The 288,358-nt window shown below is 41.3% G+C and overlaps 1 protein-coding gene across 1 annotated transcript; it reads left to right on the top strand.

Moving 5' to 3' along the window:
• Positions 1-143,036: 143,036 nt before the first annotated feature.
• TMEFF2 (transmembrane protein with EGF like and two follistatin like domains 2) lies at positions 143,037-276,314 on the top strand. The gene is made up of 11 exons (XM_074872739.1): positions 143,037-143,317; positions 144,706-144,815; positions 150,851-150,980; positions 153,776-153,802; positions 220,586-220,682; positions 240,325-240,473; positions 241,631-241,690; positions 267,479-267,602; positions 269,127-269,285; positions 274,555-274,641; positions 275,048-276,314. Exons 1-11 carry the CDS (start codon positions 143,140-143,142, stop codon positions 275,142-275,144), a joined length of 1,218 nt encoding a protein of 405 aa, XP_074728840.1. The 5' UTR covers positions 143,037-143,139; the 3' UTR covers positions 275,145-276,314.
• The last annotated feature ends 12,044 nt before the right edge of the window (positions 276,315-288,358 follow it).

Below are 288,358 nucleotides of genomic sequence, written 5' to 3'. Positions count from 1 at the left end.
GCTGAACCCCTGCAAGGAAGGTTACAGCTTCACAGATGCTAAGAAAGTATCTTCCCATTGCTTCTCAGGAATGTTTTGGCATGTTTCTGGCTTTCCTCAGAGCAATCCCATTTTGTACTATCACTGCAAGTCTCTTGGCTAATCCTTGCCTGGCTTTTCCCATGGTGTTCACATGCTGCTCTCAGGAGAGACAAAGTCTCACCTTCCTCTGAAAGTCGCTGCCTGACTCAGAGTGCCCGAGGTACACAGGCAGCTTTCCTCTCAACTGCCTAGCTGTACCTTTTTCTATATTAAAGCAGTACATGCAGTATTTGCCATTAACTCTGAACAAATGAATCAAACAGTTCTGCAATCTGCCAGAGGTAATAAGATTTTTGACTGAGCTGTCTGCAAATGGATCTTCAAGTTAGACATACGCTTTGGCTCCTTCATGTTGTACTGCCAGGCACCCCGGCAGCCATCCAGTAGGAGGTTGTATTACAGTTACATACAAAATGACTTCATCATCGGGGTTTTTTTCATGGCTGTTGAGATCTTGGAGCAAATCAGTAGGGAGCAGAGACCCTGTTGGCAATTCTGATTCACAGGCTGTATGGCTGTAGGAAGAGAAATACTGAAATCTCCACTGGCAAAAAAACCCCGTAGTAAGTTTAAAAAAGATATCTCAGTGACCCTGCATAGAAAAGAATACATTTGACTTGCTAGTGTCAAAGACAGGTGTACCTGAAAAAAAGATTTTCCTTCTGAGTGGAAAATCGTAGGCAGGGACATTCTAGCAAAGAAAACCTTAAGCCTTCACTAGCAAAACTGGATGCTAAAAGTGTTGTCTTTTGTTAACTGTAATAAGATAGAGACAAAGATGTTGGAGCCATGGGGGTGTTTGTTAACAAGCAGGTTTGGGGCTGACCAGGAGCATCCTGCTGGGAACGCATTCCACAGATGGCCATGCATCTGATGATTTTCCAAAGGCTCATTTGAGTGCCAGGGCAATCAAAGCTCAGCAAAGGAATTTCTGGGCTTGTAGCTTTAGGTTTGGCAAAATAGATTAAGGAACAATAGATACCACATTTACCTGGCCTTTAAGGTAGATTAGTTTATAGGAATTTAAAATAAATCAATGAAACATTGATGTAGATGCTCATCTTTTAGGTGAGCTTTCTAAGAGTTGATATCAAGGAAGAAGGCTTTTGTAGCTTGCTGCTTCGCATATTCAGCAGAAGTCAATAAGAATAGGCAAGTGTTTCACATTTGGTCAGGGAAATATTAGTGATTTGGTTAATAATTAAGTCAGTTAATTTCATTCTAACGTCTCTTTTTTTTCTGGAGTGGGGAAACAGGTTTCAGCTGCCTTTGCTTTCTAATAATGTAGCTCCTGTGGCATTGTTTGGTGGGCTTCATTCATGTGTGTTGAAATTTCCTGGACAGAAGTCTAAGCGTTCAAAAATGTGCTTTCCCTGCCTCCAGGTTTCTCTGGTTATTTGGCTTTTTCTTTAGTTGTAAAGGCTTTTGATAATAGAGCTGGCTGAATACTTTCAGGAAAAAAAAAAAGTTTCATATAAAAATGCCATTGTGTGGAGCCCCAAATGTTTCATTCATAATGGCCCTGGTCCGAGTGCTTGCCAAACCCAGAGGAGGGTGCCAGGTGAAGAGTGCCTGGATTCCTGACGGGTTGTCCTGAGGGGCACAGATGCAGGGAGCTGCCAGGGCTTCAGACTTTGGTCATTCTTCCACTGCTGGAACCTGAGAGCCAGCATTTCCTGTTGCTCCTCAGTGAAATTGTCATCTTTGCTCTGGTCATGAAAGCTGACAGGAACATCAATATCACTAAGTGGTTGCAGGGCCTGGGGAATTTAGCACATGTTAGTTTTTGGTCTGATTTGGACTGTAACTTAGAGTGAAACAAAATCAACCATGAATGGAAACCCTGCTTTCTAGCCAGCTCTTCTGTAGCCTTCACCTGGTGCTAATGAGGGAAAGAAAATTGCAGTCTCTTGTGCTGGAGGCATTTACACCCACTTATATTTGATTTTTTTATAAGGCCAGTTTGAGTTTCATCACCATTAATGCATTTAAGTCTTAATGCAGATAGTTATCAGTGTTTGTGACTGGTATCCACCAAAAAAAAAAACCCACAGAAAAATATGACCAGAATATTCAACTGAATCCAGTTAATATACAGAGATCAATGTGGTAAAAATGATGTATTTCCTCTACTTTAGCTGAGTAAAGACTTCTAGGCTTTTCACACTTCCAGGTTTTAACCATCTAAACTCTACCATCCAGCTCAGTAACCAGTTGTACAAACTAGCAGAGGTATCACAGTGTTACTGGTCTCCTAAAGTTGATGTGGTAAGTGTTAGAAATGCTGCCTTCTCCAAGCAGAGTAAGATGGGATTCCTTCTCCTAGGATGAGGAAAAAAATATATCCCTGTTTTAGTACCGAGTAGCTCATGTTCCTCCTGTCCCAAACAGGCATGAGTTTTTTATCTTGCATTTATATTCTTAATTTGCCCGTAATTGCTTTCAGGCATCACATCTGAGGCCAGCCTTCATTAATATGTTAATTGTGCAGTCCCTCCCAGTGGATTTTTCCAAAGCTAAGAGTAAACAGAAAGGTTTATTCTCCAGCCCTTCCCCAAGCCCTCTAAACAGAAAAATATTATTCAGATGAGATACTTGACTAGGCTTGGATCTCCGTGATGATGGAACACATTTAATTCATGTTTCTGGATCTGTCCAAAATAGCTAATCAGAATCCCTCTGTCAGAACAGATCAGAGGCTCATAAGGTCAGAACAAAACTGCATTTTTTTTTAGGTGCAGTTTAGAGCCACATTTCTCTTGTCCTATTCCACATGGATATGCTAAATGGATTAAAAAAAAAAAAAAGCTGACATTATCAAAGTACTACAGGGAATTACCCACACACTTGCTGTTAATTAATGTGAGGTGTGCAGAGGATTTGCCCACACTGCTTTGAAAATCTCAGCTAAAACATTTTAATGGTGAGTATTTTCGGGGAATAAAAAATACAAGGTGCCCTGTAAAACACGCTTTTTAACTGTTTATTGCCTCTCTCAGTTCTTGAGTTGGGTTTATAGAAAGGTCATTTACAGAAAAATCCTACAGAGTTCATTTTAGACTTGTCCTGAAAACAGCCTTTCGAGTTAGGAAGAATGGAGGATAATGTGAATTAAAATTATTTTTAAAAATCATTTATTTGTTGGAAGTAGGATTCTTCCAGCAACCTCTTGTTCTCTGTTAGGAGTGATGGTACACTGTGCAAGGAAAGGCCAGCAGCAACAAGGTGCAAAAATAATTCACTGCCTTTATTTCTCTCTTCCTTCTATCCTGCTACAGGTGGGGGTAACTTGTGAAATTACTGTAGGTTGGCTGACTGAGTAGGGGTGTTAATTGTCAGCTATAATTGATGTGCTAAAGGCTTCCTGAGACAAGTTTCTGCTTCTGTATCCATTGATATCCTCTTCTTTTCTATAAAGTTTAACTGTTTTGGTTCCCCCTGAAGCTGACTATCTTCTTTCCCAGTTCTCTCAGTCCTGCCCATGGTCTATAACTGTCCTCTTCGCCTGCCCAGTGCATCCTGCCTTGGCCAAACGCACAGTGATCCCCTGACATACCATGCATTATTCATTTCTTAGGTACTGAAAACAAACTAAGTCATGCCAAGAGGGATGCTGACTGTTTTAGGACCCATTCCAGTAAAGCCTAAGGTGAGCAGAAAAAAATGTGTGCAGATGCTTGCAACAGATATAGAGAACTCATACCTGGCTGTTTTTCCTTCTGTTTAAATACAACTTCAAACGTATCCTCATCCTGTCCTTAGATATTCATGCTTATATTGCTCATCCTTGAAGGTTACATGGATGCAGGATGGTCACAAGAGGCATAAGAGAAAATCATTTTGGCAGTCAGAAAACAAAACAAATGTGTACCACTGCTCATTCCCTAAGTTTTGCAAACTCTATCAGTCCATCAGATTCTTTATTACAAGTCAAGATTCATGCCGCAGCTGAAATCTGACTCAGGTACCTCATCTTTCCTTCTCCAAAACTTGCTGACTTCTGCTCTCTGTCAATCCAGCTTTTTGGATCCATATACTTTTTACTCTGCACATGATGAGTATCTGCTCCTTATACATAATGGCATGTGCATTCAGTGTGACTGTGCTGCCTGCCTCTGTATTTCAGGCACTGTCAATGAGATGCGGTGCCTTTATTTTTCATCTAAATATTTCTCCTGCTTCTGGTTACCTGGATCTTTCATGTGTCTGTATTATCTCCTTTCTAGTCCATGTGCCCATTTGCAATATTGATAAAAATTGATTTTTGTCCTATGAGTAAATTGTACCAGGATGAAAGGAGTTGCTCCTACAGGCTGTATGAAGGATTTTTGCAGAAAGCACTAGATGAATGTTGAGAGGTATTTTTTGTAGCTCTGAAAACTTTCATATAGGTTCACTGAATGTAAGCCAGATGAGAAGGTGCTGTGGACTCCATTAATAGGGACATCAGTGTGGTGGTACTTCTCTAAGTTGTCATGGCACTTACAGAGGTATGCTTAGTCTGCAGCTAAATCCTTGTCTGAGGTAGTATTTAATTCTTAGTCTTTTCCCCATCCCTAGCCATCTTCCATAAATTACATTCAGGGACTCTGAGTGATTCTTTCATCAAAGCTTTATGGAACAGATGTATTTCTGTTTCAATCCACCCTTTGCATAGAGTAATAACTTTGCTTTTAGTAGTGGGACAATAAGTGTAACTCTTATGAATGCATGTAATGCTGAGTCCATTTTGTAATTTTCCTAGTAAAGTTAATTTTACTATGCTTTGCCCACGTACATTTTCAAGTATACTGAATGACACACTAATACCCATTATAGTAAATAGGGGTCAAATTGCACAGAGGATCTCAAACACAGTGTCTGTGAAGCCTGGTAGATAAGGTAGTCTTTTCCACCAGGATCCATTTCATTCCCAGCTTTCCCATACATAAGGATGTATGCCGTGTAACTGGCCCAGTTTAACAGTTTGTGTTCCTGGAATTGGTGAAAGTATCTCTTTGTGTGGTTTCCAGTATTGCCCATCTATAGCATGTTTAGGAGTTCGTCTGCAAAATAGCTATTAAAATAGAAAAATTATAAATATATGTCAGGTTTGAGAACAAGGAAGTCCTGTAGCTAGTGCTGCATTGCCCTGTTTTGTGACTAAATTCCATGGTTGAGGCACACATGCCCCTTGCTTCGCAGTGCACTGGTCAGCGCTCAAAGAACTGTCATGCTTTGACACAGACATGTCAATAACAGCTTCCAAGAAATCTTAATTTCTATTCAGTGCATTAATTTTTTCAAAGAAAACAATTTAAAACAATCTGGAAGGCATGTAAAAGGTATTTTAAAATGGTGATATTTATAGCTGCTTCATTTTTATTGAAGTCCCTATTCTTAACAACCAATAACAGCAATTCAGTAGCAATACAGTTCCTGCCAGTAACCTTCTCGTAGGAAAAAGGATTTCAGTAAGCTTTATCACTCAGCATAGCCAACAGAAATATTTGATACTAAGAGCAGTGGAACCAGAAATCCACTTCAGATGTCCTTCAAACAGCTAGATGAGGAATTCAAGGGGATGTGGAATAGGAAACTCAGAAAATGGAGCTTGACTTTGATACTTACTTGGTGTGATAGAGTAATTTACTCTCCATATAGATCTTACTGTATAAGAAAAAGGAGGAAAAAGAAAGCAGTAATGTGTCACCTTATCTAAATAAGGTACCTGTCATTCCTGAAATTCTGTTTAAACTATGATGGATGTTCTTATTCAACAAGAGAGATTTTTCCCCTACAGTGAAAGCCAATCCTTTCAAACAGAAAAGGACTGTGATGAGACCGAATTTCCTGCTTATGGATGAGACTGAAACAATGCAGAAATAGTTGCAGAGCAGATGCCTTGGGATTCCCTTCTGACCACTTGCAATGTGTATAGCCATAGAAAAGGACAGTCATTTGAATAGAAAAACAGCTGTGCTAATTGTCTTGCCAAAAACATCTGTATTCTTTGAAGTGGTAACACACTCTCATGATGTTGATGTGTTTATTTCCTGAGAAAATTCTGTTTTATTTTCAATTAATTTTGATTGACTGGTCTGTCATTCTAGAACTTCATCTTTTTGCTACTTATCCATGATTCTCATGTTAATGTTTTGCTAATTTAACTAAAAACATTAGCTGGAGATAGATCTATGGTATTACTCCTTTTTTTTATTTTTTTTTTTTTTTTTACTCTCCCCAAAGCAAATTCTTTTTCCTGTAGCTTCTTTTTGAATACTGTTTTTAAAACAATTAATCTGACCAGTGCATTGACCTATTCCTCAATAAGCTAGAGGAGAATTCTCCAAAATGTGTGGTGAACCTCTTCAGCATTAAAATCATGTGCTACGCTATACATATACAGTAGATTCAGTGCTCTCTACCCTAGACTAGTATAGGTAGGTACAGTAACAAAAAAATGCTATAGTAGGTCAATTAAAACCTACTTCAGCAAAGTAAACAATGTAAATGAGGCCACTTCATGCAAATAGAGCTCTCTGAGAAGGCTTGATGTTACAGTGGTATGCATGCATGTATTGGGAACGTGGAGGGAAATAAGAATGAATACCGACTGCATCTATCACAAATTGCTATTATTTTCTGTTTTGTTTCTAACCTCAGCTGGGAAGCCAGGGACTCACCCAGCCACTGTAAAGCTGGAAAATAACTTAAAATCCATAACTCATTAGATACGTTAAGTCACTGAAGCCAGGAGGGATGCTCCCATACACACTACTAGCTGATCAACCTGTCGTCATTCTTGAAAATATAATCTTTCCAATAGCTGTGGGGTTCCCTTCTTTGATGCTTGGAAACATTTGTGCTGCAGATATCCTTCAGAGTGATGATTTTTAGAAATGGTGACTTAGAAGATGACTATATATCCATGCACAAAAGAATATTTGATGATCTTTGTGTATTCTTTCATCCAAAGTAGTTGAGTACTGTATCTACAGTGAGATGGTCTTATAGGAAATAAAAATGAGCAAGGGCTTAGGCAACTCTTTCTTACAGCCCACTCACTGGAATCATGGGCTTCATATAAAAATGAATGAGTTACATTTATGGAAAGCTTATTGAAAGACCTTCCTAAACTGCTTTACTGTGCCTAATATACGCTGTTGCTCTCAGGAGCCAATTATGTTCTAGGAACACAGCAGGGTTTTGCAGGCATGCCCAAAAGTCCTAAACCCTGCTCTCACTGAAAATACTGCAAAAGCAAGTTCGTTTACATTTCCTCAATGCGCTGTTTCATTGTTTACACAGTATTTTCATCAGAGTATGCTGCTCATTAAGCATGGGAGAACCTGATAGGCAGGACCTGGAACACTTGCCATCAAATTTAGCCCAAGTCTATCTGACATCTCAGCAGGGGAAGTGGAGAGCTGTGATTCTGAAATTGGTGGTTTGCAGTCTCTAATCTCGAGTATACAGCACTGAAAAGAGCTGCTCCTGCATAATGCAATTCATAGCATCAGGTATTGTATATTTTAAATCACAGAACTGTACTTCTTGAACCCCTTTTTCTAAAGTAATTTTCTTCACTCGCTGATATTTTAAGTGTTCTGTGTTTGGTGCCACTAGATTATGACATTTTGATGTTCAGTTAGAAATCTAAAATAGCAATTAGGGAATTACAAATTGCAGAAATCTTGTCATTTAACTATTAATTATATTCCTTATTGTCTCAACTAGTAAATGATTATACAAAAATGTCTCTTAAATATAACATGCAAAACCTTGTTATAATTAGGGTATTCCTGAGATGCCGGTCCGTACTCAATGGAACTGACTTATCTCTAGAGCCTGCTGAAGATGACAGTGTTTCCCTGTGAAGAGCAGTGCTCAAGAGAAATAGAAGTACATGTGTGTGATTATAACCTGGACTCTTAGATACTGACTTGAGCTCTGGGAGATGTTGAAATTCTTGCCTGATCCAGGGCATAATGTGTCATCCTGGATTGCTGCAAGTCAAGCAAGTCTTATTCATATTACCTTTTGTGAAGAGATTTATGAAAGTGAAAATATTTTGGCTTTGATGGAATAGGATATTTCAGCAAAAGCTTTCCAAACGTGTCATAGAATGGTACCTTGGGAGTACTGCTTGCTTTGTAGCCACAGCACTTCAGCACTGCAGCAGAAATAGTGCTTTACAACGTCTATAGGCAAATGAAATCTCTCCTTTTAGTCCTGTTTTCTACACTGAAATTGTTCTAGCATTATTTTGCACCTAACCTACCCTGATGCTAATGTTATGTTCGACAACACTGCAGAAGTGCAAAAATGCAAGTAATACTCCCAAGTAATGCTGGATGCAAAGGTAAAGTGGGGAGCAGCAGCAGGCTGACGTGCTCTCAGAAGGGTAAGTCTTGTTTTCAAAAGGGAAAACAATGGTATAGGAGAGAAGGCTTACAAAATTGCTAGGAAATGCAGCCTGCTTTGGATTTTCAACCAAAGGCAGTGCTCGTGCCAGGCTGCACAGATATCACTAGTTTAGATTAGGTTACCTATTCCAGAATAAAAAATCACTGAAAGGCACATAACAGATATTGAGTGCTCATCATCAGTTTCATTCTACAGGTCCTCTGTTGTTCTACACTAGCTGCTAACAAGTGGTTAGAAGTCTAGCCTGGTCTCTTGTACTGAATACCCACCAGTGGCTGGGACACATCTGGTTTGGCTTTCTCCCGTAGGAATCCTCATAGTGTGCTCCATGATGAACCTTACTTTTTTAATTGCAGCCACTGCAGCTCTATGCCATAGTGCAATGTGCACCTACTATAAAACAATTAGTAAAAAGGCAAGTAAACATATAGACAGTTCTGTCTGTTATATGACCAGATCTCATGTTTGTAAGTGCACCTGTGAATTTCATAAAGACCTGAGTGCAGCATGATGGAAACACAAACAACTGCACTGAAATAGAAAAAAAAAAAAAAAAAAGTTTGCCTTTAAAATAAAATCTCCTAACCACCTTTTCAGCAAAAGTACCTGGGAAATAGTAAAAAGAAACAGCTTGAGAGGTACATTTTCAGTCATCCTGAAATGCCCTTTTACCCTTGTAATTTACTTCCAGGCAGTACACACATTTTAAATGAATACTTTGCTAAAAACTGAAAAGATGTTAAAAACTGAAAGGAATACATTGTGTTCTGAAGAAGAATTAGAGATAGAAGTCATTCAGATTATTTTTAAAAAGTACATATCTCTCGATGATTATGACAATAATGGCAGTGAAATAATGGAAGCTGGGAGACAACTGTTGGAAAGCTCTGAAATAAAGCACTTACGGGACCATACTTTTCCCAGGGGTCAGTTATCACGGATACTGGGAATATCTTCTGAGTTGTGTTGGGATATAGAATAAGTAGTTACTCTTATAATAAACTGTTGGAAGTAGCATGTTGTGAAGCACTGGCTGACGCCACGTTTGACCAGATCTTATTAGAGATCTGTGCTGTGTGCAGGACTGGTTGACTTGAGCTGCTAACATTCCCTTTGTTAAGGTATGCTTCAGTGTCACATTTTAGAACATTTTAAAGCTTAAAGAGAGAGATAAAAGATTTGTATATTTGTATTTCAAGGTTCTCTGATAAATAATAATACTATTGATGATTACCTTTTTCGGAATTTATAGGTTGTAAAGTAACATATGAATGTATGGCAGAAATTACTCTTAAAGAACTTACTCTTATGTATGATTTAGGAGTAATTTAATTGAATCAAGAAGCTCTGGTGATAATTTCAGATGTATGATTTGACTAACAATCCTTAAAACACTTGAATTACTTGCTTAGGGAAATTTAAATTAGCTCAAACATTTCAGAAGGTTTCATTATGAGTCTTACAGAAAAATAATACTGAATGAGTATAGCTAAGTATTGGTGGAAACCATTTGGAAGACCTGGATTTACTTCTAAAGGCTCTCTTCTGACCTGTAATGTTTTTGAGCAAATGAATAGGCTTTGGACAAATTCAAGTCAAGTGATTGGGATTCTTTTCTCTCTTTTTAAGTCCTAATTGAATATTATCCTCATTGTCAGTGTTAAATAAATAAACAAATATGAGGAGGAAAGGGAAGAGACAGAGCAGAAAGACTAAAGTTCAAACAAAGAAGAACTATTAGAAAAACAAAATAAAAAGTCCTATCAAAGAAAGAAAAAGAAACTGTAAATCTTCTAAAAATTAGGAAGCGGTTTAAAAAATAAAAGTATTACTATACTGTGTGGCCAAACCATGCTCACCTACTGAGGAATATTTAATAGAAACATGAAAATAAATTTTAAAATTTTTGAAAACCCATTGTTAAAAGTCCACAAATTATAGCTCCATTAAGAAAGAAGAGCATAACAAGCAAGCTTTTTTTGGTATACACGCTGCATAGAAAATCCCCAAAATTGAGGAATAAGGAAGAAACATTTTCTGCATGCTTATTGCCCTTTTCTTTAGAATGAACTCTTGTTCAGACGTAGTTATTTTTGTAGAAAGTTGTGACCACAAGAACTGCTATTTAACAGTGGATAGCTCCAGATAAATCACAGAAGGATGCACATCCCATACCTACCTCATCCTGATCTATTTTGCTACAGTTCAGTAAAAATCCTGGTACAGGAGCTATATCTCTCTTCCAGAGTGTTACTTATCATTAGCTATGGCAACACTCAAAAATCTACTTAAAACATAAATCCAAGTACATAAATTAAACCTACAAATTGACCAAGGCTGTCAACCTGAAGTAAATTACTCGTTTGTGGTCAAGATCAGAAGTCAATCAGACTTAGGGACTCAAAAGATTATCTACTAAAAGAGGAGCAGTTATCAAGGCTCCTTGAGCATTTGGAAGTTTTATTTATATAAAAAAAATAAATATTTTATTTCTTCCTTGTATTCCAAGGAAGAATTTGTCCCCTTCCATTCTGCCTTCAGGAAAATCTGGTTTAATTAGTGCTGTCCTGCACAAAGGTATTTTTATTTCTCTAGCTGTGTTGTGTAGTGCTTTCTCCATTCCTCAAAATGTAATGTAAATGTGAGGCTATTAGTGAGAGATCAGAGTGTACAGCTCATAGTCTTTCATATAACAAGTAGGATAACAAACCCTTAAAGAAAAACATGTGAGAAAGGGGAGCTCGGTCTCCCTTTACTATAACACCAATCTGTAGCAACTGGTTTGAACTAGACTGTGCAAGGGATGTTGCAGGTTTCTTAAAAAGCCTGTAATTCTCTCCTTCTCGTGGGGAAAAAAAAATCAAAACCCTGACAATACACATAGTTATCAAAAGCTCTCAGAGTTTTCAAGTTAGTCCTGCATTTCTCCATTCCCTTGGTATTTTCCAATGTACTTGCTTTTCAGCTGTCTGTTTGTTTTGGATCTTGGAAGTTCAGAAACTTTCTCAGGTTTTTATTTCACAAAAGTGGAAAGAAGTGTCTCCTAACTTTTTACAGACACGTCTGATTAATAATCATCTCAATGAAATTGCTGTGGTAACACAGCTGTTTCACCCTTTTTTTCTGCAAGTTGCTTGTATATAAAATGTCACATGGCTACAAGGTTGGTGTATCAAGATGTATGTGTGTTTCAATCTTTGTAAGGCATTTATAGAAATTTCAAGACTGCTGAGTTTGCCTCAGTGGGTCCACAGTTGAGCAACACCCAATTCTTGAGTACAGAATTCTAAACTTGCTATTAAACAAGGTTTCACATCTGACAGCTCTGGTTCAGAGGGAGATGCTCTCATTTATAATCATGTCACATAGAGATCTACCATTGATTATCCAAGTTTGTAAAAGCATTTTTCAACAATTTTTAACCATTATTTTCCATAAGCTGAAGCACTGTGGGTACCTTGGATTTAAGATAACCTTTAAAAAACATGCTCTCTTGCTAATGTTTTACATTCTTAACAGTCAAATTATGATGTTGTCTGCCTTTATCTCCATTGGTATGTCATATCTTGCAAATAGAGATTTTATATCTGAAATTAAATGTTCAGCGGCTTTATTCTCTGATGAAGTTGTAATAATAGACATTGGAACTGGTAATTTGGAACCAAAATTCAACTTGTTTTCTAGTGTATAAACACAGATCTGCACTATTTTGTGGGTCTTCAAGCTGAAGTTTCTTCAACTGTATTTTAAAGCACAATATCACACACTAGTCATAATTCTTGCTCTCAGTTCTGGTTTTGTACACATCAGAAGTCAATAATATCATTATTTTTGCAACATATATTAACTCAATGGGAATTTTGTTCTTCCCCTTTTACTTATTTTCATGGATAGTGCACATGTCCTATTTGTTCAGTACCTGCTGTGTGTTACAGTCTGTTATATTTCTTAAAATATGTGACTGCACAGCAAAGAAGGAAGCCAACTGTTTGCCTAGTTCTGGCTGTTGTACTGGGTCATGCAGACCTTCTGGAGGGAGTGCTCGGTTGCTTTCAGCAAAGGAAAAACTCAGCCAGGAGACACTTTTCCAGACTAGGTTGGAGGAAGACAGAAAGGAGCGCATCTGCAGCATAACCAAAGGTTTGGAAACTGTTAAGAACAGGGAGCAGAAATATCACAGCAGGCTTCAGAGCTGATGGGAAAAAAGTCCTTTTCACTGTGCAGAACAGGCATATGTCACTTTCTTTTTAAAAAGTTCTGCTGCTTTTGTAGGCTTTTGCAAAACTGATTTGCTACTTTCAACTACAGCAAGTGTCCAAAGGCAAGACACTGTTTTGGTCTTCATTTGCTTCTATTGGTCTTGCCTCAAATTTGGTCTGGTTTCATTATGCAGATTTCTCCATAGTATTTTTACTTCTTTTTTTTTTTTTTTTTTCCTTCTGTGTCGCCCATGTTTCTGGTTTTTACTAACCCAGACTAATGTTACATTCTGTTGTTTAGTTTTCAAAATTTACAATCTGGTCCAGTTTCATTCTGTTTTTTTTTTTCCACATTTTAATAGCTTTCTATAAGTTTAAGCTGTCTAGTGATCTTTTTCAGTTATGAGTCTTTGATCCCCTTTACCATCTGGCCTTGGATGAGCAATTTCACAAATGGTTTAAAACAACATGTTTGACTCAGCATAATCAAATGTATTAAATCTCCTTGTTCTTGGTTTTTCATATGAAGCAGATAACTTCCAGAAGATGTATTATTTTTAGGAGTGTAACATTCTACACATTTCTGTAACCTATCTCAATCTTTAACTGATAACTCAATCTTCATCTGATAACTGAATAGGTGTTTCTCACTTATCTGTTTAAATATAGATTTTCCTTTATATAAAATTATTTCTTGAACTTCTTTCAGTGACTTGCTGTGTTTCTATAAAGTTTCTGTTTCTTGGAGTTCTCCATTCACCTTTACTTCTAACTTGCTGTTTCTCTCCCAGTTCTCATACCAGCTGTAGTTCAAGATCTCAATTAATGAGAAGCATGAGTTTGAGTCACTATAATTTTGATGAATCTTTGCTATAACTGATAGATTAACCAATAAAGAAAAGTTCTTACAAAGGGGAAAGGTTTATGTCTCCTCTAGTTTGCTAAGACCCATCTCTAGTAAACAGATAGTTTGAACCAAGACTCACATTGCCTTTCCAAAAACATGTTTGTTCTGCTCCCATTAAAGTCAATGGCAAAACTCCTGTTGATGTCACTGTTGTATGAGATGAGGTAATCCACTTCTGCTCAGCAATTCTATTTCTTCTCTAACAGTGTATCAGTAAGCACAATGAAGTTATGCACTTGTGGCCATGTTTTCATTTAAGTGCCAGACCAACTTCCCCTCCAGAAACTATTCACTGAGGTGGAATATCAGTCTTTGCCATGATGTACCTCCAGTTTTAAAAAAGGTACTGGATGGCATAAGCCCAGCAATGTTACAGCCCTTTGTGTTGGGCTAGGTTATTTCACTCAAACTATTCTTGAATGTTATTGTTTGGGATACCTGGCTTTTGGGATTAAGTCCAAGAATATTTTGATACAAAGAGGCTGTAAACATGTAGAACTAAAATCTTTCATGACCTGAACTAAGGGCAGATCATACAAAAGGAAAGTAAAAGGGAAAAAAAAAAAAAAAAAAAAAAGGACAATGGGTCGAAAAGCTTTCAGAGTTCCTGAGAACTTTATTATAAAAAAGAGGGAGTGTAATACTGGTAGGCTATTTGCCTTTTACCTAGTATTTATAAACAAGTTTTCATAAGAATTGTGGGACCAAAAGAGAACTGTCATGGTTCAGTTTAACTCTTTGACCACTTGGAACTTTTTAAAATCTCCTTTAGTTTTGATATTTGTGTATGGTTAATGTCACCTGTAGATCTCAAACTGTTGTCTTTGAAAATCCAACACAGAGTACACATTGTGTTTTTCTGCATGTGGCTGCTCTTTTTCTGTGAAATCACAACTATCTGCTTGGTAAGCAAATGACTGGCACACGATCAAAAAAGTTCCTTACTTGTGGCCTCATAAATTTCAGTCTGCCCATGAATTATGACAGCACATCCAGCTCAATGATGTTATATGTTGTACTGTTACAGTTGGACATTTAGCCTTCCTGATGAAAATGCAAAAATCTTGGAAATCAGACACCATTCATATATACAAATATTTAGGTGGAAAGCTAAATGTTTTTATTCTATAGATAGAAAATAGTGCCAAAACATTTTCTGCCTATCCTTATACAAGCATAAGGCTGAACTCTGGGGGGAGGGAATTGTATTCTAGTTTTTTTGTTCAAACTTGAGTCATTTACCAAACATTTTAGGGCCTCTTAGAGTTCTACAGAACGGACTTGAATGTGCAGTTGGCAGTTACATTTCTTGGTCTCCAACTACCATTTATATGATCCCCAGGAGAACAGGAGGCAATAAAATCTGTTGCCCTACTGGGTTCATCTAAGAAGTAAAATGTCTTTAGATTTCTAGGCTATGACATGCATAGGTTAGATATAGAATAGGAGCTGGAAGGAAGGAGAATTAAATTTCACTTCTATGTGAGGAAGAGAGAGTACATATTGGAATATAGCAATGATCTTTAATTCAAGGACTATTCATGGAAAAATTTATTCTGTGTGCTGAAGATTTCTAGATAAACATAGCGGATAAATTTAAATGAAAGAACAATAAACATTTATTTCCTAAAATTTCAGAGGAAATAATTCTTGGCTAAGTTTATTTTTTGTAGACAGATACAAAGGGTTCATTTAAACAATATTCAATTGACTTTAAAAAATCAGTGCTTTTTCTTATTTTTAAGCCATCCAAATAAAAAAAAAAAAAAAAAAAGGTATTATTTCTTAAAATAATCAGCAAGTTTGAGCAAATCCCACATTGGTCTATGACTCCCATGAGTAGCCAATCTTTGTCTCATTCTATTTGGGAATCTTTTACCAGGCTTGGAGATGTCAGAGCAAGATCATATGCACACAAAACCTTTGAATGTGCAATTGTTTATCTACAGTACAGAGTTGTGGCCTGAACCACACCAGTTGTCCAGTTGGGCATTAATATGGTCATACTCTTGGTGCCATCATCTGGTGAATCCCTGATGGCCATGCAGTCTTCAGTCCAATAGGGAAGGGCCAGTGGAACCTGTGGCCTCTTGGAATGGACTAATCCTTCTCCTGTAGCTTTTCTCTCCTCCTCTCTGCTTCTTCTCTTAGGGTTTTAGTATCTTGTAATATCAGTGCTTATTTCCTGAAATTCATCATGATTTCTTTTCTTCATTTTGAACTTTTTGTAACTGGTATCAGCCCTGTAGCATCACCTACATGTTCTTGCTTCATTTCTGCTTTCATAGCTTTCATGGCTTACTGGCCCTATGTGTGTTCTTTCTTACAGACTAGGGTAAGAATTGAAAACTGCATCTTATCATTAATTTCTTTCAGTAAAGCTTGGCCCTGGAGTCACATGTGAGCCAGCATAATTTATTGTAGCTCTAGGATTGGCAGCCACAGAGATGTTCTCCTCCAGCACTGGAAGTGCAGGTTATGCTCCATACAGTGCAGCCAGGCATGTGGGATGACTCTTTCAAATTCTGCCTATTGATTGCTGTAGAAACAGCATTTCATTCAAAAAAAATTCTGTGGAAATAATCTATGGTACTAAGAAAAATGAGTTTCTAAATTTGAATTATAAGCATATTTGTACTGTAAAAGTTGGTTTTCAAGTGGTTCTGGAGTCTGCTAAAACAGAAGAGAAATGAAAGAGGGTACTAACAGTTTGAGCAAAAAATACAAGGCTTCACAAAGCAAACTGTATAGCCATCCCGCTTCTTCCCAGCACAGTTTTGTTTTCACTACCTGCCTCTCTTCTGTTGTCTTTCTGGATGATCAGTAGAGGTCTTCATTGTTTCCCCCTGTCTGCCATCCCCCATTTCATTGTCTTAATAATGTCTTCTCAATCCGTAATGCTTTGGGGGTCTTTTTTTCTTTTTTTTTCTCATTTCTCACACAAACATATGGTACATCTTTTACACCTGTATGTCTCTACTTCCATGACTCTCTTTCTGCATCGCCCTGAACCCTCTGCACATCACTTTTGTTCTTTATCTCTGATCTCTCAGCAATGTGCAACAGCCTGAGATTTTATTTTTCTCTTTCATTCCCTCAATCCATTCCCTGTGGAGTTTAGGTTTTCGTCATCTCCACCCCTTTCTCTTCTACTGGGTTTTTCTCATCAGACTCGTCTTATGTTTTATGTGTCCCATGAGACCATGTCCCTGTGTTGAAAGATTTCAATAGACTCATTATTATTTCCTTTGACCCATGTTAGATGATGCCCTCTATGCTGCGGGCTTCTTTTTCTTTTTTCCCCCTTTTAAGCATCCCTAGACACCCCCAGCAATATTGCTGATTGTTACAGATGACGCTATTTCTCCTGAGTAACCTGGTGTCCTTTCCTCCTTCTCTCTTACTGACATAGAATCATAGAATACCAGGTTGGAAGGGACCTCAAGGATCATCTGGTTCAACCTTTCTGGCAAAAACACCATCTAGACAAGGTGACCCAGCACCCTGTCCAGCCGAATCTTAAAAGTGTCCAATGTTGGGGAATCAACCACTTAACCTGGGGAGACTAATCCAGTGGATGATTGTTCTCATTGTGAAAAAATTTCCTTTCGTGTCCTGTCAGAATCTACCCAGGAGCAACTTGTACCCATTACCCATCATCTTTTCCATGTGACTGCTTCTAAAAAGGGGAGTCTCATCTTCTTTGTAGCCACCCTTTAAATACTAGAACATGGTGACAAAGGTCTCCCCTAAACCTTCTCTTCTCAAGGCTGAACAAACCCAATTCTCTCAGCCTTTCCTCATATGGCAGGCTTCCCAGTCCCTTGATCATCTTTGTGGACCTCTTCTGGATCCTCTCCAGCCTGTCCACAACTTTTTTGTATAGGGGGGACCAAAACTGAACACAGTATTCCAGGTGCAGCCTGACAAGAGCTGAGTAGAATGGGATAATGACTTTATCTCTGCTGGTGATGCCCATGTTGATGCAACCCAGCATCCTGTTGGCTTTCTTTGCCACTGCTGCAACACCCTGTTCACTCATGTTGAGCTTGTTGTCTACCATGATCCTCAGGTTCCTTTCCAGAGATGTGCTTTCCAGGCAGGTGGATCCCAGTCTGTGCTGCACTCCTAGATTATATTTTCCCAGGTGCAAGACCTTACACTTGTCCTTGCTGAGTTTCATAAGGTTCTTGTTAGCCCACTCTTCCAGCCTATCCAGGTCTTCCTGCAGAGTGGCTCTCCCTTCCGAAGTGTCCACTTCCCCACTGAGTTTGGTATCATCAACAAGCTTCATCAGGGTATGCTTCATCCCATCATCCAGATCACTTATGAAGATATTAAACAGCATTGGGCCCAATATAAATCCCTAGGGGACCCCACTTGCGACAGGTTACCAGTTTGAAAAAGAGCTATTTACCACCACCCTCTGGGTGCAGCCTGTCATCCAGTTCCCCACCCACCACACAGATTGCTTGTCCAGACCATAACATATCAGTTTCTCTAGGAGGAGGCTGTGAGAACAGCATCAAAAGCCTCGGAGAAATCCAGGTAGACAATGTCCACCACTTGCCCCACATCAACCAAGCAGGTTTCTTTGTTGTAGAAGGTAAACAGGTTTGTCAAGCACAATTTGCCCTTGTTGAATCTGGCTTTTCCGAGTCACATGCTTCATTTGACTTGTGATAGCCCCCAGGAGGATTTGTCCCATAACTTTCCCAGGGATTGAAGTAAGACTGACGGGCCTATAGTTTCCTGGATCCTCCTTTAGGCACTTCTTGTAGATGGGGGTGACATTAGACTTCTTCCAGTCTTCTGAGACATCCCCTGATCTCCACAACTTCTCAAAGATTACAGAGGACGGCCTTGCAAGGACATCAGCCAGCTCTTAACACCCTCAAGTAGAAAACATCAGGGCCCACTGATTTGTAGGGGTCAAGCTCCTGTAATAGTTCACATATCAACTCCTCCTTCACTGAAGGTGGGTCTGCGTTTGCCTGGGGCCCAACAGTGCTGGTAAAGACAGAGGTGAAGAAAGTGTTGAGAACCTCTGCCTTTTCGGCGTTGTTGGTGACTAATTCACCTCTCCTGTTTAACAGCAGGCTAATATTTTCCTTCTGTTTCTGCTTGATGTTTATGTACCTGAAGAACCCTTTCTTGTAGTTTTTGACACCTCTGACCAACTTCAATTTGAGCTGAGCTTTTGCTTTCCTAACTGCATCTCTGCACGCCCTGGCAATGCCCCTGTAGTTCAAAGTGAGTAAGTGATATCTGACTGCAATGGCTTAAAATGAGCACTAGAAGCTCTCTAATGATTAGTATTTCACAGGCCATACCCATTTATGGAGAAAAGATCAAGGAGATTAACACTTTACCTTTCCAGTTGCATATATTTTCTATACTAGAAGTTCTCTTTTTGTATAGCTCAAGATAAAACAATAAACTTTGACTGTCTTGATTTGGTGCTTCTTCCTGGCACATCTGGGAACATCAATACTCACTGCGTAGTCATAAAAAATGTCTTGAAGTTTTGCTGATCTCAGCATCTTTCTAAACTATCAGTGGAAGTTAGTGCACCACAGATATATTTTTCTGTGCAGCCTGTTCCCATATCTTCAGGAAATATGAGGACTGTTTTTCCAAAAACACTCATCCACAGTATCAAATAATTTAATCCATAATCTTAGAAGATGCAGAAATTAGTGTGTTAATATTTTAATATCTAATGCATCTATGTCATTCTGGCTTGAGTTTCTCTACATATTTCAAATGTTTTATTAGCAGATTGCCCCAAAGAATCAGTGTTGAAAGCAGAACTTCAAATTTATTCATGTATGATCAAGGCTAAAGGTAAAGTGCAGTGACACAAGCTTCTTGTCTTCCGTTTGTAGCCCCAGCTGTCTGCTCTGAGATGTTAGGTGTATGCACATATCACTGTGAATATTGCTAATCGTTTACTAGTATCTGATAAACATACTGTTACAAAATGGGTGTTTGCTAACTGCTGCTCTCTTCTCATTTAATTACTACATAAACAGGGAGCTAACATAGTTGGAAAGACTATTGACTGTGAAAGAATTAGCTGCCATAAAAGGAGAAGAGAAGGTAGCTAGCAGGTTTTTAGACAGTTTTCCTTAGTAAAATGTGCTTTCTTATTGTCTTTTGTCTGAAGGACAGGCATCTTACTGTTTCCGGTTAAAACCCTTCAGAGACTGCTGGGCAGTGGTGTGTGTATGTAATTATTTGACAGCTAGTGAAGTGGCAGATGCATGCAGGTAAAAGTTAAACATGAGAGTTGTTTGAAGGCTTGCCTTTTTTTTTTTTTTTTTTTTTTTTTTTAACACGGGTCATTTCACACCCTGTGTTTGCGGTGAAGCCCACAAATAGTCAAATTATCACAGATTATCTCATCTTTCCTATACAGACAAAAATGAGCGGCTTGGTGTGGCAGGAGATACCCTTTTAAACCCCTTTCTTTTATTCAGCTGGCAAGGTGAAGCTGTGTCTTAACTGCAGGAAGAGTTGAGAACAGTAGTGCATTCCGACCTCCCACGGTTAGGAGAGCCTGGATATGGCTCTCAACCATGTAAATGACATCCCACTGGCATTTGCTTAACTGTAATTTTAAAAGCCGGGTAGTGTGACTGAAATACTTTTGGTCTTAATTTATGATCCTTGTTAGTCCTTTTTATGTGGGAGCAGTAGTTAGTGGCTCTTTGAGAGCAGTCCTGATATGGCGCTGCTCGTGGTTGTTCTCCTCTCTGTGCTATGAAGCCCTTTCTATAAGCCCTTCTGCGAAAATGAACCTAACCTGATCTCATTCATGCATATTCAGAGACACAGATCTTGAGTGTTGGCTATGAGGGTCTTTCAAATTAGTGCTGATGCAGTGGAGCATAGCATTTTCCAAATTCTATATTATAGATCATTTTAGCCATACACCAGTCTATATAAAATGTAACTCATTTAGCTTATCTATTTTAAAGGCTTTTACACTACAGTCAGCCATCATAGTTGGTTAAATAGGTGCTTGTCACACCAGTTTAATGAATTAAATGTGAAAGCCGTTTCTTCTTACTTTTGGCTGTAACAGGGCTGGCTCAGGTTCTGTTCTGCTGAAGTAATGAAATGGTAGGCTCCGTGTCTCATAATTTTATAAGTGTAATGCTCATCAGTATATCAGCTAATACAAAAAGCAGAAAAAAGAGTTAGAAATAAGACCTCAAGCCAAATATCTAATCATTCTAATTCCTCATGGAAAGATACCACTTTAATTGAAAGATATGACAATAAAAATGAAAAATATTAAATCTTTTCATCAAAAAATGGTGTAATTCATGCATTCTATCCTTCATACTCTGTTCTTTACTTGAACAGAGTAACACAGATTGATTATTGACCTGTCGCATTTTCTAGAGAATTTTGTTATTTAACATCCATTGGAAGCTCTTAGAGATGTTGTATCCTTCCTAAAGAGGAAGGAAGCATTGTCTTGGCTTTTAGGGAAAAAATCTGCAAAGTTACTGAAGATGCTGAAATAAAGGGGAACAACCTTTTCCCTCCCTTCTCTCTATTACTGATTCCAGAACAGTTTTATCCTCAGCCCAGCAAAAAGCACCCAGTCCCCTCTGCAGCAGATCTTTTAGCACCTGGTAGACTCATCCTGGGAAGATGGAAAAGGAAGGGGCATTCAGGAACAAGCTGTTAAAACAGGGCACCTTGTTCCCCTAGGACAAAAGAATTGGCTGCTGTACCTGCAAGAGCTCCCACCTGTGCAATGCTCTGGTGACAGCAGAGGCTGCAAGCAGGGCTGGGGATGAGCTGCTCAGCCCCAACGTGCGATCCACATCTCTCTTGTAGTCCACTACGTTAAGCAGTGCTCTGGTTTGCTGTCTCGCTAGAGGCAGCTCTGGTGTAGATCCAGGGAGACAAGCTGGGACATCAATCTGAGGAGCGGATGTGCATTACATCCCAGAGAAAGGACAATTCTGCCCTTCCGAGGTCTGTGATTTTTGTCATGTTTTGGAAGGTCAGTCTGTACCACTCCAATTCTTGTGTGTTCCCTCACATAAGTGCCCAACCCACTGATGAAGGAAATTATTATTTGTCCCTTTGGACCAGGGTGTAAGTCTGGCTGCAATTCTAGGCAAGTTTAATCCTTTTAAAGTACAAAGAAGCAATCTTCACTGTTAGACTTCTAGTGAATGTTAATATTTGGGAGAAAATATACTCCTGACTAACAAGTTATCTCTGCCAGGTTCTCTATGCACTAGAAACCCTGTTTTCATATTGCTACTGATAATTCCACTGTGCCATGGAAGAGGCACATGTATAGAAGCACTTTTTAACGTACCTCTAAATCAGTAAGATGCTCCCAGTTACCTAATTAACTAAATGCAACTTTCTGCGTAGTCATTGTAGTACTCTTATTTCTAAAATTCACATTTGCTTTTACATGATCTCATATACAGTTTAATTTCCCATACCAAAACAAAAAATAATAAATGCCAGGATATTACATAGAGTGCCCAGTCCCAGTATTAATAATTAAAGGAAAATTGCAGTGAGATAAAAAAATAAGTTCTAACAACTACATCTCCTTACAAAGAAAAGTGAATCAGAAGATGTTTCAAAGTGTGATATATAATAAAAATAATTAACAGGCAGGCATGGAAGTGTGACCTTCAGTCTCACAAGACGGTGTAAGTAAAACCAAAAAAGTCACGTTAACCTCTGGAAATCTTAATTCATTAAGTTTTTTCAGCAAAATCTTGCATTCTAAACGATTTGTATAAAGTGATTATTTTAAAGATAATTCCATCAGTTATTCAGGGACCAAAAATTGGCATTCTTTAAAACTAGTATGATGTTTTATCATTCCAAGTGCATGCTGGCTGTTTTATACAATGAAGGTTGTGCATCTGAATTCTAGAATCAGATCTTTGTTGTCAGATCTCTCCTTTTGGACACTCTCCAGGATCAGCTGGAGAATATATCTGGCCTAATAGTTTCCTACAAGATATTTCCCCTATTTCTCCAAGTTCCTTCCCCTACTACTGTGAAGTAGGATTTTTGCTATTAAATTGGTTCTTGTTATTCCTGTCTAGTGAATAGAGTCCCTGGAATCAAGACTTATACCATATCACTGAATTCATTATTTAGTTTGGGGGTTTTTTGTTGTCTAGAAGGTTGAACATTGCAAGCTTAAATATGTGTCTGAAAATTACTTGGGACCATTTATCACTGAGAAGACATCCATTTTATTGCAACTTTTTGCTACCTGGAGTTATATAGGAACGCTAAACATGAAGCAATGTCCATCACCAATGTGATGGCTACAAGGCTAAGCACGTGGCTTTACTCATAAGCAAAGTGATTAAAGGAAAGATTGACAGGCACCTGTTGTCCTCTGCCAATTTTTCAATGCGTAGCAATATTTTGCAATAGTCACACAAATACCGGGTGTCAAACTTTTATAGCAAAGCCACAAGTTCTAGGTGTTTGGTATCTAGGTACTTAGGAAGGTAATGAAAGGTTAAATAGCTTACGTTACGAGTAATGATGAGGTACATGTGCAGCTTATGCAAGGCAGGAAGGTTCGATGAAAATAGAATAGTTTCAAAATGAAAAACCCAATTTACTCTGTCAGAAATTAGTTTTAATTGAAATTTTTCTCAGAAAAATAGAAATGCATGTGTGAGAAGTGAATCTGGTCAGCCCAGAGTTCATCTCTGCTTTTATCTGAAAACCTAAGAGTAGATGTAATGGAAATTCCTCAGGACTAAGGCCATATCTGTGTTACCTACTCTCTTTCCAGACTCTGTCTCCCAAGATGCATAGAAGTCATGATACCCAGTGTTAAAACAGAAGGAATAATACCTGCAATGGAAGTGGTACAGAAAATACCACTGCAAATACTGTGATTATTATAAATCACAGTAACTGATCATGTGGCTGAAGAGAAGAATGACCTGAAATGAGCAGTCTGAACAAAACTTGACAATTCTGAGTATTTTCTTGAAAACTTTTGTCATTGGTACTACAAATATGTGAATCCTTCTTTTAGAGCGGGACAAAGTATTCCCACTGTAACAAGCTTAGAGTTACTGAGTCACTTCATGCAAATCATGATCAACACAGTCTAGAGACTATAAAGTAAGTCAAAAAGCACCTATTAAGTGGTATACTGTTGTATTAGTGGAAGGATGTATGTTTTTTTGAGTTTTGAGTTTGTGTGTGTAGCTGATGCATGCAGTACTTTGGAGTAAATGTCGCTTTCGCATAGTGTGGCAAATAAAATAGGGCCAGCCACTAGTCCTTCTTAGTATGTCCCTTCTTATCTTCCTGGCTTTAGCCCGCTGAGCCAAATCATCTGCAAAACACGAGTCCTAGTGATACCATCAAAAAAATTACCCAGTACAGGTGCACAAGCATGTAAGAGTACAGATCATAATCATTCAAGAGGCAGACAGATCTGACATTTGCTGAGAGCATCCCTATATTTTACTGAGTTGTCATGCCTTGTTGCATACTTAATGAGGATGAGCCCCTTTATATGTCGATTTCACATTACAAATGTTGTTTTGCTGGGACTGTCAGCTGCAAATAGCTTGTGGCAATACATCTTCCATGCAGCAAATAAACATATACAACATTATAGCACACCCATGTTATTGCCACAACTGTAAACAACTAATAAAAGGAATGTATTTACTGTGCCTTAGAGTCATTCACTCCAGTAATATTTTTTCTATTTTCAAGCCTATTGACTTTATGGAACATTTGGCATTATTTCATTGTACCATCATTGCTTATTGTGTCATCATTTAAACAAAAACCAAGCTATATACCTATATATATAATATGCCACACAGAGCGGGGTATTGCTGTGACCAGCAGGTATATTCTGTGTAATCTCAAAGACTGGGAAGTATTTTGTGTGCTAGGAATAGTCATTGACCTCAAGACAGCTGATGAAATCCTGATGGTAAGACACTGATATCACCAAGTTGCTTCTGGCAGCATCTGAGCATGGGGGGAACCAGTGTTTTTCTCTGCAAGAACAAACAGCATATCTGGATCTGCATGGAAATCTGTCTCCCTGATGATGTGTTAGTGGGACAAAGCTTGATTACACCCAAAGATGGTTTGGGTGTTGCTTTTAGTGGTATTTTCCTAGTTTTGAGGATAGAAAAACATGTAATTGGTGAAATATATTATCTTGTGGATGTTATTGAACTGTTAACACCTGAAAAAATCAAATCATGCTTTCAAGAAATTTCTCAGGAATTCATCTGAGCTATATCTCCCCCTTCAAAGATGACTTGTAAGAACTGAATCCAGAAGGGATCTCTTGTATCAGTGAACCCAAGCCACTGTAACTTTGCTGACATATTCTCTTTCAAAACCGTGTTTTGTTGGTGGTCCTTTATCACTAACTTCTAACTTAAGATTCTTTGCAGTCTGTTTTAAAAATTTGTTCTCCAACTATCATTATCTTTTTAGATTCAATAACTCCTCTTTCTCCCTTGGTTTTGCCCCCTTGATTTTTCAGAGAGAGCAACTGTAGCCTTCTCAAATTTCTGCTTGGCTAAATGAAGCAAGCTCTTTTAGTCTTTTTTCATAAAATAGCCTCTTAATTTTGTTTTTGCCCTGGAAGCCATTCTGTATTTTTCTATTTGAATTGATCTATTCTAGGGTGACAAGAACTGCACATAGTATTCCAGACGAAACTTGTATCCAGTACGGTAGCATGAATACTCCTCTATGTCCATCACAAAAATCTTGACAGAGTAATTTCAGGAGTGTATTTGCTCCAGTTTTGAGGGCCACCATGTTAATGCATAATTTACTAAATAGAAATCCATATCTTTGTACTGCAACTTCTAATTGATGAGCCCGCGCCTTATAGAAGAAATCTGCTTTGAGTCTTTAAATGCTGAGCTTCATTTACCCTTCTTATTCTGCAGTACTGCAATCTTGTTCACCCACTGGAAGATCTCTTCCTCTGCCTTATCCTTTTTTTGCCCCAGTTTCTCAAATTACATCTTTGAACCTCTGTCTGATTTTAATTCTCAGGAATTTTGATGCTGCACAGATAAAGAGCTTCTGTAATATATTCAGAGGGTAGTGAACATGCCTCAGCTTCTGAATCTCCATGTTGTTGCCTGAACCATTGTCTTAGTAGACATCCTCACCTTCTCCCTCTTGATCACTGTCAAAGAAAAAAGGACCAACGTACCATAAATTCATCTCCTTACTGGCTCCCACTCCACCCACTGGGAGAGGTTAAATGTACTGACAATAAACCATCCTTGCCTTTCCACTTTAGTGTCTGAGTTGTGGGTAAATTGCATTCCTCTTTCTACTGCCTTTCATGAGTGATAGAAACTGCAAATTGGGTAAAACTTGATGAAGCTAAGTTTGCATCATGTTTTTTCTTTACACATCACTTACAACACTATCTTACAATGCAGAAGTATTACCTGCTGCTGAGGAATTTTAACTGCATCTTCTAACTAAGCTAGTGGCAAATTGAAAACTAATAAGATATATTTTGCATATCAAATACTGCTCTGGGGACAAGCTAACCTGGGCACCTACTAGATTGCAACTTTCTGCTCAGTAAAAAAGAAGTAATAAAGAAAATCATGACAGCTTATTACATGAAAGAAGAAAATCATCACCCAAAGCATAAGAAATGCTGTTTTATTATACAGTAATAATGAAGGGATCTTAAAATTTTTGTTCATGAAAATATTAAATGTTTTCTGATGTTATCTGTGATAAATGTTATTCTGAAGTCAGCAAAATTATGTAATGTGTTTTAGCATTCAACAATACCTACAAAACTGCAGCTATCAGTGTAGTCAGTTGAGCCATCTAACTGTGCAGAGCAAAAGCCAGGTAGTTTTTTTTTACTGTCAGACAAAAAAAATAATGTTTACAGACTTCTGTGGGTCTATTCTCACAGTGTCTCTTTGAAATGGTATCTCTTTACCCTCAGTTTTTGTATTAAAAACAATATTGACAATGTTATTGAATATGGTGATGGTCAGTGTCTGTCCTTCAGGACAGATATGCTTCAGAGCATAGGACCCAGATCATCCTCCCATTTCTGTGTTACAAAAATTTTGGTTTTTATCTCTATTAATTACAAAATACTGCACTTCAATCCTGTCATTGAGGAAGAAAAGAATATGGCCAACTTGTACTTCAACCCAGGAAAGTAGAGTAAATAAGGGAGTTACAGGGATACAGTTCAGTATTTGAAATTATTAAGTTATATTTTACATATAATTATCTTGAAAACAAACCCATTTCATTGCAATTTAAGTAGCATTTTTGTAAATTAGGCACATGTGACGTTTCTAATTAGGTATACTTTAATGGTCAAATCAAGAGTTTTTAAAATTATAACTGGGCTAGTTGTAAAATTTCAAGGTCTGTGGTTTTAAAATTGAGTTGCTCTTTGACTTATGTAAAAGTATAGATTGTTAAGTGAGTGCCTCACAGGAGAGAAGCAGTCTAGGGTATTATGATTTGAATTAGTTTTTCAAAGGAATTTGGAGTAGGCAATCTGTCCTCTGATCTTTCTTTGCACACTGAAAGTATGAGTCAGTTATGCTAAAATAGCTTAAATTGAGAATACAGTGATTTAATTAACAGCTTGAATTGTAGAATTCCACATGTGAAGAAAGTGATGCATTAATAGCGCCCTGTAAAGATACTTTAATCAATCCAAGGCACTCTCCAGTGTAAGCTATTTTTAAAATATGTAGCTGTTTGTTGCAGATGCAGTATAGCCTTTCTAAGTTCAGAACAAGACATTGGGAACTTAAGGAAAACTATGTCATCACCTGGCATATTTACAGTCAATATACAGATTTGTTCCAAAGGCCCCATATATTGGTTCATGTCACTGGGAAGGGCAATAGGCAAAGACAGAGCATATGTACCTTCTAGCAGCACTTTTGAGTGAAAATCCGTGAGTCCGATGTAATTACTTCTCCCTTCATGTAACCCCAACAGCAAATCAGGGTGCAGTTCCACTGTGTGAGTCTCCAGTGTGATTGTGGACAGAGGCAAAAGCGAGAGCTGGCTGTTATGTTGCCAGTATAACCCTGTCAGAGTGCGCACCCTTGTGAGAGTATGAGTCAAAAATCTGTTAATGTGCTGATGTTGATACTCCATTGATTGAAGATCTTTGCGCAGAAACATTCAGCTCCATAGAATATAGAAATACACTCGGCAAAGTAATAGCAAACATGTTTGTCACAGCTTGGTAATACAGTAGAAAAGGACGGTTTGCAAATCGTTTCTACCAGTGCAAATGATTTACTAGTGGTCTTGAGAGTTACATGGTAGTTACTCTCTTTGTGGTTTCAGTAGGGTAAAACAGACCAGGTATTAGGACTGTATGCTTTGAATCATGTAAAAGAATAGGTTGTTAAATGAGCGTCTCACAGGAGACAAGCAGTTTAGGATATAATGATTCAAACTAGTTTTTCTGAGGAATTTAGAATCGGCAAACTGTTCTCTGATCTTTCTTTGCACACTGAAAGTATGAGTCAGTTATACTGGGGAAGTGTAGCTTTCTTCTAAGGAATGACTGATTAGACAATTTTTTCAGTCTGGGAAAGAAACAACTGGGGAAGCGAGAGAAGCGTATAGAATGACACGCCATTTGGAGGGACAGGATAGGGCATTCCGGCTTCTTGATACAGAAATGGAGCCATCCAGTGAACCTGGGAGGAGCCACGCTCAGAACAAATGAAGACAATTCTTTCTGTAAAAAGCAGCTGAGTTTAGGAAGCCACTGCTAAAGGATACCCAGGAGTGCTGGAAGTTTACATAGTTTCAAGACAGTTCAGGGAAGATAAACCCACTGAGGATTACTCAATACCTAGAAACTATATCTGGCTAAGGAAGTCCCTGAACAGAAAATGTTTGCATGCTGGAGGAAAGGTATTACTGTATGCTTTTTTTGCCCTCCTTGGTATCCACTTTTGGATACTGTCAAAGATGGAGTAGACTGTGCTATCTGGGCCCGTGATCTTGAACCATTTTAGCTCTTTTGGGATTTTTCTGTATTTTGAAGTAGGCTTTGGTCACAACTTCGAATTTTGGCTACTTCTCTGATGGTCAGTCAAATCAATTAAAAGATACCAGTCTTCACTGAGAAAGCAAAATGTGAACCCTTATTGGAGATTATGTGAAACAAATACCCATTTCTTTCTTCTTTCCCTATAGTCTCATTATCATTCAAACTTTGAGCTCTGTTTTAATTAATTTAATTAATAAGGAAAAATTTCTCTCAGCCTCAATTAGAAGTCTTCTGGACCTCTCAGCACAGGTTCAGCAAAAGATTTAGCTTGGGAAATGTAGCTCAGTAAAGCTAGCCCCAGGCCATGGTAGACGCTACCTCACTATGAACCTTGATTCCACTTGCTCGATCATCTCAGGTTGTTGCATCCCGATCTCTTGGACTAGCAGTGCTTTAGTTTTTGTAAATCTGCAGACTTGGGTATATATGATACTCCTTAAAAAAAAAAAAAGTAAAAATGAAGTGTTCAATATCAGTTAGGCATTCCCATTCAAATTGTGTGTTGTATTTGACTACGCTGGATGGATGTCCCAGATTAATTTAATCTATATTTACTGTCTTTTCTTTCAGAGTTGTTTCTGACAGCGTAAGTATGTTGATTTCTTTGTATGCTGCTGATCTCTCTCAGGATTCACCAAATAATTAATACCGACATCTGTTTAGCATGCAAATAATAAACCTATGCTGTCCTCAGATTGCCATTTTGATATGGGAAAATACAGGCTACAGTTTACCTCCAATCAGATACTCAGTTCAAGCTTGCTTTGACGTGGGTGTTCTGCTTGATATCTCTGAAAAGGGAGATGGCAGCTGCCTTGGTGCAATCAAGCACTAGCTCCAAGCCTTAAAAGCTGGAGTGTGTCCTGTAGATTCTTTTTTAGGGAAGGAAAAGTTATTTTAGGTTATTATAAAAGAGGTTCTGTTGTTTTGTCCAATATAATGTACAAAGTGTACAAAGAGAATATAACAGAGTGCCTCTTCATATTGCAGCCATCAGACGCTCACAGAGATGAATACTTTATGTACGACACCATCCCATATATAAGCATGAGTGTGTGTGGTCTGCATAATAAATACCTGTTCAAAGTATACTGCAGAAATTGTTGAAAATTTACAATTACAGTTATAGTCCAGAATTGCCAGAGGTTACACTGCAGCAGTTCATAGGGGAGAAGAGTGGCACCAGCATTTTATAAATAGGAGATAACTATTCCAGTGCTGTGGCAAACCTTGACTTTTTAATATCTACCACTGTGACACCCGAGTGATTTATGTGCATGTTCTGTTGGTACCATTTTATTCCTAAGGATAGGAAGCACTGCAGCAAAGGTAAATAACAAAGTAGAATGAACATCTCAGTACTGTTACACGTTGTGAAAAACACTGTGTTATCACTTGAGAAAATCTGTTGTTATACAACTACGGTATCATAACATCTTACATTTGCAGAATCTTCGCTAAGGAATCCCAAAGTTTTCATATACTCATGAAACCTAACTTATGCTTTCCTTACCAATGGATGAAAGAGATACTATGAGCCTTTGCTTGTTTTCTAGTAGTGTGAAAGACACTGATGAAACTATCTGCAACATTTGCTAAAACTGCAAGTGCAAGATTCTGCAGTGCTCAGTAGCTTCTTACGTTTTGTTTTGAATGAGAAGCTACAGTGTGTCAAAGGGACTGTCAAAATGCTGTCAGGTTGTCTTCAAAACAAATATTAACTCCAAAACTAGTGTGGCTTCTATTGCAAGAATCACATAGCTTTGTTCAAGAGCAGAGTCCACTTTTGCTTGAAAACTTTGAGCCATGAGCTTTTTCTAATAATCTTATTGTGACTTGTAGCATGTCAAAAAAAACCGACCTCAAAAAACCTGCTTGACTTACATAGTCAGGATTTTTTGTTAGAGATGGTTAGCAATACTTTGATAGGGCAGTTTCCACTGGAAAATTCAGATTCATTGTAATAGTTATGGAGACAAATCAATAGTAATGAAAGTCCAAAGGAACCTGGAAAAACACCTTATTTTTTGCACGTTGGGTGTGTGATTCTCTAAAACATAAAGAAAAATCTGTAAAGGAAACCTACAAGCCATTTTTAAATGTAGTCATAAAAACCAGTTACAGTTAAAACTGCAGGATTATTCAGCAATATCTGGGAACAATTTGAATCTTTAAGCACTGGAGTATGAATTTAGAAAAAATCCAGTCCCTCTGCAGGCCATTTTTTTTAAGTTTATATGAGAAATTAATAACTGACTCAAATATAATTAAGTAGGTTTGAGATTAAAAAGAACTAGAAGTTGTTGCATCAGTAACAAGACCATGTCATTGAATCGTTACAGATCAAAGCCCAAACTAGTGTTGCCTATACTAGCTGCAGTCATAACTGCTCAAGCCATGCTGTTCATTTAAGGATAGTAATAGAGTTAGAAGGAATTTGGGGAGGTGTGCTGTCAGTGATTGATAGAGGTCGGTTAATGCTTCTTGTGTCTGCAGAAAAACATATCTGAAGACTCATTCTTAGCTAATATCTGTAGGAAGAATATTTGAGGAGGATGAGAATCTGAAAACTAGATTTTCAGTCTGGGGTTTCTCTGTACCAGGAAAGAGCATCATCTTAGATGATACTAATACATGAGGTTAAATATTACTTTGGTTTTAGCATACATTAAAAGCAGCATTTGATATGTATTAATGGATTAAAGTTAACCATGTTATCATTATATGGTTAGTCCCAATGCTAAACTAAATTTAACAACATTTATTTAATCCATTTTATTATATTTGGCCTGTCCAGCTAGTGCTCTCACCAGAAAAATATGACTACATATTTGGTTATAATTCTAAGGTTGAATAGAATAAGGATAAGGATAATATATAAGATTAAGGATAATATTTATCATTATATTTTTACTATACTAAGATCTATATGTCATCTTCTAAGACGATTCAGGTAAAGGTACTTTCCTATTTTATATCCTCACATAAGAAGAGTGAGACGTAATATATATAGACCAGTCTACAATCCCCAAAAAGTATGTTGCTGGGGGATTTTACTAACAGTTACTGTAAAACAAGACATGGTGGCAAATGTATTCAAAATAAGGCAGTCAGGTGGGAACAGATCGGGCAAATGATAAGACATAGCACAGCATTCTTGCTCTAATTGGATAACCTCCATGAACAAAACCACCCATCAGTGTTTATCAGATAAAACCTTTCTACTGTATTACAAAAGCAGATGTCTTCCAGATCTGCTGAACTGCTACTTCCAGGTTCTTATCACTTGCTTCCTTCCAGATGTGTTTTGGTGTATTTGCTATTTCCTATTTTTCTTAAAGATATTGTTGAGTATCTTAATATTTTTTCTACTTAACTACTCAAAAAGAGTGTCTGGTCAAAACAGCTGAAAATGTACTTTACTGGTAATGAGAATAAACAGGTTGAGAAGACAGCTGTGTATGTCGTTTTCCTAAAATATAGGAAAGCTGCTCCATTTCTGGAGAAGTTTCTCCAAGGTGAAGTCAGAGTTGTCTTTTACACTGTGATTGAAGTAATATTGTTCTATCCCATGGACTTGGCATTTACTACTAAAAGTGCTGGAAGTTAGGGATAGAGAGCTATATATACATTTCTGTTGCAGATGTTTTAACACATCAGGCTGTTTTCTCTTCCCTAGTATTTGAAAGTGACTGCTGCATACATCAGCATTTGATTAAGGTATTGCCCTAAGTAGATCACTCTTATATACCATATGATCTATACACAGAAAATAAAACTTTCCTAATAACCTTTTGGTATTTTAGCATCAGCTAATTTTCTGCTGAGGAGAGCAGAATGTGATTAAGGCAACGGAAAACATTTTATGGAGTGACAGGTGGTCATGAAATTATATTAGCATTTAAATGACTGAAATGGAACCTTTCCTTTCCTGGTCTGAGAATGTCAGAAAGCAAAGAGTCAGGATTCATCCTCTCCTCCCATTCCCCATGGGTTATATTTTACTTTAAAAACAGCTGTTAATTCTGTGTCACAAATTATGAAGGATTTAAAAAAGAGTGTCATGACTTGCTGTAGATACTACTAGAAAACATTTTCCATCTGTGTGACATATTTTAAAAAAGCCCTCAGCCACTCAGAGAGCCAGCTTTGTGAACTTAATCAGATGTTTTTCGTCTCTTGCTAACTAAGAATCAACTCTAGGGAGTGTTAAGATCACCACCGTAGTATTTATTTTAAGTGAGTGATTGAATGATTCCTGAGCTGCTCTTCTGGAAAATGAAGCAAAACCCTGCTTTAGAGGTCACCTCTAATTAGAGATCAAAAAAAAACCTGCAGATAACTTCATCAAAAATATAAATAACTAATCAGTACCAGTCCGATGGCTTTGTTTTATAATTAGTCCTGTACAAAGGCTCCTTGAAGTCAGATGACAGTTGGGTCTCCTGCCTCTAACTTCACAAACGAACCAATAGTTTCAAGCTGATGCTCCCTTTGAACTGCTCTCCCAGGATAAATTACTGATGGCCTAAATGTTACATTTACATTTATTATTCTCCATTACCAAGAACATGTGAAGCTGCAAAAGATTAAAGCGGCAATTACTGAAGTTAGAACATTGGAAATGAAGTTCAAACACCAGAAATGAATGTTTAGGAAAACAGAAAAGACAATTACTTGAGGCTAGTTTTAACTAAATAAAAGCAGTGGCTTCTACATCAGAGAGGACGTTTACAGATTATCATTTCTGTGCCCATGAATCTTTGAATGAACTACTTCCAGCTTGTGCAGTTGGGTTCAGATGCAGTCTGGATAAGACCTTGGTGTTCAGAAGGTTGACCATGAGCCCTGGGCCTTGGCAGTCTGACTTCAAGGGAGGTAACAGCATGGGAGCGAATAAAGTTGTCCTAGAAGTTGCTCTTTAGAAAAGATTTCATAGGTGTTACTGAAGTTGTTGATTTTTTTTTTTTTTTATCTTGGTTGTCTTTCTGGTTTGCTTTTTGTTTTCTCCATTTCATAAAGTGCTGTTTTGTTCAGTTCGTTGATTCGTTGCCCTTGGTAGAGGAAATGCAGTTCACTGGGTCCCATTCAGTTTAATTGAATTTTCTCAAATTTGGAAGGAGAGGTTAAAATCAGGAGGAGATGTTCAGAGAAGTACCAGGGAACTGTTTGAAACAAGTTTTGTTCTCTTTTCACTGCAATCCATCCCTGTGTGATCTTGTCTGCAGCTACACTGAGAAGAAATTAATCCAGGCTCTCTGTTTGAATGCAAGACATCAGGGCAGGAACTGCACCCAGCCCACCTCGCAGGGTGAAATGCACTATGATGACAAGCATAAATCTCTGCTCAAAACCATCCCCACATTCTGTGGCTCTAGAAAGCTCAGCAGAAAAGTCACTTTTCATGGGGTGCCTGTGCACAGCTGGTTGTCTGCCACATCTGCACACTGACATGGGCTCACACAGTGGCTACTAATGAGATTGTTTTTCAAACACTTCACCTTTAAAATGATGAAATTAAGCTCCCATAGTTATTAAGAGCTAAAAATAATGATTTGATTGTACTCTGCATTGTAGTAGCAGACACAGCAGTATATTGATCTGCACTCTGTGTCATATTACATTTACAATACAACCTGATCAATATGCTATTTCTGAACCCATGGTTCTTGCATGTATGAAATTTGGATATTTTATTGTAAGACTAATGCACATGGCCAAGTCACAACAGTGTAGTCTAGGGTACGGTACACAAGCGAGATGAAGCAATGAAAAGGGGATATGGTGTAGTTGGGATCTGTCAGTGCTAGGTTTACGGTTGGACTAGATGATCTTCAAGGTCCCTTCCAACCTAGATGATTCTGTGATTCTGTACCTCTTTTTTATTTTTTTAAACAGTCTTGCAATTTTTTTTGATGTCCAGTAAAAACAGAAACACCAGTGTGACAGGCACTGTATAAATGCATGTAAGAGACATCCCCTATTGCACAGACAGTAAGTGCTGACAGACAGACAAAAGCAGGAGAAAAGATACGACAGCAATGAATTGACCTTGCTCAGGTCACCAAAAAGGTCAGCTGCAGCTTTGAGGGCAGAACATCTTCTTAATCCAGGGTATCAGTCTATCTTATTATTTAATCATCCAGTGATGTAAGTGGAAGGTGTTGGGTTTTTACTAATATATATCAAGAGAATAATTTCAGAGTATCAGTGGAGCTAAAGTGATGTTATGCTGAAACAGTGAAAAGAAAGTTTGTCTTAGAATTTTTTAAGGGTATTTTCTCTTTAAGGGCATAAGGTGCTATCACTCCACCTCCTGTGCCAACAATAACAGCTGCTTGAGAAACTCAGTCTCCAAAGGACTGCCAATGAATGCCAGAAATAAGAATTTAACAAAGAGAATATATTGCTATTGAGGGTCATGGTTGCAACTAGCATGGTCTGTAGATCTGGATGCTTCCCGAAAGAGATAACAGAGTGATTGAAAAGGGTATTTCATTTGGTCTCCACTTCAGTTCTAATAGGTAGAAAAAGAGATTGAGGCTAACAGTGATGCACTGAAGAAAAGTCTTTTGGGGACTCTCTTAAAAATTGATTTTGAAAGTAAATCCCCATGTGTGTATAAATATGTCTGTTTCTGGCTCATCTGTCTTCTATTAGTTTCGCTCATATGAGTTTCAGTCAGTCTGTTTTATTGGTATGTTGAACAAATAATAATAGTATTAAGGTGTCAATTTGGGTTTATAAATTTGCTGTAACTTTTGAGACATATCTTAATTTTCTGAATAGCTGAAGCCATCTTTTGTGACTCTCTAGCTGTAAGCATATTTTCTTATTAAAAATCTCTACCTACTCCTAATGTACTCACTTAAAACATTAACATAATAAAATATAATGTGCTTAAAACACTTTCCATCAGCTTCAGCAGTCAATTCAGACCCTCCCACTTTATAATAGAGTAATCATTTTCCATCGTTCAGTACATAAAGTTAGAGTTGTGCTTTGTAGATGGAGTAAACATGGAAAAACAGCATTAAGAAAGTCTAGGTAATGATTGTGAAGAAACTATCCTGAGATTGGGTGTATGTCACCTGGAAGATATTGTGCAGAATTTTTTTTTGTTGTTGTTGTTTAAGTGCTGCAGAGCATTGTGCTGCTTTTTAATTACCTGCAATTTTTCATGCTTTCATTGTAACAATATATTTTAAAAAATCAAGTTCCCATGGAAGTCAAAGCTTGCTCTTTTCATTGACTGAGGTTTGCATCAGGCTGTAGAGGAAAGGCATTGAAAACTGAGACCTTGGAAGCAATGCCAAGTCTTCCTGTTGAAAAGAGGTTTCTGAATTTCAGAGGAGCAACCGATTTTGCGATTGTGAGTGAATTCCTGCTGACCATCCAAACTGCATGTGACAAACCTGATCCAAGTCAGTTTCTCTTCTTGGGTTTTCTGGTTTAGAAGATAACACTGCCAAATGCGTGAATTCCAGATGTTTGGGTGGGAAAAGTGGGGTTGGGGAGGTATCTGTGTTTTCCTTGGTGGAACTGTGGTGTGACAACTACATCTAATGCCATGTTCCTGTATTCAGGGTAAGTGTGCAGGTTCTGTTCTGTGCTGCTTGAAGCTGGCAACTAAATTCTAATTTCTTTTGAACTATGTCAAAGTCTAAAGAAATGTAAGAAGCATTTGCTATGTGCTCCTATTTTGATTCACGCATACAATTAAAGGTTAACATCCCAAGAATAAAAATGCGTGACACAATTCAAATTTGCAAGGAGCTGAGAGACGAGAGTGGTGCGTATTTAAAACATGATTTAAACTATTGCCTGTAACTGTGGATGCTGTTGGGAAACAGTCTCTCTCTCTGAGTAGTAAGTTTTGATTTCAGTGTAGCTAATGAGCCTTTTTCTGAAATAAGAATGTAAAGCTTTAGAAGTGATGTAGCTGTAGGAACTCAACACTGCTAAAGAAATGTGCATAAGCTAAATAGGTTTAGAAAAGGAGGTATGAATCAGTTCAAAAGAAAACATGTAGGAATGAAGAGAAGTTGTGGATGTCTGTATTTTTAAACAGTCTCTTTCCTAAATCACCAAAATCACTCTCTCAGACATTAACAGAAGTTTGTATAAACAGAAGTGGTATCATATAAACTACAAAGTACAGATAATATAAACTATAGACTACCTAGCTCTAAAATTAAGCAAATACACGTTTCTGTTCCTATTGATCAGTGTTTATGTAGTGATTTGATGTATTTTCGGAACAATATCATTGTCTATAAGTCATACAAGAAGAAGACAGGCAAAACTCTGCTCAATTTAAGGAAATGATTGTCCTGGTTTCAGTCAGGATAGAGTTAACTTTCCTTGGGCTGGGAGGGAACACAGCTAGAGGGCCGGGCCTGGACTGGTCATTGAAGTATTCCATATCATGTGACGACATGCTCAGTAACTAAAGGAGGCACGTGCTCTCTCATTCCCGTTTTCCGGTCGGTGGGCGTGGTGGGATCTTTGGTGGGGGTGGGATCGCTGCTGGGGGCGGGCTGCGTACCCGTCACCGGGTGGTGAGCAACCGCGTTGTGTATTACCCATTTGGACTTACTATTGCTACTGATGTTTTGTTACTATTACTAAACTGGGGGTTTTTATTCAACCTACAAATTTTCTTTTTTTGTCCCTCCCCTGTTTCGCCAGGGAGGGGGGAGGGAAGTAAGTGACTGGCTGTGCGGTGATTGGCTACTGGCTGAGTTCAAACCATGACACAGATTCAATTAAAATTAACAGGACTGATTGAGCAAGTAAACGTAGACAGTGTTTGGCACTAGAAGTCTTTGCAAACAATTCTAAATGGTATGAGGCTGGTATGAATCACTATTTCCATTAGCACCACCTTCAATAGATTTATGCTGATTTATGCTTAGAGGATCCAACTCTCTTCATCTATAGTTAGTGCAGTAAAATGAGGGTTTTTTTTCCAGTATTTAATTTTTTTTCCAATAAATGTATCAGAATTTAGACAAATCTGTGGAACCTGTAGTATTCTAAGATATTTTGTTTCCGTGCAAGTGTAAGGAGATTACAAACTTCAGTACCTAGGCCACAGATACATAAATTTCTGTGTGTATGTATCTATGTATGTGTTGAAATTTACCATTTTCACGGCTGTAAAGAGGTCAGACGCCTGCTTGTAAAGGTCTAGCCAAAGGTTTTAATTAAAATAACTATATTTATAACCATCTTCTATCATTAATCAAATGCAGACTTAAATCACCCTGCATAAATGATGTAGTGTTCTAAATTATTGAAACTACAGAATATGTAATACTCTTGAGTACAGAGTATCTTGCAGCATCAAAATTACCACAGTGCTCGTGTGTGTGCGTGTCCTTTTGCCTGCCTTACCATGCCTCAGTTTGAGTTGTGGTGAGTGCTTTGGATTGCTTGGTATCAAACACAATGCAATTTAGATGAAGTGTGGGAACTTATTCCACAACATGCATTGAATTGTCTAGAGCGTTGTCATTGTCTAGAGCTTGGCATAAGCACAATCCCAACAGTTTGAGGGAGCACTGTGTGTAAAGGTCTTGACAGTACTTTGATGTGCACAGCTTTCCCTAGTTCTCAGGAGGAAAAAAATCTGTTACACTGTACTGAAATCCTCAGTGCAGCTTAGTCCTTTTTATAGCCTTTAAAAAAGTCTGTCAGATCTAAGACCTTCATTCTAGTTTGGGTTTTCTCCCTGGTGTTGTAATCTGTATCTTGCACCCATTCCTTTCTCTGAAGATCCAAAGAGTTGATTGTGAAGTTCTCAGAGGGTACACATGTTAACTTTTCCACTTGTACACAAGATACTGAACTGGCCTCTGAATTCAGGTGCTTTGTTGCAGGAAAGGTCAAAAGCCAAGTAAAACCAATTTAGATTTGACAGCTTTCAAGAGTCGTCTTCTAAAATAGAAAGTAATTTATATTTTTTTCCACTTTGATTAAATCTTTCCCTGATAGCATGTATTTTGCTGTATCTTTATAAGTGAAAATATTGTCCATGGCAGAAGAAGAGCCCTTAATTTTATTTAGGTTAAACACACTTAGCCCTTCTCAGTAGTTTCTAACTCTGGAAAAGGGCAAATCTGAGGAGGCAGGTTCTGGGGAAGAAAAGGTACTCACCTGTAATGGCTGGTAACAGATTAGGCTCTATAGTATATTATTTCTTTCCCCTCACTAAAGGGTGATTGTGTAGGGAGAAATGTTTCAAGATACTTGAGGTGTTCCAGACAGCGAAGATGAATGTAAGGTTTGTGATGAAAATAGAAGAGTTGGTACATCATTCTTGCACAATGTTAAAAATATACTAAGAGTGGTTGAGCTAGCAGATATATGTGCTGGGTTTGAGCATTTGTGGGGTTTGGAGGGTTGGGCAGAGGGAAGTTTGACAAAGGCGACTCTTTCATTGGGCTGCCCTGTGCTGAGATGAGGCAGGAGAGTCTTACAGCACTGGTCAAAATGTGCTCCAGAACAGCAGACGTGAAAAAAAACCCAGGCAAGGGCTGACCTGGAAGACAGAATGGCTGAGCCAAGGAGTGACCATTGCAAATCCCTCAGAAATTGCTTCGGTTTATTTAATATCAAGTTTCCAGCCTTTAAGACTTCAGGTGAAATAAACTTGAAATGTGAAAAGCCTGACTAATTCTACAGACAAAAAAAATCCACGCTGTGTAATTAGTGCTATAGTATTTATCAGCTAAACAGACCAGTTGAGGACAGGGGAAAAAAATCACTTACAAGTCCTTGTCTACGTGTGTCAAGAACTATTCCGTTAGAAGGGAAACTTTCAAGAAATCTCATTAGGTTAATGCTTCTCAGCAAACCTATGGTCCAATCACTGGCACTACTTTTCCCAAACTGAGTTTTTGCAGAGAGTGTGACAGATAAGACTTTATCTACCTTCTGGGCAGCAGTGGGATGTTGGACAAAGGAAAGGAGCAACCCAGCTGTGATGGCAACCTTAATTGTGATCAGGAAGCTCTAAACAGAGAAAAGAGACAGAGTTTCTTTTCCTCTTAGAAGGTGGGGGAGGACTTTCAGCTTATTTGATATCTCTCAGCTTCATGCTAAATACAGCACCACATCCTTCTTGCCAAAAGATCTTGGGAGAGCCTCGTGCTGCAGAGCTCTCCCCCTTCTCACCAGCCACAGCATCTCAGTAGGTATTGTGAAGTTGCACCTGCTGTGTGGTGGTGGTTTGGTAAGTGTCAAGCTCTGTTCTCTCTCAGATTAACAGCAGCTTTCATCCCTCCCCAGATGAGGCAGGGGAAGGTCTCAGGGTGGGTAGGAGAGCAAACCTGGCACTTTGCTGCAGGTGGATGTAATCAAACCCCTCACTTGGAAAGCTTCAGCTCTGTGTAAATGCTTTGTTGAATTGTACTATTTTTTGAGAAGTGTATCCAAAAAGCCAAATGGTATCTGAGCATCCTCCCTGTACATATCAGTATCTGTGTTTACTGATAAATGTTTCACGAGTGGTATTAACATCCACTTTTCTTTCATTCTTAAGGCATTTGCTGTGTTCCTCTAACACAACTAGCAATGACATTCTCACATCAGGCAATATTCTAGACAATTCTGTGATTCTGTGATTCTAGATAAGTGTAACTGCTATGTTCAGTATAAATTTGTATGATCCCCGTATCAAACAAACATGATATTCTACTGTTGTAATACTAAAATTCAAGTGTGATGTGACTGTTTATGGAAGAGTAATATGTTCTGACTGTCCTGTTGACGTTTTTGTCTTGGACTTGATGTTAAAATACTGCAGAATGCTTGTTCAGGCCCAGGTGACTAATATGAGCTGAGAGATTATAAACCACACAGAGCTGTGCATAGATTTTAAAGAACTCGACCAGAACACGGATCTTTGTATATTGTATGGATGCAGGGAATGTTTTCTTTCAGCTAGAAAGGGCTCGACTTGACAGCCCCTGTAACAGAAAGACATCAAATAACCTAATTGCTGTAATTACTTCCTTGATACTTCTGTGATCTTATAAAAAATAGACTGAAGGTCAGTAACTACACCGTACCCTGCATGGAAAATATAACACTATTTTTTTCAGGTTATGGCTGAAGATGTAATTAGAAGTAACTCTTCGAGCTGTGACAGGCAAAGTAAAATCTGCAGGTAGAGGAAATACCTTCTATTAATTTAACTCATTAATTTATTAGTATAGACTGGATAGAGTCTATAGGTAAGACATATTAGCCTGAGTTTCAGTCTTACCTGTAAGATTATTTTTTTTTTAATTCATTTATCACTAGCAAAACTGAAATGTGTCTGTGCAGTTAACTGCCACCACGCTGTGTGGTGGCATCCTGCCATTGCCTCAAAAAAAAAAGAGAATGGGATGGGAAATGGTTTCTCTAAACAAACCATAGGAGGGTTTTGACAGTTCAGTATTTCTTTTTAGCTTTGGTTAAAGCAAATATCACTCAGAAGCAGACCCACTTATGGTAGCCTTGTGCCTGGGGCACTTAGTAGGTTAATGGAGGAGCAGGTTCAAGTCTTTGGTCCATCGCAGAGAAGAGATGAATTTATACTTCTGACTTGTTTCTTGGGTGGACTGTTTAATAAACTATTGTTACTTTGGGAGAAAGTCCCTCTATCCACAAGTGCACTAAAACAAATGAAGATTCCGCTGATTCAGATTCTGTTATTTGCTCCCAGTATGACATAATTTGACATAATGATGTAATTGCTGTACTGCAGATACATATATCTATAGAATAGTGCCAATAGTGCCATTTGGGGCATAAAGTCACCTGCAGGTATATACATTATTAATGTTAATTTAGTGGTCTAGAAGAAGGTCAAATACCAGAGCAGTAAATAATAATTCATGATCCAAATTTTTGTGCACTTTAGAGTGGAATGTTACTACAAACCAGAAACCTACTTCTAGAGCAAAAATCTCACTCCCGCCCAGTTTATACAGTGATTTCAGTCCACATGGCATACAAGGGAGAAAACTTTATACTTTGAGAACAATGATTTTGTTGACCTCTGTGTGGGACCGTTAGAAGAAAACTGGCCCAGGACAGACACTGGGTCATACTTCAGTGACAAGCAATTCTGTCTTCTGAGGAATTCCAGCATTAATACATGGTGGTGTTTGACTTGTAGCATATTTATGTGCTGGCTAGGCTAGGGGTGAGAGAGAGAAACAGTATTTTGGCAGTATTTTTTATTTTTTTTAAATCTCTCCTTAATGCCAGAGCAAACAAAGGCGTGGATAGAAAGATCACTTTAAGGAATGGGATATTTGCAAGTATGAGGTATAGACACATACCATACATTTGGTCTTCACTAAGAATTTGAATGTCAGATGCCAGTGGATGTCAGTAGTCCTACTGAAGCAACCTGATATCAAGGTATTTCTGACCCACTGATGCTGGAAGCTTCTCTGCTAATACCACACTGAGATGTTTTCTCACTACTTATTGATTAGATCACTGGCCTGTCTCCAGAGCATCAAGTGTTTCCCAGAATCTGAAGAGTATCTTTAGAATATGTAAAATTTGTCAAAACATCAGTGATATGATCATGTATTTTTTTAACCAATAAAGCTTTAAAGCCCCTTTTTCCTAGCCTGAGATCCTACCTAATAACATCATTCAGTTTCACATAATAAAAACCTGAGAAATATTTGCAAGAACTGGTTTTAGTGCTCACTTTTTTGCAACAGCTGAAAACTGGTTTTAGTGGAGCAAGGAAGAAGACTTATTTCTGAGTCACAAAATTTTTTTTTTTTTTTTTTTTTAAAGTTAGACCTCTTATTTCGGTGGGAAGTTGTACCTGCTGCTCCCAAATACAGAATTGTGCACAGGACTCTGACAGTCTCTTAGTGTACGCCAATTATTGAGATCAAACTCCAGGAAACAAGGTCATCTCTTGAAATGCAAGTTCTACATGTTTTTCCTCAAATGTACAATGCAACAATGGTCCTGCTTGTGTTTAGTCTGGACAATCAGTCTAATGTGGACCTCCATCAGAAGAATGCAGTGTTGATAACTTCATCAGTGACAATGCTCAAAGAAGAAAGAGAAGATTAGTGAAACCTCAAACTGATCAGAAGGAACTTGATATTCTTGGTAGGCTTGCTTGACAGGTTGCTATTTTACAGTATTTCTAATGTATATCTGAAATAAGTTACATATTATGTCCTTCTTTTGCCATACTGAACTTCTAGGTAGGATACTCCAGCTAGGTAGAAGTCACCTGAAGCAAAACTGCTGCAGGACAGGTTTGCTAGCATTCCCTATGTTGAAAGTGATTGAGGAAGAACAGTAGGAGGATTTCTTTGAGCACTAACATTATTTTTCATCCTGCTGGCTATGCCAGCTTCTAGAGCTAATTAAGCACAGGAAAAGACAGCATTCACCAGATGCCTGCAGAGCCAGTCAGCAGATGGGATACTCTCTCCCTAGCCCACATGTGTATTAGGGTTATTTTTCTTGGAAAAAATGGTCAAAAGCTGCCAATTATGCATGATTTGAACATGAACATATATGTTCCTGCAGCAGTGGAAATTGGTTAAGGCACAAATATTCTTCTAAATATACATACACCTTTTCTTTAAAGTAAAATGTTTAAAGTAAGAGGAAAGATTGGAGTTGAGTTCTATGCTGTCAGTCCATGGTTCCTTTCAGAAACCAAAGGCAGCCAGTGTTTATCCACAAATGAATGAAAGGCACATGAGTCTAGGATTTTCCAGTCCTGAAAGCTGTGCCACTGGAAGTCACTTCTTCAAAGGTTTTTCTTTAGAACAGAGAAGGACCTCACAACTGCAGGAATTTCTTCTCCCTTTGGGAGTGGAAAAAATGCTCTGAGATTCTGTAAAATGTCTTTTCCCTTGTTCCCATATAACAAAGAGATTCTTGGAGTCTTTTACGCAGTCTAACAAATCCCAAAGTTTGAGTTCAGCTCATTCTCATTCAAACCCTGGCTGGTCCTTAAGGTGTAACCCTACCCGCAATTATTATTCTTTTACATCAACTTGCACTGTGCTCTTTGTAGGTGGAAAGTCTGATTCTGTACCTATACATAGGTGCTACGTATATATGCAGGACTAAGGTTACAGTCACATCTTACACAGCCATGTAATTAGATTATATAGAAGTGTATTTGTTTGTGGAGAATGAATAAATTCTGTCTATTTGTATTTATTGTGCACAGTTGCATAGCAGAAAGATTTTTTTAACTGGTTATTTGTAATCTAACTGCTTAGATTAATTATGAATTTATAATAATGCTGTTTTGTTTAGGAAAGAATTAGAAATTTCCTGATAAAGTTTTGATAAAGAAATCTGATTCAGCTGTAGTTACTAGAGTGAATTAGGGCTAGCATTAGAAGTTCATTGGTATGCAATTTAAACTGTGATTATTACGGTGTCAATGGTGATGAATATTCCTGGGTAAAATAAGTGTTGTATTACATAACACAAAGACAGGTGGATAATAGATTAGTACATCCACTCACCTTCCCTTGGAGCCAAGGAAGGAAATTCCAACCTATTAATCAGAAAGGCCTTTGGCTGGAAATGTTTTTACAAACTGGGGAGAGGTATGATAACTTGAAGTATTTCGAGATTGAATAGAAATCTTCATTTCATATTTTGTTGATGCATTTAATCCTTTGACTAAACACTTCTTCAGCATAGTCAGGCAAATTATTTAAGGTTTTTGAGATCTAGGACTGGTAGGTGCAGTTCCAGAAGCTTGCCTTTGGCTCTCATTTTTATATAGAAATTGAATTCAACAGTGGCACGATCTGAGAGATATGAAAGCACCACTGCACATTCAGGTAACACAAAAAAGCCATGTTCTGTCTTGATGTATGTTAGATGTAATGTGCGTAGATTGAGGAGGAATGGTTTAGAGATTTCTTTTTTTTTTTTTTTTTTTTTTTTTTTAAATCAAGGCTTAAAAATGGATGTGAGAGCAAATTGTTGCTGGAGGAGAGTGGAGGTACATGTGTTAGTAATTAGAGCAGAGGACTGGGATTAGGGAGGACTCTCTGCTTGCTGTAGGTTCTTCTTCCTCTGACTTGAATAAATCATGTGGGACTGGATATGGGACTTCTCAAAAGCACCTAGGAAAGTTAAACTCCAGCTTGGATTTTATTCTATCTTCACTCTTCCCTTATTGTGTGATGCTACCTTTTGTATACCGAGGATGTTAATACTTCTCTGCCTCAAAACATAATGCAGGTCTTTCCAGTCCTGTGTTTCTGTGATTAATCAGTGCACAGAGGGCTTTGAGATCTTTGGTCGAGAATGACAATGTCAGTATTAAAACAGTTGTCCAAGATCTTAACAAGTACCTAGGGGTGCAATATTCAGTCACCTCTCTTTAATTTCATTGTACTTCTTCAAATAAGATACTCCATTTGGTACCAATTTTTATTGAATCTGTCTTTTTCAGGGAAATTTTCATAGCCTTTTAGTATTTTAAGTATTTAAACCATTAATGTTTATGTCACCTAGAATATACCATATTATTTGCACACTGTGTATATTATGATGTTATTCAAGGCATGTTTGCAGGCTTATGGGTAGGTTCGTCCTACTTTGATTATCCAGAATGTTAGGGAGAAAAAAAAAGTTTGAGATAGCACGAGGACTCAAGTTTGGTGTGTTGGGCACTCAAGTTTGTCCTCTTCAGGTTAGTCTGCTACTAATTAAACAAATTAGACAGCTGCAGAGAGTGAGTAATTCTTCCTCCTTTTTAACTTAACAAGCAATCCACAGTGCATGGCAGTGACTTCAGATGATTAGGGATTCATATGTGGTAGCAGACGGCTCACTTTATAACTACCTGCTTATGCCTCTTGCTTTTTAAGCAGCCCTCCCATAGATCCACTTTCTAGCAGCTCTTCACAAACACCACACCATCTACTCTACTCTTGTCTTATTCAGGACTTTGTTGCTATTATCATACCCATATTGTGTTTATGATGGCAGATCAGAACAACCCAAATATGGACCCAGGATGAAAGGCACTATGCAGCAATGGAATACAGCTACTCCACAAATGAAATGCTTTTTTGGTTTGGGGAGCAACAATAAATTGCAACATGGTTCTGTCACCCTTTTCTTCCACATACCTGTGTGAGCTTGAGGCTCTCACTGAGTTTCTTCTGGCAATCAAGAGAGCCTATAAACATGCTATTGCTCATCGGGCCTGTCTGGGTGTGATGCAGACCTCTTTTGTCCAGGAAGCTGAAAAAGAAGTGTCAGAAAGTAGCTTCTGGAAAATTCCAGATATTTCTGTCCCTAATGAAAGCAGAAATACAGCCAGTGTCTCCTGTATTTTGTACTCTTGTCTCATTCCCCATCAGGACTGGAATACAGAAGCAAGCAATAATTAAAAATTTGCAGATCAAAAAAGATTTCAGCTATTAGTCATTAAAAAAATTGTTTAGTTTAGTTTTGGTAAAATGTCAGCATCAGCTTTCCCTTAATTTGTCTCCTCACTCTCCTACTTACAGCTGAGCGAAGTACCTTCATCTGCAAGCTGTAGGAATAATATAAGTACTGTGTCTTCTGTAGCGTTGCCACAGCAGTCAAACATTATCAGAAAACTATTCTGGAATATTTGCTTTGACATAAGTTTAGTACAATAAACTAGTACAAGGTTAAAGACATCAAATGTATAATGGACTTGTCAAACCCTATAATAAATTTGTATAATTCTGTACCTCACCTCTCTCATGAGGTTGTAACCAACCTGTCGGTTCCACAATAGGGAGTCAGTGGGCTGGAGTCTACCCTATAATAAATGTTAAATTCTTATTGTACTTTTGTCTGTTTCTATTTTGACTGGGTTTGACCACTCAATGAAGGTTAACTTTAAATTATGTTATGTATATTGGCTTGGACATCAAATTCTGATTCCATTACATTATGAGTTTTCAGAAACTGTGTCCATTCAGAATTGGGATGAAATGCTAAAACCTTACAGTTTTAATAGAACCAGAATCTCATGGTGTTTTGTTATAGTAACAGTATGGAGAAATCTTCTCCAGATCCTTGGACTGCCACAGACCTGGGGAAAGCTGCTAACTTATGTGACTGAGATCCTTGCCACTACCACCTGCACTTGAATTGCAGCTGTGGCTCAAGCCAAAGTCCTGTCAAGTTGAAAAGTCAATACCATCACTTTCTTCACAGAATTTAGATATTCAGAGGAAAAGTATAAGTCAAAATTGAAGCTACTGGAGGTGGTTGCAATTACCTCACAAAACAAAGGGACATACAAGTCATTTGTGGGGGGCAGGGTATCAGTTGTATTTTTTCATTAGAATTAAAAAGAAGTTAGATAACTAGCTACAAAGGCAGATTTTCAAACCAGATAGGTATTGAAATGAAGCAGATACAGAGCAGCCATAGGCATTTTCAGTGATCTAACTTCTAAAAAGCTGGAATTAAACATCAATTGCTATGACAAGAAACATAGTGATGATCAACTATTTTTGGGAAAATTTCATTATGTCTTTTTGCTGCGTGACATGAAGTCTAAAGGGGGTTTTGAGGGTGGAAGTGTGGGGTTCCTCACCCCTGCTATCAGTGATTCCTAGCTTTATTTATACCTGAATGCCTTTGCTCTTGTAGCTTTCATTTGAGGAAGAAAAGTGCTTTTTCTGTTGCAGGTTACATTTTTTAAAATAAAACTATTAACATGCCCTAGACGGTAAGTTCCAGTTTCACATGGCTGACATCCAGAGATGCTTAAAATACTTACACAGTCTTCAAAGCTGAAGATGCCCCTGATGTAGACATAAAGTCTACATTTCTCCATTTTGCTGTGTAAAACAGCCCATTTAAATGAGAACGATATTCCTTAATGCAGTGGTACTATAGATGCTGGCAGCTGAAACAAAAAGTCTGCCCAGGGAATAAGGTTGAGATCTATTTTGTTGCCATTGTATAATCCCTTCAGGCAGGTGAAGACTGGAAGGAGGCAGGTGCAGCGGTAGTGCCAGGCCACGACCACGCTGGGTGAAAAGAGCCTGAGTCTCAGGGCCTCAGTCAAGGCCCTTTGCCAGTTGCTTCATTTGGGGGAGTAGAAATGGACATAAAGAGCAAATCATCTCCTATGTTGCTGAGCTGTCAGTAATGGCAATAACTGATGCTCAAGCAAGCTGAGAAGCAGATGTTTCCAAAAGATGGGATATTTTTTCCTGTTTTGAAAGTTATTTGATGATCTCTACAAATAGATCAATGTTTTTGTCCACCTGAAGTTTCTTGAGATGCTAGCCACACTTAAAGCTGTTTCTTGTAATGCTTGAGGGGGGCAAAAAAGTAAATCAAGTTCAAATCTAAACAAACTATTTTCAATTTGATGTAGAATTCGGTTTGTGATTAATTTGCGGTAGAAACCATTGCTAAAGGATATTCTTTCATTTGGCCACCTGCTTCTATTCAGAGCTATGAGATCTGGAATTAGAGTTCAGTCATCTTTGTTAATGCTTTCTGAACTATGTTGGAAGACATTCTCATGCTCAAAACATCACCAAGCTGTGTCCTGCCCTATTCCAGCTGTTGCTGGAAATGCTGCCCTGTTAGATTTGCGTACATTGTGATTGCCTGTCACAACTATGTCAAAATACTCTGGGTTAGTAAAAACTCCTGTTTCAAGTATTAATGTCATCTAGATTGTTGTGACAGTATGGAAAGGGAAGAAGAGCAGTAACAAGCCTGGTAGGCTGTAAACTCTGCTGGGATGATGGTGAGTAGCTAGACACAATTGTCTCTTGATGTCATTCAGCTGAAACCAAGCCATGGCACTGTAGTCTGAAGCACCCTGTGATACATTTTCATGTATATCAGCCTTTAAGGTTTCCCCTGAAGGTTAGAGCTTGTACCAGTTTCTCTTACAGCTCAGAGGAATTTTGACCTTTATAATAAGAATTGCCTTGGATGTTTTGTGCATCAATGAGTAGTTGCATGTGCGTATCCAGAAGACTGTTGCAATTACATTGCAGATGCAAATGCCTCCCAGATATTTCCTGAACATTTTCAAAACTGGAGAAGACAAAAATACAGCCCAGAGGATTCTGTCCTCTTCCTCGTTGATGGGTGTACATTTTTCTTTGGCTATGTTGAAGAAAGTCTTTAACCCTTCCAGCTGGCTTCGACTCATTTCTTTCTTGCTGCCTCTCTTACTGTAAATCTTCTGCTCACTTCTTCCTGGCACACACTTTCTCTTAGGCTGAGTTTTAATTCTTAATCATATGTCTTGTACCTTAATTATAGTAGGGGAATTCATGTCTCCAGATCGACACACAGAAGGAACCTTCCACACACCAGTGATCTCTTCTTCTGTGCACGGCTCAACTGTCCCCACAACACTGCCCCTCTGCCACTTTCACTCACCACTGCCAAGATCTCTGCTTCATGCTGATGCACGGTAGTGTCTGTGTTGTGAAGGCAGTGACAAAATTGGCAGGTAGCGAGCAAGGGGGAGATAGCAAGCTTGCAAAGAAAAGAGAGCAAAACCTGTCCGTTTTGTTCTCTGATAGAGTTTTCATTTTGCCAAAATAAGAATAGGTTCTATTTAATTACTATATATGGCTGTGTGTTTGGATATATTTAAATATATATGCATACATACATAAATGCATACATACTCTCATATATATGTATATGTGTGTACATATATTTGTGTGTATATTTAAGTAAGAGCCCTCCCATAGAATTTTACATTGTGTTGCTTCCTGTCCATAGTTCTCTAAACTTTCTCATCTTCCCACAGAACTGCAGACAACAGCTAAAAAGAGCTGTAGTTAGAAGCAGCTTCTTTGGAGAAACAGCTGTATTATACAAGGTGGTATACTATAAAGACCTGTAAAACAATGATCTGTGAGCTTTGTGTTGAAAGCTGGTTGAAAAGATCTCTTCTTGACATCTAGAAATCTTGAATCAACCCATTTTTGGTGGGGTAGAGATGAATCTGCCTGCTTTTCTTCTGGGCTATGCATTTTTTTTTTCTTCCATCTAGGCTTATGTTTTTGAAGCAAATCTGCCTGTCAGTGCTTTAAATCAATACCACTAAAGCTCTATTTGAAGGTAAACTATTTCAAGAGGCTGGCCTGCTCTACCCTGCAATTATATCATGTACTAAGTGAGTGAAACTTTCAAAGGTATTGAAGGCTTCTGGGTTTGTGTTTTTCTTTTCCATTTCGCTAGATGACATCCAGTGATAATGGCCTTAACATGATGGGAAATTAATTGAGAGAGCATTTCTACACTGCCATAATTTTATCATCCATCCTATTGCTGCTATTAGCAGGAATCCATAACCCCATGGGTGTTTTGAGAGAATCCCTTTTAGCAGAACTTACAGTGTAGAGGTTACATGGTTAGCTCCTTCCATCAGCTGGGTGTCAAATCACTGTCAAAAAGAAATTACCGATGTATTCATTTTTTTAGCTTCTAGCCTTGTGCTGTGGTGCAGTAGATGATTTGTAGTGAGCCATTGGGGAGAGAAGAGTGCTAGTGGCCATTGAAGGCTTCTCTCACAAAGGTACTTAGCAGAATCACTGCACATTAACACAGATGCATGCAGCAGCATTTTTGATCTAATGTCTGTTATAAAGTGGTGTAAGGAAATTATGCCTTCTGACTCATCATGTAGTAGCAGGATAGTAAAATAATCATGTTCCAGTGGATTTGTTTATTAAATTGCGTTTGCTGAATTTCCCCATGCTGACTACTACAAAGCAGGTTTTCTTAAATCCCTAGTAACAAACAAGCCTTCATAAGTTCCTAACACTGAAAACGTAAAATAATTCCATTTTCTTGAAAGCCCGTTGTTTCTTCTTTCATATTCTTGAATTACTTTAATAAATCTTAAGCTGATTTATAAAGCATACTGTAACTTAGAAGAATGGTTTTGGAAATGGTTGATGTGGGCTTTATAAGTTCTCTACTTATCTTGCGACTTTCACAGGTATTCTGCTCATATTCTGAATTAAGTGGCCCTTTTCCTGCTCTCCTTCTCCATGGTAGTCCAATAAATTGGGATAAAATAGAGTTTTGCTCTTTTTTCCTGTGTCACCTGTAGCAAAGCAGTAATATCTCTATGAAACAGATTATAGCCATGATTGTTGCATGCTCCTCAGCAGCTACTCACACTGGAACTTAAATTTATGCTCACTGAAATGTTATAATTAAAATAATGTGAACTTAGATGAAAGATGTTCTGAAAATTCTCCCTTTTTTCACTTGAAACTTACTGCTTTTAAATACATACTGAAGAATCTCAATTGAATTCTCTCTCCTTTTTCCATTATTTTCTCCCCCTTTCTACTTTGCTGTTAATTGGGAAAAGGAAGAGAGGTGAGAAAACTGAAAAAAAAAAAAAAAAATTAACTAAGAAACATGTGTTTCCTTTTTTTAAATTATTTTTCCCCTTAAAATAATTCATGACCCTTTAATCCTTAATTAACATTTTTGATGCATCAGGTGGGATTATTGCTGATCTTGGGCTGCACAGATCTCATGATAATTAAGTAATAATCATGCTTAATTTTTCCTGTGCAGCCAGTTAACATGACTGAGTGCATGCAGGATGCAAATTACTTGTGTGAAAGTGAGATTTTGCAAGGTCTCATCTTCAAAGGGGAATCACAGCTTAAATGCAACCCTGAAACACTACTTTTTCCTCTCCCCTTCCTTCTGCATAACATTTTCTCTCTAGAAAATACTTCCCTCTGTTCAGATTCCCCTGTGGGATTCCTTTTTATTGCTGCCGTAGTGTCGAAAGTTAGTGTGACGAGGAATTCAGAAAGCTTGAACAAGCAGAGCTTGCTTTTGCTCCTCCGCTGCATAGAAAGAGCACTCAGGGTGCTGTGTTTCCAGGCAAGGAGCTTCCTTTGCCTCTGCCACCATTTGGAGATCTCCCAAGATTTTCTCTTCTGTGTGCATCAGCGTGCAGCTGCAGAGCATCTCGAGAGATCAAGGCTGGGAGCAGACCCTGACTCGGGCAACGTGGCCGCACAAATCAACAGACGATCATTGATAGGGGCAGTGTTTTTCTCTTCTCCTGTACTATTGCACACCTAGGTTAAAATAATGCTCTTCAAAATCCCACCCTGAGCAACCCCACCAAGAGGATGTGCTGACTGTGTATACAGTGGAGTGAGTGGTCCTGTGGTCCAAGTCCCTTACTGAGGCTGGCCAAAATTCAAAGGAGAGTTGTAGGGCTAGCATAAATGTAAGTGAAAGAGAAAAACAGTGGCCTAGAGCTAGCTAAAAATATCATTCCCTGGACCTCATTTTGCAGTAACACTTTATTCAAAGGGAAAACAGTCTTGCAAAATGTTGACGTGCCTCTCTTAGGGAAAAAAAAAGCATCAAAAAACCCCAGGATGCATCATCCCTACTGTTATTTTCCCCGTAAGGTTACCAAATCTTCTGGAATTTTGATGATTTTTTTAAAGGTAAATTTTAGGAAACTTTTTCTTATGTTACCTCTGCAATAGGCTAAATGTGATACACTAGAAGAGCAACATCTTCTTGACTAAAACACACAAAAAACCCCCACCTTGCCTCCAGTAAGCATTGGAAATGATGCTTGCAGGAGCAGAGGGAACATCTGTCTGTTGAGATACCTGTACTCATAAAACTCATAAAACTATGGTTTTATTTACAAGAATGTAGTGTAACCATTCTATAGGTTTGGTTAAGAGAGCTCCTGGCCTATCATATCTACCAAAGAAGTTACAATTACTCAGCGTCTTGCAAATTGCTGCTTTGCAACTGTGCGAAGACATCAGAGCCATTACTAGGCTTGGGCCCACAAACATTTCACTACCTGAGTAGATTTACATGATAAAACATTTGTGGGACTTACAGGGGACTGAAACCTTCCAGGACATGAACCTTGACAAGGTATCAGCATGGCAGTGCTCTCTTCATTACTTGAATAATTCCTTTCCACTAAGGTATCTTTGAAAGGAAAGCAAACCTGTATTTTGTTTTAGGCATTAAAAAAAAAAAGCTTAAAATCCCATGTTCTTTATTTGCATCATATTTATTAGATTTTTAATTTGTTACTTTCAAAACTGTGTGTTGCTCTGTCAACTCTGTTACAAGATTTCCCTTAGGGGAAAATGGAGCTTCATATCCATGCTCACATATCACAGTGTGAATAAGACTTGCCACACTCCAGTTGGCAGGTAAGGAATATTAGTCAATAATGCTGGAATATAATTGGCTTTAACTTCTCATGTTATGTCACTAGATACAGCTTCATTCTTAGGGAGCATGACCTGAGAAATAAGGACATATTTCAAATTCCAACAGGATTAAGTCACTGTATTAAGGGGCTTTGATAGAGTTCAATTGTTGCTATTAAAGTAAAACTGAGCTTTTTTTTTTTTTCAAATTAATCAGTGTTTTCAGTGGTGATGGTTATTTTTGTTGCTGTTTGTCTTACGACATTTAAATGCTGACAATTTTGATGGGGACATCTGGCTTACAAATAATATCTGTTAAGTTTTATGCCAAACTCCATCTGAACTGCATGGGATAGTTACTGCAGCTCGTAAAATAAAAAAAAAACTAAAAAAGAAGAAATGCCCTTTTAGTCTTTCTCTCATAGCAGGAGCTATTATTTCCTTTATTGTTGCTGCATTAAACATATGTTTGAATATGATCTTCTAACTTTCATTGCTGTTGGGTTAAGAACACAAAGAGCATGCCCCCGTCCTGATTAGCTAGTCTTGTACAGTAGTACCAAAAAAGCAGCATTGGTAATTTCTCAGCTCATTAGGTGCATATTCATCTTAATGGGGCATCAAAGTTAAAAACTATAATGCCTTCCTCTCATTTAATACTCTAGAGAACATTCACAGTAACCACATGAAAGCAAAAAGGATTTCAACTGGAGCTGCAAAAGTAGGTGTCTTCATTCCCTCCAGGCAGATAGAGGAGGGAAGAGAGAGAGAACTACTTTTTATCGTTATTCCTGCCTAATTTGCCTTGCCGTGCTAGCTACTGGTCACTATAGTTGTATGAATAAAAATGTTGACCTCTGCTAGTTTTTCTGGTAGGTCAAATTTGAAATCCATAGTCTGTGAACGTTTAGCAACAGCTAAAGAACACAGTGTCCTGAAATAACCTCTAAAGGTATATTTTATTGTTTATGAGTGTGTGGACCCTGATAGAGAGACCCTTCATTACAATGGAAAACTCACAGTGCCTTGAAACATTTAGGTAAACAACCCCCATCATTAAAAATACTATCTTTGCATAAAGTAGTTGTGCCAGCTTAAGCTCCAAGCTTTGAAAAGGCACCATTTCCTGTGGTTTAGGTAATAACAGTCCCCAATTCATGCTATTTACTGAAAGAACAGTATTTCTAGAAACTGCTTCTAAAAGTATTTGAGAGCTAGTGCCCAGCACAAGTTTTTGGGGCATGTTTACAGATGTAAAACTAAGCCACGTGTGAATGCCATGCTTCCTGACTTGACTGCGTGTGCGTGTGGCGGGGGATGCTCTATTGGCTTCCCGCCCAGGGTGCACCAGCATATGCAACTAAATTTACTCGTGGTTGTAAAAGTGTTCTGCAACATGCTGATTTGAGGTGTTGGCTTTCTATCTCTGACAGAGCCATAGAGAGAGTATAATTTGTATTATACGGGCAGTTATATAGGATACAGTGTGTTGAAACATTATAGTACGCAGCCACTATCTCCCAAAACCAAAATTCTCGGTAGATTTTGTTAGCCTCTCCTAGCCATAAAATGATGGGCTAGGTAAAAATAACTGCTGGTGGCATGTGTGTTCATTCAGGATGGCAAACAAGTTTTTCTTCCAGATTGGTGAAGTTCTAATTTTCTTTCAGTTCTACCGCCCACATTAAGAATGGAGAAAGGCTGCTTCTTTCTTCAGTACCTCTTCTTTTCTTAGGATCTAAAAGGAAAAATTCAGTACAGGACTATATTGCATTAGTGTACTTTGTTTAAAAGCTAACTTTTATGTATATAATTCTTACCAGGCATTTATGTAATGATATAAATTTAGTGAAATAAAAATTTAGATAAATTGATCGCATAATTCAGAATATTTTTAGTGAGGTATTAGTAGGATAGAGGATTAAACTAAATGAAGAGACTTAGGAGAAGAGGTTTTGAGGCAAACAAAAAACTACCAGTGAAGCAGAAATACTGGGAAGCTCCTTCAGAAATAGGATGAGAGAAGACATGGTGTATCCATCCATTCCAAAAGCATGAATCAACAGGACAAGACAGAAAGAAGCAGACAGAAGGCGTAAGTTCCTCATCTGATTAAACTGATTAAGGTTCTATGATTTCAGTAAAGTTGTATGGATTTATGTCAGCTGGGAAGATTTGTCCTTAAAACCAGGCACATCAGAGATGAGTGATAATCTCAAAGAGGATGGAGCAAGACAATATGAATGAGAAGGTAAAGCAAGGTCTGAAATGCCTGTGGATAGGATATGCCACTTTGGAGGTGGTGGGAGGGAAAAGAAGGGCTGATGGAAGAGGAGGGATATTTCTCTGAGAGTGGCTATAAAGCAACCTCCAGCTCCTATGTGCAGAGCTTGGACCTCAGTGGATTAGGTTCTATTTTGTGGTCTTACCATCTTAATTTTCTCCATAGTATTTGGTTATGGAGGCCTTTGAATAAAAAATATTTTGAGAAAGCAAGGTCTTAGCCCTAAATTGCTGATGGATGAGGGAGGATTGCTGTGTTCAGGTAGTGGAACTCTATTGCTGTGAACAACAGCAGCAACATACCTACAGCCATTTATATACCACACCTTGTATTTTTCTTTTCTTTTGGCATTTCAGTTTATTTTCCAGTTTAAAATTTTTCTGTATTGCTTGTGCACTAAATATTTTATTAGGAAAAGTGCAAAGTAACCTACTGATGTGTTGCATCAATATGTGTTAGAAAAATCCAATGATCCACCAGCTATATTCTGCCTTTGGTCATCATGTATGCTCGTTATATTAGCAAATTCTGCCACATTTCAAGGTTCTGTACTGACTTTCAGAAAAAAGGTTGGTCTGTGTGAAAGCAGTTGACATTTGAGCGGGATTTGGATTGATCACTAGGATCAGGTTGCTTTAGTTTTTGTGAAGTAATTTTTCAAGCTACCCTGAAACAAATTCTGCTGGACTCCTTTCATTCCTGGTGGAGGGATTCCTGGGGGAAATTCAGCTAGCTATGTTACAGAAGAGGTAAGACTAGACCTACATATTGGTTCTTTCTGGCCTCAAAATGATAAAAATTTAAACTAGTGGCAATACAGGTTGTTCTGCTCAAGTCATTAGTGCTGTACTGATTTTAATACTAATAAGGAGTTAGTCTGTGTACTTGAGGTTGTAGATTAATTTTGAGGTCCAATTAAAAGACTTCAGCTTTGGTATGTAGACCTATTGTTTGTAATAGCTTGGCTTCTGGTAATGGATGTGTGTGGATTTGAGACAAAGAGAAGGCCAGCAGCACAATGGTGACACCAAACATATCAGACCTGTAGTCTTGGAAGTCACAGGTCTTTCTTTTAAGACCTCTCTTGAAGCTTGAAAGAATAATTTCCTATCTAAAACCTCAACCACAGATTCCTGTATGATAAGGTGATAAGGGGTTCCAGTCCTCTGTTACAGTAAATAGGGAATATTCCATAATTCATATTGCAAAATATGTTTTCTCCTGAAAACAGGAGTCTGTAAACAATCAGCCACCTGCTCTGTATGACCTTATAGAGGCTCTGTTCTTTCCCATCTGCTACCCTGTCTGGGTAGTGTTACAGCCCTTTCCTTTCTCCACAGCATTTTTTTTAACATTGAGCTGTAACGGAGCAAGAACGGCTCTTCACCATGCACAGCTGCTTTAATGTTCTCTCTTTCGCAGCATCGGCTCTGGTGTTAGGATACTGGAGCTTGCGTTGTTCTTGATATCATGGGCATGGATGGCAAAAGCTTGCATCTCATTAATGGGCCATGCATAAGCTAATGTCAATCCCAGTTACATTTATCAGTGGGAGCACCACACATGCAAGTGATGGCAAGTGAGTGCTCGTAGTGTGGCACACTGAAGATGGCAGACTTTGATAGCTTAGCAAAGCTCAGTGTTTCTGACAGAACCAGCAGTTTCTTTGGCCGTATGCAGCACAGCATACTGGTGTCCCTGAGCCATGACTCATAAACTCTATGCAGTGTGTGAGTCTGCACTAATGGTTCTTCCGGAATAGCTGACCAAGAAGTTAAATGGAGAAAGGCCCATCAGAAGAGATGAAAATAGATCTTTGGACACGTTTTAATGAATTTGATGGTGAATCTCCCGTTCTTTTTTAACACCAGCATACCACAGTTTGGGTGAGCTGGTAGGTAGGATGATGACTGATGTCAGTTTGTATCGTTACCAGCATAAATGTATTCCCTTCCTTCTAAGTAGCGTGTTTATTATTTTCACAAATTAGCACATTTTTGTGTTTCATTAATCTTTCTCAAGTATTCTAAAGACAATGTGATGACAAACCACTGACAAAAAATCAAAATCACACAAATTAAAACAGGCTGACTTGTAACGGAGAGAAGGAAAAGCAGAAAAATATTTGTACGCTTCAGCTGGAAAAACAATAAAATACTGACTGCAAAAATGTCTGTGCTGGTACTGCAGGCAAACTTGCTAGCTGAGCTCCTAGCACCAGAGGCTTGGCAGGCCAGGAAGCTGTGCTAAGTACATGTCATTCCTGCTAGGTGTCACTTTTGTGGCTCATCTTCGTTTTTGTGGAGGCTTTTCCTGGCCAGTGTTTGATGGCAGAAATCATCCATACAGAAACGTTACAACCGACGGTGACTGCTGCTTTCAGGGGAGCCCTGTTCTCATGAAGTCTTTACATTTTAGCAGAAACAAAAGCTAAAAGACACATATAATCCTGTCAGTATGGCAATAGAAAAGCAGATCACGGGACTGGGCCCCCAGAAAAAAGCCTATTACTCATTAATAGGCATTCATGGCAAAATATTAAAGTCAGCAAATCCATAGGTGCAGAACCTCCATCCATGCAAGCAGGACAAAAGGCACTTCTAGCACTTTTTTTTTTTTTTTTTTGGTGGGTATTTTTCCTAAAGAAATCAAAATATGTAAGAAAATGTAACTCCATATTTTTAGTTGCTGGGTATAGAGTTTAAAGGTGACTTTTGCTTCTATTTGATTGTCTGACTAAGCAGGTCTGAAGCCCTGAGGGTAAATGGTCCTTGCTTCAAGGACCCTTCTCTAAAACAACCTAAATCAATTATTTCTGAGCTAATGTGTAGTTCTGAAAATATACTTTTGATACTATCAGATGCCCAAATGAGTAAGGACTTTACTTCAGGTTCGTATTTGATTCATGTAGACCTGTAAAGCTTCCATAAATATTTGCAGAATTTTTTCTATTTTTACATTGCTCCAGTACAAATCCTGAGGGTCTTCAGTTTGCCTTTGTGTCATGAGATGAAAAACACAAGTGTTGTTTGAGACCGTATTTAATCTGAGTCAGCACTAATTATGTGTTGTCTGAATCAATACAGTCTGGAGCGTATTGTGAGAAAGGGAAGGACACACTGTTTAATGAAACAGGAGCTGGTCCCCTGGCTTTGTAAATCTGCATAAGATGCCATGATGGAGAGGCAAATATTTAGGCTTAGAGTTTGAAAACCTACAAGTTGGTACGGGCTGAAGACAGCATGCTCAGCTTCTCTCTGGAGAGATTTATTTCTCTGATTTCTTTACCTCCTCCCCAAAGCACACAAAGTTCATCAGGTAGAGAGGAGCACAGAACTGGGAAAGGATGAGTGAGTGGACTGCACACCCTCAGCCTGGTAAACCCAAGATGATCCCTGCCTTCCTTTTCTCCTTATGCCTGGCTTGCTAAAGCATTTGTGAATTAAGATATTAGAGAACCTGCTTTTGTGGCTAGTGAAAGTATTCAAACTGAGAAAGAGGAGGTCTGACAACCAGCTGGAAAATACCTTGGGTCCACAATTTTTGTGGTAGGGGAAGAGGTGACACAGAAGTAGAGGAATTGCATCTCAGCAAGAATCTTCCTGCTTTCTAGCCAGAAATGTTTCTGCTCCCTGGGTTTTTTTGCTTTGTCTGTCTCTCTCCTTTTTTTTCTTCGCCCCCCCTCCCACTCCTCTACAAAGGCAAAGGAAGATTTATAAGCATGGCTCCAACCCTGCCTTGTCCTGTTCTGGTCAGATCAAGGCACTACTGTTAGCAGAAGTGCTAGTGGGGAAGAGGCTGAGATTGTCTCTACGTGAATTTGTGCTTTGCAGGCAGGTGTAGGTACAGACACAAATAAGCAAGCCTGTCTGGCTGCCACCCTCCTTATCAGCCTGTGCTGCTGGGCAGGTGCTGTGACCACTCATAATGGCTTTCCTTCCTTTCATCTTCTCTTGCTGCAGCTCTTTGCCAAAATGTCACACCATGTCTAACTCTGTTCCAACCTGCTGAAATTCCTCCTGTGCCACCCCACTTGTCATATCTCCTGTTGAAAACACTCATCCCCTTCTTCCAGCCGGCTTTACCTCCTGTCCCCAAGCTCCGGTACAGTAGAGACAGACAGACAGTGGAAGGAGGCTGAGAACCATGAACTGTGGGAGAGACGATGCAGGAGGCATGTGGCAGGCGCTGCCCATGCTAAAGTTCAGGCATAGATCATTACTGTGTACACACACAGGCAACTGTGGATGCTTTCCATGGAGTAAACTAAAACTTGAAGAATATATCCCAGTTGACTCCTAAAGCACTTCTCCAGCTGAACATCTTTCTGTAATTATCTTTCTTATGTAATAACTATGGGCTTCTTAATTCAATTTACAATAAAAAAAAAGTGGAAATACTTTTTTTTTTTTTTTAAAATAACACTCTTCAGCTAGTTTTGTTAAGGCATTGTTCTTCCTTTAGCTTTAGTTTCATCATACTTCTTTTCTAATTAAAAACCAGTTTATTTTCCCCAAGTTGTTAAAGACAAAGGATCACTTTTCTCATTCTCTAGACTAAATTGGATTTTAAAAACAGAACACCCTGCCTTTTTTGTCTAATAGGATTTATTATACTATTTTGTATAATCATTGTAATTAGGAATTGTGTACTACTGTTTTAACAAAGCTTCCAGTCAGAAACACTGAAAATCTGACGGTTCTTATTCATTATGAATGGATCCTACTCTGAGCCACTATCTTTGCTTAGACATAGCAAATCTTTCATGCTGCCTTCTTTTTTTTTTTCCCAGTTACATGCAAACAATTTATTGGGCAAGCCCTACTAAAATAAGATCTTATCACTTTTTATTAAGATTTATACAAAACCTCTCAATCCCTTCATCCCCCAGTCTCCTGATATTGGGGATTGCCCCCAATGCAAGACCCAGATGCAGGACCTTGCACTTGGCCTTGTTGAACTTCAGGAGGTTTGCATGGGCCCACTCTCAAGCCTGTCCAGGTGCATCTGGATGGCACATCCCTTCCCTCTAGAGAATTTACTGCACCACTTGGCTTGACTGGGAGGATAGAGGAGACCACCACCTGTGCTCTCAATCCATTTAACATTACTCTGAGGAACACGCAGTCTCTTTTGGTGGTTATGCATTGCCTTGTTGCAGTATCACTAGACCCTACGTGGAATAGTGGAAGCAGATGATACCTTGTAGAGTTCACCAAGCTTGGCAGCCTTTCAGTGACATAACGAATGTGAGTTCCTGGTAGGCAGCAAACTTCTCTAGAGAAATTGTCTAGATGGTAAATGGGTGCTTCAGTGCCTCTTGTTAGGCAGCCTCCAGTTACTGATACTTTATGTGCTTTTCTGGCAGCAATGGTTCCAATGTGGGTGGGTGGGTGGCTGGATCAACTTTGCATGGTGGACGTCTCCTGGGTTCTGTCCGTTACTCACTGCTCTTCATTCCTCAACCCCCAAGCACCCTATCTGTTACGCAGGGGCACTTAGGGGAAGGTTCTTCCTTCTGCCCTGAGCAGATACAAGGGTCCAGTCTCCTTCATCTCCTGAGTTACTTGTGTCAGCCAGCTTCAGGCTGAATTCAGGCTTATGTTCCTCTTGAGCAGCCTTAAGGCAGGGCTGGGACAGTGCACAATACCACGTTACTGATCTCCTACTCACATTCCCAGATACTGCACTGCCTGTTGAGCTGCTCTTATAACCTGGCTACTTGTTTGAAGAGTTGTTCTATCTAGCCACTTTGAAGCTATGATATCTACCACGTCCTTCGGGTGCTAGGAGGTCCGTGCAGCCCAACATCTGGACAGCTGGAGAGTCATCTCTCTCCTCAGGGGTCAAATGGTGCCATTACTGTATATGAGCAGTACATGAAACTCAGGGTCTCAGGCTGGTGTGTGCATACAGCGTGAGGCTGTGTCTGAAATCCTTGGAGTAGGAGATGAAGTGGAGGCACAGACTGTGCACTTCACACTCCATGAACCCAGACTTTTCGGTCTTTTGTCCTGTTCACGTAACCTGTGATCATCTCAAGTTTCCAGCATGAGCAGTGCGTGCTGTGGGTGACATACTCAGGGTCTGAACACCACAACTGATGAGGAAATTCTTAAGGTAATCAGAAGCAGAACTGAAAATGTTGAGTTCCTCCCTAAAAATACCACATATGAAGGTTTTTATTGGATAGGGACTTAAATGCGTTATAGTGAGTATACCAGCTTATTATCTGGTGTATGATGATACGCTGTCCCCAGCTATGCAGAAATGCATAGCAGATAGATGCTTTGGCTGTTTTTGAAACAAGAAAATACACAAATTGGTCATTTTCTTTATGAAACTTTGAATGCAGCCTGCATGCACATTACAGATTTATGAACTCGCTGTACTCCAGAACTTCCATAGCTGAAATGAGAGTCTAGACACACTATTACTATCTAAAAAGACACTTATTCATGCAGGCCAAATTGATTTGAAGTGTCCACTTCTCATTTCAAAGGCATTATTTCTGAAGTGATAGTTGGGGTTATTTTGTGTGCTGTGTTAATTTGACTTGGATTTGCTGTTGGATAGATAACTTTGGGTTTGTTGCTGCAAACCTTCTGCTCAGCGCCAGGAGCAGCGGTTGGGAAGAATCCTCATTTCCTTTTCTCGGAAAGGATTAATGTTTTTGTTTAATACCCAGCTTCCACTAACAGAAGCCTACACATAATGAGATGGTGAAACTTTTTCTAAAACCTTGTTTCTGAGTGATTGCAACTGGGGTTTTGTCATAGGACCTCAGCAGGCATTGTTAGTAATTAGTATGTTTATATATAATCCTTAACAATTTCCATATACTGTTTGTAGAAGCTATGTGTTGGAAGCTGGTGAATAATCCATGTTATTGAAGATATATGTGCACTATAATTACACTGTTCTTTCTAATGCTGCAGTCAGAAAAACATAGCAGGTAATGACATACATGGAGCCTGGTTCCAGGTTGCAAATGAATGGTGCACCATTAGTCTATTATGTGTGCTGCTTGAGATAGGTTTTACAAACTGTTAAGTGGGCTAGCGACTTCTTCCTTTCGAGGATCTAATGCTGTATCTTTGTAAACTATATGTTTTGAATGCTGGGCATTTTGAGATTCTCGGTCCTGCCAAGGAACACACTTGGGAAAGGTTATCTGGACGCTGAAAGTCAGAGTTTCAGAACTCTAAATGCCCAAGAAAAAGGCTTGTAAATGTTGTCCTTGCTTCAGCTCTCCTTATCTCGACATAACCCTAAGGAGAAAATAGATTCTCATTCATCTAATTTGTATAGTTTTAGAGGATGAAATGCATCAATAAGCAATGTTTCAAAGTCATGCTGTTTCTCTTACTAGCCTGATTTTTGGCTAAAAGCAAGAAGCTATCTAATTGAATTTGAAGGTTCTGTCATTTCATCAAGTAATAATACAATGTGAAATCACCCTCCTAAAATTTTAATTTTTCAGGAGTTTAGCACTGCATATCAGTACATAAAGTAAGTCAAGAACTTTTAAATAATCATAAGGTGGTGAGTCATAGGACTGAAGGCCTGTTCCACCTTCTCACATTCATTATTTTAACCTAACTCTGCAACCACTTTGTGCCTTGCAAATCAAATAGTGGAATATCATTAGAAAACAGAATTAAGAGACCACAGTTGTGAGACCACTCACTCAGGTAAAAAGTTTATTCAGCTCTTATCAAAATAAAAGAGTGTGCAACAGAGGTGGTGTTAACCACATGATCCTAACTCAAATCCAAAATGGGTACTTGAAATTGTGGGTAAGAAGAGAATCCAGTGATGTATTAGAGACACAGAGTAAGAGGTGACAAAGAGTAAGTTTACCCTTCACGTAAGCTGTGCAGTAGAAATCAATGAGTTTGAGTTTGTTCTGTGAATAAAATTCAGCCCCAGTTACTGTATATGACGGAAGGGACAGTTGGTGGATGTTTTGTTACTCTGCTTTGTGCTTTCCATAAGCAAGAGGCAATCCTCTTTATAATTGCACTTATTCTCACCCCAAAGGCTCTGAAGTCTCCTTCACCACTTGTGAGAGCACTTGGGTGATGTTTCTGACAGTCCTGTTCTTCTCTCCTTTTCATCGTGGTTTGCCTGACAGAGCAGGAAGGAGAGTCAGCATGGGCTGCACTGACATGGTGACTGCTAAGAGATCTGATCCAGTCTCATACAGTAATGTTCTTGTAACAAAGCTGATAAAAGTGCAAAATTAAATAGCTCCAACATCTTTAATAAAGTGGGTGGATATGAGAGTGGTTACCACAATTCATTTGGTTCTGGGAACACATTCACTAGAACACTGATAATAAAAAATTGAGACATCTCAGAGGACTGACAGGGGAAAAAAAAAAAAGAAACAAACAAAAAAACCCCAAACAAAACCCAAACAACCCAAACAGGAAAAGTTGAAGAAAAAAAGGTAAAGTTCAAAATAGCCAAATATGTATCACCCAGAGTGACAGTTTTGGTTCTGATTCAAGAAAGCACTTAAACATTTACTTAAGTGCTGCTCTGAATAAGAATGCTTTCCTGAGTTGAAAAGCAAAGGAACTGGTAGCAGTCTAAGTATCTAGCATCCTGTCCCTGATGTAGGGAGGGAATAACTTGGGAAGATATAAATATTAAAAAGCTATGTTTCATCTGTTCAAAATATGATTTTTGCTATTTCAAGTGAAACATTTCTTGGGACATTCTAAGGTAACAAAATATGACAGTAGTAAACATTTTCTTGGTAGTAATTCCAGCCTGGCAGGGAAATCAGTTCACTGACCCCAGAGATTTTCTTGTGTTTGCTCCATTGGTACACTTAAAAAATAAAATAGGGAAAGCAAACTGGAATTTGCAGAAATGTGAACTCACTGCTATTTCAGTGTTAACTTTCCACTAGTGATCTTTGAAGGCTGTTGAGTAAAACCCTCCCTCTTCCCTTCCCCCTTCCTATTACCCTTAATATATTATTATCCAATTTAGCTCCCCTGCCAAGGGAATCTTTTGCTCTCTGATCTCTGCTGTGAAAGGAATGAAAAAGCACAAGTAAGCTGAGAAAGTCTGAAGGAGCAAACTACACCAGGTTCATGCATAATGTAGCCATCACATCTTCTGTTCTCTTAATATTACTGAATTCATATGATATTCAACGCTCACACTCAGAAGAGATAGAGGCATATCTATTCCTTACTTATGGATATTATTTATACATTAATGAATTATCTTTCTGTCAACAGATAAAAATTCAAGAGTCAGGGAATTCCTCCTCTCTCAAGTTCTCTTGATTATAAAACATTTTACATAATTACCAATAAATTATAAGAATTTAGTTTTCTTAGAAAATAAATTTTAACACAGCTCTCACAAACCATATTATGATGCTCTTTAATACTTCAGCTTCCAAATGCAAATGCAAGCTAAGTAAGTAGCATTCTGGATTAACAAAAAAAAAATAATAAAGATAACTGAACATAAATTTAATTACAAAGCCAATTCACTTCAATGGCATAAAAAATTAATCTTATGTAACTTTAAAATGTATGTCTACTGCACTAAGTCCCAAGGCACTACAGTATTGAAAAGTATGAGGTCGGCTTATTTCAGCCATGAGGGAACAGCTCATACAAACTTCCTAGAGCACTTACTGCTATAAGTAATATGAAATGTTTGCTGAGATATCATTGTAAGTGTTTCCTTCAGGTAGATGCATTATAAACAATTAATAGCAGAGAGTCTGCAAGGAGATTCATTCTATTTCTTCAAAAGTGAAGAGGCTATGCAGGAAGGGTACTGAGAAGCCTGTTATATATATTGAAAAAAAAAAAAAAAAACTGAGGCAGAACAATGAGGGGGAAGAATGCTTCTGTTTCTCACTTCTGTTAACGTCCAAGTTCAGAAGAGCATAGCTACTCTTTGTTTGCCATGGCCAAGTGGCATGGTATCAGATTGTGATTTCTTTTTAATCAGTATCATTTAAAAGGAAACAAATCACCATGTATGAGCTGATTCAGTTTGATGAGAAACCCAGAATGACAGAATGGGACAGAAGTGTTACAGAAGAATTTACTTCTGAGTGACAATTAAGTTTAGTGCTTGGGGTAGCAAAATGCAGCCTGGTCATCATCTGATGCACTGCAAAGTGAGAAGACTGAAAACATTAAGCAGCAATTTGCTTTTAAAGAACAGTCAGATGAAAGTGGCTGCAGCCTTGTTTTTAAATACCCAAATGGATGAGATGTGCAGATAATAACGCAGTGTGCAAAGGCTGGAAGAAGTATGGAAGGCTCCTTGTGCAGGCATTGGTGGTTTGGTGTGAGGGAGGAAGAACCTACAAAATAAATTTTTTAAAAGGTGATACTTAATGCATAACTCTTGGCTAATAACTCCTTGTTCTGAAAAGTACAAATTGATGCTTTTTCTTTCATCTAACTTTGCTAAAATCCCTAATTTGATGTATTGAAATTGACATGGAAATTATGAGGAAGCTTAGAGCGGGGTGAAATCCTCCTACCTGATGCAATATGCTCGAGGCTCAGCAGCAACTCTCTTGTGAGCCAGAAAAAATCTTCTGAGGGCTTGTGTGTGAGAGGATTTGCTCTGAAGGGGGGATTCTTTGCTGTAACCACTTCATACAACCTGGCTTTGAGAAATGTAGCAGCCAACTTTCCCATACCACCAGATAGTGCATCCCAGCATATGGAAATACAAGTGGGAGCTGTGCACTGCAACTGCACTGCTAGCCGGCTGCTTGCTGAAAGGAGATAGAGATGCCTGTTTCCACATCCCGGGGACTGTGACTCTAAAAACTCACAGAGAGATAGATCACGGGGCACTTCATCTTTGAAGGCTTTTGAGAACAGGTCAGATGAACGTGCCACAGATGGCCCTTTTGAGATGGGGTAGATTAGATGACCTCTCAAATTTCTTTTCACGCTGTTCTGCAGCTCTGCGATCTATCTTTTGAGGAATAGCTGATGCCAATTTCAAATCCTAAATAGCCTATGATAAATGAATCTTCTTGATGAAATGTTATTCCTCAGTGCTGCTCCACATCTTCCAGTCTTTTCTGTGCACTTAGCGTAATACCAGCTTGGCAAGCAAAGCACAACCAGAGAGACAGCTGGTGAAGACAGCTATGTTGTGGGTGCAACTTCTTAAGGGAAGTGATAGGAGGCAGAAGAGTGGATTTAGTCTGAACCACTACAAAGTGAGGGGATTAACTGTTCCCTTCTCACCTGCTGCAATCCTCTTTCTGAACAGAGAAGAGGATTGAGAGTTGGAAGAAAGGGGGGCAGAATTTGGGAGGCTCTTTTCTCGCATCCACTCAGCACAACAGTTCTCTTTATCAGAGGAAAATGATCGGTCACCTGTGATAACACACAATCCCCTTATTATGACAGCAAATACAGCAATTCTTATGAACTTTCTCTGCAGTCTCTCTTCCTCTCTTCTCTGTCCTCAAAGGGAAGGCTTGCTGGCAGTGAGGATTTAAGCCTGGGATTGTGCATAAATGCATGTGCACATTTGGACCACATTGCTTATGCACTGCCTCTCCCCAGCTGGTAAGGCAAGGCAGTCAGAGGTCTTAGCAGGGTCCAGGTGGAGGTATAGCGGCCAGATAAACATGCCAGATGTGCTTGGTAGGTGTGCTGGTTCATGGAAGATGTAAGTGAAAAGGGACAGGATTGAGCTCTACAGCAACGCTTCCAAAAGGGAAGGTAACACGTACTCACATAGGCTGAGAGTCCAGCGAGGAGCAGAGACACCAGCAGAGCAAAATAGTGTGGGGAGGCAGCAGGAGAACCAGCAAAGAAGTTCATATATAACCATGATAATGCCAAACTTGGTCTGAGAAATGATGCATCTGACTATGATAGGAGCAAAAGCTGCCCGGAGATTTGCCAGTTACGTGGTTGTGACAAGCTACTTGTTGTGAATTCAGATTGCTTTGTACCCAGCATCTGGTTTACACTGCCCATATATTTTCAAGCATTAAAAGACTACTTTCCATTTCCTGATCTAACTACAGAAACAATTTCCCATTGTGTCAATAATGCTGCCTGAATAAATATTACTCATTTCTAAACTGGGTAATACAGAGTTGTTATCAACTATCCTGGAACATCAACCAGGGCACTCAACCCATCTCACTGAACAATACATTATTACTTTCTTTCTCTCTTGGTTCCCCAGTATATCCAGAGATACAGGACATGCTATTTGTACGCCCACTTTACACATCTGAATTGGATATCAAAACCATGTGTCTTATTCTCACTACAGTGAATGGAAGGAGAGAGCCCATTCCACAGCAGAATACAGAGTAGGGACCTCAGTGTGGCAGGCTCCCCAGAGTGACTGCCCTGTCCCCTATGGCAAGCAGTGATCAACGGGCAGAGTGAGTTGGTGATTAGGGCTTAAGGTTAACTGTGGCCCTGGCTGGAAAAGCAAAACTGGTGCTTTGGATGGAAGTTGGTGTAGAGCAGCAGAGAAGACAGACAGCGACTTCAGGGCTTGCCTAGAGAGGAGCGAGTGAATGCAAAGAGCTCAAGTAAAGTTAATGGGCATAAATATAAGCCTTTAAACTACAGTGTGCATGCCCTTGTTTGGGGTAAAGTACTCTTAGGTTAATGTACTTTGAAGGTTGCCTTACTCCCAGATGAGAAGCATGTACATGGCGGTTTAACAGGCTTTGATATATGCTCATTAACTTTACACTCTTAGTTGGCTCTTCATAAATTTCTGATGTATTGACTCTGTTGGGAGTTCTGTTAGGTTTATTTTAGTTCTTTGTTGTAGTTTTACTGGAAAACAACAATGTCTGTGATTTCTCAATGAAAAACCAACCCTCGCCACCATTCCAGAAAAATAAACAGTCACAAAATAGAATTTTTTTTAAAGAGGCAGAAGAGTTAACAATGGTAGCAGAGACAGCTGTTCACTGGGGATGCAGGGTACCTGTCATAGGAAATGCTGATAGCACCAAAAAAGCAAGGCAGGGTCAGTTACTAGAATGTGATTTGTATGAAAATATGTTGTGTAGTTTAAAGGTCCAGTTTTGACAATTTTTATTATTACTTTATGGGGTTTTCTATAAAATGTTGAACTTAGTATTGTGCTAGTAATATTTATGAAATGGTATTAGAAAATGCAATAAAAGTTTATAGGAAAGTCATTACCGTACCCATAAAGCAATGGCTCATCCAAAATACCACCAATGGAAAAGTAATCAATCTGCATCAGATGAGTCAAGTGGCTTCAGGGGACTGATGCCAATCCAGACGCAGCCATGCACACCACCTGAGAAAATGGGGCTCTGTGGGTCGTGGAGAAATAAAACGATGGCTTTATCAGGATTCAGCACAAAGCATCTTGTCCTGCCCCTATCCCCAGGGATTGCAGAGCAGCGCTGTCAGTGCTACTGAGAAGTGGGGATGGAGAGCCCGGGCCTGGGCAGGGGGGCTCTGCCCACCCCGAAGCCCATAACAGTAATTATTAACTGCTAATGGCGAGAAAAACCATTATGGTACACAATAGGCTTTCCTTTCACACCGCTAATTGTGTGATGAACTTACTTTGGCAGTAAATTGTCACATCTGCTGTGGAGAGAGATTACACTTAGGGAAATAAAATAAATACAGTTGCGGTTCCTTTATCCCTGGATGATTGAGACGTTTAAAAAAATAGAAAAAGAGAAAACTTGGCAGATGGAACGTATTATTTGTTAGACAAGGCTTTAGGGGGAGGTAATAACTTTTTTTTAGACAACTGATATGGTAGGAAAAACAGGCAAGCTTTCACAAGCCCTCCTCAATTTGTTCTTTCTGCTCTGATTGCACTTTGGAGAGCAGTAATACCAAAGGCCCTGGTCGAGGTACATTTTATGGTGGCAGTACGAGCTGGAGATTCCTTCTGCCCATGTCCTTCCACTTGCTCCTACTTCACCAGCTTGTCCCCCCTTGTCTTGATCCTTCAGCCGTGCAGAGGCAGCTGTCTGGGTCTGGAAATAAATAGGGTGGCAGAGCTGAGTGTGGTGTCAGTGGTGGGTTGAGCTGCTGCTTGCTTTTTCATGCTAGTGCCAGTGCTCGAGGTGTACTCATTGTCATCCGGATCGTGGAACTCATCCTGTCGCAATGGTACTCAGGCAAAAAAATCAACAAATAAAGAGACTCAGTGTTTGGAATAAAAAGATGGATAGTCGGTTTTCTTCTCTGGGAGGGAGGTAGCTGTGGAACACTGAGGGTCATTAGAGGCTGCGGGAAAAATGTGTCACCAAACTTGTATCATTGTGAACCCAGTGACTTTTAGTTCCTATTGTCACCCTCTAGTTAGTAATTCTTAAGGAACTGCTGGCTTTTTCATCTTCTCTATGCTGAAATGTTCTGGAATTTAACAGCTCTAGTCCTTTTATCAGTGAAACAACTTTTGGAAAGCAGAGCAATGCTTATTGAATACCTTGCAATATGAATTTTTCTTTTGCAGTCTTAAGTCTGTCACCAGTCTTCAGCTCTTCAAAATACCAGTTCTCATTATTATTTACTTCTACGTACTAGTTCTAAACATCAGTGTCCTAGTAGGTGTTCTGCAGATTTTTTTTCCGAGCTCCAGAAAATGTTCTCTGTTTTTCTTCGCTTCTAGAAGTTGTTCTGTAGTTATTATTTATATTGCAAGATGGATGACACTTCAACGGACCAAAATCTGTTAAAAGGCAGCAGAAAATTGCATCCCATGTGTACTTTAATGAATTAGGAATAGAAGAGAAGAAAAGAAGGAGGAAATTTTACAGAGAGATATTTAGTTATTATTTCCTTGGGCTATAATAGTCTGTGCACAGGGATTGGATATTTATATCTTTATTTAGATATCAAAAGAAGAAGATAATGTTACAATAGTACTTGCATCTTTGGAGATTCAGTTATATGGTAGAGACGTATCGTATCATAAAGAAAAGAGACAACACACATATAAATTATACTTTTATCTTTTTTAATAAATATGAAAGGGAAGGATTGTTCTGATCTATATAGCCATATTCAACTGAATCTTGATCCACCAGAATTTCAGTTAATGGAAATGGGAATTTTGGATGAGATGTGGGAAACAGTATTATCAAAACATTGTTCCTAACAGTCCTGAACAGTGTTTCTAAAACTACCAGTGTGGTGGCAGTATTTTCAGATGTGCCTACAGATAACTGGATGTCTCTGTTTTAGAAAGATGAGACCTTAGAGGAATTTGTTTTTATTGATGCTTGGTGTGATGCTCTGTATAATATGTGCAGGCCTATTGTCAAAAAATCACAGTGATCATTGGGGTGTCTTAGCAATAATCTCAAATTGCTTGAGAGGAATGACAAATCTTTTCTTTAAATGTCCTCTAACAAGAGTCATACTTTCAAACGTATGTCTGTGTCATGTCACTCCCACTTTTCAATACCAACTGCTTTTTTATATGTCAGGTCCATAACACTTGGTTTGCGTTCTGCAAAGTCACATTTACACAATCCTTTTGTCAGTTTGATTGAGACAAATGCAGAAAGTGACAGGTGGGTTAATGGTCCTACCACAGTGTCATCACATCACTTCAGGAAATGGCATCAACATACAATCATGGCATGATGTACTATTACAGTTCATTTGCCTTTAGAACAATTTTGGAGAATCAGTGGGTGTCCCATGGTTCAAGATCAACCGTAAAACTACACATCCTGCTCCTCCAAGTTGTTAATACATTATTCCATGCCTTAGTTCCTGCAATTGATTTGCGAGCCTCTGGGGCTGGGCAAAAGTCAGAGCTTCAGTCTTCAACGATAGTACTGCACACCGGGTCACATAACCATGGTCTGTAAGATACACACGTTTTATTTGCATTCTGAATTCTTGTAGTTATAAAACAGTCTCCTTGTCTTCAAGACTTTTCATGTCCTACACAGTGCTCTGCTTTCTCCCTGTATCATTCTTAGTGTCCTAATTACAGCTTTCTGTCTGTCCAGCACTGCTCCCTTATCCATATAAAATTCATCCTGTGGGTTTCTCCTCTCTGCTGTTTGCAGTAGTTCCCCCGCTCACCTTGCCAGGCTCTGTGCTTCCCTGCTTCACATCCGCTTTAGCGATGCATTAGGAAAGTTTAGATTTCTTGTGCTGTCTGCAACAGGCAAGTTTCTGTTCATTGCCAACCCTCAGCTTGAGACCAGTACCTTCAGTCCTAACATATAAACTTTTTTATTTCACCATTTGTCTGCATTTACACTGCTTCCCTTTCATTGAAGCACTCCACAATAGAATGCTTTGGTATTACATAACTTCTGCGAGTAGCAATGTATTTCTGTGAAAATGCATTATGAAATAAATTGTATTGCATTGTATAGAAGACATAATATGACATTCTCTGGAGGAAGCAATTATTTGCTCAATAATGTCCACCACATTCAGCTCTTCAGCTTATGGGACATTCTTGTAAGGGCAGAAGGGTATGTTTCTTGGTAAAATAATTGTATTTTAATTTAGAATACCCTCTTTCACTAAAATGAAAACTATATAAAACTGCATAAAAGCAGTCTCATCATGGCCATAAGAGAAGTGGACTTTTCTCATTTAATTTATTTTAAGAAAATGTATTTCCTGCTTCTTTTCAAAATTGTTATTTCTAGATGTGGATGTCCATATAAATTAGACTTCTTCCTGTCTGAATCACAGATACAATATAATATTGGGAGAACACAAATTGCAGAAGTTATTTTTGTGGGAGAGTATCTGTGACATGTCATTCTTTAAAAGTTTTTTTAAATTCCTTTTTCAGGTCTTCTGCGGATTCACTTGTAAACAAAAATTGGAGTCTGCTTGTATTTTTTGTAATCAAATTTAGCCATCCTTTTTCTTCAAAGGACAACTGTCAGCAAAAGGACAACATTTAAATGGTACCTGGTAAGAGTTTTGTTGTTGCCCTGATAAGTTTGGTTATCTAATCTCATTCAAAAAAACTTCAGAACATTAGAAGGTGTTCAATAAAAGGCTTCTTATTTCTGGCCTCTTTGTTAATAGCCTTGAACTTTCCCTTAATTTTGATCACTGACTGTGTAATCACCTAGCTCTTTAGCAGGGGGCACAGTAGACTCTCATCTTTGTGTAATGCAACCTTAGTGATGGGCCAGGTCACCCAATAAATAAAAGCAAATTGAAACTGGATTGTGGTCTTCTATCAAAATGCACAACTGTGTTTAGACATTTAAGGATAAGGTGTGCTACATGCAATCCAAAAAAGATTAAAGCAGCAAAAGAGTCTTTACTGTCCAAGTGCACCTCAGGAGTTTCCAGGCTTAACACTCATTTAAACAGGATTCATGGGACTTTACTGAAGGGAGACCAGAGTGGCTGCGCTGGAGGCTCTTCCAAAACAACTTCTAAAATTTTGTACCTTTTTAGCAATGTGTAAAATATTAAATAATTTTACAGCACAAGAGTTGTGCTTGTTTTCCCAGCCTAAATACCAAAAGACTACAAACATGAGGCAATAAAATGTCTTTGAATGTCTCTAAATTATTTTTTTTAATAAACTGTAAGGCCTCTATTAAGCACCACCTATTTCCAAGTCAAAAAAAGCCTGTAGAGATTTTGCTTTGACAGATATGTATGTACATAGCATCTTCTGTGTAGAACTGAGTAGGTTGGATTTTTTTTCCTTTCTCCTTTCTTTTAAGTCAGTTTGGTCATCCAAAATGGGTCCTAATCAAATCTGGTTGTGAGTAATCTTAGGCACCCTTGCTCCTGCTTCTGTAGGATGGATTCAGGTAAGCATGATTCAAATCATGACTTTTCTTCTGTCAGAAGTGGAAGGAAAGTAAAATCAGATATAAAAATATTTCCCTCTCAGTAAAGTAATGGCAATCTAACAGGATCTGTGTGGAGCTTTCCTTTGCCAGAGTTTACTAGACATTGTAAGAGTCTGTCAGATGATCTCTGATTAACCAAGACTAAAAAAATCAATATTTATGTTAAGTAAATGGTGGTTGGCAAGTAGATGGGAAAATATTCAAAAATTAATGTAATTGACCCATATAACACACAAATGGAAAAAACAAAACTGTGAAAACTATTTTTCAGGGTCTCAGAGTATGAGCAAGGAGTAGCTTGCTGTGGGCCATATTCAGATGTCTTTCTGCATATCTATCTCACTTTTCTAATGAACCATTCTACCACTGTTTTGAATTTGTCCATTTTAAACCATGTGGGAGCCCCTCCTCAGCACAGAGGGCCTTTCACTTCCACATAAATGCATTGCCTATCATATAACAATACCTCTTTGAAATGCTTTTTTACTTGAGATCCACTGAACTATCCTCAGCAAAGAGATGTACCTTTTCAATCCTCTCTTATAAAGAATTTTCATATAGGCTAATCTAGTCCAAAGCAGTAAATATATTTATATATACTTTTAATGTATTTTATATGCACATATTTGATCTGTATCTTATCCAGAATTGCCCTTCAGTTAAGAACCCTGATTTACAAAGATTGGTTCTGTTAAAATTTTAGTTGTATGATTTTCCATTATCAGGAAGGTTCATTGTTACTTAACTGTGAGAAGGGATAAAGTGTTTCTTTATACATTTGTTTGTCATAGACATCCCTAGCATAGGGATCAGGAGAGCTCTAGGAAGAATGAAGTAAGGTTAAAAAGAGCAAAATTTTTACTGCGAATGTTTCAGTTGGTGTGTATGAGAGTAAATGCTGGAGAAAGCAAAAGAATTGCATTGCTGGATGACTTAGCTCCCTGACCTCCTTCTGACTCTTACAGACACATCCCCTGAAAAGTATAACAAAATATTTAAAATCAAACTATTCAAAACCAAGGATGGGAAGTGGTTTAGTGCTGAAACTTCTCTGGATGTGACCTTCTGTTAAGAGCACTCAGAGTGTGCATACCACCAGATCTAAAAATAAATGATGGACAGAAAATTGGCAGGATGCTCCCTGAGGTCTAAACAGTGTAATGTCATGTAGTTTGTAACTGCATGGATATTTGTCGCCGCAATCCTGCATGAAGGACACACACTGTGCAAACTCTTATTAATGTGTTACATTGCTTTTTGGTTGTGTTTGCTGAGTTGAGTCTGATATTTTCCCTTTTCTTCCCTGAATTCATTGTGAGACGCTATCTGATACTTCATGAATTGCATAATAGTGTCTGCTGTGAAGTATGCAAGTACCTGATTATAGCATACACCTGTACTTGACAGCTTCATTGACAAATTTGTTAAAACTATTTTCTCTTCGTGCCCCCTCCAGGATATTATAAACTGCTTGTGCCATAGGAGGTCACCCAGGAAGGCCTGTGTGCTGAAGAAGAGCACCTCAATTGCCATCTCATTCATACCTCTCAAGATTTTTAAGATGAATTATTTATCAAAGATGCTTGTGTCAGAAGTTTGGACAGCAGATGTCTTTAATTATTCCAGACTTTTTTCCTTCCGTGCAGCACATGGTGAGTTTCTCGACTGCTTTGTCTTCAGGATACCAAGGAACAGACTGAAGAAAAATGTTTCTCTACTTGCATGCTAGCAGTGACTAAAGGCAATAATGTCCTCATATCCATGCCACAGTTCTCTGCTCAGATATTCAGCTCCCTACATGTGGGAGACTCCCACTGGTGTCAACAGGAGCTGAAATGTGCTGGACTGACAGTTCTGGATGCTGAAGGTCTTTTTGTCATGTAAATGCATTTTAATAGACTAGACAAGACACTATCCAGTATAATCACAATCTTGGTAATGAGAGGGAAGATGTGTGAGAGGACATGAGAATTAATTACACCCACCATTGAGATCAAGCATGTGTGAGAGGGGAGGATTCTAGTGGGAAGGCTTCATGTTCACCCAGTCTGTGGACTGAGCTCTCCTGTTTGAAAATCAGCCTAAGATTTTTCTCTTACTTCAGTATTCAAAAGAAGAATTCAGTGATGCATCAGCTGCAGGCTGCCTCTCTGCAGAGGAGTCAGACAGCCTGCATTGACAAAGCAGCAGCATGCAGAAATTCCAAAACACAAGAACTTTTTAAATTTGAATTTACATTACTTATGACTTTCTGTGAACATTTGTGTAAGAAATATATTTCTTATAAGACCTAAACAGATATATAGAAACTCAAATAATATCTGACATATCTGAAGAAGCCCTGGCATTTAAAGGTTCCCACAAACATCCTAAAATACCTTTGTGAAAAAACAGCACCATGGAACATGCTCTTCTAACAGGTAAGGATTGCAAGCTCTAAATAGGGAAAGGCAATTTCATAAGTACTTATTCCCAGGCTTGTTCCTCAAAGCACCTAGTAATGCCTGTCACTGAGCAAGGCTAGTGATGTGGGCCAAGTCGGACTGCTGCTCTGTTGCAGCGGGAGCTGCTGTGATTCGTGACACAGGAGCACAATGATGAGAAGATTTTCCCATCAGCTCATAAACAAATACTCATTTCAGTGAATGTTTTGTGAAAGACGATTGCAAAAATACTCCCTGGTAAAACACCAACAGCTCTTGGATACGGGTTTTAATTTACCAGAATAAACCATGAGTTTTTCACTTAGGTCTAAAGTACGCCTTTAGGTTTTCATTTAAGGTTATTCCTTTCCAGGAAATTGAAGCTATATAAATACATGATGTAAAAAGAAAGGCAGGCTAAGAGATGAAGAAAATTGGAAGGGCAGAAACATAAAGAAAGGAACAAGAGTGAGGGGAAGGAAAAGAAAACAGCTAAATAAAGAAAGAATTATTTTCCCCTTCCACCCTGAAATGAGCACTGATGTTTTAGGCCTGCAAAGTTTCCTTTCAGAACCAAGTTACCCATACTGCCTCCACTCTCCTCATTGGCTTTGTGCTGTGGCCAAGGCTATAAATGAGCCGCAGGTGGGCTGGCTGGGCCCTGGTAGCAGGCAGGTCTCAGGCTTGGTTTCTCCTCTGTGCAAAAAATAAATAAATAAAAGAATGCATTGAACAAGAGCTTCTTCTCCACCTGCGAACAAGTAAGAAACTTTGTGCTTTATGAAATGACATGACACAAACAAGTCACATTAATATTTCCAGTTTAGTGGGGAGTGTGTGTCTCCACTTCTGGTTTTAGCTGAAGTCCTTCTTCTCTTGCTGACTGTTGTTTGTTTGCAGTATTACACATTCAGACAAAGGGAAGAGGAGCAAGTGAATATTTGTGTGCTGCCTGTATATTAGGTTTTTGGTGAAGATCGTGCTTCTGGTGTAAAAAATGAGCTCTGAAGGAAAGGAGATTACGCTGGGTGCTGTTAGGTGTGTGTGGATCTGCTCTTGAAGGTCCTCTGTGAAGTGAGCTTCTGAGGATAGCACATGGTCTCAGGCAGCAGGTTGGTGTTTAGTCATTTGTGTGGTGTCTGTCTTGGGTGTGTTAGTGGAGCTCATAAGCTACAGGTGATGATGTCACATTTTCTGTGTGCTATAAAAATAAATGTCTTTCCATACTCTTAGTTTATGATGTTTGCAGGTTGTTGGCTCATCTTATTTCCTCTGCTGGTCTGTGGTATAAAAAAAGAAATTTCGTTTTGGGAACAGAATTTTGTTCCCAACAGACTTATGCCCTGCACTCTGCCCTGGTGAATCCCCCCCAATGTTACTATACCCAAAGGAAGCTTACTCTTTAGCTGTTGAGTAGGCTACAGATCTTGGATCAGTTTTATTTAGAGCTGGGGAATGAGGTATTGATAAAGAGGCTGTCATAAGCATTGAAGCTACCATATTTTCAAGAATCGTGTTACTTGTGCTGCAGAGCACAAGTACTGATTGCCCAGGACTGAGGGGTGTCTCAGTCAGCCCCCAGGAAGTTTTCTGTTCCTGCTGGTGACCAGGAACCTCACTGATGGGCGATGGCCAGCTTTCCTCTTCTTGGCTTGGCATGGGAAAACCAGACCCACAAAACAATCCTTTTTCATGCACCACTGGGCTTAGTGAGGAAGTGTAGGCTGCTTACAGTGAAAGTATTGAGGTCTCCTCTTTAGAATATGAACCTAACATTTCTCTAGGCATCGAGTCTGCAGTACCCCACTAGCTCTTTTCCTGGTTGCTTTGGCAAAACTTACACTTTCTTTTTTACAACTATGAGTGACTGTAAAGGTTAGGATTTTTTTTTTTTTCATTTTTAGAGGTTTACTGTGTATTTCTCCTCCCTTAACGATACAAGTAGACCTTTTTCTTTGACTTCTTCCTCCTTTTATGTTTCTCTGCTTGTGACTAACAGACTTTTCTAATCTGCAGCTTTCCTTCCATATAGGTTGCATCTATGTCACACCACACACATATGTTTCTCTCTGAACCTTCTTTTTCTTTGTCATCTCTGTGATATCCTTATTTACTGCCTCCTGTTTTAGGGCACTGTCATTATTTCTTTCTTGGATGAGTTAAAAAGAAAATTTGGAAACTATTGATACAGGGATGTTTGAATGTTGTTCCAAAATCTCCCTCTTAATCTGTATGACCAAAAAATGAAACTTTCTGTTCTTTACAGGCTTTTTTTTTTTTTTCTAAATTACTGATGGAAGAAACTCTGTGGTACTCTGCTTCTACTGAAACTTGCTGCGATGTGAGATGGGGGAAAGAATACACTTTAGTTATCCATTTTAATAACAAATATCTGACCTTTCTTTTTCCTGTGGATTTTGTGCCATTTCTGCACATCTGTGTTCTGCTTTTTTTATGATCTTGTGGTGGTTTATGTGCAGCTTTTTTTTTAATATATTTTATTTCCCAACATAGAGTGTCTGAATTTGTTTTAAGTTGTACTGGAACAGAACTCTGTTATCTGTACAAATAGAGCCCCACAACAAACTTGTCCTGCCAAACCATATTTACTGTACATATTGTATTTTTCAGCAGCAGAATACTTATTTTGAGTAAAAAAAAAAAAACCACCTCATTTTCTTAATTAACTTTTTTTATTGAGGGTTTAATGCATGTTCATTACAGAAATTGCAGCTCTCCTCTGAAAACTGACTGCAAAAAAAAACTTCTTTGTGGGGTTTCATATTTATAGTGCCCTAGTGATTTTCAGATCAAATACACTCAGTTTGATAGTAAAATGATGTTTTTGTTTTTCTGCCTGGCAGCCTTGTGCATTCAACTGGGGCTCTGGCTCAAGCTGGGTTTTCTGCCTTCCCATGCATCAGCAACAGCAGGGCAAATTACAGCTTCTGTTTACACCTGCCTTTTCAGTAGGGTTGTGCAGGTGTGACAAAATACAGCTTAGCAACCAGTTCCCCTTATTATAAGAGGGAACTCAAATCTGGCTTGCCTGCTGTTGTGTTGGCTCTGTAAAACTAACAGGACTTATGAAGGGGAAAAATCACTTTTCTTTTTGTCATAGTCGCCAGTACTTTTACACTTGAGGAACAGGTCTGATAGACAGACAAACAAGCAGTTGACAACTTCTCATAGTCATGCTCCTGAAAAGCAGCTGTGCTTCTAGCCAGGAAAATAAATCCTTTTGAATGAGGCAACTGGTTGTGTTCTTAGCAGCTTCTATACATCAAGTTTAGGACAAAATCTTTTCCTGCTTCTGGGAGGCTGTAGCATGGAGTCATTCCCTAATTCCCAAGCAAAAGTAAGTTCTCTGCGTTGCAGAGTGTAGAGCTGCTTCCCAGACCAGGGCTGTTCTGTATATGGCTTCTGTTTGGGCAGTATTGTGTAGATAATCATGGGGAACACCCAAGTTCCTGCTGTAGTGCAGGGAAAAGAAATCATTTACCTAAAAATTCTGGTGGGTTCTAATGTGAGATTCATGTCATTGAGGCAAACAAGTCTGAGGCACCTGGGGCAGAAGATTCACTCCCTTGAGGACAGTTGGTCATCTAACCATCTGCAAAGTTTTTGGTGAGTGGCCTTTTGGATACAGTTGCCTACTTTGGATTAAAGTTGATTCAAAGTGGAAATGGATCAAAGTAAGGCTATCCCAGGGTAAAAACTTGAACCCATGTTTACTAAAGTTTTGGTAGACTGAGCAGAGCTTCTGTTTCTGAGCTAGCACTGGGACACCACTCCTTTGCAGCCACTGAGATCTTTAGGCACGTCGCTCCAGCAGACATCTCTTCCTAAACCAGTGTATTCAGAGGGTGGACCAGCCCCTGTAATGTTCAAGTGCCTGGAGATTTTCGGTGCTACTTTGACATTGGCTATCTGCAAAGCAAAATCTTGTGGAAAATGGACAGAAAAAAATCCACTGGTTTCACTGTTCAACTTTTAAGAAATCTTGATGGTTATAAAAGTAGTTGCATCTTCCTCCCCCCTTCACTCCCTTGAAAATACTACTGAATACAATAGGATGAGGAACAAGGGGATTACTTGAATTCTTTCTAGATAAAACTTGCAAGATTTTTTCTAATTACAGTGTTGCTATACTTAAATGGAAGACAAAAGTACTGATCATTTTGATAACAGGTTCCCATGTGGTCGTTATATTTGAGATTATTGTAGCATCCCAATGTGTGGCAACAACTATTTTGTTTCATCCCTGTTCTTTTTTTTCCTGCCACATGCTTTTTGCTTCATTTCCTTCTTATAACATTGTCACATGTTTGCTCTACCTGAGCTTGCAGCTTTATTAAACATCATTATAGTCTATCTTGTCACAACATCAATGTATTGCTACTTTCAGTGAAAAGGCTTTGTATATTTTTTTAATTAAAGAGGGTGTATTTTATTCTTTGGAACTGAAAGCCATAAGTAGAAAGACCAGCATAAAAACACTGAGAAGTAATTAATTACAAATGGGCTTCTCGGCACGTAGGGAAAGGTTTTCATTTTGACGTTAATATACTAAGGATATGATTAAAATGCATCAGGGAAAAAAGCTTTTACAGTTAATTTGAACTGTGTTGGGTATGAATAGCGGTTTCACACTTCTTCTGTGGAAGATGCTTACCTGGAATTTAAAACGTGTGCACCTTGACGCATGGCTCCGAAGTATTTTCTGTAGCGCCTTCTGAAGTAAACTGTCATGTAGCCTGAGGTGAATGGTTTTTCTACTCAGTTTTGTATCCAAACAGCAGTAATAGGTGGTTATCCACTGAAGCATAAAAGTATCTGTCTACGTCCCAGTACTCTAGCTCTCTCAGTTGCTGGAAATTCTGGCAAAAAAAGACACACAAAATAGAGGAACAGTTCTCCATTTGGGGTCCCCACTGCATCCAGCAGTCTGTGAGCTAAAGCTCTGGTCCCATGGCTGTATGTGTAAAAGCTGTGATATATTTGTTTTAAGCAGGTGTCTAATTTGGAAATCCCTGTATGTATTTGGGCTTCATACCACTTTATGGGCAGCAGGTTCCTCAGGGCCCATTGTGTTTATTATCCTTGTTGCCTCTTTATTCCTTTGAAACTTTAGGGAAGAGAAAGAAAAACTCTTTGTCTTTGTCTTCATCCCCCCTGAGCCCTGCCTCTGTAGATGCATTTGTAAGGGCAAGACCTCTGTTGTGACTTAATGCTGACAATGAGACAATATTATCAGAAGCCTTTTTTGTGACTATTAACTGAGACTGTGTGTTCTGCTGTCCAGGGAGTAGATTAATTCACAGGTGGTGGTCTTGTTTTCTTCCTGTCATGACATGAAAGTACTGTTTTCATGGGTTAATTATCTGCATGTAGCAAGGAACAAAGGTCAGGGATCTGCGCTAATATTCTGAATAAAAGTGAATTTTCTAAGTAATTACTGAGAAAAGTGGGGAGTTAAGAAAACAAACTGGACTTCAGGCTCATGCAGACCATAATCGTGCCTCTCCTGCCTTCTGAGATGCCACTTGTGTAAAGGTCATTAAAAAAAATAAGCTGATATTAATAAGCACAGCCTCCTTGATGTCAGGAGACATGGAGAGACCATAGGATATAAAGAACATCATTTTTCCCTTCCTACTGTTTGAGCTGCAATCGTGGCTATGAGTGAGCAGATTTCTCAGAAAATGAATGAGCTACTTACTGTCTTGTTAAACACGATAGAATTTAGTGGAAATGTGTTTTTCTGGAACCCTATTTTTTATTTCCTATCTTACACTTGTTAAGGAATTGTTTGATAACTTGCTAATCATACAGGGGTGCATCATAGAAGAGGGAGTGAGATATCTGATGAAGGGCGCAGATCTGACATCTCCATGTTTATAATGGGAATTGTTTTCCACGATAAGTGTCCTGTTCCAATATATTTGCTACTTAGAATAAAGTATGCAACGTGTTTTGGTTTGCTTTTTGCATTGCTGTGCACAACTCTGCAGGTCAGAGCACATGGATCAGAGTCTTCATAGAACTGACTTGCTCATTACCAATTAAAACCAGAACAATAGTGCTTTTGCTCTGTTTTAAGGTGGCATCTCTGAGAAGTGACTTTCCAAAGACTCAGACTCTTCATCCAAAGATTGACAGCTCAATCTTTTGATGAAAACTCTAAGGCTGAAAGTAGTATGTTAATTAGTAGAGCAGCAAATCAATAAACTTACCACTGTTGCCTCATCTACTGTCCAAATAAATGAGTTCAGTATTTTACATCTGCATTTCCCTTCTTTACCCCTCATCCCCTACAAGATAAAGAATTTAAGATCTTTACTTCACTTGCAGCTATACGAAGGACAAATTAGAAACTGCTACTTTCTATGAATACAACAGACTGATACATTAAGAATTTTTTTCTGAAAATGGCTTTCATTGGTACAGCCAGATAAAGTAATTTATTTTAGATCCATCTTTGCAAATAGGTCCTGTTGAAAAGGCTGGCTGCTAAGACTGTTTAGCTCTCAGAATGAATCTTCCTTTTGAAAAGTGTTTAAAGATTTAAGCTTAGCCCTAGACATCAATTTCCAAAAGCTTTCGGACTTCAAACAATGAGCTTAACTAGCCTCTAGAATAACATGAAAGGTAGTACAATGTCCAGAACATCTATTGAAAAAGCCTCTAATATCTCTAAGTGCCCAATTTATCTTTGGATTTAACTTTAAAACTGATGGAATTTTTAAATGAGGGAAAAGTTCTTCTAAAATGTAATCATAAGCTGCTCTAAAACACTGTTCTGAACCGACTGGGACAGATTTAGTTTCTTACATACCTATTTGCAGTAAGATATGCTGCTTGAGGGGATGATTTACTGTTTCTGTCAAAAGGAGCTGCAGTTCCTCTTGCAAAATTGTTAGAGGCTGAGTCTAAAGGGATTAGCAGATTTTAAGTTTAAGCTTTCTAGTGTGTCGTCTGGTTAATTTATGGTACGTCTTTTAGTGGCTGTGGAAATGGTCTGCTTTCTAATATGGTACCACTGATAGCTTTATAGAGAATTTTAATTGCTTTACAGTTAGCGTTTTTAACTCTTCTAACCCCCTTCTTCATTCTTTCCTTTCCTGAAGTGAGGGCTCCAGCTGTTCAACTCTGGTATGTCTCCTTACTTCTGTTCTTCATTGCAACACACACATTTTAGATGTGGATTGGAACAAGTGACTTTGTCAGTAATGGCAAATGTCTTCCTTCCTCAGATGTCTCCAGTACCATAATGGTAAAGAGGCTGTAGAGGACTTGCCAAGATGTGGTCTTATCCACGCAGACATGGCAGTTGTCAGGTTTTCATGCCATTTTAATTTGCATTAAGAGAAAAATGAAAGAAACAAGCTTTTCTTCATTTATCACAACAGTTCTGTCAAATTTGCTCTTCTGTGATGATTGTTTAATCTAAGATGTGGTTTAAATGGTTTTCAGTTTATGGGTATGTCTTTTGAATTAAAGTTATTTCATGAAGGCTGTATAACCTGGCGTGAGACACTGGAGGATTTAAAAATCCTAAACTGTCTTCCTTTCCCTGTAGTTTCTCAAAATAGCCTTTTGAAGTGTTCAGCTCTTCCCATGGGGAGTTCTGGGTTTATAAATAGGGGTGTGTGCGAAAGTCCTTGCAGGGGGCACGATATCTAGAACTTCATGTCTTTTGAGAACCTGAGCTTAGGAGACCAAACTTTATAGTTCAATACAACTATGATGTTGATCACTACTGAAACAAACCAACTACAATGTCTAAAGCCTTCTTTCTTTGCCCAGCAGAGTTAGACTAGGTTGGTGTACCTTGCAGGATATGACCAAACTGCCTACATCTAGAACTATGGCTTTTGTGCTTGGGGGGTTTTCTGGTGGTGGATTTTACTTCTCTGTTTAGTACTTCTGGCAGAGTATATCTGATCTCATTGTCTCGCTTCTGGGTAGGTCCTCTCAGTATTTCTTCAAAGGTAGTTATGGTGCCCTGGTGGGTTTTTTGCGAGTTTTGTTTTTTTGGGTGTGGTGTTTTTTTGTTTTTTGTTTTTTCCCCCTAAAGGATTTGACATGTGTTCCTTCTGTTTCTTAGTGTAAAATTACAGTCTTCCAGCACTGTTTTTTTTAACTGTTCTCCATTTCAACTTTTAAAGAAGAGGGAGTGATGTATTTAGCCTTTCACTCGTTTTCATTCAGCTCTTCGCACAGGTGTGCTTTCTAGTTTTTTTTTAAACCCTACTAAGACATGAATGTTACATCTACATGCGATCACTGAAAGAAAAGAAAAAACTTTGGAAAATGAACTGAATTTTGTCAAGTAGGCTGTTTAAAAGAGAATTTTTTTTCACTACTTTTTCTTCTGTCATGATCTACTTTGGTAGACAAAATCTGGATCTGTCACCTTTCCATCTCAGGCATCCATATACAAATGTATCTATCCATGATCTCTCCGGATTTTTTTCTAATAATTATTTGACAGTGTCCATCATAAATTCTGTTATCAGCTGTGTCTCAGTCACTGAACAGAAAATGGAGCATTTCCTGCTGGGAAGGGTGGTTGCCTCTTACAACCCTCTTGTTCCTCCTAGTCCTTTGGGCTGTTGATCATTGCTGGAGAGGTAATATTTTGAGGTGTTAGTTAATATTTTACATGCTTATCACATCTTTCTCAGGCCCACCCTACCTAGCCCCTTTCTAGGATTAAAAAGATGGCATTTTGAATCCCAGTTTTCTTTGGGAAATGTTAGAATCTCTTACAAGACCAAGCTGGCATCAAATACCTATGTCTCTCCTTATCACAGAAGATTGTTGTTGAAATTAATTTTTTTCTCATAGTCTCCCATTAAAATATAGTTTATCATGACATGCTTCATTGTGATTCACATGAAAAGACTGATGCATTATTTTTCAGCAGTGCAAATGTTATTTGTAAGGCTTTGGGTGATTTCATGTGGCACCATTTATACATACAGGAGGAGAAAGAAAATTCTTGATCAGTTGATGGATTATTTCTAAATTGTCTTTGTCCTTAATGTTACAGTTGCTAATAATGATTTATAATGCTTGACCATTTTCTCCTCCTGTAGGAACAGATTTTAAAAATTGCTGTATTTAAATCTTCTTTCCCAAAAACTGTTGGGGTTTTTTAGCATTTTTATTGTCTCATTCTGTTCTACAGATAGATACCGTGTCATGATATGAAGGATAACCTTGATTATTCCAGTGTCACTAGTGACCGTGAATGTATTTGTATAACCTGAGAAAACCTCAGTATGTTATTAGCTATCAGGGAATATTACTCTGATACTCATCACAATTTCATAAATAATAAAGTTTCAAAGGATAATAGGGGCTGTTTTCTATTGGGTTTTTATATCTGCTAAAACAACAAACAAGCATGCCCTTCATAAGCACTTAAATGCATGATAGAATCCATTCTGTCAAGAAAAATAGCTAAATAATTCCCTATTTTTAAGGATATTCTCAAGTGCTGTAGATACCGAACATCTGAGTTTTAATATTACAAGAATCACTGAGATTTTGAAGAACTTTGGTGTTAGTTTGACAGATGCACTTGATAATCCCAAATAAATTTCTGTCAGATTAGAATAATTTGACAGGTTTAGATCTTGATGGGGGGGGGGGTGGGGTGGGACCATTTTGCTTCAGTTATTCTGCCCAGCTATTCTAATTAATCTCCACTTAATTTAAAGAAATTACTTACTGTATCTGATAATGAGTTAATTTGTAATTCAATTATCAGCACCATTTGCAAGCCTTTAATGTGAACAAAAACACCTGCTGAACTGCTCAGCCTGAGTTATACCTGGGAGATGGCAAGATGAATCTTCCTCCCCTGGCATGCCAGGACGGGCAAGGCCAGGTCATGCTACTGCCCACAAAGATGGACTGGCACCACCTGTCTCAAATACCAGTAACATTTTACTCCTTATAAGTAGCTGTCAAGTGGTGGCTAGGATGGGCTTTTTCCTGGAGTGTTTTCTTATTCGGGTCATGATGTAAATATTGAGTTTTCAGCATACAGTATAGGACAAGCCATTCAGCCTCTTGCAATCAAGCTGTGTCCTTGCGGGTGGGTTGTTTTGACCCAGCTGTTAGTGAGGAGGTGCTCTCCCTCTCCTGCAATACTAAAATATCATGCTGTTTATCCCTCCCCACCCAGGATCTGTGGAGATTTCTGGTAGCTATTTAGCAAAGTTAGGTCTATGTTTAATTTTGTTGTCTATAGTGCCACTGAAAAGGGAAGGATGGATCCTAGAGTTTTGATTGTTATCAATGCCCTGAAAGTTCTCTTTTTGGAAAATTTTAAATAAGATTAATTTATTGGATGTAATCTTGGCTAAACTGGAAGAGAAATTGTGTTGCAGTAAGTGCTCTCCCTGATATTAGTAATATATACTCTATAAGTTATATATTTTTGTTACTTGAAACAGAAAAGAAAGGTTTTGCTTTGAAAAGTTTATAATGAGAATACTGACAAAGAACAGCTCCATCTTAACAACAAAACCCCAAAAGAACAACAATAAAAACCCACAACCAAACAAAAAAACCACCAAGTTGCTTCTGTTATGGAGGAAATAGTCTACAGATCAGTCACTTTCTAAAACTGTTTTACACCTGGTTGCTCTAATTAATTGAAAATTGGAAGCATGTTCCTTAGCTATGTTAAGCTATAATGGAGTGAAAAAGGTAGATGTAAAGTCATCTACTCAAGATGCTTACACACGTTACAAGTCCCTTGGTAAACAGAATTTTTTTTGGTAGGTATGATAGTATGCTCTAAAATGAGGATAATGACATAACCAGAGTAGAAAAAGCAGGTCTGCATAAAAGTGGCACAACAGGAAGGGTGACATAGGGTATCACAGCACTTAGTTCACTGGGAAAGGAAAGGACAGAGGAGGAAAAAGAGATCAAGTGTCTGTATTTCCTACTAGACTGTGACTCAGGATGGGATTTAAGCCAAATGACCAGATTTAATGCTTCTAATCACTTTTTTCTTCTAAGGTTCTTTTTTCCCCTTCATGACTAGCACCATTTAAAAAAAGACCTAACAGGCCAACGTTCATCTTAATTATTCTCTTTCAGGTTTGTGCACATTCACAATGCCAAGTATTCAAGGCGATCCAAGTTTTTCTGCCTTTGGCAAGGGGAATTTGATGCTGCCCCTAGCACTTATATCCTATGTGCTGTATGTGCACAGCCCCATTGAAGTAAGAGTGACAATGTTAAAATGAGGTTATAGGTTCTGAATTTTTTAAGATATTTAGAATCACAAATAGATTACGATAGAGGCTAACAGGAGGAAGGTAGAGTAGAGCTTGACAGCCAGTTGAAGACTAGTAATATATGATCACTTTTAATGTAAGAATTCCTGGTTCTTGCAGTAGTGGGTGCACCACTGTAGTGAGTCCTAAATATACACACCTTTGATATCTGCATTCAGAATTGCACCAGCTGACTCTTAGAAAGTTAGTTTTGAATGAGCATCAATGTAAAATGACAGCCAGCTGGCCGGGTTGATTTTTTTTTTGTCTGTGTGTGTGGTTTTTGTGCGTTTTAGGGACTTGGAGGTGTTTGTTGTAATGTGGTTCCCAGGAATTAAAGCTGCTGTTTAGCCAGTCACTGGCTCCTCTTATTTCTTTGTCTACATGACTGGAAGGCCCTTACTCTGTGATGTGCTGCTTTGAGAGCTCTTTATTTGTGGCTTTTGGCAAAAGCAAACGTAAAAACCCTAAAATTTTACCTCTAAAATTTAAATTGGATTAATTAAATAGACTGGGCAATGTAATTAAAATATCACAGTCATATCTTTTTGTTGCCACTGACTTTTGTGACTTACTGTTATCTCCATATTCCTAAAATATGGGTTCCTTAGTTGGAGTGCAATGTGTAGAAATATATTTCCCTTGGTATTCAACTCAGGATGATATTAGCTCTGCTAACTTAATGTTAGCTGGGAACTTCTCTTGAGCAACTTAACTCCAATCCTTAAACACTCTAACTCATAGTTAGAGACAGTGTTTTTTTCCATATGACTGTATTAAACATGTAGTCTTGGATTGTTGCCAGTTTACCAGGTCACTGAACTGTCACCCATTTACGTACTCATTTTTCACCTTACTGCCAAAATAATCTTTGTGCCCTCTGCACTTTGAGAAGTTTTTTCTAGCTATACGTGCTTTGTTATTGAATTACATCAAACCTGATCCCTTCAGGACTCAACTCACTCAAGTCTGGTTTGCTGATGTCAGCTATGTCTGGTAGTCTTCAAATTTAGAAAAGGAACTATTTAGGCTGTTATGTAGTTCATTGATATGTGCATTATAAAGATTTTTAATTATGTCATGAACATCTAAGTCACGGTAATACCATGGTAAAATGCTAGCTTGTATCATCATTGTTGCCCTTATTGGTCAGGTCTTCTGTGCTTAAAAAGCAGAGGGAGATTTTCTCCGACTCAAATGTATTTGTTATCAAATACTTTGATAATCCAAGACTAACTTTGAAGTTATTTTGGCTTGTGTTTATGTCAGACAATTACTTTCACAGGATCGTGGGATAATTCAGGTTCAAAGGGACCTCTACTCCAACCTCCTCCAAGCAGTTTTAGTTGCGAGACAAGGCTGCTCAGAGTGTTAACCAGTCAGACCTTGAAAACTTCCAAGTGTGGAGACTGCACAGCCTCTCTTGGTCCCTGTTCCTCTGCTTAACTGTCTTCATGGTGAAAAGATTTCTCCTCTCCCTTTCACCTTCACACAGTTTTTATGAATATCTGTAGTGTTTGAAGTTAAGGGAGCTTTTTCATAGTCTTTATTAAGCTGGCCTAGCTTATTAATTTATAAATAACAGGAAGTGATGGGACAACATATAGTTATTAAAGCAATGCAGGATACTATTGCAAACCTGAACTGGAAGGGTTTTGTATAAGCTTTCCACTTTGACACAGAGAGGGGTTCTGTTATGAAAACAGTTTCCATTCAAAACTGAACTGTGACGTTTTTCAGACAAATGAAATATTATAATATATTGTTCTGTAACAACATAATGTTATATATCTTCAGAACAGATATCTGAATGGCCGAAGGTTGCTACTGCTGAACATAGTTATCACTGTTCAATGAGTAGATGCTCCAAGTCTAGTTATCGCAAAAAGCGTGCTGGGCTAGACAGCATCGGTTTGTGCTTCAGTTGGCAGAAAAGCTGTGCTGTCCCTGGGGAGCCTGATCCAAAGCAGAAGGAAAGCTTTTCCAGAGCTGAGCTCTTTCCAGTAGAGGAAATGACATCTGCTTGTATTGTTTTATACCTGTTCTGAGAGTCTCTGCTGAATAGTCTACTGCGTTGGCGTCCGAGGCTGCCAACCCAGTGTACCTCACAAGCACTGCAATTTTGCTGTAAATCCCTCCCAGGTGAATTGAGACACACTCTCTGTGTGAATTACTGAGAAGAAAGATGGGAATCATGTTGTTCTAGCGAAGAACTTCAGGACCAGATACTGTGAGTGCAGGGGATGATACATACACTGCTCATAACACCTCCTCTGTTCTGAAGTGCTGTTCCTTGGTCTCACATAGCAGACTTAAGAGTGCTTTGTTTGGTCTATTAATCTTCATTTATCCTCCAGCTCTTTCTTTAGTTCTTCTCAATCTCATCTTCCTTCTAGTGCTGAGGAAGACAGAAGCCCACACAGGAAAATACTTGGTAGATCATTTACTCAGTAAAAGTCCAACAATGTCACTAAGAGAAGAGGAGCTAAATCCCAAACAACTTATAAGTGTTCATAACGATGGACTTCAAGCTGTCTTAATGACAAAATTACATTGCTTTTTATTGCAACTTTTAAATACTGGTGTTAACGTTTAAAATATCAGCCCTGCTCTAGGGTAGAAATGAGGTATTTTAATGTTAGTTCTTCAGTGTAGGCCTTTGTTAGGATATATGAAATCATATATGATGGCTAAAATGGGTTTATAGATTTGCAAGCTTGAACATTTTAAAAGACTTGGTACAAAGCCCAAAGCCTGTATTCTAAAAGGTGTGATTAAAAGCACTGCTTTTGCACTAGGTCAGGTGAAATGTCCGGCCAACTTGTATCTAACAGTAGCCACTTGAGGATACTTAAGGAAAGGGCATTAAAAAAGGTGTGAAGCAGAGGATGATCCTTTCCCTGATACATCTCCAATTTAAGGACTTCTTATGCCAATGTACGTTTTTCAGCGCTGTGGAAAGTGACAAGATGGCATACTGATGTGTATAGGCTTGTGTTGATCACTAGTTAGATAAATACACTGTTAAAATAGAACCAGTGTTTGCTATCTCTTCTACCCTAGTAATTTCTTTCAAAGTTTACCAGATAAACTGCATTCAATCTGGGAAATTCAGAGTGATATTTAAACTGTAAGAATCTCAAGAATGAGAATGTTCAGCTAAAGCACACACGTAACCTAAACCCAGCCCTTTGCCAGCAGTACACATTAATTATGATTTAAGTATTTTGATACTGTCTTAGTTTGGATTAGCTGCAAAAAGTGCAGCTTGTTTTTGGAAGACTCATCCGATTGTTCTTTTTCATTGTTTCCATCACTATAGGGCAGAGTTAAGGCTGTTTGGATGCCCTCAGCTGTAATTATGCAATTGCAAGCAATTTATCCAATGTTTACATGCATATAATACATTGTATATTAACTTCATTGACCCTAATGCGCTTTGGATCAGGTCCAACATAGATGTGTTGCTGAATTTGTAAAATGCTTTGGGATACTTCAGATAAAAGGCACTGTGATAAAGTGGGAGTTAGTAATTACCCTAAGCACAAGGAAGTGGTTATACTTGACTCTAGCCATTGACCCATAACTCTTGGAAAGAAATTGAAAGCTAAATGATAGATATTGCAGAGTAGCATCCCATCAGAAAAGCTATGCAATTTCATAGTCTCTGCCCAGTTCTGAAGGAAGAAGGTGAGACGTTTTTGTCTGGTTACAGTTAAACAAAGTGCCAAGTATTTCAGACTTGCTCTTTGCATGCTGTAGGCTCATCTGGTGTGTCACAGCCTCCAAAGCATTAGTATGACCAGCTGTGCTGTTTTAAAGACAATTCCATTCTGCAGTGTCCTCCTTCCTTTCAGCTGTCATGACCATCCTTTCTTTGTATTGCTTTAGCACAGTGATACACAATGCACATGAAGCACAGTCTTTGTAATCCTTCTAGTGATTTGATATTGGCATTTACCTTCATGAAATTACTCAGCTAAGTGTCAGCAAGACTGCCAATTGACATGGTCAGGTACCCAGCAGAGCATGAATTTGTAAAGCTCCAAATCTCATGAAATCTGGGTATTGTCCATTTGGCTGCCAGCGATGAAACCTGATTAGCAAGAGACAAACAGAATATATCTGAGAAGCTACAGTACAATGGGTCTCACTAAAGCCAAATTAGGAGGAATGCAAGTGGTTTTGCGAAGTGTGTGCTTGCAAGTGTAAGGAAGGTAAGTATATTGCTTCTGTAGTAAGGAAGAAAGAGAAAACCTGCCAGTCTGGTTTGCTTAGGCAGCAACTACTATGTACATCTTGTCATTTGCTTATGTTTCTTTAAAGAAAGTAGTCTTTTTTGGGTTTTGAACAAAAGATTGTTCAACCCCTGTATAGAAAACTCTGTTGAAGATGACTACAGTGCTAACTAACAATCACTGATTGTCAAGATAGCATAGCCAAGAGCTTTCTGGACAGTAGAAGAAACATGACAGCACTTACAGGGTCTTGCATTAAAAAATCAAATAACTTTAAACAACCATCGACTCTTCTATTGAAAATGGATAGTGGTGAAAGGAACTTGCGGAAGAGGGAATTTCTTCCAAAGACTTGAGGGGGAGATGCTCTTTCAAATGTGAAGTGAAGCATGCTACTGAAATCAGCCTACCTCTGCAAAGTCTGAAAATAAGGTCCTGACGTGATGTATAGTTCCTGTCCCTCTTGAAAGGGTCATGCTGTCTGTGGCTTAGGAACATGAATTTATTAGCAGGGTGTTGCAATGTCCCTTTTCTGCAGAGCAGGGGCGGGTGCCCTTTGGATTATTGTTCAGCTGGGGTGGTGTGGAGGGACCCAGAGACACCATAGACGAAAGAGATGAACTTCTTTTCTATTTCCTGGTACTTAAGGACTTTGCGATTGTATTGGAAATATGAATTATTATATAGAAAATATTTGTCATGATGAGTAATTAGTGTGTATGTCATAGCAAAGGCCACAACAAATGTATCTTTAGAAAACAGAGATATAAACCATCTCTTTCCTGGGGCACCACTTTTTGTGTACAAAAGCTACTCCTCACTGATGCAGAGATCCCAGTGGAAGTCCCTAAAATGCAAATATCCTCAGTAAGAAGGTGGATATCAGAACCATCCACATCATTTACAGGGCAGCTGTGATTCTGACAGAAAAAGTCTTGATGTATTAAAAGCAAAACAAAAAACCCCTCACAGCAAGGAGTTCAAACCCTCCTTTCCCAATGAGAAAGAAGTTAAGTGTGCTGTGGGGCAGTAAATACAATCTGCTTACAAAGAGGGCATATTTTTGCCGGTAAAGCAATTTATTTAGAAAAACAGACATATCAATCTAAGGTAATTACAAATTGCAACAGGAAAATTAAAGTACCTCAGAGGCACTTGTTGTGGAAGGAATTTTCAAATAGAAACATACTGGGTGGAAAAATACAATACGTATTGTTTCTGTCCACCGTCTAGATTACTTGGTACATTAATGTGCACTAATGTACATTTATGCACTCCTGCTAATCATATCCAGAGCCCTTCTGAAGTAAATAAAGACTCTCTCTGTTCCAGCTTGTCCTGTGGTACAAAGCATAGCACTAATCAAGCAAGTTATCAGTGTAATTAGGGAATAGAAATCACTAGGGGCATCATGCATTATGATTTGTGTGCTCTATTTTTAAGATCCTGAAATGCAAATAGGTAATAAATTCTGTTAGTGATAAATTGTTTTTACTTTATGTTGAAATTAGTATGAGACAGGCACCCAAATGGCATATATTGACAGAAATTGCTGGCTGCTTTCATCCCTTCCCCCCACTCCCCATGCATGATGTGTTATTGAAGCACCTAACCCTATTTCCTTGCCAGAAAGACAAGAATGGGGCTTCTGTTAGGTCCTGTGCTATCCTAGATGCAGATGCTTTTCTCTGCCTTGCAGTGCAGGGAAGGGAGGGGCAGAGGGGAGAAATCAGAGGGAGTCAGGAAAGCAGGTGCAGTGATCTGTGCAAAACACTCTGAAATGTCCACTCTCACGGAGGATATCTCTGAGTCTGGGGGAGGAAGGTTGTCCTCAGGCTGGGATACCAGGAAGCAAGAATTTGCTCATTTTACTTGACAAATTACCACCAGGAAATCTCTGGCAGGAGCTGGAGCCTGAGTGTTGTCTTCCCTACTGGAGCTCCAAAAGTAGAGTAAAGCATGAGACAGCAGAGACCATCAGTTCAAACTAAACAGCTATGCGTGTTGGCTTGGGTGGACTGGGAGTGACAGTGGCTAAACTAATTGATTTAAAAAGTAGGAAGGTCACTGCATGTGAGCAACAACTATCTCTCCCACATCTGTTTGCATGAGCCATTCATGTTTCAGCTAGAGCACAGAGTTAAATTCCCAAAATTATTTGTTGTGGCTTCTTCTGTGTTTCCATTTATAAGCTCGGAAAACTCTTGTTATAAAACCACTTCTATGTCATTTGGGAGGATGTAGAACCATATCTTCTGAAAATCAGTAACCAAAGATTGTCCATGCATGTAGGAACAAAGGAGATGTGGCCTGAACCAAGAGGAAAGCTCAAATAGTTAATTTTTTTAAAGCAGTAGTTACTTAATGGAGAAATTTAATTAAACATCCTTAATTCCTCAGACAAGTCAGTGCAAAGCTATAATGGAAAGATGCCACACAGGAGGATAGGAGGTCCCTTACCAAAGTCCAAGAGGAAGGCAATTGTACGATCAGAGAAGGATCTGGCCCACAGTACTTGTAACTTCTAATTTTGTTTACCATAACATATCATCTGTTTTCCATGAAGTAATGGAAATGGTATCAAGTGACAGGTGACTACTAACAGTTTTTAATCCAAATATTGGTTATTGAGAGTGTAGAGTGAACAGGTAGTGAAAATCTTCATGCCTATGGAGAGAGGTGGAAATTTCTTTGTAAACATGAATAATTTCAAAGACTGAACACATCTCACATGTTCCTACAAGTAGGAAAATAACCTAAATATATTTGAATGCAGTTCATTTTCTCTGAATTGTTTGCTTATCTCCAAGTGATGTAAACCAAGCACATGTGGGGTCTTTCTGGGAGGTGAAGGATTGGTGTCTGTGTGTCATAAATAGCTCTCTCCAAATTTCCAGGCCTGGCAGCTCTGAATAAACAGTAGTTGTTAAAGGGTACACAGGTGGATGCAGACAGCAGGAATTTATCCACAGTTAGTTCAGAAAGAAAACTGTCTTTTCACGTGGGTATTGACCAGCACATCCCAGGAGTATCTGCTGTCAGGTAATCTATTGATTGCAGACGGATTGTTGCAGGAAATAGGAGAAGTTTTCAATCAAAATATGGTTCCCTTAAGAAGATACCAGCGACCGGAGCTGCTCAAAATTATTAACTGCTAATAAATTAGCCGACATGTTTGATCATCTCCCTCCCCCCTTTCCTCAGACAGCCTGATTCCTGAAAATACATGGTGTTCAGATCTCTTTTTTTCAGAGTGTTTGAATAAATTGGGTTCATTTTTTCAGCCTTTCAGTAGTAGATAAATCAATAATTGTGATCCTGAGGGGCAAGGAGGTAACACTGCCAGCCAGCTGTGAGTCTTGAGCCATGGCTTGTAGGAATCACCTGCTGAGAAAGGGATGTGGAGGTAAAACATATTCAGGCTGCAGTGAAAGGGAAATGTGAGCAATGAAACTAAACTTAGCAGAGAAGTTAGTGGAAACCAGAAAGAGTAAGGGCAGACTGAACAAGCCAAAGGATGCTATCTGTCCATGGCTGCATTTGTTGTGTCTCATGGTCTTTGGACATATGTATTTTATGGGGGTCTTGCACTCATTTTCTTTTAAGGCTATTTTCAAAGTGAAAAGCCTGGGATATGTTAAAATGAAAGGAAATACAAATATTATTGGTTTTTTTGATATTGCAGTGGTTTTGCTATTGGGATGTTACAATTTATAATCGGTAACTTTTCTTGGCATCTCTTCATTGTTTGATGTTAACAAAATGAAACATGCAGATTACAAATATTAATCTGAATTACAGGTTGTTTGAAAAAATACTTCAATTTTCCACAGAAACAACTTGTAGGAGGAATATTTTGTTTGGAGGGAAACAGGAAAAAAAAAAAAAAAAAGGCCAAAAAACCAAAACTGAAACAACAAAAAAGCCCAAACAAACAAAAAAAACCCCACACAAACCACACAAACCAAAAACCTACCTCCAAATATTTATACTGGAATGAATGACCAGTTGGGCTGTGACATGAACACACATCTGCAAAAAACAAACGTGTGCTAAAATAGTAGCACAAGTGGGTATTTTTTCACAGTGGGTATCCATTTCTACATAATATCAGTAAATTATCAGTGTATTGATACTATTAATGTATGTAGAGGAAGGCTATTATTCTAAACCAATTTGTGATTTTTCAAGCGCTGGGGAAACTACCCTGTTAGATTGGGTTAGCATGAGAGCTGCCTTTCTGCTGCCTCACGTGCACATTGCACGCTTGCCTCCATGCTTTGTCTGTATTCCTCAAAGCAAGCGAAGTACCTAGCTAAATGCCTTGCTGAATAGGAATCAAGATCTGGTAGGTGCCTTAAGATCCTGATTTAGCAGAACACATAAGTAGAGGCTAAAATCCGAGTGTGCTTTTAGCTTTCTGCAGAGGGATTCAGGAAAGCATGTGCTCAGAGGCCTCAGGTGAGTGAACTGCTTCAGTGCATGCTTGGTTTCCATGAGTAGTACTTCTTTCAGCGTCAATAACAAAGCACTTATAGCACTGATTAAGCAACTCCCACATTGGAGACATGATTAGCTTAAGTTGATCATACCTTTCACAGTTTCTGTCTCTTTTATACCTTTCTCCAGTGCTTTGAACAATAAACAAAAAGAAAGTGTACTTACACTTCTGAGAGAAATGGGTTTGGGTTTCTCTGGAAATGTTACCCTCCTGTTTAGACAGGATCTGCTAGCATCTGGGATGATCAGCAGTGTCTTCACGTGTGCTATTCTAGACATCAGTGTCAGAAGGTCATATTCTTCCTTCTTAAAAATAGAGGGGGGGGGAAGGAATTATATGTATGTTTAAGAAACTCTTAAAAACTAAAAAAATCTACTTTATGAAACATCTACTCATCAGTGCTTTATTATACAATCCAGTACACCCGTATAAAACACCAGTGCCAAAGCAAAAAATGAGATGACAAAATCCTTTCAGTCCAGAAACACAGCTGAACTGCAGCTCTATTGCTATGCAGAGAACCTCAGCTCTCTGTAATGTGCACTGCTATTGCAGTGATTGACATGTAGTCCCAACTGCATGCTTTGGATGGGGACCTCAACCTCCATTTGATGGTACAAGCCTAGTAATTTAGGATGAGTACATGGTGTCATCTGAGAGCTTATTGGAATAGAGTCTGCTTTGTCAAGAGTATCATGTAAAATCTGGCTGTTTTTTGGTGACACCAGTATTTCAGTACTCTGCCATAAGAATATTAGGTCACATCCAGGTCCTCTGGGAACCATTTTAGTTAAGAGAATAACTTATCTCCACCTTTAATCTTCTCACATCCCCTTCCTCTAGTTATCAAGTGAAAAGCAAAGACTAAGCTGCAAGGCTCATGTAGCATCCCTTTTCATGCTGGACCTCACTGGTTTATGTAGATGGCAGTTTTAATGGGTACAGGGACAGAGGCCTGTGGCAGGATTCAGTGCCCATGTTTGTCCCAGAATCACCATCAGTCTGTCATCTTCTCTCATGGTGTTCAAAAAAAATAAAATCTAAATGGGAGGAGGGGTCATTTTTTGTGAGTAGTTGATAGCAGCCTTTGTGTACCCCAAAAAATGTTAGTTCAGACAATGTACCCAGATGAAGAAAATCAAAGTTTGCAGGTGCCATGGGTGAGTAAGTGTATTCCTTTCCACCTGCATCCAAAGAATGTGAAGCTCCATGTTCACAGGCATGAAGTACTGTTGTGGTTAATGCTTACACAACATCCTGGATGTGGAAGGACAGTAATCTTTAGGTTCTGGTACACTTTAAGAAGAGACTTTTGTCCCTATGGTCTCTAAAGTTGTCTGTCTTATTTCTTGGATCCTCTCAGGGCAGTATTTCTGAACAGACATTACAGGATTTGCAAGGCAATGCAAAATGACATTGGAGATACCAGTCCCAAACAAAGACAGGTGAATGTATGATAGATACCAAAAGGTCAAATTCTGCACTGACATTTACAAAGACGTCTCTGTAGGTCTTGATATTTTTTTCTATTATCCCTATGCTTACATTTTATATTCATGTTGTCTAGATCCTAGAGTTCTCACCTCCAAGCACACCTCTTATTTTAACCATCTCTTTATACCTGTTCTCCCCTATGTGTGTCTATATGTTAAAATAATTACTATATACCCAGCTATACTTTTATATTAAGATATTTAGGGGTGGTCAATTGGAGCACCACAAAAACAAGGATATGTTTATAGAATATTAGCTAAACCCCTGGTTTTCTCAGAAATCAAATCCAATAGAAGTCTAGTAGATAACTTGGGAAACCTTGAAGGAGGGAAACTGTTGGGAGAGCACTACATTCCAGGCACAGCAACCTATCAAATGCTTAACAGTCATAGCTGTGGAGTGGAGACCCATGTGCAAGGAGAATTGCTGTGATGAGTTTAGATTGCAACAGGAAGCAAGCATAAAAAGATAGAGAGCCCTTAAGCCTAGACTGGATGGGAGCAATTTAGAATAGAGATAGAATAGAATAGAGGCAGAAGTATGTAGTCTCATAAGTTTCAAGTTATAGCACTTTGTGGATACCATATAGTTAAAAGAAAACTTGTCCTAGGAAATATTAGGAAATATTCCTAACGGTAACTAGTTAAAACGAAGATTAACTGCAAAATAACCAGAAGACCAAGCTTATACTTAAATGAATAATTTCTAAAGGCCAGGAAATAGTTGATCTGAAGTTTGCTCTTCTCTGTCTTTGTGAATGCATCAGTAACTTATATTTCTTATTTCTGCGTGTAAATCATGGGATATGACAGCTTTGAGAATCTGCATGTCCAGTGTGGTCTTACATTGACTGTAACTCAAAAGGCCATGTTTGAAGGACTTAAAGATGACAAAGTCAAGGTCTAATTTGTTTGAACATGCTAAAGCCCTTTGTGCTCCCTCAGTTCGATGACCTTGTTCATGCTCTAAAATACACTGTTTTAAAGTACCTGATAACATGCGTTAACGTGCTGCTTCTCTTTCTTCATGAATTTGAATCTCTGCCCTGAGTTTTAAGAAGAGGATTTTGTGAAGTAGGAGTTTCAGGCTTAGAACTTTGTGCTGGTTTAGGTTGTGGAGGGCCACTCGCTTTGTCACAGATTCCTAAGTGATGGGCAATTTCTTAACAGGGTCTTTTGTGCAACCAGTATGTTGGAAGCATTACTGTCACCTCGTGTATCTCACTTTAAGTTAAACCAGAAGGACATATCTTGGTATTGAAATCTAACATCTAAAAAATGGTGTGAACTGCTAGTGAAGTTGCCTGTGAAACAACTTCAGTTAAAGATATTTCTGTGGGTTTTTTCTCTATTGTAAGCCAGAAACCCTTACCCTCAACAAGAATGTGATAGTGAATTAAATGGATTCATAGACACTGCAGGACAAGACGATGTAACTGAAGTGGGAATAATCCTGTGGTGATTGCAGTGCTCACACCAAGAAACTTGGATTTTCTTTTCTTTTTCACCCTTTTGTGGTTTAGTTGCTTCATCAGCAAAAACTGGGTCACATGGAGTGTTCAAAACATTCTGGAGTTAACAGTGCCATAGAAACTCAAAGCATTCTTATTGTAGTAATATTGCTAATCATAAAATGATATGTGATTAAGTCCAAATTAAGTAGTAAAACTAAATAATTGAGTGAATAAAAAAATCATTAAACTGAGCAGAAGGTGATATTAGAAGCATTAAACCACTGAAGTTTTATATCAGAGTGGCAAATAGGTTCTCTAATCTGAGATCTGTGTCTCATAGCTTGTACTCTAAAATCAGTTCTTCACTTGTAAGGGAAGCAGATCCCTTCTTGTCTGTCTGTGCAAGGCGAACATGATTGGGAAAGAGATTACAGGTAAATAAAGGGATATCGAAGGGTCAGTGATGACAAAGTATGATTTAATTCTCCTGTTGGGCTCTATGTAGAGTGGTAAAACTGAATTTGTATGTAAAATGACTTTGTGGTTCGTCTCCCTTTTTAAAGTACATATGGAGAATAACTTGTTCCACTGCTGTTGCCTGCTTTCACAGGTGAGTGTTCATCAGAACTAAGGTACTGATGTCAGATAGCATTTATTCTATTTCATTCAAGTTCTAGGAAATGACCACAGAAAGCTTTCCAGAGGTGGAAATAGTTACATGATCTCTGCCAAAGAGCAAATGTTTGCTTACCTTACATCTGCAACCTTACTTTTAGAGTTAGCCCCGGGTGCTCACGAATCGGATCTCTGAACTGGTGCATCCCAACATGTTTTTTGCTTCACCTGTGAATTGTGCAAGTGCAAAACTTTGTGTGCATAGAGCTGTTTTGTAGTTTGTCTCTTACATCACTGGATTCTTTTTGCCATTCCCATGTTGTCTACCTTTTTAGCTTTTGTGTATAATCCAGCTTGCTTCACTTCTAATGCACTGGAGTTTGTGTGTGTGATTGCTGCTGGATGAGAGATTCAATATTTTTGTGATTTTAGTTTTCCATGACAAGTTAATGACTCCAGGTCATTTTTAAATACAACTGTATTTGCTGCATTTATTGTAAAAGGAAGACTAGGACAGGTATCACTTTTTACATGAAATAACAAAGTATAATGTAGAAAAGAAAAAAAACCTGCAAGTTAGTTTAGATATTTCAATAGAGCCAGAGGTAGACTAGCTAGCTACTTGAATCAGATGAAACTTTCCCATTGACAACATATCAGACATAGAAGTTACGGACCAATATTTTAGATGAAAAACTCTTTTTCAGATTTTAAGACATTAAAGAATATTATTGCTGAGGATTAGATTTGCAACCAAAAGGTGCTATAATCTTGATGGAAAACAAAACATTGACAGTTTTATAAAGTTCAGGTAGCTGTGCATAACTGCAAACCAGATGTTACAGCATGCTTTTGATCCGGCCACTCAGCCAATATCCGCATTGGGAATGCACACTTCCTGAAAATAGTTTTCAGGAGGGGAATGAGGTTCATCCCTTCTCTCTGAATAAATACAGTTGTCTTTCCTTGTCTCCCTCATTGCTTTCATCCTATGAACTATATGTCTGAGGGCCAAATTTTTTTTCTGTGTGGAGAAGCAAAGCTTGTTGCTGGCTTCACTAGCTAAGAAGCTTCTGTCTGTAACAATTTCACCAACAATGAGGATGTTTATTGAGTAGATACCCACTAGAGATTGGGCTTTTCAATTATAGAACATCACTTCTTGCCAGAGCCCACCATAACAGATGTCTCATTTCCTAATACAGTACTGAATTCTCCCTGACATCTGAATTTTCATCATGGAAATGCTCTTCTGTAGATAGAAGCAAACTAAATTAATCTGCTATGCTCTAAGTGGAGAGGAAAGGGTCTGAGCCTTTTTTTGTGTGATGTATAAAGCATGGCAAATAGCAAAACTCCTGAATGCTTTGTACGGCTGTTGTTTGTATTTTAAGTAGTAGAAAAGTATTCTGAAGTTATATGGAAATGCAAAACAGTCTAAGCCATGAGAACTATGTGATGAAAAGCAGGTGTACAGTGTAGGAGGACAATGGAATAGCCTCCAGCACTTTATTTATGAGAACATCCTTTATCTCTGTCACTCTACAGCAGACATGTGGCAAAACTGTCTTTTCAAAAGTGAATCAAACAGTGCTACCAACACATTCTTCTCACCTCCCATTTATCCTTCCATGTCCATCATACAACCCATTTATTTTAGGCTCCAAGGAAAGTTGAGAAATTACATTTTCTGCCAACTTAATTTCAATGGCATCTTCTTTTGCTTCAGATTAATTGGTGCACAAAGTGTGATGTTTTTAAATAAGGTGTTATTTAATGCAGTGAAAGCAATGGAGAGGCAAGGGGATACCCTTTAGTGACAGTACAGCTGCTACCTTATATGAATGCTATGGATTATCAAATGTGACTTCTGGTCTTTAAGTTCTCTTCAGTAAAGGTCTATTGGTGACATTCCCAAGAGCAACTAAATTCAGTAGATGTGGGCACAGAAACGTAAGGTGTCTTTGTACTAAAATACTCTGCCTAGAGTCATCAGAAAGACTATAGTTTTCCAAGTACAGCTAGGTGCCCTGTGCACCACAGGGGCACTTTCTCATGTCATGGGCATGCTGAGATGCATCTAGGACCTGAGTTGAGACCTGGGTTGTCCTTTCCTGAAGCCATTCAAACATCCTCCTACATTTTCCTTGTCCTACCCTGTTTTGAATAGAAGCATATTACAGGGAACCATCAGCTTGTTGACTTGATGGTGAATAGAAACAGACATTAGTTGGACATTTTCCCTCAAAAAAGAAATAGTCTCTTGTTTAAAATCCATCAGCTTTGCCATTATTAGATCCTTTTGTCAAAACCTCAGTTATCATGTCTCTGAAGAAAAATGAGGAGGAGTGGGGGTGGAGAAGGGGGCAAGTAATGATGAGGGAATAGCTAGAAATTAGTGTCCACAGAAATGTGGCAGCTTAGGTTCATCCAGGTCTGCATTTGGGTCCATCTCTGTTCTCACGGAAATCAAGCAGCATGGCTCCCACTTCTTGCAAAGGGATGAGAATGAATGCTGAACCTACAGAACGGTCTGTTTAGTGAGAATATATGTTTTGGAGATGAAGAGAAATGGAAAATCATCAAACACACTGTCAGCAGTTGTATAATTGACTATTTGACCACTGCTATGTGATAGCAGCAAACAAGAGCATTGGGCCTTTAGCTTGCTGTAGGTCAGACATTACTCTTCTGCGTGTAGCTTTGTAAAGATGTGAAACAGACTTTCCAAGACAAATGTGCAAAAAGAAACAGAGTAACTGGGATCAGATGTAGCCATGAATTTTATGAATGGTTTGTTGGAAAGAGCATTAAATGGCAACATCAGTCCAAATACGAGGTCTGCATTGTTTCTGTTCCAAGCCCGCAGATGGGTAATTCACTATGCAAGAGGTTTTCATGGCCAGCATTTCAAGCTGTCCTATATGCCTTGGACCAGCTTTCTTTAAAAAGAGAAAAATCTTAATTTTTTGTATCAAGGAGTTTTTATTTCTTCTGGATAGAGTGTAAAGAGAGGAGCCAAAGAAAAAAGCTGCCCAAGGATATTTGGGTTTTCCCCTCCTTACATGAGCAAGGTAACAGGAATCTTTGGTTAAACTGGAAAGTATGACTGAAGGTTGGATGGGAATGCTTCTTTCATAAAATGTGCACTAAGCTAAGATGCCATCCTAGCTAGAAATTTAGTAAGAGCCAGGAAAGTGGCTGAAGTATTAACAAATTTTGAAATAGCTATTTAAAAAATAAAGCTTTAAAAGACATTTAAGGTTTTGTGCTATAAGCTCATTCCTAGACCATAATGAGAGAACTTCTTGTATCATCCTTGCTTCTCTCTTTCCTTCCTCTCTTCCTTCCATCAGTGGTTATTGTCCAGCTCACAAACTGAAACACAAAACTTTAAATCAAAGTACTCTATGTTTTTTCTTATTTCAGACTAACAGAGCCTGCTTGTCATGAACAACAGTCTCAAACGCATTGCTCATTAGACAGTGTTAAAGTATTACTCCACATTTGCCATACAATGGGCTATGAGTTTTTTCCTGGGTGTCCACCCTTCTGTTTTCTTCTGATTTCTTCTTGTGTTTAGCAGACAACGAAAGTGGCATGTTGGTGAGGATCCTTCTGGTAAAATTCATTGCACTGACTTACAGCAACTGTCTGGCTAGAAAGATTCTACTTTAAGAACTCTTGACGATGCTTCCCTCATTTTATTCTGGCCTTCCTTGTAATTGGGCAAATGAGCCTTCCTAAAGGAAAATGCTTTACCTGATGCTTAAATGACCATGAAGCTGATGAGGACTTTTCATGTGGATGTTCAACATCTGCGTGCATGCACACATTCATACTGCTCTTTAAATTTTAAAATGCAATCCTGCTATAGGGAATGTTTTCCTTTCTCCCAGAGGAAAACTTTTAAATATCTGTATTTAAGTAAATGTAAAAACCTCTGCTAATTCATAAATAAATTTTAAGTGTTAATTTTCTCACCCATGTTCGCTTAATTGTGGATAATGAAGACAGGTGATGTGAGCAGCACTAAAATGTCTATCTAATCAACACCAGGATGTGATGTATGCTTGTAAGAGTGAGGTGACACAACAGTGTAACCACACACATGATACCTAAGCATTTTTCCCCCAAAACTGCAAATGTATTTTCAACAAAAAGGCTAATATCTTTACTTTCTATTCTGTCCCACAAGCATCACTGGTAAAGTTTAGAGGTTGCTTGCCCCTTTCAACTGTGGCCTCAAAATGCGAAAATGCAACATTGCCATAGTAACAAGCTGCTTCTACCATCCATAAATATAAAGGGCCAGCTATTTGCTTCCAACGATAACATCCTATGTTTAACTGCCTTGAGCAGTGCTGACAGGGTCAATCCTTGTTACAATAGTTGGTTCTTCTCGGTCAAACAAAGAAAAACACTAGCTGCTAAAACTGACCGTAATGGACACAATCATAAATCCTTACCATTAACTGATTTTTTTTTTAATGCTGTAAACAATTAAATGGATAAAGTACCCTTCTGCTCCCCTTCCATGTGAGGTGCAAAACACTCATATTGGTTTCTTATTTGGAGAAATACATGATGCTGAATTTAAAGTATTTTGGTTTTTTGAAATAAGGTTTCACTTCAAAGTGCTTTACTGTCTAAGAAGGAAATGTCCTGGTGAGACACAGTCTGGTGAGGAATACCAGAGACTGCCGTCTAAGACACTTCATAGCAGTAGAAGTAAAATACAGTCATTACAAAAACATACGCAGCCCTCTGGCCTAAAAGATCATTGCACTGTGTCCTCTGCTAGGATTTCTGGCAACCTTCTTGTTGACCTTCCTGCTATTGTACCCAAATGCCTCACACATGCCCTGTTGAAGGACAGCACTGTTCTCCTTAATATACAGTTGAAAAATGAAACACAGAATGGTGAATGGGAGTATTTTTACACAAATGTATTTTGAAGTATTTAGAGCAGATTGTGCCAGAAATAACAGGTAAATACCTAGTTGTAGAGTTTAGTCAAAGGTGTGGAGTTGAAAATCCAAGTGTCTCATCATACCTCTAAGTACCTAAATATACTCAGCTGGACTGAAGTGACTTGCCCACAATAGCCCAAGAAACTTATCCCATAGCAGTGAGATGGGCAAGGAATACAAATTGCTCCCAGCAAGGGACAGAGAAAGATGGAAGAAAGAACATGGCATGGGCATCCAAAGACTCAGGAGAAGTTTGGTGGGTTTTCTGTTTTGCTGGATGAAAGGCTCACAGTCCTCCTTCCCGGAGGTGCTACCACTACTTTCATGGCTTGCAGGTATGAGCAGATGTGCCTGGGGCCAGGCTGTGTTTCCTGGTGTGCAGACTTCAGCAGGACGGGAGAGGGGGGCTCTCCACCCACAGGGTCCTGCTCCCCAGCAGGAGCGTGCAGCCACGCTGGCTCTGAGAGCCCACCCTTTGCATCCTTGCATGGGGAGTAGCTTTCAATCCAACATCTTGGATGGGGCAGCCAAGCACAGAAAACCAACATTCTCTTCAGGGTGATGTTATTTGCTTTCATAATAAAAGGAAATTAACAGTTGAGAGGGCCTGAACAACAGTAGGTAATGCAGGATAAAGGGTATGCTTCTGCTTGATGGATTGTTTTGAGAATGAACAACACCAGCTCACTGCACGTGGGTCTGATTTCAGGAACATTTACCTGTGAGATCCCTGGTGGCAAAACTGAGTATAGCTGCCATGCAAGATTTGTATTCCTAGGGTCAGTAAATGCAATCTTGTGATTAGTGCAACGAATTATATCCAGGCATTATATTTTGCTATTTTTTAGCTTTATTATTTTTATGTTCCGTTTGTTTTGGACTAATTTCAAGCCATCCTAGTATTCAAGTTTTCCTTATTCTGAAATGCTCGCTAGTTATCCTCTCTGTTATTCAGGTGAACTTGGATACATCAGGCTTAAAACTTGGTCCTCCCAGCAGAGACACTGTTTGGGATGTGGATGCTTTGGAAAGGTTGTCTAGAGTAACAACGCTTTGAAACTTGAGTGTACATCAATACCTATTGGAATCTGTGTGTATTGTTCTTAAAACATAAATCTTGTACAGATATCTAGAGCTTGGGACAGACTCAATAAATCAAAATAATTACACTTAATGCTAAATATTCATTACAGGGCCTGACACTGATAAAATGTAAAGAATCTATACTTTCAAAGTGTACCAGATGTTCCAGTAATGTTCCAAAATGCATGTGTTGCCAATATGCCTGTATTTCACAGTGAAAGCTCAGCCTTGCTTAAGGTCTGAGGGGCGTGAAACCATGTTACTCATTGGCTAATAGCAGGCTTTATCCACTGACAAGTCAGCCCATTGATACACAGCATGCAGTGATAGCTGTTACTGTAAATGGACAAAAAAATATAGGTTTAAATAACTTATATGTTTTTTTGCGCTCTTGGCGTACAAGCATTATCTTGTGCAAAGGTTATTCAGGGCCATTCCATCCCTTTCTGTACTTTACTTAATTGGACTCCAAAAGCATTTGATAGATAAAAAGATGCTTCTGCTAGCACATTTGAATTGAGGTCTTTGAGATTTCAGAGAATTTTCTCCTCCGTTCACCAGTTTATAACAGAAAGCACCTGGGGAGCACTTTTCATTCCCCTAGCCATACCTTGTGGGCTTGATCGGTGGTGGGAGGATAAGTGTCTTCATGTTCACAAACAGTTCCCTTTAAAGCAATGATGCGGTGCTATCTTAGGGTGATGGGAGCCCTTAGGAAACCTATTTTCCTATCCCTTTTAACAGACCAAAGGAAATAACTGGTTTGGAATGGTTGCCAACAGTGCAAATGCTGGGAAAGGGCTGTTTTGTGGTTCTCAGCTAAGTGGACTTCCATGGGACTTCCTTCACCAATTCTGAACACACCCAAGGCAGCTTTGTACTCCTTCGTGGCACCCCCTCCGCCTGTGCTTCGTTCAATCTAGCTGAGACCATATCACTGCTAGAAAAAAAATCATAATTTCTTAAGCACTGTAGATATGTGATGTAGGTCCACACTTGTGCACATGATCTGTGCATCTCTTCCATGCTGACTGAGGGATTATCAAGGGATTCATAATTGTTAATACTGCTGGATGTTTTCTTCAGTGATTGTTCAAATGGTAAAGTCCACCAAACATCTTTTCTTGATGTGAATGTTTTAAATAATGTTAGTTACCTTCTGCATCCTTGCTTTCTTACCTAAGTAAAAGTATGTCTTTTCTGCAGTAGTCAACATTGAAGTGACATATCTAGATCTAATTTTTGCTTTTGAATCTAGCAACTATTTAAAGAAAACTGCCCACTGCTGTGTATGCTACTTCCTAGGACTTTACTATCATTATCAGGGTGGAATCTGTTTCTTTCTGTTTTCACGAGTGGGGAAGGAGGCATGCAGAAGTTTGATCAAAAGTACTGTAAGATTTGGCTGTCTGTTCTTAGTGTCCTCAATCTCATCTCCTCTCAACAGTAATAGGACAAATGGCTCTCTCCAGTAGGACACCAGTGCTCTGAGTTGATCAGCTTTCTGATGACAAAATACTTAGTGAGCTTACTTGGAAAGCAGCATGTGTGACCTATGAGGCTCTTGCCTCTGGCAGTTAGACTTTGAGTCCTGTTTACTTCAAAATCAAGGTTTGGTGTTGTAGAATTTTTCCTCCTCCCCCCCTGCCCATTTTTTCTCCCCTCTATTTTTAAGGCAGCGGCAAAATTTGTAAAATGACTGAACAGTAGAAACTACACGAAGAAAGCTGTTAATCTTTATAGATCATTCTTGAGAATTTGAGATAGATTTAATCACCCTTTTAATGAAAACGTTCTGCACTTTTCAGTGATTCCTGCTCTTGTTAAAATTTTGGTGTGAAACCCCAACAGACTTCAGTGGGCGAAGGTCAGACCAGCTATGACAGGCAGAGAGGTGTGTTTATTTTGGAACATTTCTCACTGTGGAGGAGTAGAGAAAGGAAGAGGAAGAATGACCTTTCCAATCATACCTTGGGCTTTACTTCTTGGAGACAGCATGAACAACAACAAAAAGACATCTAGGTTTGCCAAAGAGAGATATTAGAATTAAAATAGGCAAAACTCAAGACAAATTATGTTCCTGTAACTAGTCAGCTACAGGTGCAAATTTAGATCAAATCACACTTTTCTCAGGGCAGCGCCCTAGTATGTGACAGTGTAAAATAGTTGTGCTATTTAGATAATTTTATTGAAAATAGAGGGTTTTTTGAGACTATGATTAAGCAAATCCTTGGGGGGATCCCTTTGTGCTTTTGGGTTACAGTGGTTTTTTTGCCTGGAGGTGCTGTACATCTGCTTTAGAAGCCCAGAGCTATGCAGATTCCCTCTCCCTCACTGGCACTGCTGCCTTAAAACAAAAAGGGAAAAAGCTGATGAACGATGTTTTTTGGGGGGTGGGGTGGAGTGGAGGGGGCAGAAGCTAAATGCAAAACCAAGTTTCCTGTCCAGGTAAAACAAGTAATAATTTATGGACTTTTAACTGGGCTGGACATCATTACATAGTAGTAAATGTTGATGCTAGTATCTTACAGTTGGCTTACATTTTAAAGCTGTGCACATATAATTGTAGGGTACCATTTAGAAGGGAAACTCTCTTCAAAGACCACACATGCATTACTGGAAAGGATATTGTGGTGTGAGAGAGATCCAGTGGTAGACATCCAATGGTTTGCTTCTACCTGAACTTAATGGATGATAATGCATCTTTTATCTCATGTATAATGATAAATTTACTACACTAATAGGTCCATATGCCATAACAATAGACCACTGCTCCAGTAAGTTCCTCCTTTATATGAAAAATTGCTTGTGTATTGAGAAAAGGTTGACAGGTAAATTGCTGGATGCTACCATCTTTCGTAAGTGATGAACTGTCTCCAGCAAAAGTTATTAAATCAAAGTCTGTTAATAAAAGCAGGAGGGAAAAACAAGAAATTAGGTAAGGAAGAGAATCACTTCAATTCTCTTACAAGTAAGCATACAGAGAATAGGGACTGCTATAAAGAATTACTCTGCTCAACTGCTGATCTGCAAAACAATTTTTAAACTCTTCTGCAAAAGATAAATATTCAGATATTTATTTCAAATAATTTACGTGCAGGTAATAAACTTCCCAGGCAGTCTGTTGATATTGGGCAGCTGCTAATCCTTTAGTTTTTCTTAATGCATCAGCATTCACAATGTATGTGCAACTATATATTCAAAATACATTGAACTATAACCAAACAAGATATTCAAATAGTCTGGGTTTTTTACAAATTCAGAATTAATTGGAAGAAATGTATCACAAACGTAAGATTTCCATCAGTCCCTCCTTTCTGACCCTCACCTCCCTTACAGTGTGGTCTCACCTTGGTGGCAGCAGGGAAAAATATTCCAGAAGAAGCTAAAACAACCTCTTTAGACTCTAGATGCAGATGGCCTTCCATACTGTTTTAAAAGAATCTATTATTTTACAATAGAAATTGTGTGCTTCTGTTGTTTTACAGCATGTTAGAAATGCTTTTTCTTTTTCTTCATGCAGATTTAGAGGGATTTTATTTTTTTCTTTAAGGATCATAAAGATTACGTGTCCTATACAACTGAAGCTGAAAGCAATGCAATTTTCAGGGTTGCTAGAAAAAAAAAAAAACCTCACTGAATATTTGCATTGAATTTTGTCCAGGTAATTTGTCTGGCAAGCAGTGGAGATGGTAGATGGAAGGTGGTGGCTGGATTCTTCAGTTGCATTAAAAAACAATTGGTGGAAGAATCCACCTTTATTTAAAACAAACAAACAAAAACCAAACAGGGGTGTGGGGGGTGTGTATGTGTTTTGAGGGTAAGAGCGTTCGTTCTCAGTGGGAATAGAAATTGGTTTTGGTTCATTATGGCAAAGGGGAAGCTGAAATTAATTGTCAAGCTCCTGCTATGTCAGCCCAGTGCACTACTTGTGAGAAGAAATTTCATGGCAGTAGTGACCAAAATGGATTTTAAGTCAGCTGGTGAGGTTTTGATGTGTTACCTATGTCTAACGCTTAATCACACTAGTATGTTTATTTCACATGTAGACGTGACATCTACAGGACCATGTCAGAGGTAATAGCATGTATTAATCTCAAAAGAATCTAAAGATTGCATATAATGATCATCACTGCACACTGACAATTTGAGAATATATTGTGAGAGCAAATCTTGTGAAATTTTCTGTTGGTGTTAGTGAAGGTAAAGTGAGCACAGGTGGTGTATTGTGAAGGTAGGGGAATGAGGGGGATAATATGGAGTATTCTAATATGCCCGTTTCTGAGTATATATTTATTACCTGCATTTCTCCCATGCCTGTAAATTATCTTTGAAACCTATATGTAGCTGCTGCAGTCCATATACAATACATATATATACATAGCTCTTCCAGAAACATCCTTTTTTTTCTTTTTTTTTTTCCCTTTTGTATTAAAATAATGTAAAATTCCCAGAAGAATTTTGGGATAGATGTCAGAACAGTCAAAGCAGTGATAAGAAAACCATCTCTTTAAACTGATTTCTTTTGTATGCTTGAGCACCAGGCACACACATGCCAGACATAAATAGTGGCCATCTGCATTTTGCAAGAAGTTTAAAATAAATAACAATTAAAAAAAAAAACACCTTATCTCACTGATAAATATTTCCCATTGTCTTCTGAGATAAATTACTGACAGATAGTCTGGCATGTTCATAAGTAATATTTGTAATCTACTTCATTGGTTACAATGAAATTCAGTGGAAAAACCTCCTGGAAATGGGTAGTTCACTGAATTTCTGTAGGAGGATGCTTGTATATAAGGTGTTGGCACATAAGAATTCCCAGCCAGATCTGGAGATCCTCTTTTTCTACCATACATTTACACACAAGACAGTTACTGCCCCACACAACTCATGATCTGAATGTCAAACATTTCTTGAGTGAACCAGAGGGATTAAGTGATGTGATGTGATAGAAAGTATCAAAAGTATTTTGAGCTTAAATCAATGCCTGAACCCTAAGGTTGTCCAACCAGTTCTTAATAATTCAGAGGTCCCATTTTGTTTCATGTTTGTCAAAAATAGAAAATAGATCACTACTAGTGACCATTTGGGCCACAAGGAGTTCACAAACCTAGACGTAACTTCCCACATAAAGTTAGTTATAGAAGAACAAAGCTTTCTGAAAGAGCATCAAATGTTCATGTGTGCTGCTGGCGTGCAAAATGTAAACCCTCAAAAAGTTACTATTTAAGTAAGAACATCTTCTAAACACTCAACAGTTAAAAATAAAATTTAAAAAACCTGATTTCAGTACAAGAATTGCATGGGGCACTGTCTTACAACAGGGCAGTAGGGCAGCTGGAGGAGGGGAAGGTGTTGGCAAACAAAGGTGTGTTTACTTTTTGAAGGTAATTCACCACTGAGTAGATGAAGAACCTCTGTAACAGACACAAGGTGATCCTTTGCAGCAGGAGGACCTTAAATGCATCATTAGCACCCATTATTTCAGCTTATTTTTAGCTGAAATATTTTAACATAAATTTAAGGTAATGGTTCTTACAGTAGATCTATTCAGCAGTGAGAAAAGCATAGGAAAAAAAAAAATTAAATTGCCATATTTCAGCAGATTGTTGTGAATTTGGGCCAGGTGGAACTGTGCCGGCTGATCCTCATGGAGGCTGTGGCTCAGGCCCACTGCACAACGGAACTGTATGGAGAATGGATGACATTTGTCCAGAAGCGAAAATAAACACAATTATCATCATTACAGTCTCATTGTTTGCTGCACCAAAGAATGAATGTCACAACTGTTTTTTTGTACAGGCTATTATTAGAAGTTGACCCTGGAAACATGTGCCAGAAGTCTGCTAAAAAGACCATTTTATTTGAAAGAAATTCATTCTCTTTAAGCAAAATAAAAGCATGAATTTAAAACAGCTATCATCTTTGAAAAGGCACAGTAGCATTTCTTTTCTGTGAATGACGAGAGAAAATGGACAATTGCAAGCCAACTTCTGCTCTAGGGGCTTAAAATCATCTTTGCTAGTGTCATGGAAAAAATCCAATTAACTTCAGTAAGTGCTGGGTCAGGCCCATGTTTTGTAGGGTATCTTTCTAGTAAAGTCTATCCCAACACTTCTAAACACGTGGGGCAAAACAATTATCAGGGTCAGGCTGCAGTCTGTAAGGGCTGCATATGCTTGCATCAAAGCTAATGCAGAAACATGTCAGCCTTCATTGTGTTTCTCTTCTACACATTTGATTAAACAATTACATGAAGTGAAGCTGTTTGAAAATACACATATGGCACTTGAAGGATTTCAGATTTTTAATTATTAATTTATTATACCTTATAAGTAACAGACAAAAAAAGTTGCGGACAGACCTGTATGCATCTTGGTTTTCCTTTTGGAACAACTTCAGACAATGCTATTGCACTGCATTAGCACTGATTTATTCTCTTCTGGGGCAAATTAAATTAAACTTTAAATTGGTTCAAGGACTGGGAAACCAGTAACCCAAATGTCTTTGTTGACTGAAAACCTCTGTAAGCAGAGTGACTAGACTTATTATTTTTTCACTGCTATTGATATTACAGTAGTAGTAAGGCTACAACAAATCAGATCCTCTGCAAACAGATGCTTGGAGGCAGACCCAGCTCATAGTGATGATGCGTAAAGGCTTTTTCTGTTGCAGAGCACGCTGTAGCATTAAGATTCCAGAGTGAGCTCTAAGCTAGATAACATGGATACCAGAAAAACGGTTGAGTGACTGTAGTGTGAAGTCACCTAGCATTTTCTGTTTGGGTTTGAAGCCTATTTTATTAGCCTATTTTCCAGTGACTCATGACAGCAGAATAAACATGTAAGGAAGGAAACAAATATAAAAATTAACGTAAGACTTCATGAGACAGAGGTTGCACCCAGATCATTATGAACAGCAGAGATCTGCCAGAGGCTACTTAAGCCCTAGACATCTTCTGGAGTCCACTTCTGGTCTGGGTAGTCAGTTCTTTTAGCACTCAGGCTGCCTCAGTCATCTCCACTACATGCTTACTCTTTGCTTTTCCATCTATTGTCCCAACCTTTTGATGACCAAAATGTCTAGCACCCTACCCTTCACAACCTGGGCACATTTACCCATTTCACCTGTATTTGTGTTCTCAGTCTGATATGTTATTTATCATTTGGGATAATAGAAAAGCCAGGCACTCATCTCTTGTCTTTAAGTCATGTTCATGTAACAGGGCCACGCTTCCCAGATATAACTCATGTTTTATGCTTATTGTGGCTATCCACTCCTACAGAGTGCTGGAACAGTAGCCAATGCACGTATTATTAAATGCACAACCATTTTCCAAACATTTTTTGGCAAATCCCACTAAAATACTCTTGAGAATAAAAAGCTTAATTAATTATACTGAACGTTCAGGCACTGGATCCAAAATGCCACAATAGAGAATTTAAGGGAGGAAAAATATTTGAAAAGAAATCTTGTCGTGTTCCTGTTTATGCCAAAAGCCATATAATTGTTCAGCTTTATTTGTGAATATAAAAATGGAAGTTTTATCCCCATGATCATTTTTGCAAGGAAAATACAGATAATATTTGTCAACCGTAAACAAGTAATTCTAATGGGAAGTAAAGACTCTAAATTGATGAAGACATGAGCATGAGATAGGAGTTTATCAAGGAATTGCAGGGGATTCTGCCTGGGACAACACATAGAAATAATTCACATATTGTTGCCAGCTAGAACAAACTGATGATTTAAAGAAGGAAAAAAAGAAAGAAAAAAAAAAAAAAAAAAAAGAAAAAACCTTACATCAAAATGTCTTAGCGGTATTTCCTTGGCTGTCTTGCTTTCAAGAAAATACTGTCCTCCTTTCACGTGCATTCAGTTTCAGGGCTTTTTCTCATGGCAGCCTCTTTCAGTTGTCTGTCTGTGGCCTGATGCTAATGGAGCTGATGGTCACCAGTATTCAGAATGTCCTGATAAGAGTGTTTGGGTTCAGACAGCCATTCCATCTGCAACCCTTTCCTCTAAAAACCTGTTTTTCATGAAGCAAAAGAAATGCAATTGAGGTACAGGGGATCCCATTTTATGCTACCTTCTTATTTATCCAGAAGTTTTACAGGCTGCTTGAGAAGCTAATTAGTCATTTAGTAGTTGTTCAGATTCTATTTTAAAATACCAGAATGGAAACTTATGTATCCATTGGTTTGACTCTGGTGTGAATAATACCAAGTCTCTAGTGTTTCCCATTGATTTTCTTCGGAAAGAACTCAGATTGGATGCAGCTGCTACAATGAGAGCTACTACACTGCATCTAGAGCAGACCTGGGTGCTATGTCTACCTACATGATCCACGCATCCAGATTTGAGACATAGAGGCAAAAAAATGGTGAAACTTAAAAATAGACTGATCTTCTATTTCCTGGCCCTAGCTAGGGAACAGAGATGTCATGGAACTGCAGAGTTGTGAGATGCAGTTTTTGTGGGAGTTAAAGTCCAAACCCATTCTTGAAAATAAACAGCTTCTAAATTTAGCATGCTTTATCTTCTCTTTTTCAAGCTCATCACCACTTTTCACCCATTAGGCAGTGACATCCATCATACCCTCAGTGCAAAGAAGTGAGAGATCAGATCGCTTTAGCTAGAGGTGAGGAGGGAGAGCCTGACATCATCAGCGAGTGCCCACCCAGGCAGAGTACTCTGATCTCACTCTGCTTTGAAATATTTAATTAAAATAGGTGTAAAGGATTGACAAGACCCACGGAAAGTGACTGAGTATTTCAAAGAAAAGAACTTGTCATGCTGGGCTGTAGGGTGTAGGAATCTACATAGGAGGGCAAAGAGAAAAAGATTTTTAGTTATAAAATATTCAGGAATATCTTGGCTCAGCTGGGGAAGGAGGATAGGAATCTGCTGCTGGAAGAGAAAGCTCATAAGACGAATATTTCAAATTTAAACATATCTGTATTATTCATCCTAGCTTGAAAGAGATCAGACATACCCTGTGCTTGGAGAAGCTGATTTTTTGTTTTGAAAATCCTGGATTTAAGTCGTGGCCACTGTGGCCAGCTTGCCACCACTGGGTGGGGTGTTGTGAAGTGGGTACAAATCCTCTTCAGTTTGAAAAGGTGAATTTGCAACCACAGGTACAGAAACTACAGCCAGCCTTTGCACTGTTTATTTGGCTGACTTTTCAGCTGTATATTTTTCGAATGTGTGGTTGGAGATTTGCTTTATTCAAGTTGCTCTGAAGGCTGGTGTAAGGCAAAAGAAGGAACATTTCCTCCTCCCTTCTTGGTAGACTGACTTCAGGCTGATGGTTGCTTTCATGCTCCCCTGACTCCATTCACTAGGAGTTAAACTGGGATGATAGCCTTTAGTTACTCGTCACAAAATTACAGTTCATAATTCCCTCCATACCCACTAAAGAAGCATTTAAAGATTTTTCAGCTTTTGAGTATGTGATGACAATTTCATGAAATTACAAGAATCATGAATTTACAATCAACTTGTTATTCAAACGAACAGCCACAAGCTACACTTGCTGTCATGAAATGTAAGCAACAGTGGATTCCCTTCAAATCTCAGTTTCTCTGGTGGTACTTGAGCACCCTTAAATAGTTACCTGTCAGTTACTTCCAGCAGGAGCTGCTCTTTACTTACATGCTATAATGGATATATAATAAGTTGTTATGAGAGAGGAATAAGGAATAACTGGACAATCCTCCTGGATCCATGAGTAAGGGGATCTAGGAATGCAGCTCAGAAACATTTAGGAAGAGATCAGCGAGGACATGCCAAGGTCCCTGTAGCTGCAGCATGCTCCTTTGTTGTTGGCACAGCTCATAATCAAAATAGACACAGACCTGGGCAACTGCCTGGAGAGAAATCTCAGCAAAAGTTAGCAGCTCTTCCTCACATCCCTGGCAAACACATGTGCAAGTCTTGTTTCCTCCTGTCTGGTCTTACATGAAGAACTCTCCTATATTTACAAGATGCTTAAGTTCCCTTTTCTCCACCCTACCGTATTTCTGGCCCCACCTCAAATGCCAGTCCAGGGCTGTGAAATGTTGTTTCCTGATTAATTGCTCACAGCCAGCATGTACGTGTCCTGCTGTATAAATGATTTGCGGGAATTCTTTGAAAATGACATGCACACATAAATCTTGAGATGATTCCTACTCATGCTGGTTTGTGGGGGCTTGTCTTTGTGAATTTACAGTTTACAGGAAACCAAATGAGCACCCTACTAGAAATTACTGGAAGGAAATGCTAGTCTTATTTAACTGGAATGTGGAAAGCAGTTTTTCTAGCACCTTTGCAGATCTTCTAAAAAAAACAGTAGAAAAATTATTGATACTGCATTTCTCTCTTCCTCCCTTGGTATGTGGAACGCACAGCCTGCAGTCTCTATGTGGCTGGAAGTCTCTGATTTCTGACTTCACTTGTAAGAAGTGCTGGTCATCTCCAGCTTGAGTATCTTCCTGTGGGTTTGCGTTTTAGGGGCTCTAGTCTTCTACATTGGGGGATTCAGGCACCTTCCTTGGTCCTGTGGTTGGAAGTATCAGGAAGTCCCACACCTCTGGGTGTTCCTGTCACTTTTCGAGGTCTTTGTGGCTGTCCGGGAGCTGCTTTCATAGGCATCTTCTCTTGAGATGCCTGTCAGGTGCTGTATTTGGGGTGGTAGGACAGACAAGCTCCTGGCTAAGGCAAGAGAGTGCAGGTCTCCTCTGCATGCCTGGTCACATGCAGAGTGCAGCCCCCAGCCTTGCCATTGCAACCTGGAAGAGCTAAGAGGTTTCTCTCACCCAGTGCCTTCTCTGGGTCAGAGTCTGTATCGTGGGAAGAGAGGGGAGTCAGGGAGGAGTGTCATCAGTGAGTGTGACTGAGCCCTACCTGCAAGAGGATGGGAGCTCGTCCAGTCCCATGTCGTGCCAGAGACCTGGCAAGCAGGCAGGAGTTCCTGCTGGGAGGTTGCTTTGTAGCCCTGGCTGTAACTGTTAAATCTTTCTGTAATTCTCCTGAGATTTCTCAGTAAATTCCCATTAGCAGGGAAGAACGTGGTGAATCATTGTGTTACCGTATGCACCAAGAGCAGTTTGCCAAAACCACAGTGGCTGTAAGCCACTGTCTCCTGTGTCCTGGTTGGGGGGGACTGCAGCACTCCCATGTTCCCATCGACACCTCCAGCTTCAGAAGGCACCTCTTAGGGTGGTACAGTTCAAGCTTCAATGTGGGAACAAGGAGAGGGATCTGCTGGACATGTCCACTTAAAACAACTATTAGGGATGCGCTGGTCTGAGCTTTTTCCTCAGCCACTTTTCTGGCTGTGCTTCACATTAGGCTTAGCTGAGCTTGACTGAGTTTTTGTGATAGCTCTCCAGTGCTCTTCTTCCTTTATCCTGGCATGAGGGTCAAAGATGGCTCTCTTCCCTGGTTTGGGTAGAACAGGCTAAGAGATCAGTTGGTAAAATGCTGCAGCCCCTTCAACTCTGGGAACAGGCAACAGTTCAAGAAAGGATTGAGAGAAGAGCTGAGGGGACTGTTTGGAGGGGAGAAGGTCAGACAGGTTCATGGATATTGTCTCCCTGCATTAGTCTTAGCCCATGTTTGTATCCAGATCACAAACTGTCAACTATCTGCATTCTTCCTTTAAATAAATGCTTTTTTCCTTCAAAAATGCATACTGTTTTACAATTAAAATACTTTAAGAATATGTTCCTGCTATTTCTAGATCACTCATTTTATGGTACCCCAATAGTCTTTAGGATGTCACTGCCACTGTGCTGGCTGGATCTGAGCGGTTTGGTGTTTATACGTAGATCTGTGCCTGGCTTCCCCCCTCTGCTTCATTCATATAGTGGATACAGAGCAGATCTAAAACTCTTGTTTTCCACGATATTTCAGAATGGCTTTATTCTTGACTATCCAGTGGAATGTTCAAATAAAGAAGTCTTACCCAGCTTCACAATCAAAACCTTCTGCATCTTCCAACATTAAGTGGAGAGCTTTGTTTTGGTTTGTTATTTGAAGAACAGATGGGGCCTGGCATTCTGTTAAGTGACAGCTGAAGTCATCCTGGACATGTTTCCTTGTGTTTCAGGATGGAAACCACACAGTGTGAATTGATCTGTGTGCTCATCCACTCTCTTGTGCGCACACCCCGAAATGCATGCAGTGCCAGTGTTGTCTCTCTCAGCTCAGCAGTAGGGTTGCAGCTACCACAGGGTCTAGAAAGGGTCTAAACCTTTGTATTTTAAGGGAAAGCAGATCTTGGTATTCTGAAAATGTTGGTGAAACCTGACATAATGGGAGAGGCAGCTGTGTCGTGGCAGCTTCCTTGTCCAACAGTTAAGAGTGGGAGTTCATACTCCTCGGCTTGTCCCTGTCTCCTGTCAGGGACAGGAGGAGATGACAGCTGGTCATGTTCTGAAGTTCAAGATGGAATTTATTAGAGAATGCTGCTATTAGCGCTGGTATTTCTGTTGACAAACAGGCGTGAGAAAGTCTCTCTCACCACCTTGCTCTCTCACAGGAAAGCATTAAGAGGAATTAAGTCTTGGAGAAGATAATCATTAAATACAGTTCTGCCGTATCTCAGAAACTCCTAGTTACTCAACTGCCATGGAGCTGGTCTGTGCTCTGAACATGCCAACTTGTTGCCTGAGATGAATAAGGTTATATTCTGCGCTGAGGTAGCTGGCTTATCTCCATCAAAGCAAGTAGAATATGGTGATACACATCCACAAATGTTCTAACTTTTAGACAGGTCATTACGAGTCTACTCCCAAATCTGCCAGCTTCAGTGGACTTTGGCTTAGGCCACGTATCTACAAGAACATGGTTCTATAACACATAGTAATTTCCATAACAGCAGATTCCTTGGGCAGAAGCAAGTTGTTCTGTTTTCATTACATCCACTGTTGTGTTTCAGTTCTAACAGCAAACTAGAAAGGCCTCTGAAATATTCCAGTCAATCTTATAACATCTTAAAATATCTCTCCCTAATTAAACAATATCCGATTCACTCCTTGCGTAGAAAGAGAATGAAGCCATTCATCTGTGTCATGGTTTTGAGCCTGCTCTGGACAGTGTTTTTTACTGTGTGGACTGAATAAAGATATTCTAAATTATTTCAGATTCTTCAAGCTTAACCCTGGCCTGCCTCTCAAAATACAAAAGATGCCTTTGGATACAGTATCAATCAAACACTTGTTTAAACTGTTGTATTTGCTATCATGCTGGTTTATTTTGATAGCTTTTGATGTAATCCTCTTTAACTTTGTCAGAAATTTTTAATTGTCTTATATGTGATCTAATGTGACCCAGCAGATACATATTCAACAATATAAATTCCACCAGGACAATCAATATATTGGTACCAAATAGGGTTTGATCAGTGTATTGCTGTTGAATCTAAGGATGTTCCTAGAATTAAATGAAGCTAGCAACATGGAGTATTTGGCTGAAGTTACATGCAACTCCATCAGAATGTATTCATGGTGTAACATTCTGTGTTGTCATATTGATTATTTAGCTTATTTTACAGTTGTTGGAAAGGATCATAAATCAGAAAATTGTGAGCATAAGTAGTGGAATTCCACATAACTATCTTTTCCTAACTTTTCTTCAAGATCTTTCTCCATCCTACTTGGTTCTGCAAGCAATGTCTTAAAATGAGTTTAGATTGCTACTAAACTCTCAGCACTCCCCAGCTCTTATTTGAAGCCAAATTTATAATCATTTTTTTAATGTGTTCTGTACTGTGCAATTACTTCAGGACAATGGTGTTAAATTAAGCAATACAGAATATTTGGAAAGGCTTATTAGGTGTGTACAACTGCTCAAAGAAATGCCAGGTGCAAAGATGCAGTCTGGAGAAGTTGCCACCTACATTGAAACATGATGTGAGCCGCGAAGATCATGAATACAGTAGGGAAGAAGCACTAAAGTTAAAGTTACTCCATAACTCTATGATCCTTGAAAACTTAAGCTCTCCAGCAACATTCAATTGAGCAGTTCTGTTAAATATAGCGATCTGATTTAGCCTTTCGTTTTGGCTGTGACTGAATTCTCATCCAGCCTCCTCCACTCTGTCTGTCTTGGTAGTTTTCCTGCTTCCTTTTCCCCACTCTTGGCTCTCTGCTCCCTGGCTCCCTTGCCAGCCTTCCCCCATACCCGCTCTGCCACGGAGCACGAGAAGGGGCTCGGTCACAGCAGTGGTCCTGTGAAACAGGACACTTCCTCCTGTGAGGGGTCAGGCATGCCACAGGCTGCACAAGCACTTTCTCTTCAGATGGTTGAAAAGCAGATATCTCGCAGCCTGTTTTGTAGCTTTGGGAAAGAGAACAGAGAATGATAAGGGCTGCTTTTTTTTTTTTTTTTTTTTTTTTTCCTTCACCTCACAATGCACCAGCCTCCTATTTCTTTAAATCTGAGCGGGAAGATAGGCAGGAGGCTGGGAAAAAAAAAAAGTTTTAAAACCATAACAACAGGTCTCTAAGAAAAGGGCAAATTTTACCTGCTTCAGCTGAGGCAGCCCGTGAATTGAATTCTGCCAAATTCTTTGTTCATCTCGCTTTCCAGCAATGCCCTCGCCTGCTCTGAGCACGATCCTCAACTTCTCTTTTCTTTGACTATGCCCACATGTTGGAGGAATTCACATGCTCATTTAAAATGCTAGTAATGCTGGCTCCAACTTCTCATATTTTCTTTTCTTCAGACACTTCCAATACTTGGATGTTTTTTTCTAGACAGAGCTCAAGAATCCCAGGGTTATATGAAAAGCTGTTTTTATTTAAAGACAGTATTTTTCTGGACTTTTTGAACATGAAGAAAAGTTTTCAAAATAACTTAAATGCTCTCTACCGATGCTCAAAAGGCAGCAAGGGGGCAATTCGCTACTTATTAATATCTTGGGGTTTGATCAACCTTGTGGTTTTAGGCAATGTGACACATACTGTTTTACAGCTGGAGATTAGTAAAACTGCGTGCAGGGGCTGTTCTCTACATCTACAAAGAGAAAAATCAAGACCCTGCATCCAAACACCCTGGAGTTAGATGTGGATTCACTTTCCTGTGCAGAGTCACCTCTCACCTCGGTACCTGTGTGATCTGAGGTACCACACAGATGTCCCTTAGAAAATATGCATCTAGTTAAGGCTTCAGCAAAATGACCCCATATGAAGCATCCAGGCCTGATGAATGTATCTTCATGCCAAGGCTCACGCTTTCTCCCTTAATGCTGCTGGTGACTGATGGTGAGAGTGGGCTGATGACCCAGATGGCAGAGCCACGCTCTCCTGTCTCACAAGGATCCTGGGAAGTGTAAACAATGCACCTCACTGGCACGGACAGGCTCCCCGGTTCACGATGTTCCTGATGACTGCTGAATTGCAGAGCTTTGTGGAGCCCAGGCTCTCCTAGACATCAGCTGCTTTCGCTGTGCTTGAATGGCTGAAGGAGGTGCCTGTGCCAGGGCTAGGAGATGGAGATTGCTCCCTATGGGGAATAATTGCCCATCTGAGGAGCAAGGAGCAAGGGGGCAAGAACTCCTTGCCGTAAGTCTCATCAGGCCCAGGTGAACTGAGGGGACAGCACATGTTCGTTTACCTGTGCCAAAACCCAGAAGAGGCCAAAAATAAAATACTCCCATTAGCAATATTCCTTTCTCATAGCAATGTGTTAACTCTGTAGTAACAAGGACTGAGAGAAGGTAACCGCCCTAATATAATAATTTTCTTTCCGTGATAAGAAACAAAAGCTCTGCTCACCTAGAACAACCTTTCTGCTGTTTGAGAGAGAAGCACGAATATGGTGGGTCATGACACTTGTGCTGGGGAAACTTTGAAAAGAGTAAAGAGAGTATTCTTATTTCTAATGCCTTGACTGTTCTGTCAGTGGACTATATGAGTATATATTAAGCAGTATTATCATATACTCCAGCAGTAGCCCTCCAAAGGGAGCTCACTGGTGGTGCTGTGTTTATGGATTCTAACCTGTATTTCTTCAGAGGTCCTGTAACATCATCCAGAAGCTTTGTGTGTCTCTGCCCTTTTTTGTGATGGGTGAGAAATGGAAATCTCTAGGCAAAGTCTGTTCTGTGCACTTAAGCTCAGAAAAAAAAGAAAGATCCAGATTTACTATCCCACCACACCAGCTGAGAGAGCACAGTCACCACTGCTCTGCCTGAGCAGTGACCACAAGTCCATAGACTCTGTCCACTTGTAGCTAAAATACAGCTAAAATACAGGTGGAGAGGGGTCACACTGAATATTTTACCTTCATGTGCTCCAGCAGTTTCTTGCAGAATGGCAAAAGCTTAGTGCTCTAGGCCTGCACAGGTCCCTTCACACCACCAGGATTTTCACCCTAGAAGGGAAGCTTAGCAACAATTCAGACAGTACTGTGGAAGGGTTGAGGGGGGCAGCCTGTTTTATTCTGGTTTATATGGTTTATGCTGTTCTTGGCCCTATAATATTGAACACTTTCTACTTTCCACCAACATATCAGGCAATCTAACTAATGACTGGTGTTGAAACAGTTACCCAATATTTTTGCCTGAAAGCAGAGGCTGGGTATTTCTTTTTTATAATGGATTTGTGTAGTCCGTAGAAAATGGAGCCCATATCCTTAGGTGTGCTAATTCAGTGACTGATGTGATTTGTTTCCTTTAAATTATGAGTACTCACATGGTGGTTTGATGTACCAAGTCGGTCCTATGTTTATTAAAGCTTTCATTTTATATTTGCTTCCTTATCTTTTTAATAAAGTGAGCATATTACTGAATAAACGTGGTACAGTTTCACTGATATAACCAGAAATTGATGCGCTGACTGAATCTTGGCCACAATTAAATAGAACAGATAAATCCGGAGACTCAACTGAGCAAATCACAAGATTAATATGGCAGATAACTTGTCAAGGGTTATGCAAAAGATACTTGCTTTGTGGTGCTTTGGCATGAGGGAAAGTTGAAGGAGACTATTTCGTCTCAATCCAGGACTTGAGCCCGTTCTAGGCAGCATGGTGTAGTGACCTAGACAGCAAAGATACACCAGTCCCTTCTGGTCTTAGACCCTTGCCAAGTGAGACTTCCCAAAACAGATGGTAATCCATCCTGGTTCGTTTAATTTGCCCTCAGCAGCTCTACGTGAATGCTCTCTCGTTAAATCTCACTGTTGTTGCAAGTTTCTAATTTATTGTTGTTTTTTTGTTTCTTCCCCCTTCTGCACAGTAACACAGAATCTGTCAACACAAAGATGCTATTTAAATCCTACACATTAGCAGTTTTTAAAGAATGTCCCTTGCTAACTGTGGACTATATATGCAGCTGATGGTGGCAGATGCAGAAAAGGGGGAGGAATGGAGGAGTGTGCTTTTGAGAAAAGAGAATAGCTAAAAAGTAACCAATATTAAAAGTTCCCTAAAATCCATGTTGTTCACATTCACTACTGAAATATGAAGACATTTTTTCAACAGGATAAAAATAGAATGGCTTTGAATTTTCTCTGCCTTTTTTTTTTTTTTTTTGGTGTCTGAATGTCCTGTGGTTCCTGGGATCCATGCGATGAGCCCCTGCCGGAGGTGGCAGCACAGCAGCCTGTCTCTGCTGGAAGCTGTCTGTCAGGTTTTTGGGGGGCCTGACCAGGCAAGAGAGGAGAGGCAGTTACTCAGGTGACATTGATGCTGGCCAGGGAACTGGCGCTATCCGTCCTTCTGGCCCACGTTTCACACACTCATTTCCCAATGAAGTGGCTTTGGGATCTTTAGTGCCCTGAGCAGTCTGGGTGGGAAGAAGACCCACTCCCACTCCCCTTGCACTGGTCACTGGTGGAATCCAGGTTACAGTGGAAAATCCCATAGCCAAATAAGTACAGTTGCTGTTTTCCAGCTTAATTTTTTTTCCTGGAATTGGCTCGCTCTGCTGTCACCAGGTGTTCTTCCAGAAACGCGGATTACGGAGAGGCGGTGGGTCCGTGCCAGGAAGAAGGGTGTTAATGCTGCCACTTAGGTTAATGGACATTAGTTCTGCTGACTGTGGGTCTAATGATCTAATCTGCACAGTCACTGCCTTTTCCTTACAGTTGTTATTCCTTGATCTAAATTAGGAAACTAATAGTTGTAAGATCATAACTTGCTCTAATGACTTTTAACCTAGAATCAGAAGCTGCTTTTGCATGTCTCAGAATAGATTGCTCTTCTAACTAAACAATTAAAATTTTCCCAGCTCAGCTGGAAGCTGAGTCAGTGTCCCTCATGTGTAGTCTAAACTGTATGTAATTAGCTCTTTAATTTCTATTAGAACATGAAAAGGCAGCCTAAGGTTCGTCAAAGACAAGACAAATCCCATAACCTTTACACAAGTGGTAGTAGTTCGGTGTTTGTGTGATATCGGATTGTGGTCACCGTGGCAATTCATTCAAAAGGAGTTTTGCTGCTCTTTGCAAGGACTCCAGCTTCTATTTTTTCCCTAAAATCCCTGTTTAGGAGAGTTGATCCTTGGTGATGATGTAGAGAAAAAAAAAAGTATGCGTCAGAGAGAAGTAACCAATCTGAAAGTGGGCAGGAGCTGAGCAGGCACTGGTCTGTAACACGTGGGTTTCTGCTGTTGGAAAAATCTTTTCCCCTTCAGAAAAAACCTTTCCTTCTGCCCCCACCTCCTTATTTTACCTCCTTACCGGGAGCAGTGCTTTCAAGTGCCACACCAGGGGAGGACAGGTGGACAGTCAGACAGGCTGCGAGGACAGTGGGTCACCAGCTCATTTCTCATTTGTGGAGGCTGAGCCCAGGAAAGGGGCAGATATGTCCGTAAGGCCATGTAAAACTTCTTGGAAACACTTTCCTGCTTAACACCTTTCATCAAGAGTAGCTGATTGTCAGTGCCCTGAGAAAAGGGTTGATCTAGCTTCAGTACATGTTGCTCTTGACCTGTCTTCTTTTAATATTTGTCCCTCTCCTTAATGGAGGGGGATTGAGGAATAGTACATGCATTGGCTTCTGTATTCAGCCTCTTACTGCAATTAAGTGTTTAAAATGTCTTCTCATCCCCTGGTACCATAAATATTTAGATAGCTTATTGTATGATTATATTTTTGCATGCCTCTTGTGGTATAGGCTGATGAGGATTTTGAAAAAAATCCATAATGCCAAGAAATTGGGGAAAACTGAAGAGGTCCGTGGGGTTTTGTACATCTCTAGGCATATTTGTTTGTGTTGCATGTAGCACACTATGCCATTTATACAGCTAGAATATTTCACAATTTTTGCTTCCTGCAACAATTACCCTGCTAATAGTAATTTTTCATTCTTTAGACTGCAGTAACCCAGGTGTGCTATTTGTGTTCCAGAGGCAGAAGCTTCGTCTCCAAGACAGATAAAATCTAGAAAGGATGTAGACACGGAAACACAAAAGTAGGGGCGGGGAGTGTGTAGAATCGAATGATCACAGTAAAGGCTGGGACAAATCTCATCGTGTTAGAAGTGTGCTTGGTTTTCTGTGTTAAATACATTTATTTCCTTTTCCCCATCATATAAAATCAAATCAGATAAATATACTGCCAATGTATAGTATGCCGATTCATGCAGACTTATTAAACAAGCCTTCAGCTAATGTGAACAAAGAGAAATCTGTCAAAGGAAAAAATCTTGGTAAAATTTTAGTTTAAAAAATATCAGTGGATTTTTTTTTTTTGCCATTCACTATTGTAGGGCCAAGACCCAAGTCACCCCTTCTACTTCACAGCAGGTCAGGAAAGATAAAATAGCACCCTTATTTTTGTCTAAAAATGTCCTTTATTAGTCAACATTGATACTGTGTCTTGTGTATATTTTTAAAGGATCCATCCCAATAGCCCGTATTTTGCTATTTCAAGATGCTGGCCTCTGGTTTGTCGCCATCCTTCGGGGTAAATCCAGAGCCATTTGACTGAGGTCAGGGGAGTTATACCAAGCCAGTCTAAATGACAGATGAATCAAACCACAGAGCTAACTCAGACAAAGTTTATGCATTGCTTGAGTTGGGTATAGATTTTTTTTCTGATCTTTCTGCACACAGATGAATTTCGTTTCCAACAGTCATCTGCTGGGAAAATAGAGATGCTGTATTTAGCACAGTCTAACTCAAAGTGCAATGAAGTGTGCAGAGACATTCCTGTTGATAACTATGAGTTTTAGGTTGGACTCATACAGTTTTGAACAAAATTCACATTATATTGATTAATCAAACTCTCAAAAGCAGGAACATTGTAACACCTTCCAAATCGCATGACAGCTGCTTGCAGAGGTGGCCTTCCAGCATATGGGAAAAGCAGTTTCTGTCCAGCAGTCTCCTGCAAATGAACCTGTATCACAAAGCCAAAAATTGCCTCTAGTGAGCACCCTCTGACCAAGGAGAAGGTAGCTAACTAACAGCTGTTTTCCAGCTGACTCAGAGAAAACAGCTGCTACCAAAACAGTTGCATACCACTCAGCATAACTGCAGCCAGGTTTTTTGAAGTGCCTTCTAGGTATAAAGCCAGAACTTAGCAACACAGCATCTGTAATTTGCAGGCATAGGTTTATGTGTAAGGAAATGGAGCCAGCAGGAAAAAAAAAAACCAAACCACCAAACCACAAAACCCAACAACAACAAAAAGTCAAACTCTGCTTGCACAGTAGATGCAAAGTGAGTTTATGTTCCAAGATGGGGGAGAAACAGAATGTCACTTCTCACTTTTGGGTGACCATATATACAACAGCTGTTGTATCTGCATAACTTTGTGAAAGATGTGGCTACCTTTCAGAAGGCAACTTACACCAGATGTCCTCACGGAATGAGCAATTCAGAGGTGTAATTGGAACCCAACTTTGTGAGCAGATGAATGATAATTCAGTGGTCCATCTAGAGCTGGCAGATACACCTTGTTTTGCTACCCAGAACTTTGTGTTGGTTTGGCCTTCTTTAGTTTGGCACTGTAATAGAGAATGTTACCCAGGTATAACACCAGGAGGATTCTGCTCTTTTAAGATCCACTTAGCTATTTGCAAGCTGTGTAATCTGTTGATCTGCTTAGGTACGAAAAATCGTGGATAGTTATTAAGTATGCATTTTAAGTGGAAAACAAGTGATCCAGCAATATAGGAGTGCCATTCTTACTTTTCATTATCCTCTGCACAACAGTAAGATGATCTATGACTAGATATAAAGGGATCTGTGGGGAGCCACTTAGTTTCTGTCTTTGTCCTGGACTGCCTACTGTATATGAAATGGGTAATTCTTTCATTTCATCCAGATGAAATAAATAGAAGTCACCTTACTTAGACATTTGACATTTCAGATTTTTTTTTTTTTCCAGAAAGGGAGATGGTTTGAGAATAGCAAAAGGTGAAGAGAAAATGAAAAAGATGATCCTAAGCAGAGCAGAATTTCCACCAATTAACAAATATTGAACTTCAAAGAAAAAAATAATGAAGTGGAAGGGGAAAAGAAAAATCTATACACTATACATTTGAGGATATATTTGTAGTGCGTGCGGCTGAATCCTGGGATGCCACCTCTTTAGATGCTTTGGACTCTTTCCTAAAGTTTCACTCTGCAGCCACAAGCTGTTCCTCTAGTGTTTCCCAGGCCAAGTACGTATATTGAATCACCTGGAAGGAAATAATTGGTGACAAAGGATATCTGGTCAAAAAAATGAGAAATGAGATATGTAAAAATAATGGGGCTAAAATCTCGAAGACAAGTTACACAAAAGTGGAAGAAAAGGAGGCCTGTATGGTAATTTCACAGTTTTCCCCAGGCTTAGGTATCTTAATTTTGTCTTTGATATGCCCCCTTTATGTCCCCACACTGTGTGAGTACCTTACTATCTGTAACATGTTTCTTTATACAGGCCAATGCTGTCATCCTCATTTTATGGATGAGGATTTGTACAATGATGCTAAGATCACCCAGAAGTGTGTGGTAGAGAACTAATATCTCCCCAAATCTTAGGAGAGTGTCCTAACTTTGGACTACCCTTTCAACTTATCAGACATTCATGCAAAATGCAAGGTGTACACAGCAGCTGAGGGCAGCTGGTACAGATTCACTGTGGCAAATCTCTGCTGTGACTTCCTGATGCCTCAGGGCACACATGAGGAACAGCAGAGTTTGCATGGCTGGAGGAATCTGTGCCTTTACCATTCCTGTGCTGCTGATTGAATCCAGTTCAGAGCGGTCTGGTAGTATGTCTTGGACTCAGAAGTTGTCAAGCTCTAAGAGCATCAGTACTAGATTTGTGTCTAATGACCTTTGACAAAGGTCAAGGTTTCACATGGATTTTACCTGTAGTTGGGATCATTCAAGAATCTCCTCTTCAAGTCCTTTGGTATCTATTAATGAGCTTCGTTCCGAGCATGTCTAGGGTCTCTGTCCTTTTCCTATTTGTCTACTTCAATGAAACTTGTAGGAATTTAATTACTTTTGAGAAATTTGTGATTCTCTACTTTGGTTGAAAACAGACAGTGAAATAAATAATGGATGAGGGAGGAAAGAGTTGCATGCTCATAATCAGTGTGATCACATAAGCCCTGTTTCCACTGGAAACAAGGCTGAGACCTGACCTCCTCACTGTACCATAAAGCTGTTTGACATTTCTGATTTCAGCAGTGGGGATGTGGCAGTAGTTATCTGTGCTAAAAATGAGCAATAACTGAAGATGATTAATGCCTCTACAAAGAAAGCACACATAAGAACTTAATACCTGTTGTTTCTTTGAAGTCCTGTATGAAGCTTTTTCCCCTGAAGTTTTCACAGTGTACTTTTATGAAATTATTTAGCCCAAACGGGCACATACACACAAAACAGTCTAAGGTTGCGGAAGTGTATGTGTGTTGTAACAAGGTTAAATAATTTCTCATGACACGTTAGTTCTCTTGTGGTTATTCCTCTAGTTAGACACGAGCCAATGGTGATTTCATTAATAGCTTGCAGTGTTCTAGTACTAATGGAAGTCCTGATTTGAGTGACTTAGCTTTTCTAGCAATAGAGAGACAATCTCATTATCATTCAATGAGCCAAGCAACTTCTGCTGGTTTGAACTGCTCAAATTGATGGGACAGTGATTGTCATCGTTTTGAGTGCTTCTGTGATTACTTCCTGAGGGTATTACCTGGGAAGACTCTCTTAACATCAAACACCAGTTACTGTTTTATCCACTGTTGCATGATAAATAACAACAAAGAAAAGTCTGTAATCTTTCTAATCTACTCTTTGCCAAGCTGTACATTTTATAAATAGGGCAAGAGGAAGACAAACCACTCCTTCCCATTTCTCAGCATAGATCAAGTGACAGAGGGTGATTTCCTCTGTATTCCTAAGGTTTCATTACTTTTTATAAAATACAGTGTAGCCTGTTAAGAGGAATGATAAATTATTAAACCTAAATTACAGTTCTCTAAATCAATACACAATATATATTTTGGTCACAGTATTTTTTTTTTCCTCTCTTCACTTAGTAATTAACAAAATTCTGTAATGTGCTATGGGTCTCCTAGGTATTACAAACAGAGAGAGTATGTGGTAATTGCAATTGAAAACCCCAAGCTAGCTATTTACTTAATGCTGATGTATCTTCATGCTTTGTCACTATCTACAGCAGTGCTGTAATTTTGCTTTGATTTTGTACATTTTCCAGAAATCTTCCTTCTAAGCTGTTTGATGGTCTTCAACAAACACATTGCTCGCAGAATGCAGTAGAGCATCTGCCTCTGGAGCACCAACTTTCGCGGGTAGGGGTTCTTCAGATAAGTAGTCTTGCCTCTGATCCTCCACAAGCTTATGCATGCCCTTGGTTGCTGCTGATCTGGGCTGGGAACCCAGGCAGACCCCACCACCAGCCCGTGTGGCCTTCATGCCACGCTTGCTGCAGGACTGCCTGGCACAGGGGAGGGACAGGCCACGTACTCAAGTCTTTCCCCGGTGTGAAGTCAGAAAGTCCATCTGAACCCACATTTGGGAAGCGATCCTGAGTTTAGATCCAGCCACTGCTTCCCACCTCTTTGGGTCAGCTGTAGCCAGTGAATGTGACTCGGGTGAGCGACGGTGGGCAGCTCAGGTCTGCCCTGTGCAGCTTTTCTAATGAGCTAGGGAGACGTTGTCTTTTACATCTCTACCGGGGCTGCTTCCTGGCACAGAACGAATTTCTGCAATAAAAGTGCTTGTATGCTGTCTTTAGGAACTATATAGAAAGGTAGTGGTGCAGACATACTGTTGCTTTTGGGAAAGTGTTTTCTCTATGTTTCAAGGTGCCAAGCTGGTTAAAAGTGCTCTTGAAGGTCAAACAAGAAAACAGTTAATTTTGGTTCAGCAAAACAACCCAAATGTGCTTATAACAATACTAAAGAGGATGTGACCAGGCAATCCAGACCTCCATCCCCAAATCTTTTTACGTTCTCTGAATGATACCTGCAAAAGTCATGGCTATATGTAGGACAGAAGAATATGATTGGGAAAAGGGTTTGGACTGGATCTTCCCCATTACTATTACAAAACAATACACTGTTACGGCAGTGCAAATTCTTCACAATGGTTAAGCCTAAGAAAGAAGAAACAAGTATTTTATTATATGCAGATAATTTTTACTTTAAATAAGTATTATTGGCACAAAAAAGGGCAGCTTTCTTAGTCTGAGAAAAAAGTGAATAGTTCTAAATAAAACTTGCAGCTTGAGGTGTTGAAAATCCCCAACACTGCCAGAAGGTCTGTTGTACAACAGCTAGTACAAGGATCACCGCTTCCTACATAGAGTCAGGGTCCATTACAGGAGGACTGCAGAAAAAAATACTCCATCTGGGTTCATGAGCTCTGAAGGGTTCATATAATGACACTACATTTAGTGAGCAGTGTTAAGAGCAGTACTGCTGTTACCAATAGTTCTGCCTTTTGCAGTCCTGAAAGCCTCGAACCTGTGATCACTTTGCTTCATCTGCTGAAGCTGTTGGCACTAACTTCGTCTCTGAAGACATGTGATGCTAAAGAATTTTGTATGCAATGTTCATATCCAATCCAGATTGTTTTAGCTTTCTATATGGATAGAGCTTAGAAGGTGCTAATCACCTTTCTATCTCCCAAATACAGTTTGTGCCAGCATGCAGCATTAACAGGCCCCTTATATTTGATTGTGCACAGTTGGAAAGCGTTATGCCTCAGTATCAAAGAACATTTCAGGCAGTAAGCTATTAAGGCAGCCATCATTTAAATTAAAAAAAGATGCTTTGGCTTAAGTGTGGGTAATAGGCACTGATCTCAAAACAAGGGCTGAAACTTCCTGATGCCACCCTGCAACTGAGACAGGGTCCATGCACTCACACAATTAGCTTTTCCTACTGTTTGCATTTCCCTCACATAACCTTGGGTGTTGGGTATAACTGGGATGCACTAACTTTGAGAGGGTAACCAGACTGAAGAGGGCAGGCACTGAGCAACATTGGGACGTTCAAACCACTCTGATCCCTAAACATTGCTCGGACAATCTTTCAAGTAGTCTGGTGTGCAGAATTTCTGCCTTCTGGTCACTCAGAAAATACTTTTTTTCACTTGTGGTCCCATATCTGTTTAGAGCTGGATTCAGGAAGTACCAAGATAAATGAAATGGTTTTACTTGTCTGCTAAGTAGGCTTTTCTAAATCTCCGATGCTGTACAGTTTGCATTAGTTTTAGATTAAGTTTATTTTTTAGATTATCCATACTGGTTCAGCAATCCCTTCTAAAGCCCAAACGATGCAATAAATAATAGCTGAGGAAATCAGGAACCAGACTCCACGTGGAAGAATCTTCATTTTTAAGGCACACCAGATGTTCAGAATGGGAGATTGAATCAGGGCATGGATCCATAAAATGAGAAGTATAATAAGTGAAACTCTGTATTTCATTTTTATCAAATTAGTGTTCAAATATTCCCATCATCCCTCACTGCTACCAGAACAGTTCTGTAGGGGAAGCCATGAATTCATTAGATAGCCCATATTTGCAGAAGAACCACCTTGTCTTCTACACTTCAAGGTGAGATTTTCTTTAATAGATTCTAGTGCTGTAATAAAAAGAAATGAGCACGAGATTCTCCAAAGTTCATAGGAAGATAATAGTATGTAAATCAAGGACTAACTATATTAGTCATGAAAGCTGATGGAAAAAAATCCTGGCAAACTAAAATAACAACTAACTCGCATTGATTTCAGTGGGATCAGAATGTCATCCAACTTTTTACTGATGCTAACACCAGTCTCTACCTCCTTATATGGGAAGAATTTTGGAAAAAAAGATAAATTATAATCTTGTGGAAGAATGGAAGCTCTTTTACACGACTCCCAAAGCTCATGGTACCCCTATTAATATGTTAAAGGCTGCAGTTCAGGGATGTAATTTACACTGACGTAGTTTAACAGTTCTTTCTTTAACCTGAGAGCAGACTTTCATGTAAGGTTTTGAAGAATACCATGGGTTGAGTGACATTCATCTTCTGTAAAAAGCACAGTGCAAAAAACAAAATAAAGCAATTTGATCCCAGCTCAACTCAGCCCAACTTCTCAGCTAAAGTTCATCCTTTTCTTAAAACAGGCTGTAATACGAGAAGTCCTGCCTGTTTTGCTTGAAGGTACACCTAACTTACCTGGCAAAACTAACTCAACTGCTTTCCTTAAATTCTCTCTGTAGCCTGTGGTAGGAGTGGAGTAGGAGGGAGCAAGAGGAAAGACACATACACACGCACACAGACTTAGGAGCAGGACCTGAAATTAGGAAGTGTTGTCCCTCTGGAGGACACAGAAGGAAGGCAGATCACTCAGGGGACTCCAAACACTGGACAGTGTCAGTATATGCCCTGTGCCTTCACCCTTATTTTGCTTGTGGCCATGTACATGGTTTTGGCATGCTGTGTATGACAATAATACTATATATTATATCATTCTACTGTATTATATAATACTGTAATATTCTGTGTACTTCCACTATTGCTTGCTGGGGGGAAAAAATACTACAAGCCTGCATTTCTCCTTCCTATTATAATGGGAAGCAGCAGCTCTACACCTTCACTTCTTTAGCTGCCTTTATCAGGCAAGATTGAGAGAAAAAGGTATCATTAGTCTAATAATGAGTGTGTGAGCTTTTAGCAATTACATTTTCTCCCTACTTTGCTCCCGGAAAGTGCCAGGTACCTATAGGGAAAGAGATTATGAAAGTAAGTTACATTTTCTCACTAGCCTAATGAGTACAGATACATACAGAGAAAGTGTTCCCTTGGCTAATTATTTAGTCAGCAATCACTCCAGTTGTCCCTGCCATGAAACCAAGAAACAGAAGGAGTATAATAAATATAGACTGGGATTGCTGACCAGGAAAATATATCACAGTTGGGTAGCACAGGCCTCAGGACATGCTATGTGGAAAAACTGCATTTAAAACATAGACAGAAACAAATTTAATTAAAATTTGAATACATTTTCAAGCAGAATTTCTAGTTCATATGGTACATGGCCAGCTGTCTGAATAAAGTTATGTTGTACAAATCCTCTCCCTTGCTTTAGGAGTGATTAAATAGCTGGAAGAATTTGATTGCTTTTGCTTTTGTTATCTGTCTTAGTTCAATTCACAAAATTTAGGCTTGGGATATAAATCACTGCCCAGCTTGAGAACAAGATTTCTCTTCTCCTCCCCTCTCTCTCTTCTCCTCCCCTCTCTCTCTTCTCCTCCCCTCTCTCTCTTCTCCTCCCTTCTCTCTCTTCTCCTCCCCTCTCTCTTTTCTCCTCCCCTCGATGGCAATTAAATGTTATCTACTGCACTCATACAGTACTAAAAATTCATTTCAATCCTCTGTAGAATTGCTAACTGTGAGCTTCCCTCCTGGACCACCCCCCCTTAGGGGTGTTAGTTCATATGCTTGAAAAAAACAACTCTAAATAGACATGGCTCAACTGTTTAGTTAAGAAAATCTAACTTATTAACTACATAACTGCAGGGACTGGCAATACCTCTTCTTGCACAGAAACAGGGGTACTATAGAAGTATTCTCTCGGCTTTTTCCAGTCTGCTTAAACAGCCCTTAAAAATCAATTAAAGAATTAAAGGGGAATTTCGAGAATGCTTTACTGAAAGGGGTTGCATTTTTGCCTTGAATTATCAAAAATAACTGAGAACTTCATTTTTGGGCAGGTCTGGAGAGACAATGCCCCAGTTTCACACAATCTCTGTCCCTTCACCTTCCCAAAATACAGTTTGTTATTTTCCTCCCGGCATGCAACAAAAGCAACTATTATTCAATAACCAAGAAGTTGTCTCAGTCCTGTGAAAGACATAGGCCTCATATCTTGAGAGCCATCTACTGGCACCTTATCTATTATCCACATATTATATATCCACACATCCTTCTCAGTTACAGAGCTGACACACAGCAGATTTTACATCTTTCTGCTATGACATAAATAAGAGCTATTTAAAGCAGTCTAAAGTCATAAATCATCTGCAGGGGATCTCTTGGAGACTTTATACCACTGGTCTCCTCCATGCCTTGTTTGCATGGCGTACAGCAAGGCAGTGGCTAATGCAGGACACGGGACTGCAGAGAACTTTTCATAACTGCCATGTATTTCTTCTTCACAGCAATTAATAGTAACTGTCTTGCTCCAAAATTGTGGCACATTTTATGAAGCAAAGGAAAAACACTTGGCAAGGCTGTATTCTGGGCAGAGTGTGCCATTTCCATAGGAAGTAAAAGCCTTTGCCATTCATATCCTGCTTCTTCCCAGCCCACTCAGCTGGGATTGAGACCCTCCACTGGGGCTATGGCAGAAGGAGGGTGGACACTCGACCAAGGTGGCTTTTTGTACCAGAAGGTCCCACTTCTCCCAGAAGCATGGGACCATTGGAGAGCAGGGTGCATGCTGTGCCTCAAAACCTTGTACAACAGGGCCTGGGAGTGGAGAGGGGTCAGCAAAGACACAGGTCATCAGCAGAGCTAAAAAGCAGTTGAGAGATTATGGAGAGGGATGAGTAACTTTGTGAATATCACAAGTGCAAAGACATCTTGTTCACCTTCAGTTTGGGTCTCCCAATATTAGTAGATGCAAAAGGCAGTTTTATTTTCATGTGTTCGGCGATGAATACCCAGGATACTTTCTGTTTATGCATGTCACAGACCTATGAAAAATGACTCTGTGCCACCATTTTCAGAGTAGATAGGAATGGTATTTAGGGTTGCACTCTGCCTTTAATTCCCCTTTCTTTAAATGGAAGCTATTAAACTTTCCATTTAAGGCAGCAAGGGTCTCTTTATTATTACAGAGCTTTACTTGATGTACTTTACAAGTCTCCTTTTTTTCTAAGTTACCATTTATATGTATCATTTGACATCAATATTTTAGCTAGTGAAGTACCTTCATTTGCATTTTTTACTGTTTTGAGTTGGTATGCCTTCAAATAATTTCTAAATAAGTTACTTTTGCCTGACTAATCATAAAAAATATTTCTATCACATACAAGCAATGACATTTTGAATAAAAAATATATTACGTGATAGGAAGTGAAATGTTTTCAGGTTTCAACAATGCTTCTCTGTATTGCTGTTTTGTTTTGTTTCAAGTAAAGTTAAATATATGAGTGATAGCTTGCAAATCAGATAGGAAATTAGTGTGGCTTGATAAAATACTACACCTGGTTAAATATTGCTGCTCTACGTTAAATGGGAAACAATATTAGTTTTCCTTAGAACAGCATCTCTGTGCTAGCTGTTGTTAGTTTGTTGTGTACAATGTCAGTATTGACAAAACATCCTTTTCAGATCCTTACAGAGAAAATGCCAAATGATCTGTTTTTCAGAACTATAGCTCTTCTGGGCTTTTCCCTTCTCAGATATAGAATTTGATTTCATAATACCTAAATAGTGAATTTTTATGTACATGTGTGTGTAAAAAAAATTTCTAAGGATATTGACTTCTGATCCTTGTGAGAATCCTTCTTATGCACATCCTTCAAGAGTCTTAGCACTTTCTCTGTTATACTTAATTTTCACTGCTGTCCCATTCTCAAGAACAATCAGAAATGCTTCCGTGACCCTTCGTTCTCTGGCTTGCGACAGGCCAGACGAAGGCTGCCCATCAGCCTTTCACTGGTTAGTGCATGGGATTACACCACCACTCTGGCATAGCGACCTTGGCACAATACCATGACAGAGTGAAGTCAAGTCCACATTCACGTGTATCTTGATATTCACCTGGAGCTTACGAGTGCCCTTTGTTCCCAAAAGCCTCATGTGTGACAGGTAACAGTGTCTCTGGGTACATGCTGTGGTACCCACACCATGTGCTCAGTTACTGTGGCAGGGACACTCATACTGGCAGTGCACACAGCGGTCAGACACTGCCCACTGATGCTTCTCCTAAGTAGGGATGCTGATGGTAGATCTCCATCCATACGCAAAAGGAAAGCATGGACAGGCTGTTATCTGTTAGAATGATTTAGCAATGTATCAGGAGACATGGAGGAGGGCTTACCAATATGGGCTGGCACAAGGTGCTGAATACAAAATGGTTGTTTATTGTTTCATAATGCATGAAGTAGGAGTTTCAAATGATGTTACCAGGTGCCAAGTTTAAGAAAGTTATCTTCTCACACAGCACGTGAAGCTCATGACCACAGGTCCTCCCGGCTGCCATATGTTTGTGTGGTTCATGGGAAATTCATGGAAAGAAAATCTATCGGGAGCTATTAACCACAGAGACATTAGCTCTTGTCCCTGAGCAGTCCCAGCCTCCAGCTGCCTGGGAGAGTACAAGGAAAACATCACTGTAACCTTGCTCTGATCTCCTACTCTTAGCTACACATCAGAGGACCCATATGAGGTATTTCAGTACAGTGTGTAGTGTCTTCTGTGGGCCTTCAGCAGTGCTGTCTCTCTTGCAGGAAACAGTACTCCTCCTTCACCACATCTGTTAAACAGCTGAGCGGTACAATCTACCTGTCCTCAAGGGTCTCCTGAAAACAAGCAGAAATGGCTCATACATCTGTACGTTGAGCAGTACTACATCTGTCTGCGGTTGGGCCCTCTCGCCTCTACAGACAGACACAGTTCAGGTGTTTCTGTTGACAGCATTGACACATGGAGACAGGACTGGCTAAGTTGAACTGCTTGGGATTTGTTCAGTTAAACTATTAATTCCCCTTGGTGGTCTGCAGGAATCATATTGAGGTAGACGGATACTGTGCAGTCAGTTGGGGTGAGCTGAATGTAACTTCTGCAAGATCCACCTTCACAGAAGGTGAACCTAAAAGTTGACTGAGATATGCCATTTGAAAAGGCTGGTTTATGTCTCCAGGTTGTTCCTCTTTTTCACTGAAACAGTTCCTGCTAGGAAAAAAAGAACACCACTACAGTTCCAATGAGGTAACATAGCTAGAGTAGCTAGACAGACCAATGGTATGCTAAGTCTGTACTTACTCTTTCACATTATAACACTTTCATGCTCTTTGTCTTCAGAACAACTCTGGGCAAAAGAGCCCAAAGATAGAGAAGGAAAATAATGGGAAATAAGAGATGGATGTTATACTGCATCAGACAGAATAGTTTGCACGGCCAAGGAACTGATGTCACCTAGAAATGGTATCAGTGAATAGCTGCCATAGGTTTTCTCCTTGCAGGCCCCAGTTCTGCATCTCCATTCGGAACTGTGCTGGGAAGAGATCTGCAAAAATAAAGCTCAAGTATCTCCACAATGGTGAAGGTCCCCACCACCACCTCCACCACCTCTTTCTGTATCTGACTCTTTGAAGAGCTGTCAAGCCACTGAACCCATTATAGTGCTTTCTGGGAGGTGGAGGTGATTTCCACAGCTGGTAGCAAAATGTCCAGTGCTACAAAGGTGCTTGTAGGAGCAAAGCTCTTTGTAAATCAATGATGAAAGACTGTTAAGTTGGGTAACCCTGGGAGTAAATCAGAGTTATGAATTTCTTCTTCTCCCTGGAAGACATTTGTTGCTCTTCAGGAATAAACACTGCTGAATAACCATGACTTTATATAAATAATACACGCCCTCCTACAAGCTGCATGAAATGTTAAAACTCCAGAATGGACTATAAACGGATGCATAAATCTTTAGGATCCATGCATTTCAGTCCATCTATTTAAAACTGAAGGTAAAAGGATCATAATATTTATTAGCATTTTCCATGCCCGTTGTGCATTTTTTTTCTGACATCAATTTCATGTGTGGAGCAGTGCAAAATAGTCTTCCAGTATATATTGCAATACTTTGTTCTGTTTCTTGGCATGTGCCAGCACATTCAGTTGAAAGTAAAGTATAACACAAGACAGCTTTTTTGGCACAACAGGTCACCAAAGTAGTGGAATGTTTCAGTCAAAACTCAAAGTGTGAGACACAGTGCTGAAAGGCAAGTTGTCTTTCAGGAAAAGCTGAGACCTTTCTTCATCTTTATACATGAGAAGTCTTGCTCTGAAGCAGTTAATTACAATGAAAAATACGGCACACTTTTCTCATAACTGGCCATGAATTGTACTTGGATTACACACTAGTTCAAGTGAAGAATAAGAACCATATTTCTCTAACAAGTAAGGGGAAAAACAGTCTGACAGTATGTAGATGAATGTCATCTACTTGTTTACAGACCCGAAGGATCCCTCAGAGCATTAAAAATCTGTGTGATATCCAAGAGTGGTATACTTTGCATTGAGATACGCAATTTAGCTGAAAGCTGTATAAAATCTGTAAAATTGCATGTAGACAAAGACTACTGTACTGCCTGTGCATTCAAGTGAAGCCATGTGTACTTTTCCTGCACACATGAAAAATAGATGATCATAAAATCTGCTTGAGATTCACAAACTTCTGACGGGAACATGTGTGTAGGCTAAGTCTGCCAACTTTTGGTCAAACCAGGCCTGAAAATACACAGACCTGAAATAAGCATTGTTCTTCCATGGTGGGGAGAAACTCCAGCTTCATACACAGCAAGTCCATACATGTTGTGTGTCCTTTGCTGGTCTTCTGCAGGCAACATTCTTTCCTTCTGGGTTGGGTCTTCTAACTGGCAACTGGGCTCCCAAGCCTTTTCTGGTGAGGTCTTTGGAATCAGACCTGCTCTTCTATCAAGAGGAATTTCCATTGAAAATAGGTGACCCCTACACTCTATTCTTTTTAGTACTGGCTAGGACCTTATTTGGTCAAGTCTCTTGTAGATTAAATAGATTTTTTCACTTTTTTTTTCCTAGGAAGTAACACTGGTGGTGGTACCTTGCGGTAGCTCATGCACATGGTGTGGCTCTCATTCTCTCAAGAACTGCGCAGCGTGTTTTGGTGGGGTTTTTTTTAATTCTGTACATGTGTGTTTCATAAACATATCGCAACATGGTGTCAGTGGTGAAGAGACTAACTCATATGCCCCTTGTACATTTGGGGGGATTTGTTCTTAGCAGCTGTGGAACTTTATCCTGTACTTTTAGTGCTGACTCAAGGAAAATGTTGTTAATAAAAATTAGCTGGACTGTAAGAAGCCCTTTTTCATTGGTATTCTTGGCCAAGGTCACCTTCCCAGGGCCTTTAGAGACATCAGATACAGGCCATAAAGTGTTTTAAAGATAAGGATCCACAAACTCAGCTTTATAGTCTTTGGGTAGACAGAGCAGAATGAAAACGGTGGTTGTGTTCCTATAGCTTGTATTGCTAAGGAGGTTTTGCTACACTCGTCTGTTCCATTTGGCTTGTCCCAAGTTCTGGGAAACTTTTTGGAAACTGCAGGCTTCCAAGATCAGCACAGCCAAGATATAATACAAGTGTGAATAACTGAGGTTGCATAATTTGTCGCTAGTACACCATCTCCTAGCCAAGCACAGCAACAGAAGGCATTACTCATAGACGTAGCTATGTGGGACTGGGATCAGGTGCAGTCTGGCCCCAGGCCTCAGCTGCTGGCTACTGCTGCCCAGACCTTGCTAAAGGAGTGCAGGGTACAGCCAGGGCAGACCCTGCCCTCACCTTGAGATCTCAACCAACTGCTTTTCATCTGAGAGCTGCTCTCTTCCCAGCACTGGTCCATGTGGCATGACTGCGTGTACTGGATAAAACTGTATCAGTATCAGCTGCCCTGGAGGCCTCTCATCTGCCCGTTTCTTGTAGTGTAAGCATCTCAAAACTGCGCAGGCCTCAAAAAAGCTCCACAAGTAACAGGTTTAGTACTTGAGATGTAGTCTCCCCTCATCATGTACTAGAAGGGCCCTTCCAAGAAGGATTCAGATTGCTTTTGCTGCTTATCTGGCACTGGAGCCAAACACGTAACCACAAGGAAGTGTACCAATGGCTGTTGGTCTTTGGTACTTGGTTTGGACATGGAGAATGGGGGGCCAGGGCACACATGTTGTGACCTCAGTATCTCACTGAGAAGATGCTGGTTGCATTATGTACCTCAAACTAGCATAACGCCACCTGTGTGGTAGTGGACCCATCGCATGGTTTAGAAGTAGTTGTTTTTGTGTAGCTGTGAGATGGGATGGGGACGTCAGGGAGTACGAGACCGCAGGTGTCAACTAACCTAAGTGTTGAAGTACAGCTGGGAATAATGTCTTACCGAGAGATTGTGTGCACAGTGTCACGTTAACAGGGCAGAAGAATGTATGCTTTGGAGCTAGGAACTACATGAAAAAATGATTTTATCTCAGTCTCTATAATTCAGAAGAAATTGCTAGAGAGCGTAATGGAGAAATGGGGCTCGTGGGTCCAGCTATCCCTTTTGGAACACTGACAGATGTATTTTTGTCATAAAAATGTTTTCATAAGTAAAGTTTTCATATCAACCAGGAAAATCTTTTTACAGAAAATACCAGTGCTAGTCACAGTAAAAAACGTAATACCATGCCTTAAGCAGACTGCCCTTCAGACAGCTTCAGGTTCATAGTTCAAGCATCATGTTGTGACAATTACAGGACCTCTGGTGGAGCTTCCATATTCCAAAGTCAGAAAACAAGTATAAAAATAGAGGGGCTCCTTTGTCTCCCCAGGCAGTGCCTGTTGTCTGAGTGGCTGAAAATAAAGCAGGGTAAATGTAAGTCAGAGCCGTGTGCCTGAGTCTCGGTCGCTGCGGTGTTATACGGCACTCTGGGGACAACACGGACTGTAGCCAGGCTTCTGCTGCTGTATTTAATGCTACTCTGTGAACGCCGGATACACTTGCGGTATCATCTTGGGCGTGAGTTACAGTGACAGGAGAGACGGATCAGAGAGGACCTGGCTGCGAGACTGGGAAAGAGTGGCCTAATAGTTTCATTCCCTGTATAGTCTGGTTAAACTGGTCTCTAAATGAGGAGGCCAGTGATGCCTTTATGAGCTTGTAGCTATGTGGAAATGAAAGGGGTTTGGGGTGGAAGAAGGGAGGAAGTGGAGGAAAAGAAGAAAAAGAGAATGAGAATAGAAACTGTGGGCCATGGTAATTGCAGCCAGGGGACAATAGAGCAGTGAGACCAAATAGAGGAACCAGGGAAGTGGGAAAAAGAAAGGAGGGGGGAGCAGAAAGAAAGAGCAAGCGAGCAGGACATTCCCCTGGTGAGGCCGTGTGACTGTGGTATGTGGCCAGCCAGGACATTTTTTATTTTAAGCACCTCAGTGATCAGCCAAGCAGAGAGCTGAGTTTCAGCAAGCAACAGATAATGAATGTGAGAAAGAAGAAACAAGTTAAAAACAAAAAGAAAGAGGTGAGAGGGGGAATAGAAACAATATGATAGTAAATGGAATAACAGAATGCCACGAAAAAGTGAAATAGAGAGCTGAAGGGAAAGAAAAAAATTGATCTGGCACCAGGTGTTCAGCTGACAGATGCTCAGTAAGCCCACGGAAGATCAAGGATGAGATTCAGTGCAACCACTAGCAGGCAGTAAAAATTAGTATTTCCTTTCTGTTAGGTGCTGCTTAGAGCTTGATTAGTCAATGGGAAACAGTAGGCACAGGGATTTCTGTGGATCTTCATCAGAGCCTTAGCACATACTGGAATGTGCAAATTGATACCCTTTTAATTGTAGCAAAGGCTTCAGGATTACAGGTGGGTAGATGAGGTCAATGCAGATGGTGGCAGATGTACATGTATGGGGCAGAAAGGAGGCAGAAGAAATCCCGTTTTATAGTTTATGGAGAAGCTAGATAGGAATTATATGAGCATAAAGTATTCCTTGGCTCTCGCATACCAGGCCCCCATAGGAAGGGATACTAAGCAGTAGTACTGTTGTATGGATTTGTGTAGACCAAAGATGTCAGCCAGTATCCTTGAAGAGCGAGTCTTAAATCTTTAACTCAAGGGTCGAAAAGGAGGTCACCCTTTCGGGGAAAGCAAACTTTCCAGCTGGGTCTCCCCCACGCTCGTTCCTGGGTCTCGGGGGCAGCGGGCAGACCGTGCCTACTCCCGCCCTCGGGGCTCGCCCCTGCCCGCCCGACGGCCGCTGCTGCCCCGCCGGAGCCCTTGCTCGGGGGTCTCTGCACCCCGCAACGAGCTGGAGGGGCAGGGCGAGCCTCCTCGCTGAGCGGCCGGGCGCCCGCCCCGAGCCCCGGGGTCCTGCCCGGCGGGCCGGGCTGCTCCGCGGGCGGCTCCCGCCTCCCGGGCTCGGGGGTTCGCGGGGGCTGAGCGCCCGTGTCTGGAAAGCACTTCCCTGCGGCGGGACTAGGGCAGGGGCCGGGGCGAGCGGCTCCAAGAACCGGCCGCAAAGCGGATGGCACCGACAGCACCGACCGGGGGAGTTGGGGGGCGGGGGGACGGGACGACGACAGGCTGCTGCTGTGTCCCCGCAGCCCCGGGAGGGTGGGGGAGTCCCCACCGTCCGTCCGGGCCGCCGCCTCCCAAAACTAAAGCTCCGGAGAGGAGGAGGAGGAGGATCCGCGGCGAAGGGCGCAGCGGGGGGAGGCGGCTCCCGCAGTCCCGGGGTCGGCTGCGGCGGGGCTTCCGCGCCCCCCGAGCGCATGTTAGGCGTGGGGGGGGGCAGAGCAGCGCTCCGTGCCGCCGTGATGGTGCATTTTTTCCTCCGGTTCCCTCGCGGGGATGGTGATGCAGCCCGGCAAGCTCTTGGCCGCTGCCTGCCGACGCTGGGCAGGATCTTCCCCCCCCCGCTCCCTGCTTTCCCCGCTGCGCTCGTTTCTCCCCCTCGTCACCTCGCCGGCCGTGTGCCCGCTCCAGACCCCGCCGCCGTGGTGGTGTTTTATTTTCTTAACGTCGCATCCGCGCGTGATTAAATACCGGCCCCCGGGTGCGCGGCCAGCAACTTCAGCAGCGCCCGGGCGCCCAGCGAGGGGGGGGAGATGTGTCGCGTTTGCGGCCGGCCGCGCACCCAGGTGAGCGGGGAGCTGCCACCTGCGGCTCTGCGCCGGCTGGGGGGCGACTGAGGCGCGGAGAGCGGCGCGGCGCTGCCCGGCCCCCGCCCCGTCGGGGGTGCCCGTGTCCCCGCGGCGGAGCGGCGCGGCGCGGGGGTCGCCCCGGGCTCGGGGGTGCCGAGGGCGGGCGCGGCGCCCCCGACCCGCTCTCCCTCCCGGCCCGGCTCGGCCCCGGGCGCTGCCCGCGGGGCGCAGCGGCGGCCCCGCCCGCCGGGCCCCGCATCCCGCTCGGCCAATGGGGGCGGCGCGGCGGCGGCACGTGACGCGGCGGGCCGGGACCTGCTGCTTCCCCCGCGCAGAGGGATGCGGGCGGCAGAGCGGGGCAGGCGGCGGCGGCGGCGGCTGCGCGGCGGCGGCCCCTCCGCGCCCTCCCCCCGCTCCCCGCCGCCCGGCCCCTATGGCAGCCGCTCCCCGCCCCGCCGCCGCCCGCACCCCCGCGCCGCCCCGCCGGGCTCCGCCGCTCGCCCCAGCGTCGCGCCCGCTCTCGGCCGCCGCTCGCTGACCCGCCGCCGGCCGGGGCCCCGGGATGCCCAGCGGCCCCGCCGCCCGTCCCTGCCGCCCGCCGCGCCGCCCGGGGGGCACGCCGCCGCCGCCGCCGGAGAGTTGAGTTAGGAAGTCATGGTGCCCTGGGAGCCCTCCCCGCCCCGGCAGTGCGGCGGCGGCTGGACGCTCTGCGACTGCTGCTGCTGGCTGCTGCTGCCCGCCGTGCTGCTCGTCCTCGCCCGCCCCGACAAGCTGGCGGCCTTCCCTACCTCCTTAAGCGACTGCCAGACGCCCACCGGCTGGAACTGCTCCGGTAAGCCCCGCAGCGCCCCGCGCCCGGGCCCGCCGTGCCCCGCCGGGCGCTCCAAGTTGCGCGGGGGAGGGAGGCAACTTCGGAGGGCGATGCCGCGTCCCGCTGAATACGCGTCAAGAGACGAGCCAGAAAGTCCGGGGCGTCGGGGCTCGCCGCCCTGCCCGGCGTGGCCGCAGCCCCCGGGCGCCCCGCTGTCCCCCGCTCCGCGGGGCCGGGCGCGGCGGCCGCGCCCTCAGCTGGTGCGCAGCGCCGCGGCTGCGGGCGGCTCCCCCGCGGCGCGGAGCGGCTCGGCTCCCGCCAGTGCGCAACTCCGCGCGTAAACGGGGCAACTCGGCGGGCGGCCGCGGGGAGCCGGGCCGCGTGTGCGCAGCCTGCGGGCGGCTGCGTCCGTGCGCACCGAGCCGGGCACGGACACCGCCGCGCCGGGAACCCGCCGCCTGGTCCTTAAAGTCGGGCTGACCTTTCTAATGAGTTTCCTATGTAGGTCAGCAGCCGGCCCTGCTCCGGCACGTGAAGTAATTCTGAAATTAGACAGTAATAGCCTTGCACGGGAAAGGGCGTTATTTGGGGTAACGTGGGCATCGCACAGAATACGTGAGATCACGGCGGAATTTCCACCGTAAGCTCTTCATTTTGAACGTGTAGCGATATGGTTAAGAGCGCTCGGATGCTTTTTCAAAAAAAAAAAAAAGAATCGATGGATTTAGATCTTAATGGGTTTGGAGTCTGATATAGCTTTTTTGTTTAATACCTTGCTGCACGCTGTTGGAGTGGGAAGTCAGCTAGCGAAATCTGAAATTCATGCTTGTATTCGTGAACTGAATCTTCAGTCAGATCTGTTGGTTTTTCCTGGAGAAAATGAAGGCAAAGAGCTAGGTTCACTCAGCGGCTTGTGGGGAACCTGGCACTTCTCCTGTTAACTTAGAGGTGATCAATCTTCATTGGGATCAGGCAGACCATCACGGAAAACACACAGCGTGTTTGTCTTTATTACTGGGGGCTTTGTTGCATCACGGGCTGGAGAAATTCCAATTTGGACTTTTGTCCAACAGATTTGCGCTCGGATGGGGATAAGTTGATGACATTTCCAACCCAGAGCCATGAAATAGCATAATTACCGGGTCACTTTTGAGGAAACAGAGTCTGTGAAATAGACAAAAAAGTGTGTGAGGTAGTGGGGAATAAGGACTAAGAGAGAGACTGAGGGAGAAACAAGAGAAAAAGTGGAAAACTGAGGGCAGGGAAGGACAAGAGAAAATCTGGACTCTATCGTTTCATCAACAAGGTTATTGTGCTGTGTGCATTAAAATGCAATCATCCTGTGTTGTTCCTCTCGCTAGACCAAAGCTGACATCTTTTTTTTTTTTTTTTCCCTCTTTACATTTGAGGTTACGATGACAGAGAAAATGATCTCTTTCTCTGCGACACCAATACCTGTAAATTTGATGGGGAGTGTTTAAGGATTGGAGACAGTGTGACTTGTGTCTGTCAGTTCAAGGTAAGAAGATTGATATTTCATTCTCTAATTCACTAATGAGAATACAAATCAAGGATCTCCCTTTATAACCTATCACTTGGCAATTTATTTCTCTACGTGCAGACAAGTTAGAGGGAAAACCTGGCAGCATGTGTAAAAGCTGGCAGGAAAACCAACTGGTGTCAAGAAGACATAAGTTTCTCTGGGAAAATGCAGATGCTGTGGCTTTAAATGTCCCTTCAGGTCTGTGGTTTCAGGTTGTGCATTTCTTATTTTTTGTCTCTGCCCTTTTAACAAGGATTTAGAGTCCTTTCTAAATTCATTTCTGATACAGATCATGGCTTATTGTATTCGGAGTTCTGATCTAGTTAAAGAAATGGATCTGTAATGTGCTTATGCAATATTTTCAGGAAGGGCTGCATAGTGACAATGCTTCTGCCTGTTTATCTGCCCAGCTGATCAGATTAAGGAGCAATCCCTCTGTTCCAAAATCATGGAGCTTCCTTTAGGTTTTATAGAGTTTTAGGGGTGCTATTACTGAGTCGTAGGGGTTTTTCCTTCTATTTCTTGTCTCTCCTTCTTGCAGCTACATCTAAACCTCAGGCATTCTCAAAGTCAGACGATTTCATTATGAAGGATTCCATTTAATATGTTTTAGCCAACTCACAAAACAGCTGTGCTTTACATAATGACCTGAATAAAAACTGGACAAATTAAAGGGGTTTTAAGCATGTACCAGCACGTGTTGTATGTATGTTTATGCCTCTCTGGTTTCTTGCATTTTAATGTGGATCTGTGAAGTTGTGGAACTTGTAACACTGATTTGAATGTTTAGAGTAAAGCAGGCCAAATAGTGCACAGTTCAAGATTGTGCACATCTGTAATGATTAATTTATTATTGAGCTTTGATAGACTATTTGCTTTGAAGCATGACAAGTATCGTTTATATTTCTAGAGCCAAATGTGTCTTTGGAGAAAAAAACCTGAGTGATAAATTCCTTCATTTAAAACAAAGAAGGCGTTTTCTGTAATAAGACAGTTGTTTGATGAAGTGCTCGTGTTTCCCACTTTGGAAGAGAATTCATATTGACCATGGGTTTTTTTTAAATTCTATTTCTAGTTTGCGTGCAATCAGAAATTCGATGTGAGAATGCTGTTTTGAGCATTTGCCTTGGCTCAGCATGTGCAGTGATTTAAGGGTTGGTCTGTTTTCTCTTTCTAAGAAAAATCTGTAATGCAGTGGAACGTCTGTGACTTGTCCCATTGCCTGATGGTAAGCTAGGGCAGATGTGCTGTGAGCATTGGGAAGTTAGAGCAGCCACAGAGAACGCTTGGGTCTTGTCTTTTGTCCCAGTTAGGTGTCGCCGTTTGGCATAACGTGGTAGACTCATAGCCTAGAAGGAGCAAACTCAGAGGCTGCTATCGACAGGGAAGAAGGCATTGGAAGTGCTGTTTTCCCAAGGTAGGATGCTGGTCCCTGGTGATTCATGGTAAATGAAGCTAAGTAAACCTCTCTGGGCCGTGTTGTCTCCTCTTTGAGAGGTGAATGCTATATATATGTTGAGTTGAGCAGTTCTGTAGGGGGCAGCTGAAACAGATTTAAGGAAATCAGATAATTAGTATGTGAATATGTAAATGAGATCGAAAGAATGAGCTGGGCACTGTGGGCCAGATCACTAATAAATGGGTTGAAATCAGCAGTAATCTTTGGTTTCAGTGGCCTTTGGATCAGGCCCTGTAAACACTTGGAGCTCTTTATCTTGATTTGAGCCCTCCGTGGAGCCGCAGGGCTGACTGTGACCTTGGAGGGCAAATTACCTGTGGCTGATCCTGTGCCAGTGCTGCGAAGGGCGGTGTGGTGCCGGGGGCTTCTGTAGTCAGACGCATCCGCTTTGATACAGGCAGAGCTTGGGGGGATGTTAGCTTCTCTTGCAACATCAGTGGACAATGTGACAAGCCCAAAGATACACCACCAGAGTAGAAAATTAATTTCTAGCGCGGAGTCTGAGGCTGGCCGAGTAAGCCAGAGCCGGCCAGGTAATTTATGTCATGAGTAAGGGGGTCCTCCATCAGAATTCAGGTCCCCTGTTTCAGTGACAGCTCTCTGGGGTGATAGTGAGCAAATCAATAGCAGACTCCTCATCACTATAATTACTTTTTATGTTTGCTCCAGAATTTGCCAGGGGCTTTAACTGCAGCTTGAGAGAATAGACAGGGCTGGAAAGCTAATTTTGCCTCTGTACTGTTGAAAAGTCCTGGGCTGGCCAGCCTGTGTCTTGAGGGGCTGGGAGAGGCAGAAGTGGGGAGCACAGGGCTGCTGCAATCTCAGTTTGGGTTTTTTCAAAACAGAATCACAGATGCATCATGTCTGTCCAAGCAGAGTTAAAATTAATTTATTTTTTATTTGAAAGGGCAAATATGATCAGACTGCTCTGGAACACCTGAGTTAGGCTTCGATCCCTGGAGAGCCAGCAGGCATGTGCTGAGAAAGGGATTCATATTGGTTGGCTCTCTCGTAGGGCTATGCTGCAAAATGAGAGCCCATTCAATGACTCCTTACGATGAGACATGTATTGCATTGGAAAACACCGTGTCCCACTCTGATCAGTAAATGCAGACCTGTCCCCTGCTCAGGGCAAGCCCAGACCTTGGTGCCGGCAGGGAGGGAGGGCACTGGGCCCGTGCTGGCTCCAGCAGTGGGGCTGAGCATGGGGGTACCACCACCCCTCCCCTCCCTGCACTGTGCAAACTCCACCAGAAGGTGCAGAGCTGTGCCAGTGGGCATGTGGCTGGAGGCATGGCTTGCTGGGATCTGTACCCCAGTCTGCCCAAAGCCATAGGTCTGGCAGCCTGGGTTCTCTTCCCTCTTAAATTTCATGAACGTATCCAAAAATATACTAGGGTATTTCCAGCAATGTTTCATATCTTTTCTCTTTAGTCACCAAGATTGTGGACATTCACTGTTCTTTATGTGAGGAAGGAGTCCTGTTTTCATGCGTGTTGAATCCCTCACATGCTTCCGTGTTTGTGGAGCTGGAACATCACCTGGCCAACTTGCAGCTTTAGGTTGTATTTCCAGAATATATTTTTGTGCTACTTGGTTCAAGACATAGGTGGCGTTTTGGGAGTAGTTAATCCATGAGAGTAGGAGGAGGTCAAAACCTTTAACAGTGTTACCAGGAGGAGGAGTTACACAAGTTGCTATTTTCTTTAGAAAACAAACCTTATGCCCAGCACTGACCCCAACACTTGCAAAGCTGGTTTGTCCCTGGCTGTGACAGTGGACACTCGAGGCTGGTAGTGTTGAGGAAGGCAGCCTTTGATGGATACTGGGCTGAACTGGGTAAGTCCGTTTCCCTGCTCTACAGCTGTATTTTAAAAACGTGAATGTATAGAGGGAATGGACAGAATGGAACTATGCTGCTGGTTTTAGTGGGAGTTTTGCTATGGATTTCACCGAGTGCTTGATCAGTCCTTACTTGAGGGGTGGAGAATCATTCCCACATCTAGGGCTTGGTCTATTGAACCCTAAACCAATGCCAAAAATATGTCACTAGACTGAGGAAACTGACAATGTCTAATATTTTCTAGTATTAGCAAGAAGTATTTTATGACCATGAAGAGCTGCGAGTACTGGATTCAGCATGGTCAAGTACAAGAGTCTAACTCTAGCGAATTAGGAGTAACCTGGTGGCTAGCATCACAACCTTCTCATTGGTGGTCTTGTTTCCTTTCCTGGGTAACTTTACTACGGTTTCCTGGTCGCTTTCAGAGCAATCCCAGCTCAAAGCCAAGGCAGGATCCATCTGGAAGATCTCACTTCTTTTGTTCCTTGTGACTCCTGCCTTTTCCATCAGAATACTAGTTGTCCAAAGACAGTGATGGGAAAAGTAGGCAGCAGATGAAGAAATACATCTTTGACCAGCACAGTTTGAGAGAGAAAAGGATGCATCACCTGTGCTCATCATGTAGTACCCGCCACCTCCACTGGCCAAAGCCAAGTTTGAGTGTGGCAGGAGCCACAGAAGAGATGAGGAAACTTCTGCCAGAAGAGTTAATCCTTCCTGGGGCCCTGGTGTCTCTCAAATGCATTTTAAAATTGCCAGGCTTTGGAAGAAGTTCCAGCCTAGATCATAGCAGCTCTGGCACTCGTTTCTGTGGATCAGGATTTCACTCTCGATGCTGTATGCGGTTAATGTAGGGCCGTCTGGCCTTTCAGATTTGCAGCTGAGTCAGTGTAAAAGATCGTCCCTTGCTCTGGGCAAAACCAGCAGAGAGTTTGCCACTGCCTTTCTTGGGAACAGGATTCAACATTGTTTCTACATGTAACAGAGCCTCTTGAGACACTTTGGGCCAAATCCTTCACAGATTACTCTGGCAAAAAGTCCCATGGGTGACAAGCAGATAGTATGTCTAAAGCAAGCGTGATTTGATCCTTCATGCGTTAAAAATTTTTACATGATCGTGTTAATTGTCCAGTTAAGTATTCCAGATCAGCCTCTAGCAATTGCTGTTGAGCTTCTGGATGAGGTTGGCATTTTCTGTGTGAAACATTGCTCAGATTTGGAACATAATGGTGAAAATAGCGTAGAAACACTTTTTAATCAACTATTTAAAATCTCTGCGTGGAGGAGCCTTTTGTTAGGAGCGAAAGGAGAGGATTTCTACTGTTGTGGCTGCTGGTTTGTTTTCTTGTTCCAAAGGAAGAGAGCGCTGAGGGTGGGCAGCAGCTTGGGAAGATTTAAGAAAATACAATGCATAAGGAAAATGTCATTTGATTTGGCCCAATCAAAATGTCACTCTGACCAACTATGAATAATTTCTTGGCAGCTGCTCTGTGTGGAGGCCTGCAATTAACGCAATCTATGCAATTGTTTGTGTTAATCACTTCTGTAGTCATTCACTTCGAAGCATATTTGATGTTTGTATCCTAGGGATTTCAGTCCTGCATTTTACATTGTGCCTGACGAACACACCTCAGACACTTTGTGGCATAATACAGCTAAATAGGAAGTATGATTTCTTTTTAATTTTTACTTGGATTTAAGCAGAGGTGAGAATTTGTAAATAATAATTGTGATCATTCCATTTGTTATAATTAAACAATGAGGCATACCAGGAGTACGGTAATCATGAGATAATCATATCCCTGGTATAATTACCATGTACAGGGTACATCCAAGTATTTCTAAGCCTCCGAGTGTGATTATCTTACGATAACTGCACCCGGTAGGTTGCCTAATTTTCAATATAAAATGGAATTATTTTTATTAAAATGAACAAGAGAGGGCAAAGCTGTCTTTCAGTGATAGAAAGAACAAAGCGGGTCGTTTGCAGAGCTGAGCAGGAGTTTGAGCCGAAGGCGGGGTGCGTGGTGCGACGAGTAACTTCTGTGCTCCTTGGCGAGATGGCTGCGGTGCTGCTGCTCCTGCCCGCTGGCCACTGCGAGGAGAGCTTGGACCTTCGTAGAGCATCCCAGCTGCAGCTCACTGGGAACAGAAATGTCTATGCAGAAAGAGGGATAGGTTTTGATCTTAGGTCTCTCAGAAATCATTTCCCTCTGTCCAATCAGTTCTAATTATAGCTAAGAACTTAGAGAGTTATACACGCACAGGCAGACGCTTCTGTGTATGCAAACGGCTGTCTCCGTAGCAGTGAGGGTGTGTGTGTATGTGCAGGAGGAGAGGAAGAGCGAGCCTGTTTGTTACAATTTGTCTGTAGCCATCGAGTGGAAACACGTGAGCTGCTATTGCAGATGTGAGGAGCTGTTTGCCTTGCCCCTATGCCTTCCCCGGGAATGCCCCCACCTTGCTCTCCCAGGCAGAGGCTTTCCCGGGAGCAGTTATTGAATGCTTTGCCCATTCAGGTTATCTTTTTAAAAATCCCCCCTTCCTCTCCCCTGGTAGCTGTAAAGGTGAAGAGGAGGGTCGGCGGCTCCCTCTCAGTTGTTTTCCTAGGGTTTTAATACTGGAAGGGGGCGGGAGGGGCACCCAAATGGATGCTGTGCCACCCCGCTGGTGTGACTAACGCTGCTGCTCTCTGTCCATTCCCACCAGTGTAACAATGACTACGTGCCCGTGTGCGGCTCCAACGGCGACACTTACCAGAATGAATGCTACTTGAAACAGGCTGCCTGCAAGCAGCAGAGCGAAATACTCCTGGTGTCCGAAGGGTCGTGTGCGACTGGTACGTATAACGCACTCCAGGCTGCATGCGGACCTTGCCATGCCCCCGAATGAAATAACCTGTGGATGGCAAAAGCCGTTTGAATCCCTGCTTTGAATTCTTTGCGTGAGAACTTGCTGCCATCCTTCCCTTTCAAGTAACTAATTTAGCATAGGCTCACAGTCTACCTTGACACTGTTTTGAAGAGTGCAGCACGGAAGTTGATTTCTGTTTTTAATACGTATCTTATGCCCCTGACCATCCTGTGCACTGCATAAACTTCTGAGCTGTTACCACAAGTAACTGGAAGCAGATTAAATGAGCAGATGTCTGATAAATGGGCATCTGGATTACCACAAACCTCTCCATAATCTGGAGAGATAGAACTGGAGTATTAGTGCCTGCAATCCAGTTTCTTAGGTTTTTCCTTATGCATGTAGGGCCAGATTCCCAGCTGGTATGATTCAATAGACCACTGGTTGTAATGAGCTCTTCCAGTTTATACCAACTGAAGATTTGGCCCAAAACCCACTTAACGGACAAGTCTGTGCAACAGGGTTTTTTTTTTTTCTGGACTCGTTGGAAGAATTCATTAAAGAACATATGTGAAAACCAACTGGCATTTGAGACGTCTTTGCTTAACTCTGAGCATTGTGAGCTATTTGTATCTGCTTTTATGAAACAGCTAGAAAGGTGAATGTGCAAAATCACTCAGGAAAACTGAGTTGCTTATGTGCAGGAGTTCTTGATGTTTTTTCTTTTGTGCTCAGTATCTGTTAGAGGTGGGCAGTGCAGTTAACTTGAAAAGAGCAGGAGGAGTAAGTCTTTGTTCTTGAGAGTTCTTTAAACTTAAAGCATAAGTTTTCTTGGCTGAGGATGGAGGAGTCAATAAAAAGTGCATTAGACAAACTTTTTGCAGTGCCGTAATTTTGTGTTTTGTACACCTGAGAGAAAATAAACTTCTTCCCCTGGAAATGTGGTTCCTCTCTGAAGCTGTTACCTGACAATTTTCAAGAGGGGAAAAAACACATGCCGCAATTTTTTTGTCTATAAATTGGTATTAAATGGAGCTCAGACTGACAAAGCCTATTGTGGCATAGCATTTGTTCAACTTAGTAAATTCTCTCAGCACAGCAACTGGTCTTTTTTGGTTCAAACTTTTTGACTAAAGGGATAATTGTAGTGTGTTGCTACATCTTTTCTTAAACTTGCTCGCCTACTGGCAATGACCATGTTGGAAGCATTCTCTCTGAAACACATTGTGGATTTCAGAAACAGAGAAGGAGAAGAAAAAAAAGGGGCTTTCCTGATGTCTTGACCTTTGGCCTCTTTTTCCTTTTCCCAAGGAGGAGGCTCAGCATAGAAGGGAGCAGCCATGTACCTCAGGTTTTCCCTGTGGAAGGGGGCAGAGAGAGGGTGCACAGGACCCCCAGCAGAGACCTGGGCTGCTGGGAGGTCCAGCGGTGAGCAGCACCCCTGGCCGTGACTGGCAGGGGTGTGGGCATCGTCAGGTAGGGGCAGGAGGAGAGACATGAGGTCCTTTTCCTCCAAAGAGCCAGAGAACATGGTAGTTCATTGTGGGAAGCAGGTGCCAGCAGGCATTTGTTTCCTTCTCTGTGCTGGGGAGACCTGGCACACCTGGAAAAGCAGTGCTTCCCAGAGCCATGAGGGCATTGTAAGGAAGACCCCTTGCTTTCCTCTTTCCTCAGTTGCCCATTTGGGAAGGAGCATCAGGACAGAAAATCAGATCAGGAAAATGCAGGAGATGGTCACTGGGAAAATGCCATCATTTTCTGTTCTATTTTCCAGCCCCCTTTCGCATCTGTCCTATGCTACCATTTTAAGCCATTCTTGTGACAGGTTTATTTAAATAAAGATTTTCCTTTTTCTTAATTTGGAGCAACGATGGCGTGTACAAGCCACCAGACCTTGCTATATCAGTAAATTAGATCTAACAGTTCATAGGGTAATTGGATCCCAAAGCAGCCTTTCCAAACTCTTTCTATTAATCTTGATGTTGATAAATGGATAACCCCTCCACTAAGGGGGAGGATGGGACAACAACTGCCCTCCCTTCCCAGAAAAAGAAACTCCTCTTACGGATTATTTTTGGTAACCCTACATGTGTGTGCAGTTCTGTGCTTTGCCTTGCCTAGAAAGTTTCATAATGAAGCTCCAGGCTTGGCAATTTTGTGATGCTGCGCTTTCTGAATTTGTGACTCTCGTCGTTCCAGCCAACAAAACATCTACCAGAAGAAAAATAAAGATAAATCAATCTGTTTTGAAACTCATCAATAACCTTGAGAAAAATAATTTATCTAAAGACTTAGAATAATAATAATTTTAATGGTTTATTCCAACTAGTTATGATCTAATGAGATGTCACTGTCTTGTAAAGATAATGACATGAATTTTCAGTTGGTATGGCCTCAAACAAATGGGTTTAAAAAATTCTCTTTGATGGTGAGGGTTTAGTAGTGGCCAAGTGAAGTAACTTTGCACAACTGTTGGGGGGGGGGGGGGGGCAGGGAAGCTTTGTCACTCGCAGTACAACAAAACGAGGCAGAGGCTTATGAGGACATTACAGCACTCCAGGGCTTATGTTATTTTAGTCTGACATAGAGACTTTAAAGAAAAAGAGTTGAGACATGAGAAAGATGGTTTGAGTGAACTATGTTCAGATTAGATCTCTATAATTTACCCAGGAATGACATCAAACATAAGGTACACTGCAATACACTTAACAGTCTTGCTTTGCATGCTTAGAGGACATACTGTAGCACATGAATATAAATTTCTTTCTGTTCTTTTCTCAGATGCTGGCTCAGGATCTGGGGACGGAGGTAAGAGTCATCTTTTATCGTCTCTGTGCTTATGTGTACACACATTGTCTTTCACAATTTCAGATTGTAAGTGGATATGCTTTGCAGTTTAGTTGTTACACTGCATACTGTTTTTCGTTTAGCTTTTTCTCTGAAAAAAAGTGATATTTTGCATTTTAGTCAAGCTGGAACCTAACAATGACAGGGTGTTTTCTAGGGAAACTCAGAAAGCTGTGTTACTCCTAATAGGACTTGGAATTATTCATAGGTTGTGCTAGGAGCTCTATCTCCATCTACTGTTACAATTGCACTCATTTGTTTTATGTTTAGAGTAATATTTCTTCTGTTTTTAAAACATGAGCCAAACCCTTGGCTCTTCCTCACTGGAGGATTCAAGCCAAATATTTTGTGGTAACAGAGAGCATTCTTTCAAAGATATGAAGAAATGCCACAGGGAAGGAACAATGTTTTTATAAGAACAGCAGCAGCAAAAATGAACATGGAAACAGTCCAAACCATTTGCTGCATACAGGGGATACTGTAAAGTGTAGGCAAACTTGCATTTAAGTTTGGGGTTGTTTTTTTTATTTCTTAGGTGCAGTCATTTATGGGTTTGCTGGTTTAACACTGGTCCTAAGGGTTGAGACTGATCCTTCTTGGAAGTAGAAGTGTTGGGCCTGGATAGTGACCTGCCTTGGGTCAGGGAACATGACTTTTGGGAGCTACTTGAATGCTGGGGCTGGTGGGTCAGGCTTCTCTGGGAACTAGGAGGGCCAGGGCTAGTTTGGGTTGCTGTGGAAGGTTGTCCTTAAAAATTACCCTCATTTCTGCCCAAGCCCCCTAGGTAAGCTCTAGGAGCCCCATAGCAGGAGAAGGGTGAGGTCAGCATCAGGCTGGGATGCCGCTGGGCTCCTCTGGCTGCGCCAGCCACCAGGAGCTGAGCCAGCTTTCTGCATAAGACATGGACAGCAGGTCTGGGCTCTTACCTAGTTTTATGCCTGGTCCTGGTTGGATTCAGGTTTTTCAAATACAGTCCCATTATTTGGTAAAATATCACCTAGTCCTTGTGTAGTTTTGGTAACCAGAATATTAGTGCAGTGTGTAGGTAAAGTATTATTTTTACCTATGGTCAACAACATGAGCATGAGGCGCTTGCGAGGGACCTAATTTTCCAATATTGGACTCATTCTGCTTTCTGGAAATCAGGACGCATTAACATGCTTCAAATCTGGTTTCCCAGAAACTATAACCTAAAATATTGCTGTTTGTTTTCAAAAGTTTTGTCCAGCTATTCCTGTTTTACTCTAATGTCCTTTTAAATTGTCTTTTTAAACTGTTACACCGAAGAAATTCCTTATTCAGTGCCTAACAGAAATCTACAATTAATTTTGTATTTATGATGGTGATGGGGTTTTCACACATATGGTCAATCAGTTTTTGAATGAAGTTGAACGAAATTCATCGTGCACGTACGAAGGAAAACACATAAGGTTTCCAGTTTGTTTTATAAGTGGGGAGGCGGGGAAACAAACTTGGCCACTTTCTAAAAGTAATGAATTCCATACTCAAAAAGCATAGGAATTTAAAAACATGATTTCCAAACAGTTTCATTTTAAAAGCTAAAGTTGACAAAAGACGATCAGAACAGGACCTTGGGGACTGACTGGGCAAGATCGTAAGGAAGCAGATTTGTGAAGGAGACAGAACCAAGTTGGTGCGTGTGTTTAAAGGTCTACAAAGCTGCCTTGTATTATTCAAGATTTAGTAGGCAGCTACGGCTGTTCTTAAAGTACAAAAGTATATTTATGTGCCCTAAGAAGCTAAATCCAGCCAAGTAAATGTTGTCACTACATCACTCTTTACTAGACGCGCTCTTGTTGTAAAAGCTGTAATAAATTTTCGATGTCATCACAGTAAGTCTTGTAAAATCCACTCCAACAATCATGAGTGGGATGTTTTTCTATGAGAAGCCTGAGGTCTTAGGCAATCTTGTGTGTTTTCTGCTTCTGTGAAAGTTTTCCTTTCTTATGCTTCTTCAAGCAGCCTAGGTTTACAAACTGTTAACCAATCCAGCATAATTTTTTGCAAAACTACAGCCATAGGGACCCTCCCAGCTGGCCATACCTCTGCCTAAATCAGCAGAATGGGGCTGTGCTGGATGCTGTAGGTATTTGCAGTGAGGTCCCTGAGGTGTCTTGGACGCTAGGAGCCCCTAGGAACAGCCATTCTCTTGGTGATTTGCCGCATTTCTTGTTGCCATCAAAGTGCTGGCAGGACACAGGCTCGCACAGCATTGCTGTTTGCTCTGTGTTGCGTCTATATATGTTGTGTTTTTCAGAGCTGGCAGACTTTCTGGCAAGACTCAGGTTTGTGTGGCTGTTGTGGTCTGTCTTTGGGAGGTTCCTTGCAGCCAGGGAGACCCAGGCTGGGAGCCCTGAGGGGCTGCTGTGTGCAAGATTAAGAGGCTTTGGTTAAAAAGACAGAGTGGATGGACTTCTTGAAGACATGTGTAAGGGCCGATTCTTCAGTCTGAATTGCTGAGAACTGTCCTTAGCAGCAGGAATCTCTACCTTTCAACACTCGTAGGTAGAAAAGGATGTTGCTTCTTACCAGAGTCTCTCCATATTATTCTCATGGGTTCCCTTAGTGGTTTTGTGTATCACTCCGCAAGCTGTGAGATGAGGGAACCAGCTTTGCAACAGAGTTTTATCTTGTGGTTGGATTTCCTTGGTCTGATAAGGTACACATCTAATAGGAAATTAACTCAAATTGTGGACTAGTAGAGGACATCATGTTTTTCAGGTTCTTAGAACATGGCAAGTTTCTTGCTTTGAGGTGGTTTCCCCCATGACTGACACCAGTTCAGCTCTCAGTACTGTTTCTCCCTCAATGGATCTCTTGTCACATGAAATTATAATTGGTTAAGGGTTCAGAAATTGCTGGAAAGGGGTTGGTGCAGTGGCCAGACATACACAAACACACAGTGTGGGTCACACAAGCCTCATTTTCTTAGGAAACTGGACAGAGCAGGAACAGGACAACCAGGGGCCATGTTTTGCCTGCCATGTTTCTCTTCCATGTGTTTTTGGAACCACCTTGGTTTTTGCAGAGAAGTCTTCTCAATTTATTATCTGGAATTCGGGGTTTTCTGCTTTCCTGTCAGGGATGCTGGGATCACAGACGTCCCAGCTTCTTAGCACTTCAAAGATCTTGAGGGCTTTCCAGAGGTGATTTTAATCCTTTTTTTTAATGCAGCAATAGCGTACAAAAGTCCCCTTATTTTAAAGTGATGGGGAAGTCTTAATCTCATTTGATTACTGAGCCTTCAGCAGGCACTTTTGGGGATATCCAGTAAATGGGTAAGAACAGTAGGTGTTCAAGTTCCTTACTGCAGAAGACATTTTCCCCTGTAAATGAAGACTAAAAATGCAGAATCAAGAGCCGTTTCTGTGTTTTGATTGCAGAAGCAAGGAGTATGGTGTGGAATTACTTAAAAACCCATATCCCAGAAAGATACTAATCAATGGCAGAAAGAATGAATGTGAAAGAGTTTATACAGAGAGTAATTTAAAGAGATTCCATTCATTTTCATCTACGCTGTTCTCTAGACAACTGGGTTTTTTTAGAAGCCAATGATTCATGTTTTGGTCTTGAGCAGCTTTATAATGAATTCTTGCTCGTTTCCTAGCTTCCTTCAAACAGCGACAAACTCAAGATGCAGTATTTCATTATAGCTCTTAATGTGCTAAGAACATCTCTCCTTGGTTTCTTTCTTACGTTGAACACTTCTTTCCCCTCCCTGCATTATCTGTATTCTTAGCTCTGTTGATTGACTTGCATTCACAGTCCGATGGATTTACTGTGGGTGACTATCGCACTAGGTGTTTCTGTGATCCTCAGCACGGCAGTGCATAAACACCTACGTTGAATTAGTTTCAGAGCCTCATTCAATTTCCATTCAAGTCCTACTGACTTCAGTGGGAATTGCATGGGGCCCCTGGGTACACAGATCTTATCCTAGTTTGATTTTTATGTTAATTCTTTATGATCTAGACTAAAGCAGAATAAAGAAAGAAATCATAATTCATCAATATCATTGTCACCATTTATTTTATAGTAACATCTAGAGGCACTAATTATAAGATTAAGACTCTGGTGTGGTACCCCCTCATACTGTGAGGCACTTCTTTCCAGTGAGGGAGAGAATAAAATCTGTGAAGCAGAGTCTGGATATCAGAGTTGGGCAAAGCTGGAAGTTGCACCACACTTCAGCAGCTGAATTGGGAATAACACATGCTGCTTTCAGAGCCAAACCAGTGCTGTGTCCTTTTAACCACACTGTTGTCAGCAGACCCATATGTAATCCAGAAAGAATCTGAGATTATACTGCTTTTAAAATTATTCCTAATTTGTTAGACAAACCTGGAAATCAATAACCTTACAAGCCATCTTCTTTTCCCCCCTTTGTCTGTCTCCCTCGTTTTGTGTGTGTATTTTAAGGATGAGAGTGGCTTTGTTTATTTGTTTGTTCTTTCAATTTATCCCTTCAATCTTATCCAGAAAAATTGAAGTCCTGCGGCTCTTTGTAGGTGCCAACATGTAGATTTAATGATAGATTTGGAATTCTGGTCTGCCTTTCCTGTTGGCTTAGAGATGTGTAAGTAAACACATACATATTATAAATCTGTATGGAGCAGCAGTCATCTTGAAACATTAACTCGGAGAAAATAGGGAGGAAAAAATTAACACTTTGAAGACTAAATTATTTTTTAAGGCAGACTATAATGCAGCACATATATCTTTCTTTAATTGACAGGCAAATGGCTACTTTGACCCAATTGCATTTGTACTTGTCTCCATGCTGGTTTTGTATGACTAACTTGAATTCAGCAGCTCTGCTGCTTTTCCACTGATTTCCCTTTCTGCTTTATTACAATGTTGATTGATGGGCAGGGGTATGCAGAACACAATGAATTTTGCTGTAAACACTGTCCTAGCAATAACACTTGAGCCAAAATACACCGTAAAAGCTGGAGTGTGTGTTGCTTTGAATGAAGCAGTGTATAAAATGCAATACCGATAAACACACACATACACACATGTTCTCAATATATGGGAAAATACTGAAAGTGTTCTAGTTTAACCTCTGAAAGAAAGGGAATTCATATTTTGAGCTACAGATCCCGTCCTTTCTTTGCCTGGGTGTAACAGGTGATAGAGGTTTCTCTTGTGAATTTAGAGTATCTGCTGACGCCATGTGCTATCATCAACTGCAATGAGGCAATAGGAAAGCTTCTTCTACTCTAATTTAATTTGGGAGGTATAATTTAAAGCAGCATCAGAAGGTACAGAATCAACTATAAGCAACGTGCACTGACTGGGTAAATACCTCTGGAGGGCATGTTTAAATCTTAAATGATTCACCTGACTGTGGATGGTCAAATATACGTCTCCTTTGTTAAACAGGGTTTTACCTTGTTAACCTCAGCATGGCACTGAGCCCAAACCAATAAGCTCTTTGAAAGGCTGGGTTTATTAGCTCAGGCTCTTCACTGTCCTAACGTGATTACATGACTTTTAGTTCAGGGCTGCTGCGCATCTGACCTATATAAGAGTTAGGTCAGGAAAAGGCAGTTAATGTCTCTTTGTGGCCCTTAAAAATTAGGAAAGGATGAAGTCCCTATGTTTTTGTTGACTAGATAAGAAGCACGTGGGCATTCGCAAGTGCTGAACTTTTAGGCCCCTGCCGTGGGCATTCTGGGCTGGGTAGGATGCATTAGTGGTTTTGGAAATCCTAGGGAGGTATGGGAATGGCAGGAATACCAGCCTTTGGATTCCTCTCAGGCTGTCATTTGAGCTAAGTAATCGACCCTGCCTGACTGAGATGTTCCAGCAAATCCCCACAGCTCCTATGAACTTGAAGTTCTCCAGGGTTATATATGAAGTATCAGTCTGGGAGATACTGGGTTTGGATTTAGTTGCCTGGGTTCTGCCTATGTTTCACTTTCTGCTTCTACTGCTTCTGAAGTTAGAATGCAAAAATCCAATGAAAAGTGTTGCTTTTTAATCCCTGCACTTGCTTTGTTATTAATGGGCCAAAGTCCTTGCTGAGTTCTTGGTGTGAATGCACAGGTCCCATCAAGCAGACTCTCAACACTGAGAAATACCATGGGAAAGAGTTGACCCATAGTGAATGATTTGTGGCCCATTTTCAGCCATTCATGCAAAACGGAAGAAAATGAATAGAAGATGCCATAAAGATCCACAGACTTCTGTAGGCGAGAAGTAGCAATGACATCTATTCATAGGCTCTTTCCTAAATTATGCAGTCCTTTGTGGGTTTTAGCACTTCTTTTAAGTAGTTCAGAGCTACACAAGGAGACTGTGAATGGAAGATGCTCACCTACATCAGAAAATACTGAGGATGCTCTGGTTTTGCTTTAAAAGTCAAAATTGCCTGTCCACATCAAAACAGAGAAAAAAAAAATCCAAAATATGCTGTCTAATCATGTGCAATCTGTAAATCCACAAATAACGAAGTCATCAAACAGCAAGCAAATCCTATGATATTCCAGCAAACAGATTAAAAAGGGGCATTCGATCGCTAATACTCATTTATTGGTCTGTTACTGTAAACACAACGAAACAGACACATAGTGGACTAGATTTGCCTGCTACATCTCTGTAAACCTGGATTAATTTTCCTTTTGACAACTGTGGAGTCACTGGAGATTAGCTGTGATGACAGTGAGAGGCGAATCTAGCCCACTGTTTCGCTTTCCTATGCAGGGAGTTCTTCCATAGGGGTGAAAAGTGCTCCTCATTTTTCAGATGGCTCTACCGTGCTTACAGTGAACACCTTACTTCATGGGGTAAGAGCATGCATTCAAGCACATGCTTAATTTTTATCACGTGCTTAAAATGCCATCAATTTTAAAGTTTTCTTCTGAATGTGAATATCTTGCACAAGTGGGACCCGAGGCAGCCTTGGAGTGACCAGAAATTCTTCAGATCTTTGTGCATCTCTTAGTTATATATTCTGTGGTTTAGTGATTGAAGAAGCTGATTCACTATGCGCTTGCTTTGAACTGTTTCTGGCATGACACAGGATTTTGTTAGATGCTCTCATGAGATCTTGAACAAATGGAATGAAAACTGCCAAGTCTTTCTCAAGGTTCATGTACTTGCTTTTCTTTAACTCTTACATTTCAAGCCTCAACTGCATCTGGCAAATTTAATATGTTTTGCAGTGATGTTTAAATTCCCTTTTGTCTAAGAGGCTTTCTTTCCTTGCAGAGATTGTGAAATAAAACCAGAAATCTTGCCTGCTGGCTTTGAAGTCAGTGGGAGTTTATCTTCAGGAAGGGCATGACTGATTCTCAGACACTTAGCAAAGTGGCAATTGCCACCTACTTTATGTAGGTGCACGTGCAGGACAAGTTTAATGAGTGTGGTGCAAGCAAGAATCCAGAACAGTTCATAATCAAATCCAGACAAGTTAAAATTTTATGGTACAGTGCTACCAGTTCTTAAGATGTTGCCACAAGCCTTTCAGCTCAGGTTTTTCAATAGTGTTATACAAGATGCTTAGTTTTTCATTTAAAACAAACACATAAAACATTTCAAGTCCTCATTGCTCAGGAGAATATTTGAATAGAAGCCCAAAATGCTCAACAGCAGGGAGAACTCCAAACTGCATTTTAAAAATATCACGATTCAGGAAGAAGAGGTCAAAACTCTTCCATGATATTTCACGTGATTTTTTTTTTTTTTTAATGCCTTGGACTTCTTGATCTCATTTGTTCCAGCTGCATGGGAGTTAGATAACGATGGTGCCTATTTAAACCCATTAAAAAAGCAGCTCCCTTTTTACCTCGGCAGCCCCAGATATCTTGTAGGCAGGAATTTAGGGAGAGCTAGTTAAGGACTTTAACATTGGTTTTTGATAAGACTGAGAACATGGGAAAGTTCTAAAGGTCTGAGAGAATGTGGGTGTGTCATATTAAAAAGGATAGGGGGGAAAAAAATCCACATATTTATAGGCATGTCAGCCTGACACTGATTGAAGTAAAGCAGGACATGCAGACCCAGACCTGTTTAATAAAGAAATAAATGAGAACTAATGCTGAGCAATATGGGCTGATGTAATAGATTTTGTCAACTAATTGAAATGTTATTTATGAAGCTACAAGTTTGCTTGATAAAGACAACAATATTGATGTAGTGTACGTGGATGTCAGTGAAGTATTTGGCATGCCACTACATGACACTATGATTAAGGAACAAGAATCATGTAAAATTAACGTGGTACACAATTAGTGGAGTAAAAACTGCCTTTCACAATGTAATTATAAGTGGATTTATCATTATTAGACAGACAGCATAGAGATCAGCCACATGCTATTTATTTATTTGTTTTACCAGTGACCTAGGTGGGCTTATTCTTTCCTCGTTGATCAAGTTCTCAGCAGATATAACTGAGGAAGTAAGAAACAAACAGTTCACTGACACAACCCAATCTGAGTTACTAGATACACTAGTACAAGAGCAGGCCTTCTGATGTGGCCAAATGTAAAGCCACAACCATAGAACAAAGACAGGAAACCAGAGGAGCGAGATGTGGAAATTCCCCTGGAAACAGTGATGCTACAAAGAAAGATAGAGTCTTGGTAGTTAGGGGCTGTTGTGAGAATCCTTTGCAAACACAACAGACCAAAGGGCCACTGTTATCCTGGTGTATTTCAGAAGCAGACTCTTGAGCAAGGATAAGGATTTCAGATTACCTCCACCTTTACTGGAATTGGTGCCTGCAGCTCCAAAGGTACTGAGAAGCAGGGGAGAAGGCTGTGCACAGCCAAGGGCAGTGGCTGGCAAGCAAACTTTTCCATGAAAGCTTTGATGCCCTTAGCTTTGTCAAGGGAAAGGAAAGGGGTGTGTAGGTCTTGATTAAGTACCAGTGTGGGGAACACAAATGAGCAGCAGGGCTCTTTATGCTGACAGACAAAGGTCTAATGAGATGCAATTAAAGCTAGACAAACTCAGAGTACAGTTTAGATGCGTGTTTGTAAATGAAGGCAATAACACATAGAAGTAAGTCATTAAAAGTTATGTAGGATTCTGTGTCACTTGAGGTTTTGACACTTGGATGTCTACATCGCTCTGCTCAAACAAGGATGAATTTGAAAATCTGGGGCCTCTGTCGTGTGGGAGGTCACAACAGATGCTCAGTGGACCCTTAATTCTAGGTACCATAAATTAGTTTACACATGAAATAGGCTGAGTTTAGCCTATTTTGTTCAGCAAGATTTCTGTGTTAAGTAGTCTGGAAAGGGATTGATTATGTGGATACATTTGTTCATTTCAAAATGCACACAAGTGTTTTTCTCTCTGCCCTCTCCCATCTCATTGTGTACATTTACACATGCAGGTAATGGAAGAGATGTGGGCTTTAGTAGCAAGTGGAAAACCTCATGCATAATGCTCTGCTAATTGCTCTGTATTTAAAAATAGGGCACGCTACGCTGCATTTCATCCTAAGACTTCTTTATGTTGTCTGGCACTGGATAAGTTCATCAGCTCCCAATCTCATCTGAGTGATGACAGGCCCCTTTGGGCTTCTTTTTGTCCTGCAGTGCTGCTCTGATTCACAGTGTAATTACTGGTCTACCCCCAGTTGGTGCTTGGAGGGATTCCTGAGGAGGATCACCAGCTATCTCTGGAGGATCTGTCCAGGATCCTTTTCCTTCCCATTTCTCCTGGTGTAAGGGGGCAAGAGCAAAGGGGAACATTGCACCCAAAGAGCTCTGAAGTTGGAACCCCTATTGATCATGATTAAATATAATTTGATTTTTATCTGTTATTACAAAGATCCTCCCCAGCTTTGATGTATTAGTGTATGTGATGGGTTTGGGAGGTGAGAGAGAAGGTACCAGAGTAGGCTGTAATTGCTTTGGCTCATATCCGTTGTCTACTAGATTCAGACAGAGAGGCATGTTCATCTTTGTTATAATAGAGCCTTGATAAACAAATAACTTATTCTTTTGTACAGTGCCCGAGATCTTCATCAAAAGAGGAGGGGGCCAGTTATATGAACCACAAGGCCAGTCCAGGACAAGTCTATGCTGTAATTCATTTAGACAAATGTTGAAGTAAATTGATGGACTCAGGTTTATTTACATTAGTGGCGTTTTGAAAAATGAGTTGTCCTGTGTGTACAATTTTTCAATCTCTTTACATCTAATTAGCTGTTCAGATTAGCTAAAATTAAGTGATGTCACTTGTAATGCATTCAGAGGTGAAGATATGATAAAATAGGCTCTTTTATAATCTCTTCAGCAAGTGGCTTGGAGCACTGGCATAGTGTGAACTGAGGGCGTATGGAAGATCAATCTGTAATGGGGAATCAAATATAATCCAGCTGCCATCTCACAAATGTAATGAATAGTCTATAGCATCTCTCCTGTACTTATTCAAAGAGGGGGCAGGTTTTTCCATCATCCTCTCCCACGACTTCTTTTCAGTAGATTTGCCTGGATGTCTGGGTCATGGTGTTGGGGTGGCTGCCCCTGTACACTGGCATCTTTACCTGTTTCACTATTGATTCCTGTGCGCTAGATATTCCTCCCTGGAGACAAGTCATTTGAACAGCTTGGAATCTAAAAACTGACTGCTGCAATGTCAGGTTTCTAATTCTGCAGCTCAGCTGACAGCTCTGGAAAGTCCCTATCAAAGGCAGAAAATACAACACTCTTCAGCAGACTTTGTTCTGCCACCATACGGCCCCAATTCTATTTTACTGCTCCAAAGCCTACAGACTTTCACATGTTTCTGACCGAAAATTCTGCTATTAATATGTAAGCTTCTCAGCAATTAAGCTGTGCTTATTTATTGCTGCATCAGTGCCTTTAGACCGTGACCAGCAAGCAGTACCCTCTGTACAGCAGCAACAATTTAGTTCTCATGCTTAGTCATGGATACATGTCTAAGGAGATTTTGGCACAGGTTTTCTCAAATATTTTTAAAAGTTTTTGTTAGTCTTTTCTTTCTTCCTTGGCTCTCTGAAGGCTTTTGCTAGCAATGTGCAGAACACTCCCCTGCTCTTGTGCAACAATCCCCAAGACTTACAGGACTTGAGTATTTGCCAGACTGTGAGCTTTCCCATGGTGGGTATAAGGCGCTGTCACCTGGCTTCTGCCTCCAGCTTCCTACTGCATAGCACGGCAGTGCTGTCCCCTCTCAGGTGGCCACTTGGCCCCAAAGCACAGCGTGTCATGGGGAATGGGCAGGTTCCCCTGCCCCATTTGTGCGAGGAGCTTCAGTGGGGCAGTGGCCCCCCTCCTTGGTGTCCCGTCTCTCTTCCTATGACCTGATGCGCCAGGATCGGTGGTGATTCACTTGATCATGCTGGAAATGAAAGCTGAGCTCAGTGGCTCAGGACTTAAGCAACAGGGTCCTGTCTTTCACTTGGGTGCCACAGAAGCAGCAGAAGGGGAACTCTAAAAGCTGGCAGGAAGATTACCCTCTGAAGCCTTTGCAGGCAGTGCTGGAGAGGTTCAGCAGGTGACTTGGTGACAGCACAGCTCGTGGCGAAGATGGCCTGGGTGATCCAGTCCATGTGCAGGAATCAGGCTGGGAGCTTCTACCTAGACAACAGCAGTGAAAAGTCCAGCTGACACCTGCCCAGGCACCTTTGTCATCACAACCCCTTCTGACTCAGCTCCCTCAGGTACTGCCCATAGCTGCTTTCTGACCCCTTCAATTTCCCAAAAGGAGCTGAGGGTGCTCAGCAAGTTACTGGGTCAAATCATGAGATCCCAGGTGCCAGGGCTGCGCAAAGCTTGGCTACATCCTTGCTGTTGGAGCTCCTTCTGCTTTTCTCCTGGGGTTTCTCTCCTCCTGCCCCAGTGATGGCGACTGTCCCCTTGCTGTAGCGGTGGTGACTGGGTCAGGCAGTGTTCCTTTGTGTTAGCAGGGGAAACTTGCATCTTGCCTGTGTTGTGGGTCCTGGGAAAAAGCACTTGGTTATTTTCCTTTGATTTTTCATTTACCACTTTACAATAGGGTTACAGCATTGATGGATAAGGGAAGAGCAACTGACGTTATCTACGTGGACTTGTGCAAATGTTTTGACACTGTCCACATGACATCCCTGTCTCTAAATTGGAGAGAGATGGGTTTGACAGATGGACTACTCAGTGGATAAGGAATTGGTTGGATAGTCGCACTCAAAAAGTTGCAGTTAACAGCTCGATGTCCAAGTGGAGAGCGGTGACGAGTGGCATTTCTCAGGGGTTGGTGTTGGGGCCAGTGCTATTTAACATCTTTGTTGGCGACATGGACAGTGGGATTCAGGGCACCCTCAGCAAGTTTGCCAACAACACCAAGCTGTGTGGTGCAGTCAACACACTGGAGGGAAGGGATGTGCCATCCAGAGGGACCTGGACAGGCTGGAGAGGTGGGACTGGGCAAACCTCATGAAGTTCAACAAGGCCAAGGGCAAGGTCCTGCACATGGGTCGGGGCAATCCCAAGCACAAAGACAGGCTGGGCCATGAGTGGACTGAGAGCAGCCCTGCGGAGAAGGACCTGGGGGTATTAGTGGATGGAAAACTGACTTTGAGCCAGCAATGTGCACTCACAGCCCAGAAAGCCAACTGTGTCCTGGGCTGCATCAAGAGAAGTGTGGCCAGCAGGTCGAGGGAGGGGATTCTCCCCCTCTTCTGTGTTCTCATGAGACCCCCCGTTCGATGCTGTGTCCAGCTCTGGGGGCACCAACATAAGAAGGACATGGACCTGCTCGAGTGGGTCCAGAGGAGGCCACAAAGATGATCAGGGGGCTGGAGCACCTCCCCTGTGAGGACAGGCTGAGAGAGTTGGGGTTGTTCAGCCTGGAGAATAAAAGGCTCTGGGGAGACCTTAGAGCGGCCTTCCAGTGCTGAAAGGGGCTACAGGAAAGATGGGGAGGGACTCTGCATCGGGGAGTGTGGGGATCGGATGAGAGGTAATGGTTTTAAACTGACAGAGTGTATATTGAGATTAGATATAAGGAAGAAATTCTTCCCTGTGAGGGTGGTGAGACACTGGAACAGGCTGCCCAGAGAAGCTGTGGCTGCCCCCTCCCTGGCAGTGTTCAAGGCCAGGTTGGACGGGGCTTTGAGCAACCTGGTCTAGTGGAAGGTGTCCCTGCCCATGGCAGGGGGGGTGAGAACTAGATGATCTTTAAGGTCCCTTCCAACCCAAACCAGTCTATGATTCACATGCTATACCCTATCAGGCTGTATCCTGTGGGGTGGATCAAATCTGAGGCCCTTGATCTCAACACTTCAGCATTCTTCTAAAGGTGAGGGTGGCAAATGCCTAAGCAGTATCTATAGGCAGCAGCAATAATGTGATGTGATGTTTTGTTTTTTTCAAAAAGAGCATTTTACATGAAGAACTCTTCTAACCAGTAGAGTAAATCTGTATCTGAACCTGTTATTGTTACAAATTTCGATTGGAAAGCAGCAGCATCCTCTAGCTCCTCTGTTACAAGGTACTCGTTTCTGGATGTCTTTAGCTGGATGACAGGTGCTTTTGGGCTGAAATCTTCCTTCTATTGTTCAGTAGGATTTTCTTGGATTCTTTTTTTACTTGAAAACAATACCATGAGCCATTTTTGAATTGACAATACTATGTATGAAGTGAAAGGTTTTGTTTTTAAGACATTCGTTCTTACTATTTGAAAACAGCAGTTTTAGCAGGCATGAGCTAGTGCTGGGCAGTGTTTAACAGATTTTCTTTGTGCCTATCCATCTACTCTCTACTCAAGTTTATGTACCTCCTTTCCATCTCAACTTCTGTGCTACATTTGTTGGTTAAAAAAGATCCTCTTGATTTCATTGGGCAGTCAGGCAGTTGTGTTAAGATAAGCCTGTTTTACAGAGGTCAACTAGATGGAGAATAATCTATGTTTGTTACAGTCTAAAGCCAGTGCCAGGGCGGATGAAAAGTACCCTTAATTTGGAAGTAATGCTGAGAAAATCTATCAGGAATTTATGTATTGGAAAGAATATCTGATGTAAGTTTCTAGAGCATTATAGTTATTTGAAAACAATTATAAACATAGACCACAAGAACATTGAGAGTTGATAACAAACGGGAAGAAACCTCTACACATAGTAGCCTGAAAATTCCCTAGGCTACTTCATCATATTTTCCTGTCTTCATCTTTAGGTCTTTCTGCTTCATTCCTTTTCAATGTAATTCATAGGAAGGAGAGATTTTGCTCTGTCTTAACTAAGAAATTGAACAGCTGCTAGGGGCAGGAAAAATGGTGGCACAAACAATCTTTCATCCTATTTCATGAGAAACTTCAGAAGTTTCTTCTTTCTTGAAGAGATTGCTCGTGCTATCTATGTAGTTAGGCATATGCACCCCCGTTTATTTTAGGCGATACGCGGTGGTGAGGCATATAATCTGCATTTTCTCCCTTATTGTAAAAGTGCCGTGACTTCAGGATCAGGGCTTCAGAAAGTCATCTCTGCTGATTCTGTGTTTAATGGCATTGTAGAACTAACTGATGAAATGCTATTAATTTGAAGAGATGTAGTGGGAACATAAGATCCTTAGCAGACTGATCTGACAGCAGGTGAACAGCATGGGGAGCTGTCAGATTGCACAAGTTTCTAAGGTCAGGTTAGATTAGTGCCCAGCAGCTTGTACAGTGGTAGTAAGTGCTAGCATGTATGATACAAGTGTCACTGTATAAATCCCTGCAAATTCCAGTCTTAAATTAATGTCATGGAGAAGTCATTTAGCCATGTCACTTGTCAAACGGCAATGTCTCACAGTGGGGCAGGCAATGAAAATTCTTTGTGTTTTTTAGGACTTAGTGTCACTTTTAGTGTATCATTTGTAAGGGGTTAGACTGGTTGAGCTTGATGTCTCAGCTGAGCTTATAAACATGCTGAAAGTTCCAGTAACCCTCATCTTCATTACCTCCCATGAGGAGAAAAAAATGGTGATGAAGGTGCCATCATCTTGTGGAGACAAAAGCAAGCATACTCTCGTGATCATGTATGTACATACAGAAGAGAGGGAGAAGACATTGCAGAGTACCCTGGCCTGGTGATCAGCCTTTGGGACCACTGCTCAGGGGTGCGTGCTGGATATGTCCAAGGGAGGCAGTGAAGGAATACAGTGAAGCACAGGAGAAAAAAAAACAGTAGTGAGGGAGGGAAGGCTCTTCCATTAACTCATCCCCCTTGCTATGGTTGCACTGTTATTGTCTGGAAAGATTTAGTGCCAGAGGGCTTCATAAAAGACAGCAATCCTGAAAATGTAGTGGAGAAGGTTGTTACAGAACTTCTCTTCCTTTAAGGTAAGCTGTCGCACAAGGCTGCTGTAACGCGGCTCTTAGCAGTAGCAGCCAGTTATGCCATAAACACTGTTGAGACAAATGTAATGTTTTACCAGAGGCAGCCAGCAGATGCTTCGTGTAAACCTTAGTCTGCTGCTGGCCAGATTAATTTTTGGTATATTTTACATTGTATTGTCTTTAAACAAATACATTTAAAATAATAATCCTCTGGTAGCTTAAGTTTCTTCAAAGTGCTCAATAAAGATTCCCCTCTGTTTGAAGGAAGGGCAAAATTTGTGCTTTTTAAGAGCTCCTGTTGTAATCGCCAATTCACTATATAGTTTACAGGCATTGTAGAGGATTAGCTACAGAGTACTCCAGAGGTGCTCTTCAATTGTCATCCTACAGCTGACAATGTCAGTTGAGGGAGAGGAGTGTAGGTAAGCAATGCAAATAAGCCAAAGAGAGTGAAAATGTTGCTTTATCCTTTGGCTGGTCTTTTGAAAACAGAAGATGTAATTTCTGATCCTTTAAACCTACCCATGAATGAAAGAGTGTCAGTGGATGCTCCAAAACATTTGGCTACTAGTGTCTCCTATGTAGTACCTGTTCTGGGTTTGAAAAGCTGCACCTCTGCTTTTATGCTCAGAGTAGTAATATTGTAAAAAATGGAAGCTTTACCACAGTATCCATGTGATGAAAAGAAGAGAAAGTTCAGTGAAGCTTGTCCTTGATGAGAAACAATCCCAACTGACGTTCAGAAAACTGCAATGGTAAACTAAGCTGTGCTCATGTGTAGCAAAAAACAGTCAAGCTTTTCACTCATTTCAGCTGCTTCTGGACAATTCTTTTCAACTAGATCTAGTCTTCATCTAGACTTAATTGAGAAGCTGGTCTTGCTAATGAATTTGTATGAGTTTACTGGCCCTGGCAGTTTTCACTGTAATGCACTCAGTATATTATATTAAAAATGTATATCACAACTGAAGCAGTTTTGTAAAACAAGCTTTAATGCAGCATCTGCTTATTTGTGCCTTGGGGATGTGAGACAACAGCAAACTGCTTACTGCTTGAGAAATCAGCACACCACCACAGGCGTTGCTCTGGTGTTAGAAGTCAGGGCAATGCCTTAATCTGGATGCAGATCAAATTGTTGTGTTGATAATTAGACGACAATAAGCCTGCATGAAATTGAACCAAGATGTATTAAAATCAGGTAGTAATTCTCCTTATTGCTGGCTGGAAGTAAGCCATGTCAGAAGGTAACCAGAATGCATTATTGTTTGCCATTATAAAAAGGTCCATTTAAATAGCTCTCTGTCACCTACGGCTATTTAACCTTTTGTAGGTATGAGCATTACAAGGGAGCCTAATGCATATTTTGTGTGCATTATTGTGCATAAATGCATGCTGACAATTTTTATGTTCCTATGTGCATAATTCATCATGAATCAGACTGGGGTCAGTGTATTTCCAAATCATGTCACCGGTGATAGCCAGGAGCAGCTGTTTCCAAAGAAGGTGAAAGAAGCTTCATCCTTGAACTACCATAGTGGGAAACTGCGTTATAAAACCTACCAACGAATGCTCAGCTTGTGCGTCGAGATGGGAGTGTAAATGTGAACATGCATGGTCTCTCATAAAAAAACATGTTTGTATGTGAGAATCAGCAGTAAGTACACCTAAATGCTGGGGTCTGACCATACGATAATGAGCTTAATAGCCCTTTGCTGGAAAGAAACCTGTTTTCCTGGATGTCCTATTTTCCTGGGATTCTGAAAGCTCAGCATCACTCAGGCAGGAGGACAGGAGACACGTCCTGTGGAGATTGGCCTCCTTTGGCCAGTGATGCCAAAGTAATGGAAAGAAAAGAAGAAGCTTCCCATTGACCTCTCTGCTGTTCTCAACTCCAGAGCACCACTTCAAGTGGTGGTAGCAATACAGGGCAGAGTATTAAGAGAAGATGTCATTTCTGTTTGTGTTTGTAGTGTTTATTCAACTATCAAAAACATCAGTAGAAGCTCTTGCTGAAACTGAAGGAGTTACCGTGCTGTTCACTTAAGCAGAAGAATAGGGAAGATTTTTAATACCCTTTATCTACTCCATGCCAGAGCAGTCCAGGTGCAGGCTAATAAACAGGACCAGTGACATTGGCTGGAGATTTATAGCTTCCAAGTCTGCAGCTCTAGGAGTGAATCTTGTCGTGTAGCTCTGCCTGAAACCTGAATGCTAAACTGATCCATATTTAATGCTTTCCTTAATCATGTAATAGTGCAAAAGGCAGTACAGGTGGTCTGAAACTTGGATCCCTGAAGTCTGATGCCTCAGGAAATGACTTTGTTTCTGAATTGTGTGCCTCTAAGTAATTATTCAAGTACTTATGGACCATTTGGTCAATTGCTTACACAGCAGATGAATTCCTAAAAGTATGTTAAATGTTTTTCATCCATAATGCCTTGAAAAAAAATGTGAGGTAGCCTCATCAGATACGGCAGTTTGTGCCATTTCTCAGCGAGTCCTGGATTCAAACGAGTAGCCCTTAGTGCCTTCTTTTCAAAGGCATTTAAATGGCTGATCCTTTTCCTGCTTTGTTCTTTTGGAAGTTCTCTTTCTCTAAATACAAGGGTAAAGATTGTGGCATTTTATGGCTATTGCTTAGACCAGTAACAAAAGGCGAGAGGATCTGTGTGAATGTCAGTGTTTGTATATGTAGCACATAATATATGGACATACACTATAAGACCACTACATAAAATATGACATATTTTTGTTAAAAAATCAAAATAATTGGTTAATTTATTTTTAAAGACGTGAAAGCAGGATTGTTCTTTTTTCTTCCTTTTTTTAAAGGCCTGCAGTAGGCATAGACTGTGAAAACCCGCATTATTAAAATTCACAATCACAATAATGCTCTAAAATCCACGGGAAGAGGCTCTGCTGATTGAAAAGCCAAGGAAACCATAAGTAGTCAAGGGCAGACAGGGATCCTAAAGGGATTCCAGCTTGTAGAGAAGAAATAATACACCAGGAAGTAACAAATGGAATTAATTGGTTCTTCAAGTAGAACAGTTACAGGAGGAAGGAGGATTATACATATGTATTATTATTTAAATAATGCAAATGAATAGAGGACTCCAGACCTGCGGGTAGCACACAAACTCTACCAAGAGACCCTGGGCTGCTGAAATAAATCTGCATTACAACTGGGCAAGGAGGGAGGAGTAAAAAGGTACAGCAACTCCACTTGAACTTATTTCAGCTGCTGATGAATTTGTTAAAACATTAGACCTTCAGGTTTTAAAATCCCATTTTTGAACACTGAAAAGTTCCATTTGTTTTTCATTTGTTTGTTTATTCACGGGTCCTTGGTTGCTCTGAAATAAGCAGCTTCAGAGTTGGAACTCTGCAAGCCTGACATTTAAATGGCAGTTTCAGTTGTATGCAATTTTCTTCTTCAGTTCTTTTGGGAGTATTTTAGTGTCCTGTTAAGCAGTGACTGTACTACAAACTAAAGTTGTCTACATACTGTGGATTGCATGTCCTCTGCATTTCATCACTGGCTCTAGGCAGGAGTTCTGTGGGGGAAGCTTACAAGATTTGAGAGATGTTGTTGCTTGTAGTTTGGCTCTTTAAGCATGAAGGTGTTGGATAAACATAAAATACTTTCTAATTGTAAAGTGGAAAATCTTCAGCAAGTTTTAAGTCAGAAACTTGTCATAACAGCTACACTATTTCCATTAGAGGAAATCCCTATAGCATCTTCCAGATAGACTCCGTGTGTTTCTCCTAAAAGGCATAAACCAACTTTTTGCTTTTCACTGCTCTGATAATTAGCAGGGATAAAAATGTTCAAGATTTCAACAAGCCTTTCTGCTGGAGTGCAGATGTGATTCTTGGTGACTCAAACATTTCCCAGAACTTAGTTACCCTCTGTGTAATTATTCCAAAGAATTATCCTTCCAAAATTAGAAGAAAAAAACATGTAATTACAACTGCAATATTAACATACTTAATGTCTGCCTAATGTCTGAGCATCAAGTCAGAGGCTGTATTTTCAAGCAATATACACACTGTAAGCAAAATGAATTGGGCCACGCAATTTCTTGAACAAAGATGCTAAATATATGAGCTCTGCATCATTTATGCCATGATTGGCCATGGAACTTGAAGAGAAACTGAGGAAAGTAACGTTTCTTTCTAATTACTCTTTCTCTACCCTCTTTCTCCTTTACATATTGATCCGGCTGTTTTGTCAAGCGCAGCAATCTTGGCTCATCTCACTGTGGGCTGCTGAGGTCCTGCCCTGCGTTTTGCTGGCCTTGCTGTTTTCCTGGCCCCTTGCCGCGTGCTTTCAGTACACCACCCTGCAGAAAATAGCTTGTGCGTCTGTCCGTAGCTTCGTCCTCTGATGACTGTTGCAGGGAAGTAGCTCAGCACAGGGCTGGGCACAGGCCAAAAGCGCCTCGGGGAGGGGGCTGAGGAAGGGCAGCGCCCACCCTTGCTGGAGGGGCGGCAGCGGAGCTGGAGAGGATAGGTGACCCTGTGTCTGATGCTATGCTGCACGGTTAAAGAGTGGTCTCCAGGCACCATGGTTGTCAGTCCCACTTCTCTCTTCCTTACTGGGAGAATTTGCTTTTTAATTGGAGTGAGTGTTGCACCCACCAGCCCTGAACTGTTGTGGAAAATGGGGAGCAGGAGGCAGATCAGGCCAGAGGTGTATGTACTGGCAACGGTGGTGGGAGAAGAGATGCTGTTGAAAGCCTTAGAGACGCATTTTGTTGAAGGGGTTAGTTAAATAGAAGCACTAGAGCCTTAGATAAAGTCAGGTTGCATTAGACGTGCATCATTTATGAGTCATTTCTCTTAAAATCTAGCACCTGGTTCAACTCCTTCTTTTTTTCCAGAGAACTTTGTTTTGTGCTTTATACTTCTTAATAGATAATTTGACTTCACCTATTTAAAAAATGAGTTTTCAGATTGCTCAGCCTGATTAAATCTTGCTGTACTTTTGTTTGCAAGGAGCTGTGAGAGCTGGAGTGAGTGGAAAGGAAGGCTGCATGTTCATATACGTGCTAGAAAATGTAACTTGCAGCACGGTGTTACATTTATGTGACACGACATGCTCATGTGAATCAAATGTGCTATTTTTACGGCATATATTAAATGTGAAATTGTGACTCGTGTTACTCAGAGCAGTGCCAGAACTCCTGCCAACATGCCATGTAATTTTATTTTAAGAATGAAAGGTCTTGAATGAGAACCCTGTATTTCCAGCAAATTTATTCCATTTGTCTAGGGTCAGCTATGCCCATAGGTTGTTGCCCCCTTTTTGTTTGATTTCTTCCTTACACGACACTTGATTTCATCTCAGAATATGAGCAGAGAAACCTAGATGGCTTCTGCAGCCGTAAAATCATGTACAGTGCAAGGGAATGTCCCTTTTGTACATAGTGTGCTCCACATCTCCAGCTAGTGTTGACTGAAGTCGCTGGAGCTGTGTTGGTGTATGTAAGCAGAGGATGAGCCTAACCCAAAAGGCGCAGCTGGTCGATGGTACCCTTGGCTAGGAGATAATAGTTGGGTTGGAATTCATGCCAAAACTCATGGTACTATCTATACTGCAAACCTGGGCCAGGGGTGTGTTACTAATATGGCGATTAGTCCCAGAGTGTGGTAAGTAGTTTGTGGATGCCTAACTTGAGACATTGTGAAGGGACCTGTTTTCTCAGAAAAACTTGAGATTTCAGAGGAATCAGCTACTTAAAGTCATGTCATGCTGTGCCAAGGAAAATACCTGTCTGTTTTTAAAATGTAAGCATGGCTTTGATCCTCTGTCACAATGAGTTGATTAACACCAGGGACAGACTGAGGAAAGGAGAGTCATGATGGCCATCAAACTGCTGTGGGCCCCCACCAGCTGCCACCACGCTGCAGTGTGGGCCAAGTCAGGCGGCAGAGGATCTGCAATGAATCACTGTTTTGGCTAATTGGGGTCTGTCGAGTCCACGTACAAGACAGGATCACTGGGGACAAAAGGAGGCAATACACAGATGAGCTCAGTGAAAATAAGAGTGAGGGGGTTTTAATATTTACCTCTGAAGTATTTCTCGTCTCTCATATGTTCACCTGAAGTTCATATCTCTTAAAAAAAAAAAAAAAAAAACCAAAACCCTACAAATATAATTTATGATTTCAGGGAATTATTTTATTGTAATTATAGCTAATCCAATTAAAGGTGATTTGTAATGACTGCAAATTAATTACAGAAATACTGGATTTTATGAGTGGATTACTATTTGTTTTGATAAAAGAGAAAATGCAAATACCAAGCTAGAATATTTGGTTCACTTAGATCATGCTGAGCTCGATACTGCTGGATTTACAGAGCCATTTATTTCCAAAACGAGGGAGAGCATAGTCCCAGCTGAACACATCGAGACAAATATCAAGCTCTTTTCCTTTCAAAGAGTGTATCTGTACGACAGGGTCAGACTTTCTTGATTTTCTTATAATGGAAATCAGATGTGTTGTCTGAGGTCAGAACTTGGTGTGATGCATTGGGAAGCAGAGAAGTATCTTTTTTTTTTTAGTAGGTTTTTATCTAATTTTCAGTATAAGCTTGCTAGCTTGTACATTGGGGGCTGCTTGACAAGAAGTTTCCACACCACGTACCTTTTCTCCCATTCAGCAAAAAGCTGAATCATTGCTGGCTTGCCTGATCCTGTAATGAGTAGGATATGTGGAGAAATGACAAAGCATGTGATCAGGCCAAGCAGCTGACAGCTCAGTAAAACCAAGGTGCGAGGTAGTGGTCACTGGCTCTGCAGCAGTTGTGGTGGTGAGCAGTTGGGGCAAAAGGCCTCATACTGACGCTGCAAGATGATAAAATTCATAGGTGCATTGCATCCCTCAACCCTGAAGCAAAGCTGTCCAGTGCTTTGCTGGGTAGCGTTTTGTGTAAAGGTGTTGGTTGGGAGACACAAAGCAGGTACCACAGCTCTGCTTCTGTGCCTTCTTGATCAGAAGTAGTGTGAGGTTATCCTGCTTCCTACGGGACCAAAACATGGGAGATTCAAAGGCTAGCACTGAGGGCTGCGTGTGTGTGTGTTGAAGGTGGAAGAAATGCTTGTTGATAAGGTTCAAGTCTTGGGAAGTCAACAGGTTTACAAATCCAAGAGGAGCTCCCACATTAGAAAATACAATTGTCTTGAGGCTCTGATGGGGTAGTCTCCCAGTTACCAAGTATTGCACAAGTAGAAATGGAGAGTCTTGTTCCAGACATGTGCACAGACATTGGCCAGGTGGTTCCTTAGCAGGTGTGCCATCATCACCGCTTTACATAACTCTTCCCCTGCCTTTTTCTCCTCTCATCAAACCTCACTTCATTTTGTCTGTCCATCTGCTTCTTACATAAGTGCCACCACCTCACTGTCCTCGTGCTCCCCTGCACGTGGCTCGGACTCACTTCATCCTCAAAGCCTTTGCAGCTGTAAGTCAGTCTCTAAGTCTGGGTCATGCAATTGTATTAGCGGATTTTTTTCAAGCAGCTAACTGTTTTGGTTATGTTATCAAAGGTGATTGACTAGGCAAATGGAAATGAGCTTCCTTCCCAGCAGCTCTTGCAGCAAATTAGGTATGGAGCAAACTCTGGTTCCTAAGGAAGTCAGAAACTACTGAGCAACCTGTAATCAAGGTTCTCATAATGTTGTGTTTTAAGTAGACCCATTATCATAGCAATGTCTTCCTGAAAGCATTTAGACTTCATTACCCCATTAGAGAAATTAACATATTTTAGCTGATAAGCTTCTGGCACATTCAAAAACTTGAAATAATGCTGGGTGTTGAAGCTACTCTAAAACATGCTTTCATTAAAGGGGTCTTGTGCCACATAGGAAATATATAAATAGGAAAACCATAATTAAAATGCCACATTATCTTGTTCTAAACTTAGTGTGTCTTGAAATTTAAATATACAGCACTATCTTTAGAATTTTCCATGAGAATTTTCCCAATTTTATGAGCATAGCAGAAAAGAAACTGGGTGGTGATGGTGGTTTTTTTAAAAAAAGAATGACTGAATTTCAAATGTGACTGTAATAACTGTCTTTTTAATTAAAAAGTTGGAATAAGTCTTTTTAAACCGGTCACTGATTCTAAGAGGTAACTGATCATCGTTGTGGTATTCAGAGCAGAGATTGCACAAGAGCAAGTCAGGAAGAAATGACAAGGAGGATCAGCAGGGTCAATGCAGAGCCAGTGTAAGCGTTGTGTGTAATTGCAAAGTCAACAGAGAAGAGCCAGTTTATGCCAGAATTTGATCCTGAACAGAAATGAAAAATAACGAAGTCCATAAATACGGATGTAAGAAGGCCTTCTTTTTTGCTTTTTGCAAAAATAGCCAAAATTCAGATTTCCAAATGCTTTCATGGTCAGAAGAATGTATAAAGCTAGTTCCTGTGGTTTGGATTCACAGCAGTTCTCTCCTCCAAAGCTCCTTCATGTTGCAAGTACAGCACAATTTCTAGTACAGCCTTTCCATCAGTGGGAGCTCCAGTTGGGGTATCTCATCTGAATGAAGCCACTTATGAGGCTTGTAGGGAATTAGTATTCTTTTAAAATCTGATCCAAAAGTTGTGGGAGTCGTGCAGAGACAGACGGAAAGAGAAAATCAAAAAGTTATTGTGCTTCTCTAACAGTGATAGAAATGGCATGTGATCGTTGGAGGGCAAATCTCACTATAGAAGAGCTAAAAGGTTTTTGTATTGTAGGTATCTGTGGTATTTGTGGTGCAGGGCTGCCCCGCTCTGTTCCAAACCAAATTCAGTGTCTTGCTGTAACGGAGTTGTGAAAGCTCAAGCTACAGCCGATATGGAGAGCACTGCATGGGCCCTGGGGTAAAAGGGAAAGCATCAAGGAGAGGTGATCAATAGTGACTTGATTAGCAAAAGGGTGATGCAGAGCGTAAGGCTGCATCATTGGACAACTTCTGATTTTAATTACTGTCACCTCTTCCAGGTCATTTCATGCAAAGGGAGAGATTTTACAAGTTTTGCCTTTTGAAATATTCTGCAAGTGTTTAAAAAAACAAGCAAAATAACCCCACCCTCATTCCTGGTTCATGCACAGAAATCTTTGGCTCATTATTCTTTGCACATTTTCATAAGTTAAATACCGTTCTGCTTTTTAAGAGGGACTGCAACAGACACAAGGAGGCATGCAAACACACTCCTGTCCGCATGGGGCACTGAGAAACCTTACAGATGCGAGTAGAGATTTGAGTGTTCATACTACTTAATGGTCCCTATAAATGACCTTCTGTATGCTTCTAGAAAATTATACCGTGATCAATTGTAGGCATGTTATGTATTTTTGTTTGTTTGTTTCTGCTGATAGGGAACACCCCAGAAGCGTGGTCAGAGGCAATCTAGATGCCATTCCCTCGGCACAGCTTTCTGATGTATTGGCCGAGCTTAACGCAAAAGGAGCAAGTTCTCATTCATCAGACTGAGCTTCAAAAGCATGGCAGGGAGAGAGGGTTGTCTCTGTGCTAATGATCTAATACACACTGTTTGTATCAAAACTGTCATAGCAAGGACACTGGTGGGAGTAAGAATGCAGTCAACTCAAAGCTGTGCTTCTGGCATTATCTGGCACATTTGCAAAATACATCCTTAAAAATGTAATTATACTGAATTCACAGAGGTCTTGTGAAAAATGTGTCAAGTTGGATGTTTATTCTGATGGTAAACCAACTCTGACATTCCTCTCTGTTGAAATGTGATCATCTGTGGGTGTGTAATGATATGTATGCATACACATATAGGTATCTCTGTGTATTATATACAGACAGAAAGTATATGTCAGTGTCTGGGTGCATATTTATGTATTTGCTCTCTCACAGATGCAGCAAAGTGGTGATTAGATGCTGAGGATGCTAAATTTTCACAGTAACTTTGTAAGGCCAATCTGTAATTATCTGATACTGCATCTTATATAAAAAACCATGTGGCTTAGGCCTAAATCCTGTCTTCCTCAACTGCTCTAAAAAGTTGGTAAATTCCGTATTTCAAGTGGGGTTTTGAGGTCATGGGAACCGCCTCACATATGCACCACCACTGAGTTACATGCATAGACGGGCAGGCGGGCATCAGGGTGTGACTGCAACTCCTCCCAGCACTGCACTGGGCAGAGGACAACCTGGGAACCTGATCCTGGGCTGGAGCAAAGACCCAGGTACAGGTAGTGCAGGGACCAGGGAGTGCTTCCAAATGCTGCCTTTGGCCGCTCCGTGCTTGACTTTTAGCACAGCGTTTGACTTATACGGCCTCTGCTAAATTTATAGACATGGTTATGCCAAGAAACTCTCTGCTCCAAAAACGCTTACGGGCTCCGCAGAGAAGACAAGCAAGTGGGCAAGGAAAAAGTAGTAGCTCTCCTTCCGTTTTACTGCTAAAGAACTGAGATGCAAGAGATTAATGGATGTGCCCAAGGTCATATTGGAAATCTGCAGCAGAGCCAGGCACTGAATCCAGATACTCTGCCTCTCAGTTCAGTGCTGTAGCCATATTTTTTTTTTTCTGCTAGTATTTAAAAGAAATACTGTTCCTGGAGAGTGAAACAAATCAGAAAAATAAGCTGGTAGTGTGCGAATGAGAAAAGGTCATTTGTCCTGTTTCATCACTTTGTTGTCGAAAGATCTAATTACTTCTGGAATTACCTCAATGGCTTTCAATCAGTGCCTGTCTGTCTTAGGTCATTCTACACACCTCACCTTGTCAGTTTAAGATCTTTCTAAAGATTTTTTTTTTCCCCCCTCTTAATTAAAAAATAATGCTCCTGGCCAAATCTTCTGCACATGTTTTTCAAAGCTATGCATGAGGCTGAATACTGGTAGAACCGAGCACTTGTACTCCTGACATCTGATGATTGCTGTGTAAGAAGCGAGGTGATTTTACCTGTAATATACCAGAGCTTTCCACAGGTTGGAGATGACTTATAAATTACACTGTGGAACTTCTTCACCTGCAATTGAAATGTAATCGCCATGGTGCTGAGAGGTGCAGGCCATTTAAGAACACAGAATTTCTACGCTGTGCAGTCCCTCACAGCACATTTCAAAATTGGGAATGACTTTAAATCAGCTTGTTTTAAAATAATGTGTTTCAGTTCTGTTATTCCCTTTCAGTTTCAGGATCTTTAAGGGTGCATTTAAATTTTCAAGTTTTTTTCTGTGCAGTCATAGAGTTGGGCAGGACTCCTCCTCAGTCCTTCCCCCACCTGCTCCACGAAATCACTTGTGTGTTTTCTTGGTTCCAGCACCCAAGGCCTCCACAAAACTGGCAGGTATCATACATACCACAACAGAGCAGTGATAATAAGTGGTTCTCTGCATATGGCAGGTTATGCAGGCAGCTGACCTGGAAGAAATCGAAAATCAAAAAGAATGTGCTCATTCTCAGTGAATAGCACTTTCAACCTGAAAGGTAGTTGGGATCATTAAGAGATCTTCCCCCCTCAACTTTGTAACTCTTCCAATTTTTTTTTCACTCTTATCCAGATTCTGGATGACTGATCTTGGGTAGGACCATGTTTTCCTGAGTTCCTAGGAAAAGCTTTTCCTGTCCTGGCTGCTGACTCATGTGGATGTCTGCACAGGGAGGATGGTTACCTAATCTAATGCCAGAGATACTGGGATTTCATGGAAGGACGATTATTAACCTGAACACTTTAATTCTTCCCACTATACCTCATAAATCTCAAACCACATTCTGCCTTGCTAGCTGTCAATGCCAAGTGAGAGCTTCAGAGGTCCTCTCCCCGTGGGCACAGCTCCTGACATGTGGCTCACCGAGGCTGGCTCACCTTCATGGCGTGGTGGGTTCATACACTGGGGCCCAGGAACCCTGGTCAGGGACACAGACCGCATTTTCCGAGACACGCAAGTACAGGGAAGAACAAGTAATTGCCCCCAGAAGTTTACAATCTAAGTAGGTCAAATCTCAGTTAATGGCTTGAAAATAATTTTTACAAAGCCATAATTAGGTTAGATTGTACCTTACCCTCCTTTCTTTCCCCCTTCTATGAATGGAGTCAGTGACCTAAAAGCTCTGCTAGACTCCATCCCTTTGTTTCTATTATTAACATTGTTTACTTAATATTTCCCTTACTGCTGAGAGGGACAACAGATTTTTTTTTTTTGTTCCCCTTAGATGCAGTTTGCATGATACTGTATTTATTTAGAGTTAAATGACAATAACCATGTCTATTCTAGGCCCTTTTGCAATTCATCAATCTCCCTCAAATTCTGTGTGCAAGAATGAGCTCACTTGGGTGGCAGAGAAAAGAAGAGTAAATCTGCCTCGTTCCACAGCTTTCCCAAAAATGTACCCTTGTTTTCTCAGCTCTGCTTCCTCCTCTCTGCCTTCCCTGGTTTGCAGAGCAGCTTTCCTCGCTCTTTGTCTGTGCAGTCTGCTGAACCTGATTAGTGTATTGCACACTGATCTTTATCTAAGAGTGTAGTTGCAAATTTAACCCAGAATAAGATTAAAGTGGCTTCTGAAAGAAAAGTAGAGAGCAAGACACTTTTTCAGCTATGCCTTACAGCATTTGTTCAGTCGGGGACGTAGAGGAATGAACTCTTCAAAGGAAAAAGTTTGGCTGTTTTCTCAGACTTTTTGCTTATTTAGTGTTAGGACATTAGCTTTTATCGAAGATCTAAAAAGCGATGGACAAGCCAGTTCAGTGGAGACTAAGTAGAAAGGAGCAGCAGGTAAAGCCCAGCAATTCTGTACCAGCTTCTGTCAGTGTGAGAGGTCACAGATCATTATTGCGCTTATTGTAGAGGAAAGCACCCAGCTCACCTGAGCAAAGGAAACACTAAGAAAACATCAGCCAGTGAAACAGAGACATCCACTCTGCAGAGCTCTGCAAAGAGTGCCAAACACCAGTTGGCAACGCAATGAGAGTGATGGTGAAATGCTAAAAATGTCAAGAATGAAAGGTGTAAGTCAAGGATTACAGTAGCACTCCGCTGAGGTGCTCTTATTTGTTGGCAATTCTGTATCAGATTTACATCAAGTCCTAAACTAGCAAGTCCCAAATTGAATAAAGCTGTGTTACTCTCCATTTCTTCTTTCATGTCAGCAGCTAATTCAAGTTACCATTGACCAAAGGTCCTTTCACAGTCACCTGGCAACTTCTACCGTATCACATTAATAATCCTCATAAAGATGTGCAGAGGTGGAAGAGCTTTTACCGGTTTCAGACTGAAAGTGTATTTTGAAAGAATAAATAGAATGATTTTGTGGCATTTAAAATACCACAGTACCACGCTTCAGTCTGCATATCCTTGGGTGAGTTTAGAGTTGTCCTTGCATTAAGCACAGTTAATGGGTCTCTTTAATGTGTCTTTAAAACAGTCTGCTGTAATACATACAAAGGATCACTTTTTTTCACTCAACGGGACAAGAGCAGCAATATCAGTTTTGAAACTTTTAGACTGATCCGTCAGCTTAGTCCTTTACTCAGCATGACCTTTATTATCCCATATCTCATTAGAGCCAGAGATTAGTGATTTGTCTTTTGAAAGATCAAAATCATCATTTTTAGATGGTGTTTCATATCTGTATATTTATATCATACTCTTTTCCTTGGCATTTCAGTACATGGTATGAAGCATTGGTTTTTAGATGTAACAATTCTGAGAGGGGAAAAGTGAAACACTAGTAAAATGTCAGCATTATTATGGCTTAAAGAAGAATATTACAGTTTTAGTAGTCAGATTGTACATCTTGTGATGAAGTTAAGTTCCTCTATGAGAAGAGTACAGTTATTTTCATTTTACAAATAAGCAACTGAGATATAGATAAGTATAATAGTTTTCCTGAGATCGTAGAAGGAGCTTTGAGAGAGCCAGTTCACCCCTCATCAATCTGACCCTGACTAAATGAGCTAATGGAGGAAAAAGATTTATGCAAGAATAGAGAAAATGGAAATCACTGGATATGTGTAAGAAAACATCCATAACTGCCCCAGATCAGTGATTTCAGAAGCATCATTCTTTGTACCTGGAATTTGGTTTCTAAGCATTTCCTACAGTGGAGTGGAAAGTGTTTGTGTTTATTAATACTTCTTGATCAAAATCATGTAGTAAGAGGTATTATTGGTTTGTGGTCATCATAAACACTAGTACATTTTCACATAGGCATAGTGTCAGAATTATATTTTGCCTTTTGAAGGGATGGTGTATCGTTAACCAAAAAGCACGCAGAATCACAGCTTCTTACTTGCTTCTCCCTTGATAATGTGTTACTTTTGATACTCGTGCAAGGGAGATGACAGGTTATGATCCCTGCCTCCCTCACTCATTGCAGGGTGAAGGGAGGCAGTTGCCTTGTCCACTTGCCTCTAAATGTCAGTGCCTGCAGGGGAAGCTCAGCCTCTGCGGTTAGCCCCGCACACAATAGTGAGTGGGACAGGCTGGGCCAGAGGGTCTTCAGAGCACTCAAATTAGGCTTTTCCTCTGAATTGCTATATGCCCTCCAAAGTCTAGGGTGACTCAAGGAGAGCAGTGTTTGTGAGCACCTAGTGCTTTGTCTCTGCTGGCAGGGGCAGTGGGGAGATGGCATCAAGGCCTGGCCCCTCTCCACCGTGCTGGATCTACCTGTCCAGAGCAAGCATTGCCCTCTCCTCCCCTGTGCAGAAGGGCTGTGATCAGGGGTGGGCAGAAGGCATAGTTTGTCCTACACTGGTCTCCTATATGATGATGTGGGGAAAGTTTTGACCTTCTTGGTGCTGTTATGAGGAGGTCCATCTGGAAACAATGCTCAAGGACTTTGTGATACATCTGGGGTTACCCATGGGATATGACAGGCAGCGAAATATGCACTGACGTGGGTTAAAGTCAATTTACCATATGTGGCAAGAATTACTGTATATCAGTAGTACCCAGAGAAATTGAATATAACTGCAATAGCTAGAACATACCTATTTATACAGTGCCTGGCACAACTGAGTCATGGGCTCTCCTCAAAGCATAGCAAGAACTTCCCACATCACCAGTGCCTCTCTTTATGCCAGTGGAGGACATGTTCCAGCCTTATTTAGTAGTGAAGTATCAGCCTGTAAATCAGATTGACCAATGTTGGGTTGTGTATGTAGCAGTTCTCTTTTTCTTGCAAATGATCATGACCAAAGCTGGACAGAAAAAATTGTGGTTCATACATTAAGTATGGCATTTTATGAGTGTTCCACACAGTATTCTCATAGTATAGAAGGGTAATATTTAGGCCACGTGATAAACCTAAAGCCTGATAGGAAAGACCTTTTTTTCCTTTCAGAAATTATATTTTTTTTAACAAGAACCAAACTCTGTATTATTTGTTGAACAAAATGCATGAAAGTTTATTAAGCAAAATAAATAAAGGAAATCAAAATAATTAATCACACAACTACAAAAGGAGAAATGAAACAGCTTGGCGAATTGCATTTGCAGCACAGTAAAATGTGTACTGTGTCTGCATAATAGTAAATCAGCATTTTTATAGCAATACTATGTGAAGCCACAAACTAGATATATGTAAATATTACAAAGTACAGATATATTTGAATATAAGAAGGTAAATACACCAAACCAAAGTCCAAAATTAGGTAATCACCTCCTAATAATTATTTGTAAACATCCTGTTAATCTTACAACTCTTTATTTGATGCTTTAATACACTGTTCAGTGATGATACATTGAGTCTAAGACTACATTCAAATATTCGCTAGTTTGGAAGTTGCTGTCGTTAGCAGGATACCGAGAAGATAAATGATGAATTGTGGTTTCCTGATTCCATCTTTTCTTTGCTCCCTGTAGGCTTCATACTGTCTTCTCTTGATTTATGCCAGAATCAGAGCTTGTTTTCAGTCTGACTGGTCTAGTCCAAGTACAGGCTCACTTTTGGGTCTGTGTCAGGAAATCAAACCTTTTGGGAGCAGCCACACATCTTGCCTCTGGGGTCTGAGAAAACCTCCATGTCAACACCACTGTTTTTCTCTTCAGTGGCTCAGAGACTGGCTGTCTCTAGAGGCCTGCTCCGGAGATCATTAAAAGCATTGGGAATGCTGATATTGGCTTAATAGGTTCAGGTGTAGGTATGTATTGTCAAGAGAGCTGTAAATAAATGCTTTGGGAAGATGGCTTCTCTCCCAGCTGTGCATAGCATGGGGTGGCACTTGCTGCCAAGTTTTGTTGTTTCATCATGGGCTCTGTGGTATTTTGAATTTATGCGCAAGCTTAGGATCCTCTGCATTTGATTTATTGAAGATCTGAGCTCTCTTTCATTGTTTTTAAGGAGATTCTCTTGCCCCTCTGTGGTAGAAAGCAAGCTGGCAATGCAATGTGGAAGCCCAGGGAGAAAAAGGTGGGCCTCAGATTTATTATTTTTGATGAAAGACTTTTTTCAGCTGGTCTCACAATTCATCATCAGTCTTGAATTCTTGTCCTTGTTCACTGAACCTTTGCCCCGCAGCAATGCTGCTTTGCTTTCTCACTCCTCTTAACCGTGCTGAGTATTAATGTATTTTATCCTGTATTCACCCAGTTTACAGTCATCCAAGGTAACTACAAAGAGAGAAAACACAGAAAGGCCTAAATGAAGCCTGTGTTTAAAATGAAGAAGAGTAGCTGTGGAAGGACAGCTTCAAGGATTCAGTCCAAACAGCTCAACAGAAATCTTTTAACTGCAGATCAGGCCCTGAACACAGATGTCCTCTTCTTTTTCTTTGAGTCTGAACCTTGATAAAGTACCTTGATGTGAATACATTTTGGGAAATAAACATCAGGTTCCCAGTACAAGGCAGTTGTTCCAGCACAACCTGAATAGTGGAGGAGCTGCTTATCACTCACGGCCTCTGCCAGTGCTTTGAGAGAGTACAAAGAAGATGGAGAGCCAAAGGAGGGTGGAACCTGAACAGGAACTTGCTCCAGTTAGCAGAAGGCATCTCATCAGGCTGAGCACTGAGCGCGCATAGGGTTAGCTCCCATCTCGCCTTTCCCCTTGAATAGTTACATAATAAGTATTTGGAAGAATAACTTTGCTTGGCAGAACACGGTGTATGGAAAATGAACTCATTTCTCATGATGATTTAGATGCCATGGAGATTATGATGTTAAGGCTCTTGTTTTAAAGGGTTGCAGACTTTTAACAGAGATCACAAGGAACATCTTCTTTTGGGATTTAACATTTGTTCATTCAGTTCATCAAGTACTGATATGCACATAGTACTTTGTTGCAGGCATCACAGTGCTGATAGTAGCCTGAGGTTATGAACAAGAGATCTCTAGACAGTATAGAAAAGGTTGGCCTTGCGTAGTTCCAACCCAGTCGTCATGTAATATTTTCTTAGATCTGACTTGCACGTTTTGTACTTTGAACAAATACATGCAGTGCTTTTGCTCACCTCCCCTGCTTTCTGTTTATAAAAGGCTTTACCAACTGATTCTCAAGGCAGCTGTGAAATGGGTGACTTTTCTTTCCAGTGAGTTTCAGCCATACTGAGACTGTGATAAAATCACCAAAGCCCGTCTGTTCTGAACACTGAAGCAATCCAAATGAACATACTACTAATTTTAGCAACAGACTTTGAGTTAAAATTATTAAACACCTTCTATTCCTTTGAAAACGTTAACTTAGCCTGGATCTCATTATTTGCAGAGATTGTACAGTAACCAGAGCAGGGTTTCAGCTGAGTTCATAATGTCAGAATTTCACTGGCACCATTCAGGGGGAGAGAAGGGGACATGACAAATATGGTGTAATGTAATAAAAACCAATATCCATTGATTTCAGCAAGGAATAATATTTCCATGTGCATTTCCTTCCCTCTTGCACTCTCTTTCTTTCCCACTTTGGAAGATTCTATAACAGGCTTTAAAATGTTACAGAAATGCTGTAAATTTTTCCAGAGGGGTGAAAAGTTTAATGTAAAAATTCCAACAGAAAAGTTGAATCTCATGGGAATTCCTGGGTGTGGATCCTCTGTCAGGAAAGAACTTGGCCAGGGTCACCCTCCAGATCTTCTCTGATGAGAGCTAGCTGAGTAGCTCATATAGAGGTGGCAGAGACCAAAAGGCTCATTGATCCCAGTTCTTTCCAATTCCTGACACATATCCTCTCTCTCCACTCCCACAATATCCCATGATAGCCATCACACTTCTTCTCAACCTCTGTCTTAGGTCAAACAGGCTACAGTCTCATGTAATTTCTCTATTACCCCTTACCCATAGTTAGCTAGATTCAGAAATTTGGATTCCTTGAGCATGGCTAACTAGAGCTTAGCTCAGCCCTCCAATAATAGTATTAATACTTCTCTGTTTCTCTTGATGGTGAAAATATGTCATCTCAGAAATCCTAAGATTTTGTTGCCTTTCTCGCAGCCAGATGTCTCATGGTCTGTCCATCACTGCCTCATTAACCCTGTCGTGCTGCTATATCCACAGTGTTGTGGTCATTGCTGCTGCCATCTAAATTTGACTCTAAAGTCTGGATGCTCAAATATGAGTGGAAGTTAGTTGATGCTGGAAGTAATTTTACTGTTGACTTCATGGGGAGGTTTTGTGCCCAGACAGTGTGTAGCAAATTTGTTAGTGTCCATCTACCGCTTTGGCTGGTGACAAGTTGTTCTCCTGTGTCACTCATCTCCAAGGAGGGAAGGGATGCAGGTCAGGCATAGGATTGCACATGAGAGTGTCTTAATTTTGTCACAGGTACTTCCTGATGGATAACATGAACAGTGGGCTGTGCTTTGAAATGCACTGTGGCTGTTGCTCATTGACACTTTTTCAGCATTTTGCTGAGTTGGGGTAGAAGGATGAAGAGTATGTTGGTTTTTCTAGTCAAGAAACTGATGATAGTTGATGAGCTGGATGCCATCAGGCTTGTTCTCCATTAATGCTCTTTGCAACTATACTGCACAGTGCCAGGATCTGCTGTATGCAATGTGTTTTCATTTGTGCTAAGCTGTTTGGTGTTTTTTTTCTCAGAACTCCGCTCTCTGTATATTCACAGTACTATTATCCTAAAAATCTTCATGAAAGGTTATTGCAGTTGTAAGTTAATTTGATGAAATGACACTCTTAATGCAATTATTCATGATAACAATGATCATAGAAATGAAGAAAATACATGTTGAAAAAATTTATTATAAAACTGGTAAAAGCAATATTGCTCACATTGTTACTTTAACAGCATTCAGTTGCTTTGCATTGCTTCCTACATTGAAATCAATGGCCTTGTTCACGCTCTTCTTTTTTTCTATTTGTGTAAATACAATCTATGTTAATGAATATGGTATTTGAGCACATCCAAACTGGTTTGTCTTGGAGACTATAAGTAAAAGTTTATTTATAACCTCATCGGAAGCCGATCAACATCCAGGCCAAGCTTTTTTTCTCTCTCTTTATTAAGAGAATGGAATAACTTTCATACAGTAATATTTATGTTGCTAGAATAGAAATCACGTAGTGCTGGGAAACTCACAGCACTGGATTATTTGCCGTGTCACTAATGTTTTCAGCAGTGCTGCAAGCTAACCGTTTAGAAATCAGTCAATGCTTTTACTAAATGGTAACATTTAATTTTTGAGTGCTTTTACAAAATCCACACAGTTGATGAAAGCAGATTAAAGGAGCATGAAATTAGTGGGGCTTACATCTCTTTATGGCTTGTGAGCTGAACTATTATTGGTCTCCAGACCTGAGTCTGAATCCCAATAAACGAAGGCCAAAGTTTCTTATATTTAGATTTTCTAAATAAAAGAGCTTTTAAATTACCTTCTTCACACCAGATGAACAGCAAATCTCTTGTACATTTGTGTATGAAATTACCCTCTGTCCTTTTTTTTAAGCTGTAACAAAAAAGAGCAAAATGTTGAATGAACTAACACTTTGGCATGAAATTTAAGGGCCAATAGTGATTACTAGGGCCTAGGGGGAAGCATTCCCTGGGGCCACATTATTGCCTTGATGTCTAATGATGGGCTGGCGCTGACTGCATTTGGAAATCAAATAATGCATCAGACTGTTAAACTCCCATTAAAACCACAGTGTCTAATACTTCTGTGGATTGGAGCTTGCATTACTATAGAAATTCCAGTTCAGAGTTAAAGAAGAAATGCTCTGTAGGAGCACCTAGAAAAGATCCCTGCTTGTCTACTGTTCAAGAAGACTATATTATACAACTATCTTATTATTTATTATGATAATATTCATACTCTTCTGGCTGAAAAGGAAGACCCAGAGTTCAAATTCTTAAAGCAGAAAGGTGAGTAAGTGGAGACTGGCATTGCAGAAAGGCTGCAGGATGCAAGCAAAGCTGTAGAAATTGTTTGTGGTCACACCTGAATGTAGTAACTTCCCTCTTACTACATTGCTGATTTTATTTCTCTTTTGAAGTATGATTCACAATAGAAAATGATGTTCAGGAGAGGTGACATGAGGGTTTATTGCCTTTATAGGCCTTCTATGAAAGGAACGGAACAGTGAATGTATGGGTTTGTAATGTTTGTAAGAGTCAGAGAGATGAGAAGGGAATGGGATGGACACCAGATGACCAGGAAGGTGCCAGGGATTCAAGCGCATGAAGGAATGGGGGAAAAGTGTCATGCTGCTGAAGGAGGTGTAATGTAAAAGCAGTATTGCTCCCTGGAGAAAGGGAGAGCTGATCAAAATACTGGTTTGAGAATGTTTTCACTGGCAGAGAGTCTTGTTTGTGTTTGCAGTGTTGGAGTGCTAGGCTGTAAGACTGCATGGAAAGCCATGAAATCCCAAAAGATAGACTTCTAGAAGCAAGAAATGGCAGGTGGAGGAAGATCCCCACTGTGTGATGCAAGACAGCAGGAGCTTCAAAAAGTTCGGATCAGTGGTGGGTTTGGGCAGGTGGTTTCAAGTGAGAGGTCTCTGGGATTTATTCTATTCTTTGGAATATTATTCTTTTCCTAAAGGTGGTGTCTGAAGAACTGTCTGACAAACTGACAGCTCTTTTCTGCATGGTCTTCATGTATATGGAAGCTCTGTTGACATTTTGGCATGTTGCTCTCCCTTTATACGCAAGAATATATGGCACATACACTTCACCCTCTTCAATGACTGTTCAGAGGTGTGAGGGTAAGGGCCACATTAATTCCAGCAACATGTCTGAAAGGCGGTGCAGTGACAAAAATGTTTTGTTTGCTATGAGGTTTAAAACTCATGCTGCCAAAACCACTTCAGTGTTTAGATCATCTGCTTTCATGCCAAAATTAAAAAATAAAAATGTTTCTGATGCAATCAGCAGCAGAATGATCTGTGATTCCTAGAAAGCTCAGCTAAGCAAGTTTCCACAAACATGAGAGGCTATTGCTTAGAAAAAAAGAGAGGAAAAAGGAACAACCTTTTCCATATGTGAAGTTACACTTGCACTTTGACTTCTGCTATTATTTTCATTTTTAAAAAATTCTTCCAGTGCCTTGATCACAGAAAATCTGGTTTTAAGTTTGAGGCTCTTAATGATTGTGGATTCTCAGCCACCCCCAGGTAGTTTTAGTTTTTGAATATAAAGGCCTTTATTCTTCTACCTTGCTCTAGTTACAATTCTGTAATTATTATCTTTTAAGAGAAGAAATACTTTTTCATCCTCATTGTCTGTAGAGATACACAATCAAGTCCTACTGGCATCACCATACTAAGAAAATATGTAGCACAGAATTGTATCCCAGATATTTCTAATATAAGAAAAATGCCAACTGAATTGCTGCCTATGCATGTTCACTTAATGTTAGCACAGTGGTAGAACAAATATGTTGTAACGGCTGAGGATGGCAGGGGGTGTTGTCATTAAGAGGAAACCCTGAAAACATCAGTTATTTGCAATGAGCCTGACACCATGGTAAAAATGTACAGTTTGAGTCACCTAAATATGAAAATAAGTTCAAGTTCTTGCACAAAAAAATCTGAATTTTCCTTTAAAGCAGAAACCTTTGCATTGAAAGCCACATTTTGGTTAAAAAAGACATTTTTCTTTGAAGAAACATGTTAAATTTTCAGTCAAATTTAGTTTCTTATGCTTTCATTTTTCATCCATCCATCCATCCATCCATCCATCCATCCATCCATCCATCCATCCATCTATCTATTCATCAAGCTCATTAGCTATATCTATGCCACCTTTGGTTGCTGCGATCAAGTTTGTGTTTGGCTATAGAGAGCCACATGTCTGAAGACATCTGTCAGTGCTGCTTCTAATGGGCAAAGTCTGAGTGTGATCCTTTCCATCTCCCAGGCCTAAAACTGCCTTTGCAGAGAGCTGGAGGGTGAACTAGCAAAGCAGACAAGCAGTCTCCACAGCAGAGAGTTTCACCTGAAGCCTTTTTTGTGTTCGTTTTTTATATGCTGGGTTATTGCTGAGTTATTGCACTCATACCAAGGTACATAAACGTTGTGGGGTTTTTTTCCTTCTCCAAGTGCACAGCTGTAAAACCCTCTTGCTGGGAGAAAAGGCAGTCCTAACAACTACGTTTTCTTCGATCTCTTTTTGTTTCTGTTTGGTCCCTCTAGCTGAAAAGTATTTCAGTCATCAAAGGTTTGATCCAAACTAAGAGAATATGCACATCCCTCTGTTTTCAGTGGGAACTTATATTCATGAATCATTTTTGATTAATATTAACATCAGGTTTTAGATTCTCAGTTCAGATGACAGAAGAGACCTTTGAATACAGCTTGGCTGCACTGCCTGCATACTTAAACATCTTCACATATTTCAAGACCATGAGCAAAATCAGCTGTGTGCCCACAGTGGTACTTTTGAGGTGGGGGACTCGGAGGAAGGCCAAGAAGTGACCTCTGAAGAGATCTCGCAAAACAGACAGGGCACTGTGTTATTATGCAATATCACAGGGAAATAAATCTGAATGAATCCTTTTAATCAAATAAAGATCAGAACATTAGGACCAGAAGATAGCTTTTTCATCTACAGGATATGAATTCCTGATGAAAAATTCTTGACAGGTACTCACAAATGTATGCTCACTTCCAGCTAACATAAGAGCAAAGATCAGATTTACCATCTCACCTGTAAACAATTAAACAAGTGAGAACTCAAGGAACCATCTACCAGTGACCTTAAAATATGTCAAAACCTGAAATTTCTGGCAAACTTGATGTGAATCTCAGTCCCATTAAGTTCTCATTAGGGATGGGAGTTTAATGTTGGCACCAAGAAAAAGTAACTTGGCAAATGATGGGATAATGTGCTAAGTGTTAAAAGTAACAGTGAAGCTATTGTACAGTTTGCTTAGAATGTAATGAATTAACTCAAGATGGATCCTCTAGGCTAGGTGCTCTGTTCATTGATGACAGTTGAGATCTTCATGGCTGGCAGAGAAGCTCGCTGATTTATTCCACCTGAGAAATTGCCCAGCTTTTCCAAACCTGATTTATTTTGCCTTTGTTTGTTTTAGGATACTAGATTTTTTGAGGCCAGGCTACCACGGGCTATTATGATTTCTTTATCTAATATCCTGCCCAAGAAAAGCATAAACCAAAATTTTCTAAAAGGTCAGTCATGGTATCTCATTTACCTAATCAGATCAACACTCAACAAAGGGACATGAGACAATGAACTGTGCAAATGCCGTTCTGTGGATGGTAAGCTGTTATAATCTGGTATGTGAGGGTCAAAGCACACAGAGATCAACATAAAAATCTCTGTTAATTTTGGTAGATCATACCCTTGGTTTCTAAGGCTTACCGACACATGCAGTTTTTAGATCTGGTAGCAAAGAATGTTATCTATGTTCGCCAGCAGGTAATACCTGATGCATGAGCAATACTCTAGATCTGAATGGAAGACTCTAAAGGCCATTGGGATTTCTAGTTTTTCCATTCCTCTTTTTTAAAGTACCATTTGTTATCAAAATTAAATTCTGCATTTTATTTGTAATGATTGGTCTAGCAAACAATTGAAAACACAGGTCACTACTTGTCTGAGCGAATGGTCTAGAAGTCCATTTAAAAGAAATGGATTGGCCAAGATAAATCTAAAGGCATGCGTGGCAAAATAAAAATTGTACATGATTTGTTTGTCATTTTTTCAGCTGAAGATTTGTACCCCAATATTAATATCTGAAGATAACAAAATTGGTGCAAAGAACATACAGTATCTGTTGTGTTAATGACTGTATTAGAGTTGTCTTGCCGTGCATGATTTTCTGATAGTCCTGTTTAATTTACAAGAGAGTTTTTTTATTGTGTCACACAGGGATATATTCTCACTAATTGTAATTACTAGTAGTATTTCTGATTTGATGGATTAATAAAGAACAGGTTGCCAGAGTCCCTTTATTACTTAAGTAATCTGTGTAACTATTCCTACTATAGTCCATAGCAGTCGGATGTGGTAACTGTGTATTTAGTCTTAGATCCTTCTGTTGCATAGTCCAAGAATACATGTATTGCAAGTTACCACAAAGTTCATGATACATATTATACTTTAAAGTAGGATGCTACTAAGCTGAATTTATGACAGGTCTGTGGAGCTCCTTTTGTGAAAGGTACTGAGTTTCTGGTGTTCATAACTTTGAAGTCAGCCTTGAAGAAGGTGAATCGAACTTTCTAGACTCAGTATCAGTGATGTGATTATACGTGTGAACTTTCTTGTGATTCTAGAGAACTGGACCGAGTGACTCAAGTCCCTTTCAAGACCATTTTTCTACAAGAAGCAAATTTCTGAGATGGTGGGAATGGTGATTTGGGATTTTCTCATTGGATCTAGTATCGGGCCATTGCTATTAAATGATTGTAAAGGCCACTGTAAGGGGAGAGGTGCTGACTTTCAAACACAACATCATTAACTTGTGGTCATTAGAAAAATCCCATGATACTTTTTGAAAAAGTAAAGTAGTTAACCTTGGTGGCTTGGCCAGGCTCCAGCTTTTGTAATTGCATCCTGCCTAACTAAAATTGCATTGCACGCATTCAATTGGATGGGGTATTCTTCACCTTTTACCCTGAGCTGCTGAGTAGTTCTGTTCAATATTTTCTATATTTCAACCCAGAAATGTCTTCATTCAGCGTTATTTGTTTTGAATGATAGTTCATAAAGTGCTTTGAAATCCTCCTGGCTGAAAGTTGCTGTCTACTATAAATGTAAATTTTCTTTGTTGCCAGCTGTAAAATCACACAGGATTTGACATCAAAAGATCTATGCCTTGCACCGTTATGATTTGGCTTGAAGAGCTCCTGAAAACCTAGGCAGAGTATGCATTAAACACGCCATTTTCTGCAAGGGTGCCAGAGATAGAGTGCGTATCTCCTGAAGCCAAGCAACTAACATAATCTACCTATGGATCAATAGTATGCCCTTCAGGGACACTGATACTCTGAGGCAGTCGGAGAATTAGCTACGCGATGTGCAAATACTGTGTTGGTAATGGTGGTGCTAGCTTTAAGAGACCATGGTCATGCTTGAAATACTGTAGGAGGTTAAAATTCATCACCCTGGTAGACTACTGGCATGTCTGAAATGTAACTTTTGTAGTCAGCCAAGGGAAGCCTTTGCTTGTTTGCACTGAAACCTGTCAGGGGAGTTTGGAGTGGACTGTGGTCTGAATATAGCGGTGATGGTTTTCTAAGCAAATCTTACTTTTTTTTTTTGACAGAAGTCTTCCATCCATGCATCAAAGCAAGTGCACTTCAAGGGGCTTTATCTGTGTAGATAAGGCTATGTGATACAGGAATTAGGAGAGGAATAAAGCTGGAATTAGTGCTAAATCCACAGTAATATTCTGCTGTGAGGTACTTTGACCCACAGTTCTTTTCAAGTTGTACTGTGTGGACTGCGAGCCGGCTGTATGTGCTTGTAATGAAACATTAAGGAAAGTTTCAGGCACCTGAGGGAGAAAATCACCTGTTTATTGTTCTCTGAGTAATATCTACCCTGAGAGTCAAAACCTGCCTGTGTCCCCAGAAAACAAACAAAGAATTCAAGGGTGAACGTGAAAAAGGAAAGAAAAGATCTGCCCAGGGAGAGGGGTAATAAAGACAAAGCTTTGTGCTTTACCCAAGTGTAAATTCAGGATTATTTTCCCTTCGGATAATTCTCTGTACTTCTCCTTGATTTTTTCTTGTGGGACGTGGGCAGACTGCACCAGCACAGTCAATGCTACTCTTGGGATGGCCTTTGCTGGCATCTGTGGCTTGATCCAAAGCTGACCAAAAGCAGCGCAGTGGTCCCTGTGGACTTTGGGGAGTTTGAGAGTAGAAAGCTCGAGTGCTCCAACGGTGTCTTTATTCTGCCAATCTCTTCAGATGGAAGATGCTTAAAAATGCTTTTCATCCAAAAAGTCTGAAAGTTTTCAGACTTTCACGTGTGCAGACTGGGCAAGTTTTCTTACCTTTTTTTACCATAAGCCTGTGGCCCCTCTTCATAAGCACATAATCTGTTCAGCATTTGATGTGTCCAAGTGGCATATCTTAATGTAGGGCTTATGTGGAGCCCAGCAGATCTGCAGCCTGTGAAGGGGGTGCAGGCATTTTCCAGGCAGTGCTGTCTACTGTCTTGCGGAGCATTGCCACTCAACAGGCAGTATTATATTATCTGAGACACAGCTTATAAATGTCTTTAGAGGACCGTTGGGTGTAACAATCATGGTCCAAGGAGCAAGGATAATGATGGCTTTGTAGCGAATGTGGGGCTGATCAGGGACCCTTGGCACAGATGATATTTTGGAGTGCCTTGCCCTGGCATGAATGACAGGCAGAGGTGACAGCCTGCCTGCAGCCTCCGTTGCAGGGGTTTTCAGAAGCAGGGAGACCTTCTCTCATCCATCATGCTGCTTTGTGGTGAGGCTGGAGCAGGCAGGGAGAGGGGAAAACATCGGCAGTTTATAAAACAAACAGCCGACCTCTTCAGTCTCCTGGCAGCACGACTGCAAATCTGATTTCAGATCATGTTCCAATATATGCAGTGGCAGCCGGGTTTTATTCACACACAGCCAAACCCCCTTCCTTAGTGTGATGACTTTCCTTCCCCACCCAAGGAAATACGGTACCCACCCTTCTTCATTTCCACAAATGGTTCATATTGAGCCCACAAGGCTTATTTACTCAACTACGTGCCTAGCTTCATGAAATGCTGAAGTCTATGAAATGAATCATAGACAGAGGTGGTTTGGATTTTTTTAAGTACCATAATTAACTTTTGCTCTTGGCCCTCTTAATAGCCACTTTTATTCAGAGCATGCAAAATTGCTACCCAGACAGTGTTGCTACAGTATCCTAGATTGCCTTAGAAATGCAAAATTCATAGAAATATGAACTTTATAGTTGAATTTAGAAAGTTGGTCATTTTGACAGGTGAAAATATATGGTCTTATTTAAGTGGGCAAGGCACAAATCTTGGTGTAGCTAGCATTGTTCCTCCAAAACCTGATGATGGAGGCTCTGGTATTCTTTGTCCTTTTACACTGTGCTTTCCATGTGCTCTGGCAGTATAGGCCAACCTTCTAGTTATCTACACACCCACCTGTTTTTCTCACGGATTCTCCAACTGTGTAGCCATGAAGATAAGTTTGTATTTGGCTTCACAGAACATGCCGCTCTCCTGAGAAGAGCTCTTCTACCTCTAATGAAGTCATGTAGTGTTGCCATAGTAATTTCTTCTTACCTGTCTGTGAAACATCTACCCTGTTTCATCACCACAAGTCCTATCTTCTAAAAAGCCTTCTGCTCCACACTGGGATGCTAATCTTCAAGAGGAACACTGGCTGGTGGTGAGAGCATTAGCCTGGACTTTCGGAAAGTTGAGTTCAGAGTCTTACACTCAAAGACTATGCTGAGAGTGGCCATGTCCTGTCCCTGTATAAGGATGGCATATGGTGCATAATCTGAGCCCCTACCCTCAGTATGTGCAAAGTGAGAAAATCCAGGTTTGTCACCCCTGAAAGAAGCCAAGTCAGGCCACAGCTGGGCAGTGGGACCACACAGCACTGTAGTGCCCACACAGCAGGCAGCCTTGGCATAGTCTCCTTGCTTAGGTCTCTTCATGTGAAATGTGGACAATGATACTCTTCCTCTAGATGTTCCATGTAGATAGCTATGAATATTTAAGATACTTCATGGGACCATATAGCTACAAGATATGTTGCAATAGAAAGGTAGGAGCCAAAAAGGCAACTAAGAGCTAGTGAGACACTATGACTGGCCATCAACACTATCCTCTGTCCCTTTCCATTGCCTTCAGCATCACACAACCACTGTAGAGTAGATGCAAACCATGCAAAGCCACCCTATCTCCCACTCAGGGTATACGGTGACAGCCCTGGTGGTTAACATGTGCATGGGAGGAAATGTTTCCATGATGCTATTGCTGAGTTCTTCTCTGGCATTCAACAGCTTTGAGAGTAGATGACAGGTAAATGAGAATGTGGTAGCTATGTTTTGGTTACAACAGCCAACCTGCCAGAATAAATCTTTGGGCTCAAGGGATAAGCTCAAAGTCCCCCCTTCAGGGGACAAGCTCTTTGATGTGGGTCCATGGCAGTTAGCCCTTGTGTGACAATGGTGGGATCTTCTACCATGTATCAACAGATGACATCTCTTTTGAGCTTTTCTAGCAGATTCTTCATCTGGTAAAGGAGGGGTTATCTTTACAGCTTACAAATGGCTGCCTAGTCCTAGGAACAATAATTTCAGCACCTAAAATCCCAAACCCAATTAAGGCATGGGGATGGGTGCTAGAATACGTAGAGAGAAGAAAAATATATTAGCAATAGCATGAAAGCATTATCTGCACCCCTTAGCCTGTTCTGTGCAGGCAGGGTACAAAATTGCTATGAATTACAGATCTACTTAAGAGGTCTAAAAAAATAGATCTGCAACAAATACTGTGTTCTGAGTAGTCAGTGGAAGTTGTGGTTCGCTCCTTCCCATCTAACTCTGAAGTAAGAGGCAATAGTGATGTTTAAGATTCGTGGAAGCAATTAAGGAAGAAGCTGTGGTGTTACGAGGCCTGTTCAGGATTGTGGGACTGGTTTATGGGCTCACTGGAGAGTGCGAGCAGGCAGGGAGGCTGGCGGCTGCTCAGACAGAGCGGCATGGAAAGGGGGAATATCAAGAAGGTTTGGCCTTTCGCACAGTGTGCACCAGTGAACGGTGCACTGAAACATTATATAGGTGCTAGGGAATGTCTGCTGGCTTGAGGCCAGGTGCAAAAAATAAGAAATGGAATGATGTGACCAAAGACTCTCTGGGAATAAATCACTGAACTCTGGTCAAGTCTCTGGGATCTCGAGCCAAAATAGTGCAAAGAAAGAATGTGGGTAGGCTACGGGAAATTGAATGTCTCCTAGAAGGACCTGTATCATTTTTTCCATTTGTTAATGATACCTTTGATGTGATTTAGAGCTCAGCTGGTTGGACTATTTAGATCCATCCAGTTGGATACTGGTAGTAAGAGGGAAGAGTAGCTCACAAAGGCATAGTGTTTATGGCCTGGCAAGGATTTTTGCAGCTGATATAGCATTTTTCGTGTGGTTAATGTCCTTGTCGGCTTTGAGGTTCTGAACCAAGTATTAGAGAAGCGAGCGTAAAGCAGGTGCACTGTTTTACCTTGGCAATGGTGAGAGAGCAGAAATGATTCAGGATGGCATTTACTCAGATGCTTAGGTTTGCCACTGTTTTAGAAGGATCAAAAATAATATGATTCAAAGCAAAAGTAAAGTAATAGTACTACTAGGTAAGTAGTAATATGTTTCATCATCAGATCCTGTATTTGAATAGGGATCAGTTCAGAGCAAGAATAACCTATTCTGGACCTGTCAGAGAGGCAGTGACAATCAGTAGGTATAGAGTGCTGTACAAAATGGGGAAAAGATAAGTACCTATCCCACAAGTATGCATGACCCAAAGCTGTGCTGAAGCTTTCTGATACTTCGTAACTTCTGTTAATCTATTTACATCGTAAATAAAAAGTAACCATTAAAAAAACTTAATGCTTCCAAAGGGAAAATAGATGCTCTGTAAAGGTTAATATCCAGAATCAAGTCTAGATATGGACTTCTGTTTGTAAATATATTTTGTAAAGGGCAAGAATAAAATTGAGTAAGAACAAAAATGTAGAAGCCGATAGAAAATATAATGCTGCAATTTTTCTTTTTTTTTTTTTTTTTTTTACTTGCTCTAAATAATGGTAGTGTGGTAGAATAGCTTTATGGACACTTTTCCTTTGATCAGATGCAAATCCAAGGGCAAAACAGAATCCACTTAAGTAGGATATGCATAGATGTCTTATAGGTCACATACTGCAGGGGGTATTTCAGTAAACCTGACCACATGACCCTAGACACTACTTCCAATAGCAGAGAGTGTCTAATGCACACTGTTCTTGAGGGTAATTACCAGGAAATGCAGAGGGATCAATCATGCTTGATGCACTGAGCAATTATATTTTATCCCCTGAAAACTCTTTTACTGTTCAGGGGATGCAAAGTGTATGAATTTCATTTTAACACAGAAATATTATTAGGAAAACAGCAACATTAACAAAGCAGACAGGCACAGTGTAAGACCATGAAGCTGCTGGGATGTTAGGGAGGTGCTCCCTATAAAATAATCCCATTTTAGAACTAAGGGAGAAATACTGCCATGGGAATTTGCAAACTGGGAGGAGGTCTTTGAGAAGAATAGTCCCCTGCACACAGACCCAAACCCTGCAGGGGCAGACGTTGTGCCTCTGTCAGTGTGGACCCTGAGATGGGAACAGTGGAGAATGTGAACCCAGATCCCAGCAAGAAGGTGGGATGTGATGAAAATAAGCTGCAGCTGATGTAAGAGTGATAAATACCAGGTTCTTTGAGAGACTAGAGAACCATGTTTTGTGCTCTGCTGTAGGGGTTTGGATATGCTGGCAGGGACTTGGAGCTCCTTGTGGGCTTAACTTCTGGAAGTGGACCATCATATTGGCAGAGTCAGGTCACCTGTTTTGCAGCCAGCTCATCTACCAACTGTTGGGGTGCTGGAGGTTTCTCTTACTTAAAGCATCTTTCTTGGAACTAGTGCAATGCATGGCCGTATTTTCTCTGCTTGCTTTGTTAGCTCTTTCATTAAGCTACCTGTGATAGTAAGGCTTGAAGAGATGATTTCTGTTTTCATTAATACAATGGTTACATGGAGCTAGGCAGAGTATCTGGTAGATGCTGGTTATTTGGTGCAGCTGGGATCCTCTCGGATAGCCTCCTGCTGTCCACCAGCCCTCTCAAGACTTCCGCAGCTGTCCGTGGCATGCTGTTGATGCTCCCACCAAAACATTGGAGGGCAGAAGAGTTCTGCTCTGCCGAAAAGCGAGGCCATCTGCAAACTTCATACATCCACAGTTATCTTAGAAACGGGCCATCAGCTCTGGTTTGGGCGGCCAGGATTTTGTGGCCTGTCCAGATCTCAGGCAGCGATACAAAAACCTGTACCGTCCTCCTTGATCTGGTCCCCCACGGGTGTTCAGTCTAAAAAGAAACTTGAAAGAATAAATTAAAACTGGCAATTGCTTCTGTTTTGTTTGGCCAATATGATCAGAAAGGTGATGCTGCCTGGAGCTCAGAGCGTGGCCTGTGAGCCGATGGCAGGTGGCGAGGGCTTGCTGCTGCCGTCCCACGGCGAAGGCAGGAAGAGTCAGCACCGATAGCTTTTTACTTGAAACCACAGAATGAGATATGTGACACAGACGCCAAGTTTTGTTAAGCTGAAAGAAGCCTTATCAGGTAGTGGGTCAGAGATTTGGGTGGGTTTGATTAATCACCTTCAACCATGGGCAGGAACACCTTGCACTAGACCAGGCTGCTCAAAGCCCTGTCCAACCTGGCCTTGAACACTGCCAGGGAGGGGGCAGCCACAGCTTCTCTGGGCAACCTGTGCCAGTGTCTCACCACCCTCACAGTGAAGAATGTCTTCCTTATACCAAATCTAAACCAACCCTCTTTCAGTTTAAAACTGTTACCCCTCATCCTATCCCTACCCTCCCTGATACAGAGTCCCTCCCCATCTTTCCTGTAGCCCCTTTCAGTACTGGAAGGCCACTATAAGTCTCCCCAGAGCCTTTTATTCTCCAGGCTGAACACCCCCAACTCTCTCAGCCTGTCCTCACAGGGGAGGTGCTCCAGCCCTGTCATCATCTTCGTGGCCTCCTCTGAACCTGCTTGAGCAGGTCCATGTCCTTCTTATGCTGGGGCCCCCAGAGCTGAATGCAGTACTCGGGGCGGGGGGGGTCTCACAAGAACACAGTAGAGGGGGAGAGTCCCCTCCCTCGACCTGCTGGCCACCCTTCTCTTGATGCAGCCCAGGACACAGTTGACTTCCTGGGCTACGAGTGCACATTGCTGGCTCACAGTCAGTTTTCCATCCACCAATACCCCCAGGTCCTTCTCCGCAGGGCTGCTCTCAATCCACTCATGGCCCAGCCTGTGTTTGTGCTTGGGATTGCTCCGACCCATGTGCAGGACCTTGCACTTGGCCTTGTTGAATGCACTCCATGAGGTTCACACGGGCCCACCTCTCCAGCCTGTCCAGGTCCCTCTGGATGGCACATCCCTTCCCTCCAGTGTGTCGACCGCACCACACAGCTTGGGGTCATCGGCAAACTCGCTGAGGGTGCACTCAATCCCACTGTCCATGCCTCCAGCAAAGATGTTAAACAGCACCGATCCCAACACCGACCCCTGAGGAACGCTACTCATCACTGGTCTCCACTTGGACATCAGGCCATTGACTGCAACTCTGAGTGCAACCATCCAGCCAGTTCCTCATTGCAACTCATTGCAAGTATGTCTGCAAAGCATGCAGGTGCTAAGAAATTAGGCAGGCACAGAACCTGTGTGAGTACTATTAAGTGAAGAGTCATGCCTGGGAGCGCTGTATAAACCAGATCACATATGCCACACAAAGTCCAAGCCTGTGTTTGCTCTTCACCCCCTCAGTCCATTAACATGATTCCACTTGCACCCAAAATGGAAAAGTGGCATAAAAAAAGCTTGGAAAATAAAGCAGGCAAATAATCAGGCTACAGAGAAGATGCGTCTGGTTTTTTTCAAGTGTACTCACAAGTTAATTCAGGTAGGAAATTATTCTGACAGGTAGAGAGTAAAGTTTACTCCCGTGGGCTATTTGTGCTTTATTTAGGGCTTAAATGACGCGCAAAAGCTCATGAAAGACAGAAAATCCTTCAACATGGAAGACAACCCTCTGGAGGTGAAATACAGCTAATCTAATGCCACCTTCCCTCACAATGTTTGCAATTGCTGCCTGAGAGCGCTACAAGGGATTGGCAGCCCCTGTTAATCCCAGCCTGGGGACCGGGGTCAGAAAGCCAGTTTCTCCAGTACCTCTCTCCACATATAAATGGTCTCTTTTAAGCTCACTTGTGCACGCTTTGGGGGTGCCAGGCTCCAGGGAGGATAAACACCCCTTGGAGACACATGTGGTTGTTTTTTAAAACTACGCATTGCTGTCAACAGGGTTATAAGCAGAGGCAGGCACCCACCTTAAATTGAGACAGCTCCTGACCACTGGTGGCCGGCAGAGAGAGTGGTTTTTAACGTGTGGTTTTCCCCTCAAATGAGTAGTCTTCTGTTCTTCCTATGGTTAAAACACAGACATGAGCTATGCACCTTGCACTTACATTTTAATGTGGAAATACTGCTGCAGAGTCTGAGGTAATTACCCAGTTGTACTGCATGTAATTACAACAAAATACTATGGGGATAGTTTATAGCAACTCAGTGTAAAAATGAGGCACATGAAAGCAGTGGTCAGGTTAGGTGATGTTTACACTTCTTCCACTCTGAACAGTCTTTTGCAAAGAAATGTACCCACATCCACCATATGCTAATTGACTTCTAAGAAATTTTTCTGGTGAACACTCAGGGCTTGGTCCGAACCTGTTAGGAGGCAGCTCTGCTCCACTGAAGTCAAGTGGGCACCCACCTGAGAGGAGCTGAAAGCTGTCCTCTCCTCCATGAGCTAGGAAGCATTTCCTCCTCCTTCACTCTGCTATGTCTGAGGCCACAGCATTTCTTACGTTTTAGACCAGCACATGCTGGATAGAATTTATCCCAGGGGTTTTCCTGAAGCCAAATTCACACAGCGTTTTGAGCAAGAAAAACATTGCATCTTTTATTGCAAATACTTAATATGTGATAATGTTTAGACTTTTCCCCACCACACCGGGCCACAACCTTTTATTTCTGTCTCTGTGTATGTAGACATGGGGTTGCACTGCTTAGCTACATTTACATTGCTTGGTTATGCTTATAGGGTCTGGCTGCCTTCTGTGTGATTCTTTTTTTTTGGTCCAGATCCCCTCTTCCCATGTCTGGGGGGGAAAACACAAGGGGTTTGCTCTCTGCTGAAATAGCAGCCATACCATCTGTATGTGTTCTATGTGTATTCATACATACAGATTTACTGCACCAAGGTGAGTTCAGGTGACTTACCTGATGCTTAGCTGCCATTCCAGGGACTAGGCTTTCTTGCTTCTTATCTCTGTGCTGTATCTACTCAACCAGACGTAAAGGGTTTAATGTGATTGTTAGCAGAGGTAATGAAGAGAGTCCCATTGATTAGAACAGGACCTGAAACAGACCCTTCATTTTTCCAGCTGTCACATGGGACACATTTATTATTCTGGCCTTTCTTTCTTTTTTTCATCAGAATTCACCAGACATTTTCTCCATCATTATCTAAGAGTTTTTGGAAGGAAAAGTTGCATTTTAAAAAGAGCCTGCCTTGGTGTGATTTATTCAGCTCACCATTTCCTGACTCCAGCTGTGCCCTTTTGCTCTAATAGACTTAAAGAGGTTGAGTTCCCCCAATGCTAAGTAGACAGAATACCTCAAGGTGATCAGGAACTGTGCATGTAATATTCTTAATTGTTCTGTGCATCATTAAAATGTTCATGCATTTCATGCACTCTGGCTGAAAAATGCCCATTCAGCTTTAACAGCTAATTATAAGAGTGACCAGACATTCACATGGCACATGCTTGTTTGTTGGATATGACAGATGGATATGTCTGGACCTCTGATTCAGTATTTTGTTTTTCCTTTCTGAAGGGCTGTGTTAGCACTGTGCAAATAAACTGTAATTCTGCCCCAGGCCCAACTGCTTACAAAGGAAAAAAGAGGAGAGAAAAATGCACCCCATGTGCACCTGGGCAGCTACGTAGCATGGGCACTAGCTGCAAACACTGGAGGCTGAGGAACCTCTGAAGACTAGCTTTGCTGTAAAAAGGCTGCTCACTCCTTGGAAGCAGGAACAGAGGGGACAGATCTTGTGCTGTGTCTCTGGTAGATGCGGCACAGAAACAGGGGGACACAGAACAAAGGTGGCTGTGAGCCCTCTGCGCTGTGTGACTCTTGACTGTTGCATGGGCCACTAAGGCTCCAGACACACATTCAGGCAGTCACAGTGTGCTCTGGTTGAAAGTAGGGCTCTCCAAGATGCCCAGCTTTGCTGTCCACAGATTTGGAGCTGGCATGAGGAGCTTCACTCCCTCCTCCACCTTCTGCCCTTTGCATCAGGGGCGCAGCCGCCACAGGGTCCATGTCAGGTAGCATCAGTCTGGTATGAGGGTGGCAGGCTGCTGGGCAGGACCTCCACCCTGAGCAGGAGTGGCCCCCAGGTTTTACCTACGTAGCGACGAGCTGAGTGATAACACTGGAAACTCATTGCCAACTGCTCTGGGAAATGCAGGGCATTACCTGAATTTCTGTATTAACGTAGATTTTGCAACCCATTTAACAGAATTTTAAAAAATGTTTTCCCTTTAATGACATCTATGCCTTTTCTCTAAAAGGTATTTTATTGTAATGGAACAAAAACTTAGTCAGCTGGAACAGATATTTTCAAACAACTGTGTCTAAAAAAAGAAACTTCTTCCTGAGGGAGGAAGATGTGGTTGGCTCCCCTACCTCTTCAGTATCAGAAGAGCTGAAGTCTTGTCCACAGGGTCCTAGGTGTAACCAAATCCTCTGAATCTGCAGGAGTCAGGAACTTTTAGAGATTATGCAAAAATATATACTGGTCCCATACGTGGACAGACATCACACACCCAGCTGACATTAAGATGTTTTAATCATGTTACCAAAAAATGCCCTTGATTTCATTGGGAATTTGTGCAAGTAGAGACTGAGTTGTGCATAGTATGGAGCCCAGCCATTGCCTGACCTGCAGAAAAGGGATGATATAGTTGTAGACATAGTTCTGGGAGTAGCTTCAACCGATCGTCTCATCCATTCTTCTCAAGTCTGATGGGAACAACTATAGTTAGACTGTCCTTTGCTGAGATTTGCATGGACCGATCTCAGAAGCCTCTTCTGAGCACACCAGCTTCATTCTGGTGCAGCCTGTTCCAGCACATGGTAATTCTTAGAAGTTGGGAAAAAAACCTTCCTAATATCTAACTTAAATCTCCTTTGCTGTAAATTATATCAATTATTTCTTGTCTCAGAAATAGTGGATGTGGAGAACAATTGATTATCCTTCTTTTTATAGCAGCCTTTTTAAGATTCCTTTTTATATCAGATGACTAGTCTCTTTTCGGTCTTCTCTTTTACAAAGTAAAAAATTTCCATTCCCCTAAGTTCGCCACAGAAGTTGTGTTTTCTGAATCATGTCATCCTTGCAGCTCTGCCTTGGACTGTGCAAAGGTGGCTGCCGTTTCTTAAATGCTCTGCTGAAGCATTTCTCTACATGAAACCAGAGCAGCATCAAGCAGAGTGGGATAAGATTGTCTTATAAACATGTCAAAATGGGGAGGGGGGGGGCAGTGAGGGGGTGGGGAATAAATAGGCATCAGACGAGCCAAAATGTTGATTTATTTTTTCTGAGAAAAAAATTAGGAGTGAAGTTTCTTCTGTGTTACACATTTTTTCTGCTAGTTGTCCTGTTTTGACCTTTCCTGTCCCCAGAAGGTATGTACTGACAACTTCTATTGTATTAAAACAATCTAGTCCTAGTTAATCAATGAGCAAGGCTCTCGATCTCTACTAAGGCAACATGTCTGCGTTTTCTCCTCCAAATCATTCATGCTTTTTACAGTTTGATGTTCAGCCACCCCATTAATAAAACCTCTGAGAAAATTGCTTACTCTCTCTGTCAAAGGATAGCATCTTGCATGTTCCAGTATCTTGGAGGTCTGAGTTTCCCCTAAATAATTGTTCTTACTCAGGCCTGGATTTCAATTTAAAAAAGCATTAACCCGGTATTTACTCAGCATTGGCAGCAATAGACCATTCATAGGATTTTATGTCCTGAGGGTAAATAGCTCTTTCCCTTCATTGTTCATTACAAACATACAGTTTGCACCCTTTGTGTATTCCCCTAAAAAACCCCAAAACGTTTACTATATTGCCCACCAGTGAACATTTCATTATTTATTGTTTAATTGCTGTTTCATACTTGGCATAAAAGATATAAAATAGGATGTGACTATTAGAGGAATAATTATTAGTGGTGAAGAGGAGAAAAAGACCCAAAACATCAGTGATTGTGGAAATGCTATTTCTCACTCGGTGGCGTTCGGTATCATTAGCCATGATAGCGAACCCTCTCAGCTGGCATGGTGAACCCTCGCACCATGAAGCACTTGTAAGCATTCCTCTGTGGCACTGCGCCACGGAGAGATACCATTTTCTAACTCATTTCTATTGTTTTGAAATGAGATCTACAGTCTGCGGACGCGACCTCTTGAAAGGAGCTCCATGCTTGATCATCCTCGTCGTATTTAACTGGGGTTTATAGTGTCCACTTGAGTCTACTGACACAGTGGGTGAGGAAATAGAGAATTAATCTTCTATCACATTCCCTTCTGTAGAGAAATTTCCTAATTAAACATAGCAGAAAATTACTTTAAAAGTAGCAGGAGGAGGAAAAAAAAACCTTTCCTCTATTGTGGGCATGGGCAATATTAATTGAAAAATTGTAATTTATTCATGCAAAGCTTCTAACTGCACCTCATGTCCGCAGTGATTTCCCTAATGTGGAACTAGCTTTGCCCCCAACAAGGACTTCTGTTAGGAAAATAGAAGAACGTACTATAATTACTGTTTTGCTTCTGGTTGGTTTGCTTTGGCTTTTCTGTTCATATTTATCTGTGTTTCCAAAGTTGAGAAAAATCCCTTGATAATTGCCTCTTCTCTAAGATCTTCTCACTGTGGCAGTTGTCACACACACTGAGAATTTTCTATTTGAATATTCTGGTCTATTAGCCGCTAAGAGAACAGATAAGATAACGAGAAATGAAAGTCCCCTTTTTAAGCATTTTTGTTTTAAAATGACAACTTTAAATGTATTTCTCTATTTAGAAAGAAAAATCTGAGTGGATGGCATGATGGGTAATGATATGTAAATGACCATTCATGCATGAAAATCAGGGCCACAGTTGAATGTATTAAGCAATGACTGATATAATCATTATTTTGGATTTTGCATCTGAAGAGGGGGGATTGCAGATATCAAGTGAATTGCATATTTAAAGAAAACATTCATGTGTGTGTGGAATAAAGAATGTTTTCTACATTTTTGCGTTAAGTATCCTAGTGTTATGCTGTTTGGACTTAAATAAGGTCAATATGTTGGGTTTATGCTTTTCATATTATCTCTGGCTCTCACTTTGGCAGATCCTCCCTTTCCCTGTTTGTGCAGCATGCCATCGGAGTGCCAAGTTTGTAATGTCAACTCTTTTCAGCTCCCTGTAATGCTTTTATCTACAGAAAGCTGCCTACTGCTCACATGGGGGGAGAGCTCAGGGAAAGCCAGTCACTGACATTTAAGAAAAATATGTAAAAATTCATCATCGCTGTGATGCCTTTGTTGCGCTCACACTTACACGCGCTTCCTGCGCTAGCAGGGTGGTGTGGGAAAGCTAATACTGTGGGTCTGGTGGAGGTTGAGCCGGCAGCCCCCGTCACGGCTTGACACCGGTCCCTGTCTCCACACATCACAGCTGTGACCAGGGTGATCACTTAACTGCAGTTTCTCTTTCAAGGGTCGGCGCGGCTGCTGTGAGGTTTGGGGCCATGGCACTGGGGTCACAGGTGGGGAAGGCGAGGGGTAACACGCAGGCACTGACACGTCGTATAGCACCTCCTTCATCCCCCAGCCCACGCGCTGGCGGTGCTTCTGCTGCTGCTGTTACAGAGGGGGAAGCAGGACCTTAACGTGGGCTGAGTGCGGCTGCTATTCAGTCACCTCTGTAAATTTATAAAATTTCTATATGTGAGTATACGCCTATTCTGAGTAGTGCTGGCTAAGTGTAAGCTGCAGGTGCTTTGTTCTGGTGACCAGGGGTGGCAGGCAGCGGGAAGGCTGTCTGAAACTGACCCAAAAAAATGAGGAAAGTGTCTCTGGGGATTATTGTCTGGGAGGTGACAGTATAACTCACTTCTTTGCTTCCTAGCCAGAGCTCTGCGGCTGTTCTGCTTTTAAAGCGCCGCTTTTACAAGAATAGTCAAGACAGAAATAAGGAAAGGACATGGTATTGGTAGATACTTGAGACAGTGATGTTTTCTTGTCTCATCTCATTTTGTATTATAAACTTTAAAGAAAAAAGAAAATTCCATTTTGGAATAGGAGAAAAATAAGCTTCTGTTATACAATAGCTATGTTAATGAATTTCTTATATCAAAAGCAGAAAATAGCTGTGTTACTAAATATAATTAATGCATCTCGAGTTTGTAGAACATTATGCTAAATGTCCATGATACATTCTCTGTCCCCTTCGGCAGTAGCATATGATCAATTTTGCTACTCTGTCCTTACCTAATTATTGCTGTTGCTAATGAAGGGAAGTAGAGAAAAACATGTCTTAGTAGGTTAATAAGCCATCCAGAAAATTATATTAGCATGATCAATTCTTAATGATTATGGTTTCTCATAATGTGAGATCACCTGAAAGGTGTTTTTGGTAGGAGATGGGAGGGGAAGTAGATACCATTTCGGAGCCATTCTTCCAGGTGTGCTCAGTTGGTTTTTGGAGAGAAAAGCAGTTAAACTTTGGCTCAGGAGTTTTGACTGCTCTTGCAAACATTGATTTACTTAGTGGAGCTGGTTTATTTTATCATACAAGCATCTGGAAGGGCAGCAAGTATGAGAGATTTTCTACGTTCCCTCCTTCCACAAATATTTGTGGCATTGGCTTTCACCTGGGCTGATGGTGTGCGTGTTTCTGTGTTGCTTTTCGTAAGTTTTTGTGAGTAAGCTGGCAGTCTCAGATTAGTCTGAGCAGCTTCCAACTGGCATTTTCCCCCTTCTTCTCTCCATGATGATACACCTTCATTTGCAATCTAGTATCTGGTTTAGCATCTGTCAGGATTTCTTTCATTTGTTTGGTTTTTTGTCTCGTTGATGCATCTTTAAGTACCCGTGTATGCCAGTTCTGCAGCATACTCAGGACATGTTTATTTAGGTGAAAGCATGTCCAAGGCATTAAAATGAATAGCCGACAGGAATGATCCTCAAACATCAGACTCTTTTTGTTTTATTTATTTAAAGATTTTCCCCAAATTAAACTGAATCACGATCCTCCCTTTTAATTTGTTAATTACACTTCTGCAATGGTAATGCAATCAGTGAATATAGCTAAAGTGTTTGTGTGTGGGAATCAATATTAATGAGAAGGAGCATATTTGCAAAGTGTGATACTTATCAGCTATTTGCTTTGCATCCGTCTGCTGGTGTAAGGCTGCTCTAAACCGGACCCACCTGAGTGATGCAAGGAAGAGCAGTTGCAGGAGGAGAAGGGGGAGAGTCCCTCCAGGTCATTCATTCCTTATAGTCCCTTATATACTTTCCATACTCGGGGGGAAGGTATGGAGCAGAGCGCACTGCCGTTCGGGCAGGAGAGGCCTGTGTTTCTGGCAGCGCAGCCCTCAGAGCTCAGTCTCAGCAGCTGTGGCACCTTGGCCAAAGCAGAAAGTCAGGGCTTTCACAGCCTGCCTGCCCTGAATGACTTCGCAGGTGACAAAACTCTGAGCGAGCTCATAAAGGTTAATCACGACTAAGTGAGAATGAAATCTGGCATTTTCCTGCTGGGCTTCCAATTTTCTGTATATGCAGTGTATTGAAGCTAAGTGAGATTAAATGTTTAAACCTTTCATGCCATATGGCTCCCCCTATATCATAAACACATCTGTAAAATTATACTCAGAAGGGCAACATCATTCTGGTGTAAATGGATTCAAATCCACGCTTCTCTGCTGCTCATATCAAGGCTGAGTTTGATGTGTCACACTCAACCTGTTTGTCCTATTAGTGGACGTCTGGGAGGTTTTTCCCTACACAATCATGTAATTCAGGGTGACAGCACAAAAACAGATCCCCAGTTTATCCACAGACCTGGCCCATGGAGGCTTCTTCTCCTAAATCTTTGCCGCCCTTCCAGGAGCGGCTGTGCTACTCAGAAACTCCCTTGCCTTTCTGCTTAGGCTGTCAGCAGTGCTGCCAGTATTTGTCATGAATTTTGTTCTGTGGACACGACTGTTCCACTGCATAAAACATAAACCAAGGAGTACAATAAGCCAGTAATGGTGCTGCTCGTGCAGTGCCTCAACCTGCCCACTAATAATGGAAATAAAAAGGAAAAACATGGATCAACTGATTTCTTCCTGTTTGTCCTAAAAGGTCATCTTACTGCTGAACATTGTCATGCAATTAACTGATGTAGTATGTTTTCAATGTTTGTTGAAGATTAGGGTTATATAAAAGATAGGATCTATGGTGCATAAATATTTTATGTCCTCCTGCAGGACTTAGAAACTTTGCAGTTGCCCTCATCTTGGCTTCTAGCAAGTTCCTTAGGTGCCTGCACTCCTGTGCGCTCTTGAGCTACAGCAGAGGCCAAAGGACTGCCTAGCTACGGGCTTGGAAAGGCAGAAATATCTTTACACGTGTCAGGAGGCATATTTTTACAACTAGCTCTGAGCTGGATTGTTGTTTTTTTTTTTCTTTAAATGGAAATTCTCACTTACAGAGCAAACACAGGGATGAGCCCTGATTGTACAAGTTTAGAGGATCAGCTCGGTGGTGACAATTGCAGATCAAGGAGTGCTACTGCGGAAATATTAAATTCTTCTGGGGCAGGAGCTGTGAAGGGGGTGTGGGGATCACCCGTTGCATACAGGCCAGCCACTGAGCTGGTGGAGGGAGAGGCAGATAAGGAGCCATCTATCATGACTCCCAACCCCAAGGGTACAGCCTGGCTGAACATGGGTTTTGACTGCCAGTTTTGGCACCTGACTGAACTGCCTCTTTCTGAGACCCCATTACAGAGCATGAGCTTGGCACACGTGTCATCTTGACTTCTGAGCTTCGGGGCAGCTAGAGCTCTCAATTACGTGTGTGTAACCTGCATTACCACCACAGAAATAAACAGAAAGGAGTATAACATGGAAATAAAACGGAGTGCAGGAAGAAAACTGCACTCCTCTCGTTGAATTCAGTGAAAGGTAGACCCAAGTAATTTTTACAGTAGAGTCACTTTACACCACCCTGATTATGTAAATGGGACATAAAGTAAATTGGACTTTCACTCGCTCTGACACTCCCTTCCATCGCCAGAGTGATTTACAGAAGCCTTAGTGTAAATTAGAACCAGGACCAGTATCTGCGGTCCGCATTTTAGGATTTAAAACCAGTCATTTCCCAAGATAATTGTGGTGCAGTCAAGACTAAGAGCAGCTTCCTAAAATTGGTTAATACCCAGATTTGGGTTTCTTCAGTGGCTTAAATGGAGTGGCATATTATCTCCTCTATAGTCTGCCTAAAAGATAAATTTGATGTCTGTGAGCAAAGACATGAAATTGCTATAGGCTTCCACTCTTATAGCCTGCCACCTATTTGATTTATGTGATAAGTGATCTCAGATGACCCTCCAAGGCACTGAACCATTAGAGAGTTATGTTGCACAGCGATAAGAAATCTTCAGAGATACCTAAATCTTCTTTTACCACTGGGAGTTTCATCTGTTCTGGAATAAAGAACATTTTTATGTATGATGTTGCTATCTTGCTAGCCATACTAATATTCAAAAGGATACACAGACTTAAATCAATAGCAAAGTGACAAAGACCTTAAAACTGACGTAGTCACCAAGTGGGTGCTAGATAGCTCTTTTAGGTTTTAGCTTTGTTCCCTTCATTCTGTTTCTTGAAAGATGAGTAACTGTAAGGGTTCACATTCAAGTCTTCTGTTAATCTTTCCACCAGGTAGGAAGCTGGCAAAAGCACCCTTTCAGTGCGGAAAGCCCTGGGAAGTCACATCACCCATTTGGGACTTCCTTACTGTAGGCTTTGTGAAACCATGAGTTGGATCCTTCTTTATTTTTTTCACTGAATTTCTGAATTCGGTGATCCAGGTTCCTCTCTGCCTAGAATGAATAAAAGTGCTTAGGACCGCAGGTGGGATGTTAATTCTTGACAGAGGTCGGGGAAAGCACAGACAGGTAATTTCTGTGGTTTATGTCCAGCTGTAGCATCTTCCCCTGCAGAAGAAGGCACTGCTGACTCATAGTGCTCCAGCTGAACCTGTATCTGATGCAGTATTTGCTTGATAGAATTTGTTGTAAGTGCAATGTTATAGCATGTATATAGTCCATATGTTCCATCCGTCAGATTATCTTTGCATCATGTTTAGTGCATCAAGCATAAGGTATCCAGCAGCGAGCTCCTGTTCCAGGCAGTATGGGATCCAACTTCTGCCCAGACACACAAGAGGAAGAGGAGGGGCCAGAGCCAGCTCCTGCTTTTCAGCAGAGCCCAAAGATGCCAGGGCTCTTTGCAGGTCGGCAGAGAGAGGGTGTTTGGCAGTCCACAGAAGAGATGAAGAGGGTTTCGAGCCTGGCCTGCTCTACTCCCTTCTGGCACGTAGGACCAGCAGGCCACAAGCAGCTCACACTTGACTCCTTCTGAGTAACCGTTGAGGGCTGTTTTTCTGACAGTAAGGAAAAGCATTATGATATTGGGTGCTTTCCTGGACTGCGGCTTATCATCTCCCTTGACACATTGCTGGGGTTCAGTGATCCATGTGGCCAGGCAAGCCAACCTGAGGGAGGAATCAGACGGCATCTTTTTCTGTTTTTCCTTGATCCTGAAAAATCTTCTGGTCCTTGCAATTAGGACTACAGTAAGTTCCTTCCAGGTCCTTTAATAACGGCCTTGGTTGGTGACCCGTCGCATTGCATCCATCCAGCTGTGGGCATGTCTACTTGGTTGCTTTGTTTGCACTGTTGGGCATATCAGAATACATAAGAGCAGGGACTAATGCCACAAAAGCTTTGGCAACATCGCAGACATGTTTTATAACAAGCTATATCTATTCCTTGAAAATTCTCCTGCAAGGAAGTGATTTCTCTTTAAAATTAAATTAATGCAAGGCAGAGATGAATAGTCCCCACGTGCTATTTGGCTTTTTATTCAAAGCTGTTTATGAAGGGAAGCTCTTGGCAAAATTAAATGAGCCTCCTCTTCCTCAAGCTGGCAAATACTGTCAATGCTGGTCATCATACACCTTCATAAATTTGCAATGTTGGCATCCCACACACACCAGGCAAACATCAAATTTTGTAGGGGGACTGCACAAGGGTGCAATAATCACAGCTGTTTCATGTCAGCATTCAGAAAGCTTACAATAGGGTTTTATTCAATGAGCCATTCCTTTTGAAATGCCATTAGGGATATTTGCTAGGAGAAACTGGCCTCAACTAATCGTATTTAATTTTTTATCAAATGCACTGTGGGAGCAGCAGGGATATGCATGAGACAGAAACAAGCAAATGGTGTTTATTTAGAATAAATAAACTTTGAGTAAGAGTTGAATCTGTTCCCTCCTGGCCACAGTTGTACAAATAAAGGCAAATCCCTATAGAGGTCTGTAGGGGGTCATGTCGTGACTTCTGAGCCGGATGGTCTTGGAGACCTCCAGTTGCACCAGCTGAAAGGAGAGAACTGCAGTCAGATAGATGGAGAGGAGCAGTGCTGTTCCTGTGAAACCATTCCTGTCCCATCCACTTTTAGCCATGCTAAATGAGGTTCAGAGGGTGTGAAGGCTACCCATCTCAGCTGGAGAGGGCTGGTTGCTAAGATGCTGGAGCTGTGCGATGTGAGAGGCACATGGCTTGGCATGGGTGGGCCCACGCCTCTCCCCACAGCAGTCGCACCTCATCTGCAGGGCTACCAGAGCTGCTCCATGCCGGACCCTGTGTTAGGGTGATTGCAGCTGAAAAACTGGGGGTGATGAGGAAAAGAAAGAAGCCAAAAGAGAATGGGAAGGCAGGCATGACAGAAAGCAAGACAGGAAGGAAAAAAATAAAGAGGGAACTAGAGGTAGCAGCAGTACTCAGCGATAATGTGAAGCAATTTTTATACTAGTTGTTTACGGAACTCAGGGCACTTCCCAGACACTGTTTTCTTGCACTAATTAGACTGTATCCAGGGCAGAATCTGAGCCTTCAGCACAAGGTGCGGGTGAGCTCAGCACAGGGCCTTGCACAAGAGTGAGCTATTTCAGAAGTGCTTTTTTCCTGTCTGACATAAACTCAGCATTGCACGGGACTGAAAAATCATGCCTCAACCCTACAAAAATAATTAGTTTTTTAAAATTATAAACTTGATAGTTTCTGGTGTTTATTATATTCACAAGCTTTTTCTCCACAACCCTAAAGCTTAGGCATCTCTTTAAAATCAAATATACATAGAAACTGAGATCTGTATACCTTCAGATAATCCACAGGCTGTGATTTTAAGAAAAAAATATAACCTGAGAGGCACAGTAGAAGTATGAGAGCTGAAAACACTGCAAACTGAGTATTATTGGCATCGAAGCAGTGCCAGGCTGTGTCTACATGGTCTTTAGTGAGAAGATAAGAGCACATTTTATCAGCAGTCTGAGCTGGCTGGATACATCTAGTTCCTCCCCCAAAACCCTGTTAGGTATTTGCATCATGCTGAACTCGCCCCATTAACCTTTTCCAGCATATGGCTGAGAATGGCAATGTGGAGGTACCCAGGACAGGGCCTGAAGCGATATAAACGCTGGGAAGGGTGGTCTAGTTTCCACCCATGGAATGGCACAGTCCTGGCACTGTTTAAACAACCTGCCCATCAATAGCAGAGATGCGGTTTCAAGGACTGACCCTTGGTGGTATGGAGAAACCAGTCAAAGCCCTCTTGGCATAGAGGAGTCAGGTCTCCCTGAGAAGATCTGAGTCAGGTAGAGCTGGGTAGAGACACTGTTTTCTTGCACAGTAAGTAATTTCCCCACTGCGTTTGTGTGTGTGCAAGAGTACAAATTTGTATTTAGTGAGATGGAACCAGACGGCAGGAGTAAAGCAGAACAAGGCATGTCAGAGTTTGGATTTATTACCAATATGGTAGGCCATTTTCTTTTCATTTTGACCATAATGCCATTCTAAGCCTCTGCCAGACTTGGAGAGCAGAGTCATTCATGAGTTGACCCCCTGCTTCGCACCCTTCATTTTTCTCACTTTGCAGGTTTTGACTGAGCTAATGCTTTCAGGAAAAAAGACTTATTGATTAGGATGAAGTCCTTTGCAGCATCTCGGGCTTCTACTGGTCGAGTTTGTGAGGTGTTTTTAGCCATTTGGTAGAGGTACAAGTAGTGTTTGTTCTAACACATTTAGTAAATTCTGCTGGCTTCTCTGCTGTGGTTTTTCAGAGCTTTCTCACTTCATCCACTCATCTTGTCACCTGCTCAGATCACTCCTGTTAGGACTGAAGCATGTGGTGAGGTCATCTCTGCTGCTCTGAAGAGCGTTCTTCTCCACATTTTAATTTGCACATTGTCTTTCATTCCAAAATACAAAAATGTCCATCAACCCGCATCTCTACGTGATTTTTGTTATTGCCTAGATTTTATAGCTAAAAACAAGTGGATATCCTGTTAGGATGAGCTAGAACAAGCTTTGTTTGAAGTTCTTCTTTCAACAACAGCAAAGATGTCCCACCATGAGGAGTCAAGTCAGAATCAGCACACATGTGATCACATCAATCAAAGGAAGACTACATAATACAAAAAACAATCATAACAATTCATTATAGTCATATTTCTGTATGTTCAAGTGCATGGTGATGATGATGTTTTATACTGTTTCTTTGTTGTGTTCTCCAGTATAGCTAAAACCTATTGAATAAGGATTATTGTAGAGTGTTTGCAGTCCTACAGAGCCACATGAAAACTGAACTGACACTCTCGAGTTTGCCCTGTTGCCTCCAGAGACATGTTAGCAAAGAGAGATTGAGAGATTTAGCCAGTGTCGCTACCTAATTGTCTCTCTCCCTCGTGGCTCACCAGCTACTCCTTCCACTTCCATTTACTCCTCACAGTATAGTCCATCAGGCAAGTTACATGCATGTCCCTTGTGTCACTTAGGAAATAGGTGATGCTTTGTATATCAGATCGAGGCTGTGAGCTGCTGTGCATATTCCTATCCATCCCACTGGAGCTGTTTTTCTGGAAATTGGAAACAGTTTATTTCCATCCTGCCTTTGACACTTGTCGAGCATCTTAGGAGGACACTGAGTGAAGGTTATGCAGAAGCTTGAGCACGGAGATTTTGGCATTCACCACCAGTCATCAGCTCCTAGTAGAGCATGAGTCTGGGAAGCTGTGTGGATGAAGTCATAGCATGATTTGTTGGGGTTGTAGCTCCTACAGAAGACTCCTGACTCAAAGAGATTGAAATGTAAAGAGAAAGTAGGGGTGTCTATGTCAGGGGGACAGCTTGGGGCTTTTAGTGTTCTCCTGATATTACAGGAGATAAGCACAGAGTCAGACCAGTCTACTGGCGATACTTTCAGTCTGGTTTTTCAGCTATGGAAACAAAGTAAAATATCTCAAAAATTATTTCTTTCTTATGGGGCTTGTGAGCAATACAGATTCTTGAAATCGTGACTATTTGATCTGAGTGCAGTGAGAACACCAGAAAAGGACCAAATGATTAAAACAGGAGCTGTTGTGGTTACCACAGTCCATTGACTCTGTAAATTGTGTGTAGTGCCTTCCCAGCTAAAGAATTTATATTGCTTAGGAGATTGATATAGTCTCTGAAGTGACTTTCAGATAATATTAGTGACCTTCTAACCCGTGTTAGCACATTTCCTTGAACTCTGGAAGTTGCTAATCTTGCTAATACAAATAGGAACTTGCAGCTTAACATTTCTCAGTTGTGTGAGTAATAAGGAGTGGGCTTCAGCGATTAGCCTCCCTGGAGCCCTGCTACGTTCCTACAGGATCTTGGTGTTAAACCTAAGCCATTGCTAACATGAGAACTATGTAACATGCATGAGAAAAAGAGAATCGTACTCCTTTTATTTTTGGAAGAGGAATCTAGAAACTAGATTATTTTTGCTATTTTTTTTTAGTTGAGATATGAAAGCAAGTGCAAATCAGCAAGTGCAGTGAGGGGAAAAAATGAAAGAGAGTCACCTTAGAAAATGAGCATCCACTAGTCCTCAAGCTAAAAAGCAGCAGGAAATATCAGGAAAATAACTCTTTCTAAGATGTCCATATTTATCAAAGCACTTTCCTGCACAGCATGGAGGAAACAAGCCCCTGTGTGTGTCAGTCCTGGGTGTGGATGCCCATGTCAGTGTGTATGTTTGCGCAGGGAGAGAAAACACACCTCAATGAAATGTAAAGAATAATATTATCTGTGGTTAGTGACAACAGAAAAAAAAGAAGAGAGAGAGGTAAACAACTGTCTTTTTTAATCAAGATTGCTTCAGGCTTGGACATTTAATGACAACGTGCACATTGACTATGGAATGCTGGATGCAGAGTTTCTTCAGAAAAATATGAAGAAGTGACCTATTATTTTCTAGTAGAAATTAAGAACATCATTGTGCCTTAGTGTGGATGTTCCTCTCTAAATCAGTTACTTCTTTTCAACATATGCAATCTTTCAAATGCCTTCCTTCAGTGACTTAAGTAGCTATTTTACTCAGCTTGTGATGTGGAACCATGTGAAGTCCCTGGTCAAACCACACCTGCTGGACAGTTATAAATAGAAGCATTACAGGGAGGAAAAAAAAATAGGGCATATGTCTTTAATTAAAATGAAATACAAGGGAAGTGATTTGCAGAACAAAATAAATAAATTATAGCTCTTTTCCATAAAGAATATATTCTCACCCTCCTGAACTGGAGCAATTGTCATATTCCTGGGAGGTAAGGAGTGCTCGGCTGTCATAAGAAGTCTTCTGCCCATAGGTCCCATTGTCCTTTATATACAGTCATTTGTTACATATCCTGTCTAATATTAACCACTGGAAATTCCCTACCAAGATTGGCTGTCGAAAGTTATCTCCTCAGTAAAAGAGATTTCTGTATTTAAAATGTAAATGAAACTTAGTGAAGAACTCAGACCTGGATGCAGTGGCACAGAAGTGGGGAGGAGCTGTACAGCAGCATGGGCCTCACGGTGCTGTTGGGTCAGGATCACACACGTGGCACGTGGAGATGCTAATGGTGTGAGAACATGGCACTTGGATACCTCCACCCTTGAACATTGGCTCTTACAAAATGTGAGCCTAAAGAGTTCCACAGTCATTTAAGGAAACAGAAAAACCACAGCTCAGACCCTCCCTACAAAACCTGTCAATGAAGTAGAACAAAAATCCAGTGTATGTTTTCTGAGTTTCCCCTTTGGTTTTTTTGTACTTGAATTTTATGATATAAAGGTGAGCAAACTTCCACAAAAAGGGAAAACCCCTCTTTTTTCCTTTTAGGATCATCAGAATGCTCATCATAGGTTTTATTTTTTCAATTTAATATAGTCTAAATTCCAGCACAGCTGATAAAAAATTGCTGCAGCACAGCTCATACGTAAACATACCAACACTTTCTTTGACTATTTTAAACCTTAGGAAAAAACTTCTGAGACAAACTGTCTACCTTGGGTTTTCTATGGTCTGTATCACTGTAGTATCTAGGCATATCATGATCTTTTAATATACTTGTTTCCATATTCTCTGTTGGCAGAAAGTGGTATTATTCCCATTTACACAGTGGGAAACATGACAGAGGTTAAATAACTTACTTGTCCAGGGTAAGAAAGCAAGTTTGTTGAAAAACAGGCATTGGGGTCACGCTTGCTTTTCTAGGGGCAAAAGCCCTTTCTCCTCCAATAGCTTTGTGAAAGCTTGGGACTCTTTTGCTTTCTCAAGTAAATAACAAAAGCAGCCTATTCAAAGTCAGAGCACTCCAACCCGAAAGCCTCTGGTAACAGCCCCGTTGATGGGTAACACCTGGGTTAACAGTCTCATGCAGTGGATGTACAACATCAGGCAGGTGATTTGTCCCATCAGTGTCACCAGGACTACCAGCGTGTCCACCAGCTTTGGTAGGTTGGACCCAAATGTGCAGTAAGCCTACACCACAGTGCTGACTCCAACTGAAAGAGAGAAATGAAAGGATGACACTGCAGAGGCTGTTTATGCAGATAGCAACATCAGTCAAAGCTGATTGATACTTAAAAGTCTGGGTTGGTTTAATTATTCTGTAACTGGCAGAAGGATATCTCTACGTACAGTGTCTTGCTAGAAAGCAGCACCTATCGAAAGATATCAAAAGGTGCTTATACGCTTTAATACAAATGTAGATAATGTTTCTTTTGGATCTTTTAGCAAACCCTCTTCTTGGTGCCTACTTCAGTGGTCTCTTTCTCTCTTTCAGTACTCAGCCATCAATACTTTTTCACAGTCCTCTTACCCATATTTCTATTTTCCCTTTAGTCCCTTCATGGTTTTGACTTAAGGGCCAGGTACAAACCTCACATAATTGCAAACACTGGCGTTGAATTTCCTGGGTTTCACATTTAACCTACGCTGGAGATCGTCCCCTTATCTGGACAGCACTAAATCTTTCCTGCCAGAGATAACTAGTCCTTGGGGCTCATAGCTGTACTTCTGAAGAGAAAAATGTTTTGCCTTTGGAATGGACTAGATTGCACCACACAGCAGGTAATTTCAAAACATTTTCAAGGAAAGCATCCCTTTGGGTCCATCTCAAGACCTTCACCAGTAAAGGACACAAGGCAGCATATGATGCTATCAATACACCTCTGTTATTTTCCCAGGGAACAAAGCAGTGAGGCTCGGTGGTGACACAACCTTCCAGGGCTGCAGCTTGAAAGGGTCATTGTTTAAGTGAAAAAGGAAGAGGAAGGGTCTTTCACCAGTTTCCCTTTTAAGTCTGTAATTCAGGGAATTTATCAGAGACAAACATGGAAATATCTGTGTTGGCCCCATTCAAAAACAGTCTGTTGGCCAGGCATCAGCTCTGTGAGCAGCACATTAAGCTGACACAATGAATAGATTTTTCTAGAGCGAGAGAAGTGCTTTGCTACAGTGCTGTCTTTACTAATGTATATTCTTCTGCTTTCCATCAAACAGTCAATGAAGGCTCAGGTGAAACCAATCAAAAAGAGACATCGACCTGTGACATTTGCCAGTTTGGGGCAGAGTGTGACGAAGATGCAGAGGATGTTTGGTACAGTACTTTGGTCTACTCTTCTATTATAATGAATGTTGTATTATTTAAAGGTACTGTGGTTTAGAAAGCATTACAAATATTAAATATTCAATTTTCTTCACCCAGAGATTCATCACACAGTGATTGGGTGGTTATTACTCTGAAAAAATGTATAAAACAGTCTGGTTGATAATTTTGGAACATGCACAATTTAGACAAAGTCTAGAAACACAGTTATCCATTTTGTTGCTGTTATAACTTATGTTATTCCATCTGGGGTTTTACAGCTTTATACTTTGGTAAAAACAGAATTGGGAAAAATAATTGACCTAAAGCTTTTCTGGTTAAAAAGTATCATTAGTATTATCATCATGTTAATTCATGTGTGGCATTAGAAATGCTGGGAAATCTGTCTCGCTTTTTCCTAGTTGCTGGAGTTGAAGACCTAACCCTCAAATGTTTGAAATAATTAGAGTGTACATTTAGACACTTTCTCAATAGAAACCATTTTATTTTTTATTTTTTAAAATAAAAGTAGTCAGGGTTTTTTTATTTTAAACCTTAACCTTAACCACGTAAGCTGAAGGGAAATGATTCTATCTACTCAAAAAAATTTTTTTTTCATTTTGCCTAGAAACTATGCAAACATATGTTAAGCCAACTTTAAACTAATCATTTAATTGTGGTTTTGGAACAGCCAATAGATAAAAAAAGCCACTATTCACAGAACTGTACTTCTAACACTGCCTTAACGCCAAGCCTCATATTTCTATCTGAGTAGTTAATACAGATTTAAAGAGGCAACAAAATAGTCATGCAAATTGTAGAGCTGTTGTCTGGATGATGGTTCTGAAGATGTGGGCTGGTGGTAGCTAAAGGATAGATACAGAGACTGGGCAGTGAGATGTCAATAAAGCAATATTACCCCAACTGTAATTTGAACGAAAGGAAGGAAGGAAAGAAGGAAGGCAGGGAGGGAGGGTGAACATGATAATTGGGCCCAGTGTTGGGCACCTCTTCCAGGCAAGGCAACCGTGCACTGTTGGTCAGGCATGAAATTATGAACATTTCTGCTATTCAGTGAAGAAGCTTAGGAATATGGTCATGGCCATCCATTTGTCCTCACTTTGGTTTTGTCTTGACAGGCTTTTAATAATCTCCAGTTCTAGTCTTTAAAAAACACCAAGCAAACAAATCACAGAGGCCTTGCTGTGGCTCTAGTCATCAAAAGAACTTGTGTTGAAAAACAGGAGCAAGATGCATCATGGTTATAGGTTTGCAGTAATATAATGAGATTTGTGTGGAAGCAATTGCTTAATTTTGACTTTGCTTAAGAAAATTACCCCAGGTGTCAGAATTTTCATTGTCTCCTTGACCAGTTGTCCTTGAGAGTTTTGGTGATGCAGTGCAGAAACAAAACCGTGGTAAAATTAATATATCAAAATTCACAGTCTAGTGCTCATGTGTTCATAATTAAGTGCACTTCCAAATTGGAAGGCAGGAGAAGAGAGGGGCAAGGAATAAAATTAGCTACAGGATAACATTATTAATCATAAGCACTGAGTAGCAGTGTTTATTTTTTTCCAGAAATAGCTTAGTAGAATAGCCTGATCCAACTTATCCCAGTTATGTTCCCACTGCAGCTTTTGCACTAATTCCAACCCTTTGAAACAACTTGGCTTATATGGAACAGTGTAATGACTGCAGGAGCTGAAGTTCTCAATCTTCATTGACAGGCAGCCTTTCTGCAGGGGAAGACACTTCTTGGGGCAGGAAGCAGGGGAGGGCATTTCCTGGGAAGATGCAACCAGACAAACTGTTAAAAGGCAGGAAAGCAGATTTCCAACCAGAAGTACAAAGACCATGTAAAGCCTGTTAAAGTTCTGCTTTGAAGTAAACAACTTCATATGCCATGACAGAGCCCTGTTTTCCTATCCCTGCCCCCTGATTAGTCTTGGATAAACATCTTTCTAAAAAATGAGCTTCTGGGTATTAGCTCTTTGTTATTCTTATTTCTAGAATAAAAGCGGACTATGTATGGGGGACCTAGATTCCTCTTTCAAATGTACATTAATTGAATTTTCATGTTTGGCACAAGATAGACATATTCCCCCACTCCCCCTGCCAAGATTTGGTGTGCAGAAAAAATCCTTAGATTAAGTGGGAAAAGAAATTTCAGTTTATTATTTGATCACTGTTTTTATGTGGATCAAATTTCAGATGTAAACAAGGCTCCTCTAGCTAGCTCACCTAACTGATAAGGTTTGTAAAATCCAAATGGGGTCAGTGGGTCCCAGCAGCCCCGGGACCTGTTGTTAGAGGGTGACGAGCCCAGCACCGGGAGCGTCCCCTATCAATCAGAAACAGTTGAGGGTGCAGGGTCAGTGCCTGATCCGTTCCAGGTAAGAGGGATGCAAGCTGGTAGCAGACCACAGAGAGCTGGAGGTACGAGGCTGGCTGTTTGCCTAATATTTCTAGGGTGCCAGAGTAGATCAGAGAAGAGAGGACAGGTGTGATAGCAGATGTGGCTGGGCTGCTGATGATTTAAAGAGACAATTAACATTATTCTGCATTGCCACAGTCTGTTATTTTGCAGTCCCTTGTCTCTGGTTTTACTCCTCATTTTTTTTTTTTTTTTTGTTGGTTATTCATTGCCAGTTGTCACTCAGCTAAATTGTGCTATTGTACTGTGTCACCATTATTTTTAAATCTTCTTATTTGCGTAAAACCAATCTGTTAATGGCTAGGCTCCTGGGATTCTTACAGAGGGTTTGTCACACAGAAGACTACTCGAAGGGGTAAGAGATATGTGTCAACGCTTTCTGGAAAGTACGAAGAAAAGGCAGAAAAGAACCCACTGTAATAACAGGTTTACCACAGCATGGTAAAGCACACATGTGTTATTATCCTATTCTGCAGTCTAATATCACGAGAGTGAATGCAATTTGGCATTCCATTAGTGAATCTCTTTCTCTAAGTTAAAAACAAAGACTCTTCAGTTGAAAGTCTTTAACATCTTGCTACTTTAATATATGAAAGCTTCTTGTCACTAAGAGGATCGTGTATTACTGGCATTATTCCCACCTTTAATGCATTTTGCACCAGTGGGCTTCATGAATATTTAAAGCAGGGCAGTGGCTATGCTCTTTAGCACTGGATTGCAATCTATTGGTAAATCAGACATTTGGTGTTGCTTACTTTGGGTTTTATTTCTGAGCTGGCTAAGGAATAATTGATTTTATAAGACAGGGCTACTCAACATAACACCCCGAGAGATATACTTAAAAGGAAATGAAGAATGAAGCGTAACATTCTGAACCGTGGTGTATTTCTAAGATCTTCCAAAAAGCATCTATGAAATACTCACTCACTTTATATAAATAGTACTCACCAAATGGAGTGCCTGCTCATCTGCTAAAGTGGCTTAGTGTCAGTGCATAACCACGTCAGAAACCTGGATTCCAGTATTAATCTCCTCCTTATGGGCCACTGAGGAAATAAGACCACTCTCTTCACTGGACAAGCCATGGTTTGGATAGATACTGGGCAGCTATTTCAGAGGTCCACAGTGTGTCCAAGTAAGTGGAAGGAGATAAATAGTAGGAAAAACCCTTCTGTTGAATTTCCTGTTGGAAGACGCCGAGAAGAGAGGACAGGAGTATTTTCTTAAAACAAGATTAAAGCCTGCAAACCTCTGACTTGTAGAGTTAATCAAAATCAGAATGATGAATTGGGGTTAAATATGCATGCTTTTCCTTTGAATTTCAATATCAGCAGGTCAGCCAGCAGCAGTCTGGAAGTGCAGCGTTGCCCAGAATAAGATGCAGTTTGCTAGCTACAAGACAGGCACGCAGAGATGTACAGTGTGCTCGCAAGAGAGTGCTTTCCCTGCAGCCTGGCAGTGTCCGAGGAGGTGAGGAGGCCGTCTCCGTAGATTGCTCCTCTGCCTTCCCCTTCCTCTCTCCTGGAGGTTGCAAGTGGAGGAGAGAGGCAGCGGTATCCCTGCCAGGAGGTGCCTGACCTTGAATGGGCCACGTAGGGGTTTGCACCAATGATGAAAAGGGGTGTAAATACCCCTGCTGCTTCCTGCAACTCCATCCCACACACCCCAAGGGCTCCCCTTTGGCTGAGAGTAGGGTTTTGTGCTCTGCTGTAGGCACCATGCTTGTGGTAGGCAACTTTCCTCCCTCGTCATGAACCTGGCCCATGCTGCAGGGGCATTTTCCATTTCTTGCAAGTGGACAAGGATCCCACCAGGCAGGTTCAGCTCAGGAGAAGATGCTGAAGCCTGTTCTGTGCAGACACTGTGTCTCTGTTGACCCAAAGCTGGGAGCTTGGATGAAGGCATCCAGACCTGAATGAAAGGGCTTAGCATGTTCTGTGTTTAGGTCAGTGGGTGAAGGAAGGAGCATCGATCTCAGGCGTGCTGTGCAGCTGGGTGGTATTCCCAAGTGAGGTGGTGACATTGCACCATGATTACAGCAGGTCCCTTGTGTCCTGTGCTTCTTTCTGCATGGCTGGGATAATAAACTCCACTTAGCCACAGCAGACAGACACACACACAAAATGTATTAAGAAGATGAACTGTTTCAGTCCTTTGTTTTATATTTTACTGCTAATCACTGATATATATAGTTTGGGTAAATGCTCCTATAAGGCAAGTGAACAGTCTGCAACATATGAGGATGGTGAAACTGAATTCTCATGCAAATAAGTGGCGCTGTACATGGGAGATATTTGTGCAAATCATGCAGCTGCCATCTGCAGTGACCCCTACAATCAATATTGCTCTAGCAATCAATATTTATCTTTATTATAGTATAGGAAGAAAACATATAAAAGAAACTAATGATCTTGCCAGCTTCTCAATCCACAGAGCAATTAGGTCAGTCAGCTTTGGGTCCCTTCCCCCTTCCATCAGTTGCTCTCAACCAGAGCATCTGCAAGCAAGGTGCTATACTACTATAAAGTACTAAAAGGTAGTTTGAAAGCTCACATACATTACACGGGTATTGGCTGCTTCATGTTCAGCAGTGTATATAATAACTGTGTGTGACCTACTTGTTCCAGATGCAGAAACAACGAGCTTTAACATCTGCAATGTCCCGTGCATTATACAGTAGATATACTGCCATTTGCTGCTGCTTTCCTTTCTCTTTTAGAGAAAAAGTAGATCTTCGTTCATGGCTACGTATAACGCTTAAACATACTCACTGGACTTGTGGTTCAAATAAACACAGAAATTGAATCAAATCATAAAAAAAATGCAATCCTGCAAATTTCTGCTTAACTTGACATCATACCTAAGGCATGAAGTGAAGCTGCTGCTACATAAATCGTCATGTGGAGCTTAGTTGTCATGTCTAAAAACGGTCCAGGCAAGGGTTTACAGAGGAAAGGAAAGGCACTGCAGCATGCAATCTCTACATTGCACAGCAGGAGACAAGCAAGCAGCTTACACCATCTTACACCAGCGTCACTTCTCTTAGCCCCAGCCTAATAACAGAGCTACCTCCAGTCCCTGCCCAGAAATTAGCCCAAATCTGGCTCTGTTAACTGTTAATGTTTCATTTGGTCCGTGTTCTATGGTTAAAAGATTTTGAAATAAAAAGAAAGCAGTTGACTTCCCATGTAACTGTTGAGACACCATGTTGCGATAACTGTAGAGATACTGTGCAGTGGGCTGAGAGTCAGCAATACTGTTAAAAAGTAGCCTAAGCAACTGGAAATTGGTCAGTGAAGGATTTTCAATGAAAGACAGAACATCAGGACCATTAGAAAAACAAGATGACACCTACCTGTCTATATGTTATATTTTAACTATTAAGCCTGCTCTGAGAAATGTTGGTGGCTTTTATTAGGAGCCTTATCAGCCAGATCTGCTGCCTGGGGCGTGAGAGCTGAATAGAGAACTCAGCCATGTTCCTTCATTTGGGCTGTGGAAAGAAATGCCATGTGAACTGGCACAAAAGTGGGAAAACTAGCAAAATACAAAATTGTAGCTTGACAGCACAAACAAGAACAAAGTTGCAGCAGTTCCAGCTTAGGTGAAAGCTTCGGGCTTATTAGCAACCAGTGTCTAGACATCATGTAAGTGTCAGAAAATAAGGTCCCCAGGTGAGCATTGCATGAGCACCACAATTCCTATCAGGTTTCTCACTAGCAAGCTACTGAAATATTGCAGGACTGTTTCAGTGGGCAGTTTCAACTTAACACTAGCCCAGGTGAAAAGGTGACTTTGTGCCCAACCATAGCCAGAGAAAGATCCCCACTGACTTTTAAAAGATGTTAAATCAATTCTCATCAATGAGTCTGCAGAAAGACCAATGGAAGATACAGGAACAAGGAGTTAGCTTTATCTTCAGAGAATGTTTCTCTAAGAGCAGCTTATGGTCCAGTCTTTTTGAAGAGTAGGAGGCAGGAATGAGCACCCTGTATTTCAAAACTGAATGCACTACCAGTGGCTTGGCTAGAAAGTTAATGCTTGGGAAAATGATGGCTTGTTTGGCCATCTGGTGAAATTGTTTTACTCTACATACCTTTTATTTGGCTTTAGTTAAAAACATCCATTTTTCCCAGTCAGGTAAGTTTCACAAAATCTTCCTACCACCTTTGCATCCTTCATCCTGTGCCAAAATAGCCTATTTAATTTTGAAGTGAGTCTGATTCCTAACTCCCTTAGGGTGGTGGTTTGGAGAATTTGACCTTTCCATCCATTGAGTCAATGCAATCCTTCAGAGGCTTATGTTCATTTGACAAAGTCCTGCCTTTCCAGATTCTCAGGATTTATTTTCTTAATAACATTCTTTTAAAAAAAGCCCTGGTTTTAACATAAGCCAAGATTGTCTGGAGTTACTTATACTTCATAGTGTTTTATTACCAATACACTTTGGAACACTCTGGTAAATAATTCAGCCTACACAAAGAAATTGGCTATATTTTCTCTATACATCGAGGAAGTCTGTTATGTAGACTATATATCACAGCTCTAAACGTACTCAGATAAATGCAAACCCACATTGTGTTCCATCTGTACAATTCACCCAAGTAGGTCTTTTAGGGACCCTATATGACACATACATCTCTTATCCAAAAACTAGAATCCCTGATGTTTGGTTTTGTAATAAAAAAGACATTTTTAATCTTTTGCAATTACAGCAAAACTCGCTGTGTGTCCAGGGGATAATACCCTACACAGTCATAAAGCTTATAGATTTTTTTTCCTTCTGCTCCTCCTTTCAGATGCTGATCCAGACTTGGTTTTCAGTTTCAGAAGGTGAACTTTCAGCTTATGGAAGTCAATGAAAGTTATTCCACTGACTTCAGTGGAACAAAATTTCTCTCACAGTTTCATAACTGTGGAGTAACTTTTCAGTAGCCAATGGAGCCTTTCACTGGCAGTAGGGAGAACAGACTCTGTCAGAGGGTAAATGCGCAGTTGTTCACAGAGTGCAAAGGAATAACTTGGAAATTGTGATGATAAAAGCAGAATTTGGCTTACTGACTGCTTCAGTTGCTTCAGAGGAAATATTGATTTGTGAAAAGCCAAAAATAACTTCTGATATTTTTGGGGCTTTTCTTGTCTTATCATGGTGCCATGCTCCCATAGGAGCAAGACACAAATTCTTCTGAAATTTAAGGGGAGGAAGGCTTGTAAGACACGCAGACCTGTCATTTGTCTTCACAATTATTAGTCTCTCAACCTTAGAGCTGGGGAAAAAAAAAAAAGCAGCAATAATGTAAAAAGCATGACTCAGAATAGCCAAATTTTCCTGTTAGATTGCCATGGCCAAGATGCTTACCCCTACATTCGGCATATGATGTGTGTACGGCAGGCATGGAGGCATAGAGGGATGAGTGGTCATGGCAGAAAAGGCTGGAAGAATGGACTGGGAAAGGACGGAGGAGTGTGAAAGCAGGGAGAAAACCTAAAGCTGACTTGCAGCTAGTCCATTTTGCTGTTTGCTGGAGAGTGGGGAGGAGCTGGAGCAGCTGCCCACACACAGGGGCTTGAGGAGGGTTTTGGGGACGCTACCTGAAGATGGCAGGGAGGTCCTCCTCACCTGCCTTCCCTCTGCCTGGCTTGGCAGTTGAAATGGCACACCCAGCATGGAGGAGGTGAATTAAACATTTATATGGCAGGCACAGCTGGAGGATGTGTGAGGTAGTGGCTCGGCTGGCATCAAGGTGTTGTGGCCGTGGACTGTGTTAATGCTGATCTGCGTGTGTTACAAGGGTGCACGTGTGTGGCTGGGTATTGTGTGAAATAGCAACAGCATCCCTCTCTATTTTCAGAAAATGTCCATATACAACATATACATGTGACAGCATGGCAGACAGCAACCGTTTTATGTGCCCAATTTAACAGGGGAACAAATAAACTCAGGGTTGGGTTTTTTTATGCCTCTGCCACCAGCTGTGACTGCAATTTTCAGTCCTAGGTAGTAAAATGTTGCAGCCTTCTAAGCACACACCTTTATTTGCATTTGAAGGAATGGTTTTGGCAGTCTGTTTTGTGCTCTTGCTGTAATACAGGGTGTTATAAAGATCATGCCCGGCTCCTGGCGCTTTGTGGGAGGCACACAAAAGGATCCCTTTTGGCTCTGTGAGGGCAGAGCTGTGCACGGGTGCTCCAAGGCGAAGCCACTGCTTGATTGTGTAACCCCATGGCTGGGAGAGCCTGGGCTCACCAGGCTGTGAAAGTGCACATAACGGATAATATGATAATGCACATCAGATATTAATGTGCATTGACACATAATCGTCTGCGTACATCAGGGCATTATAGCATGAAAGAGCAAGTGCAGAGACCTTGGAGAGCAACATGCTTTTGCACCTTATTTTTCCTGTTTTCCCTTTTTGTTATTTAAAAACAAGGTTTCCTCCCTCTCTGGCCCCCCATTTAGCCAAAGTCATACTCTAGTAGTAAACTGAGCGGTGCCTTCATGACGGCCTATTTAGTCGCAATAAAAAGCCGATTGGCCTAATGTGCAATCAAGAAAGGAGTGACATTTATTGCTTTAGTTTTATGATGCTGTGAACTGAGCAAGATTTGGAGCCTTACGGTGCCTTCAGGGGGCAGGAGATCACCAGCAATGAATTGTATTTATACCTTTTCCAATTTCCTACTAGCATTTTAGCAATAAATAGACTGTGTTGTTATTGAGTTTTATGTAAGTATGTTTACGAAAGCAGGAATACAACTTTGTAGCTCAGAATTACATGTGTTGGCTAAATAGATCAGCAGAGAGAATAATATGTAAAGCACTGAGAAAGCACTTTCCAATTTATTATCAAATGTCTTAACAGAATGCTTCATCTCTTCCATTCCACTTCATGTTAACTATTAAATTAAAACTGCATCCATTGCAGAAGGTCGGAGGCTCCTTCACACACCCATGTTGGAACATCAAGGCCACAATTTGTTCACACATCTAAGCCATTAAAAATACATCCCATGCATTAAATATGAGCCTGAGGAAAGCTCAATAGGAGCTGACGTGTAGGGCTGACCTCGGCTCTCACAGCCCCTGCGGGATGGCAGGTGTGCCTTCCCCACGGCGTCCATCTCCTGCCCTAGTCCTTTCCCACATGCAAGTCGCAGCTAAAAGCCTGAGTGAGATGTGCCCAGATGTACAGACTTAATTGCTGTCTCTCAGCCTGCCCATTTTTAGCAAAGTTCTCCCTTGCAGAGGAGCACGGATGCCCCAGGGATGCCCGTCCCAACCAGGGTGCAGGGCTTGTGGCGCATCCCTTTCAGGAGCTGCAGGTGAATTCCACTGATCTGTGTCCCAGACCTGAAGAAGGTTACTCTCATCTCATTAGCTTGCTAGCAAGGACATGTCCTTGAGATAGCACATTTCATTCATTCATTCGTCTTCCTTTCCCTGGCAGCAGTACCTTCCCTTGGGGCTTGCTCCCAAAAGCAGCCAGCCACTGTGGTCATCGTGAGACATCAAGAGAAGAGGCAGCATCCCCAGCCAGTAATAATACCTAGTTGTGTACAGCAGCTTTCACTTACAGACCTGAATGCTCAGAGGAAAAAGAGGGTTACTGCTGCTCTCTCCTTCTTGCATGTGCAGTGATTTTCTCGGGCCCCAGGCTCATAGCTATGGGCCAAGATCTTCCCCACCGGCAGTGGGCTGCTCACATGCTGCGTGGGATGGGGCTTGCAACACACTGGTCTGTGCTAGCCAGAAGGCCATCATCCTTTTACTCTCACTGATAAATCAGAGTCCACTTTCTGCTTTCAGAAATAACTTCTAGTGTTATTAGCGAAGGTGTTACCAGAAATTTGTCATTGGTCCCAGCTGGTGCCACAGTTCTTTGTGAGCAGATCAAGCCTTCCTGCGTGGCAAGGTCCACGCCAGGACCTGCAGTTAGATGGTCGTCCCGTGATTCCCACCAGATGTTGCAATATTCCCACTGGCTGTTGCAGGCCAGGGTGAAAGGCTCAGATTCATGGGAACAATCTTCATTATTCTGCTGGCTTCAAGATAGGAGCCAACAATATCAGCAGTCTGAGGCACACAGCAATAAAACGTTCGTGAAGGACAGCCTCAAATGTTTACAGAGGGAGAGAAACGGTCAGCAAAGCTTTGTTTTAGCACAGACTATAGACACGTGAAGGACACCAAGTGTAGGCAAACCATAAAAAGGCATTTATTTTATTCTATGTGCTTTAAATAAACTTCACACATTAGATACCTGCAGACACTTGAATTGGCATGTGGACAGAATCAGAATTTTCTTCTCTAATCACACAGCTAGCATGAGGGTTTTTCTATCACTCTTCAAAACCGAGTTGTCAGCCTTGTATTTCTCTAGTTTCTCTGTTTGGGTTTAAAGCATCCAGTCTAGCAAAGACTGCTTTACACAACAAAATATCATTCCTTTTAAATCAGAATGGTATTTTTAAAAAAATAAAATGAGACATTTATTTTGCCCTAAAGGTGTTAGCATACAGTTCAATGTGCTGTTGAGGGCACTAGAGCCATTGGGAAGCCAGATGAAGGTCATATTATAATTGGTGCTTTGACTTGTAAGAAGGAAGCAAAGGTGAAATTTGTGATTTTTTTTGTCAAAAACTTGGTAAAGAAAGTTACAGGAAAAAAACAAAAGGAGAATTAGGAATCAAGTTGCAGTGTCTTGCACAGCCGATTAGAGTGGTTTTCATGAGCTGCAGACTACAGGATGAAGTCTTGAAAACTGGTGGAGCATGGGACCAGCTCCTCACCAAGCTGGTCCGGCTCTGGGCAGGAGCCAGCACCTGGGCGGCTCTCCTCACGGCTGTAAGGCGAGGTGCCTCCTGGAGCAGTCCGCAAAACAGTTTTGAAACAACCTTCGTGAGCTCTCATAACAAATGTGCTCTGAAAAATCCATACGTATTTTTAATCATTGCCAGTCACTCCCTGCTATTAAGCAGCAGCAGCAGCAGCGTGGCAGCTGTACGACAATTGCCCCAGCTCCTGGCTCTGGGCTCCAGCTAGACTCCCAGAGTATGTTGCATTTGGTATGCAAGGAAGGGCATCAATAAATATATTCACCACTTTAGTTCATTTTAGCTTGACATATGTCCAGTAAACAATATTTTGGTCTCTTGCAGTCAAAAAAAAACCCCAAAAAACCTGATTATTCATCGCTTCCTTCTGTTATGATGCTTTGGGGTCCTTCAAATCATTTTCATTATGCACTACATAATAATAAAAATCTCTATGCAGTATGCTGATAATTCCATGCATGGTCTCTGTGATTTCTAATTGTTTGAATAACAGGATGCTATTGAAATGCCATGCAGAAACATTGCATCACCCTGAGGGAATCAAGCTTTTCTCCTTTTACTCCTGCTGAAGATAAACATTTGAACAGTTGAAATAGGTAAAATATCCCGGGGAAGCTACTGTGAAAAGTAGACGTGCTAAAGCCCTTAGTGCAGAAGCTGGGCTGCAAAGGACAAAAAGGAAAAATAAATTAGATAAATAAATAAATAAATAAATAACATTGAATGGAAGGCATTCAAAGTAAGCCGTGCTTTTTCTTCTCTTGTGATCTTAAACCAGAAGAGAAGCACTAGCAGGCCCAGGAAAGAAATATCGCACGCTATTTTTGTGCTGCCATTATAAAATATGTATTGTTTATTGTTCTGCACTGCAGCTAAAGTTTTGCATCAGCCTCACAAATACAGCGAAGTTTGTTTTGAAGGAGACACGCAGCATCTCTATTCTTTAAGCCTCTTAATGATGTTCTTAAGAGTGCGGTGATAGGATTTCAATCTCCTGGTAAGCACAGGCAGGTTGTAGGATATCATTCATAGAAAGTGTAAAATATTGTGTGCCTGTGTGCATTATGAATATATTTTATATATATGTTTGTCTGCGTACCTGATGTTCAGCTGTATGCAAAACCAGGCAATGATGCCAGGCAGTTTTGTCTCCTGGCTGGAGGCATCATTGGGTGTCATCCTCTTGGGCTGTGCTCCACACGCTGCAGAGAGCACTGTAGGGTACTCGAGCTTGGCCGAGCTACCAAAAGTCTGTGTTGACCCTGTATTGAGAGTGCCAGGACTTTACACTAAAACTGACTTCTCTATAAAATAGGTATAATAGTACCAAGTCATTGCTGCTACGGGACTGTATGAGATTACTGTAAAGCTTAGTGGTGTACTTGTAAACGGGCTGAGGGTCAGCGGAAGAAGCTGGTATTTATGTGGCCCTTTTGAGACTGATGTCGAAAAGGAGATGCGTGCAAGCCCCCTGGAGCAATCCAGTTTAGCTGCCTGTGTGTGCGGGCAGCTTTGAGGATGACTGATGTGGTGTGCCAAGGTTGGTAGCAGAGGTGACCTGTCACTGCTTCCCAGTAAAGGGTTACCACAGGTTTTAGCAAGGCGCGATGCCGCAACACACGGGCAGTCTGAATGGGCTAGCTGAGCTCCCGGAGGCTGGGTCTGCCCAGCCTGGTTAACCTTGCCAGTCCCTGCTTAGAGCTAGTTCAAGTATCTCTGCGTGGTGTTGTGTTGAGACATATTAAACATACCCAGAGCTGCCTGGGTAAATGAGCGCTCCCACCAGCCTCCTGACACGCGGCTGAACCATGGTACAATGCGTGTTCGAATGTTGAGGCGTAATGTTAAGCCTGGCTTCATTTCAACTTGCCTGCTGGTAATGTCAACAAAGATGCCCTGTGTACCAGAAAGAAAAACCTTGCAGGAATCCAAATGATAGAGAAGGCATTTGGGACTGATTTCCAGGCTCTTTATGCAGGCGTGTACTGCCAGGTTTGCTTTAAATGGGCATTTAATGTCCTACTCGGAGGGGCAGCGGGGTTGGAGAGGACCGTACCGACATCCAACCAGAAATTTGAGTTTCTGATCACTGTTTTCTAGTCAGAACAGAGGAAGATAAGAAAAGTCTCTGGTGGAAATATCATAAATGTACAACAACTGTGTTTTTATTTATACACTGTTTTATGGCAAAGGGAAGGCTTTGGGCTTTTTTATGCTACAAAATGTTGTTGGTTTTTCCTTGCTTTTTTTATTTTTGCCTGGAGAAAATATACGACGTTTAAAATGATTGCAGAATGGAACATCACTTTCCCTGTAAAATAGTGCTCGCTGAGACATGGTGGGATCTCACACTTGACCAAATTAGCATATGCGCTCAAATATCAGAGCTCTGACTAGTAAAAATAACACTAGATTTGCATTTTCACATTTTTAGCTCTCGCTTCCCTGTCTGTTTGGTTTTATGCCTTTTTTCTTGACTGACAATTCTCTTTGTGGCAGATTTATTGCTGTTCTGCTGTTTGGACCCTGTAATCAACTAGACACTTGGCTGAAGACGTTAGTCATTTCATTAAGTACTTTTTTGCAGATATCTCAGACACACAATTTTCTGTTGCTCTGGTTCCAAAAAGCAAATGACCCATGGTCAGCAAAGTCTGAATATGAATGTTTAATAAACAGAGGTAGTACCAACAATGCTCTCAGGTTTCCAAACTGCAGAGGGCTAATTAAAAGATGTTGAATAGGGAAGAACTGCCATTGCCATCTCACTCTGACAAAAATGTGCCTGCATCTGTTCCCAGTAAAACCACTCTTTTAGAAGCATTGTCTCATTTATCCTCCTTGCTTCCCATCAGAGCTACATATGAAACCTTCCTCGTGCTATGCACAGATATTGCATAGTAATTTTTTAAAACTTATTTTTCAGTAATACATTGCTGAAAACAAAAGATGAATAGTTGTCTTAGGAGTAAAGATAAAGCTTGGAGTGGGGTTCTTTTTATCATCACTGTGTCACTAATGATTATACTTTATTCATGAACTAAGGAAATATAATTATAGCATTCCCCTACACTTCATGGGCAGAGAACCACTCTCTCGTTTTATTGAGACGCCTCCTTAAAACGCAGTTCCTCCCTCCAGGGACAGTCCTTCATAACTGTGAATCCTCTCTTCAGTGGCATGCTCTCTGCAGGCAAAGGTACTCTCTGTGCCCAGAAAATAATACCGTATGTTATTTGCAGAAGAATGGGGAGTTAGGAGCCTGTACACTCACTGGTGTACTCACCCATGCCTGGTTTATTGATCCCATTAATTTCTACAGAGACTACTTCAACAGAAAGCCAAGTTGGTGCTCCAGCTTGGCCAGGCAGCCTGGTGCAGCACATCGCTGTCCCTGCTGGGACACAGACCTCTCTGAGGTCTGGGCAGCTTTTTTTTTTTGTGGCCAAGATTTGTACAGGAAATAACTACTGGTCTACTTCTGCACTCTTCTCTCGTTTCCCTGGGAAGGGGAGAAGCATGTTACACAGGTGAAATAGTGACAACCACTCCCAAAATGCACATGGGTGCCCTGTGCTGTTTATTGAAGTTACTGACTTGACAGAAGCTCAGAGACAGAGGTGCAGTACCTTGCACCCCACAAGTCAGTAGTGAGGCACACAGAGGTGCTGTCAGCATCTTACCTGTCACAGGCTTAGTTCACCTGTGCCAGCCCTCCCACAGGCAGCCTCGTGTGTTTCTCCAGTGTGTTAGCTAATACCACCTCTGTCTGCAGAGACCTTCCAGTTCTGCCTTGACATGATATTTTCATCAGAGAGTCCAGCAGTGTCACCAAGCTGTGCTGTAGGATGCGTCTGGGGTATGTAGCCGAAAATCCCCCCAAGGACTGTGCCCATTGGACAGTCTTTTTGGTTTGCTTTGATTTTTTTGCTTTTGTGATCACCAGAATAACAAAGTGGATTACTGGACATTCAGCTCCTCCAAGATTTTCATCACATGAAATGAAATGGAATAAAATAAAGCATATTAAAAAAGTGGAATTCATCAGAGACTATAATAATGACCTGGAAGAATAGACATAAGAAAGTGAGCCTTGTTTAATGATTGTTTACGGTGACAGCCCAAATTTTAATCAATTAGCATATGAGTCCATTACTTGAAAGATGCGATGGGCCTGTGAGATAGCATTCAGTATTTCTTCCTTTCTCAGGGGAGCTGCAGGGTATCGGCTGACATCTTGGAAGCACTCCTTCCTCACAGATGCTTTTAAAGCTGCTTTTCTGACTGCAGAAGGCTTAGTTAAGCCTTACCACATGTATTTTGTGTATGCTCTTGGGTACAGTTTCATCCTGTGACCCCCTAGGAGACCTCATTGACCTTCTCACAGCTTCTTGAGCCTGAGGAAAGCTCAGTCAGCCTTTATATTGCCAAGCTTTCTTCAGCGCTACACTTAGGAACACAGAAACCAAATAGATTTATTGATATAACTATAATCAGAAGTCATAGCTAGGATGATAAAATGGTCAAATGATCAAATTACTTAAAATTAGAGGCGTATTGAAGTGCCTCAGGGACCGGGATGCTGCAGGCAGGCAGCCAGCCAGCCGGCCAGCTGTGTCACAGCGGGATGCATGCTGGCAGCCCTGTGTGGGCAGGAGGACCTGGGGGGAACCCCAGGACCAGTACAGCCAACAACCAAAAGAGATGAGGCTGCTCCGATTTTGTCACTCGTGAAAGAACAAGAAGGTGATGGGGCAGAGCCTGGACGTGGCCAGTTTGAAGGTTGAGTGTGAGAGGAGAAGCACCAACACTGGGTGCTAGCTAGGAGCAGGACGGGATTTCTGGGCATGACAAGTGTTGGGGCGAGGCTCTCTTTGGGGTAGGGGATTCCTGTGACCCACAGGATCTGAAGTCTTGTACACCATTCGGACTCTCACCTTATGTATGCCCTGAGGGCCAAGCAGGGACTTCACAGTTGGATTCTGCTTGTTTAACAGGAGACAGTCCCACTTCTGCGTTTTATAATGCTTCAAGAAGTGAAGGCACCTTTTCCTATGCTACAGGATTTCATTCAATCAAATACATTAAGTGCCATTCGTTTTGTATTTATTACATCGCCACTGGATCCCGCTTAAAGATGTTGTATGCTCTGTGGCTGCGTGCGCCTGGGCATGCACATTTGGAGTAAATGCCCTACCTTCTTCTCTGTAATTTATTCTTCTGGACTTTGAGGGCATGGTTGAAATGGCAGACTGCTTGTTCCTCTAGTTTGAAAAAACATGTTTGAATATACTGTCATTTTCCCTGATAAGATGAGCACTATAAATTAAACAGAGTCAGCAACCCAGGCACATTAATCTTCCTGATGCAATCCTACCTTTAGCATTTCCTGACATATATTTGATGTTGACTTAAGTGTGCAGCCTTAAAGTAGGATTTGAGTAGATATGTGCAAAAGCAGTAAGAAACTGCAGATGCAAGCTAGAAGCTGTCTACTGAAAACTGTGCAAGGGGTGGATGATGCACACACAGATCCTTGCAGCAATGAGATTGGGGTTACAAGTTTATTGTAGAGTTTTTTCACCGCCCAGCTAGTCATCCCTAAAAATCACTCTTCACACAGGAGATCCTATAAGACTTGAGCAAAGAGTGTCATCCCAAGGTTGTCCCTTTCTGCTCTGCCTCGCACACGAGCAATCTGACATCAGTACAAGTGGCAGGTGGTTCGTGGTGCTCGTGTGATGCGTCCTCTTAATGCAGCGTGCACCTACAGAGATCTTGCTTGGAAAGAAAGGCTGGTCTCACATTCAAGGTTTTAGAATGGAGTTGAGAAAAATCTTGATTCTCTTCTCACTTTTACTGAAAGAGGTCAGAAAAGTCATTTTGGAACTTCTGTTTTTTGGAGGGTATCAAAAGATGCAAATAAATGCCTAGTGGGCTCTGAAATGGTCTTTGAAATCAGTGGGAGATAGGTCTCTGAGATTTCAAAAATCCCACACAAAGTGTTTGCATGCATCTTTAAGCATCTAAACACCTTTAAAAATATGTCTCTTAAGTGCCTTACTCTGAGCATAGGTTCCTGTGTCCCCTAGGCGTTTCTGAAATTGCATCCAAAGTTGCTTAGATTTCCCCTAAAGAGCATCCTTTTGTTTTAATTTTCTCGTTGACTTAATTTTCTCTTGACTTGAGACATAATATATATTAACCTACACTCATTTTTTGTAGCAAAATGTAGAGAAGTGAAGCTGTTTCTGAGCTGTTTTATTACAAAAAGGAGCATATGGCTGATTGTGTCCCATCTGAAATGCAAATGGTGGAGCTACGTGGAAAGAATTACTATTACTTGAGCAGTAAATGTTTCCTAATGAAGTGAGTTTGACTAAGGTGGGAAGCTGGAAACAGCTGCGGGAAGATATGACAACGGTTAACATTTCGTTGGAGAAGAACATTCTTATTCTGCTGATAAGGAGGTTCTTAGGAAATGGACTGGATTTTTTTCTTATATTCTGTATGTTCACCAGTGTGGGGAAATTGTTACAGAGGGAGCTAGACTTTTTTCTTCCACTAGTTATGAAATCATGTAATTTAATTTATAACCACAGCTTTTTACTGTTGGCCTCTTTTTGAGCAGGAGTTTTCTGTATTTTGTGAACATTTGGGGAAAATAGACCTACCCAACATAAAAAAAAATCTAAAAGAAGGTGAGTACTGGTTCCACTGATTTTCATCACCCTGGGCACGTTTGTGGAGGCCAGAGGCCAAAGGGGGTGATGGAGAAATCTGACCCACGCTGTCTAATTTCCTATGCTTCCTCTTTCCAACAAAGTTTTTCTCTTACGTACATCCCTCTACACTTCCAGTGGTCAGAGGTGTCCAGATATCTGTTGCGAATGGGAGGTGAAATGACTTTTAAATGCTTTCTTAAATCAAGCAGCGAGGCTGGAGGCTGACATTTCCATTACTTAACTTTCCAAAGGGAGAGCTGTGGAGTCGGCGCTGTGAGGTTCAGTGCAACCAGTGGGCTGGAGATAAAGCATCGGTCACATTACTTTGCCTTAAATGTCAGAAGGAGCCGGGAAGAGTTTAGATAGCAGCATGTGCACAATTACGTGCTCAGAAAAGCTGAAGCAGCTGCCAGGTTAGACCTCTGGCTTTGTCCCTGAGCAGGATCACGTCGGTGTTAATGTAAGCGTTGCTGAGGCTGAGCTGTCTGTTACATGGCACAGTCGGGGGACAGAAGATTAACATGCCTTTCCCTTGTGGATCCCCAAGGGTGTCTGACATCGCTAATGATAATGAAATAGGAGAAACCTAAAGAAAAAAGGCTGCAGCCTGCTGTTGATGGAAGTAATTAGGTTTCTCCATCTTCTGAGCAATGGCGAGGCTTGCTGCGATCAGGACGTGTCCACGTTAGTATGTTAGTTCAGATCTGGACCAGACTTCTGAAGTGAATCCCCCACCGTGCTTTGGTTCACATCTCAGGGCAGTCCAGAAGCTCACAAGCTGGGTTGCTGTGGCTCTGGGGATGCCCCTAAGCTCCCTGAGGACAGGGCCACCGCTACCCTACTCATACTTGCCCACGCTCTGCTGTGCAGCCCGCACAGAACACGTCACCAGATTGGGAGTGGACACTGATCTTCCTGAGTGATACCTGGGTAAGGCTTTTTGATTGCTGAGTTATTCGAACACTTCAGAAAGCATTTGTACACAAAGTCTCTCCTAAAAACCTCATTCCGCTGGTTTTAATACTGAGTAGCCCCACCACATCCAGGAGGTGGGGGAGATCCCACCACCCCTAGGCACAGAGAGTACAGTCACATCACTACTGTCAGTCTCAGTCTTGGCAGGTGGTTTTATCCCAGTAGGGTGAGATGAGGCTTCAGTATCACATCTTTTATTATGATCAGAGTGCCTATACAGGCTGTAATTATTATCAGAATTAAATCATACATCAATATCAAACTACATTTATGCAGTGTTACATGCAACAGGCAGCACCTCAACAGAGGTGAATTTTTGTGGCTTCTTCAATTGCAAGAGGGTGCAGCAGCTTGAATTATCTGCATATCTGCTTATGTGTTCTTTGGTTTACAAGAAATTACAAGTGGAAATGCTGTGGCATAGTTTTCCATTTATAACACTCTTTTTTATCTTTCCTTTTGCTTGCTTTTCTTTTCTGTGTCTCTTCCCTCTCCCCGCATTTAATTTCCATCCAGAAATACAGATGACCCTTGACAGAACTTTCCACTTTCATTCTGTTCATTTGCATTGTGCAGTCAGGAAAATACAAACACTTTTATTTCTGAGATGTATTTATGATGTCATGAAAAAACTTTCTCATATTAGCCTCTTCTTTTTTCTCTTGCTTTATCTTTTCAGGTGTGTGTGCAACATTGACTGTTCTCAAACCAACTTCAATCCTCTTTGTGCTTCCGATGGGAAATCTTATGATAATGCATGTCAAATCAAAGAGGCATCATGCCAGAAACAGGAGAAAATTGAAGTCATGTCTTTGGGTCGATGTCAAGGTAACTCTCATAACAAAACTCATTTCAAAGAATGTTTTCAATTCTTGTTCAGGGAAAAAAAGACCCAGGGCTGGCTTCTTATTTGGCACTTCTTACATTTCCATTAGACTCTTGCAATTTATGTTGTAGAGCGCAGGCTGCAGGAGGAGGCAGAGCCCTCCACGGTACAGGTGCCAAGCAAGGGGTGAGGAGGGGTGTGCATAACCCTTCCCACCCCTGCCCCCAGCCCTGCACTGGTTTCAAAATCAGGCCCCTGTGTTTTGCCCAGAGGAGCTTGCCCAGAGCTCTGCCCTCCGGGTAGGAGTCAGAGCAGGACAGCAGGAGAGCTCCTCAGATACATTTTGCCACCCAGGGTGGATCCTCTGTTGCTCCCTTCGCTGGAGCAGCATGAAGCAGTCTCAGGAAGCCAAAGATGTGCTCCTGATCACAGTGCTGGTGCTTGTTTCTCATGTGACCTGCGCTGGGCCCACGGGATGCCAAAGGTGCCTGGAAGAACATTTTGCCAATAGCAGCTCAAGACTCTGTGTTTCTCCATGAATGCCATGCTTCTCTGTGCCCAGCTTATAGGCTACTACATCACCTGTAACCCTTGAGTTGACTTTAAAAACTGTTTTGTTCTAAAATAAAAATGAAGAAAATTTGCCTTTAAATAGCTCCTGTAAATAAAGTGTCTACTGAGGCTCAGACTCTTAATAGCTTTTCTTCCCCTTAGCTTCTGACCTATAAATCCTCAGTACATCTACTTACAAACCCATACTATACAGGTGTATTAAACACATTCTAGTTTATTCCTAGCTCTCTAAAGTTAACCACCCTACATGGCAGTTCATTTCAGGGTACATATTAAAACTCCCCAATTACTTCAAATAGAGCAGAAGTGACAACTCCTGCTTCATACTGATATATTTATCCCAGCTGCAATCTGTTATCACATATTGTTAGGAAAAAATGTGTTTTCTTAATGGAAGATGTTTCATATTTCATTCCAAAAAGCCGGATTGTGCTGTTTTCACCTGGCAGACCCAGGGGAGCCTTGCAGCCAGCAGCGATGCTGTGCATGCAAGCGAAGCTACGTTTGCCTGGGCACTGATGGTTGGGGCATAGTCTGTATCAAGTACAGGCTCCCCAAGTGATTCAACATATTTCTCTTCACACAGATAATACTACAACAACTACAAAATCGGAAGATGGGCATTACGCAAGAACAGATTATGCAGGTACGGTTCTTACACTGTGAGAATCACAATTCACAGGAGCTGTGTAAGTTTCTTTTCTCCTCCATTTGCTAAGGTATCCTCATCTTCTAGTATGGTTTTCTTGGTTTGCTTTAAGGAAACACTGTCTTCACATTCTCTTTCTTTTGCTAGAAACTCTTCTTAATAAATGAGCTTCTTCCATTTTTATCAATGTACAGATATTCTGGCCATAAAACATCTGTTCTGACAGTGGAAATAAGTATTGTAAACTATTTGGCAGAATTAGCAGACATTATTGAAAATTACTGTATCAGTGCACTGGATTATGCGTAGTTTTGTCACTATATACAGGTTTAAGAAAGTGAAAAACCAGAGCATAGCACAGCTGTGATACCATGAAACGTTGCCATAATAGATAATATTACCTGTCGGAAGTTAATAAGGTTCTTAAAATGGTTTTTTTAAGTGATAAATGGTTTTAATTTGTTTCAAAGCTACAATAAAATATAATGGCTGAATAGCCTTATATGGCATTTGAAATTAAAAACATGTAAATACTAGTGAGGTTTGGGAGACATTTTTCACACCCTTTGCCTGGGAGGATTGATTTAGAAATTGAATGTGTGTGTGAGCACGCATGCAAATATTCACAGCTCGCCCTGAGAATTTAAGCCTTTGGGAAGGTATTGTGAAAATGGGTCAGGTGATGCATTCATTGCTTAAGTTTGTGATATTTTTGTGTTTTGAAAGTGTTTAGAGAGAGTAGGTGCAGATCGCTGGGTTTACCTGAGCAGCTTGCTGCATGGCTTAAGTGAAATCCAGCTGATGGTTTCACAGGTCTTAACATTTCTTACAGGGAGAGTCCTCTGGCAGTAGTTAATTCAGCTGGTCGTCTCTTGTGAGGGCCCTTTGTGCATGACGTCCCTGCATTAATAGAGTACCCAGCCATTAGAAATGATTGTTCTGTTCCTACTTAAAAATGGCGCATGATGATTAAAACATAGAGCTGTGAATAAATGATGTCTCGGTGAGGCAGAGGAGTGCTAGGTGTTGGGGGTGGCTGCAGCACGAAGCAGAGAGGGTAGAAATCTCTATGGAAAGTAAAAGCTGAGATTAATTTCCAAAAGATCAAAGATGAGCTGTGGTCCAGGTATTTCCTACTGCCAAGGAGCCCTTCCACGGGTGAAGAGAGAGTCATGCAAAGAGAAAAAAGTCTTCAGTCTCTTTCCCCAAACTCTTGATTACCCTCAGTTTTTTTTCTGGGAGGCAGCAGTCAGTTTTCTTATAAGGCTGGAAGGGCTGAGGTTGTATCCTGTGACGGGCAGGAGGTACAGCCAAGTAGGCCGAAATTATTTATTTTAAGTTAGAAGTAAGGGCAAGTAATATTGTTGTGTTAAATCCTTTATCTTCCTGGATGGAGAACTGAGGAGAGCGCTGGCATTCCCAAGTCAAGATGAAGGCCTGCAGACCCTTTTTAAATGTTGTGCAACCTGTCCTACTCCGCTACTGTCTGGTGGTTTAGCTTTAGGATGGCAGTGACCCACATCACCTAGAGAGGAGACAGCACATTTAAGCATGAAGCAACTGAATTGTAACAAGAAGGTAGGAAAGGCAGTTTGAGGATTAGGGAGGCGGAGGAGATCCCAGCAATGACAAGAGAAAGCCAAGTCATGGGTCACAGAGGAAGAGGCGCACAGAAGGCACCTTCCGCTCAAGTGGGCAGGAGGAAGAGAACAGCTCTTGCTTAGGAGAGAGATGATATTTCAGCCCACGCTTGAGAGATGGTGGGTAGAAGAAAATTGATTGCAGCAAAACGTTGTCAGGGTCTAGGAGTCAAGCAGGGAACACAGGAGGAAACTGGGTGACTGGGCAGGGAGGATGGCAGAGCTACGGCACAGAGGAGCAGGTCTGTAGTGGAGATGGTCTCCAAGTGACAAAAGGTCAGAAGGAGTATGGGAACAGATGGTCCAGCAAGAGGTGACGGGACCCTGTGAAGAGGAGACAGGGCACCTCACTCCCCGAGAGTCATGCGTGGGGTGGAGACATTCTGAATCATCAGTGAGGTCCAGTAGGTACTCTGGCACAGAAAGGCACCATCACTGCACCTTAGCAAGCAGCTCTTTGGGGTTTCTGGTATGACTCAAGCCCCAAATGGGCTTCTCAAGGGCAGCAACTGTGTCCCCAGGGTGGGTCTCAGCAGGTACCATCCATTGGTTTAAGCTGAACCACAGTCACTTGCACCAGCTGATGTTTTCTTTTTGTGCACCTAACTATTATTCTTGCTTAAATTTTTCGTTTTTACGTACAGTGACAGCATATAGGATGAAAGTTGCAAGTTCATGCAGGGCAATCCACATGCCTCCTGTGTCCCCAAATGTTTGTGGCATAACCCTGCCAGGAGACCCTAGGGGAAAGGGACCGCTGTATCAAAAAAGCTGTAACAGCTCTAGTCTTTCGGAAATAGTTCTAAAAAGGAAGACAGCAGTATAAAACTGAGGCTCAGTGAACATTCAGGCTTCAGTGTTTGCCAGGCAGGAAGCTCCATGCAGTCCTCATGTTCTTTCAAGTGCAGAAACATTTGATGATGGCTATTATAGGAATGTGGTATGTGCTACTTTTTTCACACCTTCGTATCTCCTCAGAAGGGAAATGCTGCCCTGACCATGGGGAGCTTTGTGTGAAAAAGCAGCAGTTCCTTAGCCGTCATGCCTCTGAATCAATTTCCCTCAGCCTGCGCCTTCCCAGAGAATACCTTTGTTCTCTACCATTTAATGGCACTAAAAATCGCCGAGACCGTGAGCACTACACGCTTTTAAAAACATTGACTTTTATGGACTGACTTTCCCAGGGGAGAAAATAGCAGTGGGCATAATTGATGTTGTCAATTATGCTAATACAGTAGTGCCAAATGCTCTTTGCAGAGATTGTGGTAGCTGAGTGGTGCGAGTTTTTCCATAAACACCCCCACATGCTCAATGTGGGGTCCCAGAAAGGCAGCAGCTTTGCGAACAACCACAAGTCCCAACACCCAGCTGATTTTTTTCGTATTGAACTATTCAAACCGTCTGTTCAATCAGTGGCTTTGCTCGCTCCTGTTCTTTCAAGCCCGTTCATACTTGTAAATAACGCACAAAGCTTTCAGTTTGCAAAAATGAGAGTACTCATTCCTTCGGAGCGTAAATCTTTGCGTTAAGTTTGCACCGCCTTGGGTTTTTAAGGTCTCTTACTTTACACAGGCAAGATTTACTGTAGTATTGGAAATGCCTGACTAATGTCAGACACGCCCAAAAAGCAGCGTCCCCTTTTTCCGCAAGGCAGACATGGGGAGAGTGAACTGTGGGTGCCCTTCTCTGACTGTGTCCGCCTCTCCAGGTTCACCAGTCCACTCTTGCCATGGCTGCATGTACAATAGGTGTCAGCACAGTGTCTGTGCATGGGTGTGGATGTGTCTCTCTTTGTGCATTTCTGGCCTCTCGTTTTGCTGAAACCACAAAGTGTTTATCGGACTTGGGGGATTTTCGTTCTCTTCAACAAATGGCAGATTGCTGACGTTGATCAAGTTTGCGAAATAAGATTTGGTTTTAGTCAATAAATGAATGGGTGGGATTTTTCCCTCAAATCCAATAGAAATACACTTTATCTTGCAATTTCCATGAAAGAGCATTTTTAAACATCTCAAGTGTAATGTATGTTTTGGAATGTAGTGTCTGAGCTGAAAGTTCTGTGATTAATGTTTTCTTAAATTTCCTCATTATATGCATAAAGAAGTTGGCTGTTTTGGTGGCATTTTTGCATTCAGAGTCTGGGCAATCAAGGAGTTTTCATCTTGTTTATTCATTTGCCTATTTATTTTTATTCTTCAATATTTATATTCCCTTCTTAAGATCTGGATATTAGCAATTATCCCTCTAACTGGTTTTATCCTTTCTCATTATCAAATTACAGAGATTTTTTCCAAGCTGTTTTGAGCAATATTAAGTCAGTATGGATGAGCCATATTTCAATGTTATATATTCATGAAAATTGTCAGCAAAGACATTGACAAATCTGATAGACCTATTCAATAATATCATCTTCCAGGCCAGACAAACCACCCTATATGAGCATTGATTAGATCAAGTCTCAGCAGCCAAACGCCAGCAGTGCAGTGAAGCTGATGGAAAGGGGAGGAAGGCATTTTCAGCCCTGATAGTCTCCTTTGGTGAAAAATGCACATCTGCAAAGGGTCACTTTGAGCCGTATTTTTGGGTTCCTCGACAGTGGTAAACTTGCCCTTGGCAGCAGCCTCAGGTGGTGCCTTGTGTGGTCTTGGCTGGTTCAGGGACTCTCTTGCAGGCAGTGCTGTGGCCCCTCTTGCTGATGCTGTTGCTGTGCCCGGGAGATGCTAACGAGCACAAAATGCTGCACGTCTGCTCGTGGCTGCTCTGTTCCCTGCTTTCCCCTGTGGTTTCCCATGGGATTTCAAATCTATGCAACAATCTTGGATCTTTTTCAGACTGCTTTCTGGCACTGAAGCCTTCCTGGCACTACCGGAGGTGCTCGGGCGAGTAATCCAGCAGATGGCTGTGTTGCCCAAGCAAACTGAATGCTCCACCAAAAAGGGCAAAATCCATCTGTGTCAACACATCATCTTGAGGCCAGGGCTGGCTGGGCCAGGGCTGTGGGATGAAGGCTGTGGGAGCCATCGCAGATTCCCCCCTCCAAGGTTAAAGTCTTGGACTCTTCAAAGAGTCTCCTCAAAAGTCCAAGAGTCCTGGACTTCAAAATATATATAATGTAATACTGATGTTTGAAAAAAAGAAAACTATCCTAAAACCTTACCAAAACCCAACACTCTGCATCGTTAACTTCTAATCCCTTTGTACAGGAGAACAAGCCGTGCCTATCAAAGAAAATGTGGAGAACTGGCAGCAGTGCACTAACCCAGCACATGTGAGAAGCACTGGGGTGTGATGCATCCCTTTCTTCACAGCCTCGATACAGAGCCCGCCAAATTCAGTCACAGTCATCTTCATTGTCTGTAATAGGCCTGGAGAGCAGCCAGGAATCAGACAGCAGCACTGGATTTCTATAGAGTGACTATTTTTTTTTTTTTTTTCCCCCAGGAATAAAATATGAGAACTTCAGACTAGATTCCTTCTCCAGATTATAACATTTTCAAACTAGGTTAAGTTTTGAGTGTAAACCACTTGACATTGTCCCTTTAAATTAAATTTTGTGCCTACTACCATGTCAGCCATTTCCTAAACTGGTGAAGAATAATAAAACCCCAGAGCTTAGCTTTGGGATATAAACTATCATGCAGTTTTGCTCTGCCTTTGTGAACCAGGCTTTCCTTTCTTCTTAATGGAATTAGCAAGTGAGACATAGAGCTGAGCAGCGCGCATCCATCACAGCTAGAGAGAAACCATTTCTCATCTGCAGCTTTGTAAAAATGCCGGGGAAATTGCATCCTTGCATATGCAGATTTGCTTGGCTTTTGATTCCGCAGACTCCCAAGTCAGAGGTTGTCACACTAAACAAATAGATTATTTAGGAAGTGTTCCTGCTTTTCCATCAAATCACTTAAAAATTGAAAAAAACACGTTTTAATATTTTGACAGCTGTGTGGCAGCATGAATGCTCTCTAGCTGCAGCCTCCACCTGTGCTCACACGCACAGGCACTCACACTTGGCATTTGGGAGTACAAGAATAATACAATTGATACATTTCTTAAAAAACATGAAGCTTTTAAACATTGCTGCAATTAGTTGCATTTATAAGTACAAGTTGGTTTTATGAAAATACATGTAAGTTTTATGCACAGTGAAAGTCCACAAAAGGTGGCAGATGAGCTCTACAAAACAAAGAACAATAAACAGTATAGTTGTATTTCAGGCTGTATGATTTAGAGTTTTTTGGCCTGTGACTTGAAGAAAGCAATGAGGGCATCTCACTCTGGAAGGTGTGACCCTATTGTGCCCCACATGCCTGAATGTCCTTTAAGATGTCTGATTGTTCAGAAACGTCACTGTCTGCAAATAGCTGAAGTCCTGGGCACATAAACTCAAGATGATGTAAGAACAGAGCCAGTCTCCTTATAAAATAATTTCCTAATAGAATCAGGTGGAGAAGACATTTTGGTCTTGTTCTGCCTACCTAATCCAGGCACTCCTGACAGAAAAGTTTTCAAAAAGTAGAACAGGGGAAGTGTCTCAGCTCATAGCATGGATCCAGGAGGCTTCCAAAATTTATCATCACGGAGAGTGGTGTATGTTTACTCAGGAATAATACCTGTGTGTAGTTTAGTTTAATTTACGGAGTACTATAAACACAGATAAGAAAACTATTCCTGTTCTGGGATTCTTGTGAGTTATTTTCAAAAGCAGGGGAGAGATCAGCATATTCTGATAGCATGGTGGTCTCCAGCCCTTCTGCTACTTGCAGCTCCTCCACTGTGGTTGATATCCAGAAGAAAATGTAAAAAGTAGAGGTAGAGGCCAGCTGGTAGGTTAATAAATCTTACTTGTCAGCTACTTCTGAACTAAAGTCTGAGTAGCCATCAGTGTCAGTCCCAACTACTCACTTGGCCCCCCAAACCTTCACTTGTCCTGGGTGCTTTTTGAAATGAAAAATTGTGGATGCTTCTTTTTGTAATTTAAGTCCTGGTTTTCAAAAGGTGGAGTGCGGTAAGTCCCACTCCAGCATTTTTATGTGACATTAGGAGGACCGGATGCTTTATTTCTAAAATACGAAAAACCAGGCCATTAATGCAATTGTCTAGAGGTGGGTGCTGCAGCATAGGCTACCCCAAGTGTTTTTCTTCTATAGAACACTCTCAATTTATCTTTAGATCCTGCTTGGCTGCATCTGACCAAAATGTATGTAAGTTTTTTGGAATAGGAGACAGACACACTGTTGTAGAGGTCACATAATAGCCTCACAAACAAATCCCATGCCAGGAAGGAAGCTGCAGCACTCTGGAGTGCCACACCATGTGATTTAACAGCACTTACTCCTAACAGTCTTTTCCTGAGGAGCATGCAAAATCAAAACAGGCTTATGGAGATTTTAAAAGCAAGAAATAAGGAGAGAGAAATATTGCTCATTTAATCTGCCAGCCTCAAGAGAATACCTCACTTTTTATGAGACTTCTTCTTTAACTTTGAATCGCATATGCTAAGCTTGGTAAAATGTGCCTTGTTTTTTGGATTTCTGTTTTTTTTGTGGTTTTATAATGAGAGAAATTGTGCCTTTTCATTACTTACAATTTCCCAGTGTCATGCTCATGGAACCTGTAATTGTTAGCATTAAAACTTAAATTAGGTCTCAGGTGAACCGCTAGACATCTCTTTACCTAGACTGATGTAGCTCAGGAAAAAAGAGCATTTCCATTTGTGCCTGTAAAGCTTAGCCCTTAATTTAGTCACTAATGAATGTGAATCAGAAGTTACAGAATTCATTTGTACTTTCTTCCCATAATAAACAAATTCAGTAATGTTGTGAGTGAACATCATAAAGAAAGCTATTTGATTTCCATAGAAACTTGGTGGCCTGAAAATTCAGTATGTCATCATAGAATTATAGAATGGTTTGGGTTGGAAGGGACCTTAAAGATCATCTAGCTTCACCCCCCCGCCATGGGCAGGGACATCTTCCACTAGACCAGGTTGCTCAAAGCCCCGTCCAACCTGGCCTTGAACACTGCCAGGGAGGGGGCAGCCACAGCTTCTCTGGGCAGCCTGTTCCAGTGTCTCACCACCCTTACAGTGAAGAATTTCTTCCTTATATCTAATCTCAATATACCCTCTTTCAGTTTAAAACCATTACCCCTCATCCTATCCCTACACTCCCTGATGCAGAGTCACTCCTCATCTTTCTTGTAGCCCCTTTAAGCACTGGAAGGCCGCTATAAGGTCTCCCTGGAGCCTTTTCTTCTCCAGGCTGAACACCCCCAACTCTCTCAGCCTGTCTTCACAGGGGACGTGCTCCAGCCCTGTCATCATCTTCATGGCCTCCTCTGGACCCACTCAAGCAGGTCCAGGTCCTTCTTATGTTGGTGCACCCAGAGCTGGACACAGCATTGAACGGGGGGTCTCATGAGAACACAGAAGAGGGGGAGAATCCCCTCCCTCGACCTGCTGGCCACACTTCTCTTGATGCAGCCCAGGACACAGTTGGCTTTCTGGGCTGTGAGCACACATTGTTGGCTCACAGTCAGTTTTCCATCCACCAATACCCCCAAGTCATTCTCCGCAGGGCTGCTCTCAATCCACTCATCACCCAGCCTGTCTTTGTGCTTGAGATTGCCCCGACCCATGTGCAGGACCTTGCCCTTGGCCTTGTTGAACTTCATGAGGTTTGCCCGGTCCCACCTCTCCAGCCTGTCCAGGTCCCTCTGGCTGGCACATCCCTTCCCTCCAGTGTGTTGACCACACCACACAGCTTGGGATTGTCAACGAACTTGCTGAGGGTGCACTCAATCCCACTGTCTGTGTCACCAACAAAGATGTTAAACAGTGCTGGCCCCAACACTGACCCCTGAGGAACGGCACTTGTCACTACACTCCCCTTGGACATCAGGCCATTGACCTCAACTCTTTGAGTGTAATCATCCAGCCAATTCCTTATCTGCTGAGTGGTCCATCTGTCCAATCCATGTCTCCCCAATTTAGAGACAAGCATGTTATGTGAGACAGTGTCAAATGCTTTGCACAAGTCCAGGTAGATAATTCTTAGCCTGATGTGCAGGCTAAGAATTTGATCTGTAGGAAACAAACAGGAAAAGCAAGTACCAAGTTGTAACAGTGATATTGGCATGGCTAGTCTAAAAAAATAGAAAATTGGCATAGACTATTTTACTGTTGTCAGCATCCCTGAATTATTTAAGTCCTGGAAATGAATTCAGGTGTGAAGTTTCATCAAGATTTGGGGTGAGGGTGGAGTTTGTAATGCATTTATGTTCTTCCATCTGGGGTTTCCATCAGAACTGTGCAAAATTCATAAAGCTTGTTGGCTCCCACTTCTTCTGCTTCCCCAAGACTGTTTACCTTACTGGTTGTTTTTTCACTTATACTATCATGTAAGCAGTCTTCTGTAACATTTTGTTCTGTTAAAGGTTATGGATAAAAACAGAAATTGTATGTGCACTAGAGATGAGCAGACCTGAGTTCACATAGGCATTTCTACAGATTCTTCCGTTTGTGTCCCATAAACACATCATGTATCGCTTATACATGTTTTGTCTTATTTGGAGCATAGAAACCCATCTTCCTGAGCAAATATGAGCCTTTCAGTACCCACTGATCTTTTTGTCCTCCACTCAGTATCTGTGTTTTGATCAGAAGAATGAATAACCTCAAAGAGAGGTAGAGCTTGCAGAAAAAGAAGACACTTTCCTGCTTACACATAAAAATGAGATCCCTAAAACTCAACACAACTTGAATTGTGCCTGATTTCTCAAGCTGTCTTTAACCAGATACCTTCTTTCTAAATAGGACCTCTAATGGCAAGAGATACTCAGAAGAAATTAATGCAGGAAGGGACCCTCAGAGAAACACTTTCATGGTTTGCAGTCATGCTAGTTGTTATGCTCTAGTTAAAGCCACTCCCAGAATTTGTTTTTCCCAACCTTTGTTTTCAGAGGTTTATGGGAATGAAAATTCAGCAACATGTTCTACAACCACTGTTCAGCTGCCTTGAACATGTGGAATATGCACCGTAATACTTGGCCCTGCAGAGCATGTGGGCTCTGCCATTGTGAAAGGATTTACAGTTATCAAAAAAAGGTCATTTTATATCTGACTAAATCACATTGTGGCACCTAGTTAATACTGTATCTTTGCCACTTCTTAGATGAGATACCCCTCGCTTGCAGGCCCCTCCTTTGAGATACACCGGCATTAAATAAAAGGGCTCTATATTAACTCCATCTAACAAAGCAGAGAGTCTGGCCATGAAGTTGCTTTCACAGATCTGTACCTAAATTTACTGCAGACAGACCCAAACCCGCTTCACATCACAAGTCACAGGGAAGCTTAGATTCTTCTCCCTTTGGGGTCTAGAAAAACTGTGCAACCTTGTTCTTCTGTGGGACCAACAAAAGTGTGTGGGTACAGTCTGAGACTTACTGTGATGCTGGGTAGTGGCAGACGTGCCTCTTCCAATTCTCTGCTACGATGGTTGGTTTTCACCCTGTGTCAGCTGTGCTGCTCCTTTAGGTATCGGTCTGTAACTCCTAGCACTTCATCCACATGTTAGGAAGATGGTAGACACCAATTATCTTTTGCCTTTTGACATTTTGGTGAAGGCATTTCCCTCTTGATAGCATCTACTTTCCCTTCTCAACCCTTCTGCCTCCCCTACAAGAAAGGAAGGTAAAAAAAAGTATTTGAGACAAGATTCTATCCCCAAGGAGTAGGCTGGGAAAATTAATCCCGTTGTCTGTATTTGGGGAGGAATTTCACTCGCCCTGAGTTCCACCCTTCCTCTGGGCTCCAGGCACTTTGATTAGCTCAAGAGTCGTCCTTGAAGGATGGTGTTCGAGATGGTGCACAGCAGCCGTTTGCCATCCACAACACTAGTTTGAATTAGTTGATGGATATTAAGGAGTACCACAGTGTATTTTTATGCCTAGCAGCAATATTTTAGGCCTAGTTTCTGTAACTCTGCTGTTAGGAATTACAGTGTCTTCCCAAGGATTTGAGAGTTAAAGTCGTAATGAAATGCTAGAATATCCGTTTTCAGGAAACATCAACATATAAATATTTGGGTTTGATCTAGTCTGAAATGTAAAAAAAAATTATTTTGAAATATTCATAGGACTGAATTTCTTCAGAATTTTGTTTCATGGGATGTTTTGGCATTCTTTATGAAACGTTAGATATCAAAATACCATGAGATGAAAGCATGTGACAGTTGTAATAAATAAGTTGTATAGTAAGGAAACTTGCTACTTAGAACTGACTGAAACATCATCTTTTCTAGAAGGAGTCATCATGTCAAATTACAATACAAACACAAGATAATTTGATCATTTAGTCACGTGAAATGGTAACCTGAGCCTTAAAATAACAAAGGCTTTCACCTAGGTTCAGGAAATATAAATGCATCTGGTAGAATGAAAAGAAATATGGTTGGGGAAGAAAAGAAGGAGCTGGTGTGTTTATTTTTAATAGCCCTTCAGAATTAGACTACATGGAGACAAGTAGCAATTTTTGCCTAGTTTAATAGATTTGAGTAAAGACAGACAAATATCTTGCCACATCAGTTTCACTTTGCTGATGGTTCCGCTTCTTTTCATTGAATACATCTGCTAAAACTCGCATCTTGCACTGATTGTTCGAGCGATGCAATGTAGCTCTTCTTTTTGTATTTCTTAACATTTAGTGTATGAGACACTGAAACCACGAGTGACAGAAATTTGTTAAGAAAAACAGAAATGGTTCATAGGAAGTAGGAAATGCTGTGGGAGATGCAGAATTTTGAATATTAGCTATACCTTCTCTCATGCTTCTGTCCATAGAAGCATTTCTCTGCATTTGGGAGAAACCCAACCTCAGCAGTTGGAGTCACACATGTGTACCACTGAGCAAGCGGAAGCACTCTTAATAACTCACGTTTGAAAAGCAGCATTTACCTGCTTAACAAGGTGACTTCTTACACGCTTGGGCTGTCATTTTGCCATGTACCCATGAGCGTTAAGTTAGTGTGAAACTCTCTTCCTGGAAATACAATGGCTGTAGACAAAATGTACTATTACAGAACCAGTGGCAGTGCATTTCAGAATGTTATCAGCACTGAATCGAAATGCACTTCTTTGCCTACTGTTGCTATCACCAGCCTTAGCCATTTTAGACAGCATTACATAATAGCAAAATATTTTTCAGGAGGAAAAAAAAAAATTAAACCCCTCCCTATGGTTTTAATCTCCCTCTTTTATTTTGTCTGTGGTTTAAAGCTCTGTCAGGTGTACATCAAAAAAAAACCCCTCCCTGGGGTATTTCATTTACAATTTCATTTAATAATAGAAGTGTACTTCCATCTAGCTAGGATGGGAAAGGATTAAATAAAAACCACTGTCTAAAATCAAGTTGCAGAAGTCTAGCCTGTCTCTGTGCTCTGCAAATGAAGTAGCCATGGAAGGGCTTGTTATTAGTCTATAATATCAAAACTGATAAACTATTAGTGTTTTGTCAGGCATGATATATGCTAAACATTTTCATCTGCAGATTGACTCAACAAGAACTGTGACTGTTTTTAGACACATCTGGCACTGCAGATTTTTTTTCCGTCCTGCATTTCAGTGATTTAAAGGGCCTTGGCTGGGCAGAAGGATGTCAGCTGTTTGGTTTAAAACACTGTTATAAAAGTGAATAAGATTTAAAGAGGCAGTAGGTAAAATTCTGGCCTTGCTAAAGCTAGTGGGGAAATGGCCATTGAGTTTAATGGCTTTGTGATTTCTCTGTATGGCTTTTTCATCCATTTTTATACTTAGTAAATTTTCCATTTCCTGAAATTGCCCTTTCTTTTCCATTCAGCTTCTCCCACTTTGAATATTAGCTCTAGGAGTGAGCACTGAGATAAAATACCAAACCCTTTACTTATACAAATGCCATCTCTACAGCTCACTTCTGTGGTACTTCTGTAAGACAATAATAATGGGTGAGGGTGCATAAAAATAGTAAATGCAGGTATTCATTTAGAAAAAAGATGTTCTTAATAGTTTTCTGGCTGTGCTTCAAAATGGTCTGTGTGACCAATGATGAATCTCAGGACCTCTGAGGCGTAGAGAAGCTATTCTGCTCTTTATGGAAAGAAAGCAGGGCAAACTCTGTGCTCACATTGTGTTCTGTCACGCCAAAATACGTGGTGGGGGGAGCCATGAGGTCTGAAGAGAAGAGTTTAATGGGAGATGGACATCACAAGGTAACCAGACCCCATCTGTAGTTGGCATCAGGCAGAGTGAGCTGAGTCCATGCAGAAGTCACTTCAAGGACATTGTGCTTCTGGAAGAGTATGCCGTCATCAGACCAAGAGAGGTGATGGCTCTGAAACAGCATCCAGTGCGATGAGCAGCCTGGAGGGGATGCTTTCAGCTCCTGAGGCTACTGATAGGCACAAAGTATGTTCTGCAGCATGGGGTGGTCTCTCTGCATCTCAGAGACCAGTTATTGCCTGATAGACCTTTGGCATTTGAGTAGTAGACAAAAAACTTAAATTTGTATGGCAAGATTGGACAGTTTTGTTGCAAAACCAAGAATATGCAAAGGTTTCAGCTTTCTCTTGCCGTTGCAGAGTTTCATGACAGATGGGAAACAAAGTGTATCTTTGGTAAATTAGGTAAAAGAATATAGCAGGTTTTGCTGCAGTGGCATTTTATATTGTTTTACCATTTTCACCTACACTTAAAATTGGGAATAGTAAGGGATATCTTTCCAGCTTCAGGCATGGGAAAGGAAACATACTGAACTCCTGATTACTGAGTAGGAATTTCTAACTTAGAGTCTGCTAAAAACTGATCCTCTGAGCAGACACAGAAGATTTTAACAGTAGAACTGGGCGTATAGAGAAAGCAAAGTTGTACACTGTGTGGACCCATTACCATCACAGTGTTACAATGAAGGACCCAGGGGAGACAGGTGAGTAAAAATAGAGACAAACTGAGCAGGATTCATCCCTCAGCAAGTGTAGTGCTTTGCTTTGTATGGAGCGGTGATCACAGTTTTCCAACATGCCAATAAAATGTATTTACTTTTCTGAATAGCCTGAACAAAAGCAGTGAAAAGCATGGCTGAAACCATGCTTTTAGCCAACAACAGACAGATCTCTAAGTAGTCACAGGCCATTCAGGGTCATGTTCTGGCAACTAAAATAGCCAGGATATGCATAAAGGATTTGCCAGACACATGATTCAGGAAGCATTCAAAAATGCTACATATAGGATTTACATATTTTTATTTCAGTCTCCTATTTTCTTACACACACTTCCCCCAAATTCTGCAGCTCTTTCTTCAGTTTCCTGCATGAATTCTCTTGGGCAGCATGTTTTTACAAGCACAGATGCTACCTTGGAAAAAAAGAAAGAAGGGAAGGGAGCCAAATGGGTGACACACTCCAGCTTGGCAGCACCTTACCAACATGCGCCCCCCCCAAAAAAAAAGAAAAAAAAAAAAAGAAAAAGACTGCTTTTAGTAATCAAAACTGAATATAAAATTAGTGCAAAACTAGGACTGTAAAACCTTCAGGTTGTCAAAAGGACTGAAGGAAACGCCTTGTGGCCAGAACGACGTCCCTGACCTACTTGTCTGCGCTGTCACGTACCTGGGTAACCTTTCCATCTCCATGCCTTCCATCAAACCTTTCTGACAGTTTTGCCATTCATACTTGCTTTCAGTTGTAATTTTTTGAGTTTGTTTGAAGTGTGCAACCAAAAAGTAAATTCTCATAACGTTGTACTGGCAGGCCTAAATATAAGTCAGAGACCTTTTCAAATACTGCTTCTTGCCATCCATTGATCTCTGCAGAAAACAATCTATTCAGACCTGGAGTTCCTATTGGAAATTAGGGGACAGCCTGGTAATTGGATTAGGGTGCACTTTTATTTGCAGCAGTTTCTCAAAATGAATCTCCTGGTTAGTTTCATTGATTGCCTGTCCGATCTTTCTGCCAGTAAAAGCCACTCACATAGCTGAAGAGACAGGGCGAGCGATTGATGGAAAACGCAGCTTCATTTTACATAAGATGTACATGTTCCCGTGAGTATGATCAGGTAGATGCAGATGATAAGTGCATCTCCATACAACCATGGAAGCATACTTTGTTAATCCACAGTCAAATTGCTTAAAAGCAATTTTTATTAATGTAGTCCTTAAAGATTGGAAGAGCCGTTAGTTGCATCAATACTTAAATTCCTGCCAGCCCCCTGCATAGGTTAGGTGCCAAAGAGGGAATAACTTCCGGACACTGGGATTGCATGTGTGAATTGGAGACCTTTGGAGTCTACATTATTGTAGGGATTAGAGGGGAGAGGAAAAAACTGTATTTGACTTCCACACTTCCAGAGATGGGTTGGAAATACTAAATTAAATTTACAGGTGTACGCCTAGAAACATGCTGGGCTTGATCATGTATGGAGCACAAGTTAGCCTGGCGGCAATTGCAAGGCCATAATTTGGGGCACTACAACGCCCTGTTTTACTAGTCCTCCAGAACAAATCCGCACCAAAGTTGTTGTTTATAACTCTTACCCAATCTAGCATTTTTTTTCCATCAGAACATATGCATATTTTATCCCACTGTGTTTATGAAAGATGTCCTTAGACAGTTTAATTCCGCTATAGCCCTTCAGAGCCGTACAGCAGTTGCAGCTGGTCACAGCCTGCCCTAATGTGACCCATGTTGCCAGCCAGCCACGCAGTGTCCCACCAGGCACTAAATGCACTTGCACCCCATTTCTCCCATTTCATCATTCCCATGGAGGAAGAGGTACATCCTAGGTGGGCAAAGCTGCGCTACCAAGCCAAATCCTTTTTTTCTGGATGGGCAGCCAAGGTGCAGCCCTCTCCGAGCCCCCTCCCCACACACCCATGGCTAGGAGACAGGAGACATCGTTACTCATGCAGCTGTCCCCCAAGGCAGTGCCAGCAAAATGGTCTTGCTCCCTCCACACATCAATATTCTTGACACCCATCTTAAAACTTAGGTCATGCATATCCATCTACTCTTCGAGAAGTGTCAGAAGGGTACAAATATCCCTTCACTATTTTTAGGGCCGTTTCAAAAGTATTTATCAGCTTTCTGGCACTTCATCCCATTTGTCATGTTTGATGCTATCTACCAGTTGGCAGGGGAGGAGGATGAGTCTTTCAGAAATGCAGTGACACATGGGTGAAACTCCATAAGCTAAGACCACAGTGATGGTGACTCCTGGGGGTTGTTGTGCCTGTTGTCACAGTCAGGAAGCACCTGTCACAGTCCCCTGACAGCAGGCAGAGCAGGGACTCGAGGGAGTAGCTCGTCCTCACCTCTGCGTTTGCCTACCCATGGGGTAGTGGGGACATGGAGGAGGTCTGCTCGCAGCCATGGAGCAGGGCTGAGCTATGAGAGAGGAGTACAGCCGATGTGTGGTGACTCCGCCATCCGCCCTGCATGCCATCAGCACTCCCACGCTGCCTGGTGATGCTGAAAGACCGCTTCCTTCAGCGCACACCCTTGGCTGCGCATCCCAGCGCAAATGTGTACGAGGACAGGGCTCAATCTGTGTATTATACATAATTCATACTACAGACGCTAGGTGGTACGTGAGAGGTGTTGGGATTCTTGTTTTTCCATACACACGTTGCCAACAGGGAGCTCTTCCAGCTCCTCTGTAGCACATACCTTGAGGCCCCGCATTGAGCGGCTCTTTAATGTGCAGGTAACGTGTTCATCTGCCTCGTGCCACAAAATTAGGCTGTTTCCTAGCGCTGTTGGTTTTTAGAAGGCAATATATTCGGGTTGAAACTTTGCCCACATACCATCTGCTTCAGCCTTATCTTTCTTTGACGAGAAAGCTGAATATATAATGTCCACTTGGCTTTCCCAGCGTTACATAAGGTTGTGGTTTTGTGTTAGGTTTGCACTTTCAGAGCTCCCCAGCAGCTCTTGCAACAAGCTCCTGCTCTTGTTTTCAAGTGAAAGATCAGTGACAAAAATCAATACCATCTTTATAGCTATAATGAATGTGACCCACAGCCTTTTTTAGGATGACCACAAGCTTCCATCATACGTCTGAGGCCTATTTGCAAATATTGATTTGTATTGCAGATTATCTGTAGCCATTTCATATGAAATGTTAAGGTCTTGCAGTTTTGCTCTCTGTGCTCGGTTTGGTATCAAAGGTACCGCTATAAATCTAAAAGACCTGCCCGTAGACACTACTGATAGCCAAGGTTGCCAAGTTATGAAAATGAGGTGTTTCAGCAGTTTTTAAGCTTCTTAAGGAGGATAGTTCTCAGAAAGCTCCAATTGAGTGAAAGCACGGGTTTGGAATCACAGCAGACTCTGTTTACTCGAAGTGGAGAAAAAAAAAGTGGAACCTTCATATGCAAATGTATGGCATTTGGAAATGTCATATAGCCACATCTACATATAAATAAGCCACTCTCCAAGTGCTGCACTAGCAAGGCTGCTTTGATATAGAAATTGCATAGTAGCACACAAAGCAGAAACAGCAGGACACCACTCAGTCAAGTTCGGGGAGTTTGTTCCTTAATCACCACTTAACTAAGTTAAGTAATATTGCTGTGTTGCTACATGTTAGACCAGGAATGGTTGAATAGCTGCTGTTTGGTTTTGCTGCTAGGGAAAAGCGTATGTTTTTGTGCTGCATGGGACTGTGAGGTAGGGACGATGGTCTGGCTCCTGAGCCCCAGAAGATAACGCTGAACGTAGAGATGCTTCTATGTCAGGACCCCTCCTAGCCACCCTCTGCCTCATTCTGTAGATCCATGCCTGCTTACTCTGAAGGACACACGATTTAGCTCATGTAAAGAAGCATCTTCTACTGCTAACATCCACATAGTGGGATGGTATTTCCATCTGTTTAGTCTAGTGTTAAAGAGTAAATTGCAACTCTCAGGTGTACTTTTTCAGAGGGGAGGACATGGAGAGGAGCCTTGGTCCAGTTCCCATTTTCCATTTTTGACCCCCTCCATCACTGGCACTAATGAGTAGCTCGAGGAAAGGCAGGTGGGAGGGAAAGCGAGCTGTCAGCCCAGCAGTTGAGAGGAATTTCTCACAGAGGGGTGACACTCCGCTCATTCCGTGCCACATGTGATGGATACAGCGTTCGCCCCTCTGCCTTCAGGCACGCAGCTTAATTGGAGGGAACCTCACAAATCTCTAAAGTGGCACCAACTTTTTTTCAACACAGAATTACAATAATAATAAGGTTAACTCATCCTCTAAGGGCTCTGTCATGAGCTGCCTAAGGAGATCATATGCAAGGAGAAAAACTACAACTTTATTCCTTTACATGGCTGGTTTCTGAAGGGGGAGGAAGCTGCTCCCATGGGGCCGGCGGCATCTCTTAGACAGAGGAAACTGAGTGAAGGGAACGTCAGCGGTGTGCCAAAAACAAAGACTATCTGAGTTAGCACAAAGAGGGATTTAATCTATTCTAGGAATGGGGTTAACGCAGATTTATTCAATCCTGGCACAAAAGAAGGAAGCACAAACTGTAAGGGCCCCTTTACCCAGGGTTTTGATAAATCCACAATACGGCCCCACATCATTAAATCACATCCATAGTGATGATTGCAGTCCTCAAGACCGGCCCCCGCAGTGGTGGTCTTAAAGAGCTCCGTCTGTGTAGCTTATCCACAGAAGTATTGAGAGGTGACTTGGTGTCATCTAACACAGAAACAACGTGCAGAGCTGAAGACATTTCCAGTCTGCCTGACTGGGGAGCAGGCAGGTGCCATTCACACACAGCGATGAACCACTTCATGAAGCTGCTGAAGGAAGAGATCTGTGTGTCATCTCTTGATGTCCTCAAATCAAGTGTGGAGGGGCTTGTGCAGCAGTGAGTGCTGTTTTACCGATGGCCTCGATAGGGGTAAATGGATGAAATGCGATGGTGGGGAAGCAGAGGAGGTCAGACAAAGTGAGACCGCAGCCTGCTTTGCCTCCCTGAATGAAACAGTCACCCCAGGGAGGAGTTGTGTCTAATGTGAGCACCTGAACACTGTGAAAATGATGGTTTGGAGCAACATGTTAGCCCACGTGGTGTTTTTTTCTTTTCTCTTTCACCTTGGCTAATATTGCTGTGTGTTCCTGTTCAGACATATGAGCAATGGTTGCTAGCGTGTACTTGTATCACTGTGCTATTTTGGGGTTGTATTGCACATTGTATTGCAGTAGCTACTTGGTAGCACCTACACATGTGTGTAGGAGCCTCAGTTGCTAGGGGTTTGTACAGTCTCTGGGGTAAGATATCTGTGTCCAGCCGGTGAATGCAGGTAGACTATCACCACAAAAAAACCCAAATGAAGGTAAAAGAAAGGTTACATTTAGTTTTGAATAGACAAATGGAATTGTTATGTGCAGGAAAATGATTAACAAGTTGCCTAATTTCAAGCAGTCTTCTCAAATAAGAAAGATATGTTCACAGATGTAGCAGATCAAAGTAAATCAATTTCAAAAGTTCAGAGATAGCTTTAACATATATAGCATAACCCACATATATATGCTGACAAGCTGAAAGTATTTTGTTCTCCATTTGAACATCTGGGGATTATTAGTGTCTTAATTCATTGGTTTCTATTATTAATTATGGCAGCAGGCTGAATAATTATGATACATTGCTGCAAAAGACAGAGCACAATATTTTTTTTTCCAAGTGCACTAGGACATCTTGCCATCATCTCAAACATAAAAAGCACTAGATTATTTTTAAAAAGGAAAGTGGATGTTATCTTATTCCAGGGAACTCATTTGCATAGGGACATTTAAAATTAATAAATTACTGTGTTGAGCAAGCCTATTTTGTGCCTGAGAAAAGAAGTGAACGTAATTTAATTCACAAAGTTCCATTTCTTTTTTTCCTCTTGGTAAAGTAGCTAATATGGGGAGGGTATTTTTTTGTGTAGTTTATGTAGAAAGACTAGCTTGAAGTTCATACTTGGAGTGGCTGCAGGATGAATTTAGACTAGGACTGCAGCAGAGTGGTGCCAGACGTTTTCAGCTGACATTTGGTGTCTCACTTTCCACTAGCTCTCAGGGAGAGTGGGCTGGTGAGCTCCCTCTTGAGCGACAGCAAGCACTTCCTTCTGAATTTTCACTCTTAACACCCACCCAAACAGTGATTTTCAGGCAAGTTGCTTGCACACATTTTCTTCATTGTAAAGAGACACTCTATATTCGTAATACCAAGATCAGGGTTTTAAAAGAAGGGGACATACTGTGTCAAGATAATTAATAGGTCAAATTCGAGCAGCTGTTAATGGTGAGGTATGGCCGTGTTGGTGGATGGCAGCGTGGCCACTGGCAGCTTTGTCAAGGGCAGGGTGTCTGGAGCTGTTGAGTGAAGACTCCGGAGAAATCTCTTTTCTCTCATCAGAGCTGGGTCTGAGCTGGGATTTATAATCACGGTTCTTCATTACAAGTAAGTAGGAAGCTTGCTTAAGGACTTCATCCTAAGTTGCTGTGGAACTTCAATTTCTTTTAGATGCTATTAGAGAGGAGGGAAAACACCAGAAAACCTGCTAAAGCAATTCTGCACTTTCAGAGGGAGCAACACCGCTACCACCCCATTCCTCCTGACTTTGCAGAGGGGCCTTTGAACTGTTCCTGCAAATGTTCATGGGCTGAGGAAGCTCCCTTTTGCCCCAAAAGAGCAGCAGTTGCTGACTCTGTGAAGACTGCAAATGAGTAATGTAAACTGTCCCCAGGCTTATCCTTAGGATTCAGATTCCCACCCCTAGTCAATCGCTGAAGCTCTTCCACAAAACTCAGGGCATCTTCTACCTTCTAGCTACTCTCTGGACCTTCATTTTGATTTCAAATAAGAATTGCTGTGCCAAGTCTCTAGCATGCAGAGCAGAAGAGCTTTGTTAAGTTAGTTCCCAATGCTATGCTCTGCAGCCTGTCTTTGGGAGAGCTGCCAAGGAGGTAAAATGAGTGGGGGGCACACAATTCCAAAAGGGGTTAAGGACATACGATTGACCCAAGAATCCCTTTCCCCCCTTCATAAATCCTCTGATAATGTCATGTGTAAGGAGTCACTACTCAATATCAGTGAGAGCTTTCAGCTGCAAATTTGACTGACCTGAGTGGTATTAAAAGATTAAATTGTTATGTAAGCCAATTCTCCTTAACCACTGTTTCCAATGAGATAGGTGTCAAAATAGCTTCTGCTGCACATCATTCACCATCTCATCCCTTATTTGATGAAATACATGTATATATATTTATTTTCAGGACCTCTCTTGGTCCAGCGATGACTGTACACTAGGTATTAACACTGTACATGAGCCAATATTTTCTCATATGGGCATAACCTATCAGTTGTTATTTCCATAAGCTCAACATTGTGTGCTGTGCAACACTGAAAATACTAATATGAGAATTTACAGGCTATAACCCTCTTTGCTTGCCTGAAATCACCTAGAAAGTCTCACTGATTCAAACATAAAGAACGACAGAATTATCAGCCCTGCAGAACTGATTGTTAAGTGCCTGGCAGTCAATTTTTGGACATAAGAATCCTATTTTTGCCTAGATTTTTATCTAATTTCTCCAAAGTGGATTGCAGGAACTTATGTCTGGGAAGAATTTTCTGGGCACTCCAGGCAGTACTTCATATAATCCTCATCAAGGACACTAATGGATTTATTCGTTTGTCAGCGGCACTACTCCACATGTTCAGTTGTGTAACAGAAGCTCCATGCTAGCTCAGATGGGACCTTGGGACCAGTGAGGGCTGCCCAGAGAAGAATCTGGCTGCATTGTTTTCATCACTTGCAGTCGGGTCCTGCAACCAGGGAGACTGTTTCGGCTTTTGAATTTCAGCCTTCACTGAAATATTTACCTGAGAATCCTAATGGGCACATTCAGCTTCTAAAAACTGAAGGAAAGGCATATAGCTAAACCAGAAATTAAATAAAAAGAACACAAAATGTATTTGCAATCATTCTTCCACTCCATCTTAATGGAGGACAGAATCAGCCATAGATAGAATTTAGACAAGATAGCTTTAAATAATTTATTTAACATTTCGGAAGATAATCCATCAGAAGAAGAGCACTGAGTGGGTGGTCGGTCACACTGGATAACTTTTCAGGATCCAATTTCTTACCCCAGTGAAATAGTTCAGTGTCTTGATATCTCCCTGACATCCACAGAAAGGTTGGAGATCAAGTGTTCAACTGGGAGACGCTTCTAGTAAGCAAGAGGATAAGCTGTTTCAGTCTACACAAAGTAGCATCTGGCCTCAATGCATTTAAAAATAATCTGTTTTGACTGCTATATCTTATATGATGGGCTATCATGTCGTATTCTGGCACTAACAAAAGATGTGAACAATATGAGATGTCATGTTAGGCTAAAGATGCAAAAAACGTTGCAGAAATGCAGAAGATGTTGGCTTCATCAAACTTCTATCAGAAAATGCTTCAAGAAAAAGGTTTCTGAATACAGTTGATCTGGAGAGTGAGGATGTATTTCTTTTTACAATAAAAAGGAGAAGCATTTTAAGAAATGTGGCGGGAATTAACATTTGTCCAGAGATAGAAGAGACTGACGCTGTCAGTCCAGTTTTTATCTTTACGCTTTACAGCTTCTGTCTCAAATTCCAACCATCACAAAAAGGCACAAATCTGTCTTTTTGGTGCAAATAAAACTTTCACACGTAGATGCCAGTAACAATACAGCAAGTCTAATGTTTGAAGAGGAGCTACTGAATTTAGCATTACTGAAACCTGACTAACTTTGAATTTGGTCTGTGTCATTGCTTTATGAATATTGATCTGCTGTGCTTGGAAAAAAGTGCGTAACTTTTTATTTAAGCTTTGTTCTCTGTAGGCACAAGGTTGGTGGGGTAGAGGGGCTCCTTAGTTTAGTGGTACTATAATCTGATTAGTACGGATTGCCTCCAGTATTGAATTTATAAATAATCCAAAATTATAATAAGGCGTGAAGTATTTCATTTAGGTTTACTTTTCTGAACTTTGTACAGTTCTTATCTGAGTCATAATTTAAACATATTTTTTATTCATAGCCTCTTTAGAAATGATTTGTAGTTGTCGTTTCATAGTGATGTAAACGCTGTGATGCATTCATGGTAGTTAGTATTTCATTGAGATTGGATTACTGAAAAGTGTTTAGATCCTTCAGGAATGAGAACAGTTTTAATATGAAGGAACTTTTAAGGCATATCTTGGTGTTTGGATCTCTATTTTGAATCTGAAAAGATGTTTTGTGTATTGAGAAAAATAACCTGTTTTGAGGCAGGATAATTATATTGTGTGAATTCAAAATGTGCCGGAAGAGAGGGGAACTTCTTTTTCTGAAGTAAATGATGCTTTCGTTGTGGTCTGTCTTTCAAATGACCAAAATGCTGTATCAAACTAAATACAGTTTTTTTTCCTCTCTCTGCCTTCATGTTCAATCCTTAACACTTTTAGAGGAGTCACCAGTCAAAATGAGGCGCTACAGACAATTTGTGTCTAAGTTTTGTGGTTTCTTCCAAGCCAGATGACAAGTGTTCCTGTATGAAGTGTTTATCCTATGAACTGCTAGAAGAGCTTGGGCCATCTCATTTTTAATTCAGTAAAGCATTTTCCATCATAACATTACACTCAGAGGTGTAATTACAAGTTCTGCAGGATCCTAGATTTACTTTAAAGTATGTTAGAGACCTTTTTAAAGAAAACACAGTTTCTACCCACATGATTGCAGGAGGAGGAAAAATCATTCCTCTTTTTAACAGTCCTACAGCCTACACACAGCGAGAGCATCTGCAAGTCTGGGAGAGGTCCTGGTCCCCCTTTCAAGTCCTAGCAGATTAGTCTGTCCTGAAAGTAACAATTTCCTTCACCATCTTGAAGCGTGCCTTTGAAAAAAAAAAACCAAATGGTATTCTACCATTTTAGCAACACTGCTGGCTCATCTGAGAGAGGAGGGATTCTCACACTGGTTGGTGGTGGTGCACGGACATCGTGGAGATATCTTAGTACCTGAGAAGGAAGGATCAGAGAAACACACAGAAACACACACATGTGCAGAGCAGTCTCCTGTTCTTCAGAAAAGAAGCAAACTTCCTCTTGGTAATGGAAGATTTGAAGGAAATGGCGTAATATTTTCCACAATAGAAAAAATGCATATTAATGAGGATCCTATATTTCTTGCTTCTGCAAGACAGAATATGGACAGAAATATATTTGAATGTGGACCACAGCAGAGGTCCAGTGCACCCAGAAACCATCGGACATGGTACATAGATGATCACTACATGAGTATGGAGTCCAACAGGTCCCAAGCACATTTTGATCTATGTGTGTGCACTGGGCAAGTCCCTTGATAGCTGACACACATCACACGTGTTTTTTCTGTTCTGGGAAGATTTCCAGGTGGAAAAAAGCAACGTACATGAAGTCCTGGTGGGATGATAACTCTCTATGTATATATTTCATATGCTGGTAGCCAGTGTCTCACTTCGAGTGTGATAGGTAGCCAAAAATGTTTGGCACCAGACCAAATGGAGCTTCTGCTCCCACCTCTTTCCAGTACCAGAAATTCCTGGGCAAGTTCTCAAAGGAGGTTATACCATGCCTGTAACATGCCTCCTATCAGCCCATCCTGTCTGTGCCGTCCCAGAGACCACTGTCAGCCCCAAACCATCACCGCAGCGTGATGCCCTCTTCTATGCTGCGTTGTCATTAACAGCCTTCATGGCAGCCTCACACAGATCCCAATGTAAGCAGGGATCCAGGAGAGGCAAACAGGTCTGTGTTCAACATATGTGCATTTAAAAAGATGTGATAATGGTCCATAGTGCAGACATCCTCAAAGTCCTAACAATGAAAGAGAAGTTAATGTTGTCTACAGGGATGTAGAGGTTGCCATGTCATTCTCGTTTGCTGGGAACTTGTCCTCGCCTGTTTTAACATAAGGACAATATAACCAACTTCATTAGTGCAAGTTGTTAGAGACTCTTAAAACTCTCCTTGGACAGCAGCGACAGGAAAGTAATTCATTATGAAAATCTGAATCTTGGATGTGCTGCACACACTTTTCCCAAAGGTGGGATAATACCTAAGCATACCTACTGCTGGCACAACTGGCTGGGAGGCAGAACACAAATTGCAATTGCTTTATAACACTTGGGGACTTCCTTTGGAAGATACAAATGCTTTGACTTATTTGTGTGCAAACTACATTTCCTCAGATATCTATCATGAGATTTTTTTCTTCTGTTTTTAATTAATTGTGGCTAGACGATACTATCACAGAAAAAGGATTTGTACCATTTGAGATATCACAAGTATTGGTTAAATGGAAGAATTTGCCAAAATTACCCAGATTAATTAACACCTCAGTGGCCTACAAAATTCATGTGAATTTATTGCAAGTAACACTCTGCATTTCAACCCGTGATGTAAATGTTGAGCACATACCTGTTTCAAAACTAAATGAAACCTCCATTTTCCTGGCTACATGGAGGGAAGTATTTTCGAGGATTTGGAGTCTCAGTGACTAACAGCTGCAGAAGTAGGCACAGAAAGTCAAACTAGTTTAAAGGTACCTGTGCTGTGGGACAGGGAGGAGGCCAGCAGGTGCTGGGGCACGGGCGTGCAGCACTTATGATAAACTTCAGCTGTGGAGTCCTGCTCCTCTACTTCAGCCATAGAATTATCTTTCTGAATATCTTGTATTGAATGACCAAATATATTGTTATGGTATATTACGTGTAAATGTCTGGAGTCTTCCTCCAAGCCTTGCCTGGGTGTGAGGAGACAGTTCACAGAGGATAGCAGAAATGATCAGGCATTTTTCATGTGCTATTTTGTAATCAGTTTTTGAATAGTCAGATTATTTTTTCTGGTGTCTCATTTGCTGTTGCTTGACAGGAATTAGATATGCAAAAGAATGACAGAAAACCTTGCAACGCTTTGCATCTGTATCAGCCTACCTGTTTCAGGGTGCAAACGCTTGCTCTTGCGTCCCATAAACAACATCTTTCACATCTTGTTCTTCTGATTTTCTGTTCTTTTATATGTTGAGTTCTTTCCATCATTTCACCCTATCCTGCATTATCAGCTTAACGTTCCCTTCACCTGTGTTCACAGAGAATGCAAATAAACTGGAAGAAAGTGCAAGAGGGATCTACATCCCTTGTCCAGAGCATTACAATGGCTTCTGCATGCATGGCAAGTGTGAGCACTCCACTAACATGCTGGAACCGTCTTGCAGGTAACCCTTCTCCTACCAAGGAGGAAAGGCTATATTCATGAAAATACTGACTTACAGAAATTCTTAATCTAGATAAACTATGGAAAATGATGGTAACCATGGCCCTTTGTGCTACAAAACCCATTAGACTTAAATTATTCAACAATGTCCCCATTTTATGTGGCAAAAGTGTATTGAGTTATGCACAATGTTAATTGATTGTAAAAACACTTAGTAACCTTCAGTTATATTTAGATATATTTTAAAAAGCACTTCACAAAGTGCTCAGACAGCTGCTAGGTAGCCTCCTCAGTCTGAAGGAGAGGAGTGCCACCAGGGGTATGTCCCTGCTGTGGCAGGAGTGGTGCTCGTGGGGCAGCGAGCTGGGGCCAAGGTGGCTCCTTCGTGTGGGAGGTGGCTTTGGAGGAGGTTAGGGCAGGGAGGAGGAGTAATAGTGGAAGCAGGAGTTTCTGCAGCAAATGCCTCCCTGCAGAGGTGGGGATATTACTTCTGAAGTCCAACCAGCAGCCTGGTGGCAAAGAAAAGGACTATTACACATGAAGCACCATTTTCCTGGGACATTGCACTGGGAGAGCAATGGTACAGACCAGACTTAGCCCCCAGCGCAGATCTTCAAGCCAGCTTCTCTCAGATCCTGCAAATAGGCAGGGCACGTTTTGCTCTTTGCAACTGCTTCGGTTTAGGTTCTCCATTCAGCTGGAAAATGTCCTTTCCTCAAGCTGCTGGCTGCTGTGGGCATGCAGGAGAGGAAAATGGTGGAAGCTCAAGGCTTAACCCGCCAGGGTTAGTGCACCACTAACACTTCTGAGAGGAGCCCAAGCAATCTGTCTTGGTCTCTTACGGTTGCTGCTGCCATTGACCTGGATTTTTGCATCTTCTTGCTTGGGCTTTTTAGGGGAAACAGGGCAAGAGCTAAAATGGGAACATCTCCCCAAAATCACAGAGGGGAGATGTCAGGCTGCAGGATGGGAACTGGTGAGCAGCACAGCAGGTGGCATTGGTTGCAGCATCAACAGAGGGTTTTTTATAGCAACCAGACAAAATGTAAATGATGTATCCACTTGCAGGAACATCTAATCACATTTCATATGGAGCTTGGATGATTGCTTATCACCTCCTTAGGGGTAATCTGCATAAGGAGCCACAACTAGATGGCTTTTCACCCTCCCCCACCTCCCCAAAGAAAGGGAGAAATCTAAAATATGTTGTGCAAGGAACTAAATGGATTCTCATCACAGCGTGCAAGTAGTTCCACTTGATACTAGATAAGTCCCAGTCCCCTGGGCACCTCCTGGCACTATCACAGTGTCATTCAATCTCGCAGACCTTGGTGACGCTGAGGACCTGAAGTCTTCCCTCTGAAACATCAAGGAGGCACTGGTGCTCTCTCTGAGGGGGCCCATCCTGAAAAAAAAAATACATAAGCTTATGCTTAGGCCACTGATTATTTTTTTTTCAGATATCTTTTTTTTGGCATTCTTTAAAAGCAGCAGATGTAACTGGAAAAATTATTTTTTGTTTCAGATGTGATGCTGGCTATACTGGACAACACTGTGAAAAAAAGGACTACAGCGTTTTATATGTGGTTCCAGGTCCAGTACGATTTCAATATGTCTTAATAGCAGCTGTGATTGGAACCATCCAGATTGCTATCATCTGTGTTGTAGTCCTCTGTATTACAAGGTCAGTATCTCTGGTAGTTTGAAATAGAAAAAGAAAAGACTTTTGTTTTTCCTACTTTGTCCGCTGATTATACAGATTTCTGCAGTGACACTACTGATAACAAATGCTGTTTAATTCACCAACAAACAGAAGATATCGTCTGGTCCAGCCAGTCAGTGCTGCTTCATTATTATGAATTTTTACTTCCATCTTAATCAAACTTAGGTAGCAACGGTGCCTACAGCAAATGAAGTTTCCTGTTTTGTATTCAGATGCTTGGACAAATATTGCTCATATAAATAAGGGGAATATAAATACAGCAGCTGGATCAACACTTAATAAAACTAATCATATCTCCATCTGGTTTCCTCAAGGGCCCATTCCCTTAGTCCTAATCAGGCAGAGCATACAAACTTTTAAGCCTGTTTGCAATCCTGTTGATTAAATGATTTCATTAGGCTTGTATACATGTTCAAAGGTACTGTACATGTTTAAGGTCTTCACTAGATGGTGGCACACCAAGCCATATATGATTTATTTATTTTTTCTATAATGAAGAGGAAAGGGTTGTTTGAATGGAAATCACAGCCCCTGGGTAGTTCAGAATGAGAGGGGTAAATGCAATTCTTCCCCTCCTACATCTGCTCCTCTACTTCCCCACTGAACTATGTTACTGTCTTGGGGAGGGCTTGGGGTAAGTTCTGAACTACAGACGTCTTCAGGCTTCTCTCAGAAATCACGAGGTTAAATTAATTCAGCTAGAACACTGATAAATCACTCTCAAAAATAAATTCCCAAAAAATAAAAGCCAGGTATCATACCTCTGTAGAAAATAAAATCTCAGATATTTCAGTCCCTATGTTGCAGTACCTGGCTGGAAGACAAGTGTAGCATTTGTTCCTGGAAAAGACACACAAAAAAAAAATCATAAATCCTTCTCTGGCCTAAAGGCATAAAGCAAAACCATCTGATGAAAGGTAGCTGCTTTTTTGGCCAAGCTGAGTCCATCAACTCAATGGTAAATGCCAAATGAGGCTGTAGATTATGATGGTATTCACAGAAGTAATTCAAACAACCAAAAATGCAGTGTGTAGTAAGAAAAAGAAGATGGTGTAGTAACTGATAATGGAACAAATGCTCTGTATCATTTTGTCGAGTGACTAGTTTTGTCACCTTGATGCAGTAACACAGAGTACTTTGTATTGAAGAATGAAGACAGTGTGCTCTGAGTGATCTGGTACTGTAGCGCAATTTACCCATCACACTGTTTTCGTACAGAGATGGTACCTTTTCCTGCACACTTTGTAACCAAGTTAATTTATGATCTTTTGACTTTTTTTCTATAATGCATGTAATTACTCCCGAGTGTCCTCCATCCCAGCATAATGATTCAAGATACGTTTGCAAAAGTGTACCCTTAAGTGGCCTAAGAGAAATACACATGACAAGAGAGCATTGTGGCAGCACACGCATAAGTAATTGAGTTTTTTAAGTCATCTGCTGTGGAGAACCTGACTGTACTGGTTTGAACTCCCGACCCTGAACTCTTGAAAGTACTAAAACTACCCTGCCAGGTTCCTGGGAGAAAGAAGGGAAACTTCCACTGCAGCCAAATTGTTTGCCTCTCATTTCAGTGCAGCTTCACCTGATTAATTTATCAAATGAGTTTGGTGCACTCTGTCCAAACCCTGCATTTGAGCTGCATAAGACTACCAATTGTAAATCTTTCAGCTGTCGTTACTGTTGTTGCTCTTAAAATCATACCTGCACAGTGATGCAAATCTATGGGGTGTCCTCCATTGCTGGAAGGCTCTGAGCAATTCCCAAGCACTTTTAGGGCTATTGTTGCACAGACACTTTAATCTGAATAAATGAGCTGTGCTGCTAACAGGGGCAGTCTGCCCTTGCCCCTTCCCCTGGCTCCTGGGCACTTGATCCTGCCAGTGCTCTTGTGCCACCATTAGCATTTCTGTAGCCACCCAATGAACACACTCAGGGGACGGAATCAGCTGAAAATTCAACCAACAAAACTGATCATTTGTTTTTAAGCAGCTCGATTCCTTGATGAGGTTGGCTGCCTGGCTACTCATCACTAGTGCCAGCAATGGGAATAAGTGGCTGGGGTGGAGGAGTAGGGGGCCAGAGGTCAAGAGGTATGGAGGGGAGGAGGTGGAGCATTGAGGCACAGTCCCCATGCCCAAAGACTTCTAGTTTAGATGTAAGGCAAAAGAGAAGCAATGATAAAAGTGAAGGAGGATGGTAAATAATATAGGTATGGCCTAGTGTCATAATGATTCTCAGCAGTTTTCTTTACAGCTTTGCATTTTTAGTGCTTCCCTAATGTTTAGTCACAGCAGCTTATTTATGTGAAGAAATAACTTGATTAAAAATGAATGCATAATGTGTTTTACCTGCTACAAATCACATTGTGAGTAACTCAAGCTTGTGAGCAAGCATCAATGGAGGGAAGGCAGGCAGCCTGTGCTCCGGTACCTAGTTTATGCTGATATAACTGCTGTGTTCATAAATGAATGCATCCCACACACGGAGCACTACAAAGAACTTTTGATTAAAGAGTTAAGGACCAAGGAAGAGCTGTCACTCAATTTTAGCAGATGATTAAGTCTAAAAATCTGGTTAAATGCCAACACCCCTCTTAGGAAACCCAGATGCACTTGAGGTACAGCCTACCTGTAAATGCAGTAGCATTGCATTTAAGCAGTCATGGTGTCAGTATCTGGCCCTGGAGCCTTCCCAGGCTTCCATCAATGGGTAGCATAGTGTATTATGCAATTAAAACATGGGCATTTTTGGTTAAGAGATGCTTTTTCATCATCTTAATTGGAGTAACCTCTGCATTTAATCGATTTCTCTCGACCTTGGACTAAGTGACTGTATAGATAACTGTCAATGTCAGTTTTGAGAAAGCACCTATGAGATGCTCATCTCCTTGCTTCCAGCTGGAGCAGTCGGTATCCACCCGTTCTCTGGGAATGCACGGCTGCATCCTCTGGGATTGCTGACCATCCTGGTCATCCCCCAGCCACCTGGTACCTCCATGTTTCTTACAAAACAGGTCTGGTTGTGCCCACTGTGGCTTCCCATGCGTGGTTCCCCAACCCTGCTTCTCATGGCTGAGCGCTGGGGCAAAGCAGGGCTGCGCCTTCTGGTGTACATCCTCATCCTCGGGGACTCGGGAGGAACCCCTGGGAGCTCAGTCACACCGTGTGGCTGCTGGCCGCTGCAGCAGGATTTAGCGGTGCTGTCCCTCAGCGTGTGGAGGTGTCAGTGCTGTCTCCCACGGAGCGCTGCAAGGTCCTGCTGGGCAGGCTCCGGCTGAATGGGCAGGAGAGGCCGCTCGGGGACAGTCGGGGCTGGGAGGCTGTCAGCGCGCACATGACATGCGGCTCAGTGAATCAGCCCTGTGTTTGCTAACAACCGCTCCCTGACTCACTCAGAAACTTTGATCGCCTTTTTAGGAGCACACAGTGAATAATGAGTTTGTCATGAAATCGCAAAACAGCTAAAGTCTGCATTAGTTTCATAATGAAAGCTCTGCCATGACCTCCGAGCGCGCTGAAGACGCAGGCTTATTTTTCCTGGAGTAATGATAGCAGCCTACTTTACTGCTTCCAAGAAAGGAACGAGGCAAAATATAGTGCACAGCCACACAGTTTCTCATGAGGGGGTGGTCCTTTTGGCTTAAAAGTGAGGCGAGTCAGGACAATCTGACCCATATTTTGTTAGACAGTTGTATAATTGTATTTCAGCATTTTGAAATGCTTTATAAGTCCTTATGCTCTTGTTTAGCCTTTCAGTTGGCGTCACCAAACTATAGCATCACTCCCATTCAACAGGGGAAAAAAAAATATGGCCTTTTTGATTTTAAGGGGTCCGTAAAAAATTATTTCACTTTATTTTGCTGTTAGTTATTTGACACAAAGCTGAAGGCAAGTGCTTTAAGCTCTCAGTGCACTGAGAGGGTGGGCTCTCCCCAGTGCATAACCCCTAGGGTTTCACAAGGTCCCACTGAAAGCCTTCCTGTAACAGAAAAATAAGTTAGCCCAATATAAAGGGAATTTTTTTCCATGTCAGTATGGTCTGAAATATCATGGGGCTTTCTGTCATGCCACTCCACGAAGGTGTTCCAGTCTTTCTTGTGTAGCTGCCCACACAGAGGGCAGAACGAGGCTCACCCAGACTAAAATCTTGTACTGAGCTACACCTGAAGAAAGAGAACAAATGCATGGCCGAATTAGGAATAGCTTGTTCCTCCTCCTGTGCAAAATGTTAACTAGATCACCCTGAGTAAAGGACTATTTATTGCTGGCTGTATTTCTGTAGCTCACTGTTTTCCTACTGATACCACAAGTGCAAAAAGTTCAAGCATTTTTAGTGGGTGTTGGTCACCTTGCTGTGGTTCTGCTTGCTCAACAGTTTCTCCCGTAACCCCCTTGGCTTTCAGCTGCTTAGAATTTTCTGTGGCCTGCACCTGGGACTAAACTTCCATGCTTTCTGTCGAAGGGTGCCTTTCTGTGGGAGGAAACCAGAAACACATTATCTTTCCGTTAAGGGGAAAGGCTTTGTAGCATCCCCATAGCTGATGCTGCTGCAGGTAAAAGGTTGAAACATGCCCTTGCTGAGGACCACCATGAGGTCCCAAGGCAGAAGAGATTTGCTTTTGCAGCCATCCAGAGGAAAATAAGATTTTGGTCTTTCCAGTGCAATTGCTTTCCACATTAAGCTAAGCAGCCACATGAGGAGCACAGTGCAGTGCCCCGTAAGTAAAGTAGGTGCTCACTAATGAGCTGAGCATGGACCATTTCCATGGAGACTAATAGGGGTTGCCCACACTTAGCTCCTCAGAAAGCAGGCCCCGCATCAACTTTGTAAATACTTCACAGACCCAGGATACTGAGCAGGTGAGCATGAGACCATCCTAAATCTTCCACCTGTGCCTTGCTGAAAATAAATCCATTATTTAAAGATGAGAAATGTGGTGCAGCTGGGGCTGTCACAACGTAGCAGAGTCACCACTGCTCACCAGTAAGGAGAGGAATCTTAAAATTTCCCATACCATATTTTTGTTTACAGTGTGTTTTATGGAATATGTGGGTTGTTTTTTTTTATGGTACCATTGCCATTAGCCAGCCCATTTCATTTCATTGAAGAGAAAGTGCGCTACAGGCTGGAGGATGCCTCTCTCACCCTCACGTCCCCTGCTGCCCTTGCCACCTCTTGAGCAGGCACATTGTTATGAGCTGTGTATTCTCACAATTCTCTTTTCCAGGAAATGTCCCAGGAGCAACAGAATCCACAGACAGAAGCAAAACACAGGGCACTACAGTTCAGACAACACAACAAGAGCATCGACAAGGTTAATTTAAAGAGCGCATGTTTCCACAATGGCAAAACTAACTGCAGAGAGCTTGGACTACAAAATACAGTATTATAGACAAAAGATTAAGACAAGATCTACACATGTTGCCTTGCATTTGTGGTAATCTACACCAATGAGAACATGTACTACAGCTATATTTGATTATGTATGGATATATTTGAAATAGTATACATTGTCTTGATGTTTTTCTGTAATGTAAATAAACTATTTATATCACACAATATAGTTTTTTCTTTTTCATGTATTTGTTATATATAATAAATACTCAGTGATGAGAAAAAAATTGCCTTTCTTAAATTTGCTGTATCTCATAGCTGTGTATAGTCTTGGGATATTGTATATGGACACTAACAAATCTCTTCTTTTTTTTTTCTTTTTCCAGTTCTAGTGGCAATTTTGAGTCTACTGAACTCAGTAGTAGGGTTTTGAGTTGGTCCAAGATCAGCGACAATTATGGATGTGGGAAAGGTGAAGAATAATTTAACCTACATTGAGGAGGGATAAAATATTTCAGATCCGGAGTCAACTACATTTCATCAGCCTTCTTCTCCCATACCATCTATCTTTACTCTCCCATAGCTTAGGAAGTCTTTGCCTTATAAATTAAATCCTAACCGAAGGGGAAATGGAAATTCTTGGTATCCGCGACAAGAGTGTCAGGGGTAATGTTTCGATTTGGGAGGGAATTAGGGGTCTGTCAAGGTGAACGCTACAAGAACACTTTGCAGAATCTCTAACTCTGGTCACTGGAGTGAGTGAAAATTGCTTCTTACTGTTGATTGAAAATTATTAGGTTAAAAAAGTTAATAACATAGTAACAGCTGAAATGCCAGCACCATTTGTACCTCGTGAACATGCTGATATAATTTATTTTTTCAAAGAGAAGGTGAAAACCACTCAGAAAACACCTTACGAATAACTTTATGGGTGACCCTACTCCATTAAATGTAATGAACTCAAATGTTGGCTATACCTCAGGAGAATAAGGGCATATGTTTTGTCACATCCACATGATGGACAAGATGCAAAGTTATTTCCATGGTAGCTGAAACTCTCCAAAACACATTCTTTTGAGAAGCTAGTATTGCTTTAGTTTGTGCTATGAATTTTGAAGACGGCAGAGTGAGACTGAAGGGCAGAGTGCAGTAACTTCACTCCTGCTAGATAACATCCACTCCACTAATTGACTATCAGAGTACTAGTCACACTAAATAACATCACTGAACTAAAGATACCTTGTAACAGTACTCATTGTGCTGCTCCTTTCCAGAGACTTTGCCTAGGCAGAAAGCACCCATGACGAGAGTTAGGAGTATTTCTCACTGTCATCACCATGTAAGAAATGGCATTTGAGTCAGAGTCAGCTCTGGGGTTACCTGGGATGATGGCTCATGAGTGTGTTTCCATTTCCTGCTTCAGCATCAGTCCGATCACTCACAACAGTCACCACCAACCCCATTGGTGACAGTCCACCCGATCTGGCCTTCAGACATGGGTGAAGTGATACTTCTACTCTAACATGGCTTTTGGTCTCCTCCCCACCCTAGCCTGCTTTGAAGTGAATCCATTGCATGTTGTTCACACGGTCTCAGTTTTTGTCTTGTTCTGGGTTTCTTGGCTTTTTAAAGGTAATAAAAGGTGATTGGCAAGAGATATTTCCAGGCACCTGGTCTGTGCTGATTGATGGGAGTGGGAGTGCGGTGCTTTCGCAGGCAGCGGGGCAGACAACAACGGTGCAGGGCAGCCCCCCAGCGCTGGGCTGCTGGCCCTATAGGCACCTTCTGCTGCCTGGAGCTGTGGGCCGGGGCAAGGCAGAGGGAGAGGGGGGCTCTACAGCCGCTCCCTGCTCCTCAGACCTCACCCCCAGCTCTCCCATCATCAAGTTTGCAGATAAGAAGAGTGATGGTGCAGGTTAGAATGCACAGCAGAGGCAGCAAGCAGGCATGATGCTGGCCTGCTAGACCACAGGGACATTTCCATGCTCAGACTCACTGTAAAATACTCCTCTTTGTTCCAGTCCTTGCTGGTTTTGTCTCCCACGCACAGGCTCAGCAGGGGTGGTACGATATAGAGGGGAACCCAGGCCCAGCAGCGCTGGGATGTACAGGTTTGGAGGCACAAGATCCGTTCTAGGGAGGCTGCAAGCTCTCTTAATTAAACTGATACCTAAGTGGCATTATAATGCCCCTCTACAGATCCCTCCATCAGCTAAACCCAATGCAGCAATGGCAGCGAGTCCCTCCAAGGAGCACTTCAGCGTGAGGTTGAGGATTAGGTTGGAGATGGCAAACTTAGCTCTACCCTGCACACACACACACACACACACACCCCCCCCACCCCGTGCTTTGTACTGAGTGAGGTGTTAGAGTCTAACAAGCATCAAAACCACAGATTTGGAGCCAAATCCAAATGTCAGTTCCCCCACTGGGACTATCAGATCTGGATTGTTTATTTCAGTCACTTACATTAGATACAAAAATCAAATGTTAACACATACACACCGCCATGTAGCTATAGCAATAAACCTAACTAAAAAAAGGCAAGGCTTGGCCTGGCCTAAAATAGCATAACATCGCTTAGAAGTGAAAATAGGAGTCTGACACACTATCTCTAAACTTCCTGAAGTTATTTGCCTTGCTTTCACTGTGAAAGACCACATTTAATCCCTAAACAGCCTACATTTCTGAGGTGTTATTAGCTGCATCCCCAGCTGCAGTGTTGTGCCACAAAGCCTTCACACCTGCGAAAACAAGAACTGCTGCAGACCAGAGGGCAGAGAGGGGAAAGTGATTTTGGTTTTACTGCACAGAGGGCAGGTCCCACCGAACATTAGACCTCTTTGGGCCTTTCAAACTTAACCTGAAAATAATAGTATCTTGGATTGTACACACAGGAATGGAGATTTCTACAGAAAACAGTTGCAGAACTTGTACCGAACACAGCAACAAATATGGAGACGTGGATTTGGGGTTGCTTTTTCCTTTTCTGAAGGGACTGGAAAGTGCATTTGTTAGAGCTGTACACTGGCCAGAACTCAAGATGTGAAAATCCTTGTGAAGTGCATTTGTTAGAGCTGTACACTGGCCAGAACTCAAGATGTGAAAATCCTTGTGCAGTTTAACTTCACTAAATGAAGGGAGGTGGGCTGGTCACAGAAGGACCTGGCCAGGTGAACCACAGCCATGGGGACAGTGCCACACACAGAGGCAGAGCCCAGCTCCTCCACCCGGAGCCACATGGAGGGGTGCTGATGTGTTGCCATTTGTCCACTTCTCAGAGCACTCTTACACCAACAAGAACAAGCTCTTGTTCCTTATCGGGGCGGGGGGGGGGGGGGGGGGGGAGGGGCAGGCGAGGTGGTAATCCATTTATTTTGGCCGTTTCATAGGCTTTTTTTGTCATGGCACTGTGGGACCTGTAAATAACCTCACATTCCAGCACACGCTTACTTTAGAAGCCACACAAGAGAAGACCTAGATGTACAAAACCACTGACCAGACCAGTAATACCACACAGTGTGACTGCTTGGGCAACGCACACCACTGACTTCCCAATAGCCTGCGGTCACTTGCCAGCCTGGCTGTTGTTTTAAGGAGGCCAAACCACTTGGTAAAAATAGGACTGCTGGCACACCCGTTCCCCAAGGCTTTTCCTCTCAGCCTGTAGCATTTTTTGAGCAAGAAGCCGTGTGCTTATTTTGTACGTGATGCATTTACACAACAGCATCCTGACCTTGGTCCTTAAAATAAAGCCAGGCACAGTATTGGCACGTGCTGAGTGCTGGTGAGCAGAGCCCACCTGCCCTCCCCAGCGTGAGATGTTCAGATGATGTTCAACCCCTCAGTGTCTACCACTGCAGGTGAACAAGCCCGCTGTGCCGGATCCCAGCCCAAAAAGACACCGCCTGTGTAGGTACATACAGCCTGATGGCAGCCGGTGGGTGACACATGACTCTCGCCTTCTCCCACCCCAAACGCTGCACTATAGGACAGGCACAGCTTCCACGCCTCTCCATCATGGTGCTTTTCCTTAAAATAAAGTCTGATCAGATGTTCATTATCATTCCCTTCCATCCAATGATAGTAAGACATGACTTACATAACATTATCATTACAAAAATATAATTAATGAAGGGAGGCTGGACATCCTATTCTAGCTGCTGGCCCCCTTAGCTGCACACTGCATGCTGAGGAGCTGTAATTACCTCAAATGCAAAGACATGGGGGCAGTTTTTCTTTGCTGCTGTAGCCATCAGTGTCTCATCTCCCCCACAAGCACGAGATCAGCTCAACTTTGCAGACACTTACCAGGTGCAAGCCTAGAGGTCCACGTGCTGAAGGCAGGGATGCGTGCACGCGTGGATGTCCCACATGCAGGTTAAGCGAGGGGGCGGGTGGACGTGGGGAGAAGGTGGGCGCCGTGTATCCCTGACTCCTATTTTCCAGAAGCAGCTCTCGAAAAGCCTCATCTTCAAAGAGCTCTCTAAAGTTTCTTTGAAAACAAAATGATTAAAGGCTATCTTCCCTCTCATCCAACATCAGACACATCTCGCGCCGCATCCTTGCTTTCACCCCTTATTATGCATACAGCTTTTTCCGCAGCTCCCAGTTTTGCGTCAGGATGGAAGTTACAACCCGGAATTAAAAGCGAAGTTCATTACCGCACATCAAAGTAGGCACCGTGCCTCGGCCAGGCCTGCCCTTTCTTTTATTTATAGGTATGTGGCTGGGCCAGGGCAGCTGAGGGGGTCAGGGTTGGTTGCAAGGTATTTACAGACATCAGCCCTGCAGGTTTGTAAGGCAAGCTGGAGGCGGGAATGTCCACATCTGGTGGTGCTGGTGGGGTTTCTCCCCCCAGAATAATCAGTAACCTCAACTGGGCTTAAAGGTAGATGGAGACACACTGGGCCATTACAATTAGGTCTTTAGAGCCATTTTATTAATAATATTTTAGCTATAGTTCTGGTCCGGACAGGCCATAATCTGGCTGACCAAGCCTAATAAATTTGCTCTGTTTGACACGGGAGGCAAAAATCTCATTTTTTTGCCCCACATGCATGCAGCAGCCAGAACACTGCACCCTGTCAGTGCCACCAAAGAAGCTTCTGCCAGTACCTGCAGGCAGGAGCAGGCAGGAGGGGCAGGAGCAAGCAAGGAGGGGCAGGCACAGCCAGATCCTACCCCAGATAGCATTTAGACTGATGCTTTGCCTTCAAATGCTTTTCATATTAGGTGGGCTTAATTTATTTTAGTTTCAGTTTAATTAACAGTTTTGTCACAGCAGGAGGGTGGTTGAAAACAAAGATGTATTTAAAAAAAAAAAAAAAAAGCCAGATTTTTGTCAACTTTTCCTTTTTTTTGCTGTATTGAATGTGAGCCACAAAGCAGTAAAATATTCCGCAGTCTCACACAGCAGCCGCCAAGCTGCATAATAAAAAAGCATGTGAGGAATCTGCTCTATAATACTAACTAGGTGGCATCAGCCACAGCTTTGTAAATAAAACGTGAGGCCCATTTTGCTCAGCTTAGGCAGAGCAGACCCCCAGGTAGGAGCCTTGATTTCAGTCCCTCTCCCATTTGAGTTTCCCTGGGCGGCGGGAGCCTTTAGGCTGTGTGGCTGTTCCTCACCGGGGATGAGGAGGACAGGAATGGGGTTTCATCCCACCAGTGACCAAACCCCACAGATGCAGATGTGACCCCAGCCACTGCCATCCTCTGGCTCACTTTTCTGAGGTCACAGTGCCTCCACCTGTCACCACCCCAATGTGAAATAAAAATGATTGGAAGGTGAAAAATGTTAAGAAAATGTAGTAGCACCTCATAAAGTTGCCATGAGAGAAGCTTTAAAAGGGGCTTGCTTTACATCGGGTCACTCAGAAATTAAGTGTAATTATTCAGGATAAAATCGGGCTTCTAAATGCAAATGCATGTGACAGACCATCGACCCTGATGGGGAAGAGGGGCAGCGGCGGGTTTTACATTGAGGAGCTTTCAGCAGAACAGGGACGAGCTGAGAGGTGAGGAAGAGCCATTTAATGTGACCTGAATTAGTGGCTATAGATAGTGCTTCCTGCATGTTTTACATTTTCAAATAAAAAGGATCTTCTTGTTTAATGGTTAATAAAAATGATTAGTGCTCCCAGGGCACAGATCCTGACAGATGCAGACTGTGCTGGAGGGACCAGCTACAAGACACAAGAGAAGATTAAACCAATTTTTTTTTTCCTGTGGAGTACATCTCTACCAGCATTTGCAAGTTAATTTGTAATATAATTATATGTTGTTTCTGTCACAGAAGTGCAGCACGTGTGATGGGCCAGGGGCCTGCCACTGTCACCGGCAGCCTGCAACAGCCCAGCAAACACTTCTGCAGCAAAGAAAAGACAACAGCTAAGAGGCTCTGTGTGTGTGTATGTATATATTCACATTTATATATACACACATATATGTGTGTGTATACATATACACACATATATTATATATGCACATGTATATACATATATATGCACACATACATATAATGAATACATACCTATATTTTAAAAATATAATTTTTAATATATATTTGTCTGTGTATATATATAGATATATTTGTGTGATGGATACTGTACAGCAGAGCAAGCTGATTGCCTTAGAGCACGTGCTGCTTTAAAGCCATCCAGGCTAACTGGCCAGAAAAGCTTTGTCCTGCCCAGCTCCCTAGTGCAGCACCCAGCATCACCACCTTCCCAACAAAAATAAAACCTGCCATGCCAGCCTCTTGGCAGCTCTACAACTTCACTCTGAAAGCTGGGTTGACTTTTCTTTTTTTATTATTTTTTATTTTCATGGCATGCCATGTAGAGGATTATGGTCAGTAATAGTTTTCTAAGAAATAAAGTCTATGAAAGTAATTGTTAGAAACAAGCAGCAATAGCAAATGCTTGCTGAGTGGTTGCCATAGTGCAGGAGCACAATTTGAGATTTAATATCATTGCTAACGATATTTACTTGGCCTGCAGGAGAGAGTGAGACTTGCGCTCCCTAAATGTCATTTGACTGCTAATATGTCAGCAAGCGCACCCAGCCCAGCCCCGGGAAGGGACGCGGTGTGACCCAGGGCATCACTGTCTGCAGGAAGGCAATGCTGCTGCTGCCGGTGTCCCATCCACAGGCTGTGCCCACTGCCCCAAGGAGCCCACATTTGGCAAGTATGTGGTTCCCCAAAGAGCCCACACACATGCAGCCACAGTTCTGGAGCTCAGCTCCTCCCTGGCACCCATGGGGTAGCACTGCCCAGCACCCAAAACAAGCCCCAGACTCCTATTTACTGGTCTCTTTTGGCCAAGTTACACAGACTGCAAGTTCAGGCTTTCTGTCCTGTTGGGCTTCTCCATGGGAGGGGGAGACATATTGCGTTGCTGTAAAGTGAGCCATTTAGTTTATTAAACGCTGTTAAGGGTGCCCTGAGGTCTCTGCACATGTGGGACCATCAAGGCGGAATCGTTATTATTATGCTTCTTATTAGTCATAGTCATTTTCCCAGTGATACGTCTCACGTCCAGATGTCTTCCCATCTATCTCTTAAATTTTGTGATGCCAATGTAAAAGTATTACGAAGATGGACTAGTCCAAGTCCCACTTCACATGGTACAGGAGCAGAACATTCATGCAAAAATAAATAGATATTTTTTTAAATTAAAAGACAAACCAAAAAAAGGGTCATAGTTGGCTAAAAATGAATTGCGCAGTGCATAAAAGAGACAACAGATTAGAGAAGATAACATTTTAGTTTAAGTGTTCCATCATTATTAATTCATTTGGTGCTCTTTATGATAATACCAATCATTTGGAATTCATTTGGTGTTTATGTGGATGTCATCTCGACTCCTGCAGAAATTCCAAAGTAATTCAGCATTAATGTGCTATTAAAAATTGTTACCAGCTACTACCTTCATTACTTCACCAGCACAGACTAATCTTTCTTCTCTCATTCTCTAAATTCAAATTTCAGTGTTTATTTTGCTTTTATCTTTATTAGGGTTTTAAAATGTAATGCTTCTATTTAAAAATTCTCCTTATGCTACATGAGTGTTGTCTGGTTTTGACAGCATCAAAACTATGCAAATAAAGGAGGGGGTTAATGGTGATTTTTCATTTTGTTACTGGCATTTGACTGAGAAACAACCAAAAAGGTTTCATCTTATCATTTACAACAGTGAAGTTATCGAGCTGGTATTTATGTTCGCAGCAGATGACACAGAACCAAATCTGTATGAAATACCATCTGTACCATACTGTACCATACAGTAGAGTCAGGCAGGGAAGGGATGGGGCTGTCCCAGCCCTCCCAGGGTGCAGGGTATCCAGGGAATACCGCGGGGACCGAAAGGGCCAAGATGTCACTGACAACCCTTTTCTGGACTCACCCCATCAGTAGAGCATCCTTCTGCTTCCAGCTTGGGAAATGCTGGGATGGCAGCTGCAATAATAGATATTCTCAGTCCAAACTCCATCAGTAGAGGACAAAAGGCTGCACTTGCATGTAACAGTAAAAAAAAAAAAAAGCCCTAGGAGATTAAATGCAGAAAAACCCTGCATTAAAAGAGCATTAATTAGGTTTTATAGTCAAGGACTTGAAGATTAGAAAATGCCAGTTTGCTGGGAGTCTGAAAAAAAATTTTTTAAAAAGAAAGAATATACAAAGGTTGGGTTTAGTTCTTAGCTGTGCCTGTGTTGTGCAGCCCCCTAATTACATGATCACATACAATTTTTCTCCTGGACACCTGCTTCTTTTGGACCACAGAACAACAGCATACAGGGGCAGAGTGAAGTTTGGGCTTGGCAACTCTCAGTCCAGCATCCACAACAGGAGGGCTTGACCATGCAACCAAATGACACTCTTTCAATGCTGCTTCGTAAATATTACTTGTTCGAAATTACAGACCACCACAGACCCGCACATATGTGAGCAAAGATATAGGGGTGGGTATTGTTCAGTGCTCTGTAGCCCAGAGAGAGTAGAGAATACAACATAAAGCTTGCCATCACTTCAAACACACTTCTCACAGAAGGGAGGGATGAAGTCCCCCAGGTGACCGATGAAGCCAAGCCCATCAGCAGGGTCAGGTCGGTGCCTGGGCAGCATGGGCGGGACAAGGGAAATGGTCACACCGGAGCTGACTCTAAATACCCCCGGCCAGTGGCAGGGAAGGAGCCAGCACCCACCTGGCTCCTGACCATGGAGAAGGGAGATGCCACCATCATCCCCTGGCACCACCGGGTCCTGGCGGGGGCTGAGCATCCTCTGCCACTCACGCCGACCAAGGATCACAGCTTTACATGAAGAATAAAGCCTATCACAGAGGAATTTTCCACTTAATCAAAATCCTGTGAAGAATATGAAAGCTTACAGGTTTCAGGGACCTGGCAGCTCCTACTTGTCTGTCATGTCTTTAAGGATTGCCATTAAGTCATAAACGTGACAAAGATTAAAGAGTTTATTAATGTTATTAGAGAGTTGAGATAAAATGCCATGCCTTGCAGGGTCTCTCTCCTTCTCTCACTATTTAATGAAAACATTTTCATCACTTTCTGAATCTATTATACCAAATATTCATTTCAGGAGTCCTAAGATTATTTTATTTTAATTAGAAAAGATGTAGCAACCACCTGAAAGTAATACAGTTAAAATACCTTGCCACGATTCCCCTTCTCCCTGCTGCTGGCAGAGGACCATTTCTCCAGCTGTGGTGTGGTGGCAGAGTGAGCCCAGGGTGACCGAAGGCACGCAGGGAAGTTTTGCAGCGTGGCAGGACGATCATGCTGGTCCCTCCAGGAGACCCAGAGAGTCAGCAGCACCTCAGGCCAGGCCTTTCAAATGGCTCCACACATCTCCAAAAGCCACTGTGTTGGCCAAGGTTAACAGGCAATGAGAGCTGCTGTATCTGCAGGTTGGACGGGGGGGCACATCTCTGAGGACCAAGCGAAGGGTGGCAGTATCTTCAGCAGGTACAGGAGAAAAAAATGAAGTCCTTGCCAGTGGATAAAAGCAAGAGAGGAAAAGAAGCTTAAAAAAAATTAAAGAAAAACGGACATTTGTGATGGCCTGTGAAATCAGCATTACCCTCTGCAAATCTATGGCAACTATTCACAAAACCAGAAGAAAATAAGGAGCCAAAGTCTTTTCTTGGTGTGGCTGCTTTGACTTCGGTGGGCATTACACCATGGCTGAGTTTTAATCCATGTTTAGAGCAAGTCCAGTCTTTGGTGATAAAGACTGAAAATCAGCCACTTTCAAGCAGCACCTGGACAGTTACATTTTCCTATGTGTGCCTTCCGTTCCAGCTCAAGACTTTTTAACTGTATTTGCAACACAAGCAGCTCACAGATGTTCTTTCTTTTAAACTTTCCAACTAACCCAATTTAATTTGTTAATTTATTCTGTAACCTGATTTACTGTTAATTTATTTTGGTGAGTAAGATATCCCAGCTTTAAGTTCCAATTAATTAAAGGGGAGGGCTTAATGTTTTTGCTACGCAGTATCTTCATGCCACATTGTATTCCATTTTAACACTGCACTGAAGCATTTCCAAAGTTTATTGCCATTACCTAATATAAATCCATACATCTGAAAATTAATTTCATGGACACAAAAGATTACTCTTTGCAAATGTACCTTTAAGAGGGGAATATTGGCTATAGCAATCATCACTTGTTGCTTAGCAACAGCCATAGCATCACTTACAGCAGCTTTATCCTAAACAGCAATGTAAAACCCAGGGACATGGCTATCCATCCCTGCAAGTGCTGCTCAGAGCTGGGTTAATAGATTCGGGCTTTGCTAATTTTCCTTTTTTTTTTTTTTTTTTTTGGAGGGGTGTCTGATTTCAGGGATCTTAAAAGCAATAAAGTAATCCTCAACCATTAAAATAAATTTAAGCAGCAGTTAAAAGCTTGGTGCCCCGTTATGACCACGATGGCAATGCCAACACAAGTCAACATAAGCACAAGCACACCTGTTCAGGTTGTGGCTATGCTACTACCAGCTCAGCATTTTGCACTGAAGCCTTTTAAAAAATTTACACATAGTCTGTTGCAATCAACTCAAGATTAGAAGAGGGAAATCAGATTATATTAAGACCATCCTGAGGGTATCCCGAGGTTGTTCTAGTCTTCCTGAAGCCTGGAGTAGTCCCTACAGCCAGAAGCTGTCAGCTCTCATCTCTATTCTTGCGACTAGCCAGAACTGAGACAAATGACCTTTGCAATGGTGCATACATCCCTGCGCCCACCCGTCCGTCCGTCCATCCACATCGCTGTGCCTCCTCCAGCTCCTCCCCTTGGCACGCTGCCTGCCGAGCAGCTCTCCAATGTGATGCTCCCGCCTGCCCTTTGCCAGCCATGGGTGCCAGCCAGCTGCTCCCCTTTGGCCAAAAAAAGTGGCAAGTAAATATTCTAACAGCATCCATTAGCCCAGCCTTTGATGGCTCGTGGAGAGGGGCCCACAGGCTTGGGCCTGGGTTTTAAAGCCATTATGCCGTATCTGTAGGCATGGCTAATTCACAAAAGATGAATGCAGGGTTTGCAATCAAGGAAAAATTAGCACCTCAGCCAGCAGAGAGGGTGAACATGCGAGCCAGCCAGCACTGCCAGCAACCTTGATTCTGTTTTTGGCAAAGCTGGATGGCTTGGCAAACACAATGGTAATGAGATAAACTGAAATACCAGGCAACGGAGCTGCTCTTTGAAGTAATTATCCTCCAGGGCAACAAGGAACACGATGAAAAGGTTTTTTAGAGACATGGTGTGGATGCACAGGGAACATTATTTGCATTCCTGAAGTCAGCCCTCAATTTGCAAGGCTCAGGTGTAACAATGCCAAGCAGCCAGAGAAAGAGCAGGAAAGCCCCAGCAGCAGCTACAGAAACAAGGCAATACAGCAAGAAGAGGAGCTGTGCAAGGAGCAGCACTACAGGGCAGCACCACCCCAGCAATGCCGGTGTGAAACCTTTATTGCTCCTGAGAAAGGCCTGCCCAGGCAGCTGTGCTGTACCCAGTGTACTGACCCACAGACAGAGGCTTCATTGCAAACATTTAACTTTCAGAAATACACATCCATTTAAGTGGTAGAGCAGTGGACTAGAGACGAGGCGAAGGATGAAATCACACACTGTCAAATCTCATAGTTGGGAGCTACAGGTGAGCACCAAGTGGGATTTCATCTGGCCAGCTCTGCAATGCCATGCACGCACAAGAAGAAACAAAAGGCAAGGCAAGGAAAGAGCAACACATGGCACAGCACACTCCCTTGGGTCGCTTGTGGCTAACCGAGTAAGCCACTGGCATTTTCCTATTGGGACACTTGAAGCTAGTCTAAATTTGAGGTCTTAAACAAAATTATTTTCAAAGCAACCACGTAACAGCTGGCATCACAAATTCCCCACGCACAACCTGCTGTGATGAGTGGGTTTCACTTAGAGAGGCTCAGGGTTAAAGCTGCACCAGCAGCAGATCACCTCTCACTCCCCAGCAGGCGGGTGGGTGAGCATCTCCCCAGGCCCCACCGGAGGGAACAGCTGAGAGGGATGCAGGACACATCCCACTGCTCCAAGGCTTCCACTGCAGACAGCAGGGCTTGCGTGGTACTCTTCCAATACTTATGAGTTAAAATCTTTTCAAAAAAAAAAATGCTAAGTGGGTGAAAGGTCTATTTTTTTTAATATTTTTTTTCAAATACAAATGAACAGAGTGATGCAAACCTAGGCCTGGACCAAGGACCAGATGCGCAGACAGAGCAGGTTATGCAGCTTTTACTCTATAATAATTCATCTGACTTCAGAAACTTGCTTGAGCCACTGCATGGTGACCCTGTCCTTGCCCACAGTCCACAGGAGGGAGACAACTGCCCAATTCCTGCTGAACCTTAGAACCTTTTCCTTCTCTCACCCACAGCAGACTTTATAATCTTTTTTTTTTTTTTTTTAATAGAAAGACCATAAAAATAAGAACACATGTGAGGACTGGGAGGTGACAAAAGGGCAAGTGGTAGGGACACATGTGGAGGCAGCAGGACCGGCAGCAGCGTGATGGGACAGAGGAGAGGGACACGCAGCCCTGGCCACGAGATTCTGCAGCTTTCCCAGTGCCATCCCTTCCCTCTGCCTCTGCCACCACCGGGTTTTTGGCAAAGGAGCTGCAGGTGAAGCGGAGTGCGAAGCCCAGATGCACTTCTACGAGTCCCTCAAAAAACACCCAAATTTTAAAGATGGTGCAGGAATGCCTCCTGGGGCAAGCCCACAGCTCCCACCTAGGCTGGATCCCTGCGAATGGCAGTTTCACAAAGAAAAGCTCTATTCTAGGCAAAAGCTCCACATTTCCTTCTGCACAGCAAATAGTACCTGTTAATGCAGAGCCAACCAAGGCGAAAATGTTTATTACAGAGGAGAATTATAACAGAGGAGTACCCGAATCCAGAACAAAATGTAAAATCGGAAACAAATGTAAAAAGCTCTATAAAAGTTTTAATGGATCTTTTCAGATGTGGAGTGGCATTTTACAGTGATGTTTTAAATTATTTCTTCTTTTTAGCTTTTAGGCAGACCATCAATCTGAGGGGCTCTTTCTGCCTGCAAAGGCACTTCAAAGCTTCAAAGCAGGCACCTACCAGATGACTGCTGGTGGGCAAAGCGCAGCTAGGCTTGAAAAAAGTCAG

Source organism: Strix uralensis, chromosome 6, assembly GCF_047716275.1.
Source record: "Strix uralensis isolate ZFMK-TIS-50842 chromosome 6, bStrUra1, whole genome shotgun sequence".
Taxonomy (NCBI): domain Eukaryota; kingdom Metazoa; phylum Chordata; class Aves; order Strigiformes; family Strigidae; genus Strix; species Strix uralensis.
This window is presented reverse-complemented; position numbering and strand designations above follow the sequence as displayed.

What these genes read in the sequence shown, in the direction of transcription:
- TMEFF2 (XM_074872739.1), top strand. Translation starts at nt 143,140, where the DNA reads ATGGTGCCCTGGGAGCCCTCCCCGCCCCGGCAGTGCGGCGGCGGCTGG. An exon ending in CGAAGGGTCGTGTGCGACTG is followed by an intron (nt 150,981 to 153,775) that starts GTACGTATAACG and finishes TTCTTTTCTCAG; the next exon opens with ATGCTGGCTCAGGATCTGGG. An exon ending in GTAGTCCTCTGTATTACAAG is followed by an intron (nt 269,286 to 274,554) that starts GTCAGTATCTCT and finishes TCTCTTTTCCAG; the next exon opens with GAAATGTCCCAGGAGCAACA.